General features: G+C 41.6%; 4 protein-coding genes and 1 long non-coding RNA gene across 16 annotated transcripts; 3 read left to right on the top strand and 2 right to left on the bottom strand.

The window, feature by feature from the left end:
* Positions 1 to 1,449: 1,449 nt before the first annotated feature.
* LOC137851042 (uncharacterized) lies at positions 1,450 to 5,840 on the bottom strand. The gene is made up of 3 exons (XR_011092970.1): positions 5,707 to 5,840; positions 3,966 to 4,165; positions 1,450 to 1,621 (listed from the first exon to the last, which is right to left on the bottom strand). It is a non-coding gene; the product is annotated as an uncharacterized lncRNA (long non-coding RNA).
* On the top strand, positions 4,793 to 69,179 carry KLHL14 (kelch like family member 14). 7 transcript variants are annotated; one of them, XM_068671782.1, is made up of 9 exons: positions 4,793 to 4,882; positions 6,516 to 7,495; positions 22,877 to 22,998; positions 50,351 to 50,440; positions 54,895 to 54,973; positions 62,589 to 62,779; positions 62,929 to 63,087; positions 65,815 to 65,972; positions 66,474 to 69,179. In XM_068671782.1, the coding sequence occupies exons 2-9, from the start codon at positions 6,561 to 6,563 to the stop codon at positions 66,612 to 66,614; spliced, it is 1,875 nt and encodes a 624-aa protein (XP_068527883.1). In that variant the 5' UTR covers positions 4,793 to 4,882; positions 6,516 to 6,560; the 3' UTR covers positions 66,615 to 69,179. The 7 variants fall into 7 exon arrangements, with proteins under 7 accessions (XP_068527883.1, XP_068527888.1, XP_068527884.1 ...); XM_068671780.1 differs by lacking the exon at positions 4,793 to 4,882 and adding an exon at positions 5,216 to 6,056; XM_068671781.1 differs by lacking the exon at positions 4,793 to 4,882 and adding an exon at positions 5,217 to 5,541.
* A 30,100-nt stretch (positions 69,180 to 99,279) lies between these two features.
* On the top strand, positions 99,280 to 158,546 carry LOC137851044 (ras-related protein Rab-10-like). Of its 3 annotated transcripts, none has more exons than XM_068671791.1 (6): positions 99,280 to 99,520; positions 104,459 to 104,519; positions 105,702 to 105,840; positions 114,818 to 114,907; positions 120,265 to 120,366; positions 120,712 to 128,535. In XM_068671791.1, the coding sequence occupies exons 1-6, from the start codon at positions 99,376 to 99,378 to the stop codon at positions 120,823 to 120,825; spliced, it is 651 nt and encodes a 216-aa protein (XP_068527892.1). In that variant the 5' UTR covers positions 99,280 to 99,375; the 3' UTR covers positions 120,826 to 128,535. The 3 variants fall into 3 exon arrangements, with proteins under 3 accessions (XP_068527892.1, XP_068527894.1, XP_068527893.1); XM_068671793.1 differs by lacking the exon at positions 120,712 to 128,535 and adding an exon at positions 158,409 to 158,546 and having other exon boundaries at positions 99,283 to 99,520; XM_068671792.1 differs by lacking the exon at positions 120,712 to 128,535 and adding an exon at positions 129,105 to 129,487 and having other exon boundaries at positions 99,286 to 99,520.
* On the top strand, positions 135,668 to 236,301 carry GAREM1 (GRB2 associated regulator of MAPK1 subtype 1). Of its 2 annotated transcripts, XM_068671788.1 has the most exons (6): positions 135,668 to 136,190; positions 158,409 to 158,549; positions 212,592 to 212,722; positions 220,395 to 221,573; positions 226,916 to 227,082; positions 230,221 to 236,301. In XM_068671788.1, exons 1-6 carry the CDS (start codon positions 136,070 to 136,072, stop codon positions 231,134 to 231,136), a joined length of 2,655 nt encoding a protein of 884 aa, XP_068527889.1. In that variant the 5' UTR covers positions 135,668 to 136,069; the 3' UTR covers positions 231,137 to 236,301. The 2 variants fall into 2 exon arrangements, with proteins under 2 accessions (XP_068527889.1, XP_068527891.1); XM_068671790.1 differs by lacking the exons at positions 135,668 to 136,190; positions 212,592 to 212,722 and having other exon boundaries at positions 158,414 to 158,549.
* Positions 236,302 to 252,470: 16,169 nt separating this feature from the next.
* On the bottom strand, positions 252,471 to 281,984 carry MEP1B (meprin A subunit beta). Of its 3 annotated transcripts, none has more exons than XM_068671796.1 (16): positions 281,849 to 281,984; positions 277,275 to 277,293; positions 277,038 to 277,088; positions 276,887 to 276,930; positions 275,771 to 275,843; positions 274,504 to 274,621; positions 269,896 to 270,074; positions 268,702 to 268,920; positions 265,355 to 265,507; positions 264,002 to 264,217; positions 261,358 to 261,825; positions 259,436 to 259,618; positions 258,820 to 258,927; positions 258,573 to 258,729; positions 256,029 to 256,236; positions 252,471 to 255,121 (listed from the first exon to the last, which is right to left on the bottom strand). In XM_068671796.1, exons 1-16 carry the CDS (start codon positions 281,909 to 281,911, stop codon positions 255,104 to 255,106), a joined length of 2,277 nt encoding a protein of 758 aa, XP_068527897.1. In that variant the 5' UTR covers positions 281,912 to 281,984; the 3' UTR covers positions 252,471 to 255,103. The 3 variants fall into 3 exon arrangements, with proteins under 3 accessions (XP_068527897.1, XP_068527896.1, XP_068527895.1); XM_068671795.1 differs by having other exon boundaries at positions 258,573 to 258,771; XM_068671794.1 differs by having other exon boundaries at positions 258,573 to 258,927.
* Between the last annotated feature and the right edge of the window lie 6,374 nt (positions 281,985 to 288,358).

The raw sequence follows: 288,358 nt of genomic DNA on the forward strand, positions 1-288,358 counted from the left end.
GGCATAGAAACAGTACTTCAGGATATGGCGATGTGCATAAATAAAACCAGCCAGCATTTCTGAAGGAATCTCAAGGCACTAGGCAAGCACCGATTAACCAGGACAAAACACGGGTGATCAGGATGCCTGTGACACCTCTGGGGCCAGTTGTGCCAGCCTCTAGAGCCACGCCGTTGCAGCAGCCATTGGCATAGCAAGCATAATAGGAAACATTCAGAAATTTCCAGCTAGGGGTGGAGCTGGGCAGATGTGCTCAGTGGGGCAGATGGAGACCGCAAGTCGGAAGAGCCTTGGACTGCACTAATGAAAACCCTTTTTAGCATTCATTAACTGAAGCACGGAGATATTAAAGGTTGCACCTGGGTCAACATTGCTCCATCTATATTACTAGAACCATGATAACTTCTGATTTCAGGACTGTCTCCCTCCCGGCTGCTTGCAAGTCCTCACAGCTTCTTGGTTTCCAGGGGACTGACCTCCTTGGGGAACAAGAAGACACCAGAAAGCACTGGATGATTCCCAGGTCCAAACCCCAAAGCATGCAAACAAGTACAGGTACAATCACCATTCAGTAGTGAGAATCCAGATGTCCAGAGTCATGGGCTCTAACCTCACTGCAACCTCCTGCAACCTTCCCCTCCTGTCCTGTTCCTAAATATACTACCTGGCAATGGATTAAAGGATTTTGTCTATACATGGGAAGTGATGCCAAGTCTACTTTCACAAGGGCAACCTTATGAACTTCCACATCAGAAACTCCACAGTGGATTATACAACATTTGGCATGAGTAGCAGTGTTATAGATAACACCCAGTACTTCTGTTGCTCATCTTTTTGTAAAGTACTTGTATGACAGTATGGACCTACACACCCAGAGTTGTCCCAACAACTAGTACGGCATGTTGTCCAGCAATGACAATGCAATTTATTTGTAGTCTTTACCTTTCTGGGAGGTCCCCAGAATAACTTTCTTTTCCTGTGTGAGAGATACCATCCATGTATGGGTGAGCACTATCAACCAGTCATGTCTTTCCCACTATTTGAAATGCAGTAGTGGCAGAAATGCAAGCTGTTGAGGGAGTTCAGCAGGTCAGAATATGTACAGAAAGGTGACTTCTATACCCCAAAGAGTCAAGCCAGCTGAAGCTCTGTTTCTGACAGCAGTCTCTGTGACAGAGGGGCTGCTGTTCAGATTTGACATTTACTTTTGCTCTTAATAATTAAGATCCTGTGCACATAACTTGTTGATTTTGGAGCTGTGCTGGGGTATCAATCTCAATGTATACTGCAACAATAAAACATGCAACTTCCTCCTCCCTCCCCCCCCCCCATCAGTTGTATTGAGGTATGTTTCATATTTCAAGCATAGATAATAAAAAGGGTTTCAAAACTTTTATATATATATATATATATATATGATTACTTTTATTAAAAAGCATTTCCCTTGCTTTTTTTTACTGTTTGTTCCCCGGGATTTAAAAGGCAACGCCTTATATTTTCTTGATGAAACCTTCTTCTGCATGAGGACCTCTTTCTGGAAACACAAGATGTTTAGTTCCCTTTGCAGTACTGATCTCTCTACTTCAAGTCTATGCAATGAGGCTTCAGGAACCAGAGGAGTCTGCAGGGGAGAGAGGAGAGGAGATGAGGGAAGACAAAGCACAACATCTACTAACATCTGGTCTCCAAAACATGAAAGCATGGGACACTGTCCTCCATTATGAGGGAATCTTGCTTAGGGATAGAGCCCTATAGCTATGATAGGGAAGGCTCAAGAATTAGCAAGTGTTCTGTGCCTCAGGGGAGATGCTCTTCACTCCCAGCAGTTTCCCTCAAGTCTGTAATGCCTTTAGGCTTATAAGCTAGAGACACAAGGTCCCCGTTTAAACCAAATGGCAAGTACTAGTTTAGCTCTGCAGGGAAAAAAAAATAAATAAATAAAAATTACATGGCACAGGTCTGAGAGTAACCAGAGAAGAAAGAAAACACACAATTTTCTGCTGACAGCTGCTGCCTGTAAGAGGTGAACTTTAATCTACATTGCAGATATAATGTGTAAAATTTTGAAAAGCACCCAAGTGAGTTAGAGGCTCTGAAGTCTCCCTTCAAAAGTGCCCACGTCCATTTCAAAAATAACAAACTCTGGACTTTTGTAACTGTTTGTCCAATGTGGTATAATTCAGAAAGCTTTGTGGCAGAAAGTTAAAAATTTGTAATTCATAAATGACCACAAATCATATTCATAAGACTGAACTTTATTTTATCTTCAGTTAGTGTAGCAAAGTTAAACGAATATTAGACAGGCCTTTGTACTAATGTGAAAAACAAACCAGTATGCTGAACCAGTCCCAGAAACTTGACATATTTTGGCAGCTTACAATGGTATAAGAGTGTGTGACATATCACTCAGTGAAAACTGATACAAAACCCCTTGGGGATTATTTACAGCCATTACAGCAGTAAAGTTCAGCAGCAGAAGCATAACATAAAAATTGTTCTTCCCATCTACTACAGTTGGGAGACACCTAACATGACTGAAAACACCAGCTACTATAAAAAAAAAAAAAAAAAAAAAAAATTCGTTGACCTGAATGGGGCCAAAATCTGGGTGGCCAACAGGGTACGGCTGGAAGGAAGGGAAGGCTCAACAAAAACAAAACAAAGAAAATGGTTTTAGACAAAACATATGATGGTGCCATTCTTTTGGGAAGAATACCATGCCCTAAAACACCAACTGTCTAATTTCTCTTGAAAATGTCTTGCAGAAAGAAATGACCTACAAGGGAGGAGGAGGGGAGCTATCTGGTGAAGCAAAAAGGAAAGGTATGGCAGAACTTCTTGTTTAAGGTCACCAGAAAATAAATAAAAACGAAAACTGCCTTGATGCCTTTCAGTTCCAGTCCTTTGCATTCCTGAGCAATCTGACTCTGACTTTGTAAATGTGCTGGCATCCTTGGCCAAGTAAAAGAGAAAGACCATGAGACCTGGCATTCAAAGTCCCGCACTCCTGGTGTGTAATTTAATAGCAAAAGCCTGAGTATTATCTGGGAAATGGGATGGGGCTTGTGGATTTCACATCAGGTAAAACTTTGTGTAAGTGTTCACTCCAGCCTTCTTTCACGTGCATTTCATTCAAGGGCATACATCCCACTTTTCTTTCTTTTTTTTTTTTTTTCTTTGGACCACTGGAGGTTTGTCAACAGAAGATCAGAGCTATATATGTGAGGGTCCAATATATCATCAGATAAAGTGTGGAGAACACGTCCTCTACCAAAATGCCCCTTGGTGGAAAGCAAAAGCTCAAAGTGCCTACCATGAGATCACCTCTGCTTGTTACAACTATAAAGAAGCAAATACCAAAGACAAAACAAAGCCCCAATGCATGGGCTGTGCACGTTTCTAGGGTATCAGATCTGGCAGAAAGTTGAAAGGTTACGTTTGTGAAATAGCAGCTGCTTTCCTGCCATTTGATTCAGGCTTCTGCATTGCAAAGTCTCGAAACCAAAAGACAAATCTGACAATATGCTAATCTTCCAATAAAAAAAAATGTGACTTCTGAACCCTTATCTGTTGAAGAGCTGACAGTGAAGTTCAGAGACGGTTGTCTAACCAGACAAAACGATAGAGAAAATATGCCTTCAAACAAGATCATAAATCTTGAACAGTGCAGGGGAACAAATGTAAAGGGAACATTTTACCACCAACACCATTTAGTAGCCTCACTTTCTTTCTCTCCCCTCCACCCCTCCAGCCTCATCACAGTTGCAAGGAAGGAGGATGCATCCTGTCGTAGCAGTAATGTAAATACAATGGGGGGGCTAGGGGGGGTACAATATATCGGGTACTGAAACCAGACATTATCTCCATCGCATCCCGGGGGGGGAGAGCAGAGACACAAAACAAATCCTGTGCAACCTGAATACAACAGACTACTCCCCCAGCAGCACACACACACACACACTCACCCACAAAAAGTTTGCATATTGCACAGGGCGCTTGAAGATCATAAATCTATGCATGAGAAAGATGTAGTGGAAATTTTTGGGGGGATTAGAGTTTATTTTTGTCATCTCTGTGAGACAGCTACTCATTCATCCAGATCACAGCTAAGAAAAAAGCTGGTCACAGAAATTAGCAGTTTCAGCTCAGCAGCAAAGTCGCCAGCCTGTGAAGGCAGAGAGAAATTGACTAATTAGCAATGCGCACTAAAACTTGACGGTTCTTTATAGAGAGAGAGAAGAGAGAGGGAGAGCGAGAGGGAGGGAGGCAGAGAGGAGGGGGGGGGGGGGGGCTCGCTTTTTCCCCTTCTTTCTTCCAAAGATGTTTGAAATCGCAGTCATTTACGCTCGACAATTTTTACAATAGCCTTGAGCCATAATTTTGCGAGTCTCTCCAGCATCCATCCCCCTGTATGGTCTCTCTCCACTGGCCATGCACGACCGTTTCTCTCCCCAACCGTGGATTTCCTATTACTCTCGTTACGACTCACTGAGCCCCAGGCCCAAGGATAATGATGTGTTGTTTCTTGGTAGCATAATTTGTCACACGTACATTTTTTCTTCTTCTTCTCTTGCAGAAAGCTCTGCGCTCTCTCTCTCTCTCTCTTTCTCTCTCTCTCCTTCTCTCTCTCTCGTACATTTTCTTGCTGTTGCTAATTCATGGTGATCAAATGATGTACGACAAAATAAATTGTAAAGAGTGACTGCTCCGAGTTGGGAACCAGAAGGTTTTTTTTTTTTTCTTTCTTTCTTTTCTCTCCTTTTTTTTTTTTTTTTTTTTTTTTTTTTGAAGGAGCGAGCAAACCTTTAAAAAGGAAGGACAATTGATTTTTTTGGGGGGGAGCTTAAGTGAACCTTTACTTTGGCAGCCGGTTGTGGAGCAGGTAAGTTTCCGGCCTTGTGTCTGACCGTCTCCGTGCATTTTTCTTGTGTCTCCCGATGTGTTTGTTGTCGGGGGAGAGGAGCGGGGGGTGTGTGTGTGTGTGTGTGCTGGAAGTGTGCGCGGGGGGGGCAGTTGTGTAACAAACGCGTTGGCAGAATAAACTCCCAATTGCAAGAAACGGGCAAAAACGAGGAAGAAAGAAGGGGAGGGAGAAAGAGGAGGAGTGTGAGTGTGTGTGTGTGTGTGTGTGTATATCTGTGTGCGTGTGCATGTATGTGTGTGTGTGTGTGCGGTGGGGAGGGGGGGGGGATTGACCGGGTCCGCTTAAAGGGGGAGGCTCCGGGAGGTTTTCTCTTCTCCCGGCGGCGGGGAGCGGGGCTGAGCGGCGCCGGGGCAGGGAAGCGGCCGGAGGGAGCCCCCGGCAGCGCCGATAAATGGGGCGGGGGGGCGAGGGCAGGCGGCGGCGGCCCGGCGCTGGCGAGGAGCGACGGAGCGCGCTGCAATGGCAGGAGCGGGGCTCGGCGGGATCCCGCTGAGGAGGAGGAGGAGGAGGAGGAGGAGGAAGAAGGAGGAGGAGGAGGAGGAAGAGCAGCGGCAGCGGCGGCGCTCCCCGGGGCGGGATGCGGCCAGCGCGGGTCGGTGGCTGCGCAGCCCCCGCAGGTGCGGCCCCGCCGGCCCCTTCCCCTCCCCTGCCGTCCCTTCCCTTCCCCTCCCCTCCCCGGGCCCGGAGCAGGGGCAGCAGCAGGAGGGGGGCTCCCGGCCGGAGCGGGGCCGCCGGGCAGGGCCCCCCCGGTCCTTCCCCCAACTTGAACTTCACGCAGTTACCGGAGTTACGGCGGCGGCGCCGTCTGCGTCGGGGCCGGGCTGGGCAGGACAGCCGGGTCCGGGGGGGCTACCTCCTCCTCCTCCTCTTCCTCCTCCTCCTCCTCCTCCTCCGGGGCGCGAAGTACCTCAAAGCCTCCCAGCCGGGGCGGAGGAGGGGAGGTGTGGGGGGCTCAGCTCCGTGCCCCCGGCCCGGGGATGGAGCGGGTCCCGGCGCCCGGAGTTGCCAAAGCCGGGGCTGGGTGGGCTGGGGGGCTGCGGGCGGGGATGCAGCGGGCTGCCCGCCTTCCCGGCGGAGTTTCAGCCACTTGGTAGTTTCTCCGGCCGCGGCGAGGAGTTCGGGGGGTTATTTGGTGTGTGGTTGATTGCTCGGGTTTGGGGTTGGTTTCTTCCCTTGTGGCTTTTTTTTTTTTTTTTTTTGAGGGGGGGGTCAGCTTTGCAAACGTCCCCGGCTGCCTCGCTCCTCCCCTGGAGAGCAGCCCGGTTTGCACCGAGGAGGGAGGAGAAAGGGGTGGTGGTGTGTGCGTGGGGAGGAAGCCCCCAGATAAATCCCCTCCGGCCATCCCAAGTTGTACCCCCCCCTCGGTCCCCCGAGGCAGCCCGTGGCCGGGGGTCGCCGCCCAGCGGGGGCTGACTCGGCCGGCAGGGGGTCGCGCTGCCCCTCCAGGCGTGCCCAGCCAGCCTCCATGTGTCCTGCAGGCCTTTAAAGCTGTGTGTTTATTGTTGTGTCGTGTGTCGTCCCGTCCTTCCCCCCCCTCCCACCCCACCCCACCCCACCCCACCCTGACCCCCCTCCCCACCCCTCTGCCCAGGTTGGAGGAGGGTTTAAAAGGCAGGTGTGCCGGAGGCCGCTCGCCATGTCCAGATCCGGGGACAGGACCTCCACCTTCGACCCCAGCCACAGCGACAACCTGCTGCACGGCCTCAACCTGCTGTGGAGGAAGCAGCTCTTCTGCGACGTGACCCTGACGGCCCAGGGCCAGCAGTTCCACTGCCACAAGGCCGTGCTGGCCTCCTGCTCCCAGTATTTCCGATCCCTCTTCTCCAGCGGCGGCGGGACCGGCGGCCACCCCCACGCCCTGGGGCTGGGGCCCGGCGCCCAGGACGGGCTCGGGGGGCCGCCGAAGGAGCCGCCGCCGCAGCCGCAGGAGGAGCCCGGCACCCCGTCGTCCTCCCCCGAGGACAAGCTGCTGGCCAGCCCGCGGGCCATCAACAACCTGGTGCTGCAGGGCTGCTCGTCCATCGGGCTGCGGCTGGTGCTGGAGTACCTGTACACGGCCAACGTGACCCTGTCGCTGGACACGGTGGAGGAGGTGCTGTCGGTCAGCAAGATCCTGCACATCCCGCAGGTCACCAAGCTGTGCGTGCAGTTCCTCAACGACCAGATCTCGGTGCAGAACTACAAGCAGGTGTGCAAGATCGCCGCCCTGCACGGCCTGGAGGAGACCAAGAAGCTGGCCAACAAGTACCTGGTGGAGGACGTGCTGCTGCTCAACTTCGAGGAGATGCGCGCCCTGCTCGACTCGCTGCCCCCCCCCGTCGAGTCGGAGCTGGCGCTCTTCCAGATGTCCGTGCTGTGGCTGGAGCACGACCGGGAGACCCGCATGCAGTACGCCCCGGACCTGATGAAGCGCCTCCGCTTCGCCCTCATCCCCGCGCCGGAGCTGGTGGAGCGGGTCCAGTCGGTGGACTTCATGCGCACCGACCCCGTCTGCCAGAAGCTGCTGCTGGACGCCATGAACTACCACCTGATGCCCTTCAGGCAGCACTGCCGGCAGAGCCTGGCCAGCAGGTGAGGGGCGACACGAGGGGACGGGGGGGCTCCGCCGACACCCGCAGCACCCCTGGAGCCGGTGCCGGGGCGATGCGGGCCGGGCCTGCCGAGGGGCCGCAGGGTGGAGGGAGGTGGGGGCCTGCTGTAACGAGCCCTCACAGGCTGATTTCTCTCCCCCCACCCCTAATTTTTAACCAGGAGTTGCATCTTCAGGGCGTTCTAAGCCACAACACCCACGTCCTAAATCCAGATCATCCTTGTTTTTATATACACCTATATAAATAACTGCGTTATCCGCGCACGCCCCCTTACTGCTGGTGTTCAGGTGATGTCCGCGTTGTGCAGGGAAACTTGTGACTTCATAGTCCGGATGGCCATGGCCTGTCAGTTGTTTTCACTTAATAAGGTGATGAATCATGATGTCAGAGATTGGCAATATGAGGTTGGTGCTGGGAACTGAAAGCACAGCATAGAGTTTAATGAATAGTAAATATACCCGAAACGAAAGAGGATTTTTTTTTTCCTCCGTTTAAAATATGTTTATACTTCATTTCATTCTGAAATGGAAAGATAATACCATCTTCCAAGTACAGTGTCACGGTGGCGCAGAAATCAACGCACACTTTGAATGTGATATTCAGCCTTTTAACTAAGAGGTGGCTACTCTTAATGACTTAACAGTAGCAAGAAAAAATAACACATTATCTAAAATATTTAACAATGTGCTCCCTTAGCATTAATGCAGAGGATTGTTTATATCTTCATGTAAGAGGTACCTCAATGATTTAACTTCAGAAATGCTCTGCCTTCTTTTATTATCTCTAGCTAGCTGGCTCTGTTAGTGTTTTGTCGTGCTTATCACCTTGCTCTCTAACCGATTCTCACTCCTAAACCCCACAATAAAAAACAAATACCAGCATTTCGCAAGGTGAAGTGTTGCTGAGGTGCCGCTGTTACAGCTGGCGTGTACCCTCTGCATTTCAATATTCAAAACCATCGACTTTAAAAATGCAAAACCCGCCACCGACTTGTTAGTCAAGATTCTGCACGCCACCTGGGGCATGCCGGGGCTCCTGTCCTGGTGGATTGCTGAGATACCAGCCTGCTTGGTTCAGTGAAGATACCTTCCAGCTTCACTGGTCCATATCATTTGAAGGATATGTAGTGGTGTTCTGACCACTGAATGCTTACAAGTGTCATGGATGCTGCAAGAATCTGATACTCTGGTGCTGGAAGCTGGCTTTTCGTAAGCGGGAGCGCACACAAAAGGAGCGTACTTGAGACCTAGATTAGATTCAAAGTTGCGTTTACTTAATAGCTTATGGGGGAGTCCAAATATCACCATTATTTTTGTCATAGGTCTGCACGTATGTGCAGATAATAGTATTTCAGGAGACCCTTAACAGCGATAGATGGTAACACGCCATCACCTTTGCAACTTCAGCATGTGTTCAATGGCAGCGTTGTCACTGGCTTCTGGTGATTGAGTTCTTTGGTGTCGTTGAAATTGAAGGGAAAGCATGCAGATTTCTTTGTAAACAGGCATTAGAACTCACTTGAAATGTTAGAATGTTGGAGATGTTGAAATACTGTGATACAAAATATAATTGGTATATTTTAATTTAAGGTCCTGGGAATTTGTAAAGGTCATGAAGGCCCATTTTGAATCGTAATCATTTTAAGATTTAGTCAGGCTGCCTAAAGGTACAAACGCCTTCTTAAGCATGAATGAAAAAACGAAAAACAAAAAAAAAGCATACCCAGGACTATAGAAATTTCCTAAATTGTGTTTCGTCTTACCCATGGTGTCTCAAAAGCTGCAATTCTGACAGGTTGACGTTCAGTAAAATTTCATTTTAAGAAAGAAAATCTGCAAAGAGTTTCTTGAGTTACTAATTTGCAGAAACAAATCTTAAAAGTAACTGAACAGTTAAATACCTATGTGAATAGATAAAAATTATTTCACAGAGAAGGACTTTTAACTCAGATTACCTGTTCTGTGAGCAATGATGACCTCGGTAATTTAGAATTTTGTTTTATGAAGTTTAATGAAAGGTCATTCACAGAAGGCTCACATATCTTTAGAAAGAGATAAATTGTTCCTCTTGTGCAGTATAATATATACTGCAGAGTACAGTGTATGTTAGTGAGAAGCGCAAGCAGCACAGAGCTGTAGTCACCTGCTGACAGTGTATAGAAGGAATTAGGAGAATTGCACTCAGAATGAGAATTTGCTAATAACTTTTCTGCCTTTTAAAAACTATGTATATTTTTTTCAACATGCTACTTAAAAAAAAAAAAAGCGTACCTGTGTACACATCCACAACCATTTTGGGGTACTTTGGAATTTAGCTTACTTACATTTCTTAAACAAAATGAGTGTAATGGGAAGCCTAAAGTAAGGTGATTCTCTTCTGAAGTCTAAACAGGAATAGCACTGTTATTTTATTTTTTTTCTTTAAGCTTCTTCTTTATCTGCTAAATCACATGTGCTCACCTTCCTGACAAAGACAAGTTTTTGCTATTGCCAGGGCTGAAGGACTATGGACAGCAATTTTGGATCATAATCCAGTCTGTGCTCTGTGAGCAGAGTTATTCGTAATGTTTGTGTTACAAGTGCAGATCCTGCAGTGCTAGGAATGCCTGGGCTGGGACCAGTGTCTGGTCTGTCTTCTGTGCTACATTTGCGGGGCTGTCAAAAAGAGCAAACGGTATGTGCCTGCAGTGAGAGTGGATTTTTTTCAGAAAATTTCTGAGAAAAGGTAAATGCTTGAATGATCCCATGCAATTTTGTAAAAACTATTTTTCAAATAACAGCAACTAAATGATTGTTGTCTAAAAACTTGAGGATAACATTCCCAACTTCTGAACCTTGCCGTATACTCCTGAGTTTAGGACTTCCTCATGGGAGATGGGTATTTCAGTTCTCATCTGGAATTTAATCAGGTGTTTAACTCTAAGCAAGTTAGTAATTCTGTTGACTTTGCTCTCCCCTTCTTGGGGTTATGCTGGAGCTTTCTGGCTTCTGTGATTTTCACCTAAAATAGGCCTCAGCATGTAAGCTGCTGTAAAAGCTTCCTGAGGCATAGTCAGTTCTGACATAAGATGAAGAAATTCCAGTTGACTTCAGCGTAGAACAGATTGGGCCCATTATGGTGACCCTGAACATAGGACTGAAATGATTTTGGCTAAGCCTGAAAGACAAGGGTAACTCTATGCTGTGACGTGTTTTCTGTAGTTCTGAGAAGAAAAGGCATTTAGAGAGAACGTTCATCTTCTAGTTATTTATTTGACTCTCAGGACTTCACTGGAATATTGAGTTGATTAAAATGTCTCTGTGGTTTATTGTGCAATACTATATATTTTGTATAATACACGCTATATGTTTTCAATTTTTGAAAAGTTCTGGGTTAGAGCATTACAATGTTGCTGGAAAGAATTTCACTTTAAAAGATGAGTGAGCTAATGAGAAGTATTATTGCTTCAATGTTTACTTGCAACAATGAAAATGGCTAAAAACACATCTTTGGTGTGAAGTGCCTAGTTTTTACCTTTAATTTTATTTGTACTAATGTATAATATAGCTGTAGACAGAAAATGGAGAATTATAGAAAAAATATTTAAATTACAGAGCTTATCATTAACTGTTTTATATAAACATTGTTGCTTTCTTATAGAACATTGTGATGATTTTACAGTTTTTCTTGCCTGTAACTATTTATAATTTTTTCTGTTTCAGACAGACACAATAAGGTACTCTGGGAGGGAAGAGGCAGCCTGTTATGGCCAAGGAGTTGTTTATCAGTCGCAGAACACATGCAACTCCTATTGAAATCAATAGGAATTTGGGCAGGTTAGCTCCTGTATGGATTTGCAGGAAGAGCAGCAGAGAGATGTTTGTATAGCTAGATCGGGTGACTGAAGGCAGAGGAGAGTGGTGAGAGTAAAACTGAGAGGGAGGCAAAATACAGAAAAAGAAAGAAATTAAGATACCCCAGGGGAGAAACAGGTCCTAAGTAAAGGAAGCAAGAAAGTACAAATGAGGGAGGGAAGAACGGAGAGAAGTACAGCTGGAAAGGGAGAAAGAATAGCATACCAAGCAGGAAAACAGGGAATTGGGGAGGAGAAAAAAAAGGCAAATAAAAGACAAGAGTGGTTGAAACAGAAGAAAAAAAAAAAAAAGAAAAAAAACCTTAATTCTCGGCAGGAACAGCAGCTGTTGTCAATAACAGCTGAGCATTTTAGTTTCTGGAAAACCTATTTCAGATGTGGGGGAGGAAAAATGGATGGGGATAAACCAACTGACCTGAGATGGAAAAAGTCATAGGCAGGAAATATGGAATTAGAGAGTGAAAGAGAAAGGAGGAAAATAAAAAGACAAAGGGATAAGAAGGCTAAGCCTGACCGTGCTGTCTGTTTTCTGGGTTCAGTGAAGTCCCAGAATGTACAGACCCAGCTGTTTTTCTATACTTTTGTTCCCTGAGTTACTAGACCTTCAAGAGATTAAAAGTGTAAATTCTGATCCTACTGAAGCTGATTGTAGGGGTTTGTATTTTTCTTTTAATTTCAGCAGAGAGAGGGTGTCATCCAGACTGTTTTGTATTTTGTCGTATTAGTGAAAATGTCAGGGAAATTAAACTGACAGGGGATGAAGACAGTATGACCAGTTTTCACTCAGTAGAAAGGTGGTCACTGTTGATGAAGAGGGAAAACGTAAAGTGAAGAACAGCATGAGACAGTAGCGTTTACACGGAAGACACATATACCCAGTCTGTTTTACTTTCTACAGAGGGGAGATTAAAAATCTGAAGAAACTGGTTGTCTCTTGGCAACTAAATAATTTCCTTCTTGAATGCACTATTGTCTGCGTGTTTTATAGTTCAATTTGACTTCTTTTCCTGCTAAGATTTTCGTCAGATCTCATTGGGTATATTTGGTGGTTGTAAAGAAAAAAAAAAAAAATTGTTTGTTTGTTTCCCTGAAATACATTGTCATGTATTCTAGTAACTAGCCACCTGACTAGATCCCTTTGTGATCCTAATGCCAATATTTGAATTTTTAACTAATACTTGTTCTCGTGGTTTACTGCAAATGAGAAATATTTCAGACTCCAAATTAATGTCTGGATAAAAACCACACCTTAAAATATACTCAAATTACTACCGTTTGCATTACAGTGTGAATGAAGTGAACACGAGGCCCAGTTTATTTCAGTGGGCTTTGGATCAGGTCTTATGTGCCTGAATTAATATCAGTAAATTGTTCCTGTGCCAGGACTCTCTCAGCTGAGCTGCAGAAAGGAGACTGACACATTAGAGGCTGCAGGGAAGTGAACCACAGAACTGTAGTCAGTTTAATCCTAGTTAGTTTCACCTACTTGCCTTACTTGCCTTACGTGCATTCATTTGCCTTTGCAGCCAGGCTAGCGCTGAAGTGCAAGTGGAGAGATGTCTGAATATCCAGGAGGAGGGAGGACTGGAGCCCAGGTGACTGGCAGAGGCAGCACTGTTGTCCTAAGACCACTGCTGTGGGTCAGTCCTTTGGAGCCTTCCTAATGGCATGTGTAATCCTCAAGAGCTGCGGTGGCACTGGGGAGAGCCACTTTCTTGGCCCAGTTACAGCACTTGTTAGGAGAAGGGTAATTTATAAAGTGTTTAATGGTCTCTCTTATGGGCAATTGTCTTTCCAGCAGCTGTAGATGAAGAAGGGGTGCCAAGTGTCATGTGAGCCCGTGTTCTGGTCAGAGGTACCTAGCTGGAGTAATCTCCTCTGGAAACTGCAAGCCCCTCCTGATTTAGTTCCTTGGGCAACACGTAGTCCCAATATCTTTATATCCTTTCCCCATCTCCTGCCCTCTTCTGCACCAGAATTTCAATTGCCTTAAAATCCCCTGCTTCAAAGTCTCCTGAACCTTCAAACTACTCATTTTCCCTTACCAGTCTCCCTCATAGGCTCCTCCTTGCTCCCACACCGCTCTGCTAGGTAGGACACCTCCCCACATCCATCCTACCCGAGCTTCACCTCCTGCCCCATCTCTTGAATCCTTTGCTGCCGTGCTCCCCAGCCCCTCCGTGCACCTTTCACCAGGCTCCCTACTTCTCACAGACTGATGCTGTCTCCTCCACACTTCTCCGCTCAGATCTCCGGAGGCTGCTACAGCTGGTTGGGCTGTGCTGCTTCTTGGCTTTCCTTCACCCTGCTCCTTGCGGCTTCCTCCCCCTTTCTGGCTGCTGTCCTTCTCCTTGGGATCCTCCTGCAGGAGTGCCGCCTGTGTTTGTTTCTTGCAGGGGGGACGGAAATGCAGGCACAGGCTGCATTTGTTAGAATTCACCTGACAGAAATCTGAAGGCAGAGCAGTAGAAGATGGAAACCCTGGCCTGGTGCTATTTGCACCCTTTTCTGTATACGTTGACGTATGTATATAGATATATCTTCTGTCTAAACTTTTTCTAAGAGGGGTAATAATTCACTGGAATTATATAGTCAGGGGAAATCTTCCATACCCCCTTGTTTTAGAGGGAAAATGAAGTTAATTTAGGAAAAAAAAAAAAAAAAGTCCTACTAAGCCACTCAAACTGGGGATAAAATGATGGAGAAAAGGGGAGCTTCCTGTACTTTAAAAATAAATTAATTAATTAAAAGTGCCCCTTTACCACCCTGTGCAGCACTCTCATTTGCAAATCCAATGGATCCCTGAAAGAGTAGAGTTGTCTCTCGTGAGGTACTGTGCTGTTCTTGTCCAAGCTTTGGCAACACAGTCCAGGACTGTTGTGTCAGGGAGAACAAGAGCCACAAAAGGCATAGAGACTCCTAAATAAGAGCATTCCCTATCAAAACCCTTGTAGTATGATTTGATTGTACTATTTACAAATTGTGTGCTGTAGGATCAAGGTGAACATCATACACACCTGTCTCTCAGCTGCCTGCATGCCCTCTCTGAAGGTTTTCTGTCCTCTTTTCCTTACATGCATCCCCCTCACATGGAGAGGGGAGACACGGAGGAGAGGGTCAGGCAGACCCTGTCTGCATTCAGTCTGTGAAGGCATTTTATTGCCTTGGATTTCTGTAGTTTCTCCTTAGAGTGGAAGAATACTGAGGTTCTGAGTCTGTAGCTACTGACCAGTAAATGAAGCAGAGGTGGAACAGTGTAATTATTTCAGTTTACACTCAAAGAGAAAGTACAACAAGCCTTGAGGGCAAGGGAAACAAGGAGAGCAAACACAGAGCACAAAATCAAGGCAAAGTATTTTTCTAGCAGGAAAAAAAAAAAAGTTTTCATTCAGTTAAACATACCCTATGGAAAAAAAATCTTCATAATCTGTAGAAACACCACTTTATCTTGTCACACTACTGTTATGTTTTAAAAATCAAAGCAGTTTCATAGCTAGCAAAGTTATTTGTTATACTTTTGCAAAGTATGGTCTGAAAATATTAAACATCAGAGTTAACTCGGATCCTAAATAAAAGTTTTGGGTTGTCCTCCACTGCTCTGTAAGCTTTTCTTTCTGTTGTTGATGCTGTTGAAGAAGGTCCTGCCTGGAATTACAGGCTCACCAAACTACCATCTAAAGAAATAAGAGAATATGGGAAGTTGAAATTCGTTATTAGACACTTTCTGGCATCATTTTTCATATTTGCTGGCTTCCTGAAATTTTCTTTAAAGACCGTCATGCCTATTGCCATTAGTAGTCAAGACTTCTTGCTGTATTCTTGGAAAGCAGACAATGAACTTTGAGCAAATACTATCAGCTGCCAAGTTCAGTGGAAACAGACGGTTTGCACTGAAGCTGGAAGCAAATAGAGGTTGATGCCACAGTGGGTTCTTCTCATCTTCCCCGACTGCTGCCTCCTTTCAGGAAGAAAAAAAAAAGAAAAAAAAAAAAAAGGAAAAGGTAACCCATCATAGTTATGTGAGGCAGCAGCAGGTTCTGCTGCTTCTCCTCAGTTTCCTAAAGAAAAGGAGGCTCAGCTGGGGAGAACACAGCCTCTGATGCAAAGACCTGCTGTAGCCATAGACATCTAAGACAGAATCAAACAAAAAAGGGACTTTCCGACTTTTCACAGTCATGTGAAATTGCATGTCAGTAAAAAAAACTTGACTGAGATTTTCTAGGAAAAAAATGCAGAGTTGACCACCCTATAAACATTTATATTATTTAAACATTGACCATTCTATAAACATTTCAATTTTACCACTTCTGTCTAAAAAAAAAAATAAAAAAAAATAAAGAGGAGGGGAAATCAAATTTCAAAAGTATTTAGCTTTGATGTTTTATTTGGTTTTATTTTTTAAAATATTCAGAATGAAGCAAGTTTCTTTAGGATTCTTCAGAACTGCCAACAGTATGGTAAATCAGTTGTCTGCATAGTTTTGCCAATACAAGTCATGACATGGGAGACTTTGTGACTCAAGTGCCAGGATAAGATTTGCTATTAAAATTACTGTGATTTATGCCCCTTATAATGCTTCAGATATTCGCTGAGTTGCTAGTAAGGTTATCTTCAGCATTCGGATCTCAGTGAATGTAAAGATGCCTTCAGCTGATCTCTGTGTGTGGATATCATCGCTATAGGAGGTACAGAAGGCAATTAGGCCTGCAACTGCAATGCTGGAGCAAGGGTTCACAATAAACTTCCACACAAAGAGAGTTGGTTGCAACATAACTGTGATGCAAAGGGAGTGATACCTTTGATAAAGGAAATGTTCGGGGAGATAAGCTTATCACACAGAGGATGCATCCATTAAAGCCTGTCTCAAGCTGTAAGGAACAATGGTGCTGGGTAGGGATACAGCAACCTCGGCAAAACTCCACACGGGAAAGCTGCTGCAAACCTTTCTGAGGAAGCAGTACCAGTCTCCTGTCAACATGAAGAATAGGCTGGTGATACAGGGAGACAGAGATGAAAAGGACATTCCTCTGGGTTCCTCCCAAAGAAACACTGATGATAGATGCCACTCTTCCAGGAAAATGGCCCGCCCCTAAGACAGCTAGTGGATCAGAAGATCTTACTCCAAAAGGAGGAGACATTCACTTTAAATATCTTCCAGCTTAAAAAAATTACCCTAACTCTTTGAGATGTACTTAGAGACCGGTCTAAATTAGTAACAGCAATGAGATTAGATTCATAAAGAAAAATCAGGTATTCAGAGCTCTAAACACTTTGTAAGTTATTTTAGCGCAAGGAATGGAAAAATGCTTAGCAACTGTATATATAAAGGCACTAAAGGAAACCTTAACTTGCCATGTAACTTTTCAGCAGTTCAATATGGCTTGTCAGATACAAGATTCACTTACGTGTAGACTTTTGCTTTTTAGTTGGAAACAAAAAAAAAAAAAAAAAAAGAGATCGCTTTTGGAGTTGCCAGTGACTCTCCTTCTTTTCCATGCAGTTATTTTTTAAATCAATAAAATGTATTGGCAAGAATAATAATAAAAAAAAACATTTGAGTAGATTCAGAGGAAAAAAAGAAAATAAGAGAGCCATGTCCACATCCCAACTTAGTATTTATGCTCCTAAAATTTGGTCTGTTGTCAGTCAGCAGAGCTTTGAAATACATAGAAAACAGTCAGGAGATCAGGTGGGTCTTGGGCATCACCAAAAAATGCTTAGTGGATGTCACTGAGAGCTCTGCTACAATGAAAACATGTACTCTGGGTTTTCTGTTAAGCAGGCTTATAAACAGAATGAAAAGATGAAAGCAAGAATCTTCGTGGCACTAAAGTGAACGGTCAGACTGGCTTCAAGGTATTATATTAATAGTGTGTTTTTTCACATTCCTTCAGGTGGGCCTTAGCAATAGATGAGCCTTAGAAGAGTAAGAAAATTCAATTCATAAAGAAAGTTATTTTCAATGTATTTCTGAAAATATTTTGAACCTACGAGCTAAATAATTTCTTGGTCATGGTTTGCAAAGAGACCTAGGTAATCCTCAGTATGCTTTAGGTCCTGATAAAACTGAGATGTTCTTTTAGGTCTGTCCATTGCCCACAAGAAGAAGGATATTCCCCATGGGTCAGAGTTGTGGCAGGACTTGGTCTGACGACTGTGGAAACTTAGGTCCTTGCCCTAGCAGTGCTGTGGGGTTGGGAAAAGATTCTGGAGGCCTACTCACCTATAGGTTGCAATGTTCATTAATTCATAGACGTGCTAAAAAAAAAAAATCACAAAATTTCTCTGTCCAAAATAAAGCTTACATTGTGTCTTACAGTTTTCATCAAGTTCATAGTTAAACTCCTGGATAATGATATTTTCTGTCTATTAAACATGTGTTGCTAATCATGGCTATCTTTGCAGTCAACTGCGGAAGCCAAAATCCATTGAAAGAAGCTGTTTTCATAAGATGCTGTTGTTGTACTGAAATGCCTACCCAGGAGTGAGGAAGATAATTGCTAAAGATCTCATAACATGTTCTGTGATGGCAAAACAGTTTCCTCAGTCACGGGCAAATGCATGTCTGCATCATCAGTTCAGATTTGCAGACAGCGACTGGCCTTTCCATTATGTTTTTGTTGGACACAAAACTCCTTCAGAGGCCTTTTTGGAAGAAAAAATTTGCAGAGGACCATCCTGGTTTCTGAAGGTTAAATTAAGCCTTTAGTGTTAACACAGAAAAGGTTGGTAACTGAAATGCTAATTGGGACTGCTTATTTACCTGTTTGTTATGTTGAGGTTGGTTTCCAAACATATACTTTGTCTCTGCAAACTAACACAGACCAGTTTTCCTAAGGTTCTTGCTATTTGTTTTGACAGTATCACAATGTGTTATCCTCCAGTTTCTCAAATCCTTTGGCCTGTTAAGATTTGTGGGCGTGCTTTAAATTCACCACCCATTCTTGCGGAATGTGAGCTGGTCTTTTGGCAGTTGCACTCGAGCCCCTGTTTAATGAGAAAACATCTACAATTTGGTTTGGCTCTGCTGCGTAAAAGATCAGAGCTCAAGCAGGAGCAAGGCAACCCATGTATGTGAATTTCCTGGTCCTAAGAGTCACCTGGCTCAAGCCATGGTGGCAGCCTATATTCAAAGAGCATGAATGGTCCAGGTGTTTGTAGTCTCGAGTTAAGAGGAAAGTAGACTTCGAATAGTCTTCATATTTTTCATGGATTACCAGTATCACCTTCATGTCTAAGACGCTTTTTTTTTTTAGTGTAGCACTACACAGAAGGAATGAAGAACCACATTTTCTTCTCTTGCGTTCTGTTCTCTGTGCAGGCAGCAATGCAGAAAGGGGAGCTTTACTGTATGGTTTAAAAAATTCAAAGAATCTGGAGCAAAGCTGTCATGGGTGGGGCTTGTTTTGTTGCCTGCCTTTGCAGAATGAACTTCAACTAAGTGCCCTAGATGAGGAAAACCCAGCAGTGCAAGATTGATGGATATGCTAATAAAGAAAAACAATGTACAAGAAGAATATTTCCCATTAATGCGTTTTCCATTAACATGAAGCTATCAAGGTTGCAAAAGAGCTTTGGGTGGACAAGGCTGTCAGGATTATTGAGATCTGTCACTGTCTTCTCTACCGATTCTTCATAAGATGATAAATTCCCTTGGGCTCAGCGTTTTGTCCAGTGTATTTGCAGTTAGTTTAGACTGTAGAATAAGTGACCTGAATTTTAGAGCTGATGCACATCTCCTGTGACCTTGGAAATCAGCAGCATTTAGGTAGGTTGATGGGTATTCAACATCTCTGACAGCAAAGTCACTTACCTGAGTTAAATTCCTAGGTTTGTGTGCTTTAATGAAACCATACAAGTTGGAAAATGTTGACTTTAAAATATATTTTGTTTTACAGCCTTGTAAGTAGACAAATTTCACACCACATGGGGTACCCAGAAACTTAATTAAGGTGAATTAAGTGTTCTAAAATCTTTGCAGAACAAAACCTGCAAAGTGTGTGCAGAATAATAACGTGTAGGTACCCCAACGAGAACCAGAGTTTTGCATTCTTGGTAGAAGAAATACTTTTGGGTTAAGATACCGATTAAGTGTTTCTCAGCTTTTTGTGTGTCATCAGCCTGCATGTTCATGGTTAACATTATTTTAGCCTTCCCTGACTGAAACCTGCTACTGTTAATTAAACACAAGATGATCATAATAGCCTTGCTAGGGACACCGTGAACCACAGTATGTGACCAAGCTGTATATTACATTGTGAAGTAAGGACTATCAAAAGAGAGTGTTTCAGATAAAACACCAAGTGTTTGACAGGGCAATATCGAGGTATCCAAACAGCAAATATGTAATAATGCAAGAAGGGGAGAAACTTTATCTTACACGTATTTTTTAGTTCTGCGTTTATCTTACTGTTTCACTGAATTACATTTTTAATTAATGTTTGGAAAAGGCTTCTGCATATGAGCAGTGATCATTTCCATGCCTTTCATATTTTAATATGTGTGTTAAGATGTATACTAAGATTTAACAGGACTGCTCAGTGTGTTATCAAACACAGACATAATGCAACGTAATAGAGAAATTTTTAGAGAAATTTTTATTTCAAAACCTAAAGTGTAGGCATTCACATCAAAACTTAAAAAGCAGAATTGGCTCCAAGGAAATGCATCAATTTAAAACATGCATAGCTTGTCACTGTATTATCTTTACGTGGCTCACTGGAAGAGCTCTCGATAGAGATTAGCTAGATGCTGTACGTTTCTGAGTGAGACAACTCAGCTCTGGTTCATAATGTGAGAATTCCCGGTGCTTTTGGTAGAGACTATGCTAGCCATTAATTTCATATCAAACTTTAATTAAGGACTTCTGTTCATGCTACTTCCCACAATAAATATTTAAAAATATTAAGTATTTCTAAACGTTCCCATATAGCAGTGCCAATCCTTCTCAGGGCATAGCAGATTTCTCAGATTGTTTAGCTGAGAAAGTAATGTTAAGGATAGTTGCAGCTGCCAAAGTCTGGAAACTCAGAGTTACATCTGACATTTCATTCTTCACCTTAACTATTGAGCCTTGGCCATTCATTGGTTTTTCACAGTGCTTTGGAGTTAGAAGGGAGTTTCACAGATGAAAGATGAAAATCAAAATAAACTCCTTTATCAAGTAAACCTTGCAAGGGCATTCTGGATTTTACAATACGCAGGGAGTTGATTGTGATATAACGTACAACACAAGGGGGTTGGAATAAACAATTTATTCTCTATCGTTAGGGATGGCCATGCATAACTGAGTTATGGCCCTGGTTTGCTCCGCCACTTGTTACATGTGCAGCCATCCCTAACTCGTACCAAAAATAGTTTATCATGCTCCTGTGTTGCGTAGTTTTTATCAAATGCTCTCTCATTAAAAACTTTACTGAGGAGATTGAACGTTTCAAGAGGCTGGCAGTGTTTGTGAAAGCTTTCCCCAGAGCTTGGTCTCAGCGCGTTGAGTCCGTGCTGACAGCGATCGCGAGACAGCTCCCGATCCCATACCCAGACATAGTCTGGTGGGCAGGTAACAGTCATCATCTGACAGCAAGTAGCAGCTTTAGTACCGAGGTCAGAGGCTGGCTTGTCGGGAAGGCTGAAGGGCTGCAGGGGCTCCCTGCAAGCCAGGGGCGAGGTGTGGGGACAGCACTGGAGAGCGCTGCAGTGCCACGGCCCGTACGGTGTGACACCTGCCCACCACGTGAGGGCCTCCGCTTCCCCCGCTGTCAGTTCGGGACCTTCTGTAAGCCCTAAATTCATTTAAAAACAAATAAGGCCATCTGCCAGAGAATTCCCTGGCCATCCTTGTGATAGATGGAGCTGCAGTCTGTCTCTGTCCTTTGCAGAGCCATTTGAAAGGTTTCATTCCTCAGCATCGTCTGGGTCAGATATCCAAGCTGCGTGCTCCCTTCCTGAATTAAGGTCATTTTGTGTGGCTGCGTGCCTCTAAAGCACAACTCAGTTCATTTCAGTGCTGGTACAGACATGGATTAGTCTGTCGCTGGTGCTCTTTCTCAGCAGTAAGTGGCGCTGAGCCGCTGGTATGTCTCGGTGGCTGAGCATCCTCTCCCGAGTGCACTGCTGAGACTGCAGTGCCCGAGCACCACGCAAGGCTGTGCTCATGGCTTTGCTCAGTGGCCTTCTCCAGCCTTCTTTGACCAGGCAGGTTTCCTACACACTGAGGTATAGATCACTGCGGTGATGTTGCTCTGACTGGAAAAATGTTGGTGTTTGGCAAGGGTGCTTTCCACCAAGTGCACGGTCCTCCTGCACGTTCATTTGTAGTGGTGCAAATTTTCCAGGCTACAACACCTTCCTACACAGCAGGAACACTTTGAGCCTACACCTTTATTTCAGTGTTACCACTCTCAAGCTCAGTATTACTGATGAAAGTTCAATTGTATGTGAAGTGACTATTAAAGCACCGGGACTCATCCGGGGGTCTGGGCCTGCCCTCCCCTTTTTGCTTCCAATTGTGCTCAATCCCTTAATGTTGCAAAGAAATCGCACATTCATCAGGTAGAGTGTTGGAGGCCAGGGTGCAGATAACCGCTTTTACTGCATATGAGACATTGCAGTCCTGTTCTTAAGAACTGCCAGGCAGATTGGGAATCACGGTCACGGTTAATAGCAGCGAATTGCCAGCTCTTGATGGGTGGGTAGTCACTCCTTTCAGTGGTTGCCCCCTGGGGGAGAAGGTAGAAAAACAGAGGGAGGGAATTAGAGTGACTTTGCACAGTTGAGCAGGTTCATGCCGCTGGATCAGTGGCAAGCATTGGCAGGGCTCCACTCTGGGGAGGCTCACAACAACATCACAGTCTCATTTTTACCAATTGGTGTTGCTATAGCCAGTGGTGCACAGGGGGAGAGCATGGGGAAGGGGGGGAGAGGTGGGGGAGAGGGAAAGCAAGAGCCTGGACTAAATTGAACAAACAAAAGTGCTTGTAAGGAGCATTTAACCCGTAACTGTTAGCCCAGTGCTGCTAATTGTGCTAAACTACGTATCCGAAGTTCAGCGTGTGATTAAAGAGTTGGCTCACAAACTCTCTGCATAACCTTAATTTTTTCAAGGTTCTTTGAGTGTAGAATGGCTTATAATAATGATTTTGACTAATACGATTTTTGACATGCAACTTTAATGCTTAACCTTAGTACAACTCCAGAGCATTTCATGTGTATTCAGCTGTAAAGAGTGATGATTTAAAGGGATAATATAAGAAAAAGGTCGTTCTAGAATGAACCTCTAACAAATTGCATAAAGGAAGCTTATTATTCCGTGAGTAGAGAGATATGCAGCTTTTCTGATCATTTTTCTGCTTGGTTCAAAAAATTGTTAAGATACGATTGGGGAAAGAAACACAAAAAATGAAATAGGAAACTGCAAGCAGTGAACATTCTTTTGATGGTTATGATTTTGTTGCCACTAAAAATACTCTTCAGTAATGCGGTTGTTCATCTTTCCTCTTGTTTTGGGTGAAGAATTCGTTCCAATAAGAAAATGCTGTTATTGGTTGGAGGATTGCCTCCCGGACCTGACCGGCTACCCAGCAATTTGGTTCAGTATTATGATGATGAAAAGAAGACGTGGAAAATACTGACAAGTAAGTGGTTTATTTTTGTGCAGTTGTCTTGATGAATTTAAAAACATGGTTAATCAAATTAGACACTTTATTGATTTGTTTCTCTTCAGAGATTTGTTTATGTATCACAAGGGGCTTCACAATGGAGCAATAAATTGAGATTGCAGAAGATGCTAATTTTATAATAGGATAGGCCTAAATTAACATTGGCTTAAAATCATTCCAGTAAGTTTTTTAAGTAAACTTGTAAGTCTTTCATCCTGCAACATGAATACATGCATATTTATGTATATGTGAATAAAATCTAGTTTAGGAAAAAAAAAAAAAAGACGATTCTTGGACCGTTTTCTCTGTCAGATCTGTGGTAAGCCATCATACTAGAGCACATCTTCAGTTCTCCTCTGCATCTTCATTTCCTTATTCCAGCTTTATCTGTTGTCCACAGTCATTAAAGAAAGGTTTCTTCTCTACTGCTCTGAATCCACTGCTGACAGAAACATTGGTGGAATATGTCAGCTACAGGAAACAGTGCATGGAGGTTTTTATCACAAAATTCCTTCCCACCTTCTTTTAAAGGTTGGTTGTGTTTTAGAGCAAGTATTTTGCCTCGAGCATTGAGATTTGGAACTTAGTGTTTTGTTGGTTGTGATTCCCAGTCTAACTTGGCCATGGAATCAAATCATCGCTTCTTGAGTGCAGCAGGCTATGTGTGCATTAGTCCCCTTGTGGCTAAACTGGCTGCATTGGTCAATAAAACTAAATTTTAACTGTCAAAATTGCCCAAAGCAGTATAGATAAAATAATAAATGAACAATTTTGATCCATAAATCAAAGCCATACTTCTAAAACTGGACAACTGGTAAAACCTGTTTTTTCTGATAGACCTCCTTTTTTTTCCCCAATAAAATACCTTTTACAGAATTCTGTTCTTCATCACTTATCTTAAACCTCTTAACTGGATACATCCACCTTTATATTATATGCACAGGTTAGGATGAAAAAGAATTAAGAAAGATCGGTGTGATGCAGGACTTGCAATAATGCCTCCGCAAATTGCCTTCTCCCACAGAAAATTTAGGAGCCTTTCTCAAAATGCTTCAACATAAAGACCTCTTTGATATAGATGCCTGGATTAATAGTTGAGGGTATAATGTAAGAATGGCAATTATAAAAGGTTGTATGAACTATTAGAGAAGTCTATAGCATCTATACTGTGGGATATGCTACACTTCACATTTTTCAGAATCATGAAATAGGATGCTTACCTATGTACACTACTGTAAGAAAATTCTAAAAATGGTCAGTGAAAAATGAGTGATATTATGTAGGACCAAAGTGTTTTGTAGTTTTGAATTTGTTGTGTCTAATCCAGTGGTTCACCCTGATAGGCAAGAGAAATGCAACTCTTGCTTCAAGACCTGAACCCTCCACTGAATTAAAGAAATAACTTTATTCTGAATTAGATATCTATAGATATGTAAGATTTTGTAAGAAATAACTTTATTCAGTTCTTGGTTACTTACAATGTGATGCTGTCTCCAAAACTGTGGAAAAACCTACCTGGAAACGTGATACCTAAATGTTGTGCTTAAAAATACTGACTTGAATTCACAGAATTCAAGTTTCAAGAATTCATTGAATTCATTGTATTTGAATAACACAACCATTTATTGTTATAAGTGTTAAAAGGTGTTTGTGAACCATTTTATATAATTCTATCAAAATAATGCAGTCTTTTCTAGTTTACTGTAACAGATAGTAAACAACAATTCTCTTTCCATCTTGGTTTTTGTACGCTCCTTTCTGTGCTGTTATTAAAAGGTATTGCATCTGTTACAGTTCGTGTTCAAGCTCATGTTCAAGCACTTGTTGCTCAGCCCCGGATCTGTCTCAGTATTGGCCAACACAATGACTGTCAAATACACAGCCCTTTGGTGACACAAACAATTATGTTTTTACCAAAAACAAATCTGGGAAGGGATGCCCTATTTGCCTGGGCTAGTCTTGTAGATACACTGAGGAGAATGCATTTGTTTTCACACTGAAAAAGACTCAGTGTTAACAAGCATGATTTTCTGGAAAATATTAATATTTGCCAAATAGTAGCAATAATTATTTTTTTTAAGATGAATTAAGAGTTTCAAGTATGGAGATTTTGTATTCTCCTGCTTTATTTTCTAACTTACCATAAAGGAGGATGGGAAACGGGGACAAGTTGGCATAGAACTTCTGTCCTGTCCTTTCCATAAGACATTGAATGACTCTGTAGTGTAAGAGTGCTTGGACTTAAAGATATGAACTGTGATTGAGCTGTTTTAGGGAAGACTAGAACCTAGTCACAGTATACCATGGTAACAGTATAGTGCACTCTTGGTATTAAATCTACGTACTATGACATTTAGTTGATATGTGGGAATTTGGGGACATTATGCTATCTTTGGGTTTGATGTAATTTTGAAGAAGTACATTAATGTCCACCCTTTATCCTTTTACTGTTAGCTCTGTCCCAGTCAACAGTTTTGGAAATTGATTTGTTTGTCTTTATCCTATTCTATCCTACAGTCAGCAGTGAGGGAAGGAAAGGGTTTTTTGTTTGTTTCTTTCTTTTTCACTTGTTTAGGCATTGCTGTTGGTCCTGAGGTTGCAGATCACTCCCCACTCATCAGGGTAAGTGAGGAGTTTCCTCCTGGTGAACAGGGAAAGCCATGTAGAAACCACATCCTGCTCGTGAGGCTCTGTGATGAAAAGAAGTTCTTGTAGTCTGGTACAGCAGGGTGTTTGTATCTCATTATCACCTGAGGTGTATTTCATTTCCTCATGTACGAGCAAACGTTTCCTCTTCCATCAGCATTACTTATGTTCTGCTCTTTGTGCCAGTGGCCTTTAGGGACAGTGAAAGTGGGAAAGAAGCTCACAGGCTTCGTCCTGGGTGCAGCAGCAGAGCCACTGAGGAAGAGATTCGGTCTCCTCTCATCACTCTCCACTGAGAGGAGCTCCAGAAGTTACTCATCAGGAACTGCAAACTAATGTGAAAGGGAGCTGCTTGCCTGCTGTGTTTTTTTCCTTTCTTCTCCATGTGGATGGTGGCTGTTGAAATGAGAGTGGCTCATTTGCTTAGGGCTCTGTGCCTTGCCTTGTGCGATGCACAGGGAACACGAGAACATCAGCCACCAGAGCTACTGCCTCCATGTAAGCCATGGCTCTGTACTCGGAGCCGTGAAGGCGATTACAGGTGGAACAGCACAAGCTATTGAGTATGACAGCTCAGCAGAGTGGCAATCTCATTTTGTTCCCACTGCGAGACTAGATCTATTGGCAGAGGATACTGCCCACCTCTCTCTGCCTGGCTACCCAAAGCACCAAACGCATCAATACTAATGGGCGTAATTCTAAAGGAATCAGGAAAACAACTTGCCTTGTTCATAGATCCAGAAGAGGAGGGGAAGCGCGCACCCATTTCCAATTTTTTAATGTCATCATCTATAGGCAAGAATGCTATGGCTCAAGGGATCAGTAGATTTTTCACAGTCTAGTATTCCTGTGTATTTTTCCTGTCTGGTGTTTCTCATGGAGTTATTTTTTCAATGTTGGCAACAAAGGATAGAGACAGAATAAAGAAGAAAAAAAAAAGAGAGAGAGAGAGAAAGCAAGTGGCATTTCACAAGCCTAATTTTATTTGATGGGGTCACAGTCCTAACCTAAGATTCATAAGGTGCACATGGCTGTACAAGTTGAAACATTTCTTACTGCACAGTCATGCCTGAGCAAAGTAGAGAATTTTATAGACTCTATGGCCAAGTAGAGTGAGCAGCTCTTTACTGCGTGATTTCTTTTCAGTCTTGCTTACACATACACAAGCCCCAGTTCATTTTTTAACTGGGTGCTACCTATGTCACATAACAGCACCAGGATGCTACTGGCAGTGACACAAACTGAAGTTGATGGGGCTGTATTAACAGTGAAAGTTCTGCTCTGTTAAGGGATTTTCATTATTCCATGATGTTTTGCAGTCCTCAAAACTACTTACTATATTTGGAACAGCTGGGGTGTCTCCATGTCACAACCTCATCCCTCCCTGGCCAGAACCAGCTATTGCTACTTCTCTTTTAATTTTGAGTTACGGTTCTGCCAGGAGTCCTTGTTTAATCATGGAGCTCCTTTGGTTGTTTGCTTTACTTACAACGTTTAAGATTAATTAAACTTTAAAGAAGTGAAACAATGTTCTGTTTGTTAGAATTATTCTGTAATCTTTGCAAGTTTCGAAATTCAGAGCCTATAAAGATTTTTTGTGCTCAGAATTGCATAGCTCTCCCAAAAACCCTACTGCTAAGGCAATGATGTATTACTTTCACTTTCATTATATGTTTTTAATCAGAGCGTGACTTCACACTAGACAAAGCGATGCTTTATGCATGGTCTCACTTGTTTTTTGCTAAAATCTTCTGACATGATTAATTTTACTTTAATGCTTTTGTCTTGTTGTAATGGTAAAGATGATGGGTATAAACCAGGGCAAAAAATACATGCTTTTCTGTCATAATGCCTCTGAGCATTTAAAAATATATTAAATGAAAGAAAAAAATATCACAAGAGACTGATCCAACTGGAATTAAATTTCTTGCTACCTGAACAGAGAATGAAAGAAATAAATAAAAATGATGCAGTCATTGTTTTATTTGGAGGTTGTTGTTTTTTTTTTTTCCTTTTCCTTTTTGGTATTTTTTTTCCATCACAATGTATCCATCTGTCTGACTATAGGTGTTAAGTAGGAGAAAAATTGTCTCTTACAGATTTCTAGGTATATAGTGAATCTTCCTCTCAATGCAGAACTTTTCTTCTATCTAAAGCACAAAGGGGTAAAATACTTGGAAATGTTACTGAGCTCTTACACGGCATGTTCATCATGTGAAGCTGCAGCAGTTCTTTCTTCCATATCAGTACTTTGTTTTTTAAGAAGATGCTAATTGTAACATTCCTTAACCTCCCTAGATATAACCACATCATCTGTGTAAACCATGAAGAGGATACAATAAACATCAAAATACATTTATAGGCAATAATGTATTCACGCTTAGGTATTGCATTAGATTTGGATTTTAAACCAATGTAAAAGCCAATGTCATTGTCTAATGAGAAGTATAACATAGGTGATATATTTGGTTAGGAATGACGGGGAAATGTCTTGAAGGTCACCAAACTTAAAAGTTTTGTCAAAATAACCAGCACTCACTTCTGGTTACCTCCTTTCCTAGTTATCCTGTAATCTTATTTTAATCATCTTGAATTTTGTGAACTCCCTGCTCTTTACTAGGTCTGTTTCAGTATGCTGTGTTTGGTCAATGTGTAAGGACAAACAGTTAATCAGGCACTTCAATTTCCTTCTCCACCTTTCTCCATGCCAGCAGCAACCACAGAGTGGTTGGCACATCAAGGTGTTGTCAGTTGCTGGTCTTCCTCCGACTGATTGTAACAAGTAGCCAGTAACCTTTTCATGCATGATGCCCTCACAAAGGTGGTCCATCTTCCTTCCCCAGGTTAGCTGTGTTTCCATTTTCATACGAGGCAGTCCCCACTTCAGGCAGTCAGGCACATTATTTCAGGCACATTATTTTTACTTCTGTCATTTCGACTTTCCAAATTTCCCTTGAATGTGTTCTGTGACAGTGCAACCTTGTGGACGACAGTCCTCCATCTTCAGTAACAACATTTTGAATGTCAATCAGAACTTACATGTGCTGGTGGTTCTACAAAACCTTTCAGAGCTGCACAAGCATTATTTTTTACACATTCTACTTACAGAGAAGTCAAATGATAGAAAGGTTAAATGGTATGCTGTTTTGCTTCATGTCATAACATCAGAGAACCTGGGTCACCCCCTTCCCAGCCCACACCATTTCTGCAGGGATAGGTGGTGTTTTCTTCTTTCCTGCTTCCTCTGGCAATTCTGTAACACCTGGTTGTGTCAGCCATTCCTATGCAGAATGGTGCCCTGTCCTTCCTGGGCATGTTCATAACAAAACCTTTGCTCCGCTGTTTTCCTGAAACGGCTTTGGCATCACAAAGAGTTCCTTGGTCCTTCCTGTGTTTGAGTGCTTTAAACCAGTTTTCCCTTCTTTTTGAAGAAAATACCACAAGACAGATACTACAAGAAAATACTACAAGACAGACAGTATGATTTATATGCATACATCAGAGGTTCTTGGGAGACATTTTCAAAAGCATAAATGTTAGTTTATGTACCGCTAGATGCCTAGCATATATTTTGGCTTTGGAAATGTTTAATCCTTTTAAGTACGAAATTCATCCACTGTAGAGGTTTTACTTTTTAAAAGAAGGTTAGTGTGTTAGAAGCAGGAGTTCCCTCCTTCAATTTGTCTCTAATCAATAGGCAAACTGAGTAAAAGAAGTGGTATTTGCAAAAAGTGAGTTGAGTCAGATGGACTGGTTAAATCTCTTGACATATGCCAGTTATAATCTCTTCACCCTCTTTTGTCACCTGTGAAAATAGTACACACTTATGTTAATCAAAAATGTGTCTTGATGAACAGTTCTTGGCAGCCCTAATAAATTTCCTCCCTCTTACTCCATTTATCCAGCAGTCTGGAATGCTGCAGCTTCTCCTTTAGTGCTGTGTCAAGGATGGTTTCAGCACTGCATTGAAAAGCTTGAGCAAGCATTAGCATATTACTAAGGCAGAAGAAGTCTTGATATTATCTACTAGACAGATTTAATAAACGTGGCAGGTATGTGTAGAAGCTGTGCAAGTACATATACACATATGCACATGCTCATATTTATTCTACTTTTTAGATGCACGTATTGCATTAAAAGATAATTTTAAACATAAATTCTATTGGTATTTTACGTCCCTATATTTATCCCCATTTAAAAAGTTAACAGGAAATAAGGTCACAATGTTGACTGACTGGTACAACTATCCAACATTAAGGCTGGATTTAGGAGATTTATTCAAAGTGATCAGACACACTGCCAATAAGATACATGATCTTCACATACAGAGAAGTATGAGAGCATAGTGGCGAGCAAAAATTTAGTAAAGAATATATTTTGTATGTGACATAGTAGAGGTTAGCCGCAATTCCTGTTCTGAGGATGATGCATGGGAATTCAACCATGCAAGTGCCATTAATGATGCATGCCTGCGTATCTAAGAGCAAGACAGAGCTTTAAGAATGAGTGAAAATGTAGCATGTTCTCACAATGAATGCTGCATTTGTTAAATATTATTTTCTTGTGCAAGTTATTTGACATAACTTTCAAGAAATGTTAACCCTTTTTCTGTGTATTTTTCTTTTTCATTACAATGTTGTTAGCTTCTGCTTTTACACAGGTGTTTTTTGACTGTGTATCTTGTGATAACTTCCGTTTTCTGTGCTTGGCTTGACCAAGCAATCTGTTAACTTCATTTTGCCTTCTTTCAGCTGAAACCCTCAGGGAATGAAGGGCTAATATAAATTATTCACAATTTTTTATGAAATTTCAATTGAGTCTTTCTGCTTATTCATAAAGCATATTATTCTGCATATCCCCCCCTTGTTTATAAGTGTGGTGCATCATAGGTAGTGGCTAGCTTTCTCTTCCTATATTCCTAGTCACTTTATATTTTTCTACATGATATCTTTGAAACAGCTAGTCTTATTAAGATTATTAAATCTTATTTAGACCAGATTAAGTCTGTTTGTGCTAAAGATCTCAACAGTCTTTCAGCTTCTGTTGGCTGCCTTCTGCACTCTATTACAGATTTCTGAACACCCACCTTTCTGGAAACGTGGATGTATGAAATTGTTCATTTTCTTTTGCATACACAAAGATGCCTTTCAAGATGTTTTGTTTTCTTTTGTATACACAAGCATGCCCAAATCTACTCATCTTCATCCTCAGAAACTCCACCAGCAGTTACTTTCAGGTAGCGTCCCAAACTGTTACCTGAATGTCCTGTTCCCTGCTTGTGCTAAGCAAGGACCATTTGTGGTTGAAAACCTGACTGGGACAGAAGAACAGGACACAACCCTGTTCCACATGTTCCAAAACATCCTTAGGCAGGAGATTGAGACAGTGCAGAGATGAGGTGTGTGTCTCCAAGTTAGAAGGTGACAGGTGTAAGACAACATGAATTATCAAATGATCTGTGCCGTTTCCACAGTAGATGCTGATGTCAAGCTTCTGTGGAGATGTCTTACAAAGAAAGCTGCTGATACGTGGAGATGCTGCTCCCTGCTGTATCCTTGCAAGTAAATCAAAACCTTTGACTCACAACCTTCCTCCTGGATCACAGAACTTACCTTTTTCTACCTCATCTTTCAACTTGAGTTACTCATCTTTCCAGATGGCTTGAGGATGACAGTTCCATTTTGCAGCAACTTCTACGACGAGCTCCAAAGCAAAATGAAAACAAATTCCTTCCTTTATTTATTTATTTGCAAAACCAGAATTGTATCAGAATATCCTGTCTCATATCAACACTTCTTGTGGGGCTGGGAAGAGGCAGCCAACTGAGGTTCAACTTCCTACTTTGCCCAGGATGGAACAATTTTTTAAACTTGAGTCCCTCAAATATGTCCCAATGGGTATTTCACAGCCCCACCAGAGAGAGCTTTGACCACGATTTGTGCAAAACTAGCTGTAGACCAGAAACACAGATACAAATAACAAATTACCGTGCCTTTACCAGTAAACCAGTGGGTACCAGTGGGTAGCACAGCATGGTTACCTGGGCTTAATGCAGTCCTAAAGGATCTGCAGCATTTCAAGTTATCTTAGCCTGTGGATGTGTTGTGTCTGCTATAGATGCACATGCCATGGTCCAGGTAGAGTAGAGACTGGAAGCTATGTTGTCCTGTCCTCTGACCAAAGAAAGTGCCCCATTTGGCTATATACAGATTTCAGTAAAGTCACATCATCTGTAGTGTAAGGAAATATCACCAAAAATGTTCTCACCAGCTCTGTGTATGTCCCTTAAAGCTATTTGGCCACTGTCTCTAAAAAATGAAATACTTGGAACAGCTACCATGCAAAATTGTGTGGCATTGTGTGAATTCAGAGCTCACTGCAAACATGGCTTTCTGTTTCTTAGATGATTTCAGGTAAAATTTATGAGTTTATTCTCATCTAGTTGCACTGGGATTTATGTAGCATTAATGGGAGCTAGGCATGTATGGAAATGAAAATGAACTCTGGTGTGTTCCTATTTGCTTACTTTAGAAAGCAATCCCTTTTCTGGTATCTAATGTGACATTTTATTTATGTACAAATGGGTTGCAAACAGGATGGCAAAAGCACCACTTGCTGGGCAAAATGTAATCATAAACAATTCTCATAGAAATCCTCCGACTTTTTGAGAAATAGATGTATGCTTTGCAAATTTTCTCCTTTCAAATGTTCCTAACAGAAAAGGCAGAGTCCTTCCAAGAAGTTTTGTATACAGTTTTCTGCAATACAGATTTCAGCAACCTGCCTTAGCTTTTTCAGTTTCATAATTGCTATTAATGGGAAGAGGTACACATTTTGCATCCTCAACTTTATTGTTTTCACTGTTGTACGTCTCAGTTGCATTGAGGTGGCTTACTGTTTGTAGGAAGTCAATCTCTTTTCAATTTTCCTCTTTTTTTTTTCACAGCTGGATTAAGTTCCTTTCTTCCTTCCCTTCCTCATCCCTCCTCCCTTCCCAACTTGCTTCCCTACCCTCCTGTTCCCTCTGTTAAGGACAGAAATAAAATTCATTATGGACTTGAGAGGGTTTTTTTTCTAAGCTTTCTGTCGCTTACCAGGTGTTGTATGAGCTACTGCTTTCATTTAACTGAATGCTGGAGTAAGTATCTGCAGGAATAGACTAATATGTCTTTACAGGGATGGATTTTGGTATGTTGTTTTGTCATATTTATATATTGTGATTCTATTCTCAAATGGATATTGTGCTACTATAGGGTACGCAACTGCAAAATGACTGTTCACACTGAGCAAAAAAGTGTTAACAAATTGAATAGTAATGAATTAACCTGCAGAAAAAGCATTTTGCCCTAGTACACAGAAACCCTGCATAACTAGAGCATATAATTTTAAATGAAGCAGGCTCTAGGAATGCCTCAATGGGTGTGATGTCGACAGTAGCTCATAATTCATGGATATGAATTATGGCTGAGTATCAGGAAAAAACTTCCTGACATTGAGATCTATTAGGTTGTGGAATAATCCCCCACGGGAAATGGTGGAAATCCCATTGCTTAAAACCAGACTGAGCACTGGGAAAGGTGCAAATCCTGGCTTGGCCTCAATCGTCTGGGGAAAATTAATTAATGTTTTTAAAATATGCCTTCCTGACTACCTAGACAAGTGATGCCCTCCAGTATGCACTGAGCAGAGCAGGAGCAACAAGGACAGGTGTAGGGTGAGCTACCCTACATTGCCCCATAGCTGCGCCCCATCTGCTAGTGAATAGATCACCCCCAGGTGTAAAAAATAATAATAATAATAAATAAATAGAAATAATAAAGTTTGTTGTGGCTTCAGTCCCCTCAAGAGCTGACCTGAAGAATCACTGGGTTGACTTCTCAGGGGCCTTGGCTTGGGACCTTGGGCCTGGGGCTCTGCTGTTGGAGGTGCTCACACCCACCCTCTGCCTGGGTCTCCTCCAGGGCTGCCCTAGGACATTTCAATGCTTTTAGGAGACATTTTAAGTCAGTGTGTGTGACACAGGGTGGGAGGGTAATGCCACAGTCTCCCAGAGAGGTATCTATTTATTGGGCACCAAGGCAGGGTGTTGAATGCAGTACATTGTGTAACGAGAGTGTGGGCACGCAGCCTACTTAGGGAGGCAAGTGGAAAAGTCCAACATGGGGTGGCCTTGGCCATGGGGTGGTGTGTGCCAGGAGCTTACACGATTAAATCAAGCCTGTTTTCTTGTGTGTGAAAGCTACATAAATGTGACTGAAGCAACTGTTTTGCAGTGATGACAATAACCAGCATCTTAATGCAAATGGGTAGGCCAGTGCTTTCAGTTTCTACTTAAACCAAAAAACACAGAAGGTTAGACTCGAAAAGTTGAAACTAGGAGATGGTAAATGCTCTTCCTTGGGTTAAGCAGGAAAGGACAAAGTCAGGAAGAGCTGCACTTGAGCTCTTCACTTTCACCTGGGGAGCCTCGGCAAATGATGTTAATAGAAATTGTTAAAATAGAAGAAATACAATCGTTAAAATAGAAATTTTTAAAATAGATTTTAATTAAATTACCATGATAAGTGATGTACTAGCCACCTTTCTCCCCCCAGTTTTGCACACATAAGAACCAAGCATAGGGGTCTGATCTTTAGTCATCAGCAGCTGCTTGCTTACTGGTCAGGAATTATAGCTGCTATATATGCATGGCCTTAACAGAATATGCACCATATGTAAGATATACTTTTCTGATTATTGCAGTAACATGAAAGGAATGTCAAACAGTTGCCAGATGAGAAAGAACCAGATTTTTTTTCCTAGATGAATTGTTAAAGAGTAACAGAAAAGTCCAATTAAACGTCATGGAGCAGTTTTCTGCCCTCATGCATGTGAAGGGCATTGTGCAGGCATAACTAAGGCACAATTTGACTCCCAAATTAACTCATTTGCCAGATGCAAAACTGAAAGAAAATCCTTATGACCAGCTTATAAGCGTATATAATGAAAAATTACAACAGCAGAAAAATGTATTCGTGTAATATCTCTAATTCAGCAAAGTATTAATCACACTGATGTTCAGCAGTGTGTTTAAATACATGCTTAAGTACTTTACTAAGTACCGACTGTAAACATCTCTATACGACTGCGCATTATCATAGGACAGAGATTATCTATCTACTATCTCCAGAAGACTAATATTGTTTTAAGAGCTGTGGCAGACAGGAGTACAGAGCTGTGTCCACAGCCCAGCCTTCTGGCCGGTCCCTGTGCAGCCCTCATCTCTCAGCTGAAGGACCACTGATGTCTGCACAAGCTCATTTCAACTCAGTTTTATTCAGCAGAATCACAGCTGCTGGGATTGGCTGTGCATTTACTGGCTCCCAGTAACTTCAGCTCCAAGAAAGAAGGACATATCCAGGGCAGAGGCGTGCCCTATAAGGGTTTATATAGTGCTCAAGCCTCCAGCTTAGGTCTTGTTTCAGGGGCTTTCTGCACCAGAGCCAGTTTCACACAGCAAATTTAGAGCCACTGTTATCCTACCAACTCATGGGCAGTCTCCAGCGCACACACAGGGAAATAATCATTTAAAGCACTTGGAAGTTTGATTTTTCTTAACTGCAAAGATTTACAAGAGCAATAAAGCCCTTCTCCTGGAGGAAAGATTCAGCTTCACCCCAACTGCTTCATTTTTATCAGCCTGGCCTCTTCTCACAGAGGAAGGGCTGCCATGGAAAGGGTTTCCCCCCAGGTAAAACACCACTAGTGCCTTCCTTAAGCAGTTGCAGCCACTTGAGGGCTTTCATTTGAAATTTTTAATATTAGAAAACAATTCATTGTGCTCAGAGAAAATAACTGGTTCCTTAGAGACTAGAACTCTAGTTTTACACAGGCACAAAACAGCAGCGTTCAATAGAAATGAAGATACATCCTTAAATAACAGAATAATTTGTTTGAATAATGCTAAACTTGCTGTTTCATGCGAAAACATTTTTATACAGAAAACTTCAATTGATCTATCTGCTTCTATTGATTTTGACCAAAAAGTAAAAAAAAAAAAAAAAAAAAAAACACACAAACACATTCAGGGCTGGCCATTTAAACATATAGCACCATGGTTATTTGTCTCTCCTTCTGAAATCACTAACTACCTTTTTGCACTACACAAAATGCACTTCCCAGTGCTATGAATTCCTCCTTGGCACTCATGAGAAGGCTCAGAAAAGGATGCTCTGTGGGAGGCTGGTGGCAGCGAGGAAGGAGCAGCGTCCTGCAGTTGTCCATGGGTGCTCCTGTGCCTGTGGCTTGCCTGGGACCCCATTACTGGTACAGGTGCAGAAAGTCTCTTCCTCTTTGCAGAAAGAAGGCTGTAAAGGTAGCACCAAAGCACTGAAAGGTTTCTTGATAGTATTTCTGGGTACAAGGAACCTCCATCAAATGTAGAGGCATGATACTAGTCCTTGGCTGATTTCATGCCCCAAGGAGGGCAGATCCCAGAGTCTCCTTCTGAGTCCCCAGCTGGAATTACTCAGGATAGGCAGTATAGACTGGTACAAAAATAACATGCAAGTGAAAAAAGCACAAGCACAAGAGAGCCTGAGCTTCCAGAGGTAAGAAAAGTAAACTGTATGCACCAAATTCATACTGCTGAGTGAAGTCTGTGAATGAAAAATACCTGATGACTTGTAATCATCCTCTGGAGCAACCCCCAGACAGATACTAAAAATCTAGAAAGAAGTACTTGATTTGCCCATCTGTTGATTGTTTCTGTATGCCTTTGTAGCATGTTGTTTTCTGCCACCTGTGGACACAGCCTCTATTAATTAAACTTGGGACCTGGACTAACTGGGACCTTAAAACAAAGAAGAACCTGGGAGTATGCTGGTTAGAGCTAAGTCAGTCACACGGAATTTCTTCAGATAAGCTATACCGTAACAATTTCAGTACTCACAGTTCTACCCTGGGAGCATCCCCTCACAGAGCAACAATAATACTGCCCTTTGTCATGAGTCTAAATAAAGCCAGAGAGCCTAATTCTGATTATTTAAAGGAAGTTGCAGCTGAGTTAAATTAGCAGCATTGCCAACAGTTTTATCTCTGATCTTGCACATTTAGTGTATTAAGACAAAGCTTTGCAATTCAACTGATTGTTTTTGAAATGGGAGGCTTTGATCTTATGGTTGAAAATTAAAAGTAAATTGAAAGTAAATTGAAGGGGTATCAAGCATCTGTAGTGTCCTGCATTTAGTGGTCTGGATTGTAATTTTTGAAAATGTTCTGAGTTATCAGCACTTGTACCATAGAGTAAAGAGCAAATAATTAAGCCCACAAGATTTGTGATGTGATTTGAAGACAAATTTTTTGCAAAAAATGCATATTAATCATGTTTATCAAACCTGTATACACCCTAGGTAACGCAATAGGAATAAATGTATTTTTGAACTTTCAGTGACATTGATGTCAGCAAGTGTCCCAGATGGGCTTTTGTAATTGCTCACATATTTTGTAATTGTTTCTTGGGATATTTTAGTGTAAAATTCCGGTGGTTTTGCATTGTAGAAATGCTGTACACAGGCATGAGGAATAGGCTGATTTCACTAGCTCATTTTCAGACTATTTGCTATTACTGCGTGTTTGTTATCTGTGGATTTTTTCTGAGTCTAAATCCTTTGTAATTGTATTATCGTCAAAGGATTGCAGGAGATCCATCTCACCTATTTTTCTTCAAGGTAGCAGCCACTAGTTGAGCCACAATGCCTGTTAGTACTCATGCTCCTAGGTGGTTACAAATGTAAGGTAAAATGTGCTCTTTTAAACAATCTAATCAGAGCTTTAAGGTAGTTTAAGCTAGTGTCTTTTTCTAATTGTTAGAGTCTAGAAGCAATTACTGCAGTTCAGCTGGTAAATGCTGACTTTCACAAGCATTATGCTAAACCAAAGCAGTTGCACTGATCATCTTGTTATACTCTGTAAGATGAATCAAAACCATTTGTATCAGTGGTAACCTAATTCTTGTAAAAATATTTATTTTAGCCAGATACGGACCAATGGCCATGTGAACATATAATCCCAAATGCACAGTATTTGGGATTATATCCTGGTTTTAGTAATTCATGGGAAAACTGCAGACTTCTCAGGGTCAGTCTGCTTTAATATCTGATAATGATGCACGTGCGTTTTGTCAGTGTTTTTGCAACAAATTGAAATAAAAGAATTCAAGCGCACTTTTTTATTATATTTCCTTTGTGGTTCTTCTTCTGCCCAATTTTTCATCTGTTCCTCTTTGTAAAAATCCAAGTTCATCAGGGATGAAGCTTGAGTTGAGTTTTTACCTGCAGGGCATGTGGAAGAGGACATGCTGTTGGACAGCACAAATCTGCTCATGTGCATATCCCAGAACACGGCTACAGTGCAATCCTGCTCTTAAAGTGCTGTGTTGCTACCTGGGTGTACACCTTTGTGTGGCTCTTTAAAGATTGCTTTGAGACACTAGCATGGATCTGGGACAGCACAGGGCCACCTGTGCCAGGATGAAAAATGCAAGTTATCCTACCACTGGGGTAAAGAGAAGAACCGAGGGTGTGCTTACCCCCGTCCCTACTGCAGCTGTGTGGTAGAAACCCCCAGCAGCTGCCCTCTGGTACATGTAGCCTTCCTCTGCTGAGTGGGAAGAGGAAGAAAAAGAAAAGACTGGTTAAAAATAATCGTAGCTTTTTGTTCCTCTTGAACATGTCTCTTGACCATGCAGAAGAGGAGTCTGCAGGAGCTTGGAGGGCTGGTCTGGGATATGGTGCTGGATGTGAGATCCAGGATACCTGCATTTTCAGTGCGTACACAAGAAAATACCATTCCTTTTCCACATTCCTTATGGAACAGGCACACTTCAGCTTTTGAGTGCTGTAGCAGAAATGTTCTTAAGGGAGATGAGAAGATAGGTGTAATATGGCTACCTTTATGCAATCCAGTTTGGGATTAACCTTCAGGACAGCTCCATGTTTCATTTGGAAAGGAGTGACTGTCTTAGAGGGGTGGGTTTTGTGTGTTGGTTTTTTTGTTTGTTTTGTTTTGTTTTGTTTTTCCCCCAGCAATTCAGCAGGTTACTTTTTTTTGTCTCACGATCTCCTTTACAGCCTCTTTCCCCTTCTTACTCTTACAATGAGGAAGCACCCTCTTTGTCAAAAGCAAGCATGTTGTTTTACCCGGCTTCCAGATCATTATTAAAAGAGAGAGAGAGGGAGAGAGATTTGGCGGTGTATTGGCGGGGAAGGGAACTGTGCCTGCTATATTTCACTGGGACTGGTGTGTGGAGTAGAAAAGCAGATGTGTGTGGACTGCCAGAGAAATCGCTGACTGATTCTCATGCAGTCTGGGTTCGGGGAGCTGAGACAAGACGAGGCAAAGCAGGTATGACTGATAACTGTGCCAAAGCCTGAGTGCTGCTGAGCACTCCCAGTGCCCATTGCAGCCAGTGGCAGTGGAAGGGCTCAGCATCTATCAGGATCGATGCGCAAAGCATTTGTTTTTGTTTTTGTTTTTTTTTTTTTTGTCTGTACTCAATTTGATTTCTTCCCTTTCACAATGAACACGAGGAACAAACAGAAGTTAACTGCTTGGGAGGAAGCTGGCTATGTCTTTTTTTTGTGTGCTGTGTTTCACCTCTTTGTTTTTGGTTGGCTGTGAAACCTAAAGCCAAAATATGATGGAAATGCTTTCCCAGGGGGAGGGGGAAGGCGAGAACAGTGCACACCATCTAGTGGCATAGCATACAACTACCGGCCTGAAGGGAGGCAAGAAAGAAATGTGACAGGAGGAGGAGGGCTCCTGCAACTCTTGCTGTGAACTAGGTAGGCATTAGGTGGGTATCCAGAAAAGCTGGAGCAGCTGCAGGATACAGAAGGAGTCAGCTGTCTGTCAAACCAAGGGTGTATCACACACAAATGGCTTGCACTGAGCACAGGTGGCTTGAAATGAACATTAGAAAGCCGGTGACATCGAGCCCTCTGGAGTTAGGAAATGTGAGAATTAAGCAGCTTCTGCAACCTCAATTCAGCCTCTGTTTGCATAAGCATTAAGATACAATCTCTGCTGATAACACACAGTATTCTTGGTCATGTGTCAGTGCACAGAAGGGACCGTGCTGAGTTTCTGCTCACAGTGTTTCTTCTCTGTTGTACAGCAAGTAGATCCAGTCTATCACATGCAACTAAAACCTTCTGAAGACAGATTTTGTTCCCAAGGTTTCCTTCCCAGTGTTCACAACTACAGGGTCTGACTGCTTCACTGGCACTTGTTACTGTATTTTGGCATCATCCTCTTTGTATAGTCTGTCACTGTTTCCATTTTGCAGACAGGGAGCAGAGGTGCACTGACGTCCGATTCAAAGGTATCCATTATTTTGGGGGAGCAATTCAAAACCCCCTCAGACCTTGCTTTCTAAGTTGCCTCTCCCACCTACTTCACGGAGTACCCCAGCATACCAGACACAAGGATCAGACTCACATAGTGGGTGTTCTCAGAAGAGGGGAAGCTGGTTGTTGTGGGAAAAGTCCACTTATGGGACTTGTCTAGCACCACAGTAAGAATATGTGGCAAGGCCAGGGACATAGCCCCATCCCTTCAGAACTGAAGCAACATCTTTCAGTCAGAAGTCTTCTTCAGTATTACCTGGTTCATTCATAATGTAGCCCCATCCCTTGCACATGGGCTGTGGTTATATGGTGGATAAAGCTGTTGCTGTTTCTACTTTCTTTGCACTCAAACCCCATCCCGTGATCCTGTCTCCTCCACGTCAGTGCTGGAACTTGTTCAACTCCTGGGTGAGCCTGCTTAGGGCATTAAACCAAAATGAAAATATACTCTCTTGTTTTCTGGGATATTTTTCTACCAGATTATTACTTTGACAGGGCTCACTGAGGGGCACCAAGGAGAAACTGTGCTGGCATGAGGAAGGCCTTAGATTGCTTGGGCTGTGAGAGAGGCAGCACCACAACGACACTGGGTGAGGTCCATTTGAAAGGTTTGGTATTGTGTGATGAGGCTGGAGTTTCACATAGTTTTGTCTTTAGTTTGTCAGGCCAGGCAGGGAAGATTATTGGGAAACAGATCTGTGTTAAACTGCAGGCACCTTAATAAAAAGATGTGTTTTCCTGCTTGTTTATTGCTTAGCTGCATACATGCATTAACTACAGCGGAGAGGTACAGTACGTGGGGTCAGGGGACAAGAGAGGACAAGAATGTTTCTTGTGGTGGCAGCTTCTGCAGCTTCTGCATGTCTCTGGTGTTTGTGGGACTGAGTCCTCGGCAAGATGGGCAATTGGGAGGTATCACAGTCCTCTTCAAGGACTGTATAAGCATAAATAGAGAGTTACTGGAGGAAATGTGCATTGCAGCCTCTCATAATGGTAGTCAGTAACTTGACTGCCCCACATCTCCTCAGCAGGTGTGTAGGCCTGAAGGTGAAATTGCCTGCTCAGTGTATGCTGAGAAACAGGTGTATCATATAGGCTGGTTTTGTAGATCTTCTGTACGCACCTCTGGTTTCTGATTTGAGGCTGTTACCAGTGACAGTGGATGGATGCTATATGCCCTGGGAACCAGAGAATGCAAGCAACACAAGTTTTCTCCAAGAGTTGCTGACAGCAGAGGAGGATCTGGAGTCCAGGATCGGGGACTCTGTCTCAGTACCTGCAGCTGTGTTTGCAGATATGCCATCTCTTCTTTTGGTCCTGGTCCCTTTTGCCACATGCCCTCCAACCTGCCTTCACCCTTCCCTTTCTGTTCTTTTCAATTTCATTCATTTCTTGAGTTTCATCTCAGTCTCTGCCAGCACCTAGTCTAAGCCATGATTACCAGCAAGTGAGTCCTGGTTTTATTCCTGCAGTCTCTGTGTCTCAGTCCTCTCTTCCCTTCACCAGACTAACTAAAAATCATAGCTTTATGAACAAGTTTGCAAAATGAGCTTCTTCAACAAGGAATGTAAGCCACATGAGGATCCTTAGCTATGTATTTTTCAAGTATTTGTGATTAATCACAGCAAATGACTTTAATTTACTATACTGTGTGTGTCCAATCCTGCAGTCCCAGCATGGTCAGTGATTTAAATTAACCTAACCTTTTATCCTATTTGTCAACAGTCCGTGACCACGCACTAGTGTGTGATTTGTGAATTATTGGTGATTCTATGTGAACATGGTTCAGTCCATGAATTTTGACACCACTTGATTTAAATAGCAGCTACTTGTGCTGTGATATTCAGCCTTGGTATTTAATTTTAAGAAACCTTGTTTTGCTTATTTCCTGACTGGAAGATTTCTAAATCCATACAGAGTCTTTGAGGTGACAGGGCACAATTTCTGGAATGAATGCTTATATGCAATTAATTTTTATAATCTTCATGATTAGGCATCACAACACATTTTTATAGCAGTTTTTCTGAAAATGTTAAACAGGGCTGTTATTATAGAAAGCAAAATAAAGTTAACGTAAATTTAGTCAAAATCTGTTCATGGATTTTTTCAGATATACATTCTCATTTCACATTCTCTTTTACAAAATAAGTGGACTCAGCCAATTTTATCTAAGCGAATTTGCTACCCATGTCGAATTTCCTTCTCTGAATTATCCATGGGTCTGCCATTTTGCCATCTTTTGGATCCCATCTGGGGGGAGAGGTCTAGGAGAGCAACATTTCTACCTGTTTTCTGTTGAAGAAAAGTCTTTCACATTCCCTGAAGGTGGGTTGATTCCTGTACATCATTCTATATTTAGTACAATTTAGAGTGGGCTCTTTTATCCATCCTGAACAAGAAGAATATTAAGAATTGTATTTATTTCTGTCTGACATGAAAAAGTGTCAACAGTAAGATGCTCATTTTCAGGTGTTTGAACCTGATTTTGATGGTGATGAGGATGTTAGGTTCTTCCAGAGCCTTGTTTCCTCATGGTGTGAGTAGGGATGTGCAGAACCAGGAGAAGGTCTGTGCTGTGGTCCTTGCTCAGGCTGGAAGACTTCTGCTTAGGGGGTACGTGTCAGGGTGCAGCAAGGGCTGGTGGATCCATGAGGACAAGCCGCAACGTGAGTCCAATCCACACAGAAGACAAGGCTAAAACATCTACCTACACAGGGTCCATCCAGGACATGGGCTACCTACAGAATAGGTCTGAGGTCCATCCAGGAGACTGGAAGCAAGCACTCTGACTGCGAGGCCCAGGTCAGATCTGTGTGCCCAGACCTGGGTTGAAATGGGGCTCCTCGGCCCATGGGCAGCCATGTTGGTGGAGACCCCAGGCTGTTCAGGGCCAGTAAGTCCAATCGGTGCCCTCAGCACCCTAACAGTATGTTGTCTGAGTGACCTGCCCATTAAAGATAAACTCAGAGCATTCCTGTGGGCTGCTGGCAGGGATTCCTGAACTTTTTTTTAGGCAGCCTAGATACATTACCTTGAACCTACATAGATGTTTCTGCTTTTGCATACTGTGCTTAGGCATGTGGGAAGTTGACAATTTCAGACTTTGCTTCAGATACCTGTAGGTATCTGACTTCCCAAAATTCTTAGCAGTGCTGTTCTGAAGATTTCGAACTGTGATGAGTGAAATAAAGTGTATGAAAAACAGTGCTAATATGATAAATCGGCAGCATGCCCCTCTCCCATGTCCTCTTCTCTTAGAATAACTTCAAGATGTAACAGAAAGAAGAAAATGTAGGGTCTTCCAGAAAATGTGTTAGTAGAAAGTAAGTGGAGAATAGGATAGGACATACTGAGACAGAAGAGAAAATAGTGAACGATTTGACTTTTGGGACAGTGGGGGCTAAGTAAGGTCTTTCTGCATGTAATGAGTTCCTTTGAAGACATAGGTCCAGGAACAGCACTGACAGGATCCCCCTAGGAAAACACTAGGAGTGGTTGTGGTTGTTCTGAGCTTGGAACGATACCTTCAGAGGAAACTAGGAGGATGTACGTATCTCAAGGTCAGATAGAAATTGAGGCACAAACAGATGAAACCAGACACAAGCAGTTGGGCAATAAGCTACCACTCATGGTCAAGGTCTTTCTTTCTGTGGCACTGCTAGAAAAGTGAGTGCATGTCCTTGAGCAGCTATCTTGGAGTATCTGAAAGCTTCCAGTGGGACAAAATAGTATTTCTTTCTGGAGCTTTCTGGCAACTCTGCTGTGGTTTTATCCCATCAGGGACTATTCATCATTTCCTCCAGGAGGAGATTTTGTTGTGCGAAATGTCACACATGAATGTTTCATCATGAGACTATTACGATGTGACGAGATGTCATTCCCCAGTAATATATGTTGGGCTCTACTTCAGAGACCATAAATCCAGGCCTGAGTAAGTATACAGCATATTCTATTGGGGAACAACCGTCACTGAGGTAACATTGCATAACTCATTGTGGTGGACAAAAAGTGTCGCGTGATAAACTGCCTGCCGCCAGGCTGCATGAGTCAGTGAGGGGACCTGGGTGGCCACAGGCAGCCTTCAGCAGGTCGGCACGTAAGTAGGGGATAACAAAGCAAGAGGAACCGCTCATGGTTCCTAAAACTGTCATTTTTAACGTTCCCGCAGGACTGTACGTTATATCCCACTGCTCCACTTCATGACAAGAAGTGTGGTGTATTGGTTTACGTGTGCTTCTCAGATGCCGCATCGGTGGTTCAGCTGCAGGGATGTACTTCATTCCAGAGGGAGCAGAGGGGCACTGCCTCTGCAGGCGTTTGGTAAATGCTACACAGCAAGGATTGTGTCAGGATTTTGGTACAGGAACAGTTATTAAGGTGGAAGTGCAGAATTTTCCTACTTTCTCCAGACTGTTTTGATCCGCGTAGGCAGCCTTTATTTTATTATTGAAATGAAATACAAATAAATGCTCGCAGCTTTCAAAATATACGGATAAAACTTGCTCTTCCAAACAATCAAATATATGTGCTGCTGAAAACGCAGTAAACCTTTTTGCTGTAGGGTAAATTTTACTCAGTGGACGTAGAGAGGTCTGTGCCCAGAACTTGCATCCAGGTAACTTTAAAACAATCTGTTTTTTGGGGAACTGTACATGATGCTATGAGCTATTCCTGATACTATGTTTGCCTGATCTGGTGGTTCAATATGAATGTAAGTGTCTTGTTTTAGATGCTCACTTAAGAAAGATTTACTCTATTAAAACCATTAAACTGAGAAACCTACTGAAGAAGCCTGGCTAGTATTATTCCAAAGAAAGTATCAAAATTATAACCTGAAATTTGCGTGAAAAATGTTTTCATTAATGTGGAATAACTTTATAATATGAAATATCTTTGTTAATATGAAATATCATTCACTATGTTGAGAATGGTTCCAAGGGCTTCCATCTACTCAGATAACTTTTTCTTCATGCTTATGTTATCTTGAGTTGAAGGTAGGTTTGAGTAGCATTTTACCTTTGCTTATTTGCAGCCTCAGTTGGAGTAGGGGCTGTATCCTAGATGAACTGGCCTCTGCCCATTTTACCTGTGATGGTTTGAGAGCAGTTGGCTCAGAACTGGCATGGGTATGCAGAGGTTGTGAAGTGTCTAGCTGAACTGATGGAGCTCTCTATGGTACGGCTGGACCATAGCTGTTAGTTACCCTAGAAAGTGACTTTGAGGCACAGTGCTTCCTGATGTTGATGATCTTAGGATTTCTGCTTTTGGTGGCTGCTGTTGGATTGTCCCAGGCTTCCTCCGCTGAGTTAAGCTCAGACTCGAGGTTGACACTGCTGTGTTACTAGAAGAAATACTTACAACTATTTGCTTCAGAAAATACCAGTGGGTGAAATCACAATACCTTTAAAATCACTTCACTGAGGCTAGAATTTCATACTTATTGTGGTCAGTCTTTCCCCACAGCTATTAAATAACCAACAATTGAAGTGAGCAATTCTCAGAGGAATTCTAGCATTTATTTATATAACCCCCTTGGTGAGTAATAACAAGTAACATGCAGTAGTAAATGTATGGACTTTGTGCAAATGATTTATGAACCAAAGACAAGGCAAACAATATCTGATACTCTGCTTACAGCAAATAATTGGACAAACTGTACTGTGGCTAACATTTTGGGGAGATGCTTGGAAATGAAATGTCTCTGCCCTGAGCAAATCAGTCTCCCAAAGTGGGTTTGTAGGTGCCTTCTGTACTGGAATGAAACGTCTTCTCATGTTACCCTGCCCACTGAAGAGCTGTGGAAATACCCGGTTTTTAAGCAGTAGTAGTTGAATATTATGTTGCCAACAAGTTAGGCAGCTAATATTGTGGAAGGTCATTATTGTTTCCTTATATCTTCTGGTAATGACATCCTGGTCCTGGAAACACACTTCTCTTGTGTCATCTGCACAGGTCATTAGAGATGGTAAGCGTGACTTCTTGGTGTGTGCTGAGTCTTGAAGGAGCTATACTCAGCTTTGCAGTAGTTTAGAAAGAGATTTCCTGGCTTTCATCACAGTACCTCCTGTATCCCAAGCAGCTGAACATTTGAAGGCAGTGAAAAATCTATGGATTTTATTTTTTTTAACTTTGAACAGAAGAATCAAATACAGTTTCTGAAAGGAGTTTTCAGCAGAGCGGGGGAATGGCTGTGGACCGTATCACAACTTTCAGATCTCCTGGGACCAGAGCTAATCCTTCTTTCTGTCTCAAGAAACGCCGTTCCTGTACTCTCTTCTCCCCTGCTAGGTAGTGTTACAGTGAGGATAGACAGGAAAAGGTGAATTGTAGGGAGACGAGGCAATCAGTGACCCCTTGGGTAATGTATGGAGAACAAACAGGTGCCATTTCCTAAGCGTGCAATTGTTGGCATAAACTAAATAAAAATGGATACGGCAAACTGTGCACATTATTGTTTGTTAGCTAAGTGAGTTATGTCACTGTCCTTACCACTCAGAAGCTGGAGGTGCCTTTGGAGCATCATCGCATCTGGCTGACCTCACAGCCGTTATGGCTGAGAGGGTTTTTTCATGGCTATAAGCTGTAGACTCTGTTTTGGAAAGTAGGTCCCGGGACATTATCTGGTGCCTTGTATTAACTAAGGTTTGGCATATGCAAGGAGTTTTTGCCCAGTAAGGCTATCCTTCTGTGCAGAATGCTGCTGTGGGAAGGGGGCTGGTGGAGACGGTGTCTTTTCTAGGAATGCTTGGACATTTTTCTGCTCTTGGTCCAGGAAAGCACAAGTTTGTCAACTGCAGGCCTCCAGCTTTGCAAGGTGTGTGAGGGGCAGGGGCTTAGGAGAGGTGGTTTCTGCCTACTCCTGCTAATCCATGTATATCTGTCTGTCTCAAGGAATTCTCTGGCGCCTATCACCTTGGTGGCTAAGCATGTTTCTCAGATGACCATGGCTTTTTTTTCATCATTTCCTCTGTTTAATAGTCTTCTCTTCTTCTTTTTAAATCAGTCTTTAATAAAGTTGAGAATTCTTGCACAGGGTTTTATAAACATGTGTTATTAAATTTTAAATCTGTTTTGAAAGTGCCTCTATCCTACTCCCTCCTAGTAAAGTGACCTTTTTAAATGGAGGGAAGTGGGTTTAGATGACAGTCATGATAAATGCGGTCATGTTCACTCAATAAAATAAGGCCCAGTGCATTTGAGGATAAATCAGTGAAATGTACAGCCCCACCTGTCTGTCTCCATCATTCATTTCCACTGTCACTTTCACAGTGGCTGATGGATCACAGTTGCTGTAAAATTAGACAGCCTTTAATCTCATTTCATCCTGATTAGCTTCTCCTTACCCTTTCCCTCTAACTCACTGACTGACACGCTAAAAACTCACACTGGGCTGTGTCTGAGCGTGGCGTACAAACTTCTCTTCAAATACCCTTTTTGTGGGGCAGGCAGGTGTTCCACGGGCTGGGAAACGAAAAATGAGAGGATGTGATTTTCACATGATTAAAGTAAAACAGCAGACAAAGGCTCATATAAAATTAATGGAAGCAGCAATCTGGGCAGCCTGCATGATGGGCCAAATTTTGCCCGTTACACCCTGGCAAGCACAGGGAGCCTGTGAAGATTGTCACTAGGAGAAGCTGAATTTAGCATGCTCATTGCCATGTAATTTTGACTGTAGCTATGAAAAGGTAGATCCTGTACAGATGTGTGTTAATAGGGAATTATGACTTACAACAGAAGTTTTCAGGCACTTTCATTTTATAGCAGTCTTGTTCACTCCCATAGTTTTGATTGCTGTGTGTAATTCATGATTGCAAGGGACCCTGAAAATGATCAAGGGGAAAGGCTGTGCCGTTGATGACTTCACTATTTCAATGCAGAAACTGCCTCTTAGGTGCTCACGGCATTGCTCTGTCCTCTCTGCTTTGCCCAGCTCCCTCCAACCCGTCGGTGGTGGGCAGATTCATGAGACTGAGAACAGAGCTTTGCCCAAAGCTTTCTGAGAAGCAGAGGTCGTGATAACGTGATAAAGGTCTGCAGGATTTTATTGCAATCACCCTCCTTCTCAGGCCCAAATACTACCGTCCTGCCTTGGGCAAGCTTCCCGTTAGCTTCCCTGTGAGGTACGGGTGGTGGTTCAGGTCATTTGGGCCCCATCCCATATCAGTGGGAACATTGCCATCAAGTTAAGTAGGAGCCAGGATTAAGCCCTTAGTTTTTGAGGTTTAATTATCATCATAAGTGTGAGAGTCTTATTGCACAGTTCATATGCATGGGAACAGCAGAAAAGCTTAAAATATAATTTCTTCCTCTGCTGGCCCTGTTTGTGTCAATATGGAAGATAAATAAAAGTATTTGCAAAAATGGAGACACAGCATGTGGAAAATATGCATGTGTGCTGTTTGTGCACAGTTCTTTGCTAAAAGCTGTCTTTTCAAATGGGCTAAGGGAAGAGCCTGGCTGTGGGTTCAACCACTGTCTTGGACCTGATTTGAAAATGTAATATAGCATTGGATTAGGTAAGAACTGAAGATGCTGCAGACTGATCCTGGGGAACCTCTTTGTCAAAGGAGGGGTCCCAGAAGGCATCAAAGGAAGACAGCAGATTTCTTGTGGAAGACCCACATGTATTCTGTAGTCCACATAATCAAGGGAAATTCAGTGGTCAAGAGAGATTTCAAGATGGTAAAATGTTTGAGATTAAAGACTGAGAGAAATGTTCTGTGGGGGCTTGAAGATAAAAATCTTCATTCTTTGATCCCATTGTAGGAATCTGTAGGCAGTGTAAATTCTTATGCATTGCCTAGTATAGGATTACTTCCCGGTTATGTAAAGTTTACTGGTAACAAATAACTGTAATTAATGAACTTCCACTGTACCTGGCTGCTCAATTTAAGAATTGCTTCACTTACGTGACTTATAAGAGCACAGACTATGAAAATGATATTCGACCTTTACTAAAAACGAACCTTACTTATTCATCATTGCCTTGGCAAAAACTTCAGTAAGAAGCTTAAATGAGCCCACTTGATCTTTAAGAAAATGTGTCCTAAATAACAAAGCTATGCGTATTTCTTCTTATTATTATTTGCATATGCTATACTGCACAACTGCATTCTGAGAAAAATAAAAGATAATAAAACAAATGAAATGAGAGATATATCACCCAAAATAATCCAAGTGTGAGATAGGCTGCCTTTTTTTTTTTTTTTTTTTTTTTTTGGCATTGGCAAAAGAGCACAAAGTAAGAGCTGGCCCTGAGTCATATTGATTTCCCACTGCACTGGTTTCCTAAGTGCTCTGTTGATCCGTGTCAAGCAATAAGTTCCCTGCCTGTACATGCACATCACCTCCCCATTTGTCCTCACCTAGATTTAAGGTGCCCATATGATGAGCTGAACAAGGACATCATTTTTCCTACTGGTGTCACTGGGCCAAAACTACTGTATGTGGTATGATAACTAATGCTGTGTAAGTTTACATTTACCATATAACATCACAATGGTGCTGTATGGCACAGCACAATAAGAAGTGCATGCTCTGTATACAAAAGCCCTTATTTTTGTGTTTTAATACTTGCAGTGGGAAATGTAAATTAAAAAATAATAGATTATTGCAACTGTGGTTGGTCTATAGTAATCCCAACACCTCCCAAAAAAAAAGGGTATTGCAAACCTAATGCCACACTTTTGATCTTTGTTAACAAAGGATTTCCTGATTAGATGAATAGAAAATGTGTGATTGTGCTGCTAATGACATTGTACAGGAAATTAAGCGTATACATTTGGAAAAGGCATTAAATCAGCAGGACCTTAATTTAAAAACTTAAAACTGTATGGAAATGCAGCTTGTTCATTGCTGTGTAATAGAAAGCTACTGAACGCACTGACTCTTCTTGTGGAAACATTACCAACAGAACAAAGCTGGGCTGAGGTTTTTTTTAATGTTTCCTAGCCTGCTAGGATCCCTAGCATCTGCTTATTTTCAGGAAAATATGAGACAACTTCACCCATTTTTACAAGTTCTTTTTAGAGCAACATATATGCCAGTTGGTCTGGGGGGCACTGAAGGACTGTAATTCCAGCTTTTTTCCTCAAATACCTGCAAGGTCAAATAATGTGAAACTACTAGTAAGTGGATTTTTCTGCTGTTAATTCACTGGGTATACATGCTTGGGGTGATGCATTCCCCTGTTATTTCATACAGATTTAATGCCAGTGTTGTGTTTTGTACCTTTGAAATTTTTTGTGGAATCGGTGCCCTGAGCTGATAAAGAATTCTTGCTTTGCTTGCAGTTATGCCATACAACAGTGCCCATCATTGTGTTGTGGAAGTGGAAAACTTCTTGTTCGTGCTCGGAGGAGAAGACCAATGGAACCCTAATGGTAAGTATAGAATATTTAAAGGCGTGGGCAGCATCTTCCTTCCTATGTCTGTCTGTCAAGTCAGCTGATGTGGTCATTAGTAAGTGATTTTGAGGACCTGTAGCCTAATTGTTGAACTACCAAAGGCTACTTTTACATATTGATGTAATAAATATCTGGTACTTCAGCATTAACATTTCCGTCATTCATCAGCTCCCACATCCCTTGAGAAATGCCACAGGCAGCAGAACAGACTCTTTCAAGTGCATGCACCAGGCAGCAGCTGTTAAGAATTTTAACCTTCATTTCCAGTCTCCTTCCAGTCATAATATAATAATGCAATTGCAGTAGATGAATGCTTCCTTTCTGTTTTCAAACCAGATACTCGAAGCTAAAGTTGTTAATGTGTTAATTATCTAGACTGAGATTCTTAAACTGGTCCTTTTTTTAGTCTTGTGCAAGAGCTTCTCATATAGATTATCTGCTGCTACCTTCTTTGATTTGATTACTTCATAAATTTACCGCAAAGAGAAATTAAACAATTTAACAGGCTTCTGAGCAAAGCAAAAGGAGAATACCATGCCTTGCAAAATTCACAGAATTGTCAAGACATTGTTAAAAAGCTTGCACACGAAGAAAGAGTTGTAGTTGTAGCAGTCTGTGTAACAGAGATAATTATGACTGAGAAACCATAAAACAGCTTGCAGGTACACATTTTTACTTTAAAACACCAGAGGATCCAGCTGAAATTACATATACTGCATATATTTTATTGTGAATGCCCCATTTCAGCATCTGCACTAAACCAAATTATAGAAAATTGTTACATCTGTTCACTTCCTAAAACCTGAGACAAACAATCCAGTCCACCCTATAAGCATATTTCCGGTGTGGTTAAAAATATCACTAAATGTCTTAGGAGAAGAGCCTTTCAGTTCTGTTTTTTGAACCTCCTTTATATTAAGCAGGAGGTAGCATGGTATCATTAATGACAATTAGCAGTAGTAGTATCAGCCGCAGCCAGCAACTGAGGGCTCCTGTTGTGCTTGGTGGTAGGCGCATAGATAATAAGAGGCAGACCTTGTTCCAGGCAGTTTATAATTAAATAGCCATGTCATATGAAGGATAAAAGAAATAAGAAGTATAATTATCCACGATTGAAAGATGTGGAAACTGAGTCACAAGCTAATGGAGAGACGTAAGGGTTGAATACCCTGTGACCAAGACAGGACTTGAGCACAACAGTTCATGACGTGGCCTGGGCTTTAATTCTGAGGCTGCTTAGATCAGCTCCTGAGCTGAAGATATTTGCACCAGACATCAAACAGCTTCCTTGATCTGTGAATACCAGAGAGCTGTGGTTTGTCTGTAGAGAAGATATGAATGAAAGAGGTAGGAGCATTACCGATACCGATTGATTTACAGATTGGCCCCAAGTGAAATGGATCCTACTTGTCATAAAAAGAGGACCTGAAAATCATAAACTACATTCTGTGCTGGAATAGTTCTTTCTTGAAACTGATTTGCTCTAAATCTGCAGCTACATGGAAACTACTCACACATACTCACTTATATTTCTGTAAAGGCCCTTGCCTGCTGTCCTTGCAGTAAAGAAGGGACTTCAAATGGACCTAACTGGAGCTGTTTTGCAAACACATTTCAAAGATTACAACTTGAATGAAAATGTGCCAAGTGTTTTCTTGTCAGTGAAAAGGATTATCTTTGAGATGGGGGCATGGAAGGAGCATTACGCATTTCTTTGGGGATTGTGCTGATTCTCAAAAAGCCGAGTCGACCACAGGGTGTGCCCAGGCACACTCCGTGCTGCTCCTTTGACTTCCTGACAACCCAGAGAGCATGGGAGACATTTTTTCTCATTTTTAACATCCTCCTATGACTTTTCCTTTCCAGTCACAAGGGATTCCTGAATGAGTAAATATTGATGAGAGCAGGTTGCAGAACACTGGCATGGATTTAGGACAAACTTTCATAACCTTCAGAGCCCTACACCTTTTTGGCATGGGTGCAGAGACTTTCTTGCAGAGAGCAGTGCAGCATCTGCTTCCTTTTCTCCCATTATCTTGATTTGCTAATCCTGATTTTTATTTGCTTCTCACATTTCCTACATTCTGACAAGTGCTTTATAACATGTGCAACCTTCCTGACTGATGAGCAAGGCAAAATAATAGATACAGTTGTCTTTTAAACTGAATTCCAAAATGAGATTGGAATAAAACCAGTTATACCAGGCAGCTTAAGGAGGTAATCAGGTCCTTTCCCTGCCATCACAGGCATCATATAGTCCCATTTTGTAAATTTTCTAAGCTCCATTTGAAAAGCAGTTGGATTTTTAGCCCCCTCTACTCCTGTTGGAAAGCTGTTACAGAATCCAATTGCTCCCAGTGACTAGGAGCCTTATTCTAATTTCCAGTAAAATGTATTCTTTGACTGTCTAAATCACCTTGTTCTCATGCCAAAACTGGCCTTTAGCTTAATAGTTTTTTCCCTCCTGGATATTTGTTCCTCTCATGTATTATATGCAGCATTTATGTCCCCTTTCAGTTTTGTTTTGCTGGGTGCAACAAGACAAGTTCTTTGTCTCCTGCAATAAGACAGCCTTTTTGTTCTTCCCATCATCCTAGCAGCTCTTCCTTGTGCCTGTTCTAGTCTGATTTCATCTCCCTTCCTGTGAAGTGACCAGATCTGTATCCTGTCTTCCCACCCTGTTCCCACTAACATCTTCACTTGCTACACCATGCTATAGAATCTTCTACACACATATTTGTAGCAAAGATGTGTATTATGCACACTATGTTGGGTCGCCACAGTCCTCAGATTAGAGGTTTGTGAGACACCAATGAAGAAGCTGCCATGTAACCAATGACCTCTGAAGCCCCGAGTAACTCTGAAGATGCAGTAAATACAGCAGCATTAAAACCGTCTTACAGAAGTCCAAACTTTTGATCAATACTGACATTGCTTTGTAATCCTGATTTTTACAGTTGAAATAGGTTAATAAATGTCCTAAACAGTGATACCCAGAGCTGGTCAGTTGCCCTCTGTTTTACTGTGTATTGAATTTCTAGCTACCGATGCCAGTTCTTCTAAATTGTTGTTATAGATTAAAAGAATTCAGATACAGACCAAGAGCAAAGTTGAGCTTCTCTAAACCCAGTGCAAAGTACTCAGTTGCCCTTAGCATTTGGGGCTCTCACCCTGTGTCCTGAGATGTGTTTGAGCAGTGCTGATCATGCAGGGATTTCGGTCCTTATTAGGCACCACGCTGGATTTGGAACGTGTTTACACATGGCAAGAGAATGAGTTTGTTTCCAGACAGAGTGGTCAATGGTTTCTTTCTCTGCTTTCTTGTAGAGCATGATCTTAAATTTTTATGAATACAAATTCTAGCTATATAATTTTTTTTCTTCTCTCCAGTCTTGATGGTCTATTTATACATGCTGAATTAAGTGTAGAATGAAACAAGCAAAGCAAGCCAATCCAACAGAGGCTTTTCTGATGCAAAAATATTCACCTTGTACAATATCCAGTGACCATCTGTAGAACTGTGACATATGCAGTTGGGTTACTCTGCTGTCCTTTGAAGCCTCTAATTCAATTTTTTAGTCACACTTATATAAACAAAGGTTTCTTTTTCCGAGGTCCTCATCTGTTGAAGTCTCAGGTGTTACAGGAAATTGCCGTACACTCTCTTGCTTCAGTTTTCTTGCTTTGTTGTCAATCTGCATGTAAAATAAGATGAAATCTTAATATCGTGAAGACACGAATACAGTTCTTGGGCTTGACAGCATGGATAAGCTAGTTAGCTGATGTATGTTGCTCATGTTTCATATTTTAGCTAACACCCTTGGAATAAGACTCTTAAGAGTGTATTCCCCCTTCGATGCACATGTGTAACTCCTCCTAACTTGCACTGAAAGTATATGGTAGAATAAGCCATCTAGTGCAAATACAGCATACCCCATGCTGATGGCTTATGCAGCTTCTGATTGTTTGCACAATGTTTTTTACTGTGTTCACCTAGAGATGAAGTGAAGAGAAAGAAATGCACATGTTCTCCCTATGATTTTTTTACGTGACAGAAAATGCTCTAGCCATAAAAGTACTGTAGGGAAGCCCTGTTTTGGGCAGTAATTTTGTTTAGTGCTATGATTTATTGTGGCTGTGAAAGTTCCACAGCATCTATAAGTAAATTTAAATACACATTTTCAAGATCTTATTACAGAGAGCAAGAATAATCTCTATCCGCTTTTACTGCTAACAATTGCTAATTCAAACCTTGTAGTGCCCCATTTGTTGAATTATTACTGTACACATAGCGTAATCATACATTGTTGTAAAAGGGGGAACCCTTCATAAAAGCTGTCAACTTGTGAAATATATGTAATATATATTACAATCATGATGTTAAATACATGAAACAAACAGCTGAGTGTCAAAATAATCTATCTTTACAGGGAAACACAGTACAAACTTTGTTAGCCGATACGATCCCAGGTTTAACAGCTGGATACAACTTCCACCCATGCAAGAGAGGTAAAAACCTACTACGTGTTTTTCAATCTATGTTTTATCATCCTAGGAACAACAGAAGTTTGGGTTAGTTCTGGGAGTAAGAAGGCCTACAGAAGCATTGGAAATACTGAGCTAAAACTGCACCGTGTTGTTGCTTCCCGTTTGTCTCCTAATTTTTTTAAACATTCCAAATTCAAAACTCCACACGCCAAACCCTGCAGTGCTAACTCATGCAAAATAACCATGGACTTTGTGCAATTACTGGTTGCCTGAGCGCGGTTTGAAGGATTTTTTGAAGTCTCCATAGTATCCTGTCATGTTACACTGTAGCGTCATGATGAATTTGCAGTAAACAGGCAGTAATTATAGTCAGGTATCTTACAGAGAACTGAAGCCTCCATGTGTTGACTCCAACCTGTTTCACCACACCAGCCATGAAAAGCTCTCCTCAACATGACTTATCTTGTCAGAGGACTCATAATCCTAGGTGGTCTTTGAATGAAGTTGCTGTCAGCCAATGCGAATTAGAGTAGCACATGTTTTAATCCTGCTGTGTATCAAAGAGCACAGCTGCATGTGAACTGCAATGACCTGTAAAGATGGCATAAACTTAATTCTGGATCCCAAGTCCGACCCTGAAAGGAAAAAAGCCCCCCAAACCTGAACTGAATGATGTGTGTTTCATAGGAAGAGTCTCACAGGCAGAAGGTACAAGTCCTGTTATTTTTATGAAAAAATGTTCAAAGGACTGTCCATCCTTCAGTTCAGCATCCACCTTTTTGTGGATCCAGTGTACAAGATGTCTGACACTGCTTCCCTGAGACACTCTCCTGATACCCTTTTCTTCCAGTATTGTCCCTTTTTTGTCATCTGCCTACAGTATTCAGGTGTCTGGCAGTCATAAATGTATTAAACTCAGTGCAACCCAGTGAAGGAGGTGTGCATTAGGAGATGCATAGAAATGTGACTGTTTTTTCAAATTTTCAGAGGCAAAATACCAGTCTGTAGAGTTTTTGAAAGACCCATTTCCAGGATTCAGTTTGGTTGACGTAGGTCCATGTACAGACCTGTGCACAATGCTTGTCACCAAGTGCTCCATTGTACCAGTGCATGGAGAAGCCCAAGTGGGACAGATGTGAGTCAGTGCCTTGTTGGAGCAGAGTGAACTGATAAAATTAACCATATAAACAGAGACAGAAAAGATGTTCACAGTTCATTATAGTCTACTTTCATTAACAGCATCATCCTTTAAAAATCCTGCATTAAAATACTTCTTACTTTTTTAGTCAATAGCAGGGCTAGGCCAATAGCAAGCTCTTGCTGTTGAGTTAGACAGGCTTTGGCAGCCCCCACACTGTTCCCTCCCTACTGCCAGCACTGCAGGGCAACCCCACAACCAGGCCATTTACCTAAAAACACAAGGGCACCTCTGGTTCAGCTCCCCAAACTGAGTCACTGCCAGCCCAGCCATTGGCACAGGGGGAGCAGGAGGTATGGGAGAGATTGCATATCGCTATGTAGGTTTTCATCAGTGAACCAGGGGGCCTGACTAGTGGGTTTATGGAGGCTGAAGCTCTTCTGGAGCTTAATCTGTGTCTTGATTAGGCTCTATGATTATCTGCAAGCAAAACTCTCAAGGGACATGTGTGGCTGGATGAACAGTTGGGTTTGTTTGGCTGACAAAGCTCAGCAGGCAGAAGTAGGTGGTTGAGGGTTGGAGAAAGCAGACAGTAGAATTTTTTTCACCTCTGCATTGGCCAGTTGTGTTGTACTGGAAAATACAGTTTATAATCCCAGGTGCTGAATACAGCTTGTTTCTGGTGGAAGCTGCCGCCTTCAGCCAAGAGTTGGAAAGTCTGCTGAGCTTTATGATTGCTTAGCAGCTGCCCAACAATAAACTGTAATGTATTAACATCTTGGCACATTACAGTTTTATTTCATTGTAATGGTCCACTTGTACATAGTTCCTTCAGCTAGAGGCCTTCCTATGGCAACTTAAGTTGTCACCTCTTGTGTTCAGGATACATAGCTCATAGACTTGCCCATTATTTTTCTATAAAGGCTCCTAATTATAGGGGCTGTTTTTGGAAAACAGGGATTTTCAAAATTCTGAAATGTTTTTAAAGGTTTATTTGCTCATCCCTAGTGACTTCCTTAGTACTGCTGCAGCCTTTAGATGTAGGGTCTGGCCCAGACAGTTTTAAGAAGATCATACAAACAAGAGGGAGCTTTTATGCAGTCTCCTTTCCCAGCTCCTTAGTCAAAGTTTCCATTAAAGTCAATAGGCTACTTCCCCCCTCAGGAGTACAGGGTCACGCCCTGTATCTGCTGGTAAAATGCAGGCACCATTGAGAAGACAGACTGTTTAATGGGTTCTTCTGAGTCATTATGGTCCATCAAGTCAAAACCCACTTAGGAATTTTAGTCTGAGAATAATTGGCTGGATAGACTGTAATAGCTCCTTTGAAATGACTGTCAGGTAAATGTGGGTCTCATTCACAGGCAGTATATTCTCAAGTTGAAAATCTGTATGAAATATTTGATGAGTAAACTTTTATCTCGTAGGGTAAAATCCATATCTGATTGATTTTACTGTTTGAGCTATAAAGAAAAGACTAATCCCATTATGGATTCAGAGCCGTCAGCGTATTTTTCTTTAAAGCCAAATTTGGCTTCTTTTGGTTTGAAGCACATCTCAAAAATAGTCATCTTGGAGAAGTTTGTACTGTTTTCAGATGTGTGTCATTTAGAGAAACAACAAATGACTTACCAGGTATTGAAATACTTACCAGCCTAACCATGCAACAGTGCTGTTGCTGTTAACAGTGGGATGGTTTTTAAAGCAGCTCAGTTAGACCAACATCCCTACTAAATGATTGATCCTTGTAGCAGACATACCTGAACTTCTGGAGTGAGCTGTAGCTAGACACCTTCATCCAGTACTGTCCCATCACAACAGGTCAGCCCAGAGCTGGACAAGGGATGCAGAACATTTATATGTTTCTGTTTTTTCTTACATTCCAATTTAAAAGGTTTTATTTAAAGACCTGCAAAAAATACTGCACTGCATCAGGGCATGAAGAAGCACAAGTGGATCTGAGCAGGCCACCATCTTTACTGAAGCTGATTGAACTGATAAAAGAAGCCACAAGAAAAGAGATAAAACAATTTCATATTTTATTTTATCCTCTAGTATTTAATAATAACATTAACCTTTATTAAGATGACTTCAGGTTTTTAAAAGCAGAATGAGCACTCTAACAGTGATCCCTTTAATAAGGTCCAGACACCATGATGATCACTGGTAGCATTCATAGTTTTAAACCTCAGACTGGTATTTCATGTTTCAGGGCATAAGTTCATTTTCTGTGGAAATTAGAAAGAAATGTTAGAAATGTTTCCCATTTCGTTTATATATGAGAGAGTTAGGTAGGTTGATTACTGAGTGAGGGGTGGTGAAGGAAAAGTATTTCAGAGACCAGTAAATGTCAAATACTTACATGCTCTGAAGAAAATCCAAAAGTAATTGTCTTATTGTCTATATTCACATCCTAAGGTGCATTCCTGCTATCTAATTAGAATGGAGAGTCTCTTCCCAGTTCTGTGGGAAAAGTTGCCATGTGAGGCCTGTTACATTTTAATCTGAATCATATTTTACAGCAATTTAAAAGGTTTTCACTTAACAGCACATCCCTCACACACTGTATCACTGAAAAGTTAAAAACCAAAAACCTTAAAATATTTGCGGCAGGAGCTACTGGGTAAATAGCCATGTCCAAGCAGAAGAGTGAAGGATGCTGACGCTTTCATTTTTGCTCCTTATAGTGACACTGTGTGGATGAAACCAGGAGTACACATACAGAGTAATGTTAACAGAATCATAGTTAAAATAGCAGTGCCTGTCAGTTGTATCTACCTCTGTTTATTAAACTTGAATTAAAAAATTAAATAAAAGAGAGAAATTGTTTTTCATATAGAATAGTATATATCTTTTTAAAACAGTATAGTTTAGTTTTGAAAAATCTTTTTTTTTGCACATTTTATTAGGTTTATTACGGGAAATCTGACTAAAATATATCAGGAGCTGTTAAAATTTGAAACCCTCAAAACTGGCAGCAAACACCTCCTATTCCACATGGCACACAGCCCAGTAAAGCTGCTAAGTGCTGCTGTGCCGCAGGTTGGGAAAAGAAGGGGCTCCTAGTGAGGTGTCCACTGGTCAGCAGCGTTGAGGAAAGACCAAATAGTCGTGCTGAGAGCAGTTTGCTCATGGGTTTGCAAGAACAGGTGGGTAAGGACAGACAAGTGGACAAGTGAGCAGCCCAACTATCACCACCAGGCGCCCTGCAGGTTTGTGCTGGGCGTGGGAGGGTCAGAGGAGATGTGAGCTCTGGCTGAGCATTTCTCGGCATGTGCAGGCTCTCTGATGTGACCTCTGCAGCTTTTCCTCCTTTGTGAACAAATGCAAGCTATGTTGCCTGTCATGTACTCACAGGAAGCATATAGGCACTTGTTTGCCTCTAACACTTTTACCCGCCGTCAAATTAGAGTGAAATCAGCCAGCAGGTTTTTGTTGAGAGAACAACACTCAGACAGACATGGATGCACATACAGTGTAATCAAATAAGCTTTGTTTCCATAGAAAATCGGGCTAAAAACATAGATGCACAATTTGCTGCCCGACCATGCAGAGCAATGTATGTCATCAGCTTCTATCTACCCATTGACAGATAAATTAAATGATCTTATTTAATTCGTCAGTTTAGTTGGAGGCATTTAGCAGCTTTCCTGTCCTCCTGTTTGCATCTTTTCTTCCTGTAGCCTTGTTCCTGGGGCAGTGTTTCCATTCCTGCTTAACAAGGTCTGCCATCCTGTTCTATCCACATTGTCCGTATGCAGCCAAGGTGAAAGCAAAAAGACAGGAGGTGCTCAGTAACACAGCTCCTCACCAGCCAGGGCCCTGTCAGGTATGCATTGAATCTAGAAATAAGACCAGAAATAGGTAGCATCGCATCAGATCTGCTCCTTGAACACCCAGCCAGCTTATTGTTCCCATGGCTGTATCTTCATAGACTTGTTTGAAGAAGGGCTACAAAGCTGGTGAAGGGTCTAAGAGAACAAGTCTCGTGAGGAGCAGCTGAGGGAGCTGGGGTTGTTTAGTTTGGAGAACAGGAGGCTCAGGGGAGACCTTATTGCTCTCTACAACTTCATCAAGGGTGAATGTAGTGGGGTGGGAGATGGTCTCTTCTCCCGAGCAACAAGCGATAGGACAAAAGGAAATAGCCTCAAGTTGCACCAGGGGAGATTTAGGTTAGATATTAGGAAAAATTTCTTCACATAGAGCATTGTGAAGCATTGGAACAGGCTACCCAGGGAAGAGATTGAGTCACCATCCCTGGAAGCATTCAAAAGACGTGTAGGTATGGTGCTTAGGGGCATGGTTTAGTGGTAGATTTGGCAGTGCTAGGTTAATGGTTGGATTTGATGATCTTGGAGATCTTTCCAAACTAATTGATTCTATGATTCCTGTCTGCCTGACCTCTCCTCCAACTTATAAACCATCAGCCAATCTCCGGCACGTTTAACAAACTGGGAAATCCGTCAAAAATGTTTACATGATAGAAATTTTTCAAAAATGGGCGACTGGGTAAAGGAGAGAGATCCTATTCATTCTTTCACTGACGAAAATGCTCCTGAATGCATGCCTTGCTAGGTAGAACATTAGAGATACAGCATACCAGGCTTCCTTAGCTGACCCGGCCATGGTATGACTGTAGGGAAGCCTGTGAAGGAGTTGGGACACACGGGAGTTGTTCATTGCTGGGTGTTGTGCTCTGTACATCCACTGCTCATCCTCTGAGCCTTGAGTAGTCTTCCCATTCAAGCCCTTGGCAGTGCAGGTGACTATCAAGACCCTGAGATTTGCCCAGCGTGACTCAGGAGATGGCTGGTGCAATATGCAGCGGTTCCCCTCTTCAAACTTGTGTGCCTGAGCAGGAACTAGATAACATTGTGTTAGCTACAGAGGTGGGTTTGGGAGGTGTCAGACCTAGTAATACCTGATCTGCCTGCAGGGCTCTGGGCTCACACACAAATCACATTTTGCCCAGGCAAGAATTTTAGGTTTGGGACCAACAATTCTGCACCTCCAACACTGTGTTCAGTTTTGGGCCCAGATACTGAGTTGCTGGAAGGCATTCAGCGAAGAGCAACAAAGCTGGTGATGGGACTGGAAAACAAGACTTATGAGGAGGCACTGAGAGAATTGGGGTTGTTTGGCCCAGAGGAGAGGAGGCTGAGGTGAGGCCCCATTGCTCTCTACAAGGAGATTGCAGTGAGGTGGGTGTTGGTCTCTTTTCTCAGGTGACAAGTGGTAGGACATGAGGAAACAGCCTTAAGTCGTGCTGGGGGCAGGGTATTACTCTAGATATCGGGAAGAATTTCTTCACAAAAAGGATGGTTAGGCACTGGAACAGGCTGCCCAGGGAAGTGGGAGTCACCGTCCCTGGAGGTATTTAAGAAGCATGTGGATGTGACGCTTAGCAACGTGGTTTAGTGGTGAACTTGGTTATGTTAGTTGATGGTTGGACTTGGTGATCTTAAGGGTCTTTTCCAAAACAGATGATTCTGTGATTCTATTCTGATTTTTGTCACTCAGCATTTTGTACAGGTCTTCATCTAGCTGTGCTCTTTTTCAGTCTTCTTCTTATAATATCACAACTTAAAATTAAAGGCTTCTACCCTAGGAAATCTTCCTACCACTGAATAATTGGGGGAGCACTCCCTGACCATGGATTACACCAAGCAGTGTCTCTCAACCAATTAGGGTCTCTCAAAATCATTTGCTGCTTTATTTTTACTTCAGTAATAGACACCAGTAATTTTGGAGTCACAAGGAAGACAAGGTGTTGTGTGTCTAGTAATGTTTACCAGAAAAAGTAAAAATTTCCCCACATACCTAAGTTGCATGTGAAAACAAACAGGTGGCTCAAACTTTCCATAGTTAGCTGAATGAAGCTAGACCTTTTTTTTTTTTTTTTTTTTTTTTGAGTTAAAGGGCAGAAATGTAATATTGTGCCTAGCTTAAGGAAAGTTGTTCTATTTGCAGTACTGCAGAAAGAAGAAAAAAATGATAATTGAAGAAAAATTTTGATGATGTGGTTCTCTTAGTAAATTGGGAACAATGACCCTTGAAGGACCATAAAGAAAGTGAATGTCAAGATAATTTATTATTGTTACATTATCTACCTCATTTTTCACTTTGTCTTACTGAGTTGTTATATCCCTTACAAGGTAATACCCCAAACATTAATGAGCACCTTTTTATCTTTCACGGGTGTGAAAAAGCAACAAACGGCTTTGAAAAAAGTTTTTTTTCTGCCAGACTTATGTGTGCTTAATCGTTCTGACACCAAAAATGAAGTATTCGTTTGATGTAGAACATGTATTTGATTAGCAAAGCAGACAGTCTTTAGGATAGATGTAAGCTTGTGAAGCTTCTGGAGACTTCTGTCTAAAGTAGCATTTGGAGTAGCAGCCGTCTTAGTTTAGGGAGTTTGCTGCATTTTAATAAATGGTTGAAGTGGCTAATTGTTTGTTGTTGGCTCGTTTTGTTTTCTTTCACCCTGTCCTTCAGGAGAGCAAGTTTCTACGCCTGCCGCCTGGACAAGAACTTATATGTAATTGGTGGAAGAAACGAAACTGGCTATTTGTCCAGTGTGGAATGCTATAACCTGGAGACAAATGAATGGCGTTACGTGTCTTCCTTACCACAACCTTTGGCAGCCCATGCAGGAGCCGTTCACAATGGCAAGATATACATTTCAGGCCAGTGTTTTATAATTCCTGCTATATATTGTACATACACGTATATTTAAAACAAACAAACAAACAAAAAAAAAAACATGGAGCTAAATTCCTGCTGCAGAGCAGTGTCTTTATTTACATTACTTAACAGAGGTACATTTACTTTGCAGGAGGTGTTCATAATGGAGAGTATGTCCCCTGGCTGTACTGCTATGACCCTGTGATGGACGTCTGGGCCCGAAAACAGGACATGAACACAAAGCGAGCAATCCACACTTTGGCTGTAATGAATGATCGACTGTATGCAATTGGAGGAAACCATTTGAAAGGTCACATTTTTAATAGCGAAAAAGCATTTCAGTGTCCCCCATCTCCTGATAAAGAATATTTTTGTTAGACAGTCATTGTTAAATACATTAAAAACCAGGCAACACAATTTAACAGGACACTTGAGCCAGCAATTTTAAAAACATTTTATGCAAATTATTTTAAAATTATAACAGTACATTAAATATATGAGTAATGAATGCTTTAGATAATAAAAATGGGAGCTTCCATTACTCAAAGGCATGGACAATTTGTCATTACCAAGAATTCAATGAAACAAACAGATTATTCTTTGACCCGAAAGTACCAGCAATATTTTCCTCTGTAAATCATTTTCCAAAATGTGCAGTTAGAGAGAGCTTTATTCAGAGCAATGCACAAAAACAAGCTCCCTATTTAATGAAATATTAAAATAAATAAAAAAAAAGCCATTAAATATTAGGACTAGACCCTTTAGATCCCTTTTTAATATTAAGTATAGCTTGTTAATTATAATTCTTTTTAGAGGTCTCTTATTTTCATCTTCTGAAAAGGTCTCATATTAAAATAACTCTACTGCTTAGGCACCTGGTATTTTTGTCTTAATACTTACATGCTGTTGCTATTCCTGCTAAAGTAAAGAGATTTTGTTTAATCCAGCCAGTTAGGCAAAAAGCACAGCTCCTGCTTCTTTGTCCTCTGATAATATTTGACAGGTTATATTCGTTTTTTATTTTTTTTCTTTCTTAAAAAAAAAAAAGCCTCACAACAACAAAAGAGAAAATTGTAATGCAAAAGGAAGAGTGATGTTAACTGATACCATGCCATGTGCCTGAATGATTCTGGCACCCAAATCCCAAATGAAACTCTGAAATATTGTTCTGCCTTTGAAGATCAGAGTGTCCAAGGTGCTTATAAGGGACAAAGTCTCAGATGTCAAGTTGCCCTGTTGAATAGCACTGGGGCATAAACCCTTGCAGCTGGGCTGCTGTGCCTCCATCCACCACACACAGTTGTGATGGGTGTTCCTGGGTGTTCAAACAGAGAAGAGGGTAAAAGCTGCTGACAGAACATCTGCAAATTTTATAGAGGTTGCAGAGCACCATAGCGTTGGCTTCTTCTCCTACTAAAGTAACAAATTTACCACATTAAAGCTCTCTGATAGGTAAAGCATATGCCTTGGTTTGCATAGGCTTGAATTGCTTCCATCCTGCATTCTCCTTTCTTCACCCAGTTTCACCTAACATCCTCTGGGAAAGGAGGGACTTCTAATAAGCATTGCATTTTTGCCTCTGAAGCGCTTGCTCTTGTGAGGGGTATTTAATTAACATCTAGACTACTGGAAAGTCTTCTGTTCTCTGAAAGAAGGGCTGTCTGGGAAACTAGTTTCTTCTGTAAAGTGAAGCAAAGAGAGGAACTGCAAGTTAAATGAGCAGAGAGGGGACCGAAGTGCAGATGAAGTAGTAAATTCTCCACCAGGTGGGAATAGCAGGCCTCTCTGATGGCTCCATGGCCAAGCTCTCCTTTGTGAAGCTGGGTCTGTATGCCAGTGTCAGCAGTGCATTTGCTGCAACACAACTAGTCATCTGTACACTGTAGTTTATTACAGAGCTCATTGACAGATTCTGGGCATGCAGCAGTGGCCTCTCTATGGCCCCTTGAAAACTTTCCAGCAACGAAAAATTATTTCATCACAGCTATTCATTCCCATCGTAAATAATACTCTTACAAGCGGCTTCATTTTGAAGTACCAATATCACCAAATGCCCTTTTGCAGAAAATCAAACTTCTCTTTTCCATTTTGACCTTGATGAAGAAGACACTAATGTCAAGTAAAGCATCACAGCAGATTAAGAAAGCCGTAATCTTCTTGGAGTGCTCTGATAATGAAGGTAGTCTGAGATAGGGAAATGTCTAAATATTTGAGCAGGAACCAGGACTCAACAGTTCTGTGTCTATGTTGAGCTCACTTACTTGTTACTGAGTGTCACAGTTTGAGGGACTTCAGACGTATCTGCCCTTTGGTGATTACAAAGCAGCTGTTGCTTGGAGCCATTTTCTGTCTCAGACAGGGAATATTGTCACCACTGTTCTTTTGATTACATTTCTGTTGCCATAAGGATGTTGTCACATCACAGTTGCGTGCTTAGGGTACACCTTAAACAGCTTGAAAACTGAAATTGGTCCTGAACATCACATACATCATGCTAAGCACCATGTCCCTCTGGAACCAAGTGGCACCAGCTGTCTAAACTCCACCTGGACTTGGGAGACATTGATTTCTAAATGAGATTTAATCTGTTGACTTTTGGATAGATTAGATCTGCTGACCTTTGAGAAAGACTGCCAGGACAGCCTGTTCCTACATGTTCAAACTCATATTAGCACCGATATATGAGGAATACAGCCTGAATCTGCTTTCTTCATTGTTAGGGTATTACTGACTCTTACTGTCTGATCTGTTCGACTTTTATATGGACTTGTATTTATGATTTGTAGAGAACTGTATAACTAATGGTAAAAGCTTTTAATAGATTTATTTGAACTGAAATAATGGGATATTAACTTTACAGAAGATGACTTAAGCGTATATGGTGATATTTTCTAGAAGAAACCTTAACAACGATGTTATATTTGTAATAATGTAATTTTTACTGTAGGTTAATAAATTTAACAGTAAAACAAATCATAAAATACCATTAATTGGTATGCCATAATGCACATTCTCCTTTCTCAATGCCATTACTCAGGTTTCTCTCATCTCGACGTAATGCTGGTGGAATGCTACGATCCAAAAGGTGACCAGTGGAATATCCTCCAGACTCCTATTCTGGAGGGCCGCAGTGGCCCTGGCTGTGCAGTCCTTGATGACAGTATTTACCTTGTAGGAGGCTACAGCTGGAGTATGGTGCGTACCTGCTCTCTGCAGCGACCCTTCCATTCCTTCTGAGCTCTTGCAGCCACTGTGTATGTTACTCAGGTGGGACAGAGGATGAAGTAGTAAGGGATGAAATAGCTGTAGGGGCAGGCTTTGGTTTGGTTTTCAACTTGTGGAGAACACGTAGTATTTTTTTACCTTTGTGCTTCTCTATTTAGATGAGTTATTACCAGATTGCACTCACCATTAAGGGGTAATATATAAATTAGATGCAATTTGGCCAAAGTGATTGATGGTACTGTATGCCCATAGCTTTGCTTATCAGGTACTTTGTAAAGGAGCCTTATTTGCAGAGGCTGGGTGCTCTGCCTATATGAAAATCAAACCTCTTTAAGGGCTCTTAAATCAGGGGCCAAAGCCATGAGTTACTTGTGAAAAGAAGTGGCTTTTCATCTTTAGTGCTGATGGGTGACTTGGGCTTCACTTTTAACATGAGCCAATTTTAAGATGACTTTTCTATTTTTGTTACAGGGGGCCTACAAATCTTCCACTATTTGCTATAGTCCTGAGAAAGGGACTTGGACAGAACTAGAAGGAGATGTTGCTGAGCCACTTGCAGGTCCTGCTTGTTCAACTGTCATACTGCCAGCCTGCGTACCGTACAACAAGTGATAGTCAAGGAGCACTGACATGAACACTGATTGCATTTGGGAAAACAATGACGGGTGACGTAAATATTTTATTAGAACAGGATTCCTGTTAAAACAAAGCTACCATAATTGACCCCTTATCCCACACTAATGCTTTAGGAGCAAAGTAAAAGAGAACAAAAACGAAGTGTTGTCCCATCTCAGATAGATGCCGGTGTCTTATGAAGCAAGTAGCTAAAACACACCGAATATTACATGCTGACAGACTGCCATTTCAGACTGATTTTAACTTTTTCCTGCTGCAGAAAGATTCCTCACATCAAATTTAACTTCAAACAAAAAATGAAGGCTACATGTTCAAACACAGCCTGAAGAGACAAGATCAGTATTGTGCATTGTATCTACCTGCATGTGATCTGTGTTGAAGTCATGAGGATGTTGTTGTCATGAATGCTTCAGAATTCAGATAGTGAAAAGCTCACTTTGCATTGCAGAATTGTCTCCTCCTCTGTAATCCTAACCTACAGCTACTTCACATGCTCTGCAAGCAACCCAGGATCAGAAGATGATAAAAGGTAAAGAAATACCATTCAGTTTTTGCACAGCTTGGCATCTAATACACTCTGCCTTCAAAGTCCCCCACATGTAAGTGTAGCAAAGAGTGGACTACAATGAAATCCATGTTTCACAGAGCACTTCTTGCAATAGCAGTTCAGGGTTTAGGATCAAATTCTTCTAGTCACACTTGTGTAACGTCAGAGTAGTTTCACTGAAATTTGGTCCTACACCATAAATTCTGTGTTCATACAGTAAGTTATTTCTATGACCATTTAACGAAGCACCAGAACCCTTCCTTACTTTTCACTCACCTGTTAGGTAGAGGCACATGTGCTAGTTGCTTCCAAAGACAAGAAGGCTGCACTTAACTGTAAATGTATTACTTTGGACTCTTAAATGATTGCACACAATTTTGGAGAGATGCTGTTAAGTAGTTAAAGTACTCTTGTGTGACTGATCTTAAAATGTAGTGTGAAAGATTTTTAATACCGATCCAAAGTAATATGAGGCTAGACTTTCCACTGCCTTACAGCTTGTGTAATTATTTACACAATGCAAAGTGAGTTCAGAATGCTACCACGTGGGACCGGTTGCGTTTAGAATTCGCTGTATGAACTCATAGTTGCTTGCACAAATCAAGCTGTCCATGTTTTAAGCTTATGTCTTTCTGTGCTGGCATTGCAGAAGCAGTGACAAAATCTGAAGCCTGATTCATCACCACCTTGTATTTAACATAGTTGTCTACACTCCAGCAAACTATATGCAGAATTCTTCCATTGTGGTTTACTTGTGCTGCATTCATTACCCTCAGGACCATCTTTTTTGCTGGAGTCATTGCTCCATTGAAGCCAACGAGCTTCAGTGTACTTCTGGCTTATGTCAGCTAAGAATCAGGCCTTTAATTTGCTTAGTTGTAACTGGCTGCACCAGATAAAAGGCACAGCAGAATCAGATCCTGCATTTTCAAGCTTGCGCATATCTTTTATGATAGGACTTAATGCTAGTGCATTAAGCAAGGAGCAGAAGACTACTGGAGGTTGGTTTCTACTGCAGAGGCAGTAGATGGGAGGAAGAATTCATTATTTGCTTTGCAAAATAGAAAGAGGACGAATGTACTCAGAAATTACACTATATATTGAAGCTTGAGAGCAATATAAATAATGGAGAGCAAATACCATGGGACTGTTTCTCCCTGGCATCAGTCCAGTTTTATTGCAGTACAACTCCTGTGCTTGCAGCAGAATTACACAGTTATAAAACCGGAGTAATGCAGTAAAGACTGATACCATACAAATGCAATAAACCAATTGATGGGGTAGCTGCACGCGTGGAAAAAAAAATTGTTTTAAAAAAATAATCATCTGAAGATGCTAATATTTGAATGTGTCGTTGGGGAGTTTTCCAGTGAGCATCACTAAGGAACTCATAAAGGTGGAGTGTATATCCTGAAATCTCAATCCATTTCTACTATATAGTGCAATCTTAGTTGGTTTTGTATTTATTTATATTGTTCAGATCCAAGGGATCCCTTGTAAAATATATTTGGTGCAATCATGACTTTTTTTTTTCCTGTTGAAAGTATATAAATATAAATATATATAAAAAGGAAACTGTTAAGATACTAAATGAGGAAACTTCGACTGACATTTAAGATCAGGATAAGGTCTGCCATTGAACACTGACTGTCACTCGTCTACTAAAACGTACCATTTTTAAAGGATATTTGTTGTCCTTTTAAATGGTTCTTTTTTTTTTTTTTTACCAAGATAATTTAAAGATTTATGAGGACTGTATGTAAATCTTTCTATCTTTCAGGAAGGCATGACCAAGGAAAGTGCAAACTGAATAAGTCACACAAAGAATGTAAATTTTGTACAGTATTAGGCTGTGTAAATGAAGCTTGCTCGTAGGGGGGAAACTTTAAATAAAACTTTATGTACTAATTCAACTGTCTGCCATATTCCTACTTATAAAGTGTATGTATAAATAATATCTACATTAAATTCTTTGGAACTTTTTTTATCATGTAGACGTGTAAACTTCCTTTGTTCTGTGGCCGTACATAACAGCCTGGTTGTTCTCCAGGTGTCATTACTTTTTGCGTGGTATTGCAGGGGTGCAGTGGCAACAGAGTGGAGCAGCATCCTCCCCTGGGCATGGGCAGGGGCAGACCTCAGGGCTGCTGGTGTTGCTGTGTGCCTGTGGGGAGCACCACATGCCCTGCTCTGCCCGTGGAAAGGACTCTGCCTGGTCAAACGCAGTCATACTTTGGGGGGATAATGCTAGTCATGGTGGAGGAGACAAAGGTAAAGGCATTTAGCAGCAAGTGGGATGTTATCAGCTGTGCTGTACGAGTGTATCTTTGCCATGGGCCACAGCCCTCCTGTGCAGACCAAGCAGGTAGGCTGAGCAAACACAAAGGCAGTCCTGACGCCCTTGCTTGTAGCAGGTAAGACGTGCTGGGGCATGGCTGGAGACGTAATGAAGGAGTTTGAAGTGCCTGCATTAAAGAGAGGGGATCAATCCTGTTCAGATCTCTTAAGGGGAAGGGAGAGGCAAGCCAACAGCAACTACAGTAAGGCAGTGCAGTGAATGGGCCTGCTGCTCCCATCCACAGCCCAAGAAGCGTAAGAAGGTCAGGTTGCTGCTGACTCCGAATCCATGCACCTATCCTTAAGGAGGGCAGAGATTCAGAAATAGGCTTTTCAGTGATGATAGCATTGTCTTCAAAGGCACTCTGCCCCCCACCTCCCAAAAGCTGGCATTGTTTTCCTTCCCGTTTGTCCTCTTCCCTGCTTCTAATACAATGATAGATTATGCTAAACTGCATTTGGGAGCCAATTTATGAGAAAAATCCACGCCAGACCTCATTATATTTACCCCTTTATATTATATTGTAATCACTCACCAGTAGAATACCACAGTTGCCTTGTTTCTAAGGCACAGACCATGTTTCAGCTTCCTATTTACACTGAGCTTTCCAGGTACAGACAAAGAAGGCAGAAATCACAAAGACATGACTGCTGAAGAGGGCAAGGTGGTAATTTTCATGAACTCTTGAGCAGTGTGAGACACGCGTCCTCATTTCTGTGGCCAGTGCAGCAGCAGAAAAGCGTCAGTGTTCCAGTCCTGGACGTTCAGCCTGGGGAAGGAGCGATGGCAGCACTGGAGGTCAGAGTGGTTAGCGGGAAGGAAAAGTACACTAATGAATTCTGGAGGGGTTGTAATGCCATAAAAGATTCAGTTAATCTGCAGCATAGATGTTGATCAGCGAAACTGAACCTAACTCTCTGAACCTTGTCAGATGTATTCTGTGCATGTCAGTGTTCCACACCAATTACAGATTTTAGAAGATGCTCTCATGCAAAACTATATGCCCTAATATATAAGCCAGCTCAGATGTAACTAAAATTAAAATCTGACTGTGGCAAATCTCTGTGATCCTGATATATGAAAATCCAAATAAATGATTTGTTCCCAGAAATGAAAAATAACTTCAGCAGGAAATTTCAAAATTACTTATGCAGGATTAATCCAGTTCAATGAATGCATCTTGCGTTGATTAATAAAGCATTCCTGAATTGCAAAGTAAAACGAGAGGAGACTTCTGGTGCTGATATTTTTGTGTATTTCTGAAGCTGGAGAGAAATGTGCGCTTACAAGAGATGTGGTCAACCAGTGTAAACAGAAATTGAATACAAATAGTGATTTTCTAATTGTCTGTTTTCTCCCTGCAGCAGAGAACTACCTTCGTGTCATTGATCCCTTCTTGAAGAACACAGGTACTGTGTTACCTGCTACGATATTGAACGAGAACAGGGCATCTAACACGATTCTACAGTGACTCCAATTAGCATCCAACTGACATCTGCAGCTTTACTGAGCACAGAAAAGCAAAACTTTAGCTATTTTTTCCCAAATTTCTTGCCACACAGCGTGCGGTCGCTATGGTCAGGGTCTTGGTCAGGTAGCATTTGCTTCTGTGATCTGTTGCATTTGAATTTAATTGTCCCTACAAGTGAACCCATTTAGAAGGTAAAAACAATGGAAGGAGATTTAAACAAAGGTAGAATTTTCCCAATTGTTTCTTTCCCTTCACCATACACACACACACACGCACACAGAAAATCAGTTGGATTTATTTAAAGTGGCATCATCACTTAATCCAAAAAAATGTTCCTCCATTTGGAAAACTCTTCAATCATTGCCGTGTTTTCAAAAGGAATATTTATTAAAGGCTGAGGTAAGATGTACTTTGCAAAATACCCTCAAAATCCTTATGGTTTCCCCTTTAACAAATGGTCCCTTGTAGCACCCTTAAACGTCTTTGAGAAAACCGCACTGGAAGAATCATGTTTGTAAAGCTGGCTTTGTATCTCAGGCTCTCCTGTGGTATTTTACGATTCTTTGCAAGCTGCTTTCCATTTTTGTGTGCATTTGTGCAAAACAACTCAGTTTAGAAAAAGAAAAAAAAAAGACTTTGGCTGATTAAGAATATTTTATATGAAAGGAGTATGTCTACTTTAACCATATTTCACTGTGAATAGTGAATACCTAAACTGGTACTCACTGTCCATGGCATAAACAGTAACAAAAGATCATTTGTTCCTGTGTATTTAGGGGTCTGTAGGTCTGGAGAGAGGTATATAAATGAACACCTAAAAATGTCAAATCCGTAGGCCATAGTCAGGACTGCTATCGTTAGTATTGTGCCATTGTTTTCACTAAAACTGTAAACTTGGTAACAGCCCTGCAACTTGGATCTTTTTCTTTAAAAATCACCTCTTTAACTGCAGAGATCCCATTAGTCACAGCAGGGAGCATAACCAGAAGGAGGACGGCTGTAACTATAGCGAGGGGGCACATTAAGCTGTAGGTCAAAATCACGACTGAGTGATTGCCTTCAGGGTGGAAGTAAATCTTCGGACTTGCCGGAGCGATAGGGAAAGGAGCGGCTGGGGCTCGCCGAGGTCTCCCCATGCCACGGCGGGGTCGGCGATACCCGGAGCAGCCCCGGCAGACGTTTGCTGACTCGCCAGCCTCTGTAGCGATGTGTGACAGGATACAGGCGGCGTCATCGTTAGAAAATGCTTCCTAATGTCTGGCTTTAATGTCTCATTAGTTTAAAGAGATGATTCCAGGAAAACACTAAAAGAGAAGACAAGTATTTTCAAAAAAAAAAAAAAAAATCAAGCACACAATTAAATCATCTAAAACTTGCACAAATGGCACAACTTTCAAAGCTACTTTAGCTCAGTGGATAAGGAAACTTATTCCAACTCTTCTTGCAATAGCTTTTTTTGCAAACCTGAGGACTACCAGACCTTGTTTTTCTCTAGACTTTCCTTTTCTCTGCGATTCAGTCTCTGCTCCCTGATTATGAATTTTACATCTGCGAGCAGTCTGATTTTTCCCTTTTTAGATGATGTCCAGCTGGCCCACACCTTCAGCTGCACTTTGGCCAGAAGGTTTCTGTGCAGAGTTGCAGAGCTGCGATGGGTTGCAGCTTTGCAGTGAGGTCTTTCTTTGCTTTAGCAGTGAGCCTCCCTGTAACTCGCCTGGGTCAGAGCTGATCAGACGGATATGGTGGCACTGAAGAACATCCTCTTCTTACGAGCATTTCTACTGGTGATGAGGGTGAAAGCCATCATCTGGCTGTGCAGGATTCAGGAACAGAGTCCAGCATGATAAGCTTAATGCATGGTGTTTATGTACAGGACTGCACAAAGATTAATTCACCTGCTGCGGGGAAGTGTGGCACTTTCATCAGTGGCTGGGCACTTAGCAAAAAAATACTGGCACTTAGCAAAAAATACTGCTGTCTTTTGAGCTCTTCTGCTTCTTTTAGTGGAAAAAAATATGAAAAACATTTGTGAAGAAGTATGTCTGGCACGCCACTACCTCTTGTGAAATACTCTCCAAGGATTCACTTTTGCCATGATATATTCTTCATCTGTTTCAAGAGCTTCTGAGCACTGTCAATGCTGAAATGAAAAGACAGAAAGTTTTCCCGACAGCAGTCTACTTTGGCAAGCACAAGGCTGCCATTCTGTGGGCTCTTTCTTTTTATTTTTAGATTGGGTCTCGAGTGAGAACAAGTCTTGTAGCCATATGGATTTATGCTTCTGATCACAAAAATACCAGTTGTCCTGCTTGTTCTGTGGAAAACATCATTGGACGTTGATCCCAGTATGGTTGCTTATTCTGACAGCATTTACCAGTTCTGTGTCCATCCCAAGTTCCTCCCATCAAATGTAAACTATTGCTGTTCGAAGGAAATGGTGCCTGGTGCCAGCAGAGCATCTAGCACATCTCTGCCAATGCTTGCATTGCTCTCCATTCCCTTCCCAAGGTCTGGCAGGGAAAGGCAGCCATCCTTCTCCAAGGGACAGCTTTATTTCAGATAAAGCAAAGCCCAGCCCTGCTCTGCCTTCTTGAAGTCAGCTACAGAGCTCTATACAAGCTGGGTCAGACCAAAGTATATTTGTAGTTGCTGAGTTACTGTACTAGAGAAAAATGGAGTTACATGTAACCAAAATGCTGAATCATATTTTATTCTTAATTGCATCTTTTTTCTTTTTTCTTTTTTTTTTTTTTCCTGTTTTCCCTTCTCTGTTCATCCCTTGTTTTACCATGTGTGAACTTCTTGACCTGCCAATAGCAAGACCAGATACATCTGCCTCAGTGCATGTTTCATGTTGGCAACTACCATGCGCCATCCCTGCAGTTCAAAGTATAACAAAAGACTTTTAACACAGCCCTTAGCGATACTGGCTGTGGTTACAGACCCTTTGCATTCAGGGTTGCAGCACTTCCCATTCCTCTAGCAGTGGGCAGTAGCAATAAAGGGTGGTAGTGAATGGTTTATCAAACTCCATGTCTAGTCCAGCCCGAAATGCTGACAAATGAAGTCTCAGACTCGTACATCCCAGTCACTATGACCCTTACCTTCCTATACTAGCACAGAAGGCACGTGGGTACCTCACAGCTTCCCTCTCCCCTCCCTCCTCCACTCCCTGGAAATGTGCAGCCCTTCTCAGTGCCCCGCATGGTGTGACCCCTGCTCGAGGTGTTCCCTGGGCCAGAGGACAGGTATTGACAGCTACAGAGAGGACTCAAAAAAATCATGTTTTAGATCTGGAAGAACACTTGACAGATGAGAAAAAGAGTCTTCATTCTCTACTCATTGGTTCCAATTAGAGGATGAACTGTCCTCTATTTTCCAAAGCACGGTCTAATTTTGAATGGGTTTCTCATGGGCAGTGGGCTACCACAGGCAAATCTCATTTTGACAAGTACTAATTATGGACAGCACAGTGGCAGACTGTAATCTCTGTCATGAGAGCTATCAACAGGGATGCAGTGAAGGCTTTAGCAGTGGGTGGCAGTACTCTGGGTCAAATTAATCACTACCATAATGACAGTGAAATCGGTAGAGCTTTGGGATGTTAAGTTTGATAAAAGAAGCCATTCTGTTCACTGTCTGGCTATTTACATTACAGCCTGGCCTCAGCTTGAGCTAATCTTTTGTTAGAGTTTCCAGGAGCTGTTTTCTTTGGAGGGGGGCATAGAGGACATATAACAAAAAGCAGCCTCTCTTGCAGAAGCAATGCTTTCATATCTAAATCTGAGCTGCTTGCATGTGGATTAAGTAAGTGTGAAGCAGGCCCCCCATGTCTGCATGGGCAGTTATTCTGTGGCACATGAAAATACACTAATAAAAAAGACACTAATAAAAAGTTGCATTTTGGGTCATGCAACCTTGGAAGTGCTAATGTATATGGTGAGCTCCATTTGGCTTTACCTTTTGCCAAAGAGCTTTAGGAACATCTCTTCCACTCTTTGCCTCCTTTGACCATGGCCACAGGGTGTGAACAAGACCCCTGTTATCGCAGGATGTAGCAATAGCTGCCAGAGACCTGCAGTGAGCGCAGCTGCAGCGACAGGCAGAGATTTCTGCGAACAGCCAGGTGAGCAGAGCTGCACGTAATGATGCCACATGAAGCTGTGACAAATTTAAGCCCAAGTCAGGCTTGCCCTATAGCTATGGGCTCACTCTCTGCTTCATTCTGCTTTATTCTGCTTTAGACACACGTTTCATGCTCTGCTGCTAATGGCTGTTTCTGTAACACCGAGCCCTGGAACATTTCTCAGCTCCCACCCTGTCAGGGCCCCAGGGTGGGTGCCCCCAGGAAGGGCACGTGCAGGGTCTGGGCAGGGGACAACACCTCCCCAGCAGCTCTTCAGCACCATCCAGCACGTCCCACCAGGTCTATGCGGACATGGATACATTGAGAGGCTTTGCAGCTTGTGTGCTGGTGGGGCACGAACACAAAACACCTCCACTTCTTGCCACACAGGCCTCCTCCACCCTGTCCCCTGCCCCATTAGATGATATCTCCCCATATCCTCTGCATCTGACAACTTATTAAATCACAGAATCACAGAATCACAGAATCACAGAATCATAGCATCATTAAAGTTGGAAAAGACATCCAAGATCATCTGGTCCAACCAAACAGTGCTTTTGATGAGGATGGTGCAGCCCAGCTTTTTGTTTGAGGCTAGAGCGGAGACTTTTTATTTCTACATCTGCAGTCCCATATATTAGGATGAATCAAATGTAAAGCAACGTCTTTCCACTCGCCTGCTTAAAACCAGATTGGTCACAAAAATATCTGTCTTAAATTCCAGATAAAGCATCAGCCAGTGTTTTGGATCCATTTTGTGACTCTGCAGAATAATCTACTCTTTCACTAGAACAGTTAAAGGAGATTTAGAGGGAGGAAAGAGCATGGTGACTTCCAAGGGAAGAGTGAGTGATTCAGTGCAAAAAGGGTAAATTTCATCTGCACATTCTTAACTGCGAGGACATTCTGCACATCTCAGGAGTGCACTAAGTGGTGCAGTAAACCAGTAAATTAGAAGAATGTAAATTCTTTAGTAGGAATTGCACGCAAGGGAAAAATGCTTCCTCATGCTCATATTTGTTTTCATGAAAATAATGTACACTCTTCCTAAAATCATACTGGCACAGAGCTGAGTAAGACATCAAAACCAGTAATAGATATTACACTGGACTAAGAAATGGCAATGACACAATTATCTTTCGTGTTTCTGATGATCACTGTGATAAAGCGAGGAGCTAGCATATTTAGAGCCTGGCACCAAGCACGGAGCATTGTAGCTCCTTTCCCCTCTCACTCTGTCTGTCTTATTTATCTCTCATTAAACTAAATTGTATTCTTATTGGCTGACTGACCTCTGATATTGTTATTAATTGATTTATATAGTGCCTTTTGCAAGCCTCAAGGCACTTCAGAGAATTGCAAAAATATATGGGGATCACTTCGCCAGTCACCTAAGTGCAGCCACCTTTCGGATGGGAACAGTAGCCATTACAACGGCACTGGAAATATTTGGGGTTAGGAGGCAAAGACTGATGGAGCCCTCATTCCTGCAATCCTACTGCCCAAGAGCTGTCTCGAAATCAGACTGGAAGTACAAGAAATCTTTAAGAAAAATGACCAATTCTGGCAAACGATGAGTGACAGAACACAAGCAAAATCAAGCGTGAGGCAGAATATTTTGCTGGTGAATTCAGTACCCATTGGAGCTCTGGTGAGGCCTTCATTTTCTTCTTGGGGTCCTGATGGCCACAGAAACCTCACAGGCATTGTTCCACAGAGCTGCACAGTGTAAATATTCCTTACAGCACAGTCTGACTGCCCAGCCCATGCAGATACACAGCTTTCATCCCAAAAGGTGTTCTTCTGCCAACCCCACCGGGAAGCAGGCCTACTGCAGGTGCTGGCACAAGCAAACACCACTTGCAGGTGTGATGGCTGAAGAGGTGCTAAGATCTGGGCCCACAGCTTTGCGTGCAGGTGCTTCCTCCCATCTCCATGCCAGAAGCTTGGAAAACTGACAGAGATTTCTGTCTGGATACCGTGTTTAGTTCAAGCATCGACAGTGTGTGATGGCTGCTAGTGCCATTTTGTAGTGTGTTTACGTGGCAACATTTTGGTAGCAGGGGGGCCATGGGGGTGAAAAAAAAAAAAAAAAGCTAGTGAACAGCAGCCGGGAGAGAGGAGTGAGAAGCAGCCCTGCAGGCCCCCAGCTCAGTGCAGCAGGATGGCAGGAGGTGCTCCAGGCATGCAGCAGCAGTTCCCTTGCGGGCTGTGGAGAGGCCCCTGGTGGAGCAGGCTGTCCCCCTGCAGCCCATGGGTCCCACATGGAGCAGATCTCCACGCTGCAGCCCCCCCGTGCATGGAGGAGCCCCCGGTGGAGCAGGTGGAGGCGGCCTGGAGGAGGCTGCGGCCCATGGAGAGCCCCCACAGGAGCAGGGGGTCTGGGGGGAGCTGCCATCCATGGGGACCTGTGCTGGAGCCATTTGCTCCTGGGGGATGGACCCCATGGTACGGAGCCGTGTGGGAGCAGTGCTTGAAGAGCTGCTGCCTGTGGGAAGCCCCTGCAAGCTCAGTTTGGGAAGGACGGCATCCCGTGGGAGGGACCCCACGGGGAGCAGTGGCAGAGAGGGACCGTGAGGGAGTGGTGGAGATGAAGCGTTAGGGACTGGCCGCAGCCCCCATTCTCCATTCCCTTGCACTGCTTGGGTGGAGGAGATGGAAGAGGGTGTATGGGGGGAAGGCATTTTTGGTTTCTTTCTTTTGTTTCTCACTTCTCTAGCTTGTTAGTAATAGGTAAACATCTTACTATCTCCCTACTCTGAGTCTGTTTTGCCGGTCACTATAATTGTTGAGTGTTTTCCCCGTCCTTATCTCACCCCTTGAGCCCTTTGCATCGTATTTTCTCCCCCTTTCCCTTTGAGGAGGGAGACTGAGAGAGCAGCTGTAGTGGAGCTCGGCTGCCCACCCAAGTAAAACCACCACACATTTATATGTTTTCTTGATCCCCACACCATTTTGAGTATTCTTGGCTGCATTAGGCACAGTACCACCAGCAGGTCAAGAGAGGTGACCCTTCTCCTCTACTCAGAACTGGAGTATTGTGTCCAGTTACAGGTTCCCCAATACAGGAGAGACATTAGGCTACTGGAGGGAGTCCATTGGAGGCCATGAAGATGATGAAGGGATGGCAGCAACTCTCCTATGAGGAGAGGCTGAGAGAACTGGGACTGCTCAGCCTGGAGAAGAGAAGGCTCAGGGGGGAGCTTACCAGTGTCTGTAAATACCTGAAGGGAGGTGCCAAGAGGACAGAGCCAGGCTCTGTTCAGTGGTACCCAGTGCCAAGACAAGAGGCCATGGGCACAAACTGGCCCACAGGAGGCTCCCTCTGAACACCAGGCAGCACTTTAAGTGTGGGTGATGGAGCAATGGCACAGGTTGCCCGGAGAGGCTGTGGATCTCCTCCTTGGAGACTTTCAAAAGCCGCCTGGACATGGGCCTGGGCACCCTGCTCTGGGTGGCCATGACTGAGCAGGGGGGTGGACCAGATAACCTCCAGAGGTCCCTTCCAACCTCAGCGGTTCTGAGATTCTGTGAGCAATGAAGAGAAAGTTTACAATAGACTAACATGCATGTAGTGGTAGTGGGTGGCCACCAAGAAAGGATGGATCTCACACACCAAAAAAACAGCACCAACCTCCTCCACAGAAGGACAACCCAGTCCTCCCTGTGGGGGTGGCACTCAGCACCTTTCCTCACTCGGCACCATGACCATACCACAGCTTCAGTCCCTGCACACATCAGTGCCACTTTTTCAAATGTGGGGAGACAGCACTTATGCAGCATAAGGTCTTGAGCATTCACAATAAACATTTTTAAGATTTTTGCCTCAATTATGGATGAGAGGGCTCTCTGTTTTTTCAGATATTATAGTTTCGTCTTCATTTGAAACATTTGAATGCCTCTAATTAAAAAAAAAAAAAAGGAAGTCTTTCTGAAGGTGCAAACACAGCAAAGAATATCAGAAACATCTTTGTAATGTTAAGTCATTAAAGACACTTAGACCTGAGTGAAATGCATTGTATGTATCTGAAGGTTTTGTACCCTTTCCCATTAAAATGAACCCTGAATATGAAAAAGTGCACCCCTCTTCAAAACAGAATTAATTTCACTGGCTACATTAACAAGCAGGTCTGCACTCGTCTTATCTTTCAAGAATTGTATGCCTGATTGCATTTATGTTCTCATTTAGCATCTCAAAATGGGCACTTTCTTTCAAGAAGGGTTAGTGCATGACTCACCCGCTTAGTTAATCTGACTAATTAGCATACTGTCGCCCATTAACAGCATTAGAACAACAACTGTAGCTCTCACTACCTCAGTGTCTGGAAAACAGACCTCTTCTAGTTTGCAAGGACATTTGTTGCTCCCTGTCTTTTGTTAACCATGGGGTTATTTATCACACCAACATAGGATTTGCTTATAACTTTGGAAGGAGTGATATAATTCTTAATATCCTGCAAGATCTCACAGCTCATAATCTTTCCTGGTGACTTATTGGAAATTATTCTAAAATTAAGTCCTCGACTCTGCAAGAAACCTCTCTGGAATCCAAGCTGCTCTCATGCATCTCTTCAAACTCCACTGAAAAAAAAAATGATGGTGGAAATTAAAGAAGTTATTCTTATGCGTGGTGATTTCCAGTAAGTGTATTGATATTAAAATCTTTTGTACTTCAACCAGACACTGTGGTCCTGAACTTATTTCCCACTGATATTCTAGGTGTACCAAGCCATACTCAGAGGCATTCATGTTAGGATGGAAGTAAGATTTGTTGGTCTTTAGAAGAGCAGCCCTCAGGGAAGCATGCACTGCAAGGCAGGAACATTTTTATTCAAGGAGGTGATGCTGGGAACAGCAGGTTAAAAGACTGAATGAGTGAGGCCAAGATAGCGACTGCCAAAGCTCCTTAGGACAAGTGCTGAGTGTCCAAGGTGCTCTAGGAGATTTACACACCTAATTTCCCACTCTCCCATTGAGCCTGCCTCCAAATAGGCTGAAAAAATGTAGGACCAAGATAGGTGTGAATTTCTATTATTTATCTCCAAGGGTTGTTCTCAGGAAGCCTAATTATGACCACTTAAATGCCAGGACAGTTAATAATTTCACTGCGGATCACCATCCCAGAAATACCTATCTAGCTGCTTCCCCAGTGTCACCAGCAGGCAAGTGAAAGACTCTGGTACAACAAGGGAAATATTTCACCTCCCTTGCTCTTAGCATGCAGCTGTCTCCTTTCTGTTACTCGGGAATTGCACAGAGCCAAAGCTGATGATGGCCTTGCTCTGCCTTAGAGCCAGTGCCAGTGTGGTGTGGTCAGAGGTACTGTAGGTAAGCTCTCATCTCCTCCTTGCCACCAGTGAGGATCAGCAGATGTAATACATGAAAATGAAGGTGTACATAATACTGCAGGCCTTAGTGACCTGAAGTATTAGGGGTTTTTTCCTGAGATAGAGACACTGCTGTTTGATGACAGCAAATCCATTATTTAGAGATGCTCGTGGTGGACAACTGCAGAGCTCACTCTGAACAAAGCTCCCACCTGCTCTGAGCAGAAGCTGAGCAACAAATCCCCTGACCAAAAGCCTCCTGCAGAGCCCAGTCCAGTGGCATTGCCATGCCACAGCCCCTGCTGCAACTGGTGCTGAAAAGCGAGAGCTCCTAGCAGAGACAGAACAGCACCAGCACAGCTCAGGAAGCCCAGCCTGGCTTCCAAAGCACCCCTGATGGGATAGACAACGATTTTGTCCAACTTACATTAGCAGCTAAACTAGTTTCAGGACCAGTGGAGAGCAATATTGCTTTGGCTTCCTAGAATAGGAGGAGCCAGGCACCAGCTAGGATGCTGAGCTGCTGTGCACAAGGCAAAGCCCTTACTCTGCTCCGCAAAAACAGTCCCCAGGGTGTAGATAGTTGGAGCACCACCACCTCCTCCTTGTGAAATGCCTTGTTCTTCAGGCATCAGCTTGCTGTAGAAACTGATGCTTTTGTTTAGGGACCATCACCCCAGAATGGTGCAAAGGGAAAGACAGGGGTGGAAGCAGCCACAGGATGAAGAAGTCTCTGTGCACCAGCTGCATTGTCCCCACCCAGCCATGCCACAAAACAGCAGTGCTACATCCTCTTTATCATTTATCCCCAGTCTTTACTGTAAGTAAAAGTGAAGTTTTACTGCAAAGGAACAATAAAGAGAACTCTTCCTCTTTACTACTTTTGTTATTTTCCTCATTATGAACTTGACTCAGCACTTAAAATTTTCCCAGTTCTGCATTTAGCACAAGTTCAAGTCTAAATAACTATATAAAAGAGATCAAAATAGTGGTTGTTAGACTGTGTTTTATCAAAATAAAGTCTTGTTAATGCAGGAGTTGATGTGCTTCTTCTGGACTTGAGCTAACTGTTCAGAAGGTGGAGTCACCAAACTCTCAGTGGTAACAGGTGACTTAAAAAACTTGCCCTGGATTAAATAGCTCCTTAGACTCCTTTCATAATGTTAATCCCTTACTTTAGCATTAAGAAGGAATGTTTGTATTTTGTGTTGCCTTTCTTTGCAATTTTGAACCAATTGCACAGCAATATGATTCATTCTGCTTAATTTGTCTCTCCTGCTTGAGATTTTGATTCATTAAGTGTTTCCCTGGAAAGAACAGCTTTGAACTTGTGCTCAGCGAAGAGCTCCTTCTCCTACCTTTTGCATAGGTGGAAAGTGATGGCTGCTAATTAGCACCGGCAGAGCAGGCGATCACTGGGTGCCTGCTGCCTGCCTGATGTAGGAGGCATGGTGATTGATAGAAGAAGAGCAATGGGGTTGAAGGCTCCTGCAGACAGAGGCAGCAAGGAGGTTCTACAAACAAGGAGCACAGCTGGGGTGCCAGAGGACTGAGGGCAAATTAAAGCCCAGCGGGGGAGCGGTGAGCCTTTTCCCTTCCTCTCCCCACTCACCTCCTGCTGCTCTCTCCTTGCCCTGTCCTGCTCCCATCATATCTGGTGGGCCTGCAGCCACCAGAGGCTCCTCATGGCCCTCCAGAAAGCACCAGCAGCAAGCACTGATGTGTCCTGCCATCCAGCGTGCCTGGGTGCAGAGCTGCCAGGAGAAATAGTATCATGCTATTAGTTACTTAGCACGTGATCTGGGTCTGCTGGAAGGAATACTGCTCAAGAGCTGGACTCCTGGGTGTGAAGCATGCACTTCAGATCATCTTTGAATCGTGGACTGTATGTGTTCAACCTTGTATTTATGTAGAACAGAATTTATTTACACAGCACATAAAATGATAGAAGATGGGAACTGAATACTGGAGAGGCTTAACGTGCTCTTGGGGTTCTTTTTGCATGAGTGAAGCATCTATATTATTTACATATAATTATTAATGATGGGACAGCCACAAAGATAAGTGACTCAGTGGAGGCCGAGCAATTTCTCAAAAGCAATGGATTGATAGAAAATATCTCCACTTCATCTTTAGCATGTGACTGTAAAGCACAGGTTGGCAATGTGACAGTCATTCCTCTTATTGATCCATTACATATCCATCTTTCTCAGAGAGTTTTGATGTTAGAAATATTATCCACAGCTTTAGTGAAGACCTGAAATCTTTAATCACCAAGGAGGTACTTCAAAAACTTAAAATTTATTCGGGTTTCAAACTCTTTGTCTTGTGATTCCACCAGGGAACCACTAGAACCATGAGCTTCGGATCCCTTTTTATCCCTCTTTGCAATACTCTGACCCAAGGAGTCCCATATGACTGCAATACAAACATGAACCATGTTTGTGGCTACAGAAGAGAGGAGAGAACTCTGCTGAAAAGCCTCCACTTTATTTAGAGATGAGAGGTGTTCAGATCACAGCTTAGTGATGCTAGACTTTAAGTAAGCTTACTGTACATATGAAGACTTGCACCTCTGACCAAAAGGGGAAGTGCAAAGGGGCTATATGACTGTTGACACATTACAGGGCACAAGAATGTGCTTACCTTATTGTACTGACACCTATCAGTGTCCCTTCTAAATCCCTGCCTGCCCACCCACTTAAGACCACATACGTGCCAACAGCTCTGGAAAAGTCAGGTTAAGCATGCAGGCAGGAGTTTGCAGTCTAACTCATCTGTGAAAAACTGAGAAGGAAGATATTATTCTCTTCTATTACACTTAGTGTTACATTACCAAAAATATTGAATTAGAACTTTATTTAGATAGAATTATTAATTGTCACATGGGTCTTCAGCTCATTATATCAGTGCATCCAATTATCTTCAATTCACAATCCAGTTGGCTTATAACAGATGATCACAAGGACTTCATTATACATCCTCAAATTCTCTCTTGAGATGTCTGTATTCCCCAGACAAAGGTGACTTTAGCTAAAGAATTACTAAAATTTGGGCTGTTGAGATAGTCACAGAAAGTTTATTGGGATTGGTATCTCTCTCTTCTGCAAGGATGGCACAGGCTCAAGAGGGTGAGCAGAATACAAGCACAGTCCTACTCCTGCCTCAGAAAAAAAAAAAAAAAAAAAAAAAAAAAAAAAAGGGAAAGAACAGGGCAGTGCTGGATTGGAGCCAAGGTGTTGCCACTCTCTCTTCTTCCAGAGGATAGAGATGGTGCTCCTGGAAAGGTTTCTTCACCTCAACATGAGCTTGGTCTAATGATCTCACACTCTCCAACCTGACTTTTGAGGCGTAAGAAGGACACAGAGTGGGACCGTGCTGTTTTGCTGGTCTCAGTGATCTGATGGTTTAGACAGGCCCTTATGCCAAGGGCCAGTCCTGACCTGCTTTGTTGAGAACCCAAAAGAACAACATTGAAATTGGGATGCTGAAATCTTATTATCACATCTGTTGGCTGAAGACTATTTTGAGTTGTTTTTATTACACTGATATTTAATCCAACACATTTAAAGAGTCATCGTAAACAGGAAGGGATTTGGAAAGGCCATCTATCTACTCATCAGCTATACCTAATCTTTCCTGAGCAGTTTCTAACCAGGCCCTAACCCCAACAATGATGATGCCAGCATCTGCCTAGATAATGTATAATATTGGCTCATTGCTGTAGCTCTCAGACATTTCCTAATACTGAAAGTAAATCTCTCATGATGCATTGTAGACTCTTTACTACTTGTTGACAGGTTATGTTTGACCTCTTTGAGGTTATTCCTGCCCGCTTCGCTATTTATGTTTCTAAAAATGGTTAATTTGTCTGCTTTCATTTCTCTACTCTTTAGATTGAACAAGCCCAGTTCATTTGTCAGTGAGTCCAGATGAGAGAAAAGGAAAATGGCTGGATCCAGCTCCCTTCACCTGCGTCTTTCTATAAGGGCTTGAAGTGTTGAAAACATTTTGACACCATTCTCCAGCTGACACCACACCTGCACTGAGCAGAGGAAGAAAACTTCATGTATGTTGAAGACAAAATGCCTTATTTTATACAGGCCAGTACAATGTTTAACTTTTTGACTTAACTTTAGATCCGAGATCTTCCCCGTGGCTTTTATGCCTTGTCAGTTATTCCCTTTCTTATGGTTTTGGAGTACAAATTTTCCTTGATAAGAGTAGGGTTTTTCCTTATGAAGTTATACAGTGTTTTGTTCTTATCACATTCCCCAAAATGCCAGGTACAGTCTGGATCCTAATTCTGCCCTTTAGAGCGTTTGCAGCTCCCTCAGCTTGCTGTCTGCTGCAAACTTAGCAAGTATGCTCTTTATTTCACCAACAGTGTTGTTACTGAAATTTATTCTGAATGAATATTCAACTCAGTATTACCAGATCCATGACAGACCTCTGGGACATTCCCCCTTGAACCAGGCTCGAGTTTGACAGTGAACCATTAATAACCATATCCTTTAGGTTTCAAAATGGATTAGCACTGACTTATCTAGACTATATTTCCCTTACATACTCAAGGGGATTCCATATGCAGCCATTACAAAAGCTTCGGCAAAGTTGTGATTTATGGACTCTATTCCTTCTTTGCTAATACACAAGTCTTGTTATCCCGTCATAGAAGGAAATTAGGCTGGTTTAGTACAATTTGTATACTTGAATAACCCAATTTGTCTTTGCAGCTAGTTTGATTACTTGTTCTATAAGTCTCTGGCTCTTCCTTTCCCTGCTTTCTAAAGATAAACCTTGTATTTATCATTTTCCAGGCTTATCCCATGTAACTTACCTGCTACGTGTTTCATTACTTGTTTTCATCTCTAGGTTATTCAGAAGGTGAGATTTGGTCAGCCTCTCTGCAGTACTCTTTTAAGCTGACACACTCTTATGGCCTGCGTGATGTGTGTTACAAATGGCTCCAGAAGAGCACTCCCCCAGTGCTAACTACTCTTATTTCAGTGAAAATACTGTGGACAAACACTTGTGGATAAACTACCACCATACTTGCCTCAGTCTCCACAACCACAGCACCACCATTGACTTGTCAGCACTGCTTTGGTTAGCCACAACCTGAAGCAGTCTGGAGTAATTTTGTTCCTCAACTTAAACAGCCACAAACTCCAAATTTCAAACAAAGTCATCTCTGGGGTATGACACTTCTCAGATCTTGATTTAATTTAAGAAAAGTCATGACCCTAATCTAGCACAAACAACTCCAGCTTGCAAACAATAGCAGAGTTGGGTTTCACAGTCTGCTTCAGTTCTCCTTCTAACTCACAGTTGTTCCCCATACACGGTGCTGGGGAGCAGGCCTGTGTAGTGGAGAGGAAAAGCGGTGAAGCAGGACAGTGAACAGGTGACAAACCAAGTCTCAGGCAGGAAGACTGGGAATACAAAAGTACAGTCCTGCATGTAGATGTCAGTCCATAATACTCTTACCGTGAAGCCCCTGCTCATCCAGAGGAGCACGTCAGGTACCAGTACTGAGGATCCTCCCCTTCCTTCCAGCCCTTATGTCACCCATCCTGGTTTCTTCCACCTCATTGGCCCTGTGAAGCACAATGTTGGCAAGATAAGCAGGGTGGAAACCCCAGGAAGGGTGTTGGGAGATGACAGATGAGGCAGCTGTGAAAACAGTGTAATCAGAGTTGTGCAGAGTAGGAAAGAGGGAATATGCATGTGACTGGACAGCACAAAAAGTAGTTCTTGGCTATTCTACTTTCGGAAAGTCCTAACAGTGACCTCAAAATTCCTGATGTGCAAATAACCACCAAAAGATAACAAAAAAAAAAAAAAAAAAGTTTTTCTATCCAAAAGCATTAGTTTGATACCATTTGAATATTCTGTGCCAATATTCAAACTTAACAGGCAAACTGCAAAGAGAATCATTTTAGAAAAACAAACTTAGTTCTTTGTTCTACGTTGAAAAGGGAAGTGAGTTAGTCATAAAGTTGCACAATCTCTGCCCCAGTGTAGGAGTTTTGCAGAACAATCCATATGGGCCTTTCTCAACTTTTTTTTGTGTGTGTGTGTTTTTGTTGTTGTTGTTGTTTGTTTGTTTTTTCTCTCCCCAAAAACCATTTAATTGTTTGATCAATATTTCAAATGTTGTGCCAAATCACTCTTTTGCCTTTGGGGAGGAGGGGAGGAGTAGGGGGTTGGTGCTTTGTAGACCTAGATGGAAGCTTGATTTGGTTTAACTGCAAATCAAAGCAAATGTTCTTGATTTAAAACAGATCTTGTACTTAAGAGAGTCATGTCTTCAAGATGATGAAGCAGAGTTAGAACTGAGCATTGATCATTTTCACTTTGTGATGTAAATGCATCTTCTGTTATGTGTCTCGTCAAGGGGCAATAAACATTCATTACATATAGCTTTCCTCCCCTCCATATCTTCCCCCAACATTTTTTTAACTTTTTTTTTTTTTTTTTTTTAGTGGGGAAGAGGAAGACATCATCTATGTTGCTTAAGAAGCTGTAGAGGCCAAAAGACTATTTATTTATTCCTGCTTGTTCTACAGTTACTGTTCTCATAGCTCATCAGAGGGTGTGAGCTACTTAATTACATTTCACCTTCATAGAGTGTTTTATTTCAAAGAACAGCATGAGAATGTTAATGCTCAAAGTATGGCTAACTGGGTTATTTACCAAATAATAAAAAATGGGATAAATGTTCAATTTTCTCAAGTTTCTTTCTTCTTTCACCTTTGAAGGACATTTCAGACACGGTTACTCCAGATTTGCAAGAAACTGTAACCAAACTCTCAGAATTTGGGACTGTAATTACCCAGCCAGATTTCCACATTCTTCACAGAATCACAGAGTTGTCTAGGTTGGAAGAGACCTCAAAATCATTGAGTCCAACCTCTGACCTAACACTAACAAGTCCTCCACTAAACCATATTGCTAAGTTCAACATCTAAACGTCTTTTAAAGACCTCCAGGGATGGTGACTCCACCACTTCCCTGGACAGCCCATTCCAATGCCTCACAACCCTCTCAGTAAAGAAGTTCTTCCTAATATCCAACCTAAAACACCCCTGGCACAACTTTAGATCATTCCCCCTCATCCTGTCACCAGGCACATGGGAGAATAGACCAACCCCCACCTCGCTACAGCCTCCTTTAAGGTACCTGTAGAGAGCGATAAGGTCACCCCAGAGCCTCCTTTTCTCCAGGATGAACAAGCCCAGCTCCCTCAGCTGCTCCTCATAGGACTTGTTCTCCAGACCCCTCACCAGCTTCATTGACCTTCTCTGGACTCGCTCGAGCACCTCAATGTCCTTCTTGTAGCAAGGGGCCCAAAACTGAACACACTACTCGAGTACTCGAGGTGCAGCCTCACCAGAGCCGAGTACAGGGGGACGATCACCTCCCTAGCCCTGCTGGCCACACTGCTTCTTATGCAAGCCAGGATGCTGTTGGCCTTCTTGGCCACCTGAGCACACTGCTGGCTCATATTCAGCCAACTATCCACCAATACTCCCAGGTCCTTCTCTGCCTGGCAGCTTTCCAACCACTCATCTCCCAGCCTGTAGCTCTGCTTGGGATTGTTGTGCCCCAGGTGCAGAGCGCTCTCCAGAAACCTCCTAGACTGCTTTCTCTGGGCTGTGTTATGCTTCCAGGATGTATCTGAGAAGTTGAAGTCCCCCACAAGAACAAGCGCTGACAATTTCACAACTTTTGTCAGTTAGAACAGAATTGTAGAACTCCTCATCAGTCTCCTCATCCTGGTTTGGTGGTCTATAACAGACCCCCACCAGGATGCTTCCCTTGTTGGCCATTCTCGCTGATCCTAACCCATAGGGACTCAACCTTATCATTCCCAGCCTCACGTTTCGCGACATCAAAACTCTCTCTAATATAGAGCGCCACACCACCACCCCTTCCATGCTGCCTGTCCCTTCGGAAGAGCCTATAGCCAGACATTTCAGCACTCCAGTCATGAGAGTGGTCCCACCACCTTTCTATGATGGCAACCAAGTTGTACCCTGCCTGCAACGCGATGGCTTCCAGCTCCTCCTGTTTGTTACCCATGCTGCGTGCATTAGTGTAGATGCACTTCAGCTGGGCCATTGCCTTCTCTCCCAGCCTTGCCATTGTTACCCCTGGCACAGACCAACCCCCACCTCGCTACAGCCTCCTTTGAGGTACCTGTAGAGAGTAATAAGGTCGCCCCTGAGCCTCCTTTTCTCCAGGAGTTCCAAAGCTTCCTCAAGTTCAAAGTTCAGTTCCAAAACTTCCTCTAGGCCTTTCCTGGCTACTTGATTAATAATTTAAAAGCCATCTACAACAAACACTGGCTTGAAAATACTCCTGGGGAAGAGATCTGCTATGAACCATCTGGGACTCAACCTCTCTTCAACGCTGGGGTGGCCACTGGCTCAGCATGGCTGGTGAGCTCAGGCTCCTTGTCCCGTGGGTTTTGTGGCCCACCTGGGCTCCCTCTGATGGCACAGTATGGATCAAAACCCTCAGAGCACCATATTGTACAGGGATGCTCCTGCCACCTGCCCTGCCTACTGCAACAGGAGTGGAGCTGATGGTGGCTATCAGAGGCTTTGTGATTGCCTATGGATATATCTGCATGAGAGGACTTTCCCAATCCCTCCAGTAGCACCAGTGCTTCAGGATTGAGCACTTCCTTTCCATGGGACTGCACTTCATGACCTGAGGAACACCAAGCCTGCAGAACTGGGTTGAGACAGCTCTTTCCCCCTTGCTGACAAAACCCTGCAGTCACTGCCACAATCTTGCTCTTAACTCTGGTAGCACCATTACTGTGTGTCAGAGGTGATGACTTAGAAAGGGCAAACCCTCTCACTGTAGGCGTATCATTTCTGGTTGTTTTGTTTTGTTTTGTTTCACTTCATTTTCATAAGTATCAGCACAACCCGGCTTGTCACAGAGGTGGCTTGGGGAAGGAGCTGGTGGCTGGTGCCCAGGCAGCTCCTGTGGTATCCCTCATGCAAGTTCCACTGATATCTTAATGTGGTATCCAAATTATCTTGGAAACAGAATCAGAATGAACATGGTTGGTGTGGATGCATGTGGGCAAAATCATCGTCTTTCACCATGGCAAGTTGGAGGTGATCATCAAATCATTAAGGCTGGAAAAGACCTTCATGATCATCTGGTCCAAACATCCCCCTACTACCCATATCACCCACTAAACCATGTCCCTAAGCTCCAGGTCCAACCTTTCCTTAAACACCGCCGGGGGCTGATTTATACATATATATAAACTTATCCACCATACTAGGTGGCCTACAACTGTGTAAGTGAAGGCAAGCAGAAAACACGCTGCGACCACCGCGACCATCTAAGCCCTGAGGAGCACCACATGGGCCCAGCAGTCTGTGACTGGATGCAGGGCCCAGGGCCTTTCATCTTTTCAGAGACTCCAACCACGAGGAAGCCCCTGCACTTTCATTGCTCACCTGAGGTAACACAGTGTTATCTGAGGTACGTAAAGCTTCATCAGCTTTTTAAAAATTCTTGGTATATTTAAATTGCTTTTATTTTTTTTAAATCGAAACTTTAAGCTATTTCATAAGTTTTAAAAAAAATCTAAGACAAGAGCTTAATATTTTGAAATTATTAATAAATATTTTACATTTTTGAAAGGCTTGAGTGCTATAATTTACTAACTAATTTTATCTGCTTCAAAGGTAGTCTTAAGTAAAAATTACAAAAGAATTGAATAATAACTTGAAAATCAGTAATGTTTCCCTGACAACTACCTATGACTCAAAGTTGTTTCAGTGGAAATATTATCATATATGTAATAAATAAATTGCATTCATACTAACCAGACACTGTCTCGGAAATATTGGTTATCCAAATGGTGCAGGCAATGATCACAGGGGGAAAAAAAAAAAAAAAAAAAAAAAGACTTCTAATAATCAGACTAAGCCAAAGAAAACTGAGAAAGAAGAGAGACCATACCAAATTAAAAAGTAGAGAAAGACATGAGGAATGAAATATATCCCATACAAATGCTGTATTTCAAGGGCTGAAGTCCTCACATCCAGAATCTCTGCTTCAGACCAGTGAGGAATGACTGAGGGATATAACCAGGGGGTTCCAGAAGAGTTAATTTCTGTCTTTCTAGCAGATTATAATTTCATTTTTACAGAACTGTCAAATTCTTCAAATTCTTCTGTGTCGACAAAATATATTTCTGTTTAGCTGAATCATGCAGAACAATCCCAATATGTCTTCTTTTCAGGGCTGGTTTCTGCAGCCAGCGCTTTTATGGGACTTAGATGAGTTTTTGGTGATTCATAGTACTTAAACTACTCAAGAGCACTTTTTCAATTGGAAAATTCACTTGAAGTAAATGCATCATCAGCATGATTGTCCATGCATGAAAGAACTACAAGCAAAACAATGAGCACCATTTTTTAAAACCTACACTTAAGCCAAGAAAAACAGTTATCATGAACTATTAAAAGACCTTATTTTTCAGTTTCCATGAATCTCTCATGGAAAACATGGGTTATCCTTGTCTCTGCATCACTATGCTGAGAATCCTAAATTGCAAATGAAAAAAATATAATGTGCACATTGTTTTGGAGTCGTTAACATGATACATAGCAACATAAATTACATTATCTACCACAGATTTAGCTGATACTGATTTAGCCTTATTCTTACAGCATTCTTTTCTAAGAAGAACCTTATAAGATCTAGGCATTGAATACTCATATTGTTCTTTACTGTGCTTTCAGAATACTAAATAAGCTGATATTCAAAATTTAAGGATTAATGGAAGATGCACTGCTATCTGCCAGGCACTCTGTGGGTTTGAAGAACATGTCAGTTGGTTACTCAAATGAAAGTGGACTTCTGTGTTTTTGACATTTATCTTAAGGAAAAAATTCTGCAGGTGCTGTGTGTGCATGTGCCTATATTACATTTTCACAAATGATTTGATAGTGGTACTTCCAAAACATTTTTACTCCTAATAGCATCAATGCAATCTCTTACTCCATCGTGGCAGTGTTTATTTATTTATTCACTTAAATAGATTTATATGATACATAATGAAGGTCTAGCCACAACTCTGTGTGCTTTTGATATACAGCAAAATATGTTCAAACTGGTGAATATGTGTAAAAACAGCAGCATCCATTAAATCAGAAAACAGTCATCTAAAAATAAAACGAAAACTATTCCACCTTTTTTTTTTCTTTGGCTGATTGTTGTCCCTCCCTCTCTCCCCCCTCCCTTTCCCCCCCCTCCACCCCCCCCAAAATAATAAATATTCCTGTGGCAAAGTCCTCAGCAGACGCTTTCTACAAGAAAAGACTGGGATAGGTGACTGGATGGCTGATGTTTTTGGCTGCATAAGTAAGAACACTCTCAGATTTTGCTTCTCATAGCCAGCATTACCTTGAAGTCAGACATATGAGAATTAGCTAAAAAATAATGAGAGCAGACACGAAGACAGGCAGTGATGCTGTTTACCAGGATACTTTCATTTACTTTATTTAAGGAGATATGGGAGATAAATATGGGTGGTAACTTTCAATGTGCAAACCAAACTAATGCATAATTTTAGTCCTAAACTATTTTTTATAATACACACACATCAGCATAAACCCAAAATAAACTGAATTGCTGAAATAAATAAATTGCTGTAGTTGTTTGAGTCTAAGGGATTCACATGGTTATAAATTACTCCTACTATACCTTAAATTATTTTCTTAATTTCTCTCTGCCTCGGTTGTCTTTCACTTTGGTTACAGAAATCCTCCTATCTTTCATTTATTCTTATTACTTCTCTTCAGTCAGCTGAAATTGCCTGTCACTGTGATCACTGCACTACTTGTTTTGAACACAAAGAGGAACTCTCCCTGGTTTATCAGCTTTGACTTCTTGACTTTGCCTCCACAGAACTGGTCAGTGCCTCTAACTTGCCCTGTTCTCACAACCCTTTGCATTCTACTGCTAACAGTACTTTCTATGCAAAATATTCTCCTTTCTCCAGTTCATTAAGCCACTCACCTACCAAATCTCTCCTAAAAAAAATCACTGCTTTCACTATGGCCAGAGGAACGCGTTAATAACACATGTATATTTTAATAACACTTCCCGGTCCCTCTGAAATAATCAAGGGCAAATAGCCCTTATGGCTTTCTGCTCCACTGAGCTCTCATCTCCCCTGCATCCTTCCCGCAGCTGCGTGTCGGGATGTGTCCAGCGTGCTTCGCTTGGCTCTGACCTGCTCTGCTCCTACACACACGCAGCTCTGTCTCAAATGTACCACAGCCCCTTGTCTCTGGGTTTCAGCCCGTAAACTGTATAATCATGAGAGGTGTTTATATCTTCTTGTAGACCTGAGCATGTTCTAAGCACTGAGGAGACAATATTAATGTGCGCTGCATGCCTATTACAGAACCAGACTGAATTCCTTGCATTTAACTCTCTTAACTACGCAGATTCATTTGTCTTCCAAATAAACTGTACTTTGTAAAGTTTTGCAGCATTACTTCTGCTAGGAAGTGCCTTTCATTACTTTGGAGCCAATATAATTTATTTAACCATCTAATAAAATTGGTATTACAGAGTAAAGAATTGGGCCTGTGATCCTCCCATAAACGTTCTGTGAAAACTTCAACCACTTTTCTATCAATTTATCATGGTAACACAGTTTTATAGGTATGAGTTAAATATTTGTCTGAGTTTTCTCTTGTAGTTGTTTCCTTATTAGAGTAATCATTTTCAAGATGAGTATGATCCTGGAAATACCCAAAAAAGCCCTGCATCAAATGACCATTTTAGCATTTCTCTCTGAAAAGGTATTTTCTCCCACAAAACTAGCACTCACCAAATTTTTGAGGCCTGGTTGTTCCAAGTGAATCCTGTTGTTACTACAATATGTTTTGTTTCAAAGAGTCACAAAATGCTTATTTGGTAACTTTTAACAAAACATTTAATTATTATTAAATACAGAGATCAGAGTGCAGACCTTAGGAGGAACAACCTAACTAACTTCCCTAGAAACTTAGATAAAACAGAAGCTGCTAACTCACATCCCATAGATGGTCAAAGTATGTATCTAAATAAAGACTAAGAGTGAAAATGCCATATTATAGACAATTGACACTTTCAACATCCAAAAAATGGAGATAAATATTTTTTTTTAGGGGTGAAAACCTAGTTCTGCCAAGGACAAGTCTTATCAAACACAGTTTCCTTTTCCCATACAGTAAGTGGCCACTTGAACAGGAAAGCACCCCAGACAACACTCCTTGTATTTTTGTGTGTTTTTACATGCACTCTGATGATATTCCTGGGGGGGGAGAAAGCAAATATGATATAATATATATGAGACGTACATATATTGCTTGAGACACCTGAAAGACTTATCAGCGGTGCGGTGTGGTGTGGTGTGGGGACTCTGGAGTGTGTAATTGGAAGTGCTCACCAGGGCTGTGCAGCGGCTGCTGGAGCTGCTCACTCCTGACGATGGGCAACTGGCTGCCCCGAGATGCTGCTCCTGCTGCTCAGGGAAGCACCTGCACAGAGATAATTACTGGTAACCTAGCGTATGGAAAATTTCAAACATTTCTATCTAATAAAAGTATAGCCATCTCTGGTAACTACATTTTTTAAAGAATTAGTTTCTAATAGGTTATTTTCTAAAGCTGTATGTAGGCAGCAAAATTAATTACAGAATTTCTGAGGATCCAGCAGCTTCCATTTACCATTTGTGCAGCTAGATAACTTCCTAGGTTCCTATAAATTAATTTAGAAATGTAACACTGAACAATGATTTTGAAAATGTTTTGACAGATAATTAACCAACGACCCACAGAAAGCACAGTTTAGAGTAACAGGGAAGTCCAAGCCACTCTGGAAGTAGTGTTCATATTTAAAGCTCTCACTTCTCAGGCTGTTCAATGAGCAAGGCTGACAGTGAGTAAGTGACTGACAGCTGTCCATCACTGAGACACCAGAACTGGTCAGAAGTTTCAGTTTTCACTTACCACGTCCTGATATTTCAATATTAGAGGTGAGGCAGGCTCAAGCTAAGAAAAAAAAAAAAAAACATTTGTGCCCCTACCTACCATAATGTTGTGATTTTTTCTGAGTGAACCTCAGTTACAATCAGGGTTTTATTAACTACACAGACAGCAGTCATTATGCTCTCCTAAAACAGCTAGTCCTTCTGCTACTCCAGATTTAAAAAAAAATAAATAATCATACATTGCAAGAGGAGCTGCAGAAGGAAGAGTACTTTTTTTTTTTTTTTTCCTAATATGGAAACTATGAAAGCAGTTCTTGAAGCTGTTATTAGCAATTCCCTAAATATCTGTAAGTAACAACTTTTGTGGGCCCAAGAAAAATGGCGTTGAGACAAGACTGAGGGCAACATTATTTTGGTCTCAGTTCTAAGTTTTTGAGGAGGTCAGGACCCCTGATGTAAGGGGGTCTTGCACTATTTTATTTTGTTCTGTTAATATCTGTCCTTATCACTAAGTCACAACTGTGACTTTGAACCAGGAGGTATCAAGAGGTGGGCTAACTGAGGGTAATAAGCTAACCCAACAAGTAACAATGACTTCTGCTATTAAGGAAAATAAAATTAAAGACCCCGCAACTCCAAAACAGGACATAAGCAGCTATAAAGAACGTGTATCTCACCGTAATCACTTTTCAACAGTTTTCATCAGTAACCCAACATTCGAGTCATTCTGACTGAGAGACGTACTGTTCTCTGATGAAATCTTGAACATTATACTCCAGTTATGCTCCAGTATAAGAATGAATCCTGTCTCTTAAATAACTAAGATACTTTACAGTTGGCCCAGAAATTTAATTTAGGGATTAGTGAACCCTGTTTTGCCTAACACGAATAATTTACCTCACTTTTGTCCACTCAGAAGTGACTTTATCTTAACACTAATGAAACCCAAGAGTTTCACTTTTGTCACTTAACAGAATCTATTCAGTGAGTAATCTTGGAATGAGCAGTGACTTATAACTGAGGATTTAAAATCCAAATTAAACCTTGCTCTTTCTTCTCATTACCATTTGTAGCTTAGACCTTCAGCTCAGGGAAAAGTACATGAATATGCTGCTAATTTGTTTAATTGAATTAGTATTCTAATATTACACCAAAATAATCTCAAATGGAAAATAATATTTAACCTCTTTGCAATACTTGGTAAGCTTTATTTCATTAAGGAGGCTGTGGCATCTGTAATGGTACCACTAGGTTCCTCCTTACATTCAGAGCAAGTTACAGTACTTTCTGTAACTGCAGTGAAAAGTTAGCCCACCTTTTGCAGACATTTGGCTATATTAAAAATCAGCTATTGTACCAAGTCTCTGACTCATCATAAGAGACTGGTGTTAGTGCACATTCTGTGTAGTAGGAAACTCTAAGGCAATCTAGGAGGTGAATCCCAACATTTGTATGTAAGCATTCTGAGAATTAAAAAATACGCCAGAAGCCCGCTGTTACAATGGGAGTAAAATAAGATATTCCTAAACCGAACCTTTCCTATAAGAAACAAAGATATAAGTATCATTGTTAGTAATACTAACAATTCATGAGTATTTAATGAGAAATTAAAGTGATGTCATGATAATCTAACACTTTATAAAACTAATTTCTAATAATTCTAGTCATTTTTCTGTGTTAAAATGAAAAGGTCTCCCATTAAAATTCTATTAAAAAATCTGCTGATATTATTATTACTATTTATCACATTATAGGGAAGATAGCATCAAAGAAATGTATGTAACCAATCCAAAAAAAGAGATGAATGAGAGGAAAAGACATCTTTTTCCAAGAATATCTCAAAGTACATCACGGCAACTTTATTTTGTGCTTTGCACTGATTGTCTTATAGCTGTACACTCATTATTTTCAAGTCATTAGGTTCATTAAACTAACTTTACTTATGACTAGTTCGATAAATTCAGTAACTTCATATAGTTGACGAAGATGTGGAACGTTTTATAAGGTATGAACATCTATTTTAAAAGAAATGAGATTCAATTCATTTCATGGTAGCTTTTCAAGGAGCTAACTTTTAAATTGTTTTAGTCGGTGGTAAGAGATGGAAAGACTGTCCCCTTGTGGATAGGAATGTGAGGAAAGCTATAGTGCAGTCCACTGACAGCAATGGTAACCTTGGGCATTAGGCAGTTCATTAAGAAATTAATTAGAATTCAGCCTTGTATATTGCTCATAAATCAACACTCGAAAGTGCAAAATTTCTGGAGATACTTTTTAATTTAAATAGGTTGGCATGACAGACAACACAGGGTACAGAATGAGCTAACGTAACATCACCGCTAACACCATCAGTCCACGCTACCACCTAAACCTAGCTGCTTCAGGCAGCGCAGCATTACCCTCCTCTGGAGAAGGCAGTTTTGTGGACAGCTTCAGAGCAGAGAACTGGAGAAGGCTCCACCATAAAGACAAAGTCTTCAGGTATATCTCAAACTAAAGTGCTGCACACACGGGCGTGTCATGCATCATGTCAGCGCACCAGTCTACATGGCAGAGCACTCACCAGCCTTGTCCTCGCTTCTGCAGCCCCTCCAGCAGCTCTTGGCATGGCTCTGTTCAGTTATTCTTGATTCTCAGGAGGATTTGCCTGGAGGCCCTTAGCACACCACTGAACCTAGGTGCTGGGTAGGCACTGATCCAGCAACCAAAGTGAAAGGCCCTACCGTCCTGCTCTTCTGGGCTGCTCTGTAGAAGCACTTTTAGTCACTCTGACCACTTAGCAGAAGAACTTGTGGTCTTACAGATTCCTCACTTTTGGCCAGTGCTGCTCCTGGCAAGCTATAGATCTAGCACAGGTGGATTAAATTCTTCTGCTTCTGGGCAAATTTGCTGTAATGCAGCAAGGTAGTTTTACTGCAGGATGGCAGGGGAATTCCCTGCCGATCCCTGCCAGACAGGAGGTGGAGGGAGTGAAGTGGTATTGATTCGTAGCTGACTAGAGACATAGCTGGTGTTGCAAACATTAAATTATCCATAAATCATAGAATCATGTTATAGATTCCCTATACACATCACCATCTCTGGTCCATGAGAGCTACCAGAAGATGCTAGAACCCCACCATAGTTCAGATCTGGGACAATTAACAAGAGCTTCAAATCTCTGAATGAAGAAGCAGAACTTTACAAAACTGCTTAGATAGTAGGGGATGTTTCTCATAGGAAGTATGTTGGTTCATGAAGCCCAATTTTCCCCTATTGCTGGAAGTTATAACATCCTTTATAGGCTCATCATGTTCCGTCTACCAAGATTTCTCCTGCTTACCTCAGCTGAAAGAATGTTCTGTAATATCATTAGAAACCTCATATTTTTTAGTTCAGCCATTCATGGTCACTGTGGATCTGCTCGTTCTATTACCCTTTTGTTTAAACAGTTTTTTTGTTTGTTTGTTTTTGTTGTTTTTGTTTGTTTGTTTTTGTTTTTTGTTTTGTTTTTTTCATCCTTATTGTTTAATCCCGATAGACAGTAATCCTGTTCTCCTCAAGCCCTCACTTTGTTGAACAAGTCACATACTTGCAGCTTTATTGCACTGCAAGAGCTCTACAAATGCTTTCATCATATGACCATGCCAGATGAATGTATCCCATAAAGACTTTTCCCAGAAATGTCATTCAAGAATGTCTTATCAACGCACAGTATTTTTCTGTCCCCCATGGAAACACTTGGACAGATACTTTCTTTGGCAGTGGTGGCTTTTTACAGTCATGTCTCAGAAATGACTCCTGAAAAGACCAGCTAACTCAGCGGTTGTTTTTATCAGTCATTTCCTACTGATTATTTGCTAATCACAGCAGAAATTCTCATTCTTTTAGCAATCACAGGAACTGCATGCATCGAGAAACAAGCTGTTGCTCCCCTTTAGAAATCTGCTACCACAAAGTCCTAAAGGTTTGTGGCGAACCAGTTTGATTCTGGCTAGCAGAGATACAGGTTTGTATGTGGTTCAGAGGGGGCCGATGGGGCCTTTGATAAGAAGACTTCCCAAACTGTGCTTTATTAATTTGTGTGCTTCATTAATTTGTCCCCCACAAAAAAAAGTGGGTATGTTGAATCTGATGTTCGGTGGTATGTGCATTGATTGCAGGTTGCTTGAAGGGCTGAAGATGAAAATATCTGAGGAGTTATTACAGGCTTAGATAAAGACAAATGTTTGTGAACAGCACTTTTAGTCCAGAGCATGTCCCACTCCTCATCTATCACACCCGTGTGCGCATCAGCAAGTGGCAAAGGGCCTTGCTATTAGCACAGTATGTATGGGAGTTGAAACGTCCAGATGTAAACAGCAAATCCACGTGGTAGATAGATGTTTGTTCTTTATACCACAAGCCGCCGTGACAGACAAAACAAAAGTGAAAGAGAGGAAATTCTTTAAACGTTATTTCCTCTGTCTCTAACGCTAGGAAGCAAAGACAAACCAGACAGTTTATTTCTGCGCTTCATTGAGGAAGTGTTACGGGGCATTGTGAAAGTTCCTTCTTTCATCCCCTGTGATGAAACCACATGGCAAAATAAATCACAATAACTCTCCAGAATTTCATAACGCTCTTTCAAGGCTGCGTGGTACCGGCAGGAGGTTTAACACAGCCCTGCTCCACAGCCCAGCCCCGCGGTGGAGGCACCACCATCCCAATGGCCGGCACCTCAGCCCGGCAGAGGAGCCCTTTGGGGGCACGGGGAGCACCCCCGGCCCCTCAGCCCGACCTCCCCGCCTCTCCCGGCCCTCCTCCCGGCCCGGCTCGGCCCCCAGCCGCTGACGGCCTCGGCGGGCGGAGGGACGCCGGTGCCCGCCCCCGTGGCGGCGCCGAGCTGCGGCCGCGGCCCCCGCACGGCCCGGCCGTGCCATGGCGGTGCTGGGGCAGGGGCAGCCGGCGCTGCTGGTCAAAGTGGTGATGGCCGGCGAGTCCTGCGTGGGGAAGACCTCCATCGTGCGGAGCTACACGGAGCCCGGCGCGCCCGCCTGCTCCTCCTCCTACCTGGCCACGATCGGTGAGTGCCCGCCCGCCCGGTTATTAAAGCGGAGCCACCGCTGTAGGCGGCAGCAGTTGGCCCCGGTAGACCCAGGGGATTTGGGGTTGTGTCCCCATGCTGCCAGCCCTATACCCCCACAGAAGCAGGGTGCCAGGAGCCATCCCCTGCCACCGTGGTCCCGGCTCACAGCGCCTGGGGAGAAGCAAAGTTGCCCATTTTCTGCGTTCTTTAATAGAAAGTTAAAGTGTGCACAAGAAAAGTTGTCTTCCCATATTTCAAACATGCACAGCTCTATATATTTTTCAGTGTGGGAAGGGTTTGCTTAACTCAATAAATAATAGGTAGTATCTGTGGCAGCATTTGGTCTTATTTTGTAACAGGGAATACTGGACTTACATGAAATTACTTGACTTGCCCACATGAGCACTGGCGAAGCTAAACCCACCCTTTATTTTCCTGCATCTTCTTGCAAAGCATCTTCTGAAAACAACACTGACAAAAAGGGAAGGATGCAACTAGCAGAAATGTAGCGAAATTGATCCTGATAACTTACAGGAGGTTTAACAAGAAAGAGTCTCAAGGAACATCCATGAGAAACATCATGGACATCATAAACATGGGTTTTCTTCATCCGTTTTCTATTGGAACTTAGATACGTAACCACCAGATTGTAATTTTGATACAGATTTTTGATACATTTTGATACAGATTTTTGACTGTAATTTTGATACAGATTTTTTTTGTACTCTTAATCCAATCTATCACAGAGTCAAAAACCCCAGCATATCATGACACTAAGAATATATTTCCCCAGTTGTGGGTTGAAGGACTATAAAGAATAGCAAAGATAAAACAGCTTTGTAACCATTATGGCCCAAGATTAACCTTATTTAGTTTTATAGTAATAAAACTTCTTCCTGAAACTTATTCCTGAGTTAAAAACTTCTAAAGCATGTATTTTATCTGAAATATAAATGAATCACCCAAATTTCGTATATTTTAACTTCATGTGATTTTTCAAGTTATCTCTGAAACATGGCATCCCACTTAATGCTATTTTATGAAGCATGTTAGAGTATGGACTTTTAAAATCAATATGATTGTGGGTGAGGGCTATCGAAGTGGTGATGTTGAAGGTGGAAGTTCCTGGCTCACAAGGACAGCTACAACCAAGAAAATTGAGTCTTTGCATCATGGTTGTGGTCTGTAATGGTGTAAAGGAAGAAGACGCATTGCAACATTTCAGATTTTTTTGTTCATGATGTCTTCTTCCTCTTTTTCTGTGCTATCAAAATAACTGTTTTCACTTGCATGCCTGTTTCACACAAGCTCAGCCAAATGAACCCTATCTGTCATGCAGCCTGTTGAACGCTCGTCTGATGTTAATTGATATTTCACCCTACCTGTCCAGCCGGAACGTTGGTTAGAGTAGAGGGAAGATTATCCAGGCTGTTTGGTTTCTCAGCCATCTGAGTTTCCTGACAAAATCATATGTCACCTCCTTCCTGAGCAGCAGAGGGTCATACTCACAGAAGTTAAAGGTTGTTGTGGAGCTGCAGAGTCTCATTTCTTTGTCATCATGATTCACGGGTTTGTATTCCTAGAAAAAAAAAAAAAAAAAGAAAAAAAAAAGAAAAAAACTACTGTTACTGCAGGGAAACAAAATTTCTGGTAGGCTCCAGTAGTGAAATTTTCTAAAATAATGTATTTTATGAAATGAAACAAAAAAATGTATCCACAGTAAATTTTCATTGAAAGCAGTTTATGTGGCACTTAAATGCTCAAGGATGGGTGCCCTTCCTCCTCCTCAATTATGCAGTTTGGGTAAATTATAAGCAGTTATAGTTTTCTAATTAAACTTATATGCATCATAAGGCAGATGCATTGTATTATGAATAGTAGGCAATGGTAGACTATAAAGAATAAATGTTTTTGTTTAAACAATGGCATTGCATATAACGGCACAGGGAAAGTTTATGAACAAAAACAAACCCTCTTGTATACAAGTGAACAGGATTGTGATCTCACCAGTTGTAAGGTTTTTATTTTGCTGGATTATAGTGGCTGTGGTCCCACAGGCACAGATTTCCTGTGGGAAAAAACTTCTGTAGAGCTGTGAGTCACTCCAGACTTTCATAGTTGAAAGTGGTTCAACTCCCATTTTAGGATTAAAAAAAAAAAAAGATAATTTCATTTTGAAGTTTTCTTCAAAACACAACTTTTGCTTATATTAAAATGAAAAATGCTCATATTAAAAAAATAAATAAATAAAGATTTGTTATGCCTAAAATACAAGACCTAAGAATGAAATTGCAAATTGAAGTGATTTATGCATTTGTTTTCAATGCACTATGACAGCCAGTTCTGACATGTGTGGATACCCCAATTCTTACTTTACAAGGAAACAAAGTAGAGTTTATCAACAGAAATGAATTACATTGAAGGTAAACACGTTATGTTTATCTCAATGGGAGCTTGGGAGTTGATACCAGCTCCTTATCTCTTCCCAGAGAAAGCTGAAGATGCTGTATGACTGGCTAGGAGCTGCACCGGGGTGTACGCTGCTGTCTCTTTGAGTTGCTCAAACTCACATTTTAATATGTATAAACGTATTTTTGAGCTTTTTATGTCAGGACCTTGCCAGCTATATTGGGATGAAAAGTGTTTTGTAATTTTGTAGGCCAGCTGCAGAAGACGTCTCTGAGGAGGACTTTTGCACATGGTCAAAGACTGTTTCGTAGATGCTGAGGGAGGACATGGGCAATTCACAGCTGAATTCCTACATGGACAACTATTTTAATGCTTCTTAGACCTAGTTGTCTTCAAGGTCTCTCAGTCCTAATACGTCCACATTTATTATTTTGCAAGTAAAGAAAAGAAATAAATCTCATGGCTATAAAACTTACACGCATATAAAACTTGGAAATAACAACTAGAATTTGAGCTTGTACCCCGTGTACCCATTCTTGGTTTTATTTGACAGCTTAGAAGAAGCAAGTACAAGCTGTTGCATTCAAATAACGTTCATCTCAAGAGCAGTAATCAATGCTAGCTTCGTTATGTTGATCATATTGTATAGTACACAGGCCTAAAAGCATCTGAAATCTGTGAGCTGTCTTTGGCATTTTATTTCTCATTTTTCTTTTTTGTCTTTTCAATTTGCTAAGTTTGCATGAAATTTCATATAAAGACATGAGCAATTCATGCATGCAGAACATATTGACTTCTGTTTTTCACTAACATTCATTGACCTTTTAGGTCAATAAATTTTGAAGTTGACTTAAGAAGTCAATATGCCTTATTTTAATTTAGATTAAGTTTTAGTCTGATTCAGCACTCTGCTTCCCTTTTTATAAATAATAAAAAAAAAATCTTATATCAATTTATTATTAAAGTGTATGTCAAATAAAAACTGTTTCTTATGGGTCTGGGAATCCCTAGGTGGAGTGTAATTTTTTGCACCATTTGAAAGTGACTTTCCAGCCTCCCAGTAAGTGCCTTGTCTCTCTCAAGTGCTCTAACATCAATTGTAGAAAGTGATACAGATAATTAAACAAAACCATGTGAATTTCAGGAGCAAATGTTTTCTGTAACATTTAAATTTCAACTGACATGAGCACATGAGCAAATCTGGCTTAAATTACCTTTCCAGACATCATTATTAATTCCATCAAGGAAGCTTTGTGTAATATTAATTACAGATACCAATTATATTATTTCATCTTCCCTTGCTATTGAAGCTTCAATAAAAATTCATCAAGTGAAGGACATGATTATCATAATAATTTTAAACTCTTTTGCCACATGCACATGAAAATGTTACTACCATTGGAATCTTGCATGTGAACATGTACTCTGCAAAGATTTGCACAAAATGCATTCAGAAATAAAAAGAAGGGAACATTTCCTTCACTGCATTGATATTTTATTGCCATGAATGCTTTCCTTTTGTATTGACCTTGTGGATTCCTGGCCATGGAGAATGCAGTAGGGCCAGCTACCACAATGCTACCTTACCTTTACTTAATGTAATTGACTTAATGTAATTGCCTGGTTAATTTTCAGGGAGAAAAAAAAAAAAAAAAAAAAAAAGAGAAATCAGTGAAATGTATTTCAAATTTCAGCAGGATAGTGAGGAAATACATCACTCCAAGGTAGCAGGTGATAGCAAACAGATTCTAATGTTAAGTTTGGAGCTTCAGCAAGGCATGAATCCAGGTGTGATTTCCCACACTTGTCATCCTAATTTGATAATATAATAAAGCACTATAAATTATAAGGAAAGTATCTTTGAGGAAGGATCTGAAATGTATGTAGAGACAATATTCATCAGTGATTTCAAGTGCTAGTGGCTGATCTTAGCATTAACACTCTGGATTCGAGATACACAGAGATAAAGACTACAGAGACAATTGTTGATTTGAATGAAATCCAGTGTATGCTTGTCTTTGCATTTAACTGATGCAAATAATTTCTATTCCTGTTCATGTAACCCTAGATTATTTTTTTTAGGGATTTGGGACTGAAGACTGAGAAATGGTATTGTGCGTGTAACAGCTTTGTAAGCATTTGTTGCTAACTATATATAGCCTTTTTGATGAAACTGGAAACAACTGAAATCACCAATGTATTTGCCAAGTATTATTGCGCATAAACCATGCAACTGCTGTCCTAGCATTTGTCTAGTAATGGAAATAAGCACATGTCATTTCAGAATATCTGCACCTTTGCTTTGACCTGCCCCTCCATTGTATTTATTGGCACATGGTTGTCTTCACCACTGAATAATTTCCTTTTGCAGCTTCCATTTTGAATGTATATGGTTAGTCTTTCTTCGTTTGATAGAGTTCCTTTTCACCTTCCATTCAAAATTGCATGATTACTAGAGCTAAGAAACATTCTTCAAAAGCAAATCCATGTTACAAGAAATGTTACAGATTTTCTTCTTTCTTCTAGGCATTGATTTTAAAGTAAAGCCTATAACGCTTAATGATACAAGAGTGAAACTTCAAATATGGTAAGTTTTAATTTATATCACAAATGAAAGCCAATTAAAGTGCATTACCACATGAAAAATCTCATCTGCTTTTATGTGCGTGCCTGCATTTAAGTGCAACTGTTACGTAGCAGGTCATTTTAAAATTTTAATTTCGGATAGGGGAGCATATTTTTTGCGTTAACTAAACTTTTTTTTTTTGCATTAACTTTCTTTTTAACTAAAGTGAGATAAAAAGAGAGTTGTTGCTAGATTGCTTTAGCAATAAAACTTTGCTGTTAACAGCATGCACACAATGCAGATCTACAAACCATATTAAGTATATTTAATTGTATGGGAACATTGAGGGAAGTGACAAAGCAAGAAAATGTTATGTTTCATTACCCAACAAATGCAGGCTCAAATGACTGAAAACTATTCAGATGAATCTTTGGGAACTTACACTCCTTTTTTGTTTGTTTGTTTTTGAGGCTTTTCTAAATGGTATATAGGAATGCAGACAGCTATGTCTACAGGCATCCAATACAGACGGTTATCTATAGTTATCAGTATTTAATTCTCAAGGAGTAACTCTGTATCTGAATTATCTGACCAGTGTTAGATATTCAGTTACTCCATCTCAGCTTCTAATACAGAAGTCTTGAAGGCTTGTTGGCAGCTTTCTTAAGGCATAATTGTGTGTAGGAATCTCTGCATCCCAGTATATTACATTTCTTTCCAAATACCTGTCTTCCATCTAAACCAGATCACTTTCTGTGTCGCCGTTTACAAAGTACTAGTCAGAGTGTAGGATGTCATCTGACACCTGCAGTGCTTGTACTCCAGATTTTATTTATTTTTTTGCCACCTGAGTTGAACTCATCTTGCTGATTAACTATGTACAAGGAAGTGAACTTGAACTGTGTATAACGTGGTGAGCTTGAAGTTACACTCAGACTTCAGCCACTGGGTTAGCTTTCCTAGTAGGGCTGTGTTACTTAACCTAAACTTCAGTGTATTTCTTTGACTGCTGAACATACTTGAAACCTGGCACCCAGATTTCCTCCCATCCTTATATTCACTTGTTCCTTTCATACACGGTTCAAAATTTATTCAACTCTGGAAAATGAAGTGATTTTTCTTGAAGGGAGGGGTTCTACAGTTTATTCATTGATTTTAAATTTATTTATGCATTTATTGGTGACTTTTTATGGTTTCTTTCAGGGATACTGCTGGCCAGGAACGTTTCCATACACTTAGTACTAGCTATTTTCGTGGAGCACAAGGCTTTGTGCTTGTATATGACATCACAAATATGGACAGTTTTCAAGGCATCACAAGCTGGATGAAAGACATCCATGAGGTAAATATATGTCACAGCAGTTGACCTTTTAATGAAGGTAGTTAATGAATTACTGCAGTTAATGTTTTAAATGACTGCACAAAATTTATTGTTGTTCCTGGAGCTGTATGTTTCTAACCACAATTTCTTATATTTAATTCAGCACATGGTATGATAGTAAGCTTAATGTTATGTGAAACTGAAGGACCGTGTAGATTATCCAGAGCAACCCCTTGCTGATACAGGAGTGTTTTCTGAAATACATTTAAAACACATCTTCAAATCCAGTTTCACATACACTATGTTACAGTGCTCTTGTCACCAGTGTGGCTGTTCACAAGACCTACAAGCCAATCTCCATGAGTTTCTCCCAGGATTTTAATTAGCTTCAATGTCAAAATTCCATATAATAATCAGTGATTGCCCTTTCCTAATTTCATTACTTGTTATGTCATCACCTCATTCCAAAAATCATATTAAGCAAATCAAATGAAACATCCTGTTTTTCCTTGCTGTATATTCCCATGTGAGAATGGGAGGAAATGGGAGAGAGCAGGGTCAGTCCTTTTTTGGTGCAGCGAACTGTTGGTTTAGTTCATCTGCTTGTGGTACTGCAGCCAGAAAAGTCTGTTTGCATGTGACATAGGAAGGGATTCAGCAGTGCATGACTGCCAGGCAGGGAGCATGTTCCTACAAACTTGCCTGCATGTGAAAGTTTGCTCCTGTTGTGCTGCTTCTGGAGCTTGTTAGACCCCTCTGAGCTTCACTCCACCTCACTAATGTGTTGAAAAATTAACACAGCAAAAACAGTTGTGTAGTTTTCTGCTGTGTTAGTGATCTTAAGAGGTTCATAGAAAGGTCTGGCAGTTTATGGAGTTGTCATAAGGGGGAGGAATAGGAAGGCTGGGAGAAGAATGTGTGGGAACAAGGTCAGGAAGGAGCTAGGGAGGAAATTGTCAGGCATCAGATCACTGAGCTGCCTGTAAACCAGTACTGGGAGCCTGTATTCATAGAATCATGGAACGCCTTGGGTTGGAAGGGACCTTAAAGATCACCTTGCTACAACTCCACTGCCATGGGCAGGGATGCCTCCCTGTGCACCAGGTTGCCCAGGGCCTCATCCATCCTTGAGCACTTTGAACACCTCCAGGGATGGGGCATCCACAACATTTCTAGGCAGACTGTTCCAGTGCCTCACTACCTTCTGAGTGAAAAATTTCCTGCTAATTTCCATCTAATTTAAATATTCCCTTCTTTAGTTTAAAACTATTCCTTCTTTTCCTGCCATTAGCAGCCTGAGTAATATTGCTCAGTCCCTCTTGATGTGTGCTGTTGGGTAGAGATAGGTCTATTTTCTATGTATTGACACAAAAAGTTTATAGTTAGTATGGGCTGCGTAAGAATCCAAACAAGATAATGCTCTTTGTTGATTAAAATCAAGTAAACATTCAGGCAGGTTTTTTTATAATACTTAGAGCCTCCGCAAACTGGTAGGAATATGACATGATGGATGGATGGAAGAATGGATGGATGGATGGATGGATGGATGGATGGATGGATGGATGGATGGATGGATGGATGGATGGATGGATGGAAGGAAGAGCTCATCTTGGAAAAGCAGGCTCTGAAAGAAAAACATCAAAGGCATCCTTTTCTCTTGTCACACCTTCAGTATACAGATGAATTAATGAACTATGTGTGGTCATATATCCCATAATACGTACTTAGGGTGTCTTATACTATTGGTAGGACATTGCATTTACATTGCTTCAGTATTAAGAACATTACTATCTATGATGACCTAGTACCATATTATCCTTGACCTTATGGCTAGCTTAGAAGTCTTACTGTCAACAGAGTGTAACTTCAATAATGTTTTACAAAGGAGACTTGATGAAAATATTCTAACTGTCTTGTCTGCACACACTTCCAACATGTTTTATCATTATGTTAAGAAAAGCGTCTTCCCTTCTGTTAGGCAAACCAACAAAAGTAACAACTGGATACATGACTGGTAGTACAGTTTTATGATGAGCTATGATTTAACTGAGCATATGGTCTAATAGTAGACTTACTGTTACGTGGAGCTGGAAGTGTAGATTATCCATGAGCCAGCAACGTGCCCTTGTGGCCAAGAAGGCCAATGGTATCCTGGGCTGCATTCAGAAGGTGAAGGGAGGTGATCCTGCCCCTCTACTTAGCCGTGGTGAGGTCTCACCTGGAGTATTGCATCCAGTTCTGGGCTCCCTAGTACAAGAGGGACATGGAACTGCTGAAGCAAGTCCAGAGGAGGGCTATGAAGACAATGAGAGGCCTGGAGTACCTGTTGTATGAGGACAGGCTGAGAGAACTGGGCCTGTTTAGCCTGAAAAAGAGAATTCTGAGGGCAGACCTTATCAATGTGTATAATTATCTGAGGGGAGAGTGTCGAGAGGATGGAGCCGGTCTCTTTTCAGTTGTGCCCAGCGACTGGATGAGAAGCAACAGGCACAAACTGAAGCACAGGAAATTCTGGCTGAATATGAGAGGGCACTTCTTTGCTGTGAGAGTGACAGCACTGGAACAGATTGCCCAGAGAGGTTGTGGAGTCTCCTTCTCTGGAGATACTCAAAACCAGCCTGGATGCCATCCTGCACAACGTGCTCTAGGTGATCCTGCTCAGCAGGGGTTTGGACTAGATAATCTTCAGAGGTCCCTTCCAGCCGTTCTGTGATTCTGTGATATATATACACATGTGTATATGTATGAAATATTTATCTAACTTCATACTTCCTTCAAAGGGGTCATTTTGCCCTGTCATCTTTAATTAGATCAACAAGATAGTTGATTCACAGGAGGAGGGAAGGATGGGACTAGCACTTGTAGCCACAGTACTTCAGTGGTAAAGCTTAGATCTGCTTGAGTCCATCTGGAAATCACACCTGCATGAGCCTGCTTTCTGTTCATGACACATAAAAGTTTTCATGTAAACATGCTAAAGCTATTAATAATTACATTGTTTAATCTTACCCCCAAAATTACTTCCTTATTTTAAAATAAAAAATATATATATATCAATTTCTAGGAATGTAAATTGCATGATTGATTGTACCAATCTTAAAACTAGCAGTTAGTGAGTGTTGTAATGGAGCTAGATAATAATAAAAAATAATTTAATCATAGTGTAGTATCAATTTCTGAACTGTATTGGTGTAAATGTGTGGGACTTTTCATTGTAAAAGAAGTGTTTCTAAGCAATAACTGTTACAACATAGGGCATATCATGAAAATTAATTACTTGCTGGAGGATATCAACATTCCTTGAATTTGCTTTGGTCTGTACATGCAAACCAGTATTTAATTCCCCACAGGTGCCCAGTATCAAAGTGGCTGTTACTACAGCATCCTTAAAAATGTGCAAGGGTAAAAAAATAAATAATAAAAAAGGAAACAGGTACAGGTTTTGTTAAAAGACAGATTGTTAGGTAAAGTTTATACCTGAACCAATCAAACAGGATTTTTGAGGTGATTCAGTTATTACAATTGCACTCTTGCTTTTTAATTCTTTGTACATAGACCTTTTAAATTGAAGGATTTTTAAAAATCTGTTCAGTGTGCTAAGCCATTTTTATTTTCAACTGCTGTAAAAATCTAAGCAGTTTAGCATTCTTAGAAACTCCACTGATTTTAGAAAAACTGGTCAGTCAGTGCTATTGCAATCAGATTGCTAGTAATGTTATCATTGTATTTAAATTATTTTAAGTTTGGAATATGGCAACTCTCCTATTAAAAATGAATTATTGTTTAAGGAAATTCAAGACATAACTATAGTTTTGTACCTGTATTGTTCTAACATTTGTGCTCAGTACTAGAGCAGAACTAAGTAACAGGATTGTATATAAAAAGGTTACTAGAATAATATAGTCACAACTGAGCATTGTAGGACTTCATTGACAAATCCAGTACAGGTATATTGGATTTGTAATGCACTCATTAGGAGCATGATCATTGCAGGAAAATTACTTTAGAACCTGCAACCATTCTTTATTCATAGGTGATACCATATTTATTGTTTGTTTGTTGTTTTTTTTTTTCCTCTAGACTGCTGAGTTCTGAAAGGTCAATTCTATTTGGCTGTTAAAAATCAAATACAAGTAACTGTGTACCAAATCCATTTGTAGAAAGCAGTTCTTTTCAGGATGTGTTGAAGAAGATCCCAGTTAACATAACAGCAAAAAAATTACTCCCAGTAGTAAATCCTTAAAAAGGTTCTCTGAGAGCATCTGGATCTCTGGAGATGTGTAAAATTCAGTTCCACAGGTCCTTGAGCAACCTCACCACATGACTTCAAAGTTGGGCCAGTTCTGAGCACAGGGTTAGACCAGATGACTTCCAGAAGTCCTTACCAACCTGAATCACTCCATGAGTCACACATGGGGTATGGGTCACCAGAAACTTTGACATAGATGGCAGGCCCTGGTTTTCTTTGTGCTAGTTTCCTGATGTGGCCATGAAGATGGCATTACCAATTCCTAACAATTACCTTTATGCTGGAAATCATGTGCAAGAACTGGTTGATGTAATCTGGTGTTTTTGTAATACACTAGCTTTCTTCTTGTGGTATCTGAAATAAGTGACCCCTCAACCAGGATATTGGATGTATGGGTGTGGTAGGTTGCTGCTGATTCAACATAGTGCCCTTTTCTGGTTCTGTGCAATGTGATGCATCTGAGAGTTAGGATCTTGGAAAGTATATCTGCATCATATTTAAATAAAAGCTCCACAGCAAAATGCTTTGCAAATGTAAATTAGTTTGACTTCAAATTGCTCTGCGTTTTTCTTCTTCAGATGGGAAAGCCTGGTGCCAAAAGGATTGAATTCGTAGATGGGTTTGTTGTTATGACTCTGACTAGAACTGAAAATTTCTTGTCCTTGTCATTTTGCTAAATTGCTCTATCTCTAATCTCAGATTGGTTTGAGGATAAATTGCTTTATGTCCAATCAAGTCTAAGTTTGTTAATAGATAAACCAATTCCACCACTTGTACAATTCCACCAAAAACCCAGAAATGAGGCATTTGTAATTGAGGTCAAAGCATGGCCCTTGGAAAAATATGTGGAAAGAGTTATCTGTGAGAATCGTAATTTGAACACTGCAAGTGATGCTGTCAAAGAGAATGTGGGGACAGTGTATTCTTAACAAATTATTCTTCATTAGTAAAAGGGGTAAGTTCTTGGTATCGTTGTCTATTAAGTAGGAGGAAGAAACTTCCTTGCTTTATGACCTTCCCCAGCTCTGCCTTCATCTCGCTGCGTGCTGATCTCATCTTCATATCTGAAAAATTACATTAATGCTACTCATTTTCCTTACATACAAACTAGTGAAGCATTACTATAGTGTTTTTATCAGATCTGGGTTCTGTTTCACTGTTTGGACCTGCAAGCAAGCTTCCATTTCCCTTTCAAGCTGTAATCAGTGATTATCAAAACAGTGCAGCCCTGTACAGCTATGCTGTGGAAACATGGTGGAAGGACAAGGTGGTGATTCTGAGGAAAAAGTAATATTTCACCAGGTAGATACAAGGAGCTTCAGATTAATAATGCTCAGCGTGCTGCAGGGGGCAGGCTGAGGCCACCCATTCACGGTAGGGTCTGTGCTCACCATTTAAGTGAAGGGATAGCCTCCCAGTAGCCTGTAAGTACACATGTGATGCTGTTCTCTTTCCAAATAGATGTCTGTGCTACTTTTGACATATAAATTCACAACACATCTGTGAAAAGTTTATCTGCAGAATGAGAAAAAGTGCAGAAAAACATCAGGGGAAAAAGAATACATACAAAAAGAATGAGCAAGGCATTCTCCATATTGCACTCTTGGTTTCTCTTACTACCTACATAGTCAAGGTGACTTAGAATATGCATTTACCAGGTTGAACACACAGGTTAGGTAAAAGTTAAGCAGTCCTGTAGTTATTTAGGGCCAGGGATGGATGGCTGCTGCTGGAGCAGGCTGCATGAGCACACGATGGTGTTACCTGATGCGAGCAGTGTTCCTAGTCCGGTCTGTGGCACCACTGAGATTGTGGCTATGGTGCTGCTCCCTCATGTGGCCACCCAACACAGCAGCTGGCAAGCAGCAGCCTGGCTCTAGCTTTTGCCAAAACCTGGTGACTCCAAACTTTTCCAAACTGACTTTTAACAAAACTAGTCAAAACACTTGGTTGGCCTCAATAAATCTCACAACTTCAAATTTCGGAGAAAAATAGGGTGTTGGTGTAGCCTTTTTGGACATTAAATACACATATATATATATATATAGGCTAGGTTTTCTCCAAGTTTGTACTTTTTTAATTTGAATTTTCAGTGGAATATAAACCTTGAAATGTTAAAAGCAGAATAAAAACTGAGAGTCAACCAAAACTCTGGATGTATTTTTGAAATACCAAGGCAAAACACTTTTTTTTTTCACTGCTCAAAAAAAGAAATTTGCTCTTTTTTTTGTTTCTTTTTGCCTTGATTAAATTTTGATAGTACTTTTCCATGACATGGGAGAAATGCTTCCTGACGACGTTAGCTGGCTTACATAATAGCATCTTAACAACTGTAAAATAATCATCCTCTTTTTAGCTATAGATTTTGCATTTGCAAGGCTTATTCCTACGCTATAAATAAAAGAGGATGAAAATACACAGTGAGCTTTTAGAAGCACTGAAGAGCCATATTTTTGGCCGATGGAAATCAGTGTACCTCTGCAGTTTTTATGCCAACTGAGCACATGGTCAAGCTTCTGCCTACTCATATTGAGGTATTTTTTTAAGACTTCATCTGCACAATCAGTTTTCAAAATCTAAAATGAAGGTAATTTTGGTTTATAACCTTTAGTTTTCTAAAATGAAGAAACTTCAAGATGTTAACTTTAAAAAAAGTCCAGTCAAAGTGAAAATTCATAATGAAATTGCATTAATGTAGAAATATAGTTATTTATGAAAGTAAATACTGAAAGGCCTGGCATTTAGACCCTTCAGATGTTTTTATTATTTGAAATTGTGTAGAAAGAACATTTCCACTTTAAAAAGTTGTGCTGTTTGTGCAGAAATACACAACAGGATGGATTTCATGTTTTTGTACAGAAAGGATGCTAGCATTTTCTTTTGACCTTTTGCTTCAGAGTGAAGTCAAATGTCACTGGTAAAACCCTCAGCTGCATACAGCCTTCTTTCAAATAAAAAGTTGATTACATGATGAGATTAAATTGTCTATTTACCCTATTTTAAGGACTGATGTATGCAATTTTATGTAGGAGAACCATTCACCTTAATGAGTAAAGCTCCAGCGCATTCTGGAACAGCCAACATTTTGGTCTATTAATCCAGGTTAGACTGATTCATTATTTTTGGCCTGTACTTTATACTCTTATGATGAGCTTACTTCATTTTAATACTGCATTGTCTTGAACATCAGCTGTGGTTATGAAATGAGATTAGCTGACTCTAAAATGAGAGTGAATTAAAAAAGTGAAATGGTGTTCCTTAATAATAAATTGTGCCCACTGCTGTACTCTTCAAATGAGGCAACTTAGTTGTAAAAGAGAGGGGAAAAAAAGACAAAAAATAACAATTCTGTCATCCTTTAATGAATAGAGATTTTTCTTTAAATTTCTCTGTTAGGGGTACTTGTGTCCATGTGCAGCTGTGAGTGCTCTGGGGAAGAGGGTTGTCTGTGCCTGTTTTTGTCTTATGGTACAGATTCTGAGAATCATGGTTGTGAATGCTCAAAGTGTTTGGCTTTTTCTGATACTGGAATTGTAGTGCAGCTGTAATGATGAATTATCAGTGTTCTCTTGTTGTTGCTTATTTGGAGATGAGGCACCTTCTGTCACATTGGGTAGGTGAATATACTTGCATATACCTGTTCCTTTCAGTCTTTCCACAGAAAAATTTTTAAGCTATGAGCTAGTTTGAATCCTCTCTGAAAGAGATAGAGACACCCTATGGCTTTATTAGTATTATAAAAATTAAGAATTTATTAGAGATCAGAGATTTAATCAGCATCCTTGTAGAGAGATCTGTAGCATGAGATCAAACTATTTGAATCATCAGAGGAGCTGTGAAAGCATTTACTTTCAGAATATGTCATGGGATCAGATCACATGTGCATTGCCTCTAGACTAAGACCCTCAGCTTCCTCCATTTAAGCATCAAAAGTGGTTTTAAATACTGTGTTTTTCACAACAACTGTCAGTTTGCAAGTTCCACATTCTGTTGCTGAACTGTTCCGTTTCCCTGTCATTATTCCAGTCATGTAGAGTTACAATGGCTTATCTTAAAATAACACTGATGTAAAGCATCCAGAGTCATCATGTACGTAACTGGATTAGTGGAACGAAGGATGGAGACAAGGTCAAAAAGCTAGATTTTTCTTCCTTCTGAAATCAATGAGGTTTTAAAATTTTTACTTCATTAAAAATCTATTGCCTTCTTCTGAGTGTCTTGGAATAATCAAACTTTTATGTTGAGTTTGAGCACCTTGAATGTAATTTTACTGTCTGTGTGCAAAAGTGAAGTACAGAGAGGTGCTCTTTCAGGTGCAGCAAATTCTTTCCTTTTTTCCCTTTGAGTGCCAGATGTAGACCTGACTAACATGCTAATCCATGAACCCGTTACTTCAGGGAGGGCAGTGTCTGTGACTTTGGGGCATTTCCAGTCACTTTAAAACCTCAAGATCAAGCATTCATCAGAAGACAGCACCCACGCACCATATACTTTATACCGTATTGAAAGATGTTCCAAGTTATGCCCTGTGCTTGTAAACGGCTTTTCTCTGCTCCGTGCAGTCTTGATGTTTTCCTCAGAATCCTGTGAACTCATGAAAAATGTTTCTACAGATGAAAAGGTCAGGACAGAATTTCGCCTTTACTTTCAAGGGAATAGTGTTGAAGGTTAGTGTGAGTTGAAGGTGAAAGGCTTACGTTGTTTGCTTTTTTCCTAACATGACACTTACTAATGCTGGTTCTCTTTCAGAAAGCAGGTGATGAAGTGGACGTAATACTGTTGGGCAACAAGTGTGATAAGGAGTCTGAACGTGTAGTTCCAAAACGTAAAGGAGAAAAGGTATCATTGATCATTGGTGCTTTCCTCCACTGAGTATCTTAGTATGTGACTATGAACTACTGCACTGAAAGTGATAAAAGTCTCCTGGGTTCCAAAAACTCTGTTAGAAATAGCTCCAGAAGAACAATGTTATTGGTTGTGGGTTTTTTTTGTTGTTTTTTTTTTTTGTTTTGTTTTGTTTTGTGTTTTTAATATACGTACAGAAATTCATTAAATATCTCCTAGTTGCTCTCTTCAGAATACTGATTCTTATTTTAAAAGTTAAAATGAACTTAAATAGTTTCAGGCATTATGGTAGAAATTGTATTTTTCAAATTATATTTACAAAGATTTTTGAATCTATGTTTCCAGAGTACTGTTGTAATGTGGAATGCTAAAATATAATGCATAGTACATTCTGCATCATTTTTATAGTACCTGATGTACTTATCAATGATTTTTTGCTACAGTCTGACTGTAAAGAGCTATTCTGGCAGCCTGTGCACTGTGATCTTCATTGTTTATAAATAGCTCTAAATAATACTGTACAGATACATTTAGGGGACATCCAGCTACCCTCCTAGTTCTAAGTGTGTGGGTTGTACAGCTGAGATTATAGTTTAATTATAGTATAATATAGGTTAAACTATAGAAGAAGAACTGGTAAGTGGGGAGTACTGTTTTAAAGGTGATGGCAAATGACCATCACTGAGAACCTGTGAGGAAATCCAGGAGGCATGCAGTGGCAGAAGAAACTGTGCTGCTGACTTAATGTTGCAGTTTAGCTTGGAGTATATACCAGTAATTTTTCCAACTGAAAATTGTAGTCATCTGTTGTATGTATGTTGGAACAAACCCTTCTACTATGCATTTAGGCACAGTGAGTCAGCAGGTTATACTGTGTTTGAGGAAAAGAACACTGATAATTTCTTGCCAATTATATAATTCCAGATTAAGAAATTTTAAAAAATAGCATAAGGTATACTGTATCTGTGTACACGGAATAAGGTTGCTGAAAAATACATGTATACTCTAACTCAAGGAATACACTGTCAGAAATCTGAAGGCTCACTGGATGCATGTGCACAAGAGGGCAGTATTAGGGTTTTGCATATGGTATTAACAATGACTTTTTCTGACTTCTGCATCCTTAACGATGCAATCAAAATTTCTCTTAATGCAGTCTTTTTGTTGAGAAACAAGTCATTACCCCCTCACCACTGTGTCTGCTTTCCAGATTTCTCCTGTGTTCTGAGGCAGCTCTTCAGTTATACTATTTTTCTTTTAATGTGATGTTAAAATGCTAGAGAATCTGACTGAGCTAGCTGGAGAAAGATTGCATTAGCAGAGGGTAAGCTAATATCCTTCTCTCATTCCAAGGAAGGAAATACCATATTAAGAGGGGAAAATGGTTTAATGCAAACTCTGCCACATAATAATTCGCACTTATATATTTCATATTGCCCTGTGAGTATAAGCTGTAAGCATTGTTCTGCTCAGAATCTTGCACAGATCAAAGGATTCTCTGGGAATTTTACCATGGATTTTGGCATTTCCGTAACAAGCTGTCATAACTGAGTGGTCATGGTATGCCCGTGTAAAAACTAATTTAATACAGAGAAATTATATTTTTAAAGCTTGTTTTTGCAATTGTATCATTTTGGTCACTCATAAATTGACATACTTAATTTTGACACTATGAAGTATTTTCTTAGATTAATAACTTTTATTTATTCATTTTGAGAAAAGTTTGAATTCAACCTTTTTGGGGCTCCTCCTCCAATTCCCCTCTTCCCCAAACCAATACCATTATTTTTCTCATTGAAAAGTAAGTAAAAAAGCTGAAAGTTACATAATTTGGTAAAATGTGCCCATTTTTCTTGTCACATCTTTCTAACAGAAATAGACAACTGTGTTTGCTTGTTTGTTTTCCTTTTTGCTCTTCATGTGCCTGACTTCAAAATTGATTTTACAGGTAAATATGCATGAAAAAAAATACTCCACAGTGCTAGGAATATTACAGACAAATCTCTGTGATTCAACACTAAGAAATCATGGCAGCATTTTACTAGGAATTACCATATTTTTAGTTAAAAGAAATTAGCAGTTGGAATTAAACTTAGCTTTGGAAAAGATACTGGCAATTATTTATTTTTTTGTTTGTTTATTTATTTATTTTGTGAGATATGAGCTTATTTCACTTGAAGTCTCCAAACTGTTCTCAAGGATGATATAAAATAATGTTTCCAAGTAGCATTATCACCATCAGTTTGGTATTTAGTTTTATTTACAGATTTATTCAAGATATTCCTGACAGTTAAAAAAAAAAAAAAAAAAAAGGTAAAAATTCTTAGAGTGTGCCTTTCCAGGTTGTTTGAGGTAGATTAGCCAAAGCTCATACTTGCTGCTGCATTAATACTGGACTGATGGTGTGGGTTTTTTTTTGTTTTCATTTATGTACATTTGTAGACAACTTGCTTGCCACTATACTTAGTAGAATTGGAATAATACATACATTAATGCATACATTTGTGGAGTCTCCCTCTTTGGAGGAGAGGCTCAAAAGCCATTTGGCTCAAAAATGTCCAAAAGCCATTTGGACATGGTCCTGTGCAACCTACTCTAGATGGCCCTGCTTCAGCAAGGAGGTTTGACCAGATGACCTCCAGAGGTCCCTTCCAACCTCAGCCATTCTGTGATTCTCTGATTAATCTTCTCTATTTGGTGTTCTTTGTTCATTCTTCTTGATTTATTAAGTCCTTATCCAACCATTTAAAGGACAAGGAGGTGATCTGAAATGTTCAACAGAGGGCAAATCCTCTGAGCCACCCCGATTGCCTTTTATGATACCAGGAAATGAGGATGTGGATAAGGGAATAGCAGTGGTTTTGATATGTTTTGAATTTAATAAGGCTTTTGTCACTTCCTCACGTGGCATTCTCACTTGGAAGCTAGGAAATGTGGGCTATATGCAAAAGGTAGTAATTGAGGGTGCAAAAGGTAGTAATTGAGGGTGATTGGTAGTAACGAGCAGAGTACATCACAGGTCTGTGGTGGGACTCTGGTTGTTCAACATCTACATCAGTGATCTGATGACAGAAGGAGATTCACATGTGACGTGAGATTTAGGGTTGTGACCGGCACACCAAATGGTAGAACTTCAATTCTCTAGGACCCTGATGAAATTCAGTACAGAGAAGTACAAAGGTTGCCACCTGGAAGGGAATAGTCGCAGGCATCAGTACAAGCAGGGAGTGATTGCCTGAATTACAGCCCTGCTGCAGAGCACTGACAGCGTATAATGAACAGAGCTCAAATAAAAGTCAGTGGTATCCTCGCATTGCAAAAAAAGCATGCCGGACTACAGTTAGGAGGATAATGGATGGCAGATCTGGAGAAATTATTACCCCTGTCTTTTTAGTGCTGGCAAGACCACATGGAATGTTGTGTCAGTTTGGGCTCCCCCGTTTCAAGAATGATGTTGAGATAGTGGAGAAGGTCAGACAAATAACTGAGGTCCAGTGGAAGCAATGCATGAGAGCTGAGGGAGCTGGGTAAAGAGGATGCTGAGGAGCAGTTACTGGTCTACAGCAATTGACGTGTAGTTAAAAGGGTGGCTGAAAAGGACACTTCTGGATACTGGCAGACAATAAAGCAGATGGCAATGGACACAGATCCTGGCTTGGGAAGTTCAGGTTGGAGATGAGGAGAACCAATGTCACTAAAAGGGTGGTCTCGTCATGGAAGAGGGTCCCAGAAAAGTTGCAGAATCTCCATCCTCGGGGGATTTCAAAGTTCAGGTAGGCAAAGGTTGACCCTACATTACATGGGCAGTAGTCCCATTTCAAGTGGGGTTATCTTTCCAAGTGATTTCTGTGATTCCGCGATTCAAATGGTGTGTGTTTATCAGAGTTTCTACATAGGTAGACTCTAGATGTCTATTACGTGACACAAGAAAGAATAAAGGAATATTTAATAGTAGAACCCATGTACTTTATAAATTATGAAGTGGTCTTCCCCATTTTATTAGCCCAGTATTTTAACTACCTGTATTTTTCCTTATGAACCATAATGAATCATTGTTTACCATTGACACTTGCTAACAGTAATGTGATCTTATTTTTTGTTATTTTTTTGTTGTTAATTTTTTGTTCCTGCAGTATCTAAAAATGTTCATTGCAGTCAGCAGGAGTTTCAAATCTCTCATGAAGCAGTCTGTTTTAAGAAACAGAAATGTTCTTCATTTTCAAAATTATATTTCATTACAGTATTTTGGAAAATAAACCATTTTGCTAACCTTTTTCCACCTTTAAAATAGTCTTTATTATATCATTACTAAAATTCTGCACTTCAATTCTTACGCCTTCATGCCTTATTTTTGAATTTTTGTAAGTTACCTCTAGAGCCCATTGAAAACAAGCATAACTGCCAGCATTAGACTTTTTATCCTAATGAAGAACTTTACAAATAAATTAAGTGGTCAGTAATTACAGGATTTTGTATACGTTATAAGCAGAGGGAGTATTTTCTTTCACTGGGATTGCCTCCTCCAGATGTGTAGTGAGAGATTTTTCATTGCAAAGGGAATAAAATAGGCCTCCTACTACGTTTTTTTTTTTTTTTATGGCAGATATTCTCAACTTAGCCTGCTCCCATGGTCAACTATTTTTCTCCATATATTTGGCAGTATAAATTAGAAGAAGTTCAGGACCTTAAAAATCTATGAATTTTGTAGTTCATTTTTCCTCATGCCAATATGTATCCATCCAGCTGTAAGAGAGGTATGCTGGAATTAAGGGGACACAAGTAAATTAAATAAAATTAACCAACATAATATCTGTACTGTAGATTTATTCTAAGTATTTTCTTGGTTCTCCTGTTACCATAATATATTTTCACATACACATCAGTTCTTTGTGTGTCTGTTATCTGTGTGCTTTTCTGCCTCTTTAGTGAAATGCTACATCTCTTTTTTTATTTCATCATGACTGTTTTTATACATTTTTGTCACATTTTTATCTATCCTTTTCTGCAGGCATTCCATTAATTTCCTCTAAATAATTGCCTAGGAGATGATTCATTTTCCAAATCAGTCAAAACATTGAGAAGAGACCCACTACAGTTTGTTCTTATTTACAAGATAGATCAAAAAGTTGTTTTGAAAATAGAGAAATTTAAGAAGACTGATTTAAGACTTACCTGAAATTTATGAAATGAGAATGAATACAGTGTACTTCACTGAGCTGACATTTACTTAATATTTATATAACATGTTAGAAACTGTCAGAAGCATTTACATATCTATTGCTATTGGTATCAGTAAATATTTTATTTTTTCCTAAAGACTCTTTATCCTGTTGCCTACATTTGTTTTTCAGCTTGCTTGGGAACATGGGATACACTTTTTTGAAACCAGTGCCAAAGATAACGTGAACATTGAGGATGCATTTTCACTGTTGACTAAGGAGATACTGGAAAAGGTAGGCTGAGCAGAAAGAAAAGGGGAGATCGGGTAAACAAGATTGTAAACACAGGATAGCTTTAGCGAAGCACAACCAGGACTGTTTTTGCATTATGTAGTTGTATTTGGGGGGATCCTGTAACTGTAGACATATGGGGAGGATATGGGGAAGAAGAATTGTGGGAGGAGAGAACAGAAGAAGAAGGAAACGTATAATATTGTTCAAGGAGAAGGTGGAAATTCAGGAAATCTGCATTAGTGGTTTTCCTTCCCACCGTTTCCTTCAAGAGAAGCATTAATACTGGAGGGGGGGGTTACACTGTAGTTCCACTTCTGTACTAGGAAGATCCATTTTTTTCTGTAGGTTTCCTCAGAATATGCATACTGTGAAGAGGTCACATGCAGGTGGACAAAGCAGACCTTTTATGTACAGCAATCAAATGTTTTATCCAAAGATCATAGCTGTTTGTTTGGATAATTTACACTAGTGCTTTTGAAGATCTTAGAACTTAAAAGATTTGAGTTAATTAGTGGTAGAATCAATATTGTAGCTGTCAGAGTTGGCATCTCTAACCACTTAGCTTGTGTTGGTGTAAAGGTCCTTGCTACTCAGAGTTGCCATACAAAACTCTTTTGTAGGACTGAATTATTGTTAATTAGCTATGAAAATGTTTTGCATTGCAATTTATTTTTAGACAGTAGAATATTATTTTAGACATTAATGGATGTTCTTCATGCAATGCATTATCATTGCCATTCATCACCAATATTAGTTATACAAAACTAGCCTTCCATTCCGAATACTCTTGAAGGCATAATAAAGATAAATGAGCAAAATTACTGACAAAGTCACAAGTTGCAGTGTTTTGATTAAATAGCCATAGGGGATGGTCAGAATAATAGCTCAGGGCTGCACTGCTTCTAAATCAAGGTCCTGTCCTACTATACAATAACACAAGCTGTTGGTGTTTTTTTTGTTTGTTTGTTTTTGTTTTGTTTTGTTTTTAAAATACATTATTTTGACTCCCTTAGCATGAAAATGAAACTCAACTGCCAAATATCATTTAGAAGAGGAGAATGGCAGGTCTTTGAATAGCTGACAAAAAGTCTCAAGATATCTTTGAATTTCTTGTGAATGAAAAAGACACTTTCTACTGTAAATAAATAGTATATTTGTTAGTATGCAGCATGAAAGATACAAAGCAATAGCTATGATCATAACTGCTGCAAAGACAAATATCTGCAAAGCTAACATTTCTGCATATTGCATTTGGATAAGATCTGAGACAGTTCTCTGCAGCATGCAGAAAAGGTGTTTGGGTATTTCTCACTCCAAGATTGTCTGCATTCATTATACTTTAGTTGTAATTTTAGTATTCCTACTAATCTTCATGAAAATCCACGGCTATTATAGTGTGGACATGCAAACAAATTCAGACCATTGTACTCCAGCATGGCTTGAATTAGAACTGCTTGAAAATACAATTGTACAGTCTGTGTACACGTGTTTGGAAAATATGTCCATGAGAATTTGTCAAGTTTGTCTGTAGTAACATTTTGCTCCATCTAGAAATGTTTGCAATCCCTGATGGGGCCTCACTTGCCATTACTTCGGTGTGTCATTTGTTATTTGTAGTGAAAGACATTTGTTGATTTAAACAAGGACTCCTTTAGCCCAATTGGTTTTGCCACTGGCCTGATAAGAAAGAATTCACAGGGAAAAAATAAATAAATCTACCATACAGTCTCATCACGGTTTTCAGGTTCAACAAAATAATTTGCTTGTTCACAAAACTGTGAAATCTGAATGTACTACTTGAATTTTAACTTCCTCTAACTGATGAAATTTTGGAGAAGGAAAAATGTGCTAGGAAGTGTGACTAGTAGCTGTGAAAAATGACATGATAGCTGCCAGTCTGAGATTTCAGTCATACATCCATTCTGCAATGCTAAAAAACATAGTTGCTGATTGTAAAAAGGAGATACATCATTGCACAGTATTTTGGCCCAAGACACATATACCTGAGGTAGCAACGTATTGGGCCTTGCTTACTTCTGTGGTAGGACCATCTATCCCAGACTGATGAGATGCTTCAGTGGAAGCATGCCGTTGCTTTACCAGAAAACTTGTTTGAAGGAGCTCTCTTAAAAAGTCTAGTATGGCCATGTCTTTTGGAAGTGGGCTTAGGCCATTCAGAAGTAAGACAGGCAGGCAGGCAGACAATAGACCATTTTCAGATCCATTGTAGTAGGCTACATTAATCTTGGGAAATCTAGGATTTTCTATATACATTCTTGTTCACCATCTACAATCTAGGCATTTCTTTATTAACTAGTTATATAGCAAATACACATGTAGATGGGGAAGATCAATGTCTGGAAATGTAGAGGTCATATAGAAGTAATGAGCTTCTTGATTCTCTTGAAATTTAGAACAAGTTGCAGTTTGAAGGAGTTCCCAATTAAATTTATATATATATATACATTAAAATGTGACAGACCTAAAGGGCAGATTTATATTGTCATTATTTTGTCCTGCATTTTCCTTCCATTTTGTAGAGTGTGGGTTTAAGCCTACAGATTACTTACATAAGACCATGCTATGTCTTCTTTTGTGGCTTTACTTTTATGTGGTTTAGGGGAGGGAGAAGACTTCCATGTCCCAGTGATTCATATAGCTAAAGCACTGGTCAACTTTGCAGATATTTGTAATCCATGAAAAACATTCTCTGATGAGTTTCAAACCCACAGCTCTAATTTGCATGGAAAATCTCATTAAAACAATCAGATATTATTTGAAAGCTTACGTTGGTTCCAGGTGTGGAGTCATGACATATTTTTGAGAATAGTTAACTCAGTTTTCAATCGTTCTCAGTTAATAAACATAAAAACATAGAGTCATAGAAACATAGAACAGCTTGGATTGGAAGGGACCTTAAAGATCATCTAGTTCCAAACCCCAAATAATAACTGATTTGATTGTATTGGAAAGGCTGTAGTGGAAACAAATGTTAATGGCACTCACAACTTATTCCAGAGGTTTGCTTAGACATGTTGACAAATAACTTTTATTATTATTATTCACAATTCTTGCAAGTTTAAGATTTGCCTAAACCTGCTTATTAATTGATGACAGCTGTTCCTTAACAGTGCTTCAGGTTGCCAGTGAACTATTTGTACCTGTGAGTCAGTCCTCAAAAAACAACCAAACCCCCCAAATACCACCCAGAATGCAGTTAGCATTTGCGCTTTTGTGTTGTTTGGTTTCATGGCTGATGAGCAGTACTCTCTTCAACTAGCTTTTAAAAAAATGTAACAAGCCTTTGTGTTTCTGTCTTTGTGGGTGTGGTGGTTGGTATTTTTCTAAACGAGGAGCAGAAGGATGGAAACTGTATTCAACAAAAAGAAAAGAAAAAAAAATGCAGTTCTGGCTCTTTTCTGAAGACTGCTATAAAACTATCCGAAACTTATGTTCTGCCTACATCCCAAAATCGATCAACTGCTAAGATTGTTTTAATGTTATATTAAATAAATACATATCTTCTGAGCACAAAACAGCCAAAACCCATTTAAGAACTTTCCTTGTGCTGTTGAGGTTAACACGGAAAGTGTAACAGTTAGATGTAATTTGAGATTAATATTCAAAGATGGTGGGCCTCAACTCTATTCTTCCTTGATCTCTTTAGTTTCCTTTCCAAGGCAACAAGATTTTTGAGATTATACTTCCTTGAAAATAAGGTGCTGGGTGAAGGAGAGTCAGAGCACTCTGTAGAAAGAAGGTCTTCGGCAATAGTTCATACAGTAGTAGACAGAGGTAACTACACAGAGAGAGACTGAAAAATGCTTTGACCAGCTACTCCAGCTGGAGCTCGCATTGTAGATATCAAATATAATTCAGTGCAGGACACAAATCCATAGGAAATCAGGCTTCATTATTGCTGAGATTCTGGGAATTGTTAGTGTGTCCTAAAGATCCCTGTGTCTCAAGCAGTGCACATTCAGTGTTTACTTATTATCCTTAGTCATGCATGAAGCCCAAGGCTTTATTTACCCTTTATTTATCTTGTAATGACCACAGAATATTAATTTCTTTGTGAGGTTTTTCATAAAGCTCTTAATGCTGTATTCGAGATCTATTTTAGATTTTTATCTTCATAACCTTCTTAGTAACAGTAGGTAGTATATTCAGCATTGCACACATGGGAACCATGGTACAGATATTAAAGCAAAAAGGATAAATGGTACCAACTCACATAGCATTGGAGCAATGTAAGGACTAATTTTGCTCTACACCTACTTTAATTCAAAAAGGTCTGTTCTGAACATCGAATGAGCCAGATATTCTTCTGGAAACAGTAACATGTAATTAGGTCATGTGAATCAAATGTTGAGTCTTAATCTCTGGATCTTAATCATAATGTTTGAGCATATAGGATGAGATTCATCTTAGTGAGCAACCTTAGGCAGTTGAAATGACTAGTCTGATGTAGTCTAGAATCATGGAATCACAGAAAGGGTTGGGTTGGAAGGGACCATAAAGATCCCCTAGGTCCAACACCCCTGCCATGGGCAGGGACACCTCCCACTAGACCAGGTTGCTCAAAGGCCAAACCATCTATATTCAATGGAATGAAATACGTCTTCAGATATAATTGTGTTCTGGAGGTGCCTTTCTCTCTACATTGAGGACTTTGTAGAGGACTCTGTATCACAGCCTTTATGGTTTCATATGATTGAAGTTAAATTCAAGTAAACCAAAGTAAAGTTACACAGTTGGCTTACTTCTGGAATTTGTTGCTTCTGCAAGATCATGACTTTGCAACCTGATTGCTCTCTTAAATAGGGCTTTTGATGTTGGATGATATTAATCCTTACACAGATATCAGTAGGGTTGGGGTTTCTTAGAGTAACAGCATAGTTGTCTTCTTAAGCTTGTGAAATAATTGCAGTACAATGTTGTTAGAGTCTATGTGTTATTAACAGAAGAGGGAGATAGAGATCCACACTTTGCCAGTGGATTAGATGTGTCCTGGACATTGTGGAATAGTAGGATTTGGGAACAAGGACTTCCATTCCCATCTCTTGAAGGTGTTCTGCAGCAGTGGAATCCCATTGTGTCTTATCCTCCCTTGGTCCTCTCCTACTTCTGTCCCTGCCCCAACACTGATTACTCTCCCTGCTAACGTATCTCCAGCTCTTGCTGATACTGCTTGTGCCCTTCCTGTTGGGAGATGACTGTTTTGAATTTTGAACAAGCAATTTCAAATCTAGAATTGCAGAAAAGACAGGTTAAAGAGACAGTAGGACAGATCTTAACAACTGAGCTCTCTCTTTTGGCTGTGTAGGTGCGGAAGTCCCATGAAGTTCATTGCACAAGGTCCTCTGCTATGCTTTGCCAATCTTTGTCAGAATTTCAAGAAGTTACAGTAATAGTAACTTCAATTGCAGTCCCTTCTGTGTATCACAGAATCACAGAATCATCTAGGCTGGAAGAGACCTCCAAGCTCACTTAGTCCAACCTCTAACCTAACACTAACCAGTCCTCCACTAAACCATATCCCTAAGCTCTACATCTAAACGTCTTTTAAAGACCTCCAGTGATGGTGACTCCACCACTTCCCTGGGCAGCACATTCCAATGCCTAACAACCCTCCCAGTAAAGAAGTTTTTCTTAATATCCAACCAAACCCCCTCCTCCCCTCCCCCCGGCGCAATTTTAGCCCATTCCCCCTTGTCCTTGTTTCTCTAAAGCCAATAGTTTTCCAGCAGACACACTAGAGGCATTGAAATGTTGAAAAATGGTATCATTCTTCAAACCAATGGTGAACCCCATCTCCAAAATACCTAAAAAAGCATAAAAATATCAAGAACCGGTGCTAAGAGTAGGGGAATCCAACTTGTTTTAACACTGTTAATCTGAGCAGATTTCCAGCGAGGTCAGGTACTGTAAGTCAGTGAGTGGTACAACCTCTGCTTAGAGCGAGTGAGGAGAGACAGATGGCTGTGGGCAGCACCTGATTCTGCCTGATTTTCTCCACTGATTCGGCAGTGAGCTCAAAACACTTAAACAGATGCCTGTCTGTTGGGTGAGACATGTCTGCTATGGTATTTAGCAGGAAAAACTAGTATTTTGTACCAGTAGGTTTCAATGTCTTACTGAAATCACTGTGGAGTAGAATGGCGTCTGTTTCTTTGGTCGTATGTTCAAAAGTTTGTTCTGCCCAAGATGCTGCAGCAGAAACTTGAGCTTCTTGATACCACTTTGGTTATTCTCACCTTTTCACTGTTTTCTGCTGTTTGTTGGCTGCCTTGTAGGGAAGTGAGTTTCAACAGGCTGAGCTGAAATGTGATCTAGGAGGATGTATTGAGAGGGAGGGAGCCCAGAGCAAGGAATGTTGCTTGCCTTGTTCTCTGAGATGGGGGAAATTTGCATACCTGCCCTCCTTAATTTGAGGAGGGTGCCGCACCTCTCACAGAGATTGACTGGATCTCAGCACTACGCAGGACTACTGTCTCTGCTTCAGCTCCTCATGCAGGACTCGTATCTCTTCGGGTTATGAATATGTACTTTTAAAATGTGTGCCTAGCACATTTGCTTAAATGAATCCCAAGCCTGTCTGCTTGATGAAGATCTTTTACGAGTCTTATCAAACTGAAGTGATCCTTAAAGTCTTCAACATTTCAATGACTTTTAAAACAAAATTGTCACCTCTTCTTTATTGGTGGAGAGGCCATTCTTGTCTTTCTGTCCTGGATCATTTGTTGATTAACTACTATCAGGTAATGATTTTACAGGTGGTATGAACAATTTCATTGTGAAATAGGTTTCAACATTATTAATCACCTGAGGATCCTTGCTGTACATATTACTGGCCACCCAAAAGTACTATCCAGCAGTACAGTATTTGCAAATAAGCATTTTCAGTGTTTAAGGAATATGCAAATCACTGCCCTTTAACTGAAAGCATGAAGTTAGATAGAACCCTCAACGCTTCAAAATTATCTGTTTCCTCTAAAGTTAAATAAGTGAAACTTGAATAGTAAAATTGTTCAAATATTTACTTTTCTGGAACACTCTTACTACCTAGACTGATTTTTTTCTTGCAAAGAGAAAGGTGTAAAATGAAACCTCCTTAGCTGTTATCTTCCAGATCTTTTTTTCTCCCTATCTTATCTCTGAACCAGAGTGGTGTCATGTTCTTGAGGTGACAAGTTTATGGTTAGTTACATTAGTTTCTGCCTTGCTCCTTCTTTTGAAAAGGATTTCATACTTTACAATCTACACATGAAAACTCTCAAATACATTCTCCACCTAGCACAAGACCTAATCGCCACTGTGTGTATTCAAGCAACCTACATAGCAGAAAACAAAAAAAAAATCATGCATTTTCTCTGGAATTTTAGTTAGTGTTAAATATTCTCAGCTATAGGGGAATAGTACTTATTTTAACATGAGGAAACTTTTTTTTTCCCCCTCATTTTGATTCAATTAAATAATTTTAGGTGAACTTTTCTGGATATAGTCAGCCTGCTCTGTGACACTGTATGTGGAATTTCTGGATTGTAAATCATGACTGCCATTGTCTTACATGATGCAATTTTTTTTCTTCTTCCTTTTTTTCCTGTTCTTTGAATTTCGTGAATTCCAGCTCAGATATCTGTCCTTTCTGGAACCTTCTTGTTATTGTGAGAAATGGTTGTTTATGGCTGTTGAGTTTGGTTTGAGAGAGGAATGCAGTGATTCCAGTGGTTGCACTTACTTCTCTGTATATCATTATACACTGGGTAAACCTGCCAAGAAGCATACAGCAGAATGGCAAATAGAAAAGTTTGGACTTTTCTTTTTTCAAAGCATGTGACAGTAATCTCAATGTCTTTGTCCATGAGTTCAGGATTCAATATTCATATTTTTAGAGTCCAAAGTTGCAACATTTACTAGTACTCTATTGCACAACTGGTTTTGATTGTTTCTCTGGTCAGCACTAATTATCTAGTTAAGTTTATTGCCGAAAGGAAGAGTGCTGGTTTTGCTGATTTTATTTTTTTAAATCTGCTTTTGCAATCTGTAAATAAATGTTTTACAAGGGTGGAGTGCTATTTTGATGCTTCGATCCTGATAAAGACTAGGTTGCTTCCATTTGGAGCCATTTCTGTTTGTGTTTTTTTGTTTGTTTGTTTGTTTGTTTTTTTTTAAAAAAAGCAGAAGTAACAAAGTAGAGAACTGTAGTGAATTTCATAAACCAGTTCAATACCATTTTTGACAAATAATAATCTATGCCTTTTTCTAATGAGTACTGTTGATCCATATTTCCCTATTCCTTTCAATTGGATTTTTGCACCTCATGCTCAATACTTCAAAGATTAGGGTAGTTAACATCAAATCAGTGAAAATTAGTGCAGTCAACAGAAGAACCTGTACCTCTTAAACAATTCATGTGAGTAAAAATTTACAGGATCAGCTCATATGGTATGTAGTGTCCCCTCAAAATATGTTTTCTATCCTCTGTCACCTTCAGAATAAGAAGAGACCTTTGAGGCAGCTATAGAATTTAAATACATCGAGCTGTGACTTGCATGGGCATCAGTCTCCCTCTAATTTATTAGAAAACTCCAATCTTTTATTTAAACATTTAAAGGAAAAATATATCTAGTGACCCCATCGAGTCTTTTGCATATTAAAATATGTGAAAATTCAAGTTTTTCAACTATTGTACTGCAGTTATCTTAATTAAATGTTTGCTTTTATTTGTTTTACAGAAGTCCTGTGTATTATATGACTTAGATGTTGTGGATCTAAATGAAAGTAAGAAGAGAACCTGCTGTGCATTCTGAAATATTGTTTATTATTTCATTTCCTCTTCAGAAAATATTAACTATTGCAAAGGAACATAAAAGGTTGTAAAAGGGAGCCTGTAATCACAGAACACAGTATTTAAGCATCTTTTTTATTACACGAATGTTGCTGCCAAATGTTTTGACACATTTATAATATATTTTCATAGTTTTAATATAAAGTTAAAACAATTATCTGACTTTGGAATTATTAGATGCATCTCAGGAGGACTGCATTTGCATACAAATGTTTGTACAAATGAAATCTAAGTGCACTAATTTTCTTGTATTAAAAACATTTACCTTAACATTTTTTGTGTTATTTATATCAGATTCATAATGTAATGAACATTGACATCACACAGACAAGCTTTTGGTATAAGAACTCACTTATGCTATTCACAAGACAACGTCTTTTCAGGCAGCTGATATTTAGTGTAGTCTCCTAAGATAATTTTCTGGAAATTTTTGGCTTGGCTTCTTTTCTGTCCATTTCAGAAATGTACGTGTTACTTGAAAACCCTTGAACAGGGAGGCTGCAAAGATGAGGGCTGAGATAAAAGAATAAACAATTTCTGTATGTTGCAGAACCTTCTTTGGAAAGCAGAAAACACGGAACAATTGAATGAATCCAGTAATAATTATCTTGCCTTATTGTTCTGTTGAATAATTTATGCAGGTTTTAGCAGCATACCTTTATTTCCAAGTTCTTTGTCGTAAATGATCACTATATTAAAAGGGTACGCAGTGTTTGTTTGATGTGAGGTATTTATGTTATTTTCTTAAAGTATAAATACATCAGGGATCTGATCCTGCTCATGTGGATCTGTGTACACTGGTGTATAATAGCTTTAATTTCAGGGGAGGATACCACATTTTAGTCAAATTTGAATGAGGGCAGAATCATGATGCCACTTTCTTTTTCTTTAATTAAACGCAAGCCAAACACAAATCAAACCTTCTGGAGACACACAAAGCAAATGCTAGCTGGGAAATCTGAAGAATTGTTGGGATTATATTGTCATATTGTCTTTTTTTTTTTTTTTTTGGTCTGGGAGATGGGAATCTTGATGATTATTAAATGTAATTGTTCTACCACCATTTGTGAATGGATAATACTGGTGTGCAAGGTTGTGTGGTGAGCCATCCCAGTACATCCGGGATAACAAACTCCATTGGCTTACAGTTGTGGAATGCCACTACCCTTCTGAAAGGGCTTCTTTTTTGAAGGCTGTCTTCAGATTGTCTCCAATCAAATTTGGTATTGAGACAGGGAGCTTAAATACAAATTGCTTTCTGAAGCACATGGGGTCTAGTATGTGTACTGTTAAGTTACTGTGCCACCAGGCAGTTTAATAGGCTTGCAGAAGGGGCATGAAAGACAAGAAGATTTACGTATTTACAGCTGCTCCTAAGACTACTCTTCATGGCCTGTCGCTAAACCTAGTATTTAGAGCAAAATCTGAAAACAAAGAACAAAGGATAATCCCTGCCTTAGTTACAGCCAGGGCAGATGAAGAAAATAGTGCTGGAAGGGATTTTGAAAGGCTGTCTAGTTCCTCCTCTTATCTCAAGTGCGGATCAGCTGTCCCTGCTGTATTGCAGGAAAATGTTTAAAGACCTGCAGTGACGGGGATTTTGGTCCCTCTGAGTAATGTACAATCCTTACTGAACTGGTTTTGCAAGCAGGAAGTTTCCTAATACCTAACCTAACTGGTAGACATGGAAAGCAGGTTCGTTCTCTCTTTCCTCTCTACGTGAAATACCTCTGTCTGCCCTCTCTCTCCTCTTCAGGCCAATGAACACCAGTCCCTTTGACCTTTCCTTGTAGGATGGGTTTCCTAAATCTTTTGCAATTTTTGTTGCTCTCCTCTTTATTTTTGAGCTGGTTTTCAACTATCCTGGAGTGCAAGACTGAAAACTGAGCAGACTATTCCAGTTTAAGTAACAATGGCTGGAGAGATCAAAATGATTTTTTCATTATCTTATCTTTGATACTCCTACTTCTGCATTCCAGCATCAGCATAATGTAAGACAGCCTAACGTTGCTAACTGTTCAGCTTGTGATCCGTAATCTCTCCTCGGAAGAACTGCTTTTCCATCCTGGTATTTATGCAGTTGATTATTCCTCTGGATGTGTAGAACCTTCTGTTTCTCCTTATTCAGTGGCATTTCAGCTTCTCTAATTTGCCAGCATCCATCTGAATTGTAATGCTGTATGCCAGCATAGCTGGAGCCTCTTCCTGTAGATACAGTCTTTGCATGTGAATAAGTACATTCTGTTTAGTCATCCGAGATATTGATGAAAATGCCGAGTAGCTCTGGATTCAAGATGGATCTCCATGAAATCCCATTCAATACATCCTTTCAGCTTGGGAGTACCAATTATTTCCCAATCATTTTGCACTCAAATGATGTATTTCTCTAAACCATTTTTTTTCCCATTCATTTAAGAGCAACTTATATGAAACCCTATGATGCTCACTTTTTCCAGCCTATCCATGACCATGAAGCCTGTTACCATATGGAAGAAGTGGGCTAGATTGATCTGCTCTTGCTTGTTACTGACAAACCCATGCTGCTACTTATATCTTTATATCTTTATATCTTTATATCTTTATATCTTTATATCTTTATATCTTTATATCTATGTATCTATGTATCTATCTTAATATTTTATATCTTTACTTTCAATATGCTTAAAAATGGTTGGATTGCCTGTCCAAATCAGTTTTTTTTTTGTTTGTTTCTGGAACCTCCTTCATTCTTCTTTATTCTCAGAGATAAAACAAGCTGCAGCTCTAACACTGCTTGAAACATAAGGGAATTTCATCAGGTCCAGTCTATCCAAAAAGCTTTAACTTATCTAAGTATTTTGCAGGCAGTTTCTTCATTTTCCTTGCCTAAGCTTTTAGTCCTTTGTCAATGGTGCTAGCAGTGAAATCACATCTACTTTCTTAAATTGAAGACTAAGGTTAAAAAATAACATTAGGAATACCGGTGTCTCAGCATCATCAGTGATTGGGTGATGATGATTAAATAGATTTCTCCCTCTCTGGAATTACAGAACATTTTTTTCCCTGGTCTTCTCACTATGCCATTTTCCAGCTTCCTTGCTATCTTTTAATTCCAGTGGTTTAACATTTTGGGACTTTATCTTTCTGTGTTGTCCGTACATGTTCTATATGTAATTTGACCTACTTTTTACTTCTTTCATGTCACTGAAGATTGTATGATTCAGCCAAGCTAGTCTGTTATTTCACTTCCTCACCTTCCTGTGTGTTTACCAAATTCTGCAGTGTTGCCTTCAGCAGTGCACCTTTGAAAAAACTCTTACGCTGTCCTGAACTCACACAAATTTTGCTACTGGTTCTCCGTGTTTAGGTCTCTATTTAATTCCTCCTCCTTTTCCTAGCAGTGCAAACAAATACATAGAAGGGGGTCAGATTGATCTGTAGGGTTTTATTTGTTTGCTTTTCTGTATAATAGGAATTCCTTCTATACATTACGCCTTCTTATAGCGTTTTCTATTACTTGTGGCTTAGGTACTATCCAGTTGCTGGCCCACCTTAGGGAGGTGCAGATAGTTAGGTTCCCAGGCAACAAAAAACATTTCCAGGATGCTCAGATCTCCTTACAATACCCCGCACAAGCAAAGATTGTTTAGATTTTACCACTAAGGCAGGAACTGCATTCTCTTTGAAAATGTGAAATGCACGGATGTCACCTGTACCAAATAAATTATTTCAACTTCCCCCCTCACCTGAAAGAAAGGTAGGTATTTAGCATCTGATTCTGAAATGATCACTGCATCTCCTGTCGTTTTCCACTGGACTTGTAAATATTTATTCTGAAAATTAGACCATTCATATAAAGGCAAGTCACATGTGGGAAGAAGGAATGCCAGTTCATGGGGGAGTTTAAAGAAATGCTGACTAGAATGGCTTCAGATGAGGCATACTGTATAAGGCTCAGAATTTTATTTGGTGTATGCATTCTACAGTGTAAAGCAAACTAGCAGATTCATACTAAAATTAGTGTGTTTTTTTTTTTCATACACATCCAGTTCAAATGTTAGCATAGATATGAATTGATTATGATCTGAAATGCTTTAAAAATCATTTTATTAGCAATGGAATAAATATACTGGGGATTTTGCAGCCTGCTGCGTAAATGTGTTGCTAAATCAACATGAGACCCAATCAATTCAAAATGCATTTAAGACTAGTTTTAGGAATTATTCTGAGTCCCCCTGCCTATGCTTATGCTTTTATGGCTATAATTTCCTGTAGACATTAAAAAAAAAAAAATGAATGCCACCTGAAACACCCATGCAGAAAAATTATGATATTGCATAACTGAGGCCCTGATCCTGAAGCAGATTTGCTAACATTAATTTCTCTAGAGGTCTGATGGCTTCATTAGTATTTTGCACAGGAGGAGACTTTAGTAAGAGATCATACTAAAGGACTGAGGCATCGCTAAACATCAGAGAAATGATTATATCTAAAGTGTTAATTATACATAAGGTACAGTTAAAGTACGAAATAGTCTGCGATTCGCATGTTCTTGTGATTTGAATACTGTGTGTGCAATAATATCTTTCAAAAAGGTTCAGCTATAGTACAGATAGGACACATTACAAAGTCAATTTAAGAGCTCAAGTGAGACATTTAAATAATAATAGGCTTTGTGATGTCTCTTTGCCTGGAAATAACTAAATGAAATTTAGATAGGATCTAGAAATTGCACTTAAAAAAATGTGTCTTGCTCCAATGGAATGGGTTAGAGGAGGCTATACTTCCACTGGTGAGGGAAAACACAAACAGGGTTATATTTGAAGGCAGGCTTAAAAGACGTGTGACTACACCGAAGAAGAAGGAACGATTTTTTAATGAAAAATCAGCAGTAACTGTTTCAGGTGTGAAAGACATGTTTCTTCCCAGATAGCAGAACTGCATGATGCCTGGGAGCAGCATACGCCGCGAGGCCATATCTATCCTGGAATTAATGCTGGCTAAGATTGCGTTTAGAAACACATCTCGACAGACTAGTGCTCCAGGTCCTGGTGAATCCCAGTCTGACCTGATCTGCTTTACCTTGCACACTGCGTCCAGTAACCTCATCAAACCTGAACAAGTCAAAACCATTCTTTGGCTTTCCATATTTCAACAGCAGTGCTTTTAGCTATTATATCACTTTGCACTTCAATAGCTCAGTTCACTGAAGTAGTTCAAAGCATTCTGCAAACTTCATAAAGAGGAATCGACTTTGAAAAAAAAAAAAATCATCCACATTGTCTTTTAAAGCTAGCAATTCTGGTAAGTAGGATCTAACAGCACCATGACTGAGTTCAGAGAATGAAGGTTTTTCATAGGGCTGGGAAATCCCAGAGCTGAAGTACGGGCCCACAGCAGTATGCAGTTCAAAGCAACCCAGACCCATTTAAAGCAAGCTAACTTGGGCTTGTGTCATCCTCTCCGGCTTCCACAGTCCATTTGAGGCCTGTTTGCAGCAGACCAGAACAAGAGCGGATCTGTCTCGGCCCTCCTCGTGCTGGCACCCGGCGCCACAGGGCAGGCAGCGGCAGTCAGCCCCTTACTAAGGGGCATGAGGAGGCACGGGCGGCTGGACGGCTGCTTGCCACGGCTCCTCACGAGCTCACCCAGCCATCCTGGAGAGAGGTGCCACGGGAGATGGATCCCACAGAGAGACCTCAGCTGGGGATGCCTGCTGTCGTCCTGCAAATCACTGAGAGGCGCCGTTTCTAGCCAGCCGTACAGCCTCACCTAGAGCCATAAAATGTATACGTATGTATAGCCTTAAATACAGTGTTTTACTGCCGTGAAATAGCTTTGACACAAAAGTGAACAAAGTAAACTTGAACACAGCACAGGGCAGCCACCTGTGAGTTACTCGCTCCTGTTTAAGTACCCTTGGTTATGCTGGGGATCCTGCATGGCAATAAAAAACGGTGACAGAGAGCGCTTTGTGAGACCTCCTCACGTAAGCCACCTTGCAAGGAGAACCAGCAGCTGGTTTTCGGTTTCCCTATGGCCTGAAGAGCATCAAATAGGGAATATCTTTAATAGTTGCACGTGCGGTAATAGCGGTACAGAGAAACCAAAGATGCTCCTTCCACCGCTCTTCATACCTGCAATATCCGTTTGGTTCATGGGTGAAAACTAAACATAGCAATCAAGGTTGGCTGGTGGTCGGATTTTTCTGAAGGTAGGGTGGATCTCACAGGTCAATTTCCTAAATTTCCCTAGCAGCCAGGCGACGCGGGGCAGCGCTCCTGAAACGAGCCCCCTGAAACGCGCTTCATCTGCTAGATGCGAGCATGCAGGGGGCTTTCCACCAGCCCCAAGGAGGCCACAACCTGCGCTGGGATCGCCCGAAAACACTCCCCCACACCCCAAAACCCCCCCCACACGCACTCCCGGGGCTGCGCCTCGGGGGAGCGCCCGGAGGGTGGAGCGAGAGGGCTGGGCTGGGCTGGGCTGGGCTCAGCTCGGCGGCGGCGATCCGCGCTCCCCGCCGTGCGGCCGGGCCGGCACTTTTTCCTTTCCTTTCCCTTCCTTTCCTTTCCTTTTCGGAGCGGGGAGGAGCGGCAGCTGCGCAGGCGTTGCTCGCACCCTGTTGATTAGTCAGTGCCGGGATGGCGCTTCCTGGGCCAGGCGCGGCGGCGGCGGCGGCAGCGGGCGGCCCCAGCCGGTGCCGAGGGGCGGCGGGAGCAGCGGCAGCCTCCCGGCCGGCCTCCCCCTTCCCCTAGCCCGGCATGTCCCGCATACACCGGAGCTGAGCGAGGCGAGCTCCGTCCGCCCCCCCCCCCTTCCTTTTTCCCTTCCCGTCCCGCCGGCGCTGCCCGCCCTGCTCCGGGTGGGAAGATGGACCCCGGCCCCTGCCCGGGCTTCAGCCTGAAGGACGTCAAGTGGAGCGCGGTGGCCGTGCCCTTGGACCTGCTCGTCAGCACCTACCGCCTGCCGCAGCTCGCCCGGCTGGACAGCGGTGTGTGGGGCGCCGGGGTCGGGAGCGGGCACCGGGAGCGGGAGCGGGCACCGAGATGGCCGGGGGGGAGCAGCGGGGGGCAGCGGTGCCCGGCAGCCGCCGTGCTGCAGGGGGGATGCTGCAGGGGGGCGGCAGATCCCGCACCGAGGGAGGCTGTGAAGCAGCAGGGGCGGCGTGAGGAGCCCCCGGGAACTTTCTGTCGGCGGTGGTGTGGCTGCCCACCTGCAGTTCCCAAGTCTGCGTGTGTCTCTCTCGCTGCTCCAGGACGTAAGGCAGCAGCCCGGGTGCTTGCCTTAGGAAGCAGCCCGGCCGGGGGACTGGGGGGCTCTCCCCAAAAACTCAGACGGCCGCTTGGCTATAGCACTGCGTGGTGGCTCCCCGAAACCCCTCCGGCCCTCCCGTCTGTGCGGGAAAGCTGACGATAACTCAAAACCGAGATTTTTGGCCGGGTTTGGTAATGGGGTACCCGATGGAGTGGCCCTGGAGGTGCCCGCTGCCGTGGGTCGGTTCCCTGATAAAGTTTTCTCTTCGTTTGCAAAGTGACAGGAGAGTGTGGGCATTGTCCCCTGTCGCTGCCCCTGGGCTGGTTTATTGCCTACCTGCAGCTCCTATCACCCGCTGGCGATCCCAGCCAGGGCTTTGGTGACTTTGTCCCTGGGTTGTGCAGTACTGGTGTTTCCTCAGAGCTGGTGCTCAGGAGCAGGTTAAAGGAAGGCATCTTTGCCATCTCAACTGCAGCCGGCTGTTTTGGCACGCCGGTGAGCTTGTGCTGTCCGGCGATAGCGGCCAAGCTGCCGTATCAAGGAGGACCTCCTGGTAAAACCTCCTGTCACTGGAAGCAGCTAAGATGGCCTCCAGTCACTGCACTTCAGGCTGTCAATTTGCTTGAGATTCCTGGCAGTGATTCAGGCTTTGACAGGGTGTATGTGTATTGATGACTTATTAATTTCCCTCTCTGTGTCTTAGACTTCTTCCCAGTCTCCCCACTCCTCTTGAATCCCTTCATTGGGAGGGACCTGGAAGAGCTCTGTGTGGGTTTTGAGGAGAGGAATTTCTCCCCTCTGCCCCCCTTTCATGGGCTTTTTTTTGGGGGGGTGGGCAGGGATGGTCTAGTGTCAGACCTAGTGAGAGGAATGTCTCTGAACCGAGACATGATGTTGCTGAGCTTGTGCACGGGCTGTTTGCTCCTGGTGTGCCACGCTTAAAGCACGCTTAGCTTTCTTTGGCCATGTCCTGGGATGGCCAGACGGGTGGCAGCTGTTGGTGAGCTGTCCTGTGAATAAAGTTTGACCCTATGCTAAGCCCTGCTAGGATAGAGCATGGAGCTAGTGTGGCAGAAGGGCTTTGGGCTGGAGCTGGCCGAGGTGTGGCCAGTTCTGAGCACGGGCAGAGGTTCCCGGGTCTGCTTTTACCTACTTGTACAGACATACCTTTATAACCCAAGGGACTACAGACGGCAGACAAATCAATACTTCGTAGAGAACATAGGCGCCGTGGTCTCGGTGGTGCGAAGGGGATGCTTTTCCCATTTCCAAAGGAGGCTGTCTGGCAATAAGAGGCAGCAGCCACGAGTCAGCGCATAGTGTCCCAAAGGAGACAAGTTGGGAATCGCTTGGTGCAGTACTGAAGGAAACACACGTCAAATCCATTCCAGGTGCATGTCATCCAATGCTTCGGCAGCTTAGGGCCACCCCTATTAACAAAGTAGGGTCTTCTGCCGCTTTTGTCGGGGTACAGCCCTGGTCTCCACACTGCTGAAGGCACAGCTTGCAGATAACCATCACCGTGTCCAAGTTTTAGTTGTGTGGAAGTGGCTTTGTCTGTGCTTTAAGCACTGAATTCCTGCTGAGACCAGCGGAAGCTGCAAGTGTTCGGTGCTGTTGGAAGTCAAACCACCTGTAGATGTCTGTCTTCAGTCACCTTTCGGCAGTGTGGCTGGCTGCCCTGTCTGCAGCAGCAGGTTGTTTCGAGACTGGTTGTTTCAGTCATGGTGAGGTTTTGTGACAGTCAGGACTCATTTCTTGTGGAGGACCAGGGTGTAGACAGGGACTGAAAAACTGGAGACGTATTTTCTTAAGGAGAGGCCAGCCTTGCTGTGGTGTTTCCATACTTAATGGAGTTTAGCAGTGTAGGGGTAATGTTCTTGGATAATATGCACGCAAGATCTCCGTTTTTTCACCGTTGCCTCACCTTCAGGCCTTTCAGCTTGAAGGGGGAGGATGGGTATGATGAATGCAGTTTCATACTTCGAGTCTGGATGTGCAGCTCCTGGAAGAATGCCCTTAAGTAGTTCAGTTTGATTTCTTGACAGAATGAAGTTATGAAATATTTATGTGCACTAAATTTGGTCCTCTGCTAAGAAGGGAGGATTTTTCTTGATGATATGGGATAAGGGAGGAATGGGAGGAAGTAGTCTCTTGTGCTACATGAAGGTACAGTTGGAAGTAATTAGGCAGCAGTGCCCACCTATCTGTATAAATGATAAATACGTGAACTGTTTTTCAGGTGAAATTTTAGGACTGTACAGTTGGATTCCAGGTTATTCTTTTGGATGCCAAGCTAAGTTTCTGAGATGGCCATTTTGAAGATGGCCTGTGCCTCCAAGTTTGTTTTAATCAGCTTTGTGTTTCGCTATTTTGCTGGTGAATATCCTTACGTTAATTGGGCAAAGAGAGTACAGAATGAAAATTCTGTCACTCCTGAGAGGAAGCAAATATTTTTCCAACATATAAACAACTTAAATATTTCCAGGGGACAGCTCAAACACAAAGCTGCTGAAAGAGTACTAAGCACCATCCGAAAGAAAATGAATGAACTTTATGTAACACTGTAATTCAGAGAGGGCTGCTGCAGATGAAAAGAAACAAGATCCAAAGAGTGAGAGGCGAGCGAGCTTTGTGCTGTGTTTTTCCTGCCCTCTTCCCCCGGCTGCCCCGAGTTGCATTGTCACAGCGCAGTCCCACCCCAGTGACACTGAGAGGCTTGTGTCCAGGGTCAGTGGGGAAAGGATTTCGCTCTGGGATCCCACAGCAAAAAGAGCTCTTGTCCGAGCTCTTGGCCATTTCAGGAGGGCAGAAGGTGCATGTAGCTGGTCCCTGGGAAGGCATGGACCTGGGTGCAGGCTTGGGCTGGCTGTCTTCAGGATGTTGGCAGGAAAGGCAAAAAGTGAAAACGTGACTGTTTTTTGGTCATTTGTAATGCCGAAATGATGCTGGCTATGATTATCTCAAGGCTTTAAATTTCTGATGATTATTTTTCTAAGGATAACTTTGGAGGGAAAAAGAGAAATGCTATCACAGTTAAGATCTGGAAAATGTCGTTTGCACAGAGCTGACCTTCAGGCCGAACTTTTCTTTGTAAGCTCCCTGCTTCAGGCTCCAAGAGTCTGTTTTCTTGTACTTGGTGGGATTCCCTTTCACCCTGCCACTGCTGCTGTTTCTGCAAGCAGTTGAAAAGCAGACTTTGCTAGAAGATAGTTTTGACCCACAGATTGGCTACGAAGAGTTCAGGCCTTGTGTATGGAGACTAAAGTTTATGGGATTAAGAGGGCATCCTCTGGTATTTTATTTTTTTCACAAGGCTTAAATGTATTTGTACATGCCCTAAAAATGTGCTTGGGAAACCAGTGCTGTAGGGATCAGATGCTGTGGCACTCAGCTGCCTAGGGGAAGACCTCAGCTCGTGGAGAAGCGATTCCCCACTGTGCGCTATGAAAAAATGGTGGTGAATTTTTCTGGAAGGGAGACTGAGGATCACTGTGAGCCATTAAGACTCAGGAGGAAATTCTTTTCTCTGCGGCATAAATGTGTGCTTGCTTTAAGACAAAATGACAGAAATAGTGGCTATTAAAAAAAAAAAAAAAAAAAGGAAAGATCTATACAATAGGTGACAATCTTTTTTTTAAAAAGTGGCTTCTTTTTCTTACCCCTCACTAAACTCTTGCAAAGAACAGTACTGAGGTGAATAGTGAGTTTGTGCTGCTTGCCACAAAGAGATTGTATTTACTTTAGGTATTCAGGTTCCCTTTTTCTCTCCTTTCACTGTGATATCTGTCTACTCCAGGCATTTTCAGTGGCTCGTTGTTCCCTGCAGCATGTTATTGTAGGGCTTATTCCAGTTCTAAATATCTTGAAACCGAGCACCCTTGCAGCTTATCAAAGACATCGTACTACAGAGGACAGCTTGGCCGTGCACATAATGAAAATTTCATATTGCGTCACTCCACAAACGCGGGTTATCTGTGCAGCTGAACAATGCTTGGAAACTACAAAGAATCTTATTCTTTTAAGGTCTGGGTGCTGCTGTCCGTGCTCTGATTGTCTTGAATGACCTCCTTCTTTCGAGAAGCTGTTGCCGAGTGTCTCAGTAAGCCTGCTGTTGATACAAGGGGGTAGGAATCACGCCGGGGTGGGACGAGGCTTTCAAGTAGACCAAAAGGAGGTTTCAGATATGCTCAGACTTGGGGCAGATGCCACGATCTGACTTCCCGCTCTGGGTATGGCTGTCTGTTATCTTGGTAGGTGACACTTCTTGTATACTGTGCAGACGGACAAAATACCTGTCTGTGTGGTGGTTTTGTGTTGTTGTTTGTTTTCTTTTTGTAGCCTTCTGATCTCACAATATGTTTTATCCATAAGGCTCAATTTCATCCTGTTGTGCTGAGCAGCTTTGAAACTCCACCTGCTTGCTCTGTATGTTCTGCCATTAAAGCATCATTTCGGATCATCATTTTCTTGCTTTCTCTTCTTTCCTACTTTACCTTGTTGTCTGTTGTGTCTCCATCAAGACGATTGAATGAAGAAAACAGTTGATGGGTTGCCACTAACCACTGCTACTGTTTTCTTGTTTTTTTTTTCCTTCCCTTTTCTCCAGTTGGCAGAGATGTGTTCCAGAAACATTTTAGTGAAAAAGCTTTTAATTCATTTAAAATCTGCAGCTACCGAACGGTGTCTGAGAAAATTACCATGCCCTCCTGGAGATGGAGTCCAGTAACTTGGCAACACCCAGTCCCAGGAGTAATGCTGGCTTCCAAGTGAGGCAAACAACAGTTCAGCAACGTACCTGTTTTACACCTAAAAATCTGTGGTGTTTTTTGAGATGCTTTCATGTTTGGCAGTGGTTTCACGTGTACTGTGTGCTCTCTAGCCAGTGTGCCATTTGCACTGAGCCAGGTCTTTGGTTGTGCTGTAGGGCTGCTAAGATGCAGTTACCTTCCTCTTGTGGCAGACTTAATAAACGTTCAGATTTCTTACTGATGTGCATGATGATCGTGATTTTGGCTTCTAAGTTTCTGACTCTATTAAACAAAGCCTCTGCATATGTACCAGAGCAAATTCTTCCTGGACAGTTAAGTAGTTCAGGTGTTGGATGGTGAAGTGTTGCTCATCTTTTCCTAACTAGAGTTCAAGACCCGTGAATTTCAATCCTTGGCTGAAGTCCTAGGGGAAGCTTAGTGTCTTGGCTTTTTGTTGTTTGTTTTTATTTTTCAATTTAAATTACTTGTAGCTTTTAGATAAGGCACAAGATGTACATAAAATGAAAAGAATTAAAGTGTCCTAAATGGTTACTAAAACCCTTAATCTTAAAACAAATGTGGTGTGATGAATCATACGCTGTTGTTACAAAATAAGGTAGTGAGGAATGGTACACGGCTGGTGTAGGAGAGAAGGGCTTTGTTGTGCTTTTTTTTTCTTTCTTATGCTTTGTCTGTAAATGCTGTTCTGGGACTAGGTGTTCCTGCTTCAGTGATTACACGGGTTGGCACTCCCTGTAATGGCCCGGTGAAGGCATCCCAAGGGAGTATGCCAAGAAGCAGTGCTGAGAGATACTGGACAACGTGGTCTGGTGCTCCAGGATTTGATGCGAGCTGGGAGGAGAGCTGCACCGTGTTCCAGTCATTCCTGCAGTGGTTTGTCAGCAGCAAAGGGCATGGGTGTTGCTGCATTTCCTCTTGGCATTAGGAGCAGTAAGTCGGTTGGATTAGGGAAGCTTAAGTCTCTCCCCTATAGGAAAATATTCATCAGCGTAGTGTGCATTGTATATGAGTCAAAAACCAACCTCCATAAAACGCAGTGAGCCAATATTTCATGCCTGAAATTTAGGCTTGGAATGGTGCTCCCCGTTGGAATGAGTTTTATGTGGCGTGTTCAGCCTGCTTTTTTCATACCATTTATAGTAGGAGCAGCCTGGGGAGCTGACTTTGCTGCACCTTCACCTGTAAGCCAAGGCTGCTCATTAGAGCAGCTGATGCTGGGATCTGAAGGCACGGTGCAGGGGCATGAAATCGAGCTGGATGAGCAGATTGAAGAGTCAGGGCCACGTCTGCCTTGCAGTCTTCGTGGTGGTGCATGCATGTCAGCATAAAACTTTTAATGCTGTGCCTCTGCCAGAGCACCTGAGCTCTTGGGTGAGGCACGGCATCAGCCAGAAGAGCTGCTCTGCCTCCAGACCTGCAGCACCCCGCGAGTGCATCTGTTACGGAGGCTGCAGGTGGTGGGGAAGAAATACCATATCCTACAGGATTTGGCTCTGGACCACGTCCCTTGTCTGAGAAGCGATGCCTCCAAGCCCTGCAAAACACACTCGGCATCCAGATCAGGCCCTGGCACAGACCTGATGAGGTTGCTGTGAGGAGTTTTGGTGTGGCAAGGTGTGCAGCGAAGACCTGTGCTCTTTGCTCTCTGGGCTTTCTGGTGCGGAAAGGCGTGTGCCGATTGCTCTCGTGGGGCTGCCTCTGCTCCCTGTTTTATTCCCCTGCACCCAGACCTTGCTTCTGGGTACGTAGCCAAAAGGGGCAGGTTTGGTCTTGGAAGAACAGCAGGGAAGGTGCTCTGGTGGTAGCGTACGGTTGCTTGGAGCTTCCTCCAAGTGCTCATCTTCAGGAAATGCAAAATTGTTTTAAAAGTGCTTGTTGCTTGTTGGGTTTATCCTTCCTGCTCTAATTTGTGCAAGATGTAATCACGAAGAGCTTGGACTTGTGTGTGTTTCCTTGACCTGTGAGCATGTCATTGGGCTCCATCGAGAAGAGACATGAATCCTTGGCTCTCTTTAGAAGATTTAAACGCTGTCTCAGAGGCTGGAAATGCCTGAGAGCTCGCTTGGTTGCTGAAGTTGATCCTGGAATTGCCCCACGAGTTGGCTGAATCTCAGTGACACAAACATAGATACTATCTAAAACACAGCACGCTGCAAGAATACCTGCAAAGAGAGCAGGGGAAGCCTTAGTGGTGGCAGCGAGGGAGCTGGGGGGTTTCTCTTGGCAGCCTAAATGGGGGAACCCAAGCAAACCCAGGGACTGAGATCCCTTGGGATCACGCACTGCTCCGCTTTATGTCTGCGCAGTCAGGACAAAACTTGCAACTGGTTTGGGCGAGGAAATAACTCAGCTTTTCCAAAAAGGACCCTGGGGCTGGGGCTGCTCACTGGCTGAACAGTGGTTGCCCATGCTGGGGTGCTGTGCAAGGGCATGCGGTGCCGGGTCATGGCTCCGCTCTGCAACTCGGGCAACTGGGATATTTTGGGGAGGATGTGGGCTGATCGGAGAGCATGGGGGAGTAACAGCCCTGAGCTGTTCATTCACAAGATGTTTTCTGCACTGCTGGTACAGGAAAAAAAAAAAAAGAATAAACTGGTCTTTGTAGGATGGCGCAGGGAACTGCGAGGGCTTTAGCTGTATTCAGATTTAGGTTAAACATTAACCACTTCCAGAAATTCTTTCAAAGTGTTAAAAGGCTGAATCCTGCTGTGCTGGGATGGTGCTCAGGGCACACATGGTGTGCTTCTCCCTCCTCCATGGAGGGGCCGAGCGCTCAGGGTGAGTCTCTGGGTGCACCCCGGGTCCTGCTCTCCCCCGGCCTCTGTCCCAGTGTTGTGAGGCCTTGAGAGTCCCAAAAAGAGAAAAGAACGTGTTTGACCGTATTGTTTTCTGTTTCTTTTTTGGAGGTCTTAGGTTGCTGTTTGAGCAGCATGTAATAGGAACCTCTCAGTGATGTGATATTTAAAGGGCTGTCTGCCAAACGAAGCAGGTGAGAAAGTTGCCTGTGGTTTTCTGGACAAGTTCTCTGCTTTAAAAAAAAAAAAAAAAAGTAATAAAATAAAAGCCACTCCATAACTGCACAGTAGTTCTCATCCTTTAGGGCAGTTCAAGAACACTTTCTCAACCCTGTAGGAGAGTGGAGAGTGACTGGCTTCCCTGGGTAATGAGTACAGTAAATTAAACTATGCTCGTTGTGGGTCACTGTGGTCCCGGATCAGATTTTTTTTTTTAATTATTTGTGGACATGCCATAGTTTTGCACGTGCTGGCCTCTTTACAGGATGGTATGTCCAGAGCTCACTGGGAATGGAATGAAGAAGTGTTCAGCCTCTGTGAACTGGAAAATCTCCTTGTACTATGAGTCCGCCTTTCAAGAACAATCGCTTTGAAACTTTGTTGGCCTCTTTCCTGAGGAAAGACCATGCATGCCCAAAACTGACCTGAGAGTGCAAGTGGAGAAAGGTAGCTGTGTGTGCCTTCGGCAGCCGTTTCCAAGTAGTGCCTGCTGGCCTTATCCGGGAGCCTGTCTTTCTCATTCAGCTGCTGAGCCTGCTGCTGGGCTGCTAGACCCAAACAGAACATGGTCTCTTTACATCTAGGTTTGTAAGAATCATATAGTCTAAATACTTAATTACTAGATTACTTCCAGGAACTATTTTAAAGTAATCTATACATCCTCAGATACCCCCTGCCATGCGTTAGTTTTTCTGTTTAGCACTTTTTTTTTTCCATTTCCCCCTCCCCCCCCAGTAGCAATTTTCACGTAATTGTCCCAATAAAAGCATGCACTGAATATTTGTGTTGCTTTCTGGCACTTGACCATTTTGAGGATGAAAGAGGTTAAGGTTGTGTTTGTGGGAAGATGCATAAAGGAAACCTTTTATTTACAAGCAGTATTTTTTTTTCCTTAATAGGTATTAAGAAAAAAAGCCATATGTGCACAGATCTTTCCTTCTTGTCCAGAGATCATGTTGCCTCTTCTGATGGCTCCATCTCAGGGCATGGTTGGGTTCCTGGAGCTGCTGGCTTTCCTGTCAGCACCTTTCAACCTATGCCCTGCGTTACTGTCCTGCACTGGTGGGCTTCCAGTAGGCGTTAGGAGTTATCTGCGGGCATTTCCAGGGTTGCTGTAAGACAAAACAAACAGTACAGTCTAGCCGTAGCAGAATGGAGCAGTGCAAGGAGCTGCTGCAGGTTTTCTGTTGTCCTCTCTTGCTTCCAGATAGGACATTCCTCCTCTTCACCTCTTCCAGCAGTACTGGTACTTTCTCACAAGTGAGAAAGTGTGCAGGGAAAGTCCTTTCAGACACTGCTAGAAACTTGAAGATTTCTAGTCCCTGTGACCAGAAATTCAACCTTCAGCTGGTTGCTGTGGGAAGCAAGCAAGTATTCTGGACATTGCAGCAGAAAAGCAGTGTGTATCAGTGCAGATAACATGGGATCTCCCTTGGCTTCTACTCGTTTTCATATGTTGACCTGCTGTTTGGTGTAACGTAGTAAAGGCGATTTTGCTGGCAGGACTCAAGCACGAATTGGAAGGTTTTGCATGTTGTGCTTCCTTTTCTCAGCCAGCACTGGCTGCTTGCTTGACCTGCAGTGAGCGAGTGGAGATAACTGTGTGTTTGTAAGAGCAGTACTAATCCTGGTCCATTTGTTATGTGGTGTGACTGGCTGGAAGGAGAATTTGGTGTGTGTAAGCCATCGCTCTTCGTTGCTGAGAGGCCGGTTACTAAAACATTCAATTATTCCTGCTTCTTTCCTAACAGTTCTGCTCAGGCATCTATTTAGCAAAAGGTCAAAATGCCCCTTTTGCCCTCCGCAAGAGGCTATCAACACACACACACACTGGCGAATTCCCGTGCTCCTATCTGAGATGGGTTTATGTCATTTTTTTATGGTCAGACTGTTCCTGCCCTGGTCTCCAAATATGGATCTGCATTATACTGATGCATTCTGTATTTTCCTGCTGTATATGTGAATTGCAGAGCTGTTGGGGCTGTGTATGAAAATACAAAATGTGACCAGCTACATATGCATGGTGTTGCAGTCAGAGAACCCAGGATGTGGCTGCAGACAAATAGCAAAGCTGCAGTACCACTGCAGCTGAATGTAGGGCAATCCAGAGGAAAAGATCATCTTTGTTGCGTGCTTTATGGGTTGTATTGTCAAGTATCATTTGTGTTCCTGTCAATACGTAACGAAATATCTTAAGACCGAGTAGCCTGTGGGCAAAGATAAATTTATCCTCAAGGGGAAAGTGAGGCATGATGGGGTTTTCTTCACTGTCATTTCTGTATGCTGCTCGCCAAACCTAGAAGCTTTCCCTCTTCACGGGAGGTGCATTCTTTCTTTTTGTGCATTGTGAAGATGATCAAGGTATTACCAAAGGGACAGCATTCTCTTATCTCTTAAGTTTTATTTAAAAAAAAAAAAAGGCATTCTTTTTATGCCTTACAGTTGGTGTAGGTTTCTCTGACACAGTAAGAATTAATTGTGCTCAGGATTAGGACTGTTCTTGGCCGGGAAAGAAGGAGGTGCAGCTCTGGCTGCCTTTCTCATGTTAGCATTCCCATATCACTCAGATACTCCTCCTGTACCTGCACGTAACCAAAGCGAGCAGGTGGGTACCTAATTACCCTCAAACACCTACAGTCTCCGCACACTCACATGGTCAGTCCGGGTTTGAAGAGGAGGCATTGCCCTGCTGTTGGTGACTCTTGTGTTTTACCAGGACTGATGGAGCTGAAGCACAGAGATAGAGAGCAGTCCCCGGCGAGTGGGCGCCGCGTCCATGCCCTCGATTGATGCCCGGGGAGGCGAGGAGGGTGGCTTGGAGAGCAGCCAGCGGGCAGCCCGGCTTCGGCACGGAGCTGAACTTCTTGCTTGCTTTCTTCCAGCTGGTTTTATTCCTGTCCCTAGCCCGGATGCAGAAATCGGAGGCAAATTGGAAGATGAGTTCTTTCAAAGCCAAAGCAAACTATGCATGAGCAGCTCCTGCGTTTTGGCTACTTGCTTTTTAATTGGGAGTTTGTCCAAGATGCCCGAAGTTCAAACAGGGATCACTGCCGTGCAGCACAAAGAAGCACAGTGTCTCTTTAGGGCTTGGATAGATAATGAGAGGACTGAGCATGCCTACTTGGCTAGTATTTTAAAATATCATCTAATTATAAATAACTGACAATAGGCAGCTCCCTGGCTCTCATGCTGTGCCCAGGAAAAGTCTGAATGAATAGGCTGCTTTTCTGTCTGCCAGGGCAATCTAGAATCACATTCTAGATCTTAAAGCCATGAGGTTGGCAGGGTTAAAGGTCTCTTTGTGGGCACCCTGAACCTAGAGAGCTCTAGCCAGACTTCCCTGACCAGGCTCCAACCATCCCACCTGGGGAGAGACAGCCTCTGCAGCAGCAAAGTTGTGCAGCTGCCTTTGGTTTCTCAATTAAAGCAACCATTTTGTTGCTGTACTTGGAAATAAATAGGAAGCCAGTGAAAGCATGTAGTGCAATGCTAAATGCTGACCTCCCACCTCTAAGTATTAAGCTTCTCCAACTAGGCAGCCGATGTTAAACAGGCACTTGGAAGTGTATCCTCCAGTGGCCCTCTCAATATTTATAGATGCTTCCGAGCAGGAGCTTTCTAGCATGAGGAGTGCTTGCCTCTAGTAAAGGAAAACCTCATCTCTCTCAATGAGGTATTTAAAGGAGCTGCTTTGGATGGCACCGTGCTGCTCAGATGTCCCATTGCTGCCGTGCTTTGCTTTTGATCAGGTAGTGGTGTCCTTCTCTTAACCATACTGATCAGATCGCTTGTGAAAGTTGCTGTTTGGGGTCTCAATTTCTAGATTGCCCTGATTGCAAAGCAAGTGTTTTAAATCTCCTTTCCTTTGTCAATGAGAATTAAAAAGGGAAAATAAACTAAATGTTATGTCTACGTTTAAATTCCTGTCTCCTTCTCTCTATACTAACACTAAAGTAGGCTGGAGCCTGCCTTGCATGCAGTGAAAAGTTGTTCAGCTTTTTCATTCTCAGTACTATTAACCTGTGAATGTTTTAAGTGTAGCTAAAGCAGGGTTCTCTGCACTTAGTCTTACAGCTTCAGATTTGTGATCTTAGGTAACTTCAGAAACAGAAAACTTTCTTCCATAAGAATCTTGGTTTTTAATTAATTGGGTAATTCTCAGATCATTTTTTCCCTTCAAATCTAAAATACAATGAGAAATAGTTAGCACTACTCCACATGTTTTCGGGTATTAGAGCATTTTAAAGAATTGCTGAGGCTTTCCACAGTAGTTCATAAGTAACCAGGGTAATGGACTGCTCTGTTGGATCAATCTTACAGCTAAATCTGTGATGCAGATACAACAAATATACAGTTACGTTTGATGTTCAGCATTAATAAGAGTAATTACGATAGTGACAGAAAGTTACTGTGTTTTGGAATGCACATGTGAAGAAATTGTTGTTCTGAGTGTTGTTTTGTTGTTATTTTTTCCCCCGTGTGGGGGTGGAGAGCAGGCTGTGTTGAAAGATGTGCTTTGGCTTGCTTGGCTGCAGTTCATAAAAAGTAAGGTTTCTTGTTCTGGGATGTTTGCTCTGAAGGCTTGAAACAAACGCAAACAAAACTCGGTGAGATCTGTGGTGTTACCCTTATTCTTTTTTTCCACTGGTTCTTTCTGAACACAAAGAAAGCACGATGCCAAGGTTCAATCTGTGGGAGTGATGAAGTCAGTGGAGCATTCCTCACCAACGGCAGTGCCACCAGCGTTCAGCTTTGTGTTTATTTGAAGTATTTGTGCTCCTCTTCCCCGCAGTAGGCCGAACAGGTTTTCTGAGACTCTCTGAGATGATGTCTCTCTGCATTTGCAGCTAGAGGAAAGCTTGTATTGGAACAAACTGGATTTTTCAGTGGATTAATATGTCCCGTAGCCTTATAACAAGATTATGGTTTATGCTGATTTGTTGCAACAGTACTGGTATATCTAGTTGTTCCAATAGCAAAATGCTAATCCTGAAGAAATAAATCTGTCTTCTAGCTGGCAGGCATAAAAAGAATAGGGGGATGGGAGTCTCTGCTCTCTTTTGGGGTATTAGTGGATGATAGCCTGAGTTCAGCATCAGTTGGATTGAAGCAATTTGATTGTATCTGTCTTTCGCACAGGGATTGGAAATTGCAGAAGCAAAGCCTTATCTCCTTTCTCTTGATTGTGAAATATTTAATGGTCACCCAAAGCAGTGTTTGATCACAGTGCTGTGAGGCTGAGGGATTACAGAAACGCAGGAAGCGCTGCGAGAAGTGGTTGGGCAGTCTGAGGGCAAGGCTGTCCTTGCCCCTTGCTTTGCAGGTAGGGTCAGTGAGGCAAACTGGATGCCCTGTTCTTGGGACACCGCCAAAGATTGTTGCAATTCAGCTGCCTGTAGCCAGCAACAGTTGTTCCAGCCAAAGCAAAACTCCTGGGGAGCTTGTCCTAAAGCAGCAGGAAGATGCGGCACCTGTCCTCCCACAGAGAAGCATCGCTGTGCGGTGTGCGTTCGCCTCGATGCTGTGTGTTGTGTTGCTTGAAGCCAGGTTGATCCAGCATTAAGAGAGAGACAGAGAGACTTTTGTGGCCTGTTCCCAGCCGTGCTGTGTGTGCAGCCTGCCATGGACAGCTTCGGAGCTGTCTGACCGTGCTGCAGAGGAGCGGTGTGCTAGGAGCACTGACTGCGGGCCGGGCCTTGGCCTGCTGCACTCCCTCCATGGCCTCCCTGGAAGCAAGCACAGTGTTTGAGCTTCGTGGCCTTTGCTAAAATTGGGTTTGGGATTATGGATACCAGGCACTACTTGGCATTCAGCTCGTTGAGCTCTTGGATTATTTGTGCCTTGCTCATGAAACGAACACAGGTTCCCTTCCTCCACCATCCGAGGCCGAGGGAAGCGTCATTGCTAGTCTTGTGCTATCAGGGAAAGCCTGGAAGAGCTGCTGGAAGATGTGGATCTGTTCAGTTGACGACACTTCAAATCAGCATTGTATTTCTTTTGAGAAAGAGGGGTTTGATAGGAATTTGAATCATGACAGATATAGTGCTTGGTCCAGCTAACAGGAACCAGCACAAATGAATGTGCTGCTGGGATGAAACAATTGAACAAAAACATCTTCAAAACTACTCAGCAAATTAAGAAAGAAAGCTGAAAAGTGAGGTTGATTATTAGTCCTTGATAAAACTGCAATTTTTATTCCAGATCTCTGTGTTGCTAACTCAGAAGGTTGTGCAGCTGGGGACAGAGACCTCTACTCCCATCCACTGTGCTCAGACACAGATGAGACCACAGTCAGGCTTCCCTAATGAATTGGCCCACTTTAAATTAAAAATTTAGTATACTACACTTTATATCCCAGAGATGATTAAATGTTAATGTGTTTTGTTGTTGTTGTTGTGTGTTTTTTTCTCCACCTTGCTCCCAGAAACTACAATACTTACCCTTCTAACTCACTGGCAGTCTGCATTAAGATTACACATGATCCACCCCCATGCATGTTGTTTTGCTTTTCTTTAAACAAAGAAGTTTATCTGATCAGCTAGATAATTCTTACTTTTTTCTTTTTTTTTTTTTTTTTTTTGATGTCTGTATGGAATGACAAAGTGAGACTGATAACATGGAGAGGCTTTCAAGGAAGGTGTGTTTTTGTTTTGTTTTCCCAGTAGTAGTGTTCTCTACAATTCAGTGCTCTTTTACTTTTCTTCCATTACACCTTTAATGCAACAGTAACTCTTCCAAGCCTCTGTTCAGTCATAGTGACAAAAAAAGTAACATTTTCAATCCTTGTAGATTTCCTGTTCGCTACTGTTGTTAAAAGTGGAGTTCTTCATGTACCAAAATAGTTGTGAGGTTTTCTTTCATTCCTTTGTTAAGAAAAATTAGAAGGATGTGAAATTTTTCCATACAAAACCCTATTGCTGCTTCAAAATGGAAAATTCAGACGTTGTTCTCATCCTATTGAACTTTTTTTCTCTGACCTACATTTAGACAAGTTTTATTTTTGCGGAAAGAATAGCACTGGCAGGCTGAACAGCTCATTGAGATTTGACTCAGTAACCAAATACACTGCCAAAGTTAAAGCAAGCAAACCACCCTAACTTAACACTTACTGCTCTTTGACATTGAGATATGTCCCTATAGGTGTATTCCCAACAGATAGGCGAGAGTATGATGCAGCACGCAGAAAACAAAATGTTTGATTTCCTTCCCCAACCCTCCTTCAAAGTTCAGATAGAAGTTATTTGCCATGAGGAGTATTTCGGTGAGCAGGTTGCATGATCTGGTATTTAAATAAATATATATGTGTATGTATATGTCATTATCCTAATTTGAATATTCAGACTTAACAAGGAGTTTCTGTTTCTTCCCCTAAATGTAAAGACCAAACTCAGCATTACAAAAGAAGAAAGCTTTAACTGTAGGAGAAGAGGCACCTGTTCCAGTAAAGTAATATGACTGAGAGTTGGGGATGAAAGAATATATGCTGTGGTAGCATTGTGGTAGGTTGCAGGTTGGATTGATCTGTCCCATGTGCTGGCACAGCTTCAGTCTGTCTGAAACTGCATGACCATCAGATGACTTCAGGTGAAGTCAGTGCTTTTGAAGCAAAGAGGACATTTGCTCACTTGTTTCGCTCCTCACCTTGATGGTCTGATGACAGCTGCCTTCAGATCGTCATGCACCACAGCACTGTAGGTATTTGGATAACCAGTAGCATGTAGTTTAGTTCGTCTTTTGAGTTGTCATGTCTCATTTCTTTTATTTTTCCTCCATTGCATGTATTTAAACCATCTTTGGAGTGGGAAGCACTGTGCTTGTGTGCTGGGAGGAGCTGCAGCTTTTACCTGCTGTGAATCTGCCAATGACTTAAAAAGAAACCAAGTTCATCTTAGGATGCTGCCTCTGTAGGAGCTATGTGACTAGCAAATATTGGCAGAAACACAAGTTGGCCTTTTCAAAAAACAAGACAACTTTTACTAGTTGACTGGCGTACAGCATTGTAGATTCTTTCTTTTGGAGTGGAAAAGCAGGGCTGGCATTTCTATTTGTGCTAGCAGTGTGACCTCCCTCTGACCTGAAACATCTCTGTGCAGAGCCATGAAGTCAATAATGGTCTCTCTCTCTCTCTCTTTTTTTTTTTTTTTTTTTTTTTTTTTAATAACAATGGATTATAATTTCATTTTATCCTGGCTGGAGCTATGCTTTGTTTTTCCGTGGTGCTGTAGAATAAAGTCGAGGTGTATATTAACACATGGCTTCTTGTTTGGCCCTCAGCCAGGGAAGGAGTCCCTTCTGCTTGTCCAGTGCAGCAGATACCATGCAAGTAAGGCTCCTCAGTGCTATAATAGCATGATAAATAAATAAGCACCTGTCTTCTTTCTTTTTTTTTTTTTTTTTTTTTTTTTTTCCAGTTTCTAATCATTCTGCTTTCTGTTAGCTTCCAGTTGTGGCAAAATAAGCCTTATTTGCTAGTCTCATGAAATTAGCCATGTGCTGACAGGTCTTCCTAGTGATTTCATAGAATCATTTGGATTGGAAAAGACCTCTAAGATCATCAAGTCCTAACATTAACCACATTTCACCAGGCAGCCACCTCTTTGCTTTCCTCAAATTAACCCCTCTGTCCTAGCAATTGCTGGTACAAGCTCCAGCGGGAGACACTTGAAGCTGCTCATTTGTGTGTCTTTTTGTAGTTACCTGGCTGAGCACCCACTGAAGTGATTTTTAATGTTGCTGAGATTTTCCTGTATAATGTTATGTTATGTGATTGTGGAACATTAGATGGGGTAATTAAAACCCACCACCTACTTAACTGACCAAGGCAGCCTGGGTGATGCACTTAATTGTACAGCAGCTGTTACCTGGATGCAGATGGAGTTCACACTTAATGAAAACACATGGCACCAAGTCTTGATGAATTTTCCCTGGGGTTTAGCAGGCATCTTCTTCACCACCTATTTCACAGAAGTGATCTTAAGATTGTCACGAGCTATTTTCTGTAAGCCTTTTTGTTCCAGGAAGAGCAGATTCTGCATGCTTGAACTAATGTGCAAGGGACAGCATTAAGCTCGCTTTACAGTCCTCTGTGATGAATGAGATGAGAGGAATGTCTCCGTAACCATCTTCCTGGCAGGAGCTGATGGTATCCAGTTCATCTGGCATGTGTAAATGCTATCTGTTATGTTGCTGGAAGCTTGCTTGCATGGACTTCCTCTTTCTTTGAATCGCTCTTTACCTGCTATTCTCATGCCTCCAGATGAAAAGCTTGTGTTTTAAAGGGAGTGATGTCAACTCCCAGCCAGGATGGCAGTGTGTGGCATTATAAAAATGTTTATATTCGTGTAGATTGCTGCTTATTTTTAGAAGTGTAGTTTCTGTGAGTGAATGAGTCATGGTACTCTGCACATTCTGCAGTGACTTAAATGTCAGCCTCTCAATACTAGAATGAGAACCCTAAAAGTTTTTTTTTTTTTTTTTTCCTGGTGTTTTTTGTTTGATGTTTTTCATTTGTTTCATTATTTTATTTTTCTTTAGTGGTTAGTGTTGAAAAGTCACTGCTATCTTTGGCAAATGAAACTATGTGAAACCAGGGTGAATTTTCTTTTATGGGACTTATTTAAAGCTTGGCCCGTTGTTGATCCAGAGGGAGGTGAAGAAGAGATGGGGGTGCTCAGACCCTTCAAAACTGGAGGGTCTTCAGCTCTACCTCAGAGCCTTTACCCTAAACATTTAGAAATTGGGAAATGCCAAAGGAAATAAAAGTGCACATCCTCAGAGGGTAAGTGGTTGCTACAGCTTGCAGGGAGGTCGGTGCTTCCTTGTGTGCCGCAGCATTGCCGCGTACAAGGTCAGGCCCAGCACGTAGCCAGCTACTGTTTCCTCATCTGGTTCTGAAAAACTGCAAGTGAGAACAGAAATTCGTCTCTGAACTTGTAGATTGTAGCAAGACCAGGAGCAGGATAGCTCAGCTTTTAACTGTTCATCTGAGATTGGAGTGTTTACGGTGACAGAGCCAAGCTTTGGCAAACGCGGATGATACCGTTTTGGAACTGGAAAGAATTATGAAAGGTGTATTGGCATTTAATGTAGGTGGTATTTAATAAGCATGGGAATCTAGATTAAGCAATTACCTTTTTTTATTATTATTATTTCGTTTTTCAACTGTACCAACATGTGAACGATTTTCCTTCTGTGGTCAGCATTCCCTCTGCAGTAGCCTTTGAACAGCAGCGTGCTTTGCAGTATTTATGGTTTTCAGGAACTGTGCGGAAATGAAGTTTTGCCAATTATATAACTAAAAATGGCAACACGCCTGATTCAGAATGAATAAATGAGCAGCTGTTGCGATGCTGCTTAGGTGATCTGTGATGAAATAGCCTGCATCCTGCTCTCGGTCGCGGCGCTTATAGGATGACAGCTTGTTTAGGAACACCGGCTAACTTCCCAGCTCAGAGGTGTGAGGCTCTTATTGCAAGGCACGGTTGGGTGTCGATGCTTTATTTAGGATTTACACGCTGTTAGCGAATCATGGGTTTCTTAGTCTCGGGCATTATTATGAATAAAGTTGACTCATGTTTTGGAAAGGTAGGGAACTTGAGGAGGGGTGGGGAAATGCATGTGATAATTCATTGCTTCTGACTTTTATTTGGGAGAAAAAAAGCACTCAAGTATTTGCCTGTAGATTCTTTGTAGTGGTTTAATTATATTGCAGGCATTTGGGGTGGGGAGGAGAGGGTGAGGAGATACAGCTAATCCATATTTGATCATAAGAGACAAAACTGTTACTAAAGATGAGTGGCCTGTGCTCTATTTTCTCATGGCGTCTGGCTTTATGTAAGCAGTCGTGTAGGAGGATGTTGAATAGGTGAGAACCGAGTTGCATAGCTTGTGGATGGGAAGGCTGCTGACTTCTCTCCCACATAGCTGAAATGTGATTAATGAAAGGCTTGCATAACCTGCGCTACTGAGACGGGGGAAGATCAGATTGGATGCGTGTGGCTGTTTTGCAAGGTACGGTTTGCTGAGAGAAGCGTAGAGGGCTAAGCCTGGGCTGTGCTTGGGCCAGGACCTGAGCAGCACAGCCTGCTTCAGAGACGTCTCCTGCCTGAAAGGTTCATCTCTCCGGGAGGAGACTGGTCTAAAGGCACTGAGCAAGTCAACGGAAGAAAACAGAAGAGCTTGCACCGCCACGCTCTGTTGTCTCATTCATGTTCGACTCTTCCTTGTACTTGTGGTTTTGCTAGTCCATTAATCCCTACAAGGAGCATCTTTCTCTAAAGCCACCCCAGGCAGCCGGTCCACCCACAGCTACAGGATATCGGGACGTGGTACTGACAGACCTGCCCTTGTGCAGAAGGCTTGCATCCACCCCCCTCCTCCGCTCCAGCTCCGTGGCAAAGTGCAGAACTCGTTTCCGACTTAATCGGCGTGAGCGAATGATTGTTGTAACAGGAATTGTGGTTTCCAGGGTTCAAACAGGAAAAAAAATGCAGCTACTTCCAGCTGCAGACTTCATTAGGTAGTCACTCGTGGGCCTGCCTTGGTAATATCTTTTTACACTCACCTGTCCCACCCAGTTTTCAGAGTAACCACTTAAGCAGATCATGGCTTGTGAGCCACGGCTGGGAGCTCCTTTTCATAATGGGTATTTTTTTGTTGTTGTTTTTCCTGAGAACGTCTTTCTCAGACTCTTGGAGGATGACCCATACTATAATTATTTCCCTGCAATCCTGGCTGGTACAATTCAGCCTTTCTTTAGGTAATGGCCTGAAATTACAACTACAAATTGTAAGGCATGGAAAAGCATACCAGAGATGCTTTGTATTTTCTTCAAAATTTGTTTACCATTGTCAGTGAAACTAGTAAAATACTAGTTCTTCCCTTAGGTGTCATTGGTTTTGTTTTGTTGTGGAATGGAATAATTACTTGTTGCCATGGATTATAGAAAGCAGGAGCGTAAGTCTCTGAACTGAAACAGGAGTTTGAAGTAACACCATGTATCATTATCATTGTGTTTTCCCCAAAAATTTCGACTGTGCTGCAGTAAGATGAGGAGACTTTTTATATCTATTAGGAGTCACCTTGTGAGCAGAGAGCAGAAGATGCTCAAAGGCAGGTGATTTGGTGAAATGTAGCGGGTGTGTGACTCCTCTAACAAGTACCTGACCGTCCTTCCAGATACTGGAGGGACTGCAGAGCTTTCCTGTGCTGCCTGGCCCTTCTGTCACTCTGCCCTAGGCTTTCTGAGGTCCCTTCCATGCTCCCTGCATGGTGAGGGTGCCGGCGTGGAGACACGGTCCCAAATAGCTCTTGGAAACCAGCTCATGAAATATTGTGCTTGTGTTGTTGGAAGCTGCACTGTCAAAAAGGAGAAAAACTGGAAATGGGACCTCTATGGGGCAAAGAGTAACTGGAACTGATGAGCTCCATGTGCCTTGCGGCTGCCCACCCACTTCTTTAAGTTGAAGCCCCACATGTGCAAAATGGGAACAACTTGTTTTAAGGTCTAGCAAAGCTTGGGAAGCCCTGGGACGGGTCTGCCCTTAGGTGAGCACACATCCACGTTGCTGCAGAAATCAGCCAGAACCCGGCGGTCCGCGGGTGGCAGAGCAGCGGGTGGCAGTGGTCTCTCTCCTGACCTGAAATCCAGCAGTTCTCACACCCGCCAGCTGCCGTGTTTTGATTCGTGTAGGAGGGCGTTTCTTGGTAGAATGAGAGCATGAAATCAGGCAGGAATGGAGGGTGCAGTAACCGCCACACGCGGGGGAAAAGATTGCCTGGTGTGGGCAGAAGGAGCACAATGGGAAGTCTCTCTCCTGATGTCGAGGCCGAGCGGGGAAACGTCTGCTGCTTGAGACAGAAAGCCTGATTCTTCCTCTGCCTTAAAAACATGGGAGGACAGGGAGGAGGAAGTGCAGTTTGCTGTAGCAGCTGAAGAGAATGGGTTTTGTCCAAATGTGATGCCAGGGCTAAACCGCTTGCTTTATTTCTGGCTGCAACAGCAGAGGGTTGGTGGGGGAGAGCAAAAATGAAACTTAAAGCTTTGTTATTCTTGGCCTATGGTTAGTGTCTACCAAGTGTTTCAGAAAGTTCATGTGAGTGCTTTCAAGACACCTTGAGGAAGGTGTCCTGTAGGCTGTATGTGTAAGACCAGGAATGCAGGAGAGCATTCTGCTATGGTATCCCCTGCTCTATAAAATTTTGTTCCTGTATCATCCTTGGTATGTATATCTAGTACTTTGAACAGTCTAACGTGGCCCTTGCAGTCACTGGAAAGCCAGGTGAAGCAGTGTTGTCCAGGTTAGGCCCTGCAGTCGGTGGAGGAGGAGGGAAAGGTGCTTGTGGAAATGCAAAAGATTTGGGACAGATGGGAATAAAGGAGAGCCCTCTGTCTTGTGGTGCTTGGGATGGACTTGGCAGGCACCAGAACATGAGAAGGGGCATTGCAGGGGTGAGGTAGGCATGATCTGTGGTTGCTCTGGGTTGCATTTATCTCGACTTTGGTGTGTTAACATTTCCCCCTCTGCTCCTCCTTGTCCTATCATTATCTGACCGAGCAAAAGTTGCCTTCCATCTTTTTTATAAGCCCTCTTAATTAATTTTAGATATATGGGAACAGCTGACTACCTAGTGACAGAGCTGAGACCGCTGTATCTGCAGGTTAGGTACCCAATTTCTTAGTAGTGATGAACAAGGTTTGGCTTCAGGTGGCTATAGGTTAGTGTGGTGCTGCTCTTTTAACATACAAAAAGGTACTTTCCTCTTGATACCTCCAAAACCTCATAACTGATACATTTATTTATAGCTTTCCTTTATCTGAAAGTTAAGAAGTCTCGAGTATATGTATTAAGCGAGATAGGCAGACATAAACAGGGATATGAAAAGTCTGTTCATGCAGAAAACTGAAAAAGTAGCCTGAGAGCCACTGCTGAGTAAACAAGAGTACATCTCTGTGGTGCTTGTAGGCAGGCACTGTGTTGTTTTGGGTTTGTTTCTCTTAAGATAAAATGCTTACACTGCAAAATGAATACTGCTTAGAATTAAACTTAATTGGATTTTTAAATATCAAAACGTCTGAAAAATGTGCAGTAATAAGAATATAAAATGCTTCTTGTGAAGTTTTCCTAATTCTATATGTAATTAATTAAAAAAAATACATCTGTTTTGCAGGAGAAACTGTAGAAGGCCTTCGAGAGAGTGATTACCTTCTGATTCATTCGTGTCGGCAGTGGACAACAATCACAGCTCACAGCCTGGAGGAGGGCCACTACGTCATAGGGCCAAAGATAGAAATCCCTGTACATTATGCAGGTAAAGTTGTTGTTAACCTGAAATACAAATTCAAAGAGAGTGAATCACCTACCACTTACATTGGTCACTTTAATTGCTGGAGTGAAGCTAAGTCTCTGGTATCGGTGACCATGACCTTTTGATAATGCTACGAAGCTCAAGAGAAACTGATATACTCCCAGGGGTACTAAATAGATGTGTGTCATTGGGCAGCATGCTTAGAGAACACGGCTATGTAATCAAGTTTAATTTGAGCATAACAAATTGCCAGCCTTTTTCATCTGTGAACATGGTAGCAAAAGTATGGAAGTTTGAAAATGCACTGAAATATCAGTCATAGATAGAATGGGGGTTGTGATTAATTACATACTCGAGCTGGAGGAGATTTTTTTTTTTTAATATATCTGTGTTAAAAGGTAGGGAGCATTCATAATAGTACTGCAGGGCACTCCTTGACATTTCTTTGTTGCTGCCTGCCTTTTTGGATGATGCAATAATACCGTTGTTCCCAGTAGGTAGGTATGGCACCACTGATCAATATTTATTTTACAATTTCAAATTAGTTTTGCTTTCCTAAGAAATTATTTTAATAACTTCCCACTGCTTAATGTCCTTATTGACAAGCTGAATAGAGCAGTACTGTCTGATTGGGATGTACTTATCTTGCCGCAGTTAAGATGCAAAAATGTAAAAGGCTGGGAAGTGTAAACTCAAAGAGCCATGGCTACAGGGCAAAGGTGTGTGCTTAGTACTGTGCTTTCTCTTTGTCTTCCATATAGCCAGTTGTCAATTGATTAATCAATTCAGTTGTCTTGCTGTTTCTTTTTTAGATGTTGGTGTAATGAGGGTGGGATGAGTTGTACGAGAGCTGACTGAGATTTGCTTTAATTGCACCAGTGCTGCAACTGCAGTGATGCACTGTATTTCGGTGATGGAACTTGCACTGTTTTTCCTTGGAGCTGGCTTCTGGAAGGTTAAATGTTTTAAGACATGTTTAAAAGCTTCGGTCTGTTAGCACACAGCGTCATAATGTACATGGCATTAAAATTCTATGAAATTAACTTTTTTAGTATAAGCAGTTTCTAGTGTATGTGCTTAGTAACTGTTCTTTTTTCACACCTCCTGACTCCATAAGCTTCAGTGCCATGGCCAGAGAAACACCTTTCTTCTTTCAGACTGAATGGTGCATTTTAAAATTCTCACTGATTCGTGGAAGAACAGAAAATAAACTGGTTGTTGGTGTAGAAGAAGGCTGGACTCTTAAGGGGTTTACTAAAGCTTGGTTCTTAATTTGTAAAGAACTTAACAAAGATCTGTGAGGCAGGGTTTCCTGGTTCTTCGTGTTTCGTTCATGCTTGGCTTGATTTTGCTGATATCTATGTAAACTCAAAGTCTGTTCCCTAGGATATTGCAAAAGCCATTGATGTGGTTTTCTTCCTGGCTTGTGTTAATGCAGGAAGAGTGTGTTTAGTTGACAGAACACATTTTGCTGTCAAACGATCTCCAGAAAGTTCCCTGCTGTAAACTCCTCGTTTATGAGACAAAAATACAGGAAAACTTCAGAAGTTGCCACGTAGTAAAGGCACATACTAAATAAGTGGTGCGATCCAGTGCCGCCAAAGGAACCTCACAGAAATGCTCAGGGCTAACTTGAGGTATCAGATCACGCAATATAAGTTTGCCTCTGAGAAAGGAGAGATGTGTCTAAGGATGTGAAGGCTGAGCTAGAAGAGCACTGCAACCAGGTGCTTGGGTGCTAACCTCCAAAAGCATTTAGAGTTATCTTCCATACCCTAAAAATGAATTTATGCTGCTGTGGAATATGATACAGGGCTCTGTAAGGTAACGCTAAGTGAGTTGTCAGGGCTGCATTGTGCAGTGCCTCACAGCATGTTGTTGGGATCCAGAACCCCACACAGAAGCGGCCACGCTTCATGTTGCTGCTGCAGAAGGCTTCTTAGGCTGGGGACTGCCCTGATACATTTATGTTTCTAGCTCAGGAGCCAGGCTGGGCATCTGCTCTGTGGTAAGCCTTGAGAAGGCTGGGCAGTGGGAGTGCTCCAGAATCACGGACAGGATCTGAGCAGGATGTTCTGCTACCAAAAGGCTGGGTGTTCAGCTGGCCAGAGCCTTGTGGCCATAGCCTAGCTGGCACAGCCCTCCGTTTACGTGCAAGAACTTCCCATCCTTGCAGAAAACACAACTGGAACAGTTGACAAGCTGTTTTTATGGGGTTCAGCTATTAGTATCTGGTTTTAGAGGTGGGATTTTGTCTTCTTACAACAATACAGTTCACATGCCTTTATCAGTACGTTTTGGATTATGACTGCTGATTTTTTTTTGCACACTTTCACTATAAACTTCTGTCAAGTAAGACATCAGCTACAAACGTGCAGTTGGCATTGTTGCTTATACTGCCTACCAGAAAGGTCCTTAGACATTGAACATAAACATTTATTAAATGACCTTCCAGGTTTCTTTCATATTTAATACAATAATTTCATTCCCCTCCAGATTTTAAAGTAGCAGATCGTAGCATCATTTTAGTTGCTACTGTTTAGCAGAAAGGGAAGTTGAAACTGATTTTATTCCCCTGAGATTATGGGTTTAAGTACCACAAAGTCATCAGTCTCATATATAAATACTAGTGTAACGTAAATCTTATTTTGCTATTTGCTAAATCGGGTTTTGGTACACTTATTAGACCTAAATATAATAAAGCCTTGTTAAAGAAAGAAAATGCTGTATTTCACATTTATGTGAAATTTCATTAGCAGAACCTCTGTTCTGCAGTCCTGTTACTGGGAAGCTACTACCCCAGTTGTTTCGTTTGGGGGTGACTTACATAAAGTTCATTTTTGCTGTTGCTGTCAGAGAAGACTCATATATGACAGCTGTTAGTCTAAGCATTCCCTCTTGAATACTCTTTCCAGTCTGCTTCTCTTTAGAGTAAAAGCTAAAGTTAATGTAGCATCAAGTTCAATTCTCATGTAATTAAAAACAAATGGCTACTGTGTTTCTGACTCCTAAAACAAAGGAGGTCTTCACGTGTATGTGATATGAAGAGTGGATCAAAATTACTGTCCTGGTAGTCTCCTGCCTTGCTGTAAGACAGCAGACTTCACAAGAGTCCATGGCAAACCACTGCAGCGTACAGGCATTGCTTGGGTGTCCTTTACTTTCCCTCCTCAAGTTCCCGTAATTCACACCTGATACTTCTGACAAGGCCTTACCTGCTCGCTGTTTGAGCTAGCTTTATATCGTTCCTGCTACTATATCCCTAATATTAAATTTCTACTCCAGAAATGTGTGCATCATCTGTACCCTCCAGCTGACAACAAATGTTACCAGTAGTTCAGGCTGAGGCAGCGCTGTGTATCTTTACCTTGATAAACGTCTCCTGTAGTAACCTCAGAAAAATGCTGTTGTATGATCTGAATTTGGTATCTTGCAGAATTAAACTTCGCTGTGCTGCTTCTTGTCAAGACAAATGCCTCTTATCCTCTGTGCAGAGGTAGCTGTGTGGGGAGCTGCAGGCGTTCGTGGCTGCTGCTTGCACGTATGCTGTGATAACTGAAAGTGATTGAAGCCACCGTCAGAGGGCTTGAACACCATGAGCCTCAGGTGATATCTGATCCTTCTTGTGTCAGGTTCTGGGGCTATAGAGCTCAAACCAAAAGCTTTGTTGAGGTTTTATCAGCTCAAGCCCCAGATGTCCTCTGCTCTGACTCTAAAGAGCCCAGGTTCAGGCTGTTGTATGTGCCTGTGCTACGTGGCCGTGGTTTGTACTGGGTGCAGATCACTGCTTCGGAGTTGGATGGAGCTGGATGTGGTTACCTGAACTTGCTGTACAGGTAAAGCAGCACGGAGGGCTGTGGAACGAGACATGAGCATGTCCGTACTCTTATCTACAGAGCACGGCCTTTTCTTTCAGAGGCCAAACTAGTATTGGTGACCATATGCAGTGAAAGAAGAAATACTGTGGGATGAGCTGGCAGCACTGAGGTTACTTTGCCCTAGATACTCCCATGTTTAATCAAATCATAACAGGGCCTTTACTGTTGTTTTCTAGTGCCTTATCTCTGTTGCTGTAACTGATGGTTCATTTGCCCTCTTGTCCTGTCTGTTAGGAGGTTTTCCCTTCTGTCAATCAAAATGATGACTTTAAAAAAAAAAAAAAACAGCCTCCCTACCACTTATTTTTCTTCTAATCAGCTTTGTCCAGAGTTTGGAGGGAAATAGCTCTTGCATCAGTGCTGCTATCTGTGTGTTCGTACAAGGCAAGTAATAAAGAAAATACTTCTATTAAGACACTAGAAAGTAACACCCTATTCCAGGGTGTGCCGTGTTGTAACATATCCGGGGTGTTGGAAATACTCTTCCTGTGACCTCATGCCTCCCAGCCACAAAGTGAAGGTGTACAATTACTAATACAGAGTAATCACTTGTGCCCTGTCCGGCTGCTTGCCTATGAATACCGATAGCTTTCTTAATGTCTTTTACATGAAGAAATACAGAGCCTCATCGTGTGAGCCTTCCCCAGGTGGGGCAGCTGGTGGGAATGAGTCAGAAATCCCTTCTCTGGTTTTTGAACCAGTGTGAATGAACATCCTACTGAAACCTGTTCCTACTAGTTTGATTTGTTAATCATGGCTGTGCCTCGCTGCATCCTGTTAGCACGGAGGAAGGCTCTCTCTGCAGGTCTTCTCAGGAGTGAACTTGCCTTTGCAGCTGCGGAGCTGCAGGACTCCCTGAGATGCTGCAACATGCAGCAGCAGTTCCTGCCTCCTGTCCCAAGGCATGCCCGCCTTTGAGGCAGTTGTGCAGTGCCACCAAGCCTTCTGCCTGCTCTGGGATGGTCAGGACACAGACACAGGAGAGTGCTGAAGTGTGGTGTGAGTTAGGCATCTCCTAGTTGTCTTGAGGTGTTGACAACAGGTCAACCCTTGAATCTCCTCTGCCCAAGATGTGGAAGAGTGTGGTGATGCCAAACGCTGTTAGGTGTTTAGTGGTATGTTAGTTCTGCTTATTCATGCTCTGCGGCTCTCTTCATGGCTTTGGAGAGAAGAGCAGACTCTAGACTGGTGAACGTTCATTGCTTAATGACTTTAGGGTAGCTATTGGCAGCCTGAATCCCTTTGGGGACAGATGGGGTGCTTTGCTGGCCTAAGTTCAGTTTGGGTAGTGATGGACAAAGGGCCCTTTTACTCACCTTTGCCTCACTGTAAACAGAAGATGGTGTCAGGAAGAGGTAAGCTTGTTCTTTTGTGTAAGTGGGGGAGTACAGCTCTGATGGGGTAACTTTTAAGTTCAAAGAAGTGGGTGAGAGCTGGAACAGGGAGGGACACTGCTTTGGAGTAGGGAACTTACTCAGGTGAGTCCTCTCCAGCAAACAGGTACACCACTCCCTGATATGAAATGTGTTTTGCATTTTAATTTGTGTTTTGCTTTGAACTTAACCTGGCACCCAACTATCACGTAGTTCTGGGGCTTTTATGCTGTACAACAGCATACGGCTTCTAGAGAACAGGGCCTGAATTCAGCAGCTCTGAAAGAGGCAGGCTGCCATGTGTGTATGGGCTGGTGAATGATTAATGAGTGTGTGTCCTCAGAAGAAAACCAAGACAAAAAACAACCCCCACGTTTAACCCCCCCCCTCCCAGTACTCAAGTTTTGTTTTCGTTTTGTTTTCTTCAAAAAGGTTGTTTGATCTTAAAAGCAGTCAGAGGTATGAAAGCTTTTTTTCACAGGTACTGCTAATAAAAACACTGCCACCAGCATATGGTCTTCATGGGTTTAAAACAGAAATAGGAGGCTTGTAACACTAGATACTTGATTTTGTGAAGTTTCCTGAGAACTGCGACCCTTTTCTCCCCATAACCGAAGAGAGAAATGTATCTTTCTATTCATTTAAAAGTGTCGCTGTAGAATGGTGCCTGGGTATTGCAGGGTTTGTCTCTTCTGTTGGTTAGTCTGAGAACAGCAGTCTCCAAAACACTGCTCACAGAGCACCATTCCCTGCTTTCTCTGACAGGGCAATAAGTATCTTAATCTGTATTTATCTACTTAGTTTTCTTGTTTAGTTTTTCTCTTCTTTTTCCTTGCCAAAGACTCTGTTTTTCTATTCTAGGGAATCGAGGCCTTGTGGTCTGTCAACTGTTTTCATATTCCTGTTTTTTTTAAATCTGTCATTGAGGAATAATGGGTGAATTGCTCTTCCATACATGAACAAATCTCTATATTCTTAATTTTTATGGTGTTATTTTTTTTCTTCCATAGACTTACCGTAAAGTTAAGCTGATGTCAGACTTGCCATGATTCACCACAGCCCTATCTGTTTGTTATTCCACATTTCTGTGCCTTTTAACCTTTGGCAGACGTTTCTCCATTGACCATCAGTGCAATGTCAAGTCACAGGATAAAAAATGCAGGCACAGAAAATGATGGCAAAAATTTCCCATTTCTTTCACACCTCCAGGATCATATTCTCCCTGTTCCATCACCCTTCCCTGGCCCACCAGCACCCAGGCGGATGAAGTAGACGTATTTTGCATAAGTTTTAATGAAATATTCCCCTTTTGTCTGACCACCTTTATTGGAAAATCTCTCTCTTTTTTTTTTTTTTTAACCTATTAAGAATATGTACATGTGTTTTTTAACACTACATTTTCATGCTGGATTGATTTTTGTTGAGCAGTTGTATGTCCTGAGCCCAAGTAGTTAGTTCTAAACATGTACAGTACTAGCTTTCTAGTATCGTGTGCTGGCAGCTTCCCAGGATGCATGCAAAGGTATTTCTGTGGATCAGAAATATCTCTTCTGTGTGGGGAGATAGTTCAAATGCAGCTTCTAGTGGAACAGCAGTGTACCATTCTTCGTCAGGTTGAACTGCTGATAATCTTCTGAAGTACTTTCAACTTCACATCTCTGAAGTCAGCCAGCCTTTTTTGCAGTGTCCAGTTTCTTTAAAATTATCATCCTTATTAAAATCAGCAGACCGTGACACAGACTGCTTCTCTCTTTCTATATATACGATCTAATTTCTATGAGAGACTTGTGGAGTCTCTCACCTACAGAATCTGTAGATTTCACTTGACTTCAAGGTGGTTGATGGAAGTATCAAAGTTCATATTCAGCATATTGGTGAAACCCCATTCAGCTCTGTCTGAGCTCCCATCCACCTCCAGTCCTGCTACCTGGACCAGCTGAAACATCTGAAACTGCTGTGGAGTCTGCAGCCATCGCTGCTCTGCGGTGCAATCCGAAAGGTAGAGTTAGTTCACGGGGTGGGATCTCTGCCGGGGATGGAGGGAGAGTCGGATTATGTCCCAGAAGCTCACAGAGAGAAAGCACCTGGTTTTTCTGTCCTCCTTTCCAACCTGGGAGAAGAGTTTGTGTTTTGTAGACTCAAGTTTGTATCAAATTTAATTTGTTTCATGGGATTTGCTTTGTGCCTCAAAAGAAACAAAGACTTGTGATGATAGTGATATTTTTCTATAGTGTTTCAGTGGCATATTAGGCAGAAAGAGGTGTTTGTCTTTAGCCGTTTTCCTTTTCTCCACTTTGTCTTCTGAGTGCAACCTTACCCTTTGTAAAAAGCCCGAGGTTTGCCTCGGCATTGAACTTCATGTTTTATTGGTGAGAGGGAAAGGGAGTAGGAGGAGAGAGGAAAACTTGCAGCTTTTACAACTGCTGATTTGAAGTATCACATGTTCTTCTCAGACTTGCACGCTTCTTGGCTGTTACTCCAAGTCTGCAAACTAGCAGCTTGCTGAAATTCAGCTGTGACCTTAGAAGCATTCACTGTGAGGTTTTTGTTTGTTTGCTTCAGATCTCTGGGGGCAGCAAAGAAGCTGATAGGAGTTGCATCAATTAGGAGAGAACTCCAGAGGCTTATACAAAAGAAATTAACTGGGGAGGATGACTTCTTAAAAGATTGCAGTTGAGGGAAGGTTAGAACAGCAGCCAGGAAACTGGTTCCCAGAAGACTGGGAGATGGGCTAAATCACACAGGATTTGCTCAGCATTGCTTGAATTACTTTGCCCTAGCTCTTGGCTGGTACAGTGGAGCACTGGGCTCATCTGCATGGCAACAGAAAGGCTGAAGTGCTCTTAAAAGTTGCCTAACACAACTGCTAGGAAGCTCAGGGGAAAAGGCTAATCCATGCCAAATTTCAGGGTGTGTTTAGGGCTATGCTGGAGGTTCCGGTCTGCTCCCACATTTCCAGCCACTTGAGACAACCCAAAGTACTGGCTACGAGGAAGCTGGGAATGTGGCTCCTGAGTTCCCAAGAAGAAGCTGTTCTCTTCTTCCATGAGCTGTAAATTGAGGCTTTAAAAGGGAGGAGGTACGTGAGCACTGCAGCCTACCTGGTTGTTAACCTCCTGCTGGTTAAGCTGGGGAGGGACAAACATTTCTGGATGTGCATAGGTTTCCAGATAGGACAGCTGGAGATGGAGATACACCTGCAAAGCAGGACCCTATGTTCTTTGCCAGAATACCTCCCTCCTGCATCCTGGGAGTGGGATAGGTGGAAAAAATGTCTGTTTTAGGTGTCATTTGGGAACTAGACATGAACTAAGTGTGAAGCTGTTTCATCCTTTCCTACCCTGAAGTAGATCTTTAGGCAGGTTTAACCATACTGTTAGAAAACTTGAAGGATAATTAGAAGCTCAAAGAGAGAAGCTAGTCTGTAATTCACATTAGTTTTCCTGAAGTAGAAGAGTGCGTGCACGCGTGTGTGTACATGCCTATATGATATATCACAGAGTCAGAATGGCTGAGGTTGGAAGGGACCCCTGGAAATCATCCAGTCCAACGCCCCTGATCAAGCAGGGTCATCTAGAGCACGTTTCACTGGATCAGGTCCAAGCAGCAGGCTTTGAATATCTCCAGAGAAAGAAGCCTTCTGGGCCTCCACAACCTTTCTGGGAAACCTGTGCCTGTGCCCTGTCACCCTCGCAGTAAAGTTTTTCCTCATATTCAGACAGAACTTTTTGTGTTTCAGTTTGTGCCTCTTGTCCCGTCACTGGGCACCACTGAAAAGAGTCTGGCTCCATCCTCTTGATGCAATTCCTCAAGATATTCATATACATCGGTGAGGTCCCCTCTCAGTCTTCTCTTCTCCAGGCTAAACAGGCCCAGATTCCTCAGCCTTTCCTCATGAGAGAAATGCTCCACTCCCCTGATCATCTTCGTAGCCTTCTGCTGGACTCACTCCAGGAGCTCCCTGTCCCTCCTGTACCGGGGAGCCCACAACTGGACCCAGCACTCCAGGTGAGGCCTCACTAGGGCTGAGTGGAGGGGGGAGGATCACCTGCCTTGACCTGCTGTCAACACTCTTCTGAATGCATCCCAGGATACCGTTGGCATTCTTGGCCACAAGGGCATGTGACTGACTCATGTAGGCACCTAACTTTTCTAGGTTTAATACCATCTACGTGGCCTCAAAGATGGCCCTTGATGAAAGAAGAGAATGAATAGAAGTCAGTTGTAAAGGCACAGTCACAGTTTAATCTGTAAAATGCATTTACCTTCTCTTCTGTGCAAAACTTGAATTTTTGTTTAAAAAAAAAAGTACTTTCAGCTGAAAACTGGTATGTTTTGAGTTGATAGTTTGTCTTGATAATGATGTCTTCTGTTAATCTCTTAACTCCAGTGCATGAAGTTGGGTTTTGTGCTTTTGTATGAGTAGAGCAGCAGGTGCAGACTGAAGAAAGCAAGCACGCATGACTGCTGTAAAATCCTTGCAAAGAATGATGCAGTCACCATTTCGACTGTCACATGACTCTTAATCTTATCTGGATCGTACTGCATGCTGGTCACAGATTAAAATTTTTGCAGAGAAGTACAATCCTTAATGTTTAGGGGATTGTGATATGGTTTATTGTATACTTTTTTTTAAACAAACCAAAAAAAACTTTATTTGGCTGTTTCTTCTGCACATAGTTTTACTTTGCCTCAGGTGTGTCCCCTCTTTTTCTTTTGCTGATATTCTGACTTGTTGCACAGTTTAAATCTGCATGGGAATTTGGGATGGAAGAAATTGCCGTCAGGTTTTGCGATTAGTCTAGGAGATTCTATAGATTGAGTGTCCCTTTGCTCCTCAGGCTTGGAGAGGAACTGTTGTAGCTGAGCTAACATGGCAAATAAGCAAGCCAGAAATTATGAATGTCTTTCCCTTCCTTAAATACACAGCCCAGCTGGCAGGAATCTGCAGTAGGGTTCTCGATAGGTTGTGCGCGCTCGGGGGGGAGCAGCAGAGAAAAATGCTGTGCAGGATGATGTCATCTTGTGAATTTTGGGATGCCAAAAGGCATTTATTTTTTTCCCTGGAGCCAGTATTTGCCGCTCAAAACAACTGATAGGAAGTGTGGTAGGAATTCTTCGGTCAGCATCCTCCCCATGGAAACCAGCACACTCCACGTCTGGGAGCGAACGCTGGTCGCGTCAGCGCTGCCTATTAAAGCAACTGACATCACGGGCGGCTTGGGCTTCGGCTGAACTACTGTACCTATTGGTGCCAACAGTAAAATAAAACCGTGCTATTTAAGCCCTGTATAACTCTGTTTACATGGAGAATGTAATTTGTGTGTTTAATTTAGCCTGTGATCCAAGGCGGTAGTTCTGCTGTGTCAGGGAAAGGCACTGCTGTGAGTTCTGACACTTCGAGGAGTGGAAGAACTGGCTTTTTTCTCTGCTGTGAACCGCTGTGCGGAGACTCGCTCTTCTCAGGTGGCAGAGATTAACTTGTTCCAGGGTGTGCTGGGAGGGGGGAAGCTATTAAAGCTAATAGTAAAGGTGACCGTTTTTACCTAACTGGGAGCAACAGAGGTAATTATCTTCTCCTTCTGAGGGACCTAAGCAACAGCTGGAAACTGCAGCCTGTGGCTTATTCCCTCTGCCATGGGACTTAACTTTTCTTGTGAACCAGAGTGTGCGGTTTGATCCCAAAGGAAGACAAAGCCAGGACAAAGAAGGAAACACAAAGCACCTGTATATTTGGTATGGGAGCTTTCATGAGGGTCCTCAAACTTGGAATGCCTGCCTGGTGAGCCACCGTAGCCTACATGGAGTAAGAAGGACCATCTACCAGAAAGGTTATGTTTTTCAGGGGAGTCACCTTCATTGCAGTCTCTTTGTCACTTGTTCAACCTTTTCTGGTCCATCTCACACGAATTTCATGCTGCAATAGACTGGGAATAGCCAGCCAGGGCTGGCTGCCTTTGGGTGGCTGGAACAATTCAAGGCTGTTCGCTGTTGCCTTGTAGCACCGTGCTCACCTGATCCCTCTCCTAGCAGGTGTGTAGACCAGCTCGCCACGTGAAAGGTCCTGTTTTTGTCACAGTGGCTGCACACGTGCCAAAGAAAGGAAGAGGAACAGGCTATTAGGGTGCACAGTCACACCTGAAGGTTTCTGAAGGTCTTCATCAAAATGATGGGAACCGCAGTTGTCATCTTCTGCCGGAAGAGAAAATTTTTTACTTTATTTTTGCATTAATAAACTTTTAAGCAGAAGCGAGTATGGGATGTATATCTGTGGGGGAGAAAGGAAGGAGGAAGTTGCAACTGGGGAAACCATCGCTGATAAAATACAAACCATCTCTGATAAAGCACTGCCCAGGCCTTTGCTATGTAAATAAGGGCTGTGTAGGCTCAGTGGGACTTCTGTGAAGCTTGATAGGAAAAACGAAATGTTGGTGAGATGGGCGTGCAGGGGAGCTTGCATAATCCAGTTCTTTAGCTACTGTGTTCCTGCTCATTGCTGGGGTTCAAAGGGGAGTAGGGGTGGGGAATTACGACACTGTGACGCTTGCTGTACAAATGGCATCGCCAAAGAAAAATGAAGCAGTGCTGCCTTTGACCTTGGTGTCTGAGTTGAGAGATTACTAGGGGTGTGACATGGAAACCCAGATCCAGCTACTAGGAAGGATGTGCTCCTCACACAGAGGAGGGGAGGGAGAGCAGCGTATCCTGTGGTGTGCGATGAAAAATACTATGAGTTGGAGTCTCAGTGTGACAATAAATCAGCTCTCGGCTTCTCTAGACATTGCTGAGATGTTAGATGGGTGAGGTGGTTGTTTCTTGTAGCTGTGCATGGTATCGGTTTTCCTGTGAAGCACTTTCAGATCCTCCAGGAGGACAGTTGCTATAGAGACATACCAGGAATTTAGACAAACTTGCTAACTGAAAATTGATGGAGAACCCGAATTTGACTTCAGACTGGCAGTGTCTTAAAACAGTATGTAAATAGAAGAGACTGACATTTATAATAAGATCTAGCGTGCATATGCTCCTATCTGAAAAACTGCCTTGTCTTAATCTAAAAAAGAGGCTTAAAGATGTACTTGAAATCCTAGGGTGGATTTTCTACGCTGTTTCTGTTGTTGTTATTTAATTTTTTTATTTTTCTTTTTGACACTTATTTGTGATAATTGACAGTTGCAGCAATCCTATGGATGCCTCTGAGTTACCCATGTTTCCCCACTGCTGTGGTGGTACCCACGCTGCCGGAGATGCACAGGGGGGACCTGAAGGCCCACCAGAGCTGCTCTGGGTACACAGTTGGGAGCAGATGTGTTTGTGCTGCCTTCCCAAGCCGGGAGCACAGTGTGCAGGCTGCTCGGTGGCAGACAAGCTCAGCTGATCCTGTTGGCTTACACTGCTGCAGTCATCGTGCAGGGTGTGGGAAAGAGCAGGGGAAATGCTACAGCGGTACTGGGGAGGGAGAGGGATGAAAGGGAGGTGGTGGTGGTGGTGGAAAGAGACAAAGCAGCAGTCTGGGTGGCGATGGAGAACAGGAGCAGGAAGAGGTGGTGGGACTGAAGCTCTTTTCTGGTACCGTTTTAACAAAAAGTGGCTTTGCTAATCTCTATTTCTGGTTGGAGCTCTAATGACTAGAATTAGTCTCGTCTAGAAGAAAGAGACATATGGCAAGCAAATGGCCCTTTTTAATGAGCCTCCCACTCAGCAGTTGGCTGCTCATCCAGTTTGTGTGTGGCACTGTTAGAGCAGCGTCTTATTGCCAGGAAAAAAAAAAAAAATCCTGCAACCTTTTGGTGGGTTTTCTTTTGGGAAGAGGGGGAACAGATCGTAATACATGTGTTAGAGGGAAACAAAGCCTCATACTAGCTTCTTCCGCAATTTACTACCCAAACTATTAAAAAAAAAAAAGAAAAAAAAAAAAAAGAAAGATCTAGGATGTAGTTTAGAGAGCTGGAAAGCACCCATTCTTTACCTCTTACTGATGGTCAGGTACTGTATGTACCTTTTTACAGCACGTGGGGTTTTCTAATGATAAATAAGTAACATAATGCCTGACTTCTGAAAGTCACAGTAGTCCAAAAGGGCTATGTGATTGCAGCTGGTCTATCGAATCATATTAAATCAGTTCATGAAGTACTTAATGGCAAATATGGTATTTGTTAGACAGCAGTGGGTGTGGAAAATTGATGGGACAATTGTTCCTAAACTATAGGTGCCACCAGTATGGGAGAATAAGAGTTATGATGACCATTCTTTGCTTTTGGTAATAGCTGGGTGACTGAGCTAAGAGCAATCCACTGCCAAGGTGTAGCTGCATAAGGAGTCATGCAAGTACCGGCGTATTTATTTATTTATGCCAAGCTTCCTCATTCGGCCTTATGACTTTATCTGAACTTGTAGCAAGGTCAGGCTGTCCCTCAGTGCTTAACCTTGCCTGGTGAGGAATATTCAGTATGCCACACACTATGGCAATGGCTTTTAGTGTTGGATCTGAGTTTGTTCTCCAAGTGCAGAGAGTTTGTGTGGAACAAACAGGAAATGCCGTGCTCCATCACCTTGCTGCTGCCTCCGAAGCACTGCTTCATCCAAGGTTCAACAATGTCACTTTTCCTTCTGGTTGTGGTTTCTAACACTTCTCCCTGCCTCTCAAGGATTGTGTTGAAAGTGCAAAGTACTTTGCCACCTTCTGCTTGCAGCTGGGGGCTTCCCAGCCCTCGGCTACAAAGGGAGGGCTTGTTTTGTAGGCTGCAGCTTTGAGCAGTGCCACCACATGGCGGTTCACTTGGGTCCTTTGTCACTGCTAGGAAAGAGCCTGGGAGGGTATTTTTACAAGAAAACAAGAGTTATGGTTCAAACCTGTGTCAGTGGAGCTGCCTGTGAGAAGGAGAGGTGTGGAGTTGAGCTGGGTGACTGGTAAGTACGCGCCATGAATAAAATGCTTTTTGTTCCCTCACGAGAAGATGTGAAGCAATTAACAGCGGTGATTGTGCGCATCCCGCTCCCTTGATAAGATAGGCACTAGCTGTTGCAACTCAAAATAACTTCTCTGAGCCCATCTTGTTAGCCGTGTGGTTGTTATCCGAGCAGCCTGCGAACGGAGCCGTGCTGCTGGCCTCAGATGCTGCCAGGGCTAGCGTCTGACAGGCCGCTTTGAAAGCTGAGGACGAGATTTCAGCTGGCCAACGCCGTCTGGGTATGGTGTCGTTTTTTGTTTGTTTGTTTGTTTTCTTGGAGGCTGCTAATCTGCAGCCTCGCAGGCTTTTCTTCTAGCTGCATGTGACTCCTGTGTGCTGCTCAGCTCTGCCTCCCCAGACCTTGCCTGGCTGCGGGCCAGCCGTGCGCGTACTTGCAGCCCTCACTGCTTCAAACTTCTGGTGACCGATTACAGCAGGGCAGCACGGAGGGGAGGGGGGGAAGGCATTTGACTCCGTCTATTTGCCAAGTCATATTATCATAGTAAGGTGTGAGTAATAGCCACTATATATATATACACACACACAAATGCCAGATCGCGCTGTGATTTGATTTCCAAGGTATCTGTATGCCAGAAAGCGGACTGCTTCCAGATACCTTTTCCTCATGCTTGAGCAGTAAAAAACATCCAGTGTCAGTGGGTTGAGATCTGGGGGGCTGAGACGGGGACAGGTGTTTATAAAAAATAAATAAATAATAATAATATTTTTGTTTTTAAGGAAGTTACACACTTCCCTCTAAGGGAAAATAATTGACAAAGCAATACATAATTTTGCCGGTGTGTCTGAGATGAACTGTGCTTTTTTGCTGGGATGCATGTAAGGATTTTTTTTATTTATTATTAAAAAAATGCTTCTTTTTCCATTGTAAACCATAAAGGGAATGTACACATTGACAGCAAGATAAGTTAAATAAGATCAAGGAGGAGTTGCTACATCCTTACTGTAGACTAAGTGGTAGAAAGTCTTAGTAGTGACTGATTCTTTCCTCTCTGGAATAAACTAATCAGGAAGCTTCAGTAGTTTATTTCCACTGCCCTAAATTAATCTGAAAAGGGCAGGATAAACTTAATGCAACACAAAAACAGGCTTTTAAATTTTCTGTATCTGTGGTTACTCAAAAATAACCAGAAGAAGTCTCTTTGATATGCAGTTTTCATTAAAACTACAGTTCTTCAGACTCCTGGAGCTAAATGAAATCCTAAGATTCATTAATGTCAAAAAACTCTAAGAACTTAATTACTGTGTTTGGGGGCTATGGGCATCATAGGAATCAAATGTGTGCCATCTGATATTCACTGTTATCTGTGTTGATGGTTACTACTGATTGTTTTTAATAGTTCAGCATACTGGATAATGTGGAGGAGAAAAATGACAACTACTGATGGAGGTCTTACCTTGGAAACAAAAAAAGTCTTTAAAATCTGAATTGCAAGTTTCAGCTATTGTATTTGGAAAGGCAGCACTAGAGTAATACTTGATCACAGTCATAGTTTAGTTGGATCAGGTTAAAGCAAACTTTTTAAACGTGGGTTTAGGTGTTTTCAAAGCTCAAAATCTTGCCTGGATAGCTATTTGGAAGACTAAAATGTGGGAACTAATTGGTTAATGTTTGCCTTAGGCTGCAGTGTCATCGACTTCAAAAGAAATTAACAATAGAAATGACTTGGGCTGGTTTTGGCAGATGAAGTTTTTGTTTGTTGTTCTCCTTGGTTGGAGGGATGATCTTGGGAGCTGAGAACACTTGTGACTAGTGTTGCTATAAGTGGTGGTCTCCCCTCCAGGAATTCTCTGTACCAAACAAACAAACAAAAACGTTTTTTTAAAGAAATGTGCCCTTTTATGTGAGGAACCATTAAAATGAATACAAAGATGCGTTGTTACCTGTGTCCTCAAATGTGTTTGTGTTTTTTTGAGACTGATTTTAAAATAACCTTGTGTGCTGATTTCTTTTATTTGAGGTTTGTTCTCTGTATGCAGCCACAGCCCTGTGTTATTGCATGATAGCACATGCCATATCACGGTTTCTTAGACAAGTTTCATGAATGATTTGTCTACAATTAACAAATGCTGTAACTCAGAAATCGAATGATCGTTTTTGTAGTTCTAGGGCTTACTAACCCTCGTTGGGTAATTCTTCATGAAGTATAATCTTCATTTAAATAGTTCATGTGTCTTTTATCTTGGTCATTCCTCTCTGGAGGAGAAAATTCTTCTTTTTTCTTCTATAGGAAGAGAGTGATTATGGTTCATGCTTCATGGCAGAACTCTTGGATAATATTTGGAGTAAGTGAAAAAATAAGCAGCATTAGGGAGTGATTAGATGAAGCTCTTAGCTGGCTTCTCAGGTCAGAGGAAAGCTCTCTCTATACTCTCTCTCTTGTAAGTAATCTTACAGAAGTATGTTCCCTGAGTTGAGCCATGGATATTATTTTTTTTTTCAATAGAGTAAGAAAAGTCTCTCTATTTTTCCTGGGAGCAGAGCTAGGTCACCAGTAAGGGCTCTCAAGAAGAACCTCTTTCTGAGTATTTGAAAATACTTGAATTCTCTGGCATTCTGGTGATACTACTACAGTTCAGAAAGTGAGAAATGTAAGGTAGCAATGTGGATGCCTTTCAGTTATTTGAACATGCTGCCCTGGATCTGGGGGCTTATTGCCATGAAAGGGGGGCAGAGGTTATGAATGAGAAGGTTTTCAAATCTTTTTGAGAAGCTATTAAGATTTGAAACTTAATTGAAGTTTCAGATTACTACTTCAAAGTTTAAAATGATCTAATATAGAAGCTACAAAAGAATGTCCATCTGTATCTATGTAGAAATAAATTGTAGCTAATCAGTGTAATGCATAAGGAAGGGTGTAGCAAATACACATACAGTTGTTCATGCTAAATGCATTTCAGATATAGTGGCAACAAGAAAAACGTGTGCCTATGAACTAAGTACAATTATTCCTTTTAAATGCACTAAATTAATGACTCCCCACAACCCACATTTTGGGGTATTACGTTCTGGAGCACCAAATCTATGTTCCTTACTCTTAGCTCCTGCAGCTTGGAGATGTCTTAGGAGTGAAGAATAAATGTATTTTCCATGGAAAAGAGCAGGTGCAGCAGCATGTATAAAGGACTCTTATTATTTAGTAAGAGCACCTCTTCTCATAAGGGTTGGGCTGCAGACTAAACCATATCCAATCAAATATTTAGAAACAGATGCACTCCCCTGTTGTGGCTCCTCTCTTCCAGTTGATGCAATTGCACATATTAAAATGAGGTGATAAAGATTATTTCGATGTATCTCTTTAACTGGGGGGGCATGCCAGAATGGTGCTTTACATAAGTAGTCAAATCTGCTTGTTTTTGTGGCCATGTAAATTAATACAAATTTTATCATGAAGGGAATGTGTTTGATACAGAAGTCATTAGACAGTAAATGTAAAATCCCACAGTACTGTTTCCATAGACCTCTTTCAATCTGATGATAGATCTTTGGATGGAGATTTTGGGTTTATATTTTCAGTTTCATTTATGAACTTTTATTATATTAGGAACATCTTTTGGAGTTTCGATTTGTGGACACCTAATAAATACAATGCTTGACTATTCCAGAATGTCTGACTAATAAAGATGACAAATTTGTCTGCAAACAGTCGCAGATGCAGGAGTTCACACTAACATGAAAATCAAGCTTTGGGTGTTGACACCAGTATTCTTTTAAATTGTGTAAACAGACAGACAGATTATTCTTTGTAGTGATTTACAATCCCACCAAAAATTTGATTACATCCAGATTATAATGCAACATACCCCTTTGAGCTGCAAAGTCAGAGTTATTTTATTGCAGAGGTTGTTAGATTATCACTTTTTTACTGTCATTTTGAGCATGTGTGTGGTATCACGTGAACGTTTTTGACTGTGCAACAACCTCATGTTAACTAATACAAAGCTAAAGATGTGAAGAATGGCTAAAAGATTGCTAGACTTTGTATAGAAATTTGGTAAAATATCTTGAAAGAAAGAAAGCTTTTCTGTTTGGCACACACTTTTACTAGAATTTTTCCACCTTATGCTATCAGATTGTTTTTTGTTGTTGTTGTTGTTTTTGTTTTGTTTTGTTTTGTTTTCCCTGCAGTTGTATTGCCTTCAGGCATCTGCGACTGACCCGAGTTATATTTGTGGAGTTGCTGTCTGTATTGTATCGATTGTGCTATTCCTAAATATAGCAAAGTCACTTTTAGACTGTTCTCTCCCGTTTGTTTTGAAATCGTTCAGGGATGTATGTTCTGCTGTGATCTCTTAAGCACCACCACCCTGCACATTCAGTACGTTACTGGTTAGGTTTTAAGTAAAGGCATTACCTTGAGAACTGTGAAAGGTCACAGATTAAAGGATATCTTTACGCTGTGGTTGATTAGAGAAGTTTTTAATGATCTTTCTGAATAGCCGTTAAACGTGAGAGTGGTTTCTAGGCCGCTCTCATGTGTAAAAAGATTAAACACTTCCCCCTTTCACTGTGCAGTTAACGAGACCTGTAGGTTATTTGGGCAAAGGTCATTATTACTTCCCTAATATAAATAAATAAATAAATACAGGGATATGGTCTTAAAGGCTGCTTTGTGTTAGAATAAAACCTGCTCAGGTCCAAAATGTTGTCAGTAGGTTTCCTGTGCCTTGTTCGGTTTTGTCAGGCTTTCCAGTAAGAGACTATTTGTTGGTGCAGCCTTGCAGGGATGGGACGGGGTCGTTCTCAATGCTCTTCGCCGGGTGCATTGCTTCCTGACGGGGAGCCTGCCTTGGAGGTTTGGATGTGGATGTGTCTCAGCCAGTGGGAGGAGATGGAGAACTTCAGGGGAAGCAGGAGAGTGGAAGAAACTGAAATCCCTTAAGGCTGGACTTTTGTAGCAAGGGAGGGTCATAACCCATATCTAGAGATGTGGCTTCTTGAGGCTGAGAGGCTGTATTTTTGTACAGCAGGTGGTGAAAGATGAGAAGGAATTTCTGACTTTAAACTGAAGTATTTATGTGTGCTTGTGCTGGAGAGACCCAGAACTAAGGATAGCAACTAAAGTAGACTGATCTGAATGGAGACCTGATGTAGAAGCACTTAGTCTAGAGGGGAATATTTGTGAGAGCAGTTACAATCTGGCACCGAGTCACAGAGCATTCATGGACACAAATGAAAAACTAGCATTATCATCACGTAGCTGAGAAAGAAAATGTCTGTCCAGCCACCAACATCTCAAAAGCAGCAGCAGCTTTTGGCTGTGCAGCCCCAGGGTCTGGATCGGAGCTCCGTTGGCGCACCTCATCTCCATCGGCATCCTGCAGCAACTGGTCGGCAGAGGTGCCCAGAGTAGGACACCTGTTACAAAACCTTCGTGTGCTATTTCTGTTTGGTAAACAGAATGTAAATCACTAGAGGAAGTAGTAAAGACAATAATTTATAATCTTGAATTCATGATGTAATCAGGACGCGTACAAGAGGGGATTTTGTAACCGTGCTTCCTGTTTTATTAGTATTATCTTGTATTGCAAAACTGTTCCTATTACAGCATCTGTTTGTAGGTGTGTTTATTCTGAAGGGTTGGAACTTTTCTTTCATCCACAAATTAAACTGTTAATGTCTGGTGTGTTTAGGTTACACCCATTTTGCCATTTCTGAGTTCTTGGAGGATTCCAGTCTGCATTTTAACATTGTCCACCAACCACGTAGCGTCAGAACTGGTTTGAGTCTGATATATACGACATACTGCTTTCAGCATAACAAATAATCTGGACAGTTAATTTCCTCTAAAAATACTTAATTCCAGACCCTTTTCCATCCCTTTCTTCCTCCCGCTGAAGCTGGCCAGTAAAAAGCCTTCGGGTCTGTATGGAGCACTTGCAAAAATAATAAAAAACCGTTTGATGTAGCAGCTAGTTACAGCCTGCCTTACGCCAAACATGTTGACAAAGTTTTTAAGCAGTGCTAAAATCTACCCAACGAGGGCTTAAATCATACAGCTAAAGTATACGAATGTAAAAGCTGTCAAGTTGTAGTCATAATTTTTAAATGACCCTTTAAAAAATGTTGGTGATTCGCTTGCAAGTTTTTCTTGAGGAACTTTTTTATTTCTACAATAGAAAGTTCAGGATTTCTTTAATGGGAAAGGTGTTTGGGCTAGATTTTATTCCTCCCAGCTTGGAACCTAATACACCCAGGAGTACAAATACAGTGTTGAAAACATTCTAACCTTGTGCTGCAGAAAATTAAGGCTGCCTGGAAAAGTATGGTTATGTACCTTCAAAAACCTCTTTAATTAAACTGTGAGTGGTCTTAATTTGTATGTAGTGGCAATTTTCAAATTAAAATAGTACTTTCACAAGTGGGTTAGAAGATGGAGATATGAAGCTGTTTTTAATGACGTGTGGACCCTTTGTGCTATAATATGTAGTTATTCTTTTTAAAGAGAAGTGAGCATCTGTATCACATCTGATTTCAAACTGGATTTTAGTAGAGAGTTGGACAAAGCTTTATTATTTGTCTTCACAGAGCAGTCATAACATCTTAAGGACCATTTGGATACATGGGCAAATAGTCCTTGTGGAGCAGCCGTATCTCGAGCACCACTCAGATACACAGGCAAATAGTCCTTGTGAGAAATGTCCACCCGACTAAAGGCACATGACATGGAAGAGGAGGTGGCAACAGAGTACATCAACATAGTGCTCTGGGTGCTGCGCAGATCTTGTTTGAGTGCCTGTATAATTTGATATAAAAAAAAAATTTTTTTTTTTTTTTTAAAGCTGGCAACCTCTTCAACAACTGAGTGATGCTTCCTGCCTCCCTTTCTTGGTAGGGAATCTGTGTGTTCTGCCAGAAAGCAGCTGTCATTTGACACAATCTGTTCTGTGCTCTGGCGTAGGCTGGGTGCTCAAAGGGGAGCTCTGTTGATTCTTACACATTAGGAGATTAGAGAGTGACTTCAACCTCCCTTGGTTATTAGGGCTTAACGACCAGCTGCAGAGTGAAATATTTGGAGCCTGTTTCACTAGCTTGCTGCAGTGAAGTGGGTCAGGGTTATGTGTTGAAGGAGGGAGGGATATGCTATTCTGACATCTACAGATGCATTAAGCATATCACGGTGGGTGTGGAGGTGGGAAAAATTGGGGGATTTTTTAAGGGTTTTATGAGGTGAGATTTTTGGTCAAAGGGCTAGATCCATGTTTTTATATATGTTTACACGTGTATACGCTTGTGCATATGTAAAAATGTGTATGTTTATATATATATATATATATATGCAACTATTATTTCTAATTACTGCCACCTCTTTTAGCGATCCTTAGCAGTTTGCAGTTGTGTGATACTGCTGCTGAAGACCAATTTTTTGTTACAGAGAACTGACAAATAACAGGGTAGTAATACTGAGAGCTTCCTTAATAATAACAAGTGAAGGAAAAAAGTATTTCTGTAAAACAATTAAAGCTGTTGGGAAGGTAATCAGCACCAGAATCACATGCTAAAGCCTCATTGCAGACAGTTTGAGTTACAAAAGACACTTGTATATGAGCTTAATTCTGTAAAGTAAGCCTCAATTAATAATTGGCAGTACGCAGAATTTTGCCATCTACCAGAACTTCTGAGCGTTCTGTCTAGTGTTTTTTCAGCACTACTTTGGGAGAGCCATTAGCACTTGCCCTATTTGTACAAAATTAATTTAGTTAAAGGTTAAAGGCTGTGTTTCAGTGACTCCTAGAAGAGTCACACCTACAAACAGACTTTCAAGTCTGATATGAAAGTAGCAATTTGGGGGTATATTAGCTAAATTTCTCTGCAAGGCAGCATAGCTGAATGATATAATGAAAACTGATTATTCTTTGGCACTTTTGTCACTTCTACAGCTGACTGAAGAGGATTATTTTTTTTTTAGTCTTTAGACACCCTTACATTTGCGGTGTATGTGGTCTTAAATTGAAGAAGTCTTGTGATGAAGATACCTTTTTATACTTAACGTTTATTTTTTGTGCAGAGAGAACATAGGTTAAGTGTACTAGTTAAACTGAAATGATTTGAGTAAGTAATGTGAAAAACCATATGTTAGATTGTTTCAAGTTCTCCACCGGTCTTAAAGGTGACTGTATAAAATTTGTCCATTTATTCCATTAGGAAAGCTATTAAAGACAGTGAGCGAATGACTTTTAACTTGGAAAAAAAAAGATGGAAAATATACCAAATAATGCAAACAGCTTAACAAAATATAAGTGTTATTTTCATTGACATCCTCATGCCTAAATGACAAACGGTGGCATTTGCTTGACATCTTTCAAAAGAAAAAAAATAGTCTTGGTAGTCTTCATCTCCAAGTTGTGAAATTGAAGTTTGTCACAATAATTCAGAAAACTCGTGAGTTCCACAGACATTGTCTGTGAATGGCTCAGCTGTTCAACTTTGTTAGAGATCACGAGATCAAATCCTTCTTGCCTTTCTCCCACCCCCTTCCTTCTTTCTGTCTGTAAAGACTGTTTTGTTTGTATAGTTTCTTGGAACAAAATCCACTGACAGCAGTCTATGCAGTAGATTTAGTAAGCAAATACAGTGGCTCCTTCTGTAGCTTCCTTTCCTGTATCACGCCTGTGACCCTTGGAGTTTTTCCAAGATAATGTCAGTCCTAAGCATGATAGTTGGATACATTAATTATGCTTATGTGGAACCGGGTATCTTTGACTTCATTCATTCATTGCTACTCTTCACAAATCTACCAAGTTAACTAGTTCTGGGAGGTGTTGGTTCCAAAGCAAAAGGTTTTTAAGTTACAGCCTGTGGCACCACTGACTTGGTGGTCTCTGGAGAGTTACCAGGTTGGTGACACCATTCTGTTCCTTGTTTCCAAACTTTACCTAACATTTGGAGGTTAATAGTAGATTGTCTCATTACCTGTAAGTGGCAGCTATGCTTGCTGTATTCTACAAGATAGCAATAGGAAACTGGTCTGGGATAATTTTCTACATTCAGCATTACCCATTTTGTGGCATTGGCCCATTTTACCATTGTAAGACCATTGCGCACCATTGCCCAATGTAGCTAGTGAATTGTTTGACTTTCATGCATATCATTTTAATCCTGTGAATCCTTCATGGATGGCCTGTCTTCCCTTCTAAGGAAAAGCATCTTTCATCAAACCCATGAGGGCCACCCAGGAGGCTGTTTCAGTACAGCAAACTCATTAAGATGGCAGGCAGACTTGTGGAGTTAGATATGGTTATTGTAACTTCACCAACATGGCCTGACCTCTTACCTGCTGCTGAAGTTGTACAGGATTCTCCTATTAATGTTCTGTCTTTGTCGACCTATCTGAATATTTTTCAGCGAAGATCCTGGTATTTCTGTGGATAGTTTAGGCCTAATGACACGAAGAAACTGATTTTCACAATTGTCTTAAATGTGGCCAATGGACCATTAAAAGCCTTTGTTGTAAACAGTACAAACTTGGAAATCTTCCCTTTTCCTTAGAACTCACTTGTGTATTTAACTGTTCATGCTCCCATCAAGCATCTTCTCTACGCCTCTGCAGCAGAATATAGGTAATTGGTAGAAAATTAAATACAAAGCAAAAATTAAGGGTCACACCTCACTGATTAAGCATACTTGAAACAAGTATTTTATCGTTAAGCAACATGATACTCATCAGCCCATCCTCAAGCCAGTTAAGTAGGGTATTTTCCCCCCTGTTCTCCTGTGGTAGGTGTGAGCTATTTAGTTTTAGACAGTCCCGAAAACCATCCCCAGCTATGTCCGTTGGGTATATTTTCACTACAGTACTGTATCAAAGTGAGAATTTAAATGATAATCAAGTTGAGATAGTGATGGAGATGGAGAAAAACTGGCAATACTAAATGTTGACATGGTGAGAATAGGAAGCCTGGCAGAGTAGGAGGACAGAACCAGATTTCACTTGCTAAATATGTTGTTTGCTGTCAAGCTCTCTGCTAGTCTGATTCTTCCTTACTGTGGGAGTAGGATGTAGAGTTCATTCTTCTTTAGAGTATTTAATATATCAAAACTGTAGCTGCTGTGCAGGCTGAAGTGTGCCTGCATCAAGAAAAGGATTACGCTAGTCTTGGATCATGAAACTTTTGTTTATGAGTATTCTTGATTGCATATTGACTCAGTTATGCCTAGCTGATTGAGATGACACTATACCAAATTAAAGTATTTGCATATTACTTCCGGACTAATCAAGGATAGCTTTAACTACCAAGTATTTGATTTTTGTCACGTCAGTACTCTGAAGCATAAAGTTTTTGTAGTGTGTGTGCTAGCTTTTACTTAACAGGAATGGAGAAGGGTACATTTCCTAGCCCAGAGTTTTTCTGGAAAAATCATTTGAGAGGGGTTTTAGCTGAAGGTGGTACTTGTGGATACTGGATTGGCTTTATGACTTTCAAGGTGTAGTTGATGAGGCAGTCTGTGGTGTATGTTGATTGCTGCCAGTAAAAGGAATTGTTGGGGGCCAGCCAAAACACTGTTATCTAGCTTTTTCCAGGTGTGTTTTTGTTTGTGAGTTCTCTTACTTTACTAAATGCTTGCTAAGGGCTTTGCTGGAGACTGAAATGGTGTCTGTAGTCTTATAAATCAGTTTATAAACACATTTAATTAAAATCTGTCTAAGGACCCAAGGTTTATAGGTAATTACAACTGTTTTGCAGCAAATAAGAAAGATGTCTAACAATTTTGCATGGGTGGATAAATATAAGTAGACTTGTTAGAGCATCCACAAGGAGCTTAAATTCACTGATTGTCCTCAGTCTGAATTGAAACTGGGTGGTCATGGCTTGAAAGTGATGCATTGGTTCATGCACTTAGGCTGGAGATCCTGTCCAGGTGAACCAGATTGAGGAATATGTGCCATAGTGTATATGAACAAGTGTATAGTGTATATTAAAGCTTTTGAGGGGTGGCCACCACCTTGTTGGAAGAGGTGAGGAGGTCTTGGCCTGCTGTGGTCACAGGAGAGACTCCAGCCCTGTGTGTGGGGCTGAGACTTCAGGATGGTGAAAGTTACTCTTACGTGGCATAGTTGTAGGATAAGAGTGATGTCAGTGTGAAAATAAGGCTTAGGGAAGTACATCTGGTCTGGTAGCAGTGGTAGGGACCCTACCGTAAGGACCCTCTAAACCTGGTCGGCTCCCCCTTCTGAAGGGTCACACAATTAGGGCTGGCAGGCTGCTCACAGGCAGGCCGTGAAATCACTGTGGCTCTGCAGGGAGAGTGCTCCTCTTCCCTGGGAGGCAGAGATTCCTTGGGTTAATGTGGGGGGATACACTTCTGAAATTTGGAGCATAAACCTGAGCCATTTACTTCCCTGTTCGAGAGCTACATCCCCTAATGACCTCTGTGGAAAACAGAGGTTGGTAACACTTTCCAACAAAATGACCAGGAGAATCATTTGGGTCCTTCTGTAAACTATAGGGTAGTTCTCTGCTGGTCTTAGAGTGGCAGGTGCTACGATGCTGTGATGCTCCACAGTTGCTCAAAGATCTGAACTTTTAATGGCTCAGGTGACTCCTCCCAGCCCCATGTTTCTGTGGATGCTGCATCTAGCTGGTGGATGCCTGAAGTAGCAGCTGGCAGAAGGCCTTTGGGTAGCGCTCTGAGCAGCTTTGGTCCATGCTCTCTAGTCAAACAGCTGACAGATTTTTGCATAGCAGTCTGAGCCCTAACAAAGTTAAAACATGGATACCCTGGAACAACTTCTTTCTTCTTTCTCTGTGGAAAGAGTGAGAAGGAAGGAAAAATACAAGCAGAAGAGGGCTGGTAGCTGTAGTGTTTGTAGGTACGTTGTTTCTCTGTAACAACAAGTTAGGCAGTGAGGCAAAATATTTTTGTTAGACCAGCTGGAATTGCATAAGATACAGTTGGAAAAAGCAAGCAGATTTTTGGGCACACAGTCCTTAGGGAGGAACAGCTATTTTTGCTGTGCATGGGTGGGATGAGGCACACAGAGTCCTTGGTGGAAGGAAGAAATGGAGGATGGAAGCATTAAGGAGATGGAAAAAGAGGTGCTTGCACGTAGCCTCTGATACAGAGGGAAAAGGGGGGGGTTAGGAAGATTAAGAGCACCTAACAGCCTCTACTGCATGGTGGAGGAGATGAGTACATGGGGGAACTCTGGAAATTTGGGAATGTGCATGCAGAGAGCTGGTGTCAGATAGTGGAGGAATGCGTGGTGGTGCCAGTGGCTACGTACAGCTTGCAGAGGCAATGAAACGTGCCTGCTGCCAATTCGGATACTTAAATTAAATCTCTATTTTAAAGGGTAAGACTTGACGCTGGTTCTATGTAACTGGTCATTGTTGCTACTGAACAGACAGCAGTTTGGAAAGAGCTCAGGTCAGTGCTCTGCACGCCCCGTTATTTTTGTCGTAGTGCATTATTTAATTTTTTTTTCATTAATTCTAATAGCACTGGGGGAGTGGAGGGGGAACAACCACTAGTGTATCTCTGTACTGTAATATGTCCTGGTCTAACTGGATGTGCCTTCCTAACCTCTAATCTAAACCACTTCCTGCTTCAGAAGGTTGAAGATGGTTGTTTACAGTTTAATTTTACACTTAACTGATTGAGAATGGATTAAAGAGGACTTTTGTTCTTCAAGGACTTCTCAAAAGCATTCATTTACTAGCTACCAGTAAAAGAAGGGCTCATAGAGTGAGCTAGGTGCATGATCTTACACTGCATGCATTCATCATCTCTTGATTAATCTGGATTAAAGAGGCCACAAATGCAAGAGTTTAATTTAGGTACGTTAACCTTGTGAAAAACCTTACTGGTGTCTTCTAATGAGTCTGAACTTAAATCTACTGTAAGAAAATTTCAGTTCTCTAAATAGCACCCTAGCGCTGTTTTACTTCTGAATGAATTCAAATGGAAACACTATAGCTGTGATAAGCGTTAGGTACGAGGGAATGAAGGAAATGATGATATGTTGGGCACGCAGTAGAAGATGAGTGTGTAAAGATGCATTACAGGCATATAGAGCTACTTAATGTATCCATACAGGGAAAAAAAAAGCACAGCCATGAGTCTATGCCAGAAAGCAAGTATTTGACCTTTCTAGATTTCTTTCATTAGTCTTTACTGGGAGTTGTAGGTTTAGTCGTATTGAAGTTTAGGCAGCATCCTGAAACATCCGATGAGCCTAAAGCTTCTTAAAGATGCTTGTTGTTGATGGATTTTGAGGGGAAAGAAGGGGGGCTAATCGCTTGATTTACAAGAATATTGGCTAGTCATCTATAAATATTTATAACTCAGAGCACTTTAGTATGTTGTTACTAGAGAGGATTGCTGTTGAAATTAGTAAAGTGTTTCTCTTGGTATACTTAGCAAAATAACATTGCTTCCATGAAGGACTCTGAAACCTTAGCTAAAGTTAGGTCATTCCTGTCCTACAGCTGAGCCTGGGAACACAAGAAGCAAACTGGAAAAAATTATGTTTGTAGTAGAAAGCAGTGTTTAGTAACATGCAGAAAAACATGTCTGAGGGAAAGGATAAATGACGTTCATTGACAGAAAGTGCAATTCATGTCTGCTGCTCCCACATAAGATAGTAGCATCTTCCATTATGAATGAGTATGGTTTTAATGGGATTTACTACGGTTTAAAATTGCCCTTCCTTGCCCTGTCAGATTTGAATGCTGTTATGAAATACTCTATTTGGAGCTATTCAATGAAGTTTGCCTTAATTAGCCATTCAGAAATCAGCCGGGCTGAACTGTTTCTTAAATGCTGTACCCTTCTAGAATCGAGAGGACTACTACCCTAATTGCTAATATTTGAAAGCAGCCTTGAAGATGCAAGCTGTTTTAAGGATGGCCTCTGCACTCAATGTACCAAGTGCAGAAGTTGGCTCACTTAAACTCCTCCCTGCTACTCTGGCTTACTGCTTTTAAAAGAGAAATACAGGGATTTTATTTCTTTACAGAAAGAAGGCTACAGCCTGGCACAGAGCACCTTCCAAAGCTTCGATAGATACATGAGGCAAGGAAAAGATTAATCATTACTTGGGAGGCATCATTGAGATGTCACATTTTGTAGTTCTTAATTTTCTGGCTCATTTCTGCCTTTTATGGTATTACTTCAGTGTTTATTTCTATAAACTCTTACGTATTCTTAGTGCTGCTTGTGACTTCTTTCCTTAGGGGGGGAAAAAGAAACATGTTTGCGTGACACCTTTCAGAAGGAGGATATTAACAGAGCTTTCTTTGTTTTCTTGATTTCTTCTATTAATTTACTTTGTGAAATTCAAGGCCTGTGTCAGAGCTTTAAGTGTATCTTAGGAGGTGACAAGTAAAGACATATATTTCATTACTTCAGGCAACACATTGTCATTCACTACCAGTCTGTCTGTCCAACTGCACTCAGAAAAATTAGGAACCTTTTTATTAAAATTAAGACTTGCCTCCTAGATTTTATTCATCTGTTCTTTAGGGTCTTAAGGACCCTTGCACTTACAGATGCATAATCTCTCTCCTGCCCAATTGCTTCACATTTTTGGAACATTTCCTTTGACTCCTCCTCAGCTCCCTGCACATCTTGCGTTGCCTTCACTGCTCTTGTGTGTCGGCACCCCATATGGAAAACTATTGTAGTGATATTCATCAAGGATGAATCTATTCTACCAAATAGTTTTGGAGTGAATATTATTTATAAGCTTTTCTAAAAGATGGGCAGTATCTGTGTGATGAAGGCAGTTGTTTTTCTATATAAGGAAGCTGTCTAAACTCAGGAATGTTTTAGGGAGTTGTAGTCTGAGTGCTCCCTGACTGGGTTTTTACAGTCTATTTTTGTATTGCTACAAAGACGGAAATCAATGTGTGCAACTGAGCCATTTGCTTGTTTACCAGAGTGATCGTTGCAGGTGACTTTTTTCCCAATTATGGTCCAGTTCTCTAAGATGTTCTACCTCATAGAAACTTCAAAGAATAGGGCAAATAACACATTTCTTCTCCTCTTCCATACAACACTTGAGTTTTTTTGTTTGTTTGTTTGTTTTTAAGCTGTGTTTGCCATCAGCTGCTGTGTTGTTGGGTTTGTTAGTTGTTTGTTTGTTTGTTTTAAATGGTAAATTTTCTTTTTTCCTTAAGAAGTGTCAAAGACATTGGCCATGCTGAGTTGATTGGGAGTAACCAAAACTAAATCCTTCCCTTTCACCCATGCAGAGAATTGGGATTCAGGCAAGTAGTATTTCTGGTGTGTGTCTACCACTCTGCTGTGCATTTATTTATTCGGAAAATGACCCTCTGATACGTCTGAAAATCAGCCATCCCAGTCACTGATGGTCGCAGTTGGAAAATTGTTGACAGCTGAGAGGGAATCCACTTTAGAACGAGAGCGTGAAAAAAGGTTGAAAGGCAGGCTTCAAGAACATTGCTGGCAGCAGACTTCAAAGACCTTATTTTAAGCTGGATATTTAAGTATGGAAAACAAATTCAGTAATAGTTTACTTCTGTTTATAAATCTGAACATGAGTCAACGGAGTCGTGATGTTGCCTCAAGGAAAGGGGAGGGGTGACGTGTCTGAGATAAAACTTTTGGTTTGCAGGATGATATCATTCTGCTTTCTTCACTGTTGGCAAGGCATCAGCTCAGTAGCGTGTTCACTGTGCACACTTAACCTCCAGAAAAATGCAGAGAACTGAAAATCCAGAACACAGCAGCAGGGATAATCACAGACTAGGAAATGCAACCTCTGAGGGAGATTTTGGCTTGCTCCTTCTAGAGAAGAAGAAAGTTGTGAAGAGGTTTCAAGGATGTCAGAGGAACTATTCCCCCACCCCTTCCTTTTGCTGTGCGTAAGACAGCACAGAGGACTTAAATTCTAGCAAGGGAGATGGAACTGAGTTATTCCAGGTATTCCAAAACCTTTACCAAATGTGATGATGCAGCGTACTGGCATGAATTGTCTAGACAGTTTGAGAAATGCTCCGTACTGGATGTTTTTAAGAAGAGGTCCAACTTTTACCAGAATTAATTTAGAGACAATACATTCTGCATTGTGAGAGAAGAGAGGGAAGTGAAAGGATAGAAGAGAGAACCTGTAGACATCTGGTCTTCTGCTGTTTAAGAGCTGGGGTTCTGTAAAGCTGCGTTTATACCCATTTGTTCTCATCTTTGTGTTTTTAGTATTTTTTATGAATGAATTAAATGGCTGGGGAACAGGACGTAGGAAGTAAATGAAATCAGGTTACGTATCGATCTGCACTAAAACGGCATTTATTTCAGTACAGACAAATATAAAAATTATATGTCCAGGAACAAAGAAATGCAAGTTATGCTTACAGAATAGTGGAACGCTATTTTAAGAAGCACCAGTTCCAAAAACGGCTTGATTACCCACTGTGAGATTGTCTGACTTCTGTGGTAAGTGGCCCTAATGTAATCAATGGGTATATAAAACAGAGGCATACACAAATCTCCTTCTCTCTTTAGGACCGATGTGACTGCAACTGGCATACAATTTATTGCTGATTTTCACAGTGGAAGAGACACTGGGGGAAAAGCAGGATTCCTAGAAGAGGCATAAACATGATAGGCTGGAAAATAATACATTGCTTGCAGACTCCAGGGGTTTGGAAGGGAAGTTAGTTTTATTTAGCTGTGGTCTCCAAGTGCTTTCCCTTATCAAAGCTGTGAAATTAAGCTATGTAATGTAAGAGCTGAGTGTGCCTGTTGGACCAAGTCATGGCAGAACTAGTAGTGAAAGTGAACAAAATGTTAGCAATGAACTTGAAAAAAATGTGACTTTGAGTGTAGAACTTCCTTCCCTGGAAATATTTCAATCAGAATTGAAGGAGGAAATTTTTTTTTTCCACTTTGGAAAAAGCAAAAATCCATAAGCATTAACCCCGAAGAAATAATTCATTGCAATCCTATGGCTTCTGCTATCAAAGAGATTAGACTTAGATGATTACATTGGCTCCTTCTGGTTACATGATTTATTTTGCAAAATGGTGGGGGAGTTAAATGAGAGATTAGGAGCTCTCATGAGAGTAGAAAGAGGGTTTTCCCATGACTGGCATTCTGTAATATCTCTCTAAAAGTGTCTGTTCCAGTCTTTCTGCTTGTACTTTTAAGTAATTTTTTTTTTTTTTTTGATTGCGATGTCAGAGGAGCATCTTTACGCTCTTTTCTTCTTAGAGCAAGGAGGGGATTGTTCAGTTACCATCAAAGAAATTCCTGTCGGCTCTCTTGCTTTATTTATTTTATTTTTAATTTCAACAATTGTTTCATTCTTTACTTTGTCTAACACCACAGTTTCTGGAGTCACGTAACTACCAATACAAGTTTTAAATCATTCTTAATGAAGAAAAGCAAGAAAATACTGTACAAATGCATCATGAAAGCTAAAAATAATAATAATAATTAAAAATAAATAAAGAAAGAAAACCTGGAACCAAGCAGTCGGTGGTGTGGATATTTCTCATGTTAAATATATATCACGACTTATTTTGGGGTAGAGGAGGCTTGGCTTACATTTCCAGTGTTTGTTAACCATTTGTAGATAGAAGCATGAAATTATGACCACTTCATCCTGAGGGAAATGGCAACAACATACTGTATAAAGGAAACTGGGGGATGTCAAGGAAGATTGTTGACTTCAAAACGATCTCGTTGGCAAGCTTCTTTAGCCATGGAGAGCTCTCCACAGATTTTAGTGTGCCTGGGATTAGTGACCCACAGAGTCCAGGACAGTCAGTGGGATAGCCAGGGGCTGTAGCTCGTGAAATTTGAGGAAAGCCAGAGGAAAGTCAGCCTGGAGAAGAGGAAGGTCGGGGGCGGTCTTCCACCCACCAAAGGGGGGTTGTAGAGAAGCCAAGTCAGGCTCCTCTCAGAGGTGCGCAGTGAAGAGGCGATGTATGAGAACGTGTCTGTGTTCAGATTCACTTTCTTTATTTCTGCTAGGAGCTGGGGATTTGTGTGGGAGGTTTCTCTCCCCCTCCCTTCTCCTTCCTTGTATCCCTCCAAAATAGCGCTTTCTAAAGTTTACAAATGCTGCCAGGAGAAAATTTGGCATATGCATATAATTTAGCTGTTCGCTTATTCCTAATTGACAGGAATATGCTTTTAAAAATACTAAGAATGTTCTCATTTTGCAGTTTGTTGTAAGGTTTATTTTCTATGTAATTTGTGACTAATTGGCTATTGCACATGGCAAAACTATTTTGAAATGAGATGCTTTGATTTTTAGTCACTTTTGTTGATGTAAAGGAATTTTTCTGCTTAGCCGTTGGTGTTTTCCAGCCATTTCTATGAATGTTTTAAGCCTAGTATGGGCAGGTCTCGAGTTCATAGCTGAGGTTCACTCAACAGATGGCCTTCCTTGGCTAACTTGCTTGCTCTCCTCCCCCTCCCTCCCCTCCTCTCCAAAAGGTCTCAGTGCTCGTGGCTGCTAACTTGTGAAAGCTGGATCCTGTGGCTTTACATTCTCCGGCGCCCAACTCGGGAACACTCAGGCTCACCCGAGCAGTTGTCCCAATGCACTTGGTTTTCTTCCTTGCTGTTCTGTATTTCCCTTAAACAAGGACACAACGTAGTTCCTTGGGAGCCCGTCAGTGCGATCTGGCGGCCTGGGGCTTCAGGCAGACGTGGAAGGAGAAGACTCAGTGGCCGTCTGGAAGAGATGCCAAATAGCTTCCTTCCTGAGTCCTCACCTCTCTTTTAGCCCTGTCCCTTGGGGTATGATAGATGTACTGCCACAAGGCAGTGTAGACTTCCCTTTTGTAAGCTGAAGGACTGTTATTTCGGAGCTTCATAGTAAAGGTTCTAGTTTGCGAACTTAATTCCTTGCTGGGTATTACCAATAATATCCCCAATCTTGCTTTATCCCCTTTTTTTTATCTTCCACGATTTCTTTGTTACAGTGCTGGTAACACCACTTACTAAAAATTGTTAGAAAATGAGACAAAATATCTCTCAGTGCAGAATTTCCCAGAAGAGTGAACTCTGGAGTGCTGCCCCCTGTTCCACGTCTATGGGGTCGCTTAGACATACATCCTCCTCTGAGGTGAGTGTGTGGAGTGCCAAAACCATGTTCTGGCACATTTGGGCTCTGAAACCTGGAGCTCACAAGCACCACTTTAAGATGACAAGCTTCTTAAGTGAAATCTCGGTGTTCAGGAGGCGTTCACGGGACATGCTTGCTTTAGCATGCTTGAACAGCTCTTCACTGCCTCACACCTGCTTTGTGCACCAAAATCCAGCTTTGCAGCAAATGGCAGAAGTGTGACATCCTGAACTTTTTTGTTGAGCAGCACCTTCCATCTTGTTTAATGACGTATGAACAGAGATCTCCTGATAATTATGGTTTTCTTTGCTTGAAATTAAGATTTTTTTTTTACCTGTTTACTGTATGGTACTTGAAAGCAGTGTCATTTTAGTAAGCCGGCAGTCTAACTTTAGCCTTTACCGTCTAGAAGTGCCCTGAACTATTTAATGTTAACTGAACCATTTTACTAAAAGTCCTATCACAAAACAGATTCAAATATAGCTTTACCCAGCAAAGCCATGGAAACATTTTATTTTTTTGTTCTTCAGCTGGAAACAAATGTTCTGTTCTCGTACCATGTGAAACTGGAATAGGTTCAGGTCAGGCAATGCATTTTCATTCTTGGAGGCTCCTTGACAATTTTAACTACAGGCACTTCCCTCTCCAGCCCACTCCTTTCACTTCCAGCTCTGAGAATGAGAATTCCTTCATCATCTGGGAATTGCGCTCGCATTTCTCTGGGCCTTGATGGATAAAAATCTGCTAAAACTTTATCGAAGTGGAACACATTTAGTATGTGAATTGTGTCCTTGGGCGTTAGATATAAAACTATTGACGTGCACCAGAAATGGATTTTGGTGGGAATTTTTCTCTGGGATCCTGTGGGTGCTTTTACATTTCTCTCTGTATTACTGACTTTGCTATGGGGAATATTAATCTGTGTGAGTCATGGGAGATCAGCAAGCTTCCCTTGACTGTCATCTAAAATGTCACTGATGAACCCTAAAACCTTGTGCTCAGACAAATGCAGCTATCCACTAGGCTGCAGTGGATGCTAATGAGCCCTGTGAAGCAGACCCTTGGTGCCTTCGTCTCCGACCTTCACCCAACGTCTGACTGGGAATCTGTTCGGTATGCTGCTAACTGTCTCTTTCCTGGAAAGCGAAGAAATGCCCATACTGCATGCTTCTACAAACTACCAGGAGTGGAAATAATTAAGTAAAAAGTTTTTACCATCCCTTAGCAGGAATGAGGCGTTATGCCCCAATGGGACTAAGATCAGTTATTTGCTTTATTCCTTTCAAAATTGTCCTTCTCTCGCCTGCGTACAACTTGACAGTTCAAGTGGCAGCGAAGGCCTCAGAAGGCTGTATTGTGCTGAACAAAATGAGGGCTGTTCTCCGGAGCCCGTTCCCTGCTACACAGGGTCCATCTATACTGAACGAAAAAGAATAAGTAACAACAGATTAGTTGTGCAGGGAACCACTAAATACACTGCCTATATGGAAGATTTGGGCCTTTTCTCAACATTGAATTCAGCTACTGCAGCTAAAGCTCTCCCTTCCCCCTCCAGTAGTGCTCTGTGAACCCACACCTTATTTTTTTGCCTTTATAATGTTTGTTACAGAGGCTTTTTGTGGTGGAGGTAGCTGGATATTTTTCTCATTAAAATTTATGTTTTGCATACTTACCAGGTCAGCAAACTGGCTAAATAGAAGCAAGGAGGACTTAGCAGCGTCTGAGCCAGCCATTTACAAATAAATCTCTTGGGGGTCTCTAATCGCTAGTGAATCTAGCCATCACTTTGATTTGAAGGGAGATTAAGGATTATAAATATTATATAAATCTATTTTTAGCTTCAGTGCTACTACACAAAAGCAAAAGATTTGGTGCTGCTTTTTGATCCTTTCAAAAAGGATCCAGACTCAAAAACTTGCTGGTTTCCCCATCTCCTGCCCCCAACCTTTTTGTGGTGTTTGTTTTGTTTTGTTTTTGAGGGATGAGAGTATCAAACAGGTCTGAGATACAGACCTCACACTAATGTGAATGAAAAGGTGGCTATAATGAAGGATGGGGAAAATGTGAAGTTTTTCTACACTGTTCATACCCAGTGCATGAAAAAGCCTGTCAGTGATGTAGCAGGTAATGCATTAATACAGAAGTAAAGAAAATCACAAAATGAGACAGTGGAAAGAGAGCATTTGCCTGGTAAACTCTTAATTCATACGATTGCTGGATGGATATTTTCAGCTTTCATAGCTCTTTGTCTTAAAACAAGTCTACAGACTATCGAAAGCCCTTCCCTTTACACATTCTTCTGGCTTCCTCTTGTACCCGGTATGGAAAAATGCCTTGCTGTGGTTTGTCATCACCTTCTTAGGCACAAGGCTTTCAAATGAGTATAGCCGTTGCCAGGGTGAGTTTATGTAGGAGGAATTGGAAGAATTAAGTGCTTGGATAAAAGGTGATGGACTTCATGGCTGGACACACTCTCTCCTACTGGAGGTGTTTTGCCTTTTCAAAAGTTCCCCCTTGCCTCTTCCTGGCAGCCAGGAACTTTGCAGGGACTCTGTGGAGCACGGTCACACAGAAGCCCTGGGGATGCTCAGCAGCATCCTTTACTTCCACCTTTTACTCTGTTCTCCTCTTTGTCTGTATTTTTCTGCTGTATATTGCTGCTTTTTTCCCTGCAGTTGTGACTGCACTTGGCATGCTCCCTGAACATTTTTCCTCAAAGTTTATAAAATAAATAAATAAATAAAAAGTGTCTCTCCTTGTTTTGCTTCGCCAGGTAAATTTAATTCAGTCACAGAACAAAGTTGGCATGGGGGGAATGTGGCGGTCAGTCACAATGACCCATGTTTCTCTGAAACCTTCATTATTTGGTGATTTTAAATATTAGGAATAAAATTCTGAGAAGATATGTAAATGTTAATGAAACTTAACTAGGGTAAAGGCATTGAGGTTAGACTACAAATGCTCTCTGTCAGTGCAGTGCTTGTTCTTTTTATTATTCTTACAGCCTACTTTAAACTTTTTCGGTGGCTTCTGGATTTCCCCTTGATACACAAATAAATGTTCAGTGCTGTTCTTCCCTTTGATTCTCCATATCAGTTCTGATGCCAAGTGAAAACAAAACTCTGGTGCGTGTAACAGCATAACCATGTCTCTGCTCCTGCAGGACGAGTCCTGACAGGGTGGGAGACGCAGCCACAGCCCTCTCCTTGCCACCAGCCTTGGGGAGAGTTTGTTGTCCAGTCAGAAGAGCCCAGAAAGTCGAGGACGAGACCTGGTCCTTGAAACCTGTCTCCAAGGCGTCAGCTCTGGCACCCAGAGCAAGGAGAAAAGCAGGGCTGAGGATGAATTGCAGCTTGCCCCTTCCACTGCTTTGTAAAAGGCCTTTGAACCCTTGCCCCAAGGGGAGCCAGCGTGCCCCTGCGAGGCAGGGGGGTTCTAACAATGCCCCCCTTGTGCTGGCTGCCTGCTCTTCACGCTGCAAAACTGAGGATTATCCTGTACATTGCCTGGTGAGAAGGAACCCCCTTCTGGTTTAAGAGTGATCGCCTACTCTGGATGATGGATGGTGCTGGAATAAAGCAGTTTAATTTTTAGAAAACTGTCAACCCTGAGAGGATTGAACTATTATTTTAATTACTGTAATGAGCAAACACTACTTGAAAGTCATTAAAAGAACATATGCATAGCTCTGGATACTGCTGCCTGACATGTATTGATGAAACTTTTCTTTAACCAGAGGGATGCACGTTAATTTTTTTTTCTGCTAAATCGACAGCGTCATGGGTAAGATGTTTTGCTGTTGCTTTGTATTGCATTTCCATCACCAGGAAATTTGTAGTCAAATGCAGGCTATTCGTGTAAGTATGGGTGAATGTTGCGAGTGAACATACATAATGATCTCTTCATAGCAGTTTGAAATCGGAGTTGGCAGAATTAATTTCAGCCACACCATCTTTTTGGGGGCATGCTGGCCTGTTGAAACTATTGAAGGACCATATTGAGTTCAATTTGAAGTTGGGTGGGTGTTTGGTTTTTTTGGTTTGTTTGTTTTGTTTCCATCTTAATCGAAAGGCTTCTCAGATCCATAATGGAAATTCCACACAATAATCAGTGACTGCAAGCTGCATGTAACATGTAAGATGTCTGTACTCAGGCATTTCCTGCCCTGCTGCATTTGAAGCAGTGCCTTGAAATTTGCTTCCCACATTCACGGTTCCCTGACCATAAGGTTGTGTAATCAGCTGCTCTACCCCAAGGATTATTTGGAGCAGTTCTCCCTCCCTATTTGTGTATATACGGTTCTGACTGGGGCAGGAAGATTGGTTCTGTAGCTGGGATGGGAGAGACTAGATTCAAATTGCCATCTCAAAGCAAACAGTACAGGTGTAGTGTGAATGCAACTTGCTCAACGATTTTTAAGGTTATTTAGCCCTACTTGGGGGCACCAAGTGCACATGCAAGTGTGCATCTCTTCTGTGGGGACCGAAAAGCATCTCAGAATAGGTTGTTTTCTGCAGCAGAACACTAAAACTTCGCATCTGCACTAGGGGCAGAAACATTTAACTGAGTTCCTGAATTTTGTGTACTCAGCAAAATATTTTTCATAGGAAGCTTCAGATCCTTTGGAAGGACACTGCTGAAAAAATGGACAAACAAATTGCCAGAGTAAAGTACAGATGAGATATGCAGGCTTGTTTTCCTCCCTCAGAAAAAACATTACTTTTATTGGTGTAGAAACTTTGTAAAAATAATACTTATAGAAAGAATTTTTGGTTGAATCTACTCATATGGTTCGCCTTAGTGTGGGTGTTCAGCTTGTAGGAGCTGGAGTGCTGTGCGTTGCCCAGACCCTCATGATGGGAAGGTTTCTAAAGCTGGTCAGTGACAGCAGGTCTCGAGGATGACGGGTGAGCTGATCCAGCAGAAATGTTGTCTCTTTCTTGTCTTTACGTTGCAGATGTGCAGTCCTTCTACATGTTTTTCTCGAGGACACAGCCCAAACTGATGAGCTAGCACTATGTAGTGTTGGAGGAATTACTTAATGAGGAATGAGCTCTTAATTGTGAAGGAAGAAGATGGAGAAAATTTATGATATAGGGGGAAAGAAATTCAGATTATTCTCGCATCACCATAGTGCCTTCGCCTGTACAGAAAGAGTTGTCCTACTCTAACACATTTTTACTATTTAGAGGTTGAACTCTGCTGTAAGGATAGATCAGATGATCCAGCACTTGCTCATTTTCCCTCACGTAATTTCCATCAACCCTGTCTGAGTTCAGCCGTGGAGGTGGGATCAGATTTCATAAGGGAAGTGAAAATCTCATTTTCAGACAGATGTTGGATATCAAAAGCAGAAACATGTTAGAAAGCTTGATCTTATGAGCTATACATATGGTTTAATTTTTCAGTAGAAAGTGTAATTAAATTATTTGGTGTTCCTGGATTAGCCCATAGTGCTTCATGCTATAATCTTGCATAAAGACTTTAATTGTGTGGTTTTGCTATTTCTGTTGTATGTAAGCTGCTAATTCTGTAGGTTTTCTGTTGCAAAGGATTAGTATCTGGCTCAGTTTATTTTTATTGATCATTACAGGGTGCTTTGGTCATAGATAAACTCATTCTCTATTATTATCTGGGAACAAAGACTTTTAATTTTTATCACTCTCAACAGAAATAATAACTCTAAAACTTTTTTAATAGTAGATGAGGAAGAACTTTTTTAGTGGCATAGATTTCTTCACTGTAAATTTCATACTTTTACATACTTTCACTATGAAATTTGTGTCATACCAATTTCCAGATATACACCTTCTAGAGGAGGATCACAGACGGTATTTTCAACATACTCATTTGTTTACTTTTTCATTTTCTTCAGAGGAAAATAATTCTGCATGAGGGAGAGGGGCAACAGGGGCAATTGGCACGTCCCATAATGTCTTTCAGGGAAGAAGTAGCATATAAAAGGCAGTGCTAAGCCTTCAGCTCTGCACAAAGATGTGTGCAGACTTTACAGATCAGCTTTCTGATGTGGCCTTAGACTTTCCCCTGGTAAACCCCGAAAGTGAGGCTTTTTGGGTCTGCCCACACAGCACAATGAATGTTGAAGATCACATCATGTCCTGGCTTGCCTGGTTCACAATAGTGGTGAAGCAGGAGCAGCTCAGCGTGTGGTAGCAACCAGGGTCTGCATGCCTGGAGTCCCTGGAAGACTGACTGCACTGCTGAGGATTAAAGCCCTTGCTGCTGTATCTGCGTTGCTGCTGTCAGGCATGCTAGTTCAGGGAAGCAGATGTCTGTGATAGTGTATGTGACGCTTATATGCCTTCAATCTGTTGAGATACACCAGTCATCTCTGCTGTGGAAAATTGAAAATAGCCACCTTCCTATCACATTGCAGACGTTTGTCACTTTGTGGTGTTGGGCTATCATAAGGCTCGTTTAATGTGAATCAGATGGAAAGTACATAGAGTGGTTTCCTGACTCCTGTCCAAGAAAAATCTTGGGTCAGCTGGCATACAGCTTTGTGAAAGTTGGCTCAGCTGAGCCTTCTTGGAGCTGCCAACTGAGATGCATGGTCAGCCGTGAAGAGCTTGTAGCACAACACCAGGCTATGATGAAGAAAAACCCATAAGAGTTTAAGTAACTTCATAGGTATTTAGTCTCCCGATGACTCAGGCAATTCAGACTAAAAAGTAGCTGGGGAAGCTTGCATAATGTGCACAAAGAGCAAGCGACTGCGAGGAGGAGAGGTGAGGACCCTGGAATTACCCCCTTTGACTTCCCTCAGCCAGAGAGCATCCTGCTCGTAAGGTGACACGGGTCTGACTGTACGTGACTTAGCCGAGCTGGTCACTGTCTGTCCAGTGACCGACCTAAATGTGCTATAAAATTAAATCAATTAGATGGACATCAAAACTGTATGTTGATAAACTTGTTAGCCGTAGGCACAGGCCATGCTAACTGACTACCATGCCTCTGACTACTTTCTGTGAACCCAGCAAGTACTGCTGGCCAAGTTTACAGGTGGTAGACTAACTTTCAATGGCAAGGTTTGGTGCCAAGGCTACTCAGTGTAGTAGACTGCATCCAGCTCTGGGGCCCTAAGCACAAGACCGACATACACGAATTAGAGCAGGTCCAGAGGAAGGCCACAAAAAGGATCTGAGGACTGGAGCACTTCTTCCACTAAGAAAGGCTGAGAGAGCTGGGGTTGGTCAATCTGGAGAAGAGAAAGCTCTGAGGAGACCTCATTGCAGCCTTTCAATACTTAAAGGGGGGTTATATGAAAGATGGAGACACTTTTTACAAGGGCATGTAGCAACAGGACAAAGTAACAGTTTTAAGATAACAGATTAGACATAAGGAAGAAATTCTTCAGTGGCTGGTGAGACACTGGTTGCCCAGAGAAGTTGTTGATGCCCCATCCCTGGATACCTGGTGTTCAAGAGCAAGTTGAATGGGGCTCAAAGCCCCATCCTGATCTAGTGGAAGGTGTCCCAGCCCATGGCAGGGGTGTAGACTAGATGGTCTTTGAAGGTTCCTTCCAATCCAAACCACTCTGTGATTCTACGTAAGTGTGAGAAAAGTGTTGGGGTGCTTTCTTGAAGCAGGTGATCCTTCTCCAAATGATTTTCAGCATGGTAATTTCTGTACTGCTGCATGTCTGTGGAGGCTCAGTGCGTGGGAGGACATGTGTTGTTGGGCTTTGCTCTTGCTGGGTGTGCAGGAGCGTATTTGAAAAAGAAAGGAAAGGACGTTTTTATGAAATTACTGCTTCGAGGAGTGCAATTCATGTCATTTGAAAGATGGTTTCTTACTGTGTCATTGCAGCTCTGCTCCCTATGTTCAGAAAACTAAACTGAAATAGTCATTTTCCTGAAAGGAGCGTTAAGCTGGTGAGGAAACTATGATACTCTGCGTTAACACTAGCAAAGATTGCTCTTTTGACAGTTCCGTGTTTTGAGTTGCTTTTAGCTTGATGTACCAGTCTTTCTGGTCTCTAAACATAACCTGTTCTCTCTTTCTCTCTCACAACACATACAGCAACCAATTCTAAGTGTCTGAAATCCTACTCTTTTTTTTTTTTTTTTTTCCCTCCGCATTCATGGCTTCTTCACCACTTTAAATCTGTGGGCTCACACAAACTGCCTAGTGTTGGTTTTGTTTCATTGTTCCATGACTAACGTTTTTTGCAATCCAAAGGTATTAATAGTATTTTTCGTAGTCCAAGAGGTAGCTTTAGGATTACCTTGTTTTAAAGGAAAAGTTCTTTCATAGAAATTTAACGCACAGAATTTCTGTAGAGCATTTGCAGCTGCTAATGTTAGCCTGTGTACTTAGAAATTAGTATGTAATAACATATCTCATGATAGTCTAGCAGCTGGGGAAGTCCATGTGATTTCAAAGACAAGTAGGGGACCAGCCACTTTGATAATTATCACTTCACAGCCCTTTCTGGGAAAGGCTACAAAATGGAATTGGTGCAAAAATGGCTTTCAGACAGAGATGCCCCAAGCCAGTATTAATGAAAAGGTTTCATTGGAAATACAGACAAGATAAATATTCAATATAATTTCAGAAAGCATTAGCAAGGCATACTACAACTCTTAAATCATGAATTATCATTTACATGGAAAAAGCAAAATCACCTGAGTGCTCTTGTAAAAACAATTGTAAAAATTAAAGCACCCAGTGTGTAGTCTGTAGCATTTATTTTCTGTCAAGCAGTTTTAGGCCAGGCTGACTCTGCTCACTGGTTTCATTTGTCTCTCAGCAAGTTGGCAGACATCTTACAAGAAGGAAAAATTTGCTGGGCATCCTGTTTGTAGCTGAACCTTTTGGGTTCAGCTATAATCATGTGAACTGCAAAAGAGAGCTTTAGATGGTAACCAGCTTATTTAAGAAATTTTATTGAACCAAGTAATGAACTAAAATGTGTGTGACGGAATGCATTCAGAAGAGCTGTGGCAGATGCATATCTTGCCTAGATCTGAATTTTAGATTTATTGTCTTCATTGCTTTTTTAAGGAGAAATGGAAATTAAGTGAGGTGACAGTGCTGAAGCAGTATGCTCTTATTCACCATCTCTACACCCATCTTTTCAGCCCATCTGAATATTTTTTTTTGGTGACACTTTCATACATGCTGTGAACATACGCCAAAATGTTCATTCTTAAAAGCTGCCTTCATTCATCTTGAGCTGCTATTGAGAGCTTTCTTGACTTTGTATATAAATTGTACAACCCTGAATCTGTTATTTTATGCTGGAAACCAGACAAACGATTCTGACAGACTCTACTGCGTTTATACAGAGTGATTGAAAAGATGGCTTACCACATGCAAAATACAAGGTGGCAAAGCACCTTCTGCTTCTCAGCTGAGGTGATAAAGTAAATGTGGCTGCTGATTGTAAATAAAAACCTTAGAAATGTTTGCTGTAAGTTACATTGGGTGCTTAATAAATGATATTACAGTTTATGGATAACAAAATATTTGGGGCATAATTTTTATTACATGTATTTCATTACAGTGATTTTCAGATTGTCTATTATTTTGGTTTTACGCTTGTTTAAATTCACTGTAATATAGTTTTAGCTGTAGCATTAGTATATTTAACACTGAATATTCTCTTTGACAAAAGACTTCAGCTGAATAAACCGGATCTGTTGTGTAAATAAGGAGTTTCTTTGGAAATTGGCTTCCTTTCAGTTTGAAATATTTTGTCTAATTTGTTCCAGAAGTGAAGTGAACTTGTTTTTCAGAGTTTGCTCATGATTGCTGGTGGTCAGAACTATAATAAATTGCATTCTCTCCTATTTCATACACTTTGTAAATATATAAGCTAAGATACAGGCTGTGCTGGGCATTGAAAAATAAAAAGTGATAGTGTCTTTTATAGGAAAATTGCCTAGAAAAAATTGCCTGCCTTCTGTTGTTGATACCCAAATGTTGGGAACTGTTTGAGCAACAGGTTCTCCAGTAATTTGCGTGAAATATTTCAGTAGATTTAAGTTAGGGTCCGGTGGAGGGGGGGGTGGAATGCAGAGACTCTGCTAGAGATTGTAAACCACATGTGTATTCAGCGAGTAAATGAGATACGAGCTTTGAAACAATAAGCTGCTCTATAATGCACAGACGTTCTTTCAGGCTACCAAGCCCAAGCTCTGAAGTCTCTCTCCACATTGATAAAAAAAAAAAAAAGTCTTAACTCTGAATGAAATATGTTTATTCTGCCTCATAAAAAGCCCTGTAAGTTACTAAGAGCTGGAGCTGCTGACTCAGTCATTGTTCCTGGTTTTTAAAACTCCTCCCATTCAGTTAATTAAAAAACCTGTTCCTGAACATGAAACAAAAGCACTTTTTATACGGTACTGGGCTATGTACATTTTCAAGATTTCTGCTCCGTGAATGCAGTTTTTCTTTAGCTTTGTGTCTCTCACTGAACGTGCCTGCCAGAGGCCGGGCTGTTTACATGGCTGTCCTTGTCAGCCGGGAGGCCTTGCTGCGCACCGGCCTACACTTGCGCCACGGCCTGTGTAGAGGGGGACGGGGTCAAAACCTGAAGGGCACAAAAGGCTGCTCAGCAAGCGAGATAGCAATGAATGAAGTTAAAGTCAGGCCATAGAAATGGAGATCCTGGTGTGGGAGTAGCAGGAGGAAAAAGGAGCGGAAAGAGAAGGTGGTGGGCTTGTGACTGCAGGCAGTGTCTTTGCACGGGGGCAGAAACACTCGTAGCAGTGTAGCTGCATGTTGGTGAGCGTTAGCTTTGTAAAATAAATAAAAACCGTTCTTGAGTAACAAGAAGTTAATGATTAAGCTTAGCAGTTGCTGCTGTTACTTCACCAAAAGCTTTGACTTGCCAAGAAGATCGTGTATGAGGTTTGGAAAAGCCACTTCAGTTCTGTCAAATGTACAGAGATGGCTACCACATCCTGAAACTTGCGTCTGATGTAAATCCACAAGTTGCTTGTTTAGAGTCTCTCAAATCCATGTTGTGACCAAAAATGTGCTTCTTCATTCCAGCACATCTTAATTTCTTCCTTGTAACTGCAGCTGTGATACAATTCTAAGCAAGCCTCATACAACGACTGGAACCTGGTAGTTTCTATTGCAAAAGTTTGCTCTCCACAGTGCAATAAACTTTTGGTCCTCTAAAATGATTAGCCCTCTTTCCAAACTCAGTTGTTCTTCTGGGAATGATGTCTCTTCTGTATGTCCATATAAGATATCTTCATGGCCAGTGGTGGGCTAAATTCTTTTTTAATGCTGTCTTTTCTCTTAGCCTCAAATAAACATTCTCACTTACTTGTGTCCATTAGTAATAAGGATATACATTAAACTATTTGTAAGCACAGTCTGTGTTTAAAATACTCTAATTCACTATCAGTACAAAATTCCTCTTTATGTTTTTTAAACAAATTGAGATACCAAAAGTAGAAGAATACTAATAAACTGAGCTCAGGTTGTGAAATACTGCTGCTTTTAAAAACCACTGTAGTTTCTCGTCTTGACACTTCAGTTGCATAAGAAACCGAAGTCCATTATTCCAACCAAGATGGTAAGAGTGGAAGGGAAGAAAAACTTCTTCCCCTGTCGATTTCCCATGGGAAGGTGTCCTCTGAAGGGAAGGAGAGAGCTGGGTTTCTGCACTCGTTTTTTACTTGGAGTCACACAGATTCTGAGCTATGGCTGCACCATTGCTGGTGGCAGTATCAGCTCAAATCAATGTTAATGAGGAAATCTGTGATAAAGGTAGAATTATTTTTTTTTGATGCAGCTGTGATACAAAATCTCCAGCATGCCTGGCTAACTTGTAACAGGTATTCTAATATGGCCTGTTGAAGCCTGCTTGAAACTAGTAATATTCATTTCAAATGTTAACCAGGAGTTTATTCTGTTACTCTCATCTTAGCTTTCTTCTGTGCATTAATTAAATGTTAATCTATTGTAGACAGCCCTGTTCTTTTAATGAATGACTTGAGACTGGTGTATACTGATGACTGGGGAGGAGATCACCTAGCTAAGAACAAGTCTAAAGGGAGATTAAGTCTGTGCTGCCCCTTAACTTTAAATGTAGGTAATTTCTTTCAGTAAAATTGAAAAATCTACTTGGGCAGAATAATGCAAAAAATAGTTTCTGAAGTTACAGTTTCAAAAATCATCCATATTTTCCAATAAATATTAATACAGGGTTTTGGTGGTTTTGTTTTGTTTTGTGTGTTTTGGTGATTTTTCTTCTCTTTCCATTCAGTGTCATATCATGTTCAATTTCCTGAGCCAAGCAAGAGTCTGTTAAGGGACTTGTCTGCCATCCAATGCAAGGTTCGATACTAAACTCCGACTTGACATACGTGAGCTGAGTCACCACTCGTTAGGACTGATCTTTAGCCCTAAATCAGTGTTAATGTATAAACGAAGGATGTATTTGCTAAGTAAGACAAGTGATTCAAAGTACAGTAAGAACTATTCTCACATACTTTTTCACCTTTGGTTCTAAGTCATTTTCCAGTCCTTCAAATAAAAGACAGCAATTTTTGGTGGAGGCTTCTGTTAAGTGAGGGACACGTTGTCTTTACCTTCATTTCACATCTCCTCTGGTGGCAGGCAGTTCCAGCAGACATTCTCATAAAGATTCTGGATGCTGCTGCAGTAATCTGAGCTGCCAGCTTTTGGTGACTTACCATTTTCACAACTGAGGTGTAGGTGGGCCTCCACTGCAGCATGGAAGGAGCAGCACTAACAGTCACATAAAAAAAGCTTTTGTCAACAGACATCTGCTTGTAAATAAAGTCATCTCAACACTATGTCACATAAGCTCTGGGTTGTTTCAGTTGGGCTTTCTGAAACTTTTTCTCTTCATGCCTTGTTGTGCTGCAATCTGAGTTCGCCCTGATGTTCACCAGGAGAGCATGCCATCTTTGTGAGTGTACGATCTTACTTTTCAACAGGAAACCAGCAACAGCTTTTGTTAGTAACAATTAAGAAAGTCAGACAGTGCAGTAGTCACCAGACTGCTCTGCATGACCACTGGAGTGTGTGAACTCACACGCAGACAGAAAGCTGCCTATGGAGCATTCATGGTGTCTGTTGGCAGCACGTGGGAAAGGAATGAAATTATGTTAATTACAAGTTAGATCGATGCTAACCCAGTGAGTAAGTTGAATTTAGTTAACTTCTTGCAGTCCAGACACTCCAACATGTGGCCCCACAAAATGGAACGTTTCATTGTGGTAATCTAGTATTTGTAATGATAATAACTTACGAAACAAAGGTTAGAGGTTAGACTTGTTTTCCCTGTCTGTCTTTTTACATAATCAGTAACCTAAATTTCCCTCTCATGCAGTATCTGTTAGTTAAATCTACTTTAAAGTGTCATCAGTCATCATTTGAACTGATTTTTCTTTGTTATGCTGCCAATAGAATCAGATTTTTTTGTTGTTGTTATTCCACTTAAGAGTCATAGAAGTAAGATTTGGAAAAAAAAAAAACACTGGACTGTATCATCTCCTTCACTTTAGCAGCACAGGATTAGAGGTTTTGATGAGAAATGCAAGCATTGTGTTGCTGTGTGGGAAACTTGGTTGGCTTCCCTCCCTTGATCTCTCAAACGGTGTGCATACGTGCAGGCAATGCGTCAGTGTGCTGATGCTCTGCTTCGACATGTCTCACTAGGTTGTGATGCTTGACTCATTCTGCCATGGTTGAAAGTGTATTTGTACAGCAGACATAACACAGAGAGGAATAAAGGCATTTAAGGCTTCGAAATCTCGATAATACTTCCGAGAAGTAAAACTATTCATCCAATGGTCTCCTTCCCCATTAAGCGTTGCACAATCTCTGACTGAATGTGCCATTGTGCCTTGCCCTCTGCTTTGCAGGGCCATAAGTTTAGCTCCAGTTCTCTTGGTGAATTCTAATTGTATTGTGTTTACTTAGATATGGCCCTAGTTCATGTTTCATCTGTTGTTGTTTTTTTTTAATCCATTCCCAACATTTCCAAAAGACTGGGGACAGATGGGGACACAGGAAGTCCTTTGCTACCCCCTCCTCCCCTCAAGAAAAAGTACAGACAGGCAGCTCTTGAAGAACAGAGGCAGTACTTCAAAGCCTGTTGGATAGCTATTTTGTGGTGATTACAAGGGAAGAATCAATTGTAGCTTTCTGGTTTGCGTCCCAGTTGTTACTCTTTGGAAGCTGTGTACCTGAGACTCTTGTTTTGTATTTTCCCACTGTATCCTCTACCCTTCCAAAGCCTCCTGCATGCTTTCAGTAGGCTGCAATACACAAATAAATAAATTCTTATGAATAACTCAGAAAAACTTCTTCCCTCTTTGCACCCTCCCTTCCTGCCTTTTTTTTATATAGCTCTCAGAACCTGTCAGTGTGGCAGATAGGGATGAATCCATATCATTAGGTTGACTTCCTCTTTTTTTTTTTTTTAATTGAGGCAATTAACTTACCATAGCATCATACCTGTGTTAGTTTGCTGGCAGGTCCCCATCTGAGGTGAAGCTGGTAGCTCCTTTGATGGGAATCCCAGGTGAGGCAGCAGGGGATTAGCTTTCCTGTCCTCTCCGTGGGCACTGAGCTTTGAGCCTGTCTGAACAAGTTGACTTGAGGACTACTGTCTGCTCCCATTGTTGAACAAAGCGTTCTGTAATTCCATTTATACTTGGGGTTCCTCTCCATAATGAATCTTTTCTCCCTCCGCTGTCTCCTCTGCAGTGGGGTCTGGGGGCTCTTCTGCTCCACAACACCTGAACCCAGCAGTAATCTTCTGTCCTGTGGGGAACTGTGAACAAGCTCTGGATTACAGCAAACTGGAAGATGACAGGGTCAAAGAAAGGCATTAATTTCCCACTTACTTCTGCATGTCTGCCAAACCATTTCTCATTTATTTAGTAACACATCCCCAAAAGTGGTACAATACTAACTTTACACTGTGGTCCCAATCACACAATAGCTGCATCACAGATCGAGACAGGTTCTTTTTGTTTCTCCCTTTTCAAAGGTCTAGACACCTACAACTGCTGTCACAGCAACGCTCCTTGAAACAACAACATGTGGGCTCTGTGCAGAAGCATTTGGGCAATTGTCAAATTAAATCAAAAAAAAAAAAAAGGTTTAAAAAAATATATAAGTAGGCTGGAGTGGCTAGGGTTGAGACTGTGTTCAGTCTATTATTTTAGAGTCTTGGTTTGCCATGCTCATTCTTGACCAGCTGCCTTGTCTGAGGATTAGGTAGGGACAAATAACTCTAGCATGTGACAGCTGATGGGGTGAAAAGTGAGTAAATAAGCTGACGTTCTCCCTGGCATCTAGTGAGCCACCTCTGTGCACCCTCCTTTACCATGTCGTATTTACTCTCTAGCTTTATCCTATTTATATCTGCCGAGTTTTATCAAAGATCACCCTTTTGCAGTGGAAGACAGTTATTTCCTATTATCGTGATGCATGAGAATGCTAAAAGATGCAGACAGAAATTGTCTTTTTCCAAAATGGTGGTATCCTGGCAGGTAGAGAGCCTTTTCTCTTTGAATCAAGTCTGCTATTCTTTGAAATACCGAAATGCAGTCAGCAGTCAACAAATAGTATGAAACATAAACCTCTGCAGTACTTTGGCTACCCTGCTGTGCTGTCTGCACATTCTTGGGAAGCACGGGGCTGTGCGTGTAGTCTCACATAGAGAGATGTGAGACTTGCTAAATAACCAAAGCTGCTGAAAGACAATACAACTCCTGCCTCCTTAGAGAAACATTTACCCGTGAACGCAGCTGAGCAGATGTTTTGGTGACCTTCCATGTTTTCTACAGATGACATGCAGCTACTTTTTTTTTTCTTATTATTTACAGAACAGGGAGATTTTCTTTTTGGATATACAAGTGAGAGCATGCATAACAGCTGGACTGTTTGGGTGTGAAGAGTAGATTGGGGCTAAAACCAGCAGACCTTATGTTACAGAAATACCTGAATGAGATGGATTGCACTTGCAAGAGCCTAAGCAGTGGAAGTGGCAGATGCAAATGAAAGTCTGGAAGAGGCTAGTTAATGACCCAGGGCAGATCCTGCTCACAAATGTCTGACTTGTGGCAGGAAGGAAGATGGACTGATCTCCTTACTCATTTTTAATAAACACTTCCATAAACTGGGGGATAAGCCCCGGTTTAGATTTTTACCCACGTTTTATCTTTCCATATTCATTTCCATCAGTAGTGGATTTACCATCTCTGCTGTAAGTACCTTCACACGGAAATAAGATTTCATCATCTGTGCAGATAATATATACTAGAATGAAACTGTTCCAATAACCTGTCTGCCAGAGGCCAGACTGAAAGATAAAGAGATATAAAGCTTGCAGTAGTAGTTCATTACTCCCTTGCACTTGGCTGCAAAGGGGTAGCCATACCTGCTCAGTGGACCATGCAGATATAACAAATCTTTGATCTTTCTGAACCTGCCCAGATTTACTAGAGGAACATTTCATTACTCTTTTTCTACCAGTAAGAGTGGGGGGATGGGGTGCTTCTATAATTGTATAGCTTTAACTTTAGATTTTTCTTATTTTTTTTTGTTAAATTCCAAATTGACACAGTTAAATTGTACCATGATTTGTTTAAGCTTGCTGTCAGTCTTGTAAAGTCTCTTGATGAAACCTTGTCTTTGGTGAAGGATGATAAAATTTCACTTCAGCTTGGAGTCGAGAGAGACTTGTGTCCATTTGACTTGTATTTCAAACAGTTTTATGGCACTTTGAGTAGAGGCTGGGGAGGAACATAATCAGAAATTGTCTTCTTCCTCCCCATTAGTTAGTTACTTGACATCTGGCTTAAATGTGTGTTGCAGGCCCCTCTTCTGCCCTTCTTTCTCTCCTGCCAATAAAACAGTCTGCCTTTTTCAGTGAAGATATAAATTTCAAAAAAAAAGCATCTATAGAAAATCTGGAGTTATAAATGATCTTTTCCAAAGGCAAAGCATTTTAACATCCAGTCCTGACAGCTTCCATGCACAGAATGCTTCTTGATTTCATAACAGGAGGAGATTAATGCTGCCCTTCTATTATGTGCTTTGGGATCTGTATGTACTCCTCTGTCGTCAACCCCCTCTTGAACTGCTGCTTATTAGCAGTGAAGGCACAGACAGCTTTGTGTTTGTGCGGCTCAGCTGAAGGAAGGGGAGGATGACACAGATAGCTACATACATGGTTCTGAGCATCTCTTTGTACCGAAGCAAAGCTCCAGCTGATTTTTTTTTTATGAGGACATGTGCAAGTCTGCGGTAGCTAGCAGGCCCTGCTCCCAGTTGCTCACAGCCCTAAAGAGTTTGTTCTGTGGTGAGGAATTTGGGACTTTCTGTAGAGAAGTTTGGGTTGTGATGGCTGACTGCCTTTTTTTTTTTTTTGCCACCGAACTATCTATTGTTAAATACATCACAGTTGTAGTAAAATAATATTAGTATGCTTCCAGACAGAGGAACTAGGAAACCTGAATGAGGATTAAAGACCTCGTTCAAAGTGCTGTGTGAATATTGCTCGGGTAATACTATTATTCAAGATGATATTTTCCTTCATTATTCATGTGCACCCACCTTACTTGCACCTTCTTACTGCACCCAACTCAATTCCAACTTTCAAGTGAGACTTCCTAATTCATTTCTGGACTAGCAAAATGTTATCACCGCAATATCTCACAGTTTCAAAAACTTCTGGAGCTTCCATGCAGTCTTGTATTCAACTCATCTCTGTCTGTAAGGGTGTTAAATCAGAGGTACCCCGCTGGGTTTAGATCTGTCTGAGGTGACTAAAACTTGCAGTGGTGGTGTTTGTGTTTTTCCTCAGGGAACTTTGAATATAAAACACCATTATAAATTGTAATCACAGCTTGCCTTGAATAGTGGCTACAGCTGGGAATCCTGCAAATCAGACTTCCAGATCCCAAACTGGGCAGTTGGTTAGGGTCGCAGCCAGGTTGTTAGCTGAAGAGGACAACAGTGCTCCCTGAAGAGTAATTCAGAAGTAAGCAGGAAAGAGCAACAGCCTCTGGTCAACCCATGGAGACTGCTATGTGACAACCTCTGTAACATTTAAGAATATCTTGCCCTTAGTGAGTATCCATGAAATATGGGCTTGGGCTCTGTGTTCTGGTGTGGTTATTTTTCTATGCTATCAGGCTTTCCCTGGTGCAACTCATAGCCCCTCTGCTGCGTGATGTCCTGGATCCATGTAGGTAAAGGTGTGCCTGCACTCGGTTCCCCCACACACCTGAATTCCCTTTATAGGAAATTCTCCTCCCTCCTGGAGGGAGGAGGACCTGCGGAGCTGGGGAAAGCATCTTCCTCCTAGCTAGGATGTGGCTGACAGGGAAATCCCCAAACCAGGCCTGCCTTGTCTGTATGGTGGCCTGGGGATTTAACAGTATGGCTCTCCTCTCTTCATCTCTCCCTCTCCATGCCTCGTGCATCAGTCACACCACAAGTTCAGCTTCTCTTGCCAGAGCACCTCCCTGCTTGTTGTCCACGGGTGCATCTGTACAGCCCCTTGATTGCTCTGCACCAGATCAGGCTCAGAGCAGTGCGCTGAGGAATTCAGCTGGAGGATGCTGACAGATTTCTGCTGAGCATGTGAGGTGTTTTTTTCAAGTGCCCATCTGCTGTAGATTTTCTTGGGCTATCTGGAGTGTCTGCCGGGCAGAATAGCTTTGGCTCTCCTGAAGTTTCTGCCCTCTATGTTAGAGGCACTGTAAAGCCTGTGGAAGAAGAGTTTGCAATAATATTTTCAGGTAGAGGGCCTCTGTATGGTGAAAGTTTTAGACACCTTCAGTAAGCAATTAAGCTTACAGGGAAGAAATTTGGAGCTACTAAGCCCAAAGGTAACTATTCCCTGTTCTGGGCATCCTTGAGCCACAGGTTCCTCCTAGAGGCATGGAAGAGGGACTAATTGTTCTCAGAGCCCTCCTTGCACATCTGCTAATGACCTCTGTCAAAGACAGATCTTGCATAAGGCAGACCTTTGGTCTGACCTGGTGAAGCCATTCCTGGCTTTATTACAGCGATGTAGATCACTACAGGAATGGCTTCACCAGGTCAGACCGAAGGTCTGCCTGTTCCTGCTACAGAAGCGTTAGCGTTGGTCTTTGAAGTACTTCAGTTGTCTTGGCTGAACTTCAAATAAAAGCGTGTCCTGAAGCAGACACAGAGTTAGTTAGGAAAACTCCAAGGCAACTGATTTTTGAAGTGTGGTGAAGCTTATTAACATTTGCAAAACAGCAAGTGGGAGATGTCAGCATCTTCAGCTGTTCTATACAGCACCCCAAGCCCTGCTAATAATACCTTAAAGTTACTGTGGTCACTTCAGAAAGAAGTAATGTAGAGAAGGGAATTAAAGGAAGTCTTTTGGCTTAAAAGCTGCTATTCAGGCTACAACCACAGCGTTCAGGCATACCAGTTAAGTGTGCCTCGGCCAGCAAGGTGCTGGAGCTGGGTGAGGAGCAGGGCACTGCTGGCCTGTCCGGGTGCGTGCCTGTGCCCATGCCTGCCAGGGCTGGGACAAGCCTTTCTCACGGGGCCTTGGGACCTGCTGAGCTCCCGAAATCCTTGGGTGTGGGTGAGTCCTCAGGTCTGATGGGGATACGTAGGAGCAGCAGAGTGTGGTGCACAAAAATGCTGAAGGAGCGAGAAGGTATTTCTGTAGGTGGCTGGCATCCTGACGTACTGGGTGGATTTTCATGGAGTTGAACGCTGTGAATAATAATCCGGTGGCTGGGTGCCTTGCTAATTTTAAAACGCAATTTCCAGAAGGTGTGCAAACCATAAATTTCAGTCAGACTTTTACTCATTTTCTCAAGTTGTTTCTTACAACGAGTCCTGCTGTGCTCGATCACTGAGATCATCCTTCAGCCTAGTAGTAGTTAATGTCTCTGAGCTTGGGAAGATCCCTCCACTGATTTGTGTCATACAAACAGCAAATGTATCTGCCTTAGCTTTCCATTAACACTGTATTTATAAAAGAAAGTTTTTAAACTTCATGTTCATGACATGCCAGGAGCGATTGAAGTACCTTGCTGTCCCGAGCCCATGGTGCTTCCCTCCCTGCTGGTTCCCAACACTGAGAATATGGCCTTGCTGGGGGGGGAAGGCAGTGAGGAACACTTTTCCTAATGTTTTTCCAAAGGTGACCACCTGCAAAAGAGTTTTAAGCGTGTAAGTTTTCATTTCTTGCTGTGTTAGAAGTCCTCAAAGGCCTTAGCTCATGACCAAGGAAAGCTCAGTGCTGTTCCAGCGTTAGGGAAACCTAAGGGAAAAGGGCTGTAGCGCCACATTTTTTCATAGCTGTTTGATGATGCTAAAATATATATTAAAAAAAAAAAAAAAAAAAGGAATATGTTTACTGTTTTGAGGTTTTATTGTAATGGGTGTGTTTTCTTTCTGTAAAGCTTCTAATGTTTGGGGCCAAAAATGCTATCTGTATAGATACTGTGAGAGGGAATTAAGTACACAAACACAGACGCCTCAATAGTTATTTACTATTTCTAGACAGCATGTGATAGAAGGGCCTTTTTAACTTTGAGTTCAACTCCCACACGCTCTTCTCAGCCTGCCCTGGTGGAACTGGGTGCCTTTCATGGCAGGTTCAGAAGGCTCTTTGCAATCTTTCATTTCGTATTTTGGCTGCTAATAACCGGAAAAATTGACCGAGCAAAATAGTGAAGAAGTTGAGCCAGCAGTTGCCACAGTGACAGTTGTCCAATGTAAATATCTTACAACTCTTCTGTTTATCATCTGTTTTCAGGGCAGTTTAAGCTGCTGGAACAAGACCGAGATATTAAGGAGCCAGTGCAGTATTTTAACAGTGTGGAGGAGGTGGCTAAAGCATTTCCTGAACGAGTTTACGTCATGGAGGAAATAACATTCAACGTTAAGGTAGTCCCTGAATAAATATTTATCTCTGTCTAAATGATTAACTGTTACAACCTTTATATACATGGCAAGTGAGCAACGGCACTGTGTGGGAAGTGTGATTTTTAAGACAAACGAGTCTTTAGTTCTGCCTTGCGCAGTGGTGCTCTTCAGGATCATTTTTACAGTGCTAAATCAACACGTCCTCTAAGGGCTCTCCTATCCTATGGCACTTCGGGGAGCAGTCCTGATGATCTATCCAATAATTCATCTAATTGGGATGCTGCTGCCAGATTTTAAACAAATGTTGCTTGTTGCCCCTTTTCTCCTCCCCCCTCCAGCAGTCTGAATTTTATTCTCTGCTAGCAGCAGCTGCTCAAATCCCTGTCCAGAAAGCCTTATTCTCAGATAGCCTGCAGAGTGAAATGATGGGGTTGCTTCTCTCAAAATCACTGCAGCTAAGTGACATTGTGAATAAAAACAACAACTCCAAAAAAGACAGGCTTGTTCTGTGTGTGTGTTTGTGCACACACACCTCTGGGGCTCGTCGTAGGGTCAGCAAGACCATGAGAGGGCTTCCCATCACCAAACATTGTTGTGAGGTGGCACAAGACAATGACAGAACATGCTCCTCTCCCTATATTTCCAGTAAGACACCACATAAGGTAGGTCAGCTCTGGGAACAGAGCAGAGTGGCTTTCAGATTCACCTGTTTTGCTTCTGTTGTTACACCACCTGAGGCTGGTTGAACAGCATCTTAGAGCCAGGATGCACTGGTGCATATCCGCATTGCATACTCCACGAGGGAAAATGGCTGATGCTGCTGGTGCAAAACCAGCACAGAGTTCCTCATTCCTGTGTAGTGATGTGGGGTTTTATAACAATCTTTTAATGTCTTTTTCTCTTTGTTGCACTGCTAGAGCTGGGGGACATCAGCTAGTCTGCGATTTTTATAGGTGTGAAACAAGATTGCTGAAGACTGCTGTAACTGAAAAAGCTCATTAGTTAATTCATTTAGTGACACAGACTCGTGCCTTTCATGACAGTAGGTTGTTTTCATTTATGCTGTCAATTAACCTGGAGCCATGTAACAGAGCCTTTCACAAATGAAGACTCCAGAAGAAAGTTAAAATTATTTTGTATTTTAGGATATAATTAGCCAAATCAAGGCAACAAGAAAATTTCATTTCTACCCAGGAAAACAGTATTATCTTGGAGCTGCTAGCTCTATCCAGTGGTGCCAATACTTCTCAGTTGATCTATGACCAAATCAAAAGTGTGGCACAATAAAATACACAGCTATGATTTTATAAGGCTGTTTTAAAGTTTAAAATATTGTGTCTTGAGTTTAGCACAAGTGTCCTTAAATCTCTCTCATTTAACAAGCTCAGGATTAAGCATAGCCTACTGTTAGATATCAAATCCATTTTAAAAGATACTATAGTCATACTCTTTCATGTAAATAACAGCAATAATAATCCAGGTTTAACCTAGTTAAACAGTTATCTTGGCAGTATTTCTCCTGGCAGTTTTTCCAGTTTCATAAAAGTCTATTCCAAGGTTGTCATCTTCCAAAAAATGAATGAACGTAACCAGACTTGTTAAGTGTTTAATAACTCCTTATATGCAACAGAATGACATACACTAAAATTTTAGTATAAGGGAGATGGTGTCAAAGTGATTTGAGCCAAGGGAAGAATACCGAGTGCAGTTGATTTCTGTCCAATGCAGTGTGCTGGTTTAAATTCAGAGAAGCATGTCAGAAGGTAGCTAATCTGATGCAAAACCAAAAAATGTATAAGATGTCTAATAAAGCACTTAAGGTGAGGAGGAACCCTGAAGTCTGGGAATTCTTTCTTGTTCTGAAACACTCAAAACTTCCACAGATAATTTTTGAAGAAAGAGCCTGTAGAGTTTACAGGATGCCACTGGACAGTCATTGTATAATTTTGTCTGTGCTTGTTGAGGTCTGCCTGAAAATGGCAATGTGCCACTGCTGTGGTTGACTCTGTGTGAACCTTGCTCTTCCTTGTAAATCCTTTGCTGCTTAGGCAGGATTTTGCAGCAAGCTCTGTAGTTTAGAGACCTACCTTCTCATTATGATGTGCTGTGGCATCTTCTCTATGGGGGTGGTTTTATTTTAATTTGTATATTCATTGTTAAAGGGAAGAACGAGCCACCTTACCCTGGGGGAGGCAGAGGAGATGAATCTCCTTTCCCTCCTTGTTTCCCAGCTGGGCAGGCTTTCTGGCAAGTGTGCTGGGGCAGGACGTTTAGGACCTGTGGTATTTTTGAAGGAGTGTTGTAAGGAATGGTGAAGCAGAGCTGGGAGTAGAAGGTAGAGTCCCAAGTACTTTTCACAAAAAAGCAAACAAGAATTTTAAATTAAACCAACATTTTTGTAACAGCTAGAGCTACTCCTGTTAGTTCCTTTGGATGTGCATATATATCGGTACTGTGCTTGTATACCTAATTGGTTGCCTCAAGTACCTGGTAGCCAGCCAGGCACAGTAATTCAGAGTGATCTGGGGATAAGCTAATGGCACTCAGTCCATAGATATTTGATCTATTCCTGATTGAAAATTAGAGGCATTCTGTCGATTCTTCACTGAACGGATGGCTGATGGCTTTTTTTGTGTTAATAGTCAATGCATAACTGCAGGGAATTTTGTTTAAATAACAGCATTACACTACAAAGATGAGGTTTTTCTAACTCTTTATGCTTGGAAGAAAAATAGTGGAAGAAGGAAGTTGAGCTACCCCAGGGCCCTTGCTTTTGCTGAACCAACAACAGTAGGTTTCTGTGGTTGGATGCTGGGGTCCCATATAGGCAGCAGTCTATGCAGATATCCAGGAAACTATTCGTATTAAGACGGGGGCAGAACAAAAACTGCAAATCATACTGAGGTAATTCACAAAAAGTTCTCCTAAAAAGGAACTGTATGTCTGACAGAACATCAGACAAGTCATGAAAGATGCTCTCTAAACATCCCACTCAGTGTTCCAGGATCCTTTAAATATTCTGGGATATCATTTTTGTCCTGAAGATACCACTCCATCTCCTTAGAGAGGCTGTGAAACTGTTTGCAGAGCGTTTCCAGGATGGAAAAGATACATGAGTTTGAGTTAACTAGCCCTATCATGATTCTTTTCTTTCCTATCAAAGATGTTGTTTGGCTGGTGTGAACTTTGATAGCTGATTTGTTTTATGTGATCCTCTTTTCACACTGGTCTAACTGTGCTGGTCCGTACAGTGTATAGGTGATCTCCTGATTTGGTTGCAGTCCTGCTGGCCCTAATAAACTTGCCCTGAGCTTCCAAAGAGCACGTACTCAGAAGGCGTGTAGATACCTACACTGGCGTTTTGAAATGCTGCAACAGTGGCTTGATGAAATCAGCCTGTGTGCAGGTTTGCAGGCATTTAGTAGTACTGCATCTTGGGAATGAGTGCTTTGGTCCCCTCACTGCCCTGCGGATTCATGTCAGCGTCACGAGCCTACCAACCTCTTTCCTTCAGGGTCTGGTGAATAGTTTGAGTTGAGAGAGAAGCAGAGCTGCTGCCTCCATTGCCTTTTGGTGCCTTGTGCTGGCCTTCCTGACATCCCACGTGGAGAGGTGTGTCATGTCAGAGCTCTGCAGTATTATCTGTCACATTTCAGGTCATTATTTTGGAACATTGATTTATTTGAGACACCCTTAAAACAACACCAAAGCCAGCTTTTAACATAGTAATCAGGGCAAAGTCCCGGCCAGCTGAGAGGGAAGCACACACACACTACCACAGAGAGTTGTGCTTGCTGCTTCTGTCTTTTGAGGCAAACATTTACAAAAGAAAAGAAAATGCTGTCTCAGTGAGTTTAATCATCTTCCTTGAAAAAGTTTGCTTCTTTTTGCTGCTTATAGGTCTTCTGAACACTATTTTATATTAAACTAAAATCTTTATCCACTTCTTACGCCCTGTAAAAAAAAAATGCTCTAATTGGTCCCTTGGCTTTAATAGTAAAAACTGTATGCAGTAACTGTGCATCAGAGGCTTCATAGTTAAAAAAGAAAGAGCTCTAAGAAAAAGTCCTAACTGTGGATTTTTACTGGCAATGTGATGCTTGTGTTGCTCTAATAAGATCTAGCAGGTATAACAAGCTGTATAAAACTACAAATCATTTTTATAAGGAGTTCTTACATGCCCAAGTGATTAAAGACTTCTGCTTCAAACTATAACAAATTAGAACAATTGGAGCTCGAGACAGGATATTGACTCAGGTGTTATCAAAATCTATTTCTGAGTTAACCTTTCCTTAAGCAAAAGAAACAATATGCTTGAGCTTTCCCAAAAGAACATGTTGCCTAAATAATCATTCATCATTTTGCTGATGCCTGTCTTCTGCAGTAGATATAAAATTGGCTTCTGAATGGTTATTGAATTGCAAGTTTAGAGCATCGTAGTGACTGATCCCGCCGCTGCTTTGGAACATGTTTGACAAGACGTCTGTAAGCCAGCAACCTTTCTGGTCAGCATCCTAGCATCGGTACAGGACCATTAGTATGGATCAGCATCTGGAAGGCGGAGGGTAAACATGGTTTGGAGTAGGCTGCTTCTGGTTGTGTGGGTCCCCTCTTCTGTTAGGGATTGTTCGATCAGAGTGTCTAGTGATTTCTAAATGGCTTTGCAGAGTAGTGTAGCAGACACTGCCTCAGAGCTAGGAGCACTGATTGCTCTCACCTATTACCAGAAAGTGAAGATTGGATGGGAAGGGCAAAAGAGAGGTAAGGGAGGAGTGAAACTAAAAGACTCACTGGTTTGATGTGTAAAGCAGCACTTGTAGAGAGAACAACTGGGAAGAGAAGTATGTTTGGGGAAGGGTTCATTCCAGGATGCTCCCAAGGCTAAATTATTAACATCAGGGTGGTCGAACACAGGAAGAGGTTGCCCAGAGAAGATGTGGATTCTCCATCTTTGGAGAAACTGAACATTTAACTGGATGTGGCGCTGACCAGTCTGCTGTAACTACACCTGCTTTGAAGAGCAGGTTGGACTACGTGACCTCTGGAGGTCCTGTCCGACGTAGAGGATTCTGCAAGTCTTACCCAATAACCTGTGCTGAAGTCCAAGGCCCTATTTCTAATAGTTTTGAAAATTTTGTGGCCACCAGTAAATTAAAATGTTTGAGTGAGCAAGACAGATCAAGTTTGATTTTCATATGTCTTTAGATGATTTTCGAGGGTTTGCTATGTATGGTATGAACGAGGGGTGTGTTTGTTGCTAATGTTCTGCAACAAATATTTACCTACCGTGTATGGTTTGTAGATGTTAACTAGCATGTGGTAAATATAAAAATGAAAAATTAAACAACCTCGGACAAGAAGAGAGGAGTTAGCTTGCTGGACTTTCAGGACTTAAATTTTAAAATATCCTTGGCCTGCTGAGGTGTACCTGCAGCCTTAATTTCAGCAGAGCAAGGCTTTGGGAATCAAAGTGAAATCAGAGTTGTGCACTCGTAGACTTTTGGTTTCACTTTTTCAGTTCTTTGTTACAGATTTGGACAGCAGCTAGCGCCTAACAGATTTTTGTTCATTAAGAAGAGTGCACGACAGTATTTTTCTCAGAGTGCCAAACTACAACAGTGGCACGATTCTTCTTTTGCTCCAGCACGGTAACATTCAACCACATTTTGCTTATTACCCTTTTTTGCATTGCAAAAAAGGCAATAATATTTTCCAGATTTGGGGATGTAGAGTAATTTTGTCTTTAAACATGTCCAATGTAAAAATCCCCATGCTCCCAGCTGGTAGAAACGGATGCCTCTAATAAAGCCCACGCTTGAGGAGCCCTTCGAGGTGAAGCTCTGCTGCTCAATCCGCTCACTGCCTGCACGGCAGCGTCCTTGTGCAGGGGCTGTTTGTTTGGGGCTTGCTAGGGAACCGCCGGTCGGCAGAGCAGCAGAGCAGCAAAGCTGTAGGTGGTGACACCTCCCTCGCTCCATGCAGGGGGCGAGAAGAAGCCGGGACATTGCTGGCTCGCGTGAAAATTGCAGACGGCGCTGCCCGGAGAAGCCACCTGTGGGGATTTGTAGTTATTAAAAACCACTATTCTTACAGAACGTGCCGTTGCAAGAGGAGAAGGGGGGACTGAATGGGACGTGCACAGAGCCCTGTGTGTCCTCAGCCCCCCGAGGTCAGGGCCACCTCACCAGCAGCAGCGCTCGGTCACGGTTTTGAGGAGAAAACAGCAATAAGCGTCATCCCGCTGTTATCAGCAAAGACATCCAAGCCCCTTCCTTTCATGTCTCCGCGTTTCAATATATTGTCTGGCCGGTGGTGTAAGCTGTGAATGGGTATTATGTACGATAAAATCCTAGTGGTTTCCTGGATTAGACCAACCAGTGTTTGTTTAGATAATTCAGGGCTTGAATGGCTTCCTGTCAGGAAGCGCTGAAGCTGAACGGCTTGGGAGGCACACCTCTTCTGGCCGTTTGCTCGGCGAGGGCTCCGGAAGATAACCATGACTTTACAAATATGCAGATCATGTCCTTACAAGGGGAAGATTATTTACAGCACTTCTCAATTATTAACTAATTGGAATTACAGCCCCAATTTCATGCAGTGGCTGGCCTGTGATGACATCCAATTCTGAAGGCTGGAATTTGGACTTCACGCAGCTACATGAAGTCTCTAGCGGTGGTGTAGATAAGGAAGGAATATGTTATTCTACCTTATTTTTGTATTTGCATTTTTTTTAATATGGTCAGTATTCCTGAATAAAACAGTCTGTAACAGGCCAGAAGTACTTATCTGATGCACCTTCCTTTATGATTAAGCAGCTGCAGCTGCTGAGGAAGAGCTGGGTGAGTTCTGTTAGGTCCCTGAAAAAGGCCTTTCACATTAAGCCACTCAAATAGGAAGCAGAGCAATCTTGTGCATAAAGAGTTATTCCAGTGTTAAGGAAATAACTTCAGGAGCAAATGAGCCTTGGACATCTGTTTTGCTTTTTTTTTTTTTTTTCCTTTCCAGTACAATTTCCATAGTAGAAATGCACACACATGGCTGTGCATATGTTGTTTAATCTCTCAAATTGTAATTATGATCAAAAAATGAGGAAGGAAGTCTATGACTGGGAGAGCAAGGCAGAGGGGGAGTTAGGCATGTGGGACAGAACCAATATCTTTCACTTCTCCTTCAGGGACTAGATGTCATCTGTCATTCGCCCTAGCCTGGAAGAGATTATATCAAAGGGATATGCTTCATCTGTAATGATGAGATCACCTTCTCTGCTCCTCAGGGAGCTGAAGATGGTGGAAGAAAAATGTTTGCTTCCCTCAAGAGCCTGGCAAATAAGTTACAGCAAAAACAAGGGGGGTGGAAAAAGATATGCAAGTGAATCCAGACAGGCTCTCTCAAAGCTGTATGATACGAATGAATTTGAATTGCTGGGATATGTCTTTTCTTTAGAAGTTGGATATGTTTGTTCTCATGCCTTCTTTGACAGTTCCAGGTGGCTGCTTCTCCTAAACTAAAAAGCAAGAAAGTGTAAAACAATAAAAAAGTTACTGGGCCAAGCTTTGGGTTAAACACTTCACACTTGACTACTCAGCTGTTCAAATGAAATTGGTTTCTCCTAAGTCCAGTCTTAGTAGGTTTGATATGATTTGGAATATTGTCTTCGGTGAGGGAAAAACAATTTTTTATTGTTATTTTGCAGGTGGCTTCAGGTGAATGCAATGAAGACACTGAAGTTTACAACATCACCCTTAGCACCGGGGATGAGCTGACTTTAATGGGGCAAGCAGAAATCCTTTATGCAAAATCTTCTAAGGAGAAGTCCCGACTCAACACCATCTTCAAAAAAATTGGGAAACTTAATTCAATTAGCAAGCTCGGCAGAGGCAAAATGCCCTGCCTCATCTGCATGAACCACAGGACCAATGAAAGCATCAGTCTCCCGTTCCAGTGTAAGGGCAAGTTCAGCACCCGCAGCCCGCTGGAGGTGCAGATGCAAGAAGGTGAGCACACCATTCGCAATATAGTAGAAAAAACCAGGCTGCCTGTTAACGTGACTGTGCCGAGTCCTACACCGAGAAACCCTTACGACCTGCATTTTATCCGTGAAGGGCACAGGTACAAGTTCGTCAACATTCAGACCAAGACTGTGGTGGTTTGTTGCGTGCTTCGTGGCAACAAAATTATTCCCATGCATTTTCCCTTGCACTTGACGCTTCCAAAATTCACTCTACCTGACAGTCTTGTGAAGGGGGAGCTGTGGCACGAGTCCCTCATCCAGCACTGGTTTAATATATGCCAGGAACAGTTCGACATAGACGAGTATTCCCGGGCCGTGCGCGATGTGAAAGCTGACTGGAACGAGGACTGCAAGAGCCCGAAGAAAAGCCGGTGCAGCGGGCACACCCACGTGCCCAACTCGCTCAGCTACGCACGGGACGAGCTCACGCAGTCCTTCCATCGGCTCTCGGTGTGCGTCTACGGAAACAACCTGCACGGCAATAGCGAGGTAAACCTGCACGGCTGCAGGGATCTGTGTAACGAGTGGGCCCTCTTCTCTCACGATGCTCTTCAGTACCAGGATTCTGGGGACAGTAGCAGCGACTACCTTTTTCCTGAGGTTAGCGAGGAATCGATGTTTCTGCCTACGAAACCAGAGCTTCCTTACGAAGAGCTGTGGTTGGACCAAGGCTCTGGAAAGCCTGGAGAGCAGCCTCTCATTCGCTCGCTAAGTGAGAAGAGCAAATGTGACAATTACAGAGGGTCTTTCCGATCAAAGTGCGGTACTGCATCTCTTCCTGTGCCTGGGACCGTCGGAGCAACAACAAAGTCTTCGGATGTTTCCCTACCTCCACCTCCAGTGCCTCCCAAATCTGAAGCAGTAAGTCAGGGTTGTTTATGTTGGTTTGTTTCTTTTTCAGCAGATGTTTGCTTGGGAATTCTTTAGAGAAGACTTCGATGGGGTTGGGGCACATGCAGGGCAAGGAAATGGTAGGAGATGTGCACTCTCCTACCAACTGTAAGTCCTATAAAGCATCAGATTATATTTAATATAAGTGATCTTGTATCTTAAACCTGATACTTCCAAGTGATATTTACTGCTTTTTTGCTTCTACAAACAAGATCTAAGAATTTTTAGGTCACTGCCTTCCCTTTCTTTCAACATCATCTCTCTACATGTGTTCTGTTTTCTCATATTTTCCATGGATGAAGTGTGTGGGACATGAATATGTGTGTGGGACACGAACCCACTTGGAACTGCCACAGGTTACCTTAGTGTGAGCATCTCTGATTAACAGGCTGTAATAATGACAGCTAGAATTTTTACAGACTTGCAATGTTTGCCAATGAGAGATTGTCTTCCCTGCTAAATTTGAGGAACTACTAAGTGTCGTTACCCTCAACCACATTTTACCAAAACAGAGCTAACATAATCACTCTGTAGTGTTTATTGAAGGAAAGTATGTCTAAATAGGAACTCTTCAGAGTTAAGAAATTAGCCTTATAGAAGACTCAGTTTTAAACAGAATGTGTTTCCTGCCCAAGGGTTTCTAACGAAAACTTGGAAGAAATCACTTTTCCAAACCTGAAATGTTTTGTAGACTTCAGTGGCAAAAATATAAAAATGTTGTGCCTATAGGAGCTTGTGTGGGTTTGGTGGAAAATCCACCCATTGCATTGTCCCTTGGTATTGTCCTACACATTATTTAAAAGAAAAAAAGAAAAAAAAAAGGAAGAAAACTTCCCCCAGAAAAGAGCGTCTAGGGATCTTTAGCAAGATTAAATGATACACACTCAGATCAAATGAATCTTGACAGAAGTTATTATTTAACAAATCGGTAAATCAATTTTGCAGTTTTTTGATGGAGTTTAAATAAAAACATCCCGCTTGCAAATTTCGCAGTATTTCCAAAACCATGGCTGAACAATAAGCTGGGGCTCACCAAACCGCAGCACACTGTGGTGACCCCATCCCTTTGCTGTTGCAATCTCACAGTCTCGGCAGTGCTGGCAGCAGCCTTTCCATCGTGAGGCAGGTCACAGCCAGGCTGAAAACCTGACGTGGCTGAAAACCATTTTATTTCTTTGTGCTGGGTTTGCTTTCAGTGGACGAACGTGCTGCTCCCACCACCAGGCTGTGCAGCCGCTGGGGAGCTGCGGTGAGGAGAGGGAAGGCACAACGGCCAGCACAGGTGGGGAAAGCACAACTGCAGCCCTTCAAAGCTCCCCCAAAAAGCATCCGCAGCAGCTTCAGCAAAGACAGGGAAGTCAGGACACTACGTCTTCTTAGCACAAAGAGCATTTACGTGTTATATCTGAGTGCTGGAGCCCAAGAGTGCTTCCTTGCCTTCGAGGTCAGGTCTGAGCCGAAGCTTTGTCCAGATGGTTTTGGAGCAGCGCCCGCTCGCACCGTGTCGGGACGAGGCTCCCCGGCAGCCTGAGCTGATGTGAACTGCCACGGGGCTGATCCCACCCTCCTCCTCCTCCTCCTCCTCCTCCTCCTTTCCCAGCCTCATGGTCCTGGCTTCTGTTTTGCGCTGGCTCTGGCACCCCTGCGCCTGGGCAGGGAGCCAGGTCTGGATCTGGAAAACGATTAGTTCCCCGCTGATTTCTGCGAGCTGACCCGCTTCAGCGCGGGACCACAGGAACAACAGGGCCAGGGCCAAGGAGCAGAGAGGAAGGCCGGTGGTTTGCAGCACAGCGAGCTCTTCTGGGTGGCATTTGGGGTGCACGCCTGTCTCCTGCATTTTTGCTGTCTGTTTTACCAAAGATAGGTGATGGCCATGAGTGCTGTCAGCAGTTTCTGCACAGCTTCCTCGCCATGCAGGAGAACTGATTTCTGCTAACGCTATTAAATGGCATTTAGAGGTGGGCAGGGCTGTAACCTCGTAAAATAAAATAAGAATTGCGCCTCTGTAGATGGGATAATAATTCAGAATCAGCTCTGTGGCTTCCTGGGACAGCGTTGGAGTGAGTATCAGTGACAGACCGAGTTCATCAGGGGGCTGGGGCTGACAAGATGCTTGCCTGCTTTTCTTGCAGGGTATTTATAGAATAAGTAGATCTCGGTAGCTGCTGGTGAACATGAGGTTTAGTCATCACTCCCTCCAGAATGATATTCCATAGCGTTTCTGTGTAAAGGTTGGCAGGCAATTGTATTCTTGCAATGCACTAAATTTAAAATATGCGTGCAGGAGCTATTTGTAGGAGAAAAGGAGGTTCAGGTGTTTCGGGAGCTCTTCTGTCTTTCTCCTCACCTGCTGGGTGAGGCGGCCTGATACAATGCGTATTTCCGAAATACCTTTCAGAAAATCAAAGTGGCATGAAGGGGGAAGAGAAAACGAAAATGCCCTCTGAATTCAGGCCTGTAAATCAGCAATTGCTGCAGTCCCAAAGCACTAATCTGCATAAAACCAGAGGCTGTTTTCCTGATGGATTTATGGCGTGTCCGGGCTGGAGCGTGCCGTGCCGGAGGTTCACGCTCCCACAAGCGAGTGTCAGCAGCGGGGGGGTCACCCAGACTGCTCCCTGGGGGCTTGTGGCACCCCGGAGGATGAGACGAGCTGCAGTGCTGCCTACAATCCTTGCAGCAGCTTGAGCCATCGGGGTGGATCACCATCACCGGGATCGCCGCCGAAAGGAGCATTGGAGGCTGGGAGTGAAAATCCCGGGGCTCTCGCTGCACATGCACTTTATGTGTGTCTGGCAGCCGCATGGCATCGAGTGCTGCTGGGTGAAAGAGCGTTTCGGTGTAGCAACAGTAGTCACCCAGGCAGTCATCATGTCACCCCACCGCTCTTCCCCTCCTCTCCCTCCTCGGTGTCCTTACTTCTCGTTTGGACCCTGCAAGCGCGGATCTCCTGCGAAGTTTCCCCTTGCTCTTGTCGGTTTAATCTGCAAAATCTCCTTTTCAATCCTCTGCTGCCTTTCCCGAGGGCTGTGCCTGGCAGCTGTAATTGCAGTCTTGTGACAGGGACCAACTGGGACTGCAAACTGGTATTATTTACGGCCCAGTTCTGATCTGCAATCTAGGTCAGCGGAGGAGCTTGGCACAGTTCGCTCTGCCAGTACCTCTGAATGCCAGTAGTCTTCCCAGGAAAGAATTTCTTTAACCCCTTGACCGTCCGCTCTGCTCCAAGAGCTCCCCTGAACAGTCCCTGTAACCCCACGGGCATATATTCAATAGCATGCAATATTAACTTTGCCTAGTCTGACTTGGGGAGAAAAAAAAAGTCCTTGGGGCACAGCACTAAAATGGTTGAAGAGTTTTATGCCTGAATTCAATAACAAACATGAATAAAGTTGATTCTTTTTTTTTTTTCTTGAAAGAGCAAATAAGAACCCTCAGAGCAAGATTTATGTCAGTATTTTTTGTTGTCAGGCAGTTCCTCTAATTTTGTCTTGTTCTGAGTTAGGGAAAAATGTACTACAATGTCCCAGTCCCCGATTTTCCATTTTACTTAAGCACTAAATGGGTTGTTGCGTTCTGGAAGCACTGAAGTGGATTGCAAAAGGTTCCGCATTTATTTTGTTTTTAAATAAATTAAATCACTTTAATTGCCAATTATGTGTTGCAGAACTGCTAAGATAACTTTTAGTTCTGCAGCGTTGTTAAATTTAAAAATAAACTCTAACTTTCCAACTCAAAGAGAGTTTCCCCGTTCTGGTGCATCTGAGATGATGTCAACCAAGGAGACCATGGAGATCTGCTGCTGCCTAATTCTCAGTAGCCTCACGCGCCTCTAGCCCTGCTAAGTAAATTTGCTTTCCTTGGTGTGTCCTGACAAGATTAAGGTCTTCATCATTTCTATTGTGGGGATAGATCCTGGCATTTTGTTCCTCCCTAGGCAGGACCAAACTACATTTTCTGTAGTCTGCGGTCATGAGCTGGAAAGTTAGCTGGCTACAGTAAGTAGACCTGTTGGCTCTGTTCCTCGTGTTTAATGTTAAAGTCAGTTCTGAAGGAATGTAGACTGAAGACCTGCTCTATTTTCATAACGCAACTCACGAGTAGTTTTTGCTTTATACAGCTTTTCAGCAAAAGTCCTTGTAGTCCCCAATCCATTTTGTTTGCTTTACCAAAACCATCCACTACTACCTAGAAGCAAGATTTGTGTGATCTCGAAATGTGGCTAGCAACAAGAGGTCCTTCTGCTTGAAATCCTTTCGGGTGCCTTACTTGAGCAGCCTTTTGCGCTCCGCACCTTTTACCTTGTACAGTTTGTAGTTAACCTTATCCTGGACTGCTTTGGCAGTGGCAGAAGGACTGAAGCTCCAGATTTGAATGCCAGCATCCAAATAACTGGAACACTGCAGTCTCCCAGTTTGAGCTCATGATTTATATACACAGCGGAAGGCGAAGGAAAAGGGACGTTTTTGTTGTTTTTCTTGTGTGGTGTGGTTTTATATATATATATATATATATATATATAATTTACATAGTGAAAACCAGCTCCACATACCTGCTATATGAGGTTGGCATTAGAAGTATGACGGGGACGGAGAGCACGGCTGGTGGAGCATGCACTGCTCTGCTGGGCAGTGCATGGGAAGGGAGGTGCAGCCCAACCACCGCAGCACTCTCAGGAGGAGCAAAGGGCAAGAATTGAGAGGAACCACCAAGATCAAGTCTGTTTTAGTGCTCTCTTGCAAATAGATTAAGTCCTGGATGCATCTGGTAAATATGTGATGCGTGTGCTAGTCCTTGGGGAGGGATGCAGGGAGTTATCCTAGAGCTGGATGGCTGCATATCGCTGGTTAAATAAGTCAGGAAACATCGGAGTCTGCTGAGATCTTTTCATTACGTAAGCTTGGTTTATTACATCTAAATAAACAACACTAATAGAATTTAAGCTTAATGAATTGCTTCTTACAGAATGTAAAATATCTGGAACAGTCTGTCTGGTTTTGTATGTTACTGGAAGGTTTTTTTTTTATATAGTTTCACTGCTGCTGCTTTTTAAATAAGTGAATATCAAACAACTTCAAAGTACCCAAAAGGACTGTTAGTAGCTCTGCTGGTAATAAGGCATTCTTTTGGTCTTCCTTATGACAGCCACATACTGTTGCAAATGTATATACTTAGCATCATTTTTCTTTTCCTCTCCCTTTTTAATTATTTCCTTTTGTAGAATAAGCCTGAACCAGATGTGCTTCATCTGGCTGAGAGTGCTGTTGCCCAGATTTTCTAGCTGCTTACTTACGTGTTCTTCTCTTGCACAGGTGAAAGAGGAATGCAGGCTCCTGAATGCTCCCCCTGTCCCTCCACGGAGTTCAAAGCCATCCTCCACCAGTCCTTCCATCCCTCCTCGCACAGTCAAACCTGCACGACAACAGACCCGCTCTCCCAGCCCTACTCTGTCCTACTATTCTTCAGGACTGCACAACATGTATGTGTGTGAGCCTCATGCTAGCACTTGGCATTTTGAGAAAGTTACATTTAGCAGTATTGAAACTGGGGTAATCTTACTGAAGGCGCTTGTTTATAAGGGCACAGCACTGAGTCAGAGTTGCTGACTGTTCTTGAAATGGGCTAACCTATCATGTTACTTCTAAAAACTGAAGAGGAAGCAGAGCTCCAGCAGAAACTATGTTTTATTACATACGACATAGCAATTTATATTAAATACCTGCACATGCTGCTGTAGCTAATCTCACCATATGAAGGCAGAGACTGTATGAGTGGAAAATCCCTTGCAGTTATGTATATTTTTTGCATGGCATGAATCTTCCAACCAGATCAGCTCAAAGGTAGTTTTCAGGAGGAAATTCAGTCCTATATGCGTCCAGTGCAACCAGCTCTTGCTAAATGGGGGCATAGAGGGGCATGGTAATCAGGAAATGTTTAGTGCCAGCTATATGTGAACCTACAGGTGGGTGTGATGGAGTACAGAGAGGTCAGCAGACACCACTGACTGCAAAGCGAGGTAAAGCAAAATGCAGCCATGCAGCCTGTAGATCAAACCCACTTCAGCACAAACTTAAACCACAGACTGGAAAATCCACTCGGGCTAGTCGAAAATTGAGGGTGGATTTTGAATTACATGGCTGCATGTCTTTCCTTACCATTGCGGTGTTCTTCCTTTGCCTTGAGAAAGCGTATATGGCTTTTGAAGCCTTACCTCCTTTTAGACTTGAATGTCTTGCTGCCATTAGTTTTGGTATCTCTTCCATTTTGTCTCTAAGAAAGTAGAAGGATAATGCCTGTCCAAGTATTATGAATTGATCAGAAATGCCACTGCAGTTGTTTCAGTCTAGATGTAATTGGTATAACAACTTGTACCGGAATTGCCTTTCTAAGCCATACCGCATATTTGCAGCTTAGTGTTGTGTATCTGGCAACGATCACTCTAGATCAAGGCCACTCATTTATTTTTATGAAAGTCTGTTGGGTAGTTCTGTCAAGGTCTACTCCACAGGAGGTTGAGCACAAGACCTCCCTGAATTTGGGGCCCACCAAATGCTGTTTTCTCTCCTCATAGCTAACAATACATCTGCCTCCCAAGAAACCAGGAAAACAATGAGAAGTACGGTTTCACAGGAATGCAGGTGATACTATTTGCCTGGGATTTCACAAAATTTGTATTATGTTCATCTGCAGCTTGGGTCCGGTCCAGTCCAGATATTTCCATTTTGGTGGCACTGACCTAGTGCTGCAGAGGAAGCTGCTAGAAAGTTGCTTTTCAAGTCTTGCCATTTTGATCAGTGATCTTATTCTCTAGATCATGAAGGGTTGCAACCAAAATGCCTGTAAATTTAAGGTTTCTCGTGTCCTTTGGCACTGAGTCCCAGTGGGTTAATTCTGGTGGAGGATGAGTAAGGAAGCACTTTGAAAATGTTACTTATGTTACTTCATCAGTTTTTGGTGATTCCATTAATCTTTTAAATCATTAAATATTCCCAATTCTAATATCGGATTAGAGAACAGAAGCAGGATCAATCATTTTAATTCCTCTGAATGTTTAGTTGTTTATAACACCTCATTGACTATCTACTCTGAATTGAACAGCCCAATACCCAGATCTGTGAAAAAATGCTTTTGAATGTGCATGTTACACCAACTGGCCTTTAAATGCCAGAGATGACCAGTGGATGGCGTATCCTTCGTAAGAGTTTTAAAAAAGGTCTATTCTTAATGTTCAACTGTTTTAGCTGGCAGCCTTATGCAAGAAAACGAGAAAAGTTTGGAGAGTGTGGAGTGGAGAGTGAGTGGTTAGAGAGGGAAACTGCCTATGATGGAGCTGAGTTTAATGACTAATTTTCCAGTGATGAAGATTAGATCTGCTTTTATGTGTCTGTCCTTTGCATTTGAGCTGGGCAAGTCCAGGTTGGCTTCCTCTTTCACTCTCTGAAAGCTGTGGCAATCTATTCAAAACCATGCTCTTTTTTGAAAGCTGCTGCCCTCTTCAAGCAGCTTTCATTGAGCTGTCACTGAATGGCTGCCTAGTTTATTCCTTGAGTAATTAGTTTCCAGGAGAGAGAGGTGAGTAATTAAAACAATTATTTCAACTGTTGTTTTCCCTCTGTTGTGTTAGGTAAGGATTTTATAAGTCTGTTAATTGGTTTTGTGGTGTTCTGGCTTAATTGGCCAGAATTCCAAAGACCAACCAAATCCTTCAGACTCTCTTTTAGAAAGTGGCATAAAAGCAGCAAACATTCACTATTGGAGACAGATTGCATGCTTCTGTTAGCATCTAAGTCTTTTGGGAAAACCTGGATATAAACCATCAATTTCCTTGGACAGGCTGAGCTTAATTTACCGCCTGGAAGTAGGTCAGGCGAACTTTCTTTAGGTGCCTTTGAAAAGCAAGTGTTTCTTTGTCATGACTTTTTCAAGATGAGGACAAACAACTTACTGTGGGTTAAGCTTAAAGACTGGTATTTCAGCAAATGCAGCTAGGTCTACTTGCCCTTCTGGGTAAAAATATTCCTCTGGCAATAAACAACGATGTACTCTGTGTTACTGTACTGTACACTGGTGCAATTCCAAATGAAAATGCTGGCCCCAAAATGCTGGTCATTTCTTAGGTTAATCAAGCTTGTGTCTAGCACAATGGTAACCTTCCCCTATGGCGAACTTTTGCCTACTGTGACACATCTGCAGTGTATAAATATAGAATGCAGGATTAAAAAAATCTTGAGTATACACGAGGCTGTTCCTTTACCGTGGTGATGTCCCTCAGGAGTTCAGCAGCGGAAAAAATATTTGGGAGATGACACGAAACTGAATTGAGACATCTTTTTTTTTCTTTTTTTTTCTGAGCTTGAAGAAGCAAGACATGAGTCTTCCTCATGAGGCTTTTGGGTACATCAGCATCTTGTCAGGCTTGTAGGAAGAGTAAAAGAACTGTCAGCGTGGAATTCAAACGTATTGTTAATTCAAATCTGAAACATTTTGCCAGAGGAAAAAAGATTCTTTCCTTGTGACAGCCACCCTCTGATTTTGTCAGATGATTTATGAATTTATTCAAATGCCACATTTTATTTTTTTTTGTACTAACTACATCCTTTCTGCTTTGTTCCTTAAGCAATGTCACAGAGAACGACAACGCAAACCCAGCCGAGAGCAGCACACCTGTTTCCTGCTACCCTTGTACCATGATGAAAACCGAATCCAAAGAGCCTGAGAACACGATGCCTTTTGGAAGCCCTTCAACTGAAGCTCTGCCTTCTAGGTTATCTTGGCCAAACCATTTTTCGGGAACTGCGGAGGGCCTGAATAGGAGCGATTTCCTGCTCGACCCAAGCAGGAGCTACAGTTACCCCAGACAGAAGACTCCAGGCACGCCAAAGAGAAACTGTCCAGCACCTTTGACTTTTGACTTCGATGGGTGTGAGCTCCCTGCGGGGTACTCCCAGCTGACCCCCGCAGAGCTCACTAACACCATCTCCAGCTGCCCAAAGTCAGCAAGTTACTCTCTAGACTGCACTGATGAGAAAACTCTGGGAGTCAGCAACACAAAGCAGAGTCATTCATGTCCTGCCTTACCTCCTCGGGCACCGAAGCCGAGCGAAGAGAAACCAGTTACAGACATGGGTCCTTTGCCACTAAAAATAGATGGTGCTGAGGAGGAATCGAAAACTGGTTCTCCGGACCTGTTGGAAGATCAGTATCTTGTTAAAAAGGGCATGCAGGACACATTCTCTGTGTCCTATCCCTTCTCATCTCCCCTCCACCTCCAGTTAGCACCAAGGTCTTGCGGGGATGGTTCTCCCTGGCAGCCACCCACAGACCTTTCTGGACTCTCGATAGAGGAAGTGTCTAAATCGCTGAGGTTCATTGGGCTGTCAGAAGATGTCATATCATTTTTTGTTACAGAGAAGATTGATGGCAATTTACTGGTTCAGCTTACAGAAGAAATCCTGTCAGAAGACTTTAAACTAAGCAAATTGCAGGTGAAGAAAATACTGCAGTTCATTAATGGCTGGCGGCCCAAGATGTGATGCTGACTAGTTTTTAGTGGAACTGTACAAGATGTGCTAGATGCACTTCAGCTCATGCATCACTTCCTGTTTTTTGCACTAAAAGCCCCTCCTGTAAATAGTAGTAGAAAAATTCTTACTATGCAGATAAAAGTTTTTGAGTGGTGAACGGATTTTTTTTTTTTTGGTATGTCGATAATAAAGGTAGAGAATCTGCAGAGGTGTGCCTTGTGCATCCCTGAACATTCAACAGCTGCTAAAAACTGGACACTAAGGGAACTTACTCTGTAGTCTGTTAAGACTTACTCGTATTTATTACTGAACAATTTGATGCTGAAAGACACATACCAATCCAGTTTACAGTTTTGTGTTAACTGCAAAAAAAATGTATTTCTTACAGGATTGTTTCTGTTCAAATAATATTTGGCAACATGCTGTGACTTTTTTCCTTTTCTGTTAACAAAAAGCATGTTCAGATATACAAAAACATGTTTTTGACACTACATCTGAAAATGTTAAGAATTGCTGTGAAGTGCCACTAATACATTACTCTTGCAGCATATTTTTATTAACAGTATCTTCCTGACTACCTGTAATGTGGACGTTTTCCATGTTACTTCGAACAAAAAGAGTTAATTGTTTAAAAAAAAGTCTTGCTTAGCTCAGTGCCCAAAGGGGAGGGAGAAGGGGGATTTTCCTACTGAGCCACTCTGCCCTGGCCAATTAAAAGTTTATGACCTGTGGATTTCAAAAGTTGCTTTTGTAGTCAGATGGCTGCAGTCAGCAGCACGACTTTGGGTCGTGCAGCTTTCTCATGGGAAAGGCAGTTCCCTGCACAGACCCTTCCCAGCAGATCCTGCCCCTCGCAGCTGCCAGCACATCCATCAGAGGAGCCTGTAAGTGCGGCCCTTCCACACTGGCCAAAGGAAACCTGTTACGTTTCCTCTGCTGCTGTTACAATCATCTGAAAATGTGCTCCATGTGCTGTGCTATTCCTGGAGTCGGATCTGTGTGGGAAGGTGATAGTACTCCTGTAGGATGCCTTTGAAATAAAACGTTGGAGAGGTGGGAAGGAACAGAAGCAGTACATGCCACACCGATAAGAAGGGGCCAAGTGAGAGCTTGGGCCATGCCTCGGGAAATGCTTGTGATGTTCACCTGTCTTACTTGCAGTGGGCTAGGAGAACATGGGTGTCAAAGTGGAAGGACTGCAGCATCACTAAGACGTGTCAACTCAATTGCCCAGTTGCAAAAACTCGCTGCAATAGATGCCACGCAGAAGTAGCAGTCAGAAGTGAGGGCAGACATGGGAAGGGGGTATGACGCTGCCCCTGGAGACCTTCTGAATTTACGTGCAGAAGGCTAGAAATTGGATTGACTTTTGATAGTCTGTTGCTGTTGGTTGGCAGAGCTCTCAGAAACATGTCTAAATAACCTCAGAACCCCAGGATCCCCTGCCTTTGTAGTGCTGAAGGCAAGGATTTGTGGAGGCCCTCAGGAAAGTCTGCAGAGTTCATCTTTTGCAGCTGCATATCCCAGGTCCTCAGGGGTCAGAGGCAGGGAAGCTGGAGCAGCTTCACCTTGCTCTGGCTCCTTCACCTGCTGCAGATCAGAGCCCTGCCTGGGGTGACACCATCACCTGCTTTTCTTGTTTGAAAGGACAAAGAGTCTCTCTTCCTCCAGGGCACACAGTGGGAGCATCAAGAGAAAATAGAGTGCAGGGACAAAAAAGACAGTCTAATTTTCCCTGTTTTCTCAATTATATGGACTCATTAAAACAAATGTGGAGCAAGTGGAGCTTTCTGTTGCCTGGGCAAATTTCATGTCATGTCTCCATGCCGAAGCCAAGACGCATCATTTGTCTTGCAATAATGCAAACCACCAGTTCCCAAGCAGAGAATAAAGCACAACTGGATGTGGGTACTAGAAGGCAGTGAGCCAAAATCTATCCCAATAGAAAAACCCCAAGAGTTCATAATCTTAATCTTTTTGTTAATGTATTGACTTTTAGCAACAGATCGATAGCTTTTTCTGGATGCTTTTTAATTACTGTCCTAAAATATTTTAACTTCAATTAAGACTAAGTCAAATTCAAGTACTGTTCTGATGTGTGTGCTTGTTGGTAGGCACATGCAAGTTAAAGTCAATTTGTTTTTTAACCCTCAGTATGTCTAATGAACATTCCACATGCAAAAAAAAAAAAAAAAAGAGCCTTGGTGGAATCTGCATTCATGAGTTTGCTGCACTGACATCCTGTATCCACAGACCAAACTAAAGCTGATCTGTAGAAAGGCACAGAAGTGTACCACGATTTCCGAAGCAGATCCTAGGTACACAACTACAGCTGAAACCTCTAATTGCACACTTGCTATCGATGTCCTCCCAGTAGTCTTGTTCTGGCTTGGCGCTGCATACTTACTTTTATGCATAGTGTGTTAGCATTTGACCTTTACTGTAGCCCTGAGCAGCCCATTAGCTTAACTTTCCAAACCTCTTAAAGCGATTTAGGTGTTCCCAACCTCAATGTGTTGTGTGAATGATGGGACTGCAGCATCATGCACAAATGCCCAGGCAGGACTGAAGCTTCTGTTCTGGTGCCTTTGGCACTGTAAAAGGTAGCCTGAATACAGGAGCCCAACTTAACTACATCAGTCCCACAGCAAGTCCCTAGCATTAAGGAGAAGGTGGCACTTTGGAGATGGGGGAGGAGCAGAGGAGTCCTTCAGGCCGCAGCAGAGGAGCACGCAGTCTCTTCATAAAGGTGGGGTGTAAAACCTGGAGACTTCAATCTATAAAAGGTACAAAATGCTGCACTACTTACGGTACTTCAAGATGGAAAGTCACCTCATTGTTCCCACTGTGATTGGAAAGATCTGCAGGCTCTGAGGAGTATCCCTGTGGTACGGACTTTCTGCCAGCTGATGCGAATAGAGGAGACAGCACTCCGCATTTGATCAGACTCGCCTTCGGTGATTGTAGTGTTGATCGCCTTGTGCTGCTTGTAGCCGATCCGTTTCCTAGTTCCACACGTGCCTTTAAGGGCGCTCGTTGTGATTTTAGAGGCATTTAATGATTTGTGCACTCATACAAGTTACTGACGTGTTTTGAGCCTAAACAAGATGCAGGTTGTGGCCCTGTTGGTGTTTAACCTGAATAGCGCACTCAGCCAGGTCTGTGCTTTGAACACAAGTTCATAATGGTATTAATGACTCCAGTTTGTCATTGGCAAGTGGTATTAGCTCTGTTCCTAGCCATCCAGTGGTCTGTAACTCACCTCAAAGACCAGCAGCGCTTCCAGCTTACGTCTGTGCCAGTAAACAGAGCGGTACCCTCATGGCAGCCGCTTGCTGTTGAGGTGCTGATGTGGGCTCTTGCATGGCTTTGGTGCAAGCCAACCAGCCCATGCATGGGGTGATCCCAGGCAGCACAGCCCCGGGGCTGGCGGTCACTGGTCCCTGGGGTATAAGTCTTGCTTTGGAGAGAGTGGAGTTCAACCAGGTTGCTGGGGGAGCTGTGTTGGGTGTCCTCAGGGTCCAAAAGTGGGCTCCAGTCTGTTTTGTCTGCTAGTAGAGGTGTAGTCATTGTGTTCAGAGAATGCCTATCATGCCGCAGTGGGCTGAAAATCCCTCATGTTTTAGAGACACCCTGCCGGTCCTAACTTTGGATTTCTTTCCTCCTTTTAAATAAACACAAGGCCTCTGGTGCTTATTTCGTTAGTGGTGTCTGAAGTTGTGTATTATCATCAGGGTTCTTGCTTGTCTGGGGGGCTTGGTAGCAAAAATTCTGGCCTGTCGTTATGTAAGGAGTTGTTTCGTTATCTCACACCAGGAAACACATCCTTTCTATGCAACATTCTTGTGGCACAAGTACTGATGTTGCCCTCAGCTGCAAAAGCTAGATTCTAGCAAAGGGGCTTTTCTGGATTGGAAACAGAATGGGCAAGGGAAGGAATGGGGAGAAAATTTGAGGGGAAATGCTTGTTTCCTTTAAACACTCGTGCCTAGGATTAAGATTCTTTGTATTGCTGCCTGCCTGGCTAACCAAAGTTGTATTGACATCAACTCAAAATGCCTATTTGCATTCTTGCTGTGTTGTGCAAATTGCCTACGGCTAGAAATTTAGAGACAGAAAACATTTGGTCCATCAAAATTAGAAGGAAAATGTGTTTTGAGGTGTTCTTGCAGCTAGAAGCAAGGGTTTGAAATAAATGTGTATCGCACTTTTTTTTTTTTTTCAAAACAACAGTTTTATTTGCCATTTTAATTGACTTTATTCCACAACAGCTTCAAGAAAAACAGTGTAAATAGCAATACTGTTTCAAAAACAGCATATTTTCATTCTGTCTGTAAATACTTGAAGTGTTTTCTCCTCTGTCTTCTTCTTGAATCAACTCCTTGACTGCCTCCCTGCTACATAAATCCTGCTGGCACCAGTTTCTTGTGTGCAGGGGGAGAGTGGAGGCTGTAAGTTCCCGGTGGGGTGCCCATGGGCCAGGCTGCCTAAAATCCAAGCACCAGCCATCTGGGGAAGGACAAGGGCTTTAGCCCTGCTCTCCTGTCTTGTTTCTTTGATGCTCTGCAAGCTGCAGCATTTCCGTGTGCGAACTGGAAGGTACGAATGAAATCTTAATCGAAGCAAGGGGTTGTCCATTTTATTTGCGGTGTTAGGGATGTCAGGGCAGTAAGGAAATTCAGGCCCCTTGTCGAGACCTAGCAATAAGTGACTCTTTGTTTTTTATGTCTTAAGCTTCTGATAATCTGGAAGTTGCTCAGACTTCACCGTTTCTGTGCATAATAACCAAATTCTCAGAGCAAAAATCTGCAGAGTGATTCTCTTGACTTGGACAATCTTCTGAATTATATTAAAATTATCTGTTAGTTCTTAGTTCTTTAGATTCACTTTGGGTAGGTCAAAAAAGTAACATTTGGGAAAAAAAAAAAAAAAAGAAAAAAAAAAGAACAAAATGAAAAGAGAAAGCCCCAAAACTTCAGCTTAGTACATTTCCGTTATAAAACAAAGCATGGTTTTTGTGGAATTCTGTGCTGTTTTGGGCTTTTGTGTAAGGCTGAAGGCAGATTATTATTTAAACCAGGTGCAAATAAATATCCCTGTAATGTATATGAACAAATTTAAACCGTGTATTGTAAGTATATAAACTGTATATTAAAGACACTATTTTCATGATACTTTAAACGTGTACTGAGTTTGTTATACTAAATCATTTGTGTTGCACATGCTATATAAAAGGGTGGTTTTTCCTTCAGTAATTTCACTGGCTTATCCTCCTGCTCACCTCAATGTAAGTCAGAAATAACCGCTTCTCAAACACTGAGTTCACAAAGTAGGATGGGGGCAACTGAAAAGAGCAATCAGGCTTCTGCATTTAACCTCTCAAGACACATGGCTGGTTTTCCCTGTCTTGTAATTTCGCTTGATCCCCTGTGCATCAAAAAGAGCTGTGCATTCCCTGAAGGATTTGTTGCCACACAGTTTTCCTGTTTCCAACAGACACTCACCTAAAACAGTATTTTCCTGAGCCCTCGGTCTATTATCTATATTTTAGAAAATGTATTCATTTGTGGTTTGGATACGCTTTTAAGCACGAGACCATGTACAAGTATTTCTGATTTGCATGGTCTCTAAATCATGTATTGGCTGGGGAGAGAATTAGAGAAAAAGCAATGTTCTCCTCTAGGTTGCCTGTTTACGTTTCCTCCAATATCAGCAACAGGGGAAAACGTCAATTCCACAGCCATCCATGTGTCGTGCGGATAAGCTGCTTGTTGTGCCAAATTCCCCTTCGGCACAAAGCTCACTGATGCTAGGCCAAAAGAAAAGTTTTCTCCAGCACAGCGGTAGTTGTGGAGGGTTTTGTGGTGGGACCCGTTAATATATGTTTATGAGAAATAAAGCAGGGCAGGATCTGCCACAGTGGTTGCCCTCAGATTTGAGGCAGATGGGGTCTGCTTGCCTCCAACCTTCACATCTGGGACAGGCGAGCAGCATGTGTGGAGGCAGGATGCGCGTAGTGCGGGGGCGGGAGGCAGAACTGCGTTCGGAAGTCAACGAAAACCTCTTTGCTCACCAAGAGCAAAGCTGTCTAGGACACATCACTGAAGAAAGGGAAGAAAAATATTTAGCTTTTTTAATGGTGCCACCAGTTTGCTCCAGGCTTGTGTGAAAGGGTCTGATGGAAAGTGTTCGGTGTGTGAAGTGGAAAGGCTCTACCCACTGCAAGATGTGGCCATCTCCCTGTCAGGAAAGTGCTGTTCGGAGGGAGGCATTTTCTGTGTACGTGTGTTACGGCTGTCATCAGCCCTGACGCCAATCTCCTGTCTGCCTCTCATCACTGTGTCTACCTGTAAATACCAGTTGGGATTGTAGGCTGGGGAGCGACCTGAAAATGTGGCCCTCTTCCTTTGGAGAAGTGCAAGCTTAACACCTGTGGGCATACCTCCCCTCTTGGTACAGCACACTCGCTAAGTAAACCTCCTCTAGGTCTCTCAGGAGAGCAGTTACCCCTTGTCCCTCTCTCAGGGGCTTCTATCCTTGAGCTGTGACGCTGTGGCCTTCAGGATGTGGCAGGAGCCAGCCGTCCCATCCTGCCACGCCATGACTAGAGGCCCAAGTGTTGTTCTGCGTCTGACTGTGCTCCCTCAGGTCATCGCCAACCTGGGACACTCATCATCATGCTCTGTTGCCCTGGTACGAAGATGCTGCATACCTCCAGAGGCCCACAGCCTACACAACTGCCTTCTACCTGTGCGACTGATAGCTGCAAGCATGGACACAGCGATCCTTCCCTCTGCTTCTTGGCCCACCTGGCCTAGTGGTGGTGTCCCTGCCAATGGCAGGGGGGTTGCAAATGGGTGATCTTTGAGGTCCTTCCAACCAATTCTATGATTCTTCCATGCCACGAGCAGATGGTGGGATTTGCAGCTGCTGAATGAACAGAAGAAAATCTGGGCTGCCCGGGTGGCTACCACTAGGTGGTTTTGCCGAGGCCCTCAGTGCTGCTGGACCAGCTCCCTGGCAGCCTTGCTCTCACGCCAGCATGGGTTTTAGGGATTCCCTTGGGATCCCTTGCTAAATGCTGCCTCTGCCTGTATGCCTGTATGGTGGGCATTGAAATGGCAACTCCGGTGGTTGCTCAAAAAGTCAAGATTAATTTTAATATATTCCTTTTCTCCTTTTTTTTTTTTTTTATTCCGCCCTCTATGCTCAACTAAGGCCAGTTTTTGTTGAACGTCGTCAGTATTTATATTTTTATTCAGTTGCCAGGAACCAGTGCTTATCATTTGCCAAGATAAAGCATCGCTACCCATTTTCACTCAACGCAGTGAAAAGCTGATATGAAGAGTGGGTTTGACAGAAAGGTGTCTTTCTCCCCGTTCTCACTGTGAAATTCAAAGGTAGAAAGCTCAAGATGGGCATCCAGGCCACCACGATGTGAGCAATAGAAATATGACCCAAGTCCTTATGTATTGCTCAATGAGACCTCAAAATGCCCTTGACTTGCAGGCGGGACAAAAGAAATCTAGTGCCAAACACGCTTGGATTAAATGAAAACCATTCCTCTGAGGGAGTCTGGGGTAGGAGGAAGAAGAACAAAAGAACAGAAAACTGGGAGGAAGAAGAAAAAACGATATATGCCAAGTCTGAGGAGGTGGCAAGGAAGTGGAGGGAAGCGTGCTCTTGCTTCATGTATTACTTGTATGTGCCACGCAGGGTCAGACCAGCACACGGCTGCCGGGAGATGAAACCTGCGGTAGGGGTGGTGGAAAAAGACAGATGGGGTCAGGGAACTCATCAGGACTCATTGCCAATCCCATAAATGCGCTGCCACAAGAAGGATCTGTTTTAATTGTGCTGCTGCTGTTCCATTACACAGCACCAACAATTATTCTTAATGAATACAGGGGTCAGCGAGGCAGGATGCCAGGGCCGGGTTTCCAGTGGGTTCATGCAAACAGAAAACAGGAGGAAACTCTAATGGGTTGACACTGGCAGAGCCCTGAAGAACTGCATATATCTTGGCTAACCTTATTTGTTTAACTGCAGATCTGCAAACGGGAGAAACATCTGACAGATAGAAATGATCACAAATGCTAGTGCCAGACAGCTTCTGCTCCTGGCAGGCAAAGCATGGGCCATCCTTGTAGCCTCCCATCCAGGTTCCTCCTGAAGACAAAGGGTATATTCTTGTTCCTCAAACAGTTTGGAAATTTGTACTGGATTAGCATTTCTCCCTTTGTTAGCAAATTGATGGGACTGCAATAGGGACTAGCATATATACATCTATGTCATGGATGTCCTCTTGCCTTACTATTGATTACCGGAACGTTTGTCTCTTCTCTTTCCTGCAATGAAAGGCAATGGCAGTTAAGCAGTCTTCTCTAACCTATCCAGTAAGCTTTGCAATAACCATTCCTCCCTTCCTGGAACAAAAAAAAAAAAAAAAAAAAAAAAAAAAAAAAAATCTTAGGCACATATTGTTTATTCTTTTGATTCTTCTCTAATACAGCTTTATTTTATTTTTCTTGAAAGAAGAAAGTGTGATCTCCCCATGAACTGAGCTTTAAGCTTTACAGAGCTCAATCTGATCTGCTTGTGCAGTGCCAAAAGCTAGAGCTTGGAAACTGAACCTCTGCAGGAGTGCAGTGGACCAAGCATACAAAGCCCTCTGACTGGGAGAGCAACAAAACAGTACAAAACAGTAAAAAAAAAAAAAAAAAAAAAAAAAAGTACTTCTTTCCCATTTCTTCATGTAAAAAATCAACCCATCCCCAAGCCTGCTATATGGCATGATATTTTTGCTCCTACCGCCCTGAAAGCAGTTTGTTTTTTCCCCACTCTGGGGCATATCGAGTCGTCCCCTGCTACCATCTAACTGCATGGTGTTCAGTTTCACAAGCACATATCACTTCATTTATCTTTGATAGCTAGCAGCTGGAATTTGATTTTTGTAACTTGGCCAAATAGCTTGTGTTCATATTTCCTTAAACCAGTGTTTTTACAAGAAAAAATATCTACCTGAAGTAAAGCCATATAGATGATCCATGAAAATTGACATCATTCCAACTGACGGCTTTAAATAGAAAAATTAAAGGACAAAACATAAATGAAAAGGTTATATTTAGGCCTCAGGTTCTTATTCTTATGCCTGAATCCGCAGGGCTGATCCAGAACCTTCCCGGAGCCATGGACTTTCATATACAAGGTGCAACCTTGCAATTTCTTTTGGAAAGTCTTATGTGTGAAGTGTGGCAGACCAGCAGTGAGGAGGAACTTCCTAAGAGGGATGAGAGGCCTCTCCGCCACACTGCCACCTCTGAGTGCAAAGGACCCCCACACAGAAGAAAAACAAGCCTAGGAGAAGCAATGGTGGCCCAGCCCGAGACGCATGGACATAGCACTAAGGGACATGGTTTAGTGCTGGGACTCAGTAGGTGAGGTTGATGTTCGGATGATCTTGAAGGTATTTTCCAAACTAGATGATTCTATGATTGTATGACTGGGGAGAAAAAAGCCCTCCCAGTTCTCAAGAGAGGTGCTTTATACCCACTCATTCATGTGGTTCTGAAGAAAAAGTCCCAAATACAAGGATCAATGTAAACGTTGTCATAGACCCCAACCTCAGCACTTCTCAAGTTGTTTGTGAAACCAAATTTACTGCATGAGTTTCCTCTGACAAAATTCACCCTGAAATGAAATAGGATCTTTTGAAGCTAAAGGGGATTCCAGCCAAGAAGCTAAAACAATGTTCATCAGCAAATTCTGACCCAAGACATTATTGAACCTCTTAGGCCTGTGTTATACATCAGGAAAATTGTTTCCAGAGAGCCATTCTCCATAGCAGCCACTGTTTATTGCTCTCCATTTTGCCGCAAGCCAAGTTCATAAATGCATTTTAATTGATGTAATGGAAGATTTGGATTTTTTTTTTTTTTTTTGAAAAAAATGGATTATAATTCCTTCAATTTTGCTGAAATATTATTTCTGATATCGTTTTAAATAGTTTTGGTCTAGAAGGCTTTGCAAGTTCTTAATTTTTAATACTTACCACAAGCTTCTTTGACATGAGAGCTCTTTAAAAGTCAGAGCATCAATAAAAGCTGGCTGGCCCCTGATTAGCTCATTTTCTGCTAAAGCTGTGTTGCATTGCTGACTGCAGGTGTGTGTATGTGTGTGCACCTGAACGTATGTGTGCATATGAATGTAAGTAAAAGAAATGCGTGAATAAAAAATCATCTGCTGCTTGCCTGCTACTTGCTGTGCAGCTCGACCACTTCTGCAATACTGAAAACACGAGTTTTTCTGGTGTGTGAAAGCAAGCAAGTGAACCTGCCTGACAGACAGGAAGCAAAATCTGTTTGTGAAGACAGACTGACAGTTCAAGAGCAGGGGAACAGGAAAGGGCTGATCCAGCCTCCCTTTCAAGTTTGCTTAATAATGTTTTTTTCTCTTCTAAGAAATCAAAGATTACATTCACACAGGTAAAGGCTTTTTAATTTGATTGTTTTAACTCAGCTTCTTCATGCAATTCTCCATTTGATTTAATTCTATTTATTATGATAAATGCTTTTGAATCTGATTTTTTTTTTTTTCATTTTCATGTATGAAAAATAGAGATGAAAGATTAGCTTCTGGCGACCTGCGTCAAAATCTAATTTGGCTGGAAACGAAATGAATTTGGATTTAGCTGTATCTCCTGGATAGTTCTGCTGCAACAACAAATCTTCATAAAGTTAAGCTGTCTCTGCTCAGGGAGTGGAAGAGGTGCGTGTAGCTGAGTGGGGAGAAGCTGGCTGCCTGTGCCTGACTGTGCTCAATGCCATCAGATCCTCAAAATGTAAAGGAATTTAGGATTTTAAAGTAAGATTACTGTAGCAGCTTTTCATGGTTTAATTATTTTATATTGGAGGCTGTTGAATGATGCATTCGGTGAGCTGATTGCTTTTCAGAGAGCATTAAAAGATTTAGTCTCTCCCTATTTCAAACATTTGGAAATGGTCGTGTTGGGATTGAAAGAAGCTGTGGAGCAAATCATGTCTCTCCTCCTACGCCAGCAGCTCGCTTCCTTGGTAGCTTGGGCCGTGTGGAAGGAATTGTGACAAAATGTAATTATTTTGGATTTAAGCTTTGTTGTAGCTCCGTCTGTGTTTTTTCTCTCAGCTGTGTAAAGGCAATATGCACCACTTGTCGGGGTTTTTAATCAGCGAGTGTTGGTGTGGCGCTTTCCATCTGCGCTGCTGCTGCCGCTGGTCCTGCCCAGAAGAAGGGAGCTGGCACTTGTCCCTGCGGGAGGGCATCCTACAGGCTTGGGACCATTTTGTTCCTGGGGTGAGTTCCAGATCAGGGTAATGTAGGCATGGAAATAACAACACAGGCAGCTGAAATGCCATCATGTGCTCTGCTCCTTTCCTCGCCATATGTGTGACCACAACTATAGGAACCGACATCCGCCCTCGTTGACACAAGCAGGGAAATATCTGAATATCACCTATCCCAAGAGCAACCAGATCTGCTTACCACATTGCACAGACTGCACGGAAGGTACTGATTTTAAATTTATGTAGGAGAATGTGCAGGAGGAATACACGCTCACAAATATCTCCTTGAGTGCAGGTGCTTTTGGCCGACCAGCCCTTCCCAAGGCACTGCCGGATGGCATCGCAGGTGGGCACGTCAGCAAAACAGCTTTCCATGAGGACCATGGTGTCAAATAGGTCAATTATTACCAAAAAACCTTGAGAGTTTTATTTTAAGGACCCACTCACAAAGACCCCATATGTTTTGGAGCCAGAAACAGGGCTTGGTTCCTGTTCGAAAGGGTGATGTGCTGGGTCTGGCTGGGACAGCCTGGATGCCAAGAGCCAGGTCCCTCAAGCTCAGTGCCCGAGCAGGCTGATGGTTTCACAAAGCAGAAGCTGAGGTGGCATTTCCCTGTTTTCTGTTTTACAAATTAAATTTCCAAGATTATTTTTTTTCTCACCCTGCGGATTTTACCAGACTTCTCCGATCAGTGTTTAGGAAAGCGTCTGACAAAGCCCAGCAGCCCGATCAGCCTTTTGCAAACAAAGCAAAAAATCAGTTGTCTTCTCTCATTCCCTCAAAGTTAACCCTAACTCCAAAATACATCCTTTGGTGGGATGTCCCATGCTTCACTGAATAGAGATACCCAATCCGCTAGCATTTAGGGGTACAGAAGGAAGGAAATCACTTGTACTCTGCAGTTGTGCTGCATCGTTCTGGTTCTTTTGAATTCTGATGTCGAAACTTCATTAAATCCTCTTTTAGTGTGTATTTCACTTGCTAAGCCATAGTGAAATGGATAAACCTAATAATTTCTTTGAATTTGATTCCACTTGTACATTCTCTCTCCTAAGCAGCTTTCAGTGTCATGAAAACAATGGTCCAGTATGTATTTAATAGTTAACCTATATAATAGTTAATCTCATGACATTTCTCTTAATCCGAAGGAAAATACCCGGGACAATAATGCTGGCTAATAATATCAAACTGATGAGCAAAGAAATAGCACCCACATTCTCAGCTGATGATGTGGCAAAGATCAAGAAATTCTGCAAAGCTCAGACTAAAGTAAGTTATAAATTGCACTAATACCAGCTAATGGATAATGAGATTCCACTCTAATGTTGGTAATGTGCAATGTAAGTGTTTGCTGTTTCTTAAATAGGATATCTTTGACCATTTAAGCAAGTCTTTAGCACCAAACATTCATGGCCACGAGTATATTAAAAAAGCTATTTTGTGTATGCTACTTCAGGGTAATGAGAAAGTTCTCAACAATGGGACACGCATTAAAGGAGACATCAATATCTTATTATTAGGTAAGAGCATGTAGAGTTAATAGTGCATTGATAAGTTATTTTATTATCCCCCCTCCTCATCATGCCAGTGTAGTTCTGTTATGCAATATTAGCAAGAAAATAAAAGCCAAACCAGTACAAAGACTCATTTTGTCTCATACAAGAATGTTTGTTAGTGTCTTAGGATCAATTTATTTTATCCTTGGGCACATTTTTACAATTATTTCTGTTTTGTCCCACACTTCCCTATTTACTTGACATCTGTTCTATGTTTCCAGCTAGTGTTGGCATGAAGTGCAATAGAATCTAATCCTGCACTGTTTATTCGGGCAAGACACCCACTGCTTTCACGAATGGGCTTTGGTTTATTGCTCAAGTTGATGGAACTGTTCTGCTTCTGTCACTTGTAGGCACATTGGCTGTTCAGTTGTGACTTCATTTCTAAATGCTTTGTGTTCAGTACTCATAATTGAGTTACATTAACCTGTCAATGCTAACCTGCTAACAGAGAAGCTCCTGGCAGATGTACTAGCTTCCCTGCAGAAATCAAGCTCTACTGAGATTCAGTCAAATTTCTGAGAACTTACTTTAAAAAGGGACAAACCTAAACCATAATCCTCTATTTGAATACTCCCTTTCTCTCTTGAAGAGAACAACTTACATGCTGACCTACTAGTAGCACTGAAACAACTCTTTATCCACTCTGCACTACATTTTGGCCATGTCAGTACAGACAGAAATTGCCATGATCTGTTGTTACCCAATGACTTCATGTCAAAAGAGCTCACTGAGTGCCTGAATTACCTTGCCATGTCTCCAAAAATAGTGTGCAGAGAGCCACATTTATAGACCGGCACCCAATGACATGCTGGGCTTTGTAATCCAAAGGACTATCCAGTAAAGCTTAATAAAGCCAAAAGCTCATCCCTTAATAAAACAGAGTGTTGGATTGGACACCGACATACCTCTTCAAAATTTGGAATGAGATCTTAAAGAAAAAAGAGGGTAAAAATATTATTCTGGGAGGATTTTGAAGCAAGAACTTGAAAAGTATAGTTTTATAGAAAGCATTTCTCTCCAATTTATTGAGACAGCAGGATTTCTGAGGAAGTCTGTACTACCTACCTGTATTGCAGTGATGTCTAGAGAGGTGGTAGCTATGTAAAAATAGTGTAGTAATATATATACTTAAGAAAGCAGTTGTGGTTCTTTTAAATATATGTTTACATTCTTTACCTTAGAAATGCCAGCTTCTCCTTCTTTCCTTTTTTTAGTATGAGGCCAAATTGAGCGACTGTGATATTTCTTTTACTCCAGTAGTGTTGGTGTAACCTTACCATTAGCTAATGCAATTTAGAAACTAATCAGCAGTGCAAGATTTTCAAGTTTGTTAAAAATTGGGAGCATTCTGGGGAGGAAATGATGGGAAAGCAAACTAAAACTTAAACTCTAAATGCAAAGGATTTCTTACAAGAGTCTTTCAGCTTTGGGAACTTTAAGGCTCAAGCATGTATCTCTGTAATACTTTGTCTACTTCCAATGGCCTGAACCTGTGGTTCTGGAGATCCTGGCAGAGCATGGCAGGCTCCTGCACCTGCAGTGATGAAAGGTGCTGATTTAATTTGTTTGCAATTTTCTTCTGTTCTGAAGTTCAGCTGGAGTTGAAAATTATACCTCATGATGTTTATATGGAAGTTGTGTTTTCAAATAACATATGAAATAAAAGGCTGAAAAAAAAAAAAAAAAAAAAAAAAAAAAAAGTACCAGTAATGTTTTATTAACAAGGTTTAAGTGAATGCTTTAAACTTCAGAAGTTTTGGTCTTCGTTAATTGAAGAACAGAAAAACTCTGCCACTTCTCAGTATCCATCTCAACATTCAGCTCTCACCTAATACTAATGATGTTCTTACAACACTTTCAGAGTCATATAACTCCTTGCAGGAGGGTGGTTAGAAACGCTAAGTAAAAAATGCTTATGATGAATATCTAGTAGTAGCTTGTCGATGTTGGCTGCCTTGATAAGTGCATGCTGGTTGCATCAAACTCCTCTGGAGTTTGCAGGACCAGGGTTAGCATCCCCTGACCCATCAGCAGGGACAGAGCTGCTGGCCATTGGGGTTTAATGACAAGGGACAAGAAGTGTTTCAGGGCCAGCCAGGGCCATGTCCCTGCTTGTGCAGGCATGCCTGGGCTGAAAGGCATTGCTGGGGCAGCAAGGATCAAACGCACAACCAGGCGCTGGTGTGTTGCCTTTTCTCACTCTGAGTTGCTCTGAGCTCTTACTTACATCTCCAAATAGTCCTGACTTAGCTGTCTTTCCAATAAATTGAGGAAACTGATTTTCCCAGGGGCACTTGGACAATTAATTGCAAAAATACTTTGTAAGTGCGAGAACATTTATCTCATTCAAGTCCATTCCTTCCAGAGCTTGAATGTCCCGATTCATGTTTATCGGAGTGTTTAGCCCCTGCCATCATCAGCAAGTGGATGATGATTGCCCCTCACTCCCAGCTGAGAGGTCTGGGCCTGCATCCTGCAGTCCCTGACTAGGATGCTCCTCCCACTCATGTCTCTTTTGCACATCCACGGAGAGGAGTCGGGGCCCCAGCTGCTGGGACCCACAATGTTTCCCTCTCCATAATAGCTTCCTGTGTATTTGCATAGGGCATGCTGGGTTGTTAAACATCACCAGAGCTTCAGGTTTGAAGATAAACAGCCCTGCTGCAGCTGGGACAAGACCTTTGGCAGCAGGAGTCCTGCTAATGTGTGGCTCCATCTGAGACTACCCAGGCCCTCAGGAGTTCATGGCCTCTTTGCACACAGTGACTATTGGTAGGGTGAAAACATGCAAAACATATTTTGACTTCATTGGTGCCTGCTTATATTTCAAATGCTTGCAGCAGCTCTTGTGACAAAAGCCTAACACAGTGGGGAGGGAGGACATGTTGCAATATTTAATGACATAAGAGAAATAAATGGTGCACTCATGGATACTCCACAAGCCATTCAGCAGAAAAAAATCATTCGCATATATGCTGAATAAAATGGTAGCAAAGAAAGGAGAGGATTTCTCTACCACTTACCAGGCTACTCCATTTTTGCAGCACTCAGACTAGTGTGCAAAAGGCCTTGACCCTGCAGTTGAGGGATGGCGAAGAACTTTTTGTTCCCCTTTAAGAGGTGATCTTCGCATGGCAAAATATTCCCTAAATCGCTTCCACCGGCAGCAGGGGGTCCCCAGGAAGGCAGTTGACAGCAGCTGTAACTGCTAATTAAGAAACTGATGCTCAGCCTTGCATTTCCAAAGATAGCAAACTTTCTGTCTTTTGAGCTCTACAGCCCTCCTGTTGTGTGCCAGGCCCCACACTGATGGCTGCACACTTTGGCTCCTGCACTACAAACCTGCCTTGGTGCCACCAGGGTGCCCATCCCTTCCTATGGAGATGTTGCCCAGGAAAAACCTGGGCTACTGCTGCTGTAGGGATGGGTTTGCTGCACCCAAAGTGGTGTTTCTGCCCCAACGAAGGAAAGATATAGCTGGGCTCAGCCTCAGATGTCACCAGACCAGACCTGGATGCTAAACTTGTTGGCTATTCTCTGGCAGCGTGTCCTTGGTATTTTGTGTAACAACGACTTGAAATAGTCCCAGTGCCACCCTATTAAGGAAGATGAAAGGATTTTACAGCCAAAGAATAGCTGTGGAATGGAGCAAAAAAAAAAAAGTCATTTTTAGCCCAGCCCTATTCTACCAGGTCACTGAGATGCTGTGGGAAGCAAGACAAAAAGCAAATGTGCAAGTCCATCCACAGCCAGTCTGAGAGTGATCTGACATGCACTTAGAAAAGCAAGTGGCACCACCACGTCTGGGCATCAGGGCAGGACTGTAGTTAAATGAAGGCGTTTATACAGTTCTGCTAGCACAAAGGTCTGGATCTTCTTCATCTGAATCCCAGCCTGCTCGTGAATTCAAAGCTATTCTTGTGCTCATCCCGATCACCTTGGGGGAAAAAAAGGTAAGTAAACCTCTGTTCCTCCTTCCCCCACAGCTCAGTTCAGAAGTACCTTTGAGGTTGCTGGGACTGCATTCAAAATGAACGCGTCTGTGGCAATTTGTATTTCTCAGAAATTCAAATCTGTTCCAAAGTTCAGGCTCCGTTCTCGGGGGGAAGGCGGCTGCATGCTGGTGCTCTGCCTGCCTGTTGTGGGCAGGGCTGTGGGCAGCAGAGGAGGGCGGATGGCAACCCACACAGGGCTGCCTGTGTGACCACTCAGGGACATGGCCAAGAAAGGCGGACAGCTCAGGGTCTGGCAAGGGGGAGTAGGAGCAGGATGGTGGCTTTCCTCCCACAGAGGACAAATATTTATATCTGCCCCTGCAGCAGCCTGCGGAGGAAAGGGTGCTTCTCAAGGCCAGCAGAGCTGGCAGCACAGGGTGCCACCACTGGCTTTCTCCTCAGCAGAGGCCTTGGAAGGTGTTAGGCTTCCAAGTTTTTCTTCAGTCTTGCAGCTTCCAACGATGAAATATGATTTTGTGATGCTTGTGCCAGTGCAGCCTTCGAGCCGTGGTGCCTGCAAGCCTGAGAGGTGTGCTTTGCTAGAAGCTAATGGAAATGGGTTTAAAATGGAGGTACATAGTGTCAATTGCTGTGAGGTGGGAACTTATGGAAAGGGGAGCAAACCAGCAGGCTCCTGAGTAGCAGGAACTGTTTGTGCTCCACAGTGCAAGACAGCATCTGCTTGGGAGAAGTGGCCCATAAACTACCATGCAGTGACCCACAGTGGTGGGTTGCTATCTTAATTTTATCCTCTCTCTCTCTCTTTCTCAATGTCTGTCTCTCTTTCTCTGTCTCTCTTTTTCACTTAAGAAAAATCATATTTTCTTTTCCCAGTGGCTTTTCTTTTTCCACATCCATGCAATCACAGATGCCAAACCTTAAGCATGATCACTATTCTTTCGGCCAAGGCAAACCTGCAGTTGTCAGAAGTGCCTGCAGAGATGACCCTTTACCCAGCTGAGGTAATAGATACACTCATTTTCTGCTCCTCTCCTTAATTCTGCCTTACCCAGACAAATCTTTGCTAGGGAAGAAGGCGTAAAAGTAGCAGCCTGACTTTTCCAAGTGGCAACAGAAACTCTTACCACAATTAATAAACTGAAGTTTACCAAACAACGTAATAACTACCAGGCTTAATAAACTAACAGCTTGCTTAACAAACTAAGCTGAAGTCCTGACGTTATTTTGTGTAACTCATCACTCTCTGTTCTGAATGAGCAAACATCATTTACATGAGTGAAAGCTGCAGCCAAGCTCTGGTGTTCACAACATGATGAGATGTATGAAAAAAAAGCAATCACAGATGAAGAGGGAGACGTGTTGCTAACAGGATTTGAGATTTTTTTTTTTAATTCCAGCATAGATGACATGGATCCAGATGGTGCTAAAATAAAAAAAAAAAAAAATCAAGGACAAATGCACACACAGAGCTCTAGCAGAACAAGATGGCTGGTTCTAGTTACATATTAGTAGCCTCTCAGCAGAAATGCTATCATTAAGATGTTAATCAAAATGTTCCATCAAATTGTTCAGAGATAAGATTCAAATCTGATAAAGAGCACACAACTACATTTTTCCCATGAGTATTTCACTGGAAGAGCAATAATGTTTATGTATTGTATGATTAAGCACTGCAACCTTGGGAAACAGTGAAGTTTGGTTTTGTTCTTTTAAGTTCCAGACATTCAAGTTAAACATCTTTCACATTATTTTGTCTTCACAGAAGGTGAAGTCAAAGGCAGAGATCAAGCACAGAACATTTCATCCCAATTGGAGGGAGTTTAGGAATTACGAGCAAGTGAAAATGAAAACCTGTCTGCAACCTTTTTGATACCAGCTACAGTGTGCTTGGTGTAAGTAATGAACTTGACTGGGAAAACAAAATTAAAACATGCAGTTTTAAAAAGAAATAAGGAAAATAGAGAAAGAAGGCACCAGGGATGATTTTGAAGAATTTTAACACAAAGGAGACCGATTTGTGTGTGCTCCAGCAAATTATTAGTGTGTAGGTGGGTTGATCAGTCTGAATTGGTGTGGTAATAGTTATTTTTACCCAGCTCATTCTGTTGATTCTCAGAAAGAGGAGAATACAAGGATAGCAGCCACATGGAATATGTCTGCTGCAAAGAATTCCTAATCTCCTTGCACAAAGGGAACTACTAATGCTTGACTTTAGCTCTCTCTTTTTGTAATAAACTAGAATATGAAATTGATAGAAGTGGGAAAATGAGATCATCATATATTTAATTTCTTCATAATTTCCAAATACAATCAGAGCATAATACAGATATTTTGCCATTGCTGCATCAAATGCTACAAAAGTCTCTAAGCAACCACTCTAGACTTAAGAAACAGCAATTGACAGGATGACTGTTCAGAAAAAGCAGGTTGCTTGGCAGTTGTCTTCTTTTGATACCTGACTGTCTGTGCTATTGGCAGTTTACTGATAGACTGAAAGTGCAGTCCAAGTAGACAGGAGACTTCAGCTTATATTTAAGAAAATCAAAGTTTTTTTGTTTGTTTGTTTGTTTTTAACAGATGGATAGCATCTGTGTCTTAGGGTAAGTCCCTGAGCTCTAACAGCAAAAAAAAAATGGAGAAATACCACTTCTCTGTTCTGATATCACAAGGCAGTCTGCACCTAAAGAAATGACACCTCCTGACTCCAGCCCTGCATCCTGGAACCTCGACTACCTGATATGTGTGGTGCTAGACACCTGAAATTCCTAGCTGACATAAGATAACTTGTGTCTATGATCAGTCCCTTTTCTGCATTTAGGCAGGGCAGTGCCAGCCAGAGCATTATGATTCAGTTTTCTTTACTAGTGCAAAAGCTAAACTGAGCAAGCCGATCCATCTGTGTGATGCAAATAGCACTGAAATTGGTCTGGTTTGCCTGTAACAGGAATAGGAGGCTGTGCATAATGTTTTGCACTGATATTAGGTAGCATGACTAGATATTCTGCAATGCTGAGATCCTTGAAGACGGACAAGTAGATAGAGCAACCTACCTTTGCTTTTGTGTGTGTATATGTATGCATGTTTTTTTTCCCCTCTAAACCTGAGCCACTGATTAGAAATGTATGTATTTGTATATTTATTTATTTCTAAGCTCATGCTGTAACTCCTGATAGACTCCACACTGGGGGATGAGTCACAAACACAGCTCAAAGTACAACACGGATATACTCTGCTGGCTTCAGCTGTGCTGACTGCACTGAGCCCAGAGCAGGAGGAGCAGAGAAGAGCAGAGAAGCTACCATTCCTTTAAGCTGGGGTCTCTGCTAGGGGGTTCATCACTGGGTACCAGCTGAGACCTGTACTTGAATGAGGAACAGGAGCAAGGTGGTCAACCTAGGACATCAACATCCACAGCTCAAATACATGATGGGAGCCCAGCAGTAGACTTTTACACAAGTCCTGATGGGTAGAGAGTGGAGTGTGTCTGCTTTGCATGGCTCCAGGGACACAGGCAGAGCAATTCCTTGTTAAAAATTTTAACCTGAATCATCAAAGTTTGAGAAGGATGGGAAAAAAAAGAAGTGGAATTTTATGGATCCTTAATGCTGGTGGGGTTTGGCACCATATTGGTATCTGTCATCTCATTGTTTTCATAAAGAGAAGGTTACAATAAAGATTCTGTGAATTAATCTGCTTTAGGAAAAATAAACACCCAGTCTTTCTGCAAAGGGCTGCTACCTCATGGATGGCTTTTCAACTGGCTAACATAGTATCTGAGTTGTGGTAAATGTCCATGTCATCTATAAAGGGGCCATATGTATGTCTCCAAACTAAAGCTGTTACATTAGAAATAATAAACACAGTCCTAATAACCATGTAGGCAAAGTCTCAGTAAAGCACAGAAGTCAATTCCAGAGGAGGACATTATGACACAGGCTGGTGAATCTTGTTTTTACATGTGGTGACCTCTACTGGGATATGGTAATGTCAACCAGTTAAATCACAAATCCAAGTAAAACATCAGCTCTTAAAGAAGAGTCCAGCTGAACCACTTCATTTCCCAACACATATGTGGATTTTTAATGTCTCACTTTTCTTCACAGAAAATGCCATCACTGTAATTCAGTTGTGCTACAGCTTTTGTAAGAAACAATGCTGTGTTCAGGAACTTGAGCTAGTAGTATAACTTTTCTGATATACAAAGGAATGCAATGCTGAATCTGATACAAGACTTCCTGAGTAGTTTTTCTGCACTGGAAGTGAGAAAAAAAAATGTATTTTCCTTTTGCATATTTTTAGACTTCTTTCTTTTTCACAAAAATCAGAGTCTGATTAAACCCTTAGCTCAGTTAATGCCATTAATAAAATGTCAGTCCTTTTTGGCTCTACGGAATCTGCACAGAAAATAAGTGAAAAGTGAATTGTTATTATTTGGACTTTGAGATTCAATTTCAGTTTGTGCTCTTCACTGATTCCTGTTTGAAATGAATAAGCAGACGATTAAAGTTCTTTTTTTTTTTTTTTCTTTTTTTCCATGGAAGTTCACCATTTCAGGATATACTCTATGGAATTTGTATCTTAGCATGTTGTAATGTATTGTTCTATGTATTAAGCTTTCTTCTCGTGACAGCACTAAAGCGTTTACAATTCAGGTAGTATTTATGCTACTTCATATAATTTGGATTCCAAAAAAAATCAAACAGTCTCTGCAGTCACAAATCCAGTACTTCGTGTTTGAAATGATGAAATGCTCACTGTTTATAATGCTAAGTATTTTAGCCAGGGTTGAATTTATGAACAGTCTCATTTGTGTCTTCTTAACTCCATGTAAATCTATGTGCATATCTTAATTGAAGGCACATTTGGAGAATTATTTGCATGAAAACTGCTGATGAAGACATGTCAAAATAGGAAAGTTATTTTAAGACAGCTATAGTAGGGTATCTCCCTATCCAGGATGTTTGTCAGCTCTGACAAATCTTTGTTAATTTTGTCTGACTGTTTTCATGAATCTTTGGGTTCCAACAAAAGCTAATACAACCAGCTATGAAAGCTTAAAATATAACTACTTTTCACAGAATATTAATCAGAGGACTAGAAAAGTAATGTCAGTACAGAACCATACAATTTGTTGCTTTGTATTGTGCAGTAGCATTCAGAGGAAGACTAGCTCCATATATTCCACATATTTGAACTGCTCTTGCCCAGAGTTAGGGTAAATTACACAATAAATGTTATGATCATCAACATCCATTCTGGGGAATCAAAGTAGCTGCTGACCTTTAAATGTGAACATATTCACATACCAGTCTACCAACCATCTGGTGTGACCTGACATTTCTATCACTAGCACTCCTGTCTCTTGGAGTCCCTTCCAAACTGCTGCAAGTGTGATGATCTTTGTCCATGGTGACTGCTATCTTACCCTGCAAATATCCTTGGAAAGAACAGTTTGCTTTCTCTGTCCCTTCCATTTCCAAGCCTGCTCTGTTCTCAAACCCCCACCTGAATTGCAGACCACCCATTTTAGGGGTGCTAAGGGAGCCAACAAATTCATCAGACCTAGGACCCCTCCTGCCTGGCTGCTGTGCCCAGCCAGGAGCAGTCCCAGACCCAGATGATCTCTCCATCCCAGTCCCAGGGATGCAGCTGCTCTTCCAGCTGGCAGGTCTGCCTATAGCAAGGGCAAGAGTCATAGTACATATACAGGCAGATCCCTAATGCAGCTGGCCTCACAGACTGCCACACTCACAGAGCAGTGTAGGCAGCAGCTCTTAGTCTGCCTAATATCCACGTCTGAACCCTGGACTCCCTAACCTAACCACCGGCTCACACTAAAAGTCTTTCCATATGTGCATTTCCTCCTGCTCGCCAGCTAGTCCAGCTTGAGGTTTGCTAACTAATTATACACACACAAATAAAGGCTTGAACTAAATGAGGAAATAAAGCACAGGTCTCTAGTTGCTAGCACTTAAGGTTTCTTACACCCTCACAGGCACCCCAAGCTCTCTGGTTGCTGCCACCTAGACCTACACCCATGGTTCCCATGGCCTCAGCTCCAGCGGCTGGCACTCCAACCTTTTGACACACACACACCAGTCCCTCCAATCATTGGCATTTCAGACCTCCAAGCTCTGCAGCCCACAGTCCCCCATTAACTAGCACACAGACTTCTTGCATTGCCATCCCTCCGCATGCTAGCATCCAGACTCATGTGCCCTAAGACCTGTGATCTCGCCTCCAGTTGTTGACACACAGATCTCTTTTGTATGCTGGTCTCTGCAGTTGCTGGCACCATTTTCTCACATGTATACCTCTCTGATCCATCATGATCCTCTCCTTTCCTTTGGACCCTTTTGTCCTTCCCTTAAATGTCCCATAACAAGTTTTACATAAACCCACAATAATCCACTTCTGATAGCCAATATCCCAAGAAGCCTCAAATAAACCATAATACTCATGCAAATTGTGTTTCCCCCGTCTTATCAGTTGTGATTTATAGTTCAGGTTCACATTCTTCAGGACTATGCTTGAGTAGTTCCTTTAATGGCTCATCAATCGGTGGCTGAAGAGTTCTGGGTCCTCATTATTGTCTCCTGTGTTTGTGTGTCTGTGCGGTTAATGTAGCACTTTCCTCATTACTTCTTTTTATTTATTTATTTATTTTATTTGGTAGATCAAAACCAAATGACTTCATGAAACAGATGTTCTCACACCCCCCACACTCTCTCACTGCTGACAGCTGTAGCAGAACTTAGTACTCCTGGGTGTCCCTTGATCACAGAGCCCAGTTCCCTTTTATGATGGGCAACTCTAGATGGCAAACTTGGACCTTACTGTGTAGATTCAAAGTCAGGACACAGTTTTACATGCTTCCTTCATGTTCAGATAGACTTAAAGGACAAAACAGGCATATCACACAACACATTTCTATCTTTCTCCATTGCATGGCAACAACACACAACATCAGAAGTTTCACTGGCATTAGCCCAGTATTTTATCCAGATGATGCATTATCTTCCAGACTTTACAAACCTTTATCATGATGGCTGAGATTAAAACAACACAAAGAATGATGACATAGTTGGGGTTTTTCAATGATCTTCATCTTGTGTCTTTGATGCTTGTTTGAATTATTTTCAGAAGGATGTTTTATTCTAAATAGGAAAAAAAAAAAAAAACATATCTTAAAAGACAAGTACATAGGGAAGGGAAGTATGTGTAAAATATTACTTTCAAAGCAAATGAAATAATTTTCTGGAAGACATAAATTAACAGTACAGTATCTGGCATTCCAAAGAGATAGTGTACTTCAACAGGACATCACAGGAACAATGTTAGGACAATATTCAGATTGATCTCTGGAAGGCTATTCTTCATCAATTTGCTCACAAAATTTCTCCTGGGCCCTGTAAGACCCTCTAAGATATGTCATTCTTGCTATTTCCAAGATTAAGTCACTGTTTAAACTAGGGGTCTGGATGCCTGAGACTTTAAGTAACTTCCTATTAAAACCAGCCTGAACATCATATTCACTTCTGATCCAGTCATTTTTAACATGCTCTCTTTATTTTTACCTGTTCTTAAGCCATGATTTCCATGGCTACATTGTTCCTTGTGTACAGAATGTCCATTGAATAAGGAAATTGATATTAATTTGCGTCTTTGTTTTGGCATTTGGGGTTGGTTTCTTTTACTGTTACATCCAGGTGTTTTCAGGGGAGATCTTTAGCAGAAAATGCAGTAATAGATTAAATACTAGTTCACTAAGTGAAAGACATAATTTAGTCACAAGCTGAAAATGAATACATTTGTTCACAATCTCCCACTCGATGTAGGCTCCCATCAGGGCAGTAAGATTGGTGGGGGTGGAGGAGGAGTTTTGAATTAAGTGGCTTTTTGGTGTTTGAAAAATTAGTAGCACTTAGTAGAGCTCTTTAATTCCTAAACTGGAGTCTTCAGACTTCAAAAATGTGACATACTCCAGTTTACATTTTACTGAATTTGACTGTTTACTTTTAATAAATATATATATCATCTTTGTTGAAAAGGCAAAGCACTTACTTCTTCGTCTTCTAGAGCCAGGCTCTCTGCTTTTTCCTTTCCTTTGATGTATTTCTTTTTAAGGCAAACCGCAGTTGTGATAGTGACAATAAGCATAACAACAAATACAGTTATGCTTGAAGAAACAGCAATTATAGTGTTTTCTTGAGTTGAGCCTTTCCTTTCACACTTTTCTCCCATGTACCACCAGTTGTCCCCTGCTGGACATCTAGAAAGTAAAAGAACAAATGTGTGGCTTCACTTAAAGATCGAAGGTATGAAAAGACTACCTAAAATATTGCATATCTGATGCACTGTTTCTATATCCCAAATAATACCCAGATTACATATCTGGATAGACTGTGCCCTTTCTTCAGCTTCCCACTGTTTTACAGGTCATCTCTTCTACAAGACAAAGACTGCCTTTGCTGGAAAGCCTAAGCTTCAGCCTATTTTATTTTACTTTATTTTATTTTTTATCTTTTTCAGGCTTGGCCACAGCTGATCTACAGAGCTGTTGCTACAGAATGGTCTTCTTTTGCTACCAACAGACAAGCCCTGTGGATCACTCAGTGCACTCATCTGCTTCCTTTTCCTTTAAGTTTATAGCACTTCTGCTGATAGAAAGCTCATTTTCCGCTCCATGAAATTGATACCTGTCACTAGGACCACTATATTACCACTGTAATATTTGCTTCCACCATACTAATTGCCCTCGTATCCAGATGCAATTCTGCCTTTTGGCACACTCAGCTTTTACACAAAGTCCTTCTATCTATCACTCAGTCAGTTAAGAAAACCTTTATAGGTAGTAGTTGAATAAACTCCAAGGGAAACGGGTCCAGAAGCTTTACACTGCTCTTATCCCATCAGGTCACATCTACCACCCTCCAGGAAATCTCATCCTCCTGATTCCTCTTATGATCTTTGCCTTCTTAAGTCTCATCTCACCTTATGCAGCAATTCGAACTTGCAAGATAAATGGGGTCAAGACCACAGGACAGGCTCTGCATCATCAGTAGTAACTGAAGCAAAATTTAGGTGCAGGAATTCTCCCTTTCTATGACTGACCCATCACATTGCCCTCTCCCTGCTCAGTACTTCTCTGTCAGTAGATGTGGTAAGTTCTGATCAGACTTTCTCATTGCCAGAAGGGGCTTATTTTCTAAGAACATGTGTGAGCTGTCTCTGCCTTCCCCTAAAGAAGGCAAGATTAACATTCTAGCAATCTTCTGGTTTTGTACTAAACACAGCCTCCAAGCCTTGAGTCCTTCACCTTACTCAGTATCACCTTCAGCTCTGAAACTTTTTATTATGAGCATGTGAGGCTCCCAGTGATGTAACTGAAAAAATATATGTGCAGTACTGCTGAATTCACACCTGAATTCACATCTTTCTAACTGTTTATTGTTCTTTATGTTATTGTTTTTCCATTGTCTGTCTAAATCATTTATTCAGAACTATATGCTCAGCCCTGAAAATGACTCCATTGGACTTTATGTGATCAGGCTTAAAGAGAGTTATTATCACACCCCCTCCAGTTTTCCAGTAGAAAACTAGAGCATAAAGTGACTGCTGGTAACACATTTCTCCAGCATGGCATGTAGGACACATAGGCACTTGAGCTTCAAACAGACCACAGATGTCAGAAAATTCTAAAATCAAGCATAACGTTCAGATTTATTTTTTTTTTGTCTTCTTGGAACAGCTTCTTGACATTTTCTCGCACTCATGACCTGTTTCTGATGTGTTGCACAAGCCCCTTTACAGAATTGTTTTTTAAAAGATTCCTAAATGGGGAGATACAACAGTGAGTCATACCAGCTCTTGTTGTTCTTGGCCTTTAGACATTTGCCTCACAGCACTCCCCCAGTCTACCTGCCTTGGCACTGCTTCACAGCATGTTGTTACTATCTTCAGCCTTAGAGTTTGTCTGAGAGCAGGAACAATGCTAATCAGCCAGGTGGGTTGCATAAATGAATCCACAGAGGATTAAATAAAAGTTGCTATTCATTTTCTTGCAGGGTAAACAAGCATTTTGGTACTCAGCTTTCAACACTGGTTTAAAAGGCAAGCAACTAGAATTGTTTAATTTGTTGTCATAATTTGCTCTACACAATATTTCTGAATAAAATTTTAAAATAAAGTTATTTTACTTACACTGCCTGAGAGATATTAAAAATACTTTCTCCTGATACAAATGTTATTTTGTTTCAAGTGCATTTATATTGAACTCCTGATTTTGCTATAGACTTCTGAGGAGAAGTGCAGTCCATTTTATAACATTGGACTAACATATCACTCAAAATAAGAAGTACATTCTAAATATAATTTACAGAAAAGTCAAACAAAGTACATCAAAATGGTCAAATGTTAGGGATAGGAATTTTGTTGCCCAAACTGGTCATAAGTCTCTTGCAGTAACAGACTTTGGATATATATATATTTTTAATTAGCTGACTGTCTTTCCTTTCATTAGGAACAAAACAAAACAACAACAACAACAAAAACTCTACTAGAAGCTTTCATTACTAAAATTGTATTTGAGTGAATAAAAACATTTACCTGCACACTGCTTTTCTATCTACAATAACGCAGACACCGTCATTTTCACATGGGTTGTCTGGACAGGAGTCTGGAGTATCTATGTCTGGCTCCTCGGGTGTTTTGGTGGTGGTAGACTTAGCTGTGGTGGTGGTGGTGGTGGTGGTGGTGGTGGGCTTGGTGGTGGTGGTGGTGGGCTTGGTGGTGGTGGTGGTGGGCTTGGTGGTAGTGGTGGTGGGCTTGGTGGTGGTGGTGGTGGTGGGCTTGGTGGTGGTGGTGGTGGTGGTGGTGGTAGGTCTAACAGTGTTGGCAGTGGAAGTATTCATGACAAAGGTTGGTGAAACACTTGGCTGAGTTGATACTAGATGTGATATATCTGCATGAGAAAACACAAGAAACAAGGCATTTACTTTATGTGTTTTTTTCTTTTTTTTTTTTGTTTGTTTTTATCCTTCTTATTTTAATTGTAAGTTCTAATAATAAAGAGCAGAGATCCTGCGAACTACCCTACATCTTCCTCTAGTATAATGGATAAAAAGTCTTAACTTTCAAGAGCATGATGTATTTTGGAAATGTCCTAATTTCTTTAATTTTTTAAACAGACAATCTCAAAGTATGCTATTCAAAATAATTGCACAGGAGTAGCATCATTTTATACACTTAGATTTCAACCTACACATGAGATAATGGATTAGAAAAAGGATGTAGCTACCCACACATTTATTTACACATGATTTGACTTTAGATACATAAGAAGCACCAAAATTGCTCTTGTGTAAAGTACATAATGTATTTATATCTACAGTACCTGTGACTAGTTAGTATGTGACACTGTGTATCTTCTGTATTATTAAGAATATCAGTTACCATCAATGTTCACATACCTTCCATTGTTAAAAGAATATAAATACCGTCTTCTTTAATAAAGTCGCGACTTCTGAGTCTCTGATGAGTTAAGAATGCACTTGTTCCACTTCCTGGACCTCTCATGAATGCAGTTCCATTGGGAAAGTAAGCTGTAGATCCCACTTTATCTGGCCTATCCCAAAAATAATTTGATGAAGATGCTGAAAAAAAGAAAAAAAAAAAAAGGGAAAAAAAAAAAAAGAGTGGGATCACTCTGGATTTTTTTCTCAATAGGGTTCTTTTCTTCTCAGTTAATCTCTGCTGCAAAGTAGTACTAAGTCCTCTCTCAACACTCAAGACAAACCATCCCCTATTTTGCCTGTTCTGCTCATGGATGTCATGAAGAGGGAGATGAGAATAAATTACCTGAAACTCAAGGAGTAGAAACAATGTTGGAACTGCCTACAATTTGTAGATTTTTTTGTTTGAGATTCCACATTGATGAGACACACAAGGCAATGAAGTTTTTCAGTGGGTTGGTCTGAGGTACTGAGAAAAGAGCCTGCTGGAGATGAAGCTATTGGAGTGCTGGTTGAAAACCTACTGTGTTATTTTTTCTTTTAGTCCATTTCAAGTATAGTGGGCAAGAAGATATAAAATGTATTAATTCAGTGATTCTCAAAAAAAAAAAAAAAAAAAAAAAAAAAAAAAGATGAGCATCTGCTGATGTGGATGGAGGACAGAGGGTCCTTGAACAATGCAAGTGGTCACAAACTGCTGATGTCCCAGACATTTAAGATCTTCATCAGACCTTAAATCTAAAATCTCAAAGCTGAGCATGATTGTCTAAGTATCTGACAACGAGATTGAACTGCTTGCTCCAGTAGGTCTACTGGTTAGAGAAAGGGTAAGAGTTACAAGGTTTATCTTGGGAATCTGGGGCTACAAGCAATACATAAATAAACAAGGGATAAGAGGCAGAGCACAAACAGACTGCAAATCCACAGCATCAAAAAGGGCTGAGAGCTGTGGCCATAACAGCAGAGAGCACAAGGAAAATGCAAACCATCTGTGGGGAACCTGGTGTGATCAGGGGAGGTCATTTAATCTTTCTAGTTTACCCACATTGTTTTAATGTAGAAACAGAGTGTCAGAGAATAATGAATGTCATCTATGGCTTATTATTTTTTAAATAATTCCAAGAAACAGAAATTTTAGTGCATTCCTTCCTTTATGAATATTGTAGTCAGAATTACCAGGAAACTAATTCAGGGGTGGAGGTAGTTTCTTTTGGCAAAATCCTTATATTGATGCAGAAAGTCATTTTGGCTTAAATTCAATCTTTATCCAGTGCCGAATATGTGGTTTTAATTTAATATCTCTCTTTATAGAGTTTCCTAACATTTCTCAGAGCTACACCTTTACCTAAACTGCCTCCTTCCCAAGTTATTGTGGGCAATTGCTCCTTATCTTGTCACACCTCAACCAAGTGCAGATTATGTAATATGAATCAGTACTTTGTCCATCTGGTTTCTGGATTTGCGCTGACACCAGTTCCTTTTGCAAGGAGGGAGATGATGTGTTTAATGGCTAAACTTTCATCTGCTATCAACTGTGCATATTGTTAATGCAATATTTTTCTCTTCAAGCCTTCTGGAAGACTTGCATTATCATTAAAGCAGATACAAATGCATCTTCACAGAGCATATGAAAAAACTGTTAGGCTTGGATGCCCCACGTCTTTCTTATGTGAATCTACTTCAAAACCGAGGGTCCCAGCTTAACCTACTTACATGTTCAAATTTTTCTTGCCTGTGGATCAATTGTATTGCTGCTGCAAGGAAATGACCCATTCCAGAAGCTAAAAAAGCTGAACTAATTTACACAAAGAGAAAATTTGACTCCTTGTCTTTTGGCTGTGTTTTAAATGTATTGGATAGAACATCTGAATTCAACTAACCTGTTAATTTCTGAGGGTCTGTTGTTATACTTCTTTGGTTTGACATCCGTTTACGAATATCAGGATGCTGGTCAAGCAGAATCATGGTACCTTGTTGCCATGCACAGGGCCATTGCAACTGATCATCATTTGCTCCAGAAATCAAATGCAAGTAGATTGCTAAATTAAATGGGCTATCAGCGGTACCATTTACATACAAGCCGACCTGAAAAGCATATCCTTTACTAGAGTAAAAAGGTGGACTGTATATTCGTCCTGCTGTCCCTGCAGGACTCGTGTTGAGGAGATGAGTGAAATTTCTGATATGCCAGACGTGGTGAGGACACTGTGTTTCTGACAAGTTGATGTCATCAATAGAGAGGCCTCCGTTTGACAAGCCAGTTCCTCTCACACCTTCAAACACCACCCGGAATTTACTTGTGACATTCAAAGAAACGTGATGGAGCTGCCAGTAATTTGCAGGTGCACCTGAAAAACAAGAGTAGGGATTTCTAAGTAAGCGGTACAAACACTGTATGGGTCCAGATAGCCTATCGCAATGCTATGTATGAATTCCTCAGTTCCACTGGTGCTGAAGTGATGAAACATTTTTCTTCTAGATGTTACTTTTTTCAGTGCAAGAATGTATTCTTTCGATTCATTTTTTCACCAGATTTATTATGCATAGCAGCTCTTTAATTAGAGTGAAAACAATGGTAATGTCTTCAGACTTTTTTTTCTTTTATATTATTAAAAAGCATTACATTAAATTAGTCCAAATGTTGTGATAATTAAATTTACAAAGTGTCACCTGTAGTATTGTAAAGAAAAAAATCAGAGCCAAATATATTTAAATAAATGAATAACAACAGATATCAATCAATCAAAAAAAAAAAAAAAAGCTGCAGAGGATTCTTGGTACCTAGAACTGCAAGATTTGTTCATTACTTTTTTTTTTTTTTTTTTTTTTAATATTTAAATAGCTTGCTGGAAATTTGCCTCTGCAGAATCAGTATTCACCCATCAAATGATATTAAGTTCAAATTAGAGCCAGGCAATTGTAAAACCTACTTCATGTGATAAAACCTCAGTGTAAATCTGATGCTGTGTCCAGAAGTACCTGCACTAGTAAATCCCACTTGACTGCAAGACCAGTTTGCACAGCAGCAAAGACTTCTGCACACAGGCCTTTTAAGGCAAGTGAAAGAAATGAAAGTAGGACATCCTTTGTTAATAGTACGTGCAGCAAAATAATTTCTTTTGCTGGCTGGTTTCTGTTCACCTGAATGGAAGGTGAGGCTTTCAGCTACATTTCTGGACTAGGCAGTGCCAATCCCAAGTACAGAACTCATACTTCACTTTCCTAACACTTCTAAACACAATATAATTAATCTCCTATATGAATCTCATTTTTTTTTTTTGCTGTTTTTCATTATTGTTGTTTTAATTAGGAGGAGAAAAAATAAACCCAGAAATAAGAACAAAACACCCTGCTATTTTCCATCACATTTTCTTCTGCACTAAGTAACACCTATTTGAAGTGCATGGATTATATGCACGACTGGTGTTTCTGACTCATGTTCAATGAGCAAAACAGCTAGTGCACTGTAAAATGTCCTGCCCCCACTGCCTGCCCTGCTCCTGGCTGAAGGCAACCAAAGCTGCTGCAGAACAGCAAAAACTGTTTGGGGTTTGTAAACCAGTATGAGTAGTAGCTGAGCCTAAAGGCACAGAAAGAGGCAGAAGAAGCAGACTTTATATCTACTGTGTAAAAGAGTTCCCCAAGACCTGTGTGTAACTAACAGACTGAATTAGTTGTAGCTGCAGTGGAGATCAAATAATAGTGAAATATAAGAGAATATGGTTTAATCAAAAGGTGACTTTGGATTAAGTTTAAGGACCTCTTATCCATTAACTGACATCTGTTGCTCATTTTGCAGACCATAGGCTCCTAAAACTTCAAGAACTTGATTTTCTTCAAAATACAGTTAAAATCATGGTCTGCCACCCAAGGAGGTGGTAGACTTGCTATCCCTGGAAGTATTTAAGAGACTTGGATATGGTGCTTAAGGACATGCTTTAGTGGTAGACTTGGTAGTGCTAGGTGATGGTTGGACTTGATGATCTTATGGATCTTTTCCAACTAAAATGATACTATGATTCTGTATTTCAGATAAGTCACTCCAAACTGTGCTTTAAAAGTAAGCTGAATTTTACTTTTTTTTTTTTACTTTTTTTTTTTTTTTACTTTTTTTTTTTTTTAATCTTTGTATGTTAGGTATTCCAGGGCACTTACACTTTCCATTTCTTTATTACTTCTTTCTTATTCATTGCAATTTAGTCTAATGACCAACTTCATCTGTTGCTATTGATACCAGCAATTCTATAACAGTCAAAATGACTGCTCATGGAATTTTAGCTATTTTGGTGAGAAAACTATCTTCATAATGCAAGAGTTTGTAATTTGTTGTAATTGATTATATTATAGGAAAATGGTTGACTGAGGATCCATCAAGTATAATTTCACCAGCAGAGATTCAATTACGTAGTCAGAGAAGAAGCAAAAGAATAAAACTAGATGAGTCACTTTGATACAATATTTTCTCCCAAACTTTGAAAAGGATACCGAGTATAGATTAAACCAAAATGAAACTTTATTCCATACCTTTTATCTGTTCAATGAATCTCAAAGTACCATTTGGATCGGCTGAAGAATACTCCCTGACCCAGACACGGAGCAGATCGCTTTCATTTCCACTGTTATAGAAATAGAATTGCAAGCACTGAAAGCCTCTTTTGGGATACAGAATCCGGCTCTCCAGGAAAGCTGTGCTTCCCTGTGTGACAGCACTGGTATTGAAATGCATGAAGTAGCCCGAACCTGTCAAAATTAAATGAGAAATGAATGGTAGAGAGGAGTGAAAACAAAATTTTCCTTGGTACACATGTATTGTAAACATCATATTGTAACAATGCTACAAGACAGTAAAGTTAGGGTTATGGTAAGCTAGATCCTGTACAAATCTTCTGACCAAGGGCTGTTACTTGTTCATGTTCTTCGGAGGCAGAACTGTTCTTCGAACTTTTTTTTTTTGGTCTGTCTCTAGAAATTTGTACTCAAAACTTGGGTGCTCTCATTTAACTGTTCACCCAGAGCCAGTGATTCACAGTTGATGTTCTCTCTGGAGGACTGGTTTAAGCTCCTAACTCACAGTTTTCTTTGACAAGTTAGGAAATAACTGGTACATTCTTTTCAGCCCCGAGCAGAGCAGGCTGAGGGGAGGCCTCATGGCGGCCTGCAGCTCCCTAATGAGAGGAGCGGAGGGGCAGGCGCTGAGCTCTGCTCTCTGGGGACAGCGACAGGACCCGAGGGGACGGCATGGAGCTGGGACAGGGGAGGGTCAGGCTGGGGGTAAGGGAAAGGTTCTGCACCCAGAGGGGGGTCGGGCACTGGGACAGGCTCCTCAGGGCAGTGGTCATGGCACCGAGCCTGCTGGAGCTCAAGAAGCATTTGGACAATGCTCTCAGACACATGGTCTGGTTTTGGGTGGTCCTGTGTGGACCAGAGTTGGACTCAGTGATCCTTGTGGGTCCCTTCTACCTCAGGACATTCAATGGTTCTATGATTCTCTGTGGATTGCTCAGCTGAGCCCTGATTATATATGTAATTTCTAAATCCCAATCCTTTCCAAAACTTTACTGAGCAATTATTCAGAAAAGCAGCAGTCTTTCTGATGTGCCTGTACTATAGAACACTTTACATAATTCTCTTCTGAGGATGTGACACTAAGACTAAAGAACAGATCAAAAGAGATAAGAGCATTGAATCTTCTCCAATAAGCAGAAAACAGAATGTGTCACATGGTGTCCCTAACTATATAGTTTTATATTGCTTGGTTCAAAAGTTAACTGTAGTCTGTCAACAAATAAACACAGAACAAGGCCAAGAGCAAAGTCAATTCACTTGCCTTTGCAGAAAAAAAATCCCCAGAGAGATAAGAACAGTGTTTTTTCATACCTTCGCACTCTCCCATGTTAGTATGATCAGTATGAGGCCCAGTAGGAACCTGAGACAAACGCTGCCAATCACTGCTATCATCTGAACTTTGAATCATGCCACAAATGTTTTCAAGTTCAAAACTGCACGTGTCCATGAAACTTAGGGAGGAGGCTATAATATTAAATAAATAAATAAATAAATAAATAAATAAATAAATAAATAAATAAATAAATAAATAAAAGTGTGAATCTCTGTTACACGGCATACATTTAGTACAAGATAATCAAAGTCAAGAGCAGAGACAGACTAAGAAGTGCAAACACAAAATAATCAGTGGCTTCAGATACCATCAGTGTTCATACATATAATGTTCAGGAACTCAAAGCATTTGGCAATTAACATTGACTTTAATAAGATGTCATCGGGACCACTATGGGCACTTAGCAAGCACAGGAGGTTGCCAGCTAATTATCATATGATATCTTTTATTTATAAAAGGAACACTAATACCAGCCCTGACATATCGACCTTCACACAGCCAAAAGGTCTAAGGACTTCCCATTCCCTACTCTGCTTTCTTTAGGCTGTGATACATGGTCACAGCTTTTGGTAAAGCTTCACTAACTTACCTACTGGAGCACTTATTTTGAAATACGGTACAGCAAGAGCTACTTCACTGCAATGGTTAATTGGTCATTCTGCTTGATTTTCAAAATGCTGAATTGGAAAAACATTTGGCAAAGGTACATTTGAGGCTGGTGGATATCTCATCTCATACAATTTTGAAGATCTGGTTTGCATATCAACAAGTCAAAAATAAAGCGATGGAAGACTGCTGTTGACTAGGAAAGGGAAAATACTGTATGAAATGTTTTCTCTGTTTAAATCAAACTCTGAATGAGTAAGGGAAGACACAGACCTACAGTCCAGGTTTATCCCTATTCTTAGATTTGTTCCTGTTGTACTACAGCTGAGTTCTGTGTAACACCAGCTATGATTTGAAAACAACTAAGTTAATAAAATGTTTCATGATTATTGCTCTTCAGCTTATGTATAGAATATTGTGGCAGGTTTAAAGGTTTCATTGCACCACAAAAAAAAAAAAAAAAAAAAAAAAGACCTTGAGTATCACAAAAATCAACCTCAATGGCATGCCAAATGTTTCACTTAGACTGTAGCTCAGGGAAGCACTTAAATTTGAATTGCTGCCAAATCACTTGCACTGCTGAGCTATTTTGTACTGTCCTCATAGAAGTCTAACAATACTCTGTAAGATAGCAAGGCTATCAGGAGTGTTGTTAACTGATACTTTTTAAGATACAGTATTTATACAAGACTGTAAAAAAAGGAGGGAGGGGAGAGGTTTTCACAGTAAATGTTACATCGAAGGTTGGAAGAAGAAAATAAATAAAAAAACAGCAAGGATGTCAGCAAGAAAGTAAGAACAATTGGGGATTATTAAATGAAAGAACTCTTTGAAATCAAAACATGAAACAAAACATGAAAACAGTTTGCCCAAACAGGAAAGCTGTGCTGACTGGCATGGCATTGAAGGACAAGAAGAGAGAAAAGCAAGACCCAACAGCATTCGATCCATTTCTTAGATTAATTAATGACACAGGAGAAGGGGGTTTTTGAATGACATCTGCACTAAAAGACAGATACTTTCTCACTGTTTAGTGAAAGGCTGGACTGGAAGACAGTACATGGGGGCATGAGTCCTAGCTTCCAGTGGCTGAGTAACGTCATGATCTTTTCTGTTACTTAATATGCTCGAAATGGAAAACATTCTGAAATATATCTTTATCATATGTTCTGAAGAAGAAACCAGAGCAGAACTAAAGTACTAGTCAGGAATATTTATGCTGTTGGTTGTAGGTTGTTGTTTATTGTTTGTTTGTTTCAGTTTAAGAACCAAGTTTTCGATTTTTAATATCAATTCCTAACCTCAAAGGCATTTATCAGGAATTCAGCTTAAAGTTTTCCTAAAATCCTGCTCAGCAAAAAAAGCAATCTTTTGATTCCTCTGGGAGAACATTCTTGATCTTTCCTCTAACTTGAAAGTATCAGTTTAGCAGCTGGGTGGGTGAGAGCTGAGACCCATGAAAAACCTGTCCTCCATGGCACAAGAGCCACTTCAGCAAACAGTGGCTGATCTGAAGACCACTTATGGCTCTGTGAATATCAGACACCCTATACTATGCTAAGGGACAGAACAGGGAGAAGGGCAAATCCTGATTGCCCTGAAGGTGGTGGGAGTTTTGTCACTAGTTCCAGCATGTATGGGGCTTCTTTCACTAAGGAAATGTGATTTTTGTTTAAGAATAAAGTTATAATGTCATGAAGCTTTTACATAATATGTGAGAATGATGGAAAGCATATAAGATTAATAGAGAGTAAGAAGGACCCTGTCTGCTATTAAAGACATCCTTAGCTTTAAGCACTTATGTAAGAGCTAATTGACTGTGCGTCAAGTGCTGGAAGCTAAGGCTGTGTGTGTGTTTGGTTTAGACCCATGTGAACAGAAATATTTCCATCAGAACCATATACTCATAAAAGTATACTGTTTTAATTAACTGGTTTGATTAATATTTAAAGTATCAGTTGTTTGAGGTTTAAATTGTAATTGCAAGACCTTACTCACTTCTCAGTATACTGAGGTAATGAAGTAAATGTTCTACTCTGAGTGCCAAGGCACAACTGATGCAGTCACAATTCAGAATTATATTCCCCAATATAGAATTTTCACACATTCAGAATTATATTCCCCAGTGAAATTATATTCCACTCAACTTTCTAAAAGAAATCCCATGCAAGTAAAACCACTCTTTTGACCACTTTTCTAAGGGGCTGGTTTGAAATTAAGACCAAAAATTTTCAATGCTCACATTTTCTTCATAACAGCATCCATAAGCTGTTTGCATGAACACACATTGTGTCTCATAGACTGCATGAGAGCTGAGTAGGTATGAGAGGCACAGCAAAAACACTCGTTTCTGTATGCTGTCTGAACAACAGCTGTGGAATAATGGGGGTGAAGAAAAAAAAAGAAACCCTTTGTTTAGAAGCACATATTTTAAACAGCCACCGAAGGGATGAACAAAATCAGCTGCTGAGAGAAGCTGGTTTTTAACTAAAGGTCAAATAGAACTGCACAGAAAACTCAGCTACACAGCAATGTTTCCACAGGAGGGCTACGTTATTTCTAGCTGTACCATTATTTCTGGTGTTTTTAACACAATTCACTTCTCCAAATATGTTTGCATATCTTTTACTTGTAGCTGGATGAGTCCAGCATGTAGGTATCACCCTTATTTCTTTCAACTGCCAGAAGCAAAGAATTTAAAGGAAATGGAGAAACCTACAGCAATTGTACAGCCGATTCAGTTTCTGGAGATCATAATCGCTGAAATCCATTCGCTGCCCTATTACATCCATGAAGTCTGGTATGTTCGTTACAATTGTTGGTTCAGTCCCGTTCCTGAATGCAGTTTGGCTATAGTGCATCACAGACGTATAGTCATAGGGAACGTTCAGGGAGTCTGATGTTTTATCATCGTATTTATTGAAATTATGTTCTTTACCTGAATGGGAAAAATAAAAGGAAAAATTTTTTATTGCTGAAGATGACCAAGTTTTGATGTACATACTTTAAGTGTCAGAGAATCTCCCAAGTGAATTTTGGTAATCATTTGCTTGTACTTACTCTGTAAAACTATATTATTTCTAGCCTAGATTTATTTAGCTTCCCTTTTCAACCACTGGAATGTAACATGATGACATCTGCTGCATGAAGGAAGGATCTTTCCTATCAGAAATCTTTTCACCATGAAGCTACTCATAAACATCGATGGGCTTGCAAGTCCTCTGAGTGTGCCTGAGCCAAGCCAGCACCATGTCCAGGCTCAGGCTTGTTTTCAAAGCTGTCTGGACGCCACAGAGGATTGTGGTGTGCTGAAGAAGCAAGCATCGATCACAGCCCTAAGGAACCCTGTACCACAGGCTGGCTTGTGCCAAATAGGGCACAATGTGCTTGTAACAGGGAGCTGTGTTGCCGAAATAACAGTTTGCATGATGGGAACCTAAAAAGGGTCTCTCCAGGCTGTGTGCCATCCCCGGGCATGTAAGCAGGGGAGAAAGAGAAAAGACAACCCCTTCCCTCCAGATTTTCTGCTGGTTTTGGTCACACCAAGTTTTGTAGGGCTGGATTATTTTTTAATTATTTAAAGGCTCCCTCACTAATAGCGATTTGATAGTATCAAACAAAAGAAATTACTCTCTCTGTTGCTTGCCTGTATGGCATTTAGCACAGTAGGCCTCAAATCTCTGGTTAGGATCCTGGGAACTGCCGTGACATGAGTAATAACCACAGCAACAACAAATGAGGCTGTCTGTCCCAGACAGATGCCACTTGACATTTAATTTCTTGATATGCTGGCCTTGAAAAATAAATCAAGGTGGGAAAATATTTCAGCCATGGTATGAAGGCAGGAAGAGGAATTCCACACCCAAAATACATCACACCAGAGCCCAAGTGGGAACCCAGGGGAGTGACTGACCGGACTGAATCCTGTCCCAGATGATGGACACGTAGTCATCCCGATCAGACCGCGACTGCTCGTGCCAGAAGCCCAGCGCGTGAAGGAACTCGTGCTGAATAGTCCCAATCCTGTCACAGTTCTCTCCGATCGAGAGCTGCTGCAAACCCATCTGGCGGTTTCCCACCGAGGACCAGCAACTAATGTGGAAATAAAATTGAAGATAGATCTGTGAAGCATGCGCCACCCCTGTGCCACACGAACTCCAGATTCAGTCTGTTCAACAGGTACATCTGGAGCGCTAAAGTTACATTTTCTACAGTGAGCACTTTTTCATTGATCTTTTCCTTACTGGATCCCTTCCTCCCACACTTAGCTCTGCTTCAATGAATAAGCAGTTCTCCCACTCTGTCTGGAATGCTTTTAATGGGTTTTCTTTAGCAGCAGGAAAAAAAAAAAAAAAAAAAAAAAAAAAAAGCCTAACTAGTTGTAACAGAAAAAAAGCAACAAGGACAATCATCAAAGACCATGGCCACCTGATTTAAAACAATTTATTTACTGCAAATTACCAAGTTGCTGCTACTAGGCTGGACCACCATAACTGACTGCGGGCACACTTTGGGCCTGCCTTATTGCCAGGCAAACCATGGCCATGTCACTTCTCACCCCTGCCATTGCAGATGCCTCTCCACATTGTACTGGCCTTCTGCTTTGGTGAGGGGTTGCAACTGCCAAGCCAGGTCCACCCCAGGGGATCGCACTTCTGAAAGGCTGGTGGGTGTGACAGGGCTTTGCATAACTTCTTTTCTTTCCTGCTATTTGTGAGAGGTGGTGCTATGGCACTTGTTGCTGACACACACTCGCAAAACAGTGCAAAACCACATCTATGCTGGAAGTTTTTATTAACAAATAAAAAAATAAATAAATCTGAGAGCTATCTGCACAAGCCAATAAAATGGCACCCCATGTCCACAAACTAGCAAACACATTTAAATTGATATTTTACGCAGCAAATAAATCAACACCTACCCAATGAAGTCCATAAAATTAATAGGGCACAAAATACACCATAGAATTTGCAGTCCCATCACTCCAGAAATGTAAAAAGCAAGCACACCAGGCACTGTAGGACCCTGCAACTTATTAGTGCAAAATACTCTACGGGATTTCTCTTTCCACAAACCAGCACAGGCCTTAGCTATTGATTACTCATTAAAATCACAGCACGAGGCCTGGGAGGGAGCATATACAGCATACATAATTTCACTGGCTTCCCTTGAACATGGCCTCGTATTGATTATGTATTTTTTTCTGATTGTGCAAAAGTCTAAGAAGTCCATTATAGTTCTGGGCCCACTTTATACCAAAGCAGACGCCTCTGGCTTCACAGCTGCTGTGCAGAGCACAGCAGGCTACAAGCACATCCTGGACACTTGTTAATATCAGCATCCAAACACCAGAGGATGCAGTATCGCCTTGCCTTCAGTCTGCCAAATGCCTATAACACCATCATTCTGCAACCACAGAAGGAGTAAATGTGCACTCTGCATCACTCAGTGCTGAGAATAAAACCATGCAAGTGGGGCAAGGGACACCTGGGGCCGCCCCATGGGAGTGATGTCTTTAGGAAGGGAGAAAATGGTGGAAAATGCCAGTTTCTCCATGCTTGTTAGAGCCTGTTTCACCAATTTGATGCTTTCTGCACTGCTAGTTGCTAGAAGAGCATGGATATAACTGATCACACTAATATCACCAGCCTGCTTTTTGGAAGACACGTGATAAGGTGATACATGCCATCAAGAGTGATGATACTGTCTACAAATTGTTAGTATCAGTTATTCCAGGCACATTTTTACACCAACGTCCTCCTAGAAAACGACTACCTGTAGCATCACACATCACCAGGTCAGCACACAGACTCTTTGACTTACCAGCAGCAAGCTGGTTAGCTTCTTACAGATGGTTACCATCTGTATCAATCCCCTTTCATATGGGTTCCTTTGTCCTGTGCCACAGTGGCAAAGAGCTGAAGTGAACTCCTAGGACAGCTCCATGAAAACCTGATTTCCCATCTGGAAATACTAGAGACAAGGGTTGATCCTCCCTGGTCTGCTAATCATTTGACCAAACCATGCTAGTTTTCTTGCTGAATAAGTCCCGTTTTTCATGAGAAGACTAGAAATGTCACATCCATTGCAATTTTCCAGATGGTTATGTGAGCTTTGTGGGTACATGCCACATCTGATGCTCCTGCATTTCTGTCATTCACAAGCATTCCTCATGTATTTTGCTTACCACAGGGAAGGAAGAAAGAAAAGATCTTTAAATAGATCCATAGTCTAACCTCTGCTGCAAATGCATAGACCTGAATAGAGGGATGAGGTGACAGACTGTATGATAGAAAACCTTACATATAACTCTACTTGCTTAGTGATATAAATATATAAATCTGTAAACATAACAGAAGTGGTAGCCACATGCTACCATATGTTAGATAAACTATGTAGACAAGGGGAGGGCTTTTTATGTAGGGTTTGATGACACTGTGTATATATACCAGAGACTGCAGGATTGTTTTTATACAGGGCAGACAACAAAATGACAAGTGGTTTCCTTTGTGGCTGACTTCATTTGAATTCAAAAAGATAATCCATAAGAGGATTTTGTGATCTACTAGGAAAGTTCCCTCACCTTCTTCTGTACTTTTCATAGATGCAAGCCAGATCAGAAAGGTGAAAATAATTTATCGTCTTTTTGTTGGTGCAATAAAGCTTTATGAATCTGGCTGTGGTTGCCAGGACCTTTGTGCTTCTATGTGTGCTGTACCCTCTGGACTGAGTTCTTCAGTCTGCAGCCAGGGGAGACAAAAATAAAACTAGGAATGGCAGAGTGGAAATGGGCTGTTTCATGTATTCTTTACATTGTCCATACCAGACCATAGGAATGGAATGAAATGTAAGGCAGTTAATGCAGGGTTTGTTCTGGTAATTTCTTTGTACAGCCCAAAGCTAGGTCACTGAAACTGGACAGCCATTTTCAGGAGTCTGCAGATTTAGCTTCAGGCTTGTAAAAAGTATGGTGACCATGGATAGTTTTAGTGCTATGATAACTGTGATAACTGAGATAATAGAATCATTTCAGGGCAAGTAACACGCCAGGCAAGAAGGCAAGACACGTTATCCAAATAATGTGACTTGTTTTAATCACCATGACTCATTTACTTCTAATAGGAAATAAATAATAAGTTAATAAATGAACCATAGTGCAGAAGTCTCTGAATTGCCATAGGCTAAATATTGTGGTTCTTTTTTTTTTTTTCTTTTCATGTACAATTACTAGAAAATGCGTGATTTATGTGACAAAGAACTCTAGAGTTTAGCTACATGAGTTTTCCATTTGGCTTAAAGAGCCAAAGAGTAATTAAACAGGGAAAACACATTGCTTCCCAAATCTCCGCTTACACATCTTTTAGGGTTGAGTTTCAATGTCACGTGCATAGCACGAAGAGTAGAAAATGTAAAGAGACAGAGACTGAAGAAATTTTGAAACAATTATCTGCTACAAATAACTCAGAACGAGATAAAGGGAATGGGAAATGTTTCAATTATCAGAAAATCTTTTCCCATTTGTGAATGCATTCTTGTATCAGGAAATTATTTTCTGAAAGTAAATTTCCTCACAAGGCTATCAGGATTTCCCTGTTCTCCTTTCTAACATGAGAGAAATATTCCAACATTACTTGGGGAATATATTTGTTCTGTTGCACTATTTGGTGGAGACTATCTTAGAAACTGAAAAAGTGGATACAATTTTGACACCTTTTCTAGAATCTTATTTTGTAAAACTTGAGGTGAAATAGCATAACTATTGATCAAATAGGTAAATAAACTGAAATCTCCATAAAATGTCTCAATGTTGTGCAGCATTTAAAAATACATGAATGCAGACCTGACATTGTTCGAACACAATTCCATTTGTTATAGTGAAACAAATTTGTTGTTCCACAGTTAAAACTATCACATTTCCACTGGGAATATTTATTTTTTTTTCTAAAAACTAAGGTATGCTTTTTATGGCCATGTGAAAGTGACAGTCCATATAGTCAAAGATCAGACAAGAAAGTAATTGGCTTGTCTCAGATCTTTTGTCATGCCAAGAAAATTACCTCTTTAAGGACTTAATTACTTCTTGTATTTAGAAATAAACATCAGCCAGAAATTGTTAATTACCACCAAGGTAATACCTGTTTTGGATGCTACTATGATTTCAAGTTAAAAAATAAAGGAAAGGAAAGGAAAGGAAAGGAAAGGAAAGGAAAGGAAAGGAAAGGAAAGGAAAGGAAAGGAAAGGAAAGGAAAGGAAAGGAAAGGAAAGGAAAGGAAAGGAAAGGAAAGGAAAGGAAAGGAAAGGAAAGGAAAGGAAAGGAAAGGAAAGGAAAGGAAAGGAAAGGAAAGGAAAGGAAAGGAAAGGAAAGGAAAGGAAAGGAAAGGAAAGGAAAGGAAAGGAAAGGAAACTAGTAATAGGACACAACAAAACTAGAAAATAGCAATCAGATGAGTTTTAGAGTGAATATTGGTCATAAAAACAGTCTGTAGCCAAAAAGGATTACAACCATATTATTCCTCTTACCCACTTCCTTTGAACACAGATATATAATTCTCCTCTCCTTCCCAAGGTTTGAAATCAATACAGGTTTTAAGTCGATACTGTTCAAATGCCTTGAGGATGAGTCCCTTAGCATTAATTTCTGCAAAGCAAACAGAGTTCTTGTCAATATTGAACCAATTGGTTTGTCCTGCTACCCGTATAGAGCAAGTCCTAAGGGTGGATCTTGCTTCAGCAATCTTTGATTAAAATAGCCAAGCTTTTTGCTAGATTAGGACCTGAGTAGGAACCTAAAAACCATAAATTAGTCTGTTGTGGCATTTTATCTTTTTCCTGGTTTGTTTCTCTGTAATTTTGCTTTGGTACTTCAGTATAAAATATGATATGTTGGATATGTTGAATATATAATACATCATAGCACGTGGATCTTAATTTTGTAAATTCTCTCACTTTGCTGAGATTTATCTGAGCAAGTGTTAAATAAACAGGGAACGAAGACATTGGATTTCACCTCGTGCAAACTGCAAGCTACATATCTGTCAAGGAATCTCCCCAGGACTTGAACATGCTTACTTTGTGTCTTGCTTATCTTCTCTGAGCACCTTGCACAGTTTCAAACCCCTCAGTGTTTTAGGTCCTAACCTAAACTGAGGGTGGGTGATTTTTTTTTTTTTCTGACATAGACCAGAAGGATGACCCCACACTATGTAGTGAGGGCACAGTCTCCTCACCTGGTATACAACAAGGACTCGTACTCCCTATCTCACCACTCACCTCTGCCATGCAATGCCACAGCTGGGTGGAAGTGAAGGGATGGAGACCAGGGTCTCCATCTTGTGATGTGTCCCAGGCCCCACAGCAGGGCGCTCATAAATGTGTCATTGCAAACTTCATTGCAGGCCACAATACCAAGATGCCATCAGTGCTCTAAGTGATATAAATGACCAAGGGAGCTTCCTGGCTTTAAACAAATCTTCAGTGCCATTTTATTTCCTCTGCTTAGTACAGTTTCATGTCTTAGACACATACCTTCAAAAGCAAACCAATCTGCTGGGTTATGGCAGGTTAAGAAGCATCCAGGTTAAGAAAGGAGGTGGGATCCCAGCACAAAGACCAAGATGATATATCCTGCTGGTGCATACAGAGGCCTAATCCTGCAGTGGGAAATGCCCTGCTCTAGACTTACAGCATGGCAGTGGGAAGAGGAAAGGATGCCACAGATCTTTGCGGACCTGTATTTAACATTTCAATCAACATGACTTAAACACATTGTCAAGAGCAAATACTGTACCCAGGCTATCGTCAAGGACATAGGGGATAACGTGGGGCCACCGATAGTTGTCACCAATGATGGAGTTTCGCTCCTGCATATGAGAAAGAAAATAGGCATGCAGTTTTCAGTACAAACTGATCTATGATCCAAGACTAAAACAGTGCTAATGCAAAATGCTAATGCAAAGCATGCATTATGTCTCTTACAAGTCCATTTTAGACACATAAGGAATCAAAGAATTCAAAAAGTTTGACAGATCACTCGGAGGTCTATGACTCGGATTTGAAGTCCTTTTACTCTCTTCTACCAATGACTCTGATTTCTGCAGCATTTTCTCCATACAGATTTCCTGAGATTTTGATACATTTGAGCAGAACTTTAGCTCCTGTGGGAAGAATTAAGATCTAAAGTCCTGAAATGAGCACAGACATCAATAACTCTCTAATTTTTCATAATGCAAGGGTTTGTTCCTGTGCCCTTAACCAGTGCTTTCTTTGCTTCCATTGATATGCCTGGGCAGAAGCAGTTCACCAAAAGGGAGAGGAAAACTCTACCCCTTTTAGGGGTATAAGACAATTGTCGAGTTTCACTAGGTATTTTTGAGGTATGACTAGCTATGCAAATATTTTTAGTGTTATTGATTGGACAGGGATATGGGGCAGATGATTTAAAATGTGGTATTACTCACAGATCTAATTTTCCAATGGCTTTGGTGAATCTACTTATATGATGAAGGTTTTGCAGCACTGGTCTGTAAAGTTAATTGGCTTATAATAAATATTACGCACATAAATTAAGAATCTTTTATATAACCCTGTCTGGATGTGATCTGTGCTGCTGAATATATTAAAAGTAAAAATATGAAAACCACAGTGAAGAAAACACAATGCTAATAATATTAAGTAATGGCTAGACTGACCTTATTCTGGATAATGTTTCTGCAAATGCACCCAAATCCTTCATTGTCTATGACATTTGTAGAAATCTATCCCCAAACATTTTCAGCTTATTGTAACATAAACAGTATTTACAGTTAGTATGAGCAGGATGCATCAATCATTTTCATGCTACTAACACTTTACATTGCATAAGTTGATGACACAGTTCTTGTTTCATACATATATTTGAACTCACCCGATCAAGTTTGATGTCTCCCTCAAAAAGGTCTAGTCCTAAAGCTAAAGGGAAGAGGAGATTAGCATACAGTTATTCTATTGATCTATAGCTGCCCCCCCCAAAAAAAAAAAAAAAATTAAAGAGAAACTGAATTAAAAAAAAAAAAAACCTTCATTGATGTCAAAGATGTCTTGATCAATTCCTCCATCTACGTCTATTTCTGAAAAAGAAAAAGACAAGTGAGGTAGGGTGTTAGCCCTTGCTGTTTTCTTTATGATGTGTGAAAATTAATGCAATAACAATAACAGTAATTATAAATCTGCATCTGTCCTAGTGATGTTTATGACCAGCTGTTTTTTTTTGCCTGCCTCCTATGCATACAAATAGATCTGTAAGCAGAACTCACCAATAGTCTCTGGAGCAGGCTGGGGAGAGGGAAGAAAAAAAAAAAAAAGGCATTATTAGAAAGGTACACAATGAAATGCAACTATTACTCTCTCAACAGTTTAAGAGTATAACAGTATAAGTTTTATGCTCTTAACAGTACTTAACCCATGCTTTGTATTGGGCTGATCAGACCATCTTCTCATTTGACTGGAGATGCTCATTTGCTTGTGACAGCTTTGCACTCTCCTCACTCCAGGTTGCCCAAAAAGCAAGTCACCCAGTACTGATCCTGTGAAGTTTTCTCAACCTATTACTTCTATGAAATCAAATACTGCTGCTAGTCAGGTGCTGTACAGAACCTGTAGAAGTTATGCCTAGAATTCCATTGTAAAGCTGAATTTGGGGGTGAGTGGTCCAGCACCGTGCAGCAAGTCTTCAGTGCCTTGAGAAATACCAACTTAAAGACTGTTCCTGCAACGTGCAAAATCCAAGCTCCATATTGCAGCAAGACCACAGTGAGATATACAAACTGCATTCTTTTTGCCTTACCATGCCCATGGAATATAAATGATATTCTTTTCTTGGACTAAATGCTTTGTTTTGGACTCTTTAACACAACACTATTCAACTATTCCTCATGCAGGTGGTAAGATCATGAATAAACTCTCGAAACAGTTCTTACTGGGTGGGTTTTCCTGTTTATCATCAAAACTCTTATATTTGTATGTTTGAAAAGAAGTTCACAAACTTAAAATGAACAACACTTAAATTTTAAGACCTGACAATATAGGTTGTGGATACATCAAATAGTAAGTTATAACTGCAGTTCTATATAGCAGGGTGGGATTTTTACATTCATTTTTGCTATAGTTTGACCCCTTACTCCTGACTGATTTCTTTCTCTGTATAAATAATTTTCTACCTTTCCTATATGTATTTTGCATGTAACATTTTTTTAGAATGTATTTTTCCAGTGTGATAAATATCTGCAGCCTCCATTAAAAGCAATGAGCAGTACAAGCTCAGAATATTGAAAAACTTCAAAAATCAAGTCCATGTAGTCCACAAAAACATTGAATTTTGGTCAGTTCTTCCATCTGTATAGTGGATAAGAAAACTGTAGTGCCAGAATATTCAAGAGAGATTTAAATACATGTGTTCTTTTTGACATGAATTTTGGCACAATTTTGAAGGCAAACATAACGGAGGGCCCTAAAACTGATTTGATTCATATAAAAACAGTAACCAAATGCAGAAAAAATAATCATTTCAATGAATTTTTTATTTTTTTCATTTGGGAATGTTCAGTAAGAAAGCATTGAAATTGCCAGAATGTCCTGTTTTGGCTTTTTAATGAAAGATTCCTTTTTCAATCTGAAATGACTGTCTTGTAAAAATGTCAGTAAATGGCATAAAAATTACTGCAAATACAAAAGCCTGAAATCTCTTTTTATCCTTTTGACTCATCTGAACTAAAATGATTTCAAATCGTTGCTTCACCATTTTTCTCAGATTTTAATCATTTATTTTGATTGCTTAAGAGGGGAAAAACATTTTTTTGGCTAACCAACTGGAGGCTATAATTTAGAAGTTTAAGATTTTTTACCTGGATGTGTCAGTTCCAGAAACCATTGAATAGAATCTGTTTCCTAACCCAATTTCTCCTGAGGCATCCACATTATTAGAGAACAAGTACCTCACAGTTTTGGGTTGTTTCAGATTTTGGTAGGTTTCAATATACCTGACTCTTAAAAACCTAGTGTCATCATGGAAAAGTGAATGAGTCCATTGTAAAACCATTGCTAGAGCTGTGCAAATGCAAAAGCACAAATGCTGAAGGATTGATATTTGATCTCATATTTCACTGAGTTAATTGGTATTATTTGGGTTTACACTGACACATGAGAAATAAGGACACTGACTTTAACAAAAGAATAATCATGTAAATACATATGGATACAGTTCAATAAACCAAAATACATTTTCCAGACAAATCACCCATAAATATGTAATGTCAATAGATGCCTCTTACATTCTGAAATTCTATTGCATTCATATCCTATCATTATGTTCCTTTATCACAAGATATCTGTAAGACAGTATCTAATCCATGTATTTGAGATTTTAAATGAAACTGAAGCTTGTAAAACAAGCTGAAAGTATGCAAGCAAAATGTGTCATGCATGCTTTGAGCAATTTATTTGCTTTTAAACTCCCACTCTCATACAGATTTCCAGGTAATGTGAAAGAAAAACATTGAGAAGTAAACTTTGCAATATTAAAAAATTAAATCACATTGTGGTCTTTTCTGCTAAAGATTGTTGACGGAGGTCATATCAGATCATAGCCATATGTATTGAATAACCTTTTAGCCGTTAACAGGGAGTAAAATATTTTTACAGTTTCGATAATTACGAGCTACAATGGTCCCATATCTGCTAATCAGAAAACTTAATTGCTCTAAAGGTAAAAACTGGCTAGCTCATGGAAAAGTTCCTCTGTCTGCAGCCAAAGCTCATAAACTGAAGTAACTGTAGCTAAGCCCAGTGGTATTTATGGTGCATAAACCAAAGTATAAGTCCATTACTGAATGTGAATACCACATTCAGCAATCAGCTGAAATCCAGGCTGGTCCCCCGTATCTGAAAACTGTTGCTGAATGTTTTACGCAGAAGGAATTCCTTTCATCATTCCTTTCTACTTGTTTCTGAACAAAATCAGGTCTTTAGGCATGTGAATCCGAACAGCAAAACACTCAGTTCCCAAAGGAATATCTGTGTATTACTTGTTCGAGTAGTAACAGCTTCAGTCTCAGCACCAGCATGACAACTGAGACCTATACAATGAATTTCTAGTCTCTGAAAATGTTGTGAACAAAAAACAGATTCACAGATCACAGTCACATACAGGAGGTTACATTAACTGAGGTTTACCAAAGAGGAATCTAATTTAGTCTAACCAATATTACTTTTAAATCTACCCAGAACATTTTTTTCTGAACATTTATAATATTTTTCCCTAACTTTGGCAAACAACATGATTCATGTGAATTAAGTTACTTTAAAGGTGGGTCAAACCATGGCTTGTCAGCACATTTAAGTGTTTAATAATTCAAGTGCATCTTGAACAGCTGGGAAAAACACCTCACCTATTTTAGTCATTAAAATTAGACATGTAATCAGTGGAGAAATAAATGGGTAATTGTATATATAATTCATCTCTCCTGAAAATAGGCATGGCACCACCATGATGTCCTGGCATGTCTAAAAGCTGATGTACCTCACTGAGCTTCTATTCAAAGATGTGATGAATCACCTGATGAAAATTTCCTGGTCTCACCACAGATTCCAGGTGGGGTATGGTCAGCTAGTTTGGACAAGACATCCTAACTTACCAGTGTTTTCTTCAGACTATATAATTTATAGTATTGGCATGCAGAAATACAAAAGGAGCTCTTCCTGGCCATAATGAACATGGAAACCAAGTAAGTAGTCTTGGTAATATTAAGTTCCTTTCTCACAGAGGAACTGGTTATTAGGAGTCAGCTTGATGTGTTAGCTTGTAGATCTTGGTATCAGTCTGCACTGCCTGTTATATGCTTTACAAAGGCCTTCAGAGGAATCTAAACAAGGCTGAGGGTTGAGTGTCCAAAGGCTTGGGAACAGGGGAAGGAGGAGTTGTGATGGGTTGGGAAATAGAAGTGTAGGACTCAGGTAGTGGGAGATACAGGGAGCTATGTGATTTGGGAGTTTGGAGTTAAACTCTTGACTTAGGGAGATATATGAACATCTGTTAATGGAGAGGAAGACTATGTGACCACCACAGCAAGATACTGGAGCTGGATTCACAAAATCAGACAGTTAAGTTGCATAAATTAAAATAGATAAGATTATTCCACTTAATGGAACATCTTACTCTATAAATTACCCTGAAGCTATTAACAGCAGAAATGAGCTTACAAAAACCCACTGTTTTTGTTGTCCAAACTACTTGATTATGTATCACCAAAACACCTGGCCTCTACAATGAATTATCACAAGATCAGCAAAATACTACCTTCCCTACAAAAGACAGGAAATACAAAATATCAAAGCTGTCATTGTTATCTTTTGGCATTAAGTAGTTTAGCTAGACTGGAGGAATAGAGATCGGTCTTTAAAAAGCAAATCCAGAAGCTAAAAATGCATCGATTTCAATGCAAAATACATTGTGTTGTAGTTAAAAAAAAAAAATGCACACTGTATTTCTATTCAGATATGGAGTAGCAAAAATAAATTTTAATACTTATCTTGGCTCTAACTCTGGACTTACCATTCTGGTAAGAATACTTTGGAAATTCTAATTCTAATACTTTGGAAATACTAATGGAAATTTTGCTCAAATGGGGAGTGCAAATTGGCTCTTCCAATGTATAGCAAAGCCTATAAAAAACAGCAGCTCTAGGATCCCAAGAAAACAGAAATCTTCTGCTCCACACAAAAGACAACAGAATTCTTATTTTGCAACAGCCATACTTAAGTCTTTTCCTCTCAATCTCACCTCAAGCTGCATCATTTACTTGAGCATATAAAGGATATGTATTTGTTTTCTTACCTGGCTCCAGACCACTTGCAGGAGAAGCCACGTTAGGAGCACAGGCACAGAAAACCAGTCCATGTTGTTATCCAGTCAGCAAGCAGGTGCATTGACAGAATTTGAGACCAACTTGGTACTTAAGATGACAAATATCATAAATCAAAACCTTTGTCCTTTCATTAATGATTAACTTACCTCCCTCTACGTTGTTTTAAAGATTAAGTCCATCATAAGTACATCAAGGCACCTAGCATATTCTTTATTTTTAATCACTGCTGTGAGAACACCTATCAGGCACAAACTGAAATACGGGAGAAAATGAACACAAGAAAATGGAAATACAGAGGAAATGGGCACAAACAGAAATATAGAAAATTACATTTAAATATAAGAAAACTTTTTTTCTTTTTTTCTTTTTTCTTTTTTTTTAATTATATGGATTATCAAACACTGGAACAAGTTGCCAAGAGAGGTTGCAGAGCCTCCATCCTTGAAGATATTCAAGACCCAGATGGCCACAGCCCTGAGCATCCTGCCGTAGGTGACCCTACTTTGAGCAGGGAAGTCATGGCAATCTCCAGAGGTGCCTTCCCACCATTACATGTCTCTGAATAAAGCTGGCACTAAAACACTCAGAAAAGCTAAAAGCTAGTAAGACACTTGGCAGGGAAAGCTTTAATATATGAATTATGTGGTTTGTGACAGAAAGTGAAAATGGTGAATGTGTGCATGCAAAAAGATCTGCCAGTAACATGGTTTCAGAATCTTGCTTTCAGAAAAGGAAATGCTGTTTCTATTGTTGATAAATGTGAGACACTGTACTTGTCAGTAAATCAGGTGGTGGCATTCTCTTGTCTTTATGTAAAAATTCCTTACAAATTAATATATATATTTTTAATGTTACTATAGCTATTGTACTATCACCATTGTCACTGCTTGCAGTTTTAGCTTATTCCAACTTCTCTCTTTCTCATTCTCATTCTTCTCTCTCATTCTCATTCTTCTCTCTATTCTCATTCTTCTCTCCTCTCTACTAACTGACAGGGAAGGCTGAAATTGCCACTTAAGTTCCTTCTTATGCTTAAATTTTAGGTACTTGTAGTTACTGTATGATCAACTTGGCTAGCTGTTTATTTTCCCAGAACAGCTATCTGGCTAGAATTTCATGAAAACTAAAATGGCATTTAGATTTTGTAATGTAAATGAAAAAAAAAAAAAAAATTTCACATGATTATATAAAAATTTCTCATACTAGCATCACTAGTATCAGAACTGATAAGAAACAACTGGTTGATCGCAAGCAATTGCCAAGCCAAGCCGGTTTTTAGCTGCCCATATCCATGCTTATTACACTGTTGATTCACTGGGAAGCAGCAATTGTTAGTATTGTTCTTACAGTATTAGCTTTTTTTTCTACAAAAATTAATACTAAATATTGTAGTTCTCTAGCCACCAACAATGACACTGTCAGCTGTTATCAGATCAGTAGTACCTGGAAGGCTAAAAAGATTATTTATTTATTTATTTATTTATTTTCAAGTTCAACAGTCCTTGAATTCTGCCTGCTGCCTTCTGCAGCTGCTGGATGAAGCCAGTAATTCTCCTTCTGGAGGCTCTGTGGGTTATACTGGCTATGGCTATAGTAACAACCACTTTGAATCAACTGGAACAGATTTCTAAATCGAAGGATTTGGTGCTAAGAACCTGGCATCTATGCTGTACACATTTCAAAGGGTTTTACTCCAGCCGAGCTCTGATCTGATCTCAAGGATTGCAATTCAGTGGTGGCAACTGGACTGTATTAAGCAAGGATTTGAAGCACATATTCTGGTTTAGTTTCAGACCAAAGGAATTCAGTTTGTATGCTCCTACACTGCTTTGTGATGTGAACTAAAGTACGGTAAGTGAGGATGATTATGATACTTGTTTAAAAAAATACACTTCTGATCCAAAGTAAAAGACTACCGCCATTACTCCTTGATTATAGTACCTTATAGATGCCTTGTAATGAACTCAAAAAAAAAAAACAAAACAGTTTTTGGTTTGGTCACAGTGTTGGAAAAAAGCCTAGAAGACTGTTTTTCTACTTCTTTGGTCCCTCCTATATGTAACTAATCAAGACAGCCTGCTTTCTGTTCCCACATCCCCACCTGTAAGATGCATCAACCAGCACCGAGACCTCACACCAACCTCTTTACAATAGGAGATGCAAGGATGATTTTCCGGTCACAAAGAAGGGCTCAATAAACCTCTATGTCATGATGAATCTGCTTGGAGGACTGGATAAAAAGTGTGCTACCCAAAGAAAACACTACAAAGTGTTGGAATTGGCATATGGTAACATGAAAGAGAGAAGGCACAGACAAAGTTAACCATTGCACACAGTTAACCAATGCAGCTAACCCTATACAGCCCATATATATGTTTTTCTTACAGTTCATTCAGATTTTCAACCAGTTATCTAGTATAATAAAACAAGACACAATAGATAGTTAAATAATAGGTGAACAACAGAGTGTGTGGAATTCTGTCAGAAGTTCTGACAATGTAAAGTAGCTAAATGGATTTTTAATACATGCTTTTTAATGGATTTTTAATACATGCTGAGACAATGGTAATAAGTGGGAAGTCTTCATGAAGTTTTTGTTTGTTTGTTTGTTGTTGTTTTTTAATCTAATTGGCAAAATCTTTTCTGTGGAGCTTATCTACTTTTGTGACCATGTTCTCTACAATGACAAACACCTTGCTTTATCATTGACTTCCTGTGTTCAGGCAATATACCTGCCCCTTATTTTACATAAGGGTTTTGCTACATGACTCTGTATTTTACTTTAAAGATGAAAAGCACTATGTGCCATATCATACTTCTAAGACCGAGGTCCATAGTAGGAAGTAACTGAGTATTACTCAGATGAATTAATGAGGGATAGTGAAACTTATTTTAATAGGTGGTGTGAGTTTTCAGATATATAAGAGGAATGGCAGTCTTACATTATGAATTTCTTCTACAATTACCAGGACATATAACAGCCAAAAGTAACGCATATCCTTTCTTGACACAGTCGGGGAACTGTGGATTCAAAGGATGTTGTTTCCATCCCGTTTTAATCTGCAGGTAGTGTACACTGACTAGAAGCTCTGTATTTGAGGAAGACAAAGAAAACAGAATGAGAAGGTCTTTAGCTGGTTGGTTCTAGTCAATTAGATTTTGCCCCATAGACCCACATGCTCCTGTGCTGACAGTACAAGCAGTGACAAGGAAAGACATCAGAAATCAATGTGGAGGTTGCTGCAGAAGTCCTGCAGTGACCTCTTGGATCTCTATCAGCAGGCAGATGGGCATCATCACAGAGCAAGCTGCACATTCCCTTGGACAGGCAGTGTCTCCTGGTATCTGCAGGGCAGAACCATCACAGGTGGGCACTATTGAACCACAGGTAGTAATGGTAATCCTGCAGTCCTTATCCTGCTGCCTTGTTGCAGAATAAGGAACATTCACCAGGCGTTTTTTGCCCAGTGCAGATGGAAAGCTGCACCTGCTTTAGACTGCTTAGTAAAGCTGTATCTGGGGATAAGGACCCAGGAACAGACAGTAATGATGGTGGACATACTGGAAAAAAAATAAGTGAAGTACAGGAGAGCTATAAAAAGTCCTATTTTGCTTGCAGGTGCTATTTATAAAGCCGAAGGAACTTAATTTCCAAATGCAATCTCAGCTAACTACAAAGAACCATAAAAACAATAAAAAACAGCTCTAGATGGACAGAGATTTTCGAGCATTTTTGATAGGCCGTTTTATACTTGGTTAGTTTTGTTGATCTGTGTTTCAGCACAGATGCTTTGATAATTTTGCTATCAGTATACTGCTCAGTGAACAACTGTGATTCATGGCTGCTTGTTGACATTTGGGTGAAACTTGACTGACTGTGGGTTTCAATGTGAACTTAAGTGATATGAATGAATTAAGTTATCTTAAAAATTGCTGGCTTGTAGAGCATTTAGCAGTGCTTGTAGAGCTATTGTTAAAGAGCAGGATATTCAAATGGTCTATTACCCTCAGATAGCAGATTGTTCCTTGCCCCATCTCAAACTTCCCGTGTTATCTCGCACAAATTAGCTTCACTTTTTCACTTAAACTCATGAAAGGGGATAACACTGAAAAGCTATCTCCTTGGCTGATGAGGCACAAGTACCAATAAAGATAAGGGCTGTCAGATAAACCTGCAAGATAAGAGACCTTCATCCAAATCCAAAATGTTTCAAGTTGAAGACGTAAGTATTTCGAGTTAAGAAACTCCAATGTCTACAAACCCAGCAGGTGTCTAATGGAAATAAATGTAAGAAAGTGAAAATTACAACAGATACCAAATACAGGTGTTCTGTCTTCTTGCAGGGCAGCAAACCTGGCACAGGCTGCCCAGAGAAGCTGTGGATGCCCCATCCCTGGAGGTGTTCAAGGCCAGGCTGGATGGGGCTTTGGGCAGCCTGGTCTGGTGGGAGGTGTCCCTGCCCATGGCAGGGGATTGAAACCAGGTGGTCTTTAAGGCCCCTTCTGACCCAAACCTTCCTATGATTCTATGAAATACAATGTTTGCTTTCATTAAGAGTTACCGAGAACATGAAACAAACCTTCAGCTTCCTCCCACTACTTAGCTATAGGGGAACTATAGAGGAACATTAAAAAGCACCCAGATGAAGCTTGGGTGTACACCATTTCATGAGCCACATCTGACATGTTTTCACACACGTGAGTTTTAAGGTAAACACAAAAGATGTTACCATGCAAAGCAAACAGTGAGTGGTGTGCAGCCCTACAGTGGCTGGAGCTGGCCACGAAACATCACGCCGCTCGGGGAGACCACTCCAGGGATATTTTGCTCTCTTTCAGATGGCAGACTGTGAGACGTGGCTGGGAGAATTTTTCTCTTCACTCTGGAGGCCTGTGGCAACCCCAAACTATTGAGCGTGCAGGCAGAGAGCAGCTTACCAGGCCCAAGTAGTGCAAGGGGGTATCGAAGCCTCCCTGCACCCAGCCACCGCAGCAGTTGTGAGCAGCTCAGCCCAGGTGTGATGGGCGAGGTCGATGGAATGGGTGCAGTTTCATAAAGCAAGGAGTCAAAACTCAGCGATATTGCTCATTAGCACAGAAAGCAACAGTCCTCATATGCCCCCTTGTGATTCCTGGCTGCACTACTACAACGCTTTCATTTTTTAAACACCTCTAAAAAAGGCTTTCGGGGAAGGAGGGGACTTGCAAGGGAAGAGCTTGCATGACCACGCTACTTTCTGTGTCCACTCGTCACCTGGGGAGCACTCAGTTCTTCCCAGGGCACTGTCCTGGGTGAGCACAGCTTACTCGTCCAGGTGATGAAACACACTTTATGAGTTGCAGGATTTCAAGTAAATTAGAAATATTATTAGAGGAATCATTCCAATCTACAGAAAGCCTCTCAACCCCTAAAACGTGTAAAAGATTTATTATGTTTTATGAAATGTCTGGATAGAAATTTATCTAAAAGTGTCTAGGAGTACAGCTACTTAGTGAATTAGCATCGTTAAATCCTACACTTACTCAGAGACAACTCAAAAATATTCAGTGCCCTCTTGTGGCTTGAAATATGAAAGAAGAAAAATTCATAAAAGAAACTATTGAAGTTTGAACAGTCTCACAACTGAGGCGGCACATAAATTGCAACTTCTGTGGCACTGCAGCTTCAACAGCTACCCTGGAGAAAGGCCTGGTGAAGGGCTTGGAGCACCTCTCCTGTGAAGAGAGGCTGGAAGTGCTCAGCCTGGAGAAGAGGAGGCTCAGGGTGAGCTCATCAGTGTCTGTAGATATGTGAAGGAAGGTGCCAAGAGGACAGAGCCAGGCTCTGTTCAGTGGTGCCCAGTGCCAGGACAAGAGGCCACGGGCACAAACTGGACCCCCAAGGAGAACAACAAAGCAAATACTTTTAGCATGACGAGGGGACCGGACTGACAACTTTGAATATCAAATCTGACTGGTAAGACTTTCTGAGTCTTTCAAACTGCAAACACAGTTTGAGAAATAAAAGCTCCAGCTGTAGCAGTAAATGTAGCAGGCTAACTCTGGGAGGTATTGATGTCGAGTTTGCTAGATACTCTATTTACCCCTGAGGCAGACATCAGCCCCAGGATACTGAGGGTAGAGCCACAGGTACTTATAAAGTATACAGAATATGAGACAACGCTCAGTAGCTAAGTAATATAATCTTAGCTATTTAATTGTTGATTACTTTAAGAGACAAAAAGGAGAGTGGGAGGAATACTGACATGGGGAAAACTTCAGAGAGTTGCTGCAGGGAAAGACATAGAGGGAGTAAAAGAGAGAGAGAGACATCCAAGAGCACAGAAAGAGAATATAAAGTAATAGTGAGGAATGCTTTTCCCAGTGACTAAGTGTTCCCACAAGTTTAAGCAAATTCATAAGAACAGTATTTTGTCACTAAGCCCTGGGCAATGACCTGCAGCTTCACGGAGTTGAGGAACACATCTTGAATGTATACA

Source organism: Anas acuta, chromosome 2 (genome assembly GCF_963932015.1).
Source record: "Anas acuta chromosome 2, bAnaAcu1.1, whole genome shotgun sequence".
Lineage (NCBI taxonomy): Eukaryota > Metazoa > Chordata > Aves > Anseriformes > Anatidae > Anas > Anas acuta.

Bases quoted from the DNA above. Each gene is read 5' to 3' on its own strand.
- GAREM1 (XM_068671788.1), top strand. From the start codon at position 136,070: ATGGACCCCGGCCCCTGCCCGGGCTTCAGCCTGAAGGACGTCAAGTGG. The intron at 136,191-158,408 runs GTGTGTGGGGCG...TCTGTTTTGCAG, and splicing joins GCTCGCCCGGCTGGACAGCG to GAGAAACTGTAGAAGGCCTT. The intron at 221,574-226,915 runs GTAAGTCAGGGT...TCTCTTGCACAG, and splicing joins TGCCTCCCAAATCTGAAGCA to GTGAAAGAGGAATGCAGGCT.
- MEP1B (XM_068671794.1), bottom strand. From the start codon at position 281,911: ATGGACTGGTTTTCTGTGCCTGTGCTCCTAACGTGGCTTCTCCTGCAA. The intron at 276,931-277,037 runs GTTTTTTTTTTT...TCTTCCCTTTAG, and splicing joins CATCTTTGACATCAATGAAG to CTTTAGGACTAGACCTTTTT. The intron at 268,921-269,895 runs GTCAGTCACTCC...TTTCCCATTCAG, and splicing joins CTGGGACAGGATTCAGTCCG to GTAAAGAACATAATTTCAAT.
- KLHL14 (XM_068671780.1), top strand. From the start codon at position 5,502: ATGCGGCCAGCGCGGGTCGGTGGCTGCGCAGCCCCCGCAGGTGCGGCC. The intron at 62,780-62,928 runs GCCAGTGTTTTA...TTTACTTTGCAG, and splicing joins TGGCAAGATATACATTTCAG to GAGGTGTTCATAATGGAGAG. The intron at 65,973-66,473 runs GTGCGTACCTGC...TTTTTGTTACAG, and splicing joins GAGGCTACAGCTGGAGTATG to GGGGCCTACAAATCTTCCAC.
- LOC137851044 (XM_068671791.1), top strand. From the start codon at position 99,376: ATGGCGGTGCTGGGGCAGGGGCAGCCGGCGCTGCTGGTCAAAGTGGTG. The intron at 99,521-104,458 runs GTGAGTGCCCGC...TCTTTCTTCTAG, and splicing joins CTCCTACCTGGCCACGATCG to GCATTGATTTTAAAGTAAAG. The intron at 105,841-114,817 runs GTAAATATATGT...GTTCTCTTTCAG, and splicing joins GGATGAAAGACATCCATGAG to AAAGCAGGTGATGAAGTGGA.